This window comes from Echiichthys vipera, assembly GCF_963691815.1.
Source record: "Echiichthys vipera genome assembly, chromosome: 10".
In the NCBI taxonomy this organism is placed as follows: domain Eukaryota; kingdom Metazoa; phylum Chordata; class Actinopteri; order Perciformes; family Trachinidae; genus Echiichthys; species Echiichthys vipera.
In genome coordinates, this window is record NC_139835.1 from 8,253,792 (window position 1) to 8,542,149 (window position 288,358).

The 288,358-nt window shown below is 40.7% G+C and overlaps 1 protein-coding gene across 3 annotated transcripts; it reads right to left on the reverse strand.

The window, feature by feature from the left end:
• Window positions 1-25,418: 25,418 nt before the first annotated feature.
• Window positions 25,419-170,244, reverse strand: tmeff2a (transmembrane protein with EGF-like and two follistatin-like domains 2a). 3 transcript variants are annotated; one of them, XM_083921746.1, is made up of 10 exons: window positions 169,665-170,244; window positions 153,113-153,222; window positions 104,967-105,096; window positions 88,870-88,896; window positions 50,077-50,173; window positions 37,922-38,070; window positions 36,042-36,089; window positions 35,640-35,769; window positions 29,571-29,729; window positions 25,419-25,829 (listed from the first exon to the last, which is right to left on the reverse strand). In XM_083921746.1, exons 1-10 carry the CDS (start codon window positions 169,852-169,854, stop codon window positions 25,733-25,735), a joined length of 1,137 nt encoding a protein of 378 aa, XP_083777872.1. In that variant the 5' UTR covers window positions 169,855-170,244; the 3' UTR covers window positions 25,419-25,732. The 3 variants fall into 3 exon arrangements, with proteins under 3 accessions (XP_083777872.1, XP_083777874.1, XP_083777873.1); XM_083921748.1 differs by lacking the exon at window positions 36,042-36,089 and having other exon boundaries at window positions 35,640-35,766; XM_083921747.1 differs by lacking the exon at window positions 36,042-36,089.
• Window positions 170,245-288,358: the final 118,114 nt, after the last annotated feature.

Below are 288,358 nucleotides of genomic sequence, written 5' to 3' on the forward strand. Positions count from 1 at the left end.
GTGTGTGTGTGTGTGTGTGTGTGTGTGTGTGTGTGTGTGTGCCCTGTGAGCGCCCCTTTCCTCTCCCCTCTTGTTTTTGAGCTCTGTGTCATGGCATGGGGGCACACCGACATGGAAACATGGAAATCCCTGTTTCAACAATGAGCTCATCTGTGCCCTGGTCTTTGTCACCATCACTGTAAATAGTCCTTTCACAGTAACACAGCCACTCTTTCAATCTTACGTGCTTTAAAATCAAAATATGTGGCATGTGTCAGTGTGTTGCAATAAGAGTGGAGCCCAGAGCATGTGTGTTTATCTGTGTGACTCATTTCTTTGCAGAAAATTCACTGCATGCAAACTGTGACAAGAATCTATTTGATCACTATAGACTATGGAAAGCATTCAAGCCCACACCTGAGTTGTATTGGATTCTGCCTGATATGGTGAAGGTTTGGTCAGCCATCTCATCTAAGATCAATACGAAATATTTGCACCCTTATACTGAGATTAGGCTTTCTGCAACTGCACACAGAGGAAAGACACACCTCAGAACAGAATAGAAATATGTTGGCAGAGTCCACAGTTCTCCTCAGCTCCAAACCACGTTCACTTAAGCATCTATTTTCAGACTATGTTGTTAGTTCAGGGTTCACTGAAGTGACTTTAACCAGTTTTGTAATGATACATTGCTACTTTCTTAAAGGAGCAGTTGCACCTTGTGGGAAATACATGTTTTCTTACTGAGCGACAAATGAGATTGAAATTATTTTCATGTTTGCACCGTAAATATGAAGCTACTGCCTCAAGCTGATCATGTATTTTCGAACATATAACAAAATGCGCAGTAATTTGTGTATTTTCCACATATTAATATTATGTGTATTCCCATTATTAAAAGCAGGAGACTTAGTATAAGATGGCAAATCTCCGCTTAAGGAGGCAGGTTGGGTTTTGGTCCCAGGACACAAGACTTTCACCCGGATGAGCAGGGTTTGTTTTCCCATTGACGTTCATTCAAACCATGCACTTTTTTCTAATCCTAACCAAGTGGTTTTTATGCCTAACCTTAACTGGCACCTTGTCTAGGCTAAAACCGGTCACATAATGGTAGTTTTGGTGCCTAAACCTAATGGACACCAAAAACAACTGCCGCTGTCCACTTCCAGTCCGCCGTATCTTGCAGTCGGCTTCCGTTCACCATTTCATAAGTTATATTATATATTGGTAAGAACTTTTCATGCCATATTATACAAACCTGTTCATGAGAAGTCATTGACTGCCTGGACCAACCCATTCTCAATACGAACTCGTCACATACGGCTGCTTGGGCAAGACCCCTTGGTGTCACTTTTTAATGCACTGGGTAGCCCTTTAGTGTCAGTTCTGCACTTGCATTGCTGCCTCTAAGGAGGAAGTCAGACGACGTAGTATAAAGAGCAACTAAGTCCTCATAGAGGCAGGAAGTTTTAAACACAAACTTTTCCCACACTATTTGTGTCCCGTCTGAAAATCAACATAGATGTTCTTGGGTTAGGGTTAGTTATGTACATGACTTAAGTTATGTAACAAACCCAAACCACAATCTTTTCCTAAAGCTAACCAAGTAGTTTTGTGAGAATTTGCAATGCCAACTTTTCACGTTGAAAAATGATGCTAAAGGGGTACCCAGTATGTAAAAAAGGGACCCCAAGGGGCCCTTCGCAAGCAGCCGTATGTAAAGAATTGGGAGTGAGAATGTGTTGCCGAACACAAAGTATAGAAAAAGGGCTAAACAGCTAGCCAGACTGACTCCAAAAGTAAAATAGCTGCCTACCTTCAGACCAGATCTCTCACAGATATGAGAGTGGCATCAATCTTCTCTTTAATTTAGTAATTCATTATCAATGAGCAGGCATTTAGGGAGGTGTAGGAAACCTGACAGGCCGTGCAACAAGCGGGCACAATCCCACGCCCACACGTTGAATCTTGGTCAACTTCTTCCTACGCCACGAGAAGTGCAACCAATGGAGAGACTGATCCCTGCTGTTTGTGAGTTCCTTGAATTTGACTATAACGGTTATTAGGACATAAACACAGGGCTAAAGACTGGATTTATGAAGTAATGCTATGCTATGCTAGGCTATATAGTTAGGGCCATGCTAATTTAGCTTGTACTGGCCTCTCTATTCACATGAGAAATGCACTGAGAGCAAGCGGAGCCTACCGTCTGAAAATAACTTAACTCTTACAAGAAAGCAAATAAGCGTATTTTCAAAAAAACATTCCTTTTAATAGAAACTGGTTCCACAGGTTGCTGTTTTACTTTTACAGCTCAATCTACCAGCTATGTGTAGTCAGAGGTGCTATGACAGATTGTCCCATGTCTACATCCAAGACTAGCACCTTCTTCTTGGGGTTACTTGCTCGACAGGCTTCAAAGCTGTCAGAGTATAGTGGAAGTGCTAAACACTCACAGACAAATTTCCCCTTTCCTCCAACTCAAAACCCCAGTGTTCCTAACCCCCTATCTGACTCTGCTTCTCCTTGGAGGCACACACTTTTGTCAACATGAAAGTATGACCTTCCATTCCTAGCGCTTGAACTCTGACTTTTTTCCACTTTCACCCCTTGGATAGAACGGATAGAATGGACAAAACGGACGGAACGACGCTCCCATCCTGTCATTCTTCCAACTGTACCGTACTCCTTTCCATTGCTGTCCCTTCCTCTGCTTCCCCCTTTTCTCCATCAATCCCTTTCCCTTTTTCCTCATCTCTCATCTTCCGCTTTCCTGAATTCCTTCAGTGTTCCCGATGGTCTGGTATGTTTCACACGTTCCCAGTATTGTGTCAAAGAATTTAGTTTTTCCCTTGCCTATTTTACAACACTTACTATTAACTTAAAGGTCCATTTTGCTGTCAACCCTTATACAGTTATATACAATGCATGAAATTGGCACCCGCCCACACGCCAAATGTGGGTAACTTTTGTGATCGGTAAGTGAAACTGTCAATCTACCTGCTGCGTTGGCGTGTAGCCAATAAGACAACACAACACTGAGCAAGTGTTGAGTGTTGTTGACCACTCAGGTAGCCTGTTATTGCTAAGCAAGCCCCGCCGTCTTCTTTCAAAATAAAAAATGAGAAGAAGAAGAAGAAAAATAAAAAATGTGGCGGCATATATATAACAAAAAGAGGATGAGGAGGACGATTAAAAAAAAAGAAGACGTTTTGATCCAGGGTGGAAAGGGAAGGCAAGGTTCGCGACCGGCTTGTGTACAACGCTACAACAGAGTAGATGCATGTCGGGATCGCCGTATGTATGGCAAGTGGAGGAAGCAGTGTCTGCTCCTCCTCCTCTTTTGAGGACTCAGAGCCTCAGTCTGTGCTCTGTGCTCTGTGAAAGGGTTTTTCAATCAGTGTCTGACTTTTCAATCAGATTGGTTTCTGTTCATTATTATGATTGTTATTGTTGTTGTTAATTTGAATGTTATTCAGTCAAAATATTCGAAATAATGTCTAAATAAATGAGACACTGAGATGATTGTCTGTTTTCTATTTATGTTATTTTCTATTCTAAATGCTGACACACCAGCTCAGACACAGCTGGAAGTCATTATGTAGGTCAAGTCATTAATGAGATTAAGTTGGTTAATAACTCAACAGCACTTTAAAGTGTTTTCTGTACAAGTTCAAGAACCATAGTTATGCATTTTCTGAGTTATTCACCTTTATTTTAGGCACAAAACAAATTTGGCCAGTAAAATACTCCACCTGCCACAATGGCTGGTGGCCACAAAGGTTAACTTCAGGCTCTGGTTACGTATAATAGAATCCACTACAAAACAATGATGTCATGCACACAAGCTGTCAGAGAATGGGTTAATAAGAACTGGTGAATATAATTCATTGAGTGTGGTCTTTACCTACTCTGTAAAGTGTCCTGAGATAACTTTTGTTATGATTTGACACTATAAATAAAATTGAATTGAATTGAATTGAATTGAATGGACATGCATACAATCCAGACGGATGTATTTGCCCTCTGGAGGCCTAGAAATGCAAGTGCATGATCTAATTCTGTTAGCTTAGTGAGAGTTAGACCTTTGTCAAACAGTGTTACCACTTTTTCCAATAATATTTCATCCTTCATTTTCTCTTTATATTTTTTATATTCTTACAGCAACAACTTTGAGATTTTCTTATTTTGCCTTAAAACATTTCCATAATCAAATCTTCAACTGTAAAACATCTCCCAAAACGAGTCATGGGTGAAGCTACTGCAGCAGACACAGCAATCAGCACGTTCCATCATTTCAACAAACATGCCGCTGCAAGTCGCATGATCGAAGAAATGAACTTTGTATCCTGGGAAACCTTCCTGGAGTTGCTTTAGAACCTTCAGCAGGGGGTGTGGCACCGCTGTAACCGTTGGTTTTTGGCAAACTACCACAATGGTTGACTGGTCTCATTGAATATGAAAAGCAATCTCGTGCAGTGGAGGATTATTTGAAATTCCTTTTCACAAAAATAAGAAATGTATGTGTTTTTTTTTTTTTATTTCCTGAGGGTGATCTAGAAAGTTTTTTTTCCTAAAGCACCAACCCAAAACATATTTTAATATATGTTTGTACAAGAAGGAGAACAGTTTATTCTGGGTGGGAACAACTTCTCACACACTTAAAGGGATAGTTTGGATTTTTTGAAGTGGGGCTGTACAGGATGCTTATCTATAAGGAGGTAAAATGGTGAAAATAATGTGGTGGTTAAATACGTCTGGCTGCTGACTCTGTCTACAGCAGCACATTGCATAGCTTCTGTGTTGGTACTCCTGCCTGCTTCCCCAAACTGGGGGTGTGCCGACCAGCACTGTATGTAATACACTCAGTGCATTTACATTGCAGTTTAAAAACCCTTTATATTTAGATTAAGGAAATAGTTCGTTTTCTCAAACACTATGTAAACACCATAGCCTGGGTAAAATCGGAGTTCTCATATCCCAGTTAACAGACCTAGAGAACTCATTCAGTACCCCATTTTTTCGTGCATGTAAACAGCCTTCCTGGATTACTATCAGGTTTCTCGTCTGCTCATGCTCTGTGGGTTATAACCCCCCCCCCCCCCCATCCCACTCTGCGGCAGTAGCTTTTGACCCGGCAATAGAATAAACCAGGAAGCAACGACGCAGAAAGTGTTACCTTTAAACGGAGGGAGGACTTCGCCATGGCAAGTAACTCTGGAAACTCTGCCGTTTCCCCACGCTTCTGATTTTGTCAAAGGTGGACAGGAAAATAAAGCCGTATTCTGACCGGCTGTATGTTGGAAAAGCGCCACCTACTGTACCGGAGGTCGAGTTACTCCGTCATTTTCCCATTCAACCCCCTTTCATGTAAACAAGGGTAACTTCAATAATCTCATTATTCCCTTAACCAGGGAAAGACCATTTTCGAGTTACTGATATGCACGTAAACGCACTGACGGATATGGATAAGTACTTCATACAACCCCACCTCAAAAAGCTGACCCACCCCTTTGTACACAAATTCACCAACACTGAATCTTGCTTCCCTGTCTTTGTTTCACTCTTATGTCCGACAGTCCTTGTCCATCCGTTGACTTGAGGAGATGGTGACATGGTCCCTGGGTTGCTACAGGCCACATGTTTGTGCCTGCTCAATACAATACAATGTGACCAAAACACCTTGAGGCAAACTGTTCATGGGGACTGTAATGATGGTTTTTCAAACGGACAGGGACCTTATGCCATAATATCAAGGAGGAAGTGTCCTGGCTGCATGTTCACTTACGATTCGTTTGATACTGTATGTTTGTTTACAGGTTGTTAAAAGCACGGTATATGATCACAGTGTAGGTCCCGGGGTAAAATACAACACAAAAGAATGATACTAATAGGAAAAATAACAGACTTTATTAGTACTGAACCTTTCGACACAACTGTTACAAAGGGATTCCCAGTGAAGTAAAGAGAAGTGACAAACACAAGGTAAAATACACTTAGGTAAGGTAAAAGAGGGCTGGAGGATTCAATAAAAAAAAATACAGGTATATTTTTTTAGAAGTAGGGTCCCATTGACTTGAACCAGTAGAGTCGACCCTACTGGACATTAGAAAGAATGCAGCTTCAAGGCAGTTCTGCATTGGCTTCACTTTTCAGGCCCTGAGGTTTTCGCTTGGCCTAGTCCACACGGACGCAGGTATTGTGTGATAAAAAATATCTCCGTCCACATGAAACCGCAAAATCCATCTCCATCAGCTGGTCACGTCTAGAGTGCTCCAGACGTCTCCATTGATCCAACTTACTGTTTACCGTTGCACAGTGTGACGTGAAACAATGTCGACAAGAAATTGCGGTTTTCCTGTCCACACATGACTGCTGAAACCGGACTTTTCGAAAAAGTTCATCCTGGACTCAGGTTATAAAAAACTCCGGTTTCCGGAGCCCACAACTGTAGTTATGTGGGGATGAAAGGCCAAACCTTGCAGAATCCGAGACAGTTTCAAAAATACCTGCGTTCGTATGGACGGCCCCTAAGAGATATTCATTCTCAGTGAAGCCATGCCATGGTTAAATAAGAATTATTATTAATATAAGAAGGAACTTGAAGGGTGATACTGAGGGGAAGAAGTGAACGGGGCCATTTATTATTAAGTTATGAGAGCTAGGTTGTGTCCCCTGAGGTTCTGCTGGTAGGGCAAGTCATTTTGTACACAATGTGTGTGCCCACACGTACATTGTAGATTCTGCGGGTGTACAATCTGGGGGTGTGGAGAAAGAATGGAGCCTACCAGGCCTCTGTAGCCCCCTTCTCATCTCTGCTTGAAGCTAGAGCATGGGTGGATAAAGGGAACTTGATAAAGTGTTGGAGGCATTCTATGAAAGCTGCTCAGTGGAGCATGAAGCCAGAAAAGTTTGACCTCCGTGTATAAAATGACCCTGATCTTCTACATCTGTGGGGGCCCACTGGCGTTTTCTTCAACCACATCTTCCAGCCACCTGGTCTCACCGTGCATTCACACCGAAAGCGATGGAGGCAATGAAAGCATCAAGCTGCCATTCAAAATCAATGTTAATGACGCAATGTCGCTTCGGGCAAGGCGTTCCGAGTGATAAGAGCGATGCGATGAAGCGACCATCGCGTACAATCTGCTCATCGCATATGACGCATGAAGTTGAAAAATTTTAACTTTTCAAGCAACATTGCGTGGCGCAACAGCCAATCAGCGTTGAGATTGCGGTAAGCGTCATTGAAGTTCAAACATCCAGGGGCTCACCGGGCTCACTAAAGCTGCCATTGTTGCAGTCCTCAGGGGAAACCAGACTGTTCTTATGGATATAATATAATGGATATAACTATGAACTGTCGATGGCAGCGACCTGCCTTTAGGCATCTAGTCTGCCAGAAATCCAGAAGAAGAAGAAGAAGAAAGCCGTCAGTGCAGAGTGAAATCACTGACGGCCTGATCTCACTACAACACATCGTCTCTCTAAAGAGCCACACACTTCCTCTGAGAGCTCATTTCTGTTCTTTTAAAAGCATTCAGATCTCTGTTAGCACATTTAGTATTTAACAGCAGAGTAGGCTGAACCGTGGGTTAGCTTCAGTTAGCTAGCCGCCTCCGCTGCTACCTGCGATAGACGTGAATGAAGCGATGATCAAAAATGTAACAAATATGAGCAAGCGACGCGATACTCGTGTTCCCTGCGATTTAATCGCCTCCAACGCTTTTGGTGTGAATGCACAGTCAGGCTCATTCACATATACAGAGAAAGGAAAATAACTCTTCATCTGGCTGTTTTTGTGAATGTAGAATTTGTTGAAGCGGAAGCAGCCTGGTTTACCAATCACGTTTGAGCATGCTTTGGTTGCATGCAGTTAAACAGACTCTATGGAGAGCAAAAGAGGCAAGATCATTTGCTAAAAAAAAAATCTTGCAACCCATCCACTATTGTCTGACAAGGATTTAGCTTTTTGTTATTATTTATTATTCATTGTGGGTCAAGTGCTGTAAAGAAAGATTTTTAAACATTTTAAACAAGTGTTTATTTTTGTCACAATATAACTGAAGTTTTGTTATTACTCACCGTGTAAATAGAAGTTAAATAAAAAATGATTTAGCATACTTTCGCATTATTATCAATTTAACATAGACGACATAATTTAAGGATGTTGCAGATAAGCTCCAGGTTAAAACCATAGACTATAAAAAATATACGTAGCCTCTCTGCCGGGGCCCCTTGTCAAATTTTGACTCCTCCTCACTTCCTCTTAAACGTCCATCTGGGTGACTGTTACAGAATTAGCCACATTAGCTCAACCGCCCAGGAGCTAGGCTAACAGAACACATTACTAGATAAACAGGAGTGGGGGTCCCGTGTCTCTAGTGGAGACTACACTGGCTCGTCGAGTCGAGTGCAGGCATTCCCGTGTCTCTAGCGGAGATTACACCCGCTCCGGGAGTCAAGTGCAGGCAGCATTTATGATCTATGATTTAAACTGATGCTAATAGACAGAAAAACACAGACCCTCATGGACTGAATCCTCCCGGTGCGCCAGGTTAGCATCTAGTGTAGCTGTCATAGATAGCAGGCTGTCCTGCAAGTCATGGTGCAAGTGCAGCTATTTAATTAGCATAACAGAGCTAACGTTAACACTGTGTGTTCCTAAACCATCTGATTGTACAGTTGATGGAAGAGCAAACCATCTTGTCACTTATAGTAACACCACCACACAAATGACCACAGTCCAGATCGAGATGACGGAGTTAGCATGCTAATCCTGACAACTAGCCTCAGAGGAGAAGTGACAGCCAGGGGTGTTGTCATGGAGATATGAGTTAATCCTACAGACTAGAATGTTTTTTTGTAAACAAGTCCTCAATAGGTGTAATTATTCTGTGGAAACAGCCTGTTTAACATGGGGGTCATTGAGAAACTGCTCTATTGTGCAAACTACTCCTAGTGGACACTCAGAGAACTGCAGTTTTGGGCACTTCCTTATTGCATCAAACAGGAAGTCGCTGTGGTTGGGGCTTGGTTAAAACTAGGTGCGGTATATGAGAGGGGTCAGCCCCCCAGGAAGTAGAAGCTACAGTAGGGAGTGTTCTTTCTACAGGAGCTGGTGGTTTGTTGGAGGAACCATGTGACCAGGGGGTAGAGGATTCAACTTGTGAACGAATGAGGGCCTGTCTGGGAGTGATTGACATTCCAAAGCCTGAACCAGGGACTGCTTCAGCAACATTCTGAACTCAATGGACTTTATTACTGTATAAATTCTTTGAGCGGGTGGGGCTCTTTCTGCCTTGGTGGTTGCAGCAACAGCTTGGCTCAAAGCCAAGATGACTGCGATTTCTGACCGCAGAGTGACCCCTTGGCCAACCAGAAATAGTTAACAGTAAGAAGTAGTTTGGCTTTCATTGAGTAAGAACGAGGTCGCAGGTACAAGCGGCCGAAATGGGTTTTCTCAGGAGGGTGGCTGGAGTCTCCCTTAGAGAGAGGGTGAGAAGTTCAGCCATCCGTGAGGAACTCGGAGTAGAGCCGCTGCTCCTTTGCGTTGAAAGGAGCCAGTTGAAGTGGTTTCGGGCATCTAGTAAGGATGCCCCCTGGGCGCCTCCCTAGGGAGGTGTTCCAGGCACGTCCAGCTGGGAGGAGGCCTCGGGGAAGACCCAGGACTAGGTGGAGAGATTAGATCTCCACACTGGCCTGGGAACGCCTCGGGATCCCCCAGTTAGAGCTGGTTAATGTGGCCCGGGAAAGGGAAGTTTGGGGTCCCCTGCTAGAGCTGCTGCCCCCGCGACACGACCCCGGAAAAGCGGTTGAAGATGAGTGAGTGAGTGAGTGAGTGAGTGAGTAAGAACACAACATAACTCTAGCTCAAACAGCAATGACTGAAATTACAATAAAAGATAAAAGCATGGATAACTGTCTCTGGCTTTGCAGTGCCGAAAAAACCTACATTAAAAATGTCGTTACAATATTTCCTTGTGTTGCATAATGCAGAAAAACAGCATCCACCTCCTCCCCCATACTTCATAGTCAATTTTGTTTCGCTCTAGGTTTTGTGATATCTGCAAGAGCCACAACAAACAGGTTCCCTGATCAGTGTTTAAATGGGACCCCTGATGCTTGTGATGACCAACGACAGGCCCACACATGTTGTCATACCTATGATTATACAATGGATGCCCGGCAGTGTTTGCTTTGTATAACCAGCTCAGACTGGATGTCTTGTCGCACAGTCGGAAGGGGGGAGGCAGTGGTACCCTTCTGTCACTAAATCAAAGAACCCCACAGAGGGGAAAGTGGCATGCTGGGACCAAAACAGATGGCGATGGATCTTTAAATGACCCTTTTTCACAGACCAGCGTGTGTCTAACACACCCTCACTTAAAGGTGGCCCTGTACACTACTATAGGTGTGTGTGTGTGTGTGTGTGTGTGTGTGTGTGTGTGTGTGTGTGTGTGCGTGTGGTGTGTGATTTTCTGTGATGCTATCAATTCTGGAGCTAATGGACCAATTTTCTTTAACTTTACACACATAGAATGTGAGGAAGTGCTTTGTGTGTGTGTGTGTGTGTGTGTGTTTGTTTGTGTGAGTGTATATGTTTTCATGTGTCCAACACCATCAATTTTCCAACCAATGGGCCAATCCTTCCCTGCCAAAGGAGTTGAAGTGCAGCTTGTTGATTGTAAAATCAATGTGAAGCCTCTCCTGGCCTGATGGTTCCCAAAGTGTGGATTCCCAAAAGACAGCCACATGCCTCGCAGCAAAACAGTTTGATTTTGCTTTCATTTCCTTCATCACCGGTACTTCTCTCTCCACACTAACATTTTTTTCCCCAGATTAACCAAGAGGAGGACAGTTTTGATATTCAGCTATGAACATTATTTACTTGTCTTGGAGAAGAAGCCAGCACATTAAACATGCAGTCTAAGAATGGCTATGGAGCTGGTTGAGGAGTTATGCATTTCTAAGATAGGTGTCAAATTCCAAAACCGTGTGCCTGTCTTTTAGGCTCTGCAGGTGTTGGGTTGGGAATGTGCTCATTGGGAATTATTTCTGTCTACTGGTTATTGTGCGTTGAAAACAGAATGAGGGTTTGGATGTATTTGTCCTTTAAGGTCTTTGTCTACCACGAACAAACCCAAGGCCATCTGAGATTGATGGCATCAATGTATGACCACACTTTTACTCCTCTTTATTTCACTTGTGCATTCAACCGTGACACAGGGTAAACATTTACAACACGTACAATCCTGTGAAAGGCACCTCTGTTCTTACCTTTGGCAGTAAGTATGGGGTTGGTGGGACCCACAGGACCCAGGTCAGGTGCCAGGCGGAAGTGACAGAGGGGGCTACTTTTTTCATAGAATACAATACATTACCCATTCAATAGCCTCAGAAAGGCTAAATATTAATAACGTCTTCCTGTTGGCTCACAGACCTGGAGTCTGCAGTGGACTTGAGGCAGCAGAGCCACTGTAAAATGCCTGTGATAGGCTACTGCTGGCAGCAGTTTCATATGAAAGTTATTCTAAAAAGACTAACGTTACATTTAAAGTTGCATCCAAGATTGAACTCCAGTGACAAGCTGTTACTGGAGCAAACTTAATCAATCTGCACTTGGCAGGAATAAAACTGACAACACATGCTGCCTACATGCGACTGAAGCCTTTATTTCGGGAAACAAGGTTTCATCATTTTTGGCAGCTTTTGGCCCAGCTATGAAATTCCTTTTCTTAGCTATGTATGACTTTTAAAAAAATAAGTATTTACCTGTGTATTTCACATATTCTAACTATTGAGTATAAGTGTAATCCACTGTCCTGCTGTCCACTAATGACAACATTCACCACATTCCTCGACCTCAGATGAGAGCAGATACTTAGACTCTCCCAGAAATGTCCTTGCTACCCCTCCCTGGCCTGGGGCCCACTGGACTGGAGCCGAAACCAGCAGGAGAAGTCAGGAAACTGACAGGATTACACTGACTGGGTCTGCTGGTACTGTGCAGACACACACGTGTAAAAAGCAGGGTGCTCAGGGGTTGAACTATAGGGCACAAAGCCCAGAAAAACAAAACAAAAAACAAATCCATGCTCTGAAACTGCTAATTAATACTCAATAACTTCTGTTCTCGAACTTGTGATTAACGTTTCCAATTTTGGAAAGTTTTTTGTCTCATTTACCACCCAAATAAATACACTCCTTCGTTAAAATTATTGAGAGTAAAGGCCTTTGCACACCAATACACCGTATTTTTTGCAACACAGTTACTAATCATCAGAGTCCAATGCATTTTATTATGCTATTCATTCACTATTCAACATTTACAATTCAAGTAATAAAAGGAGTCTTCTAATAAAAGGAGTGTACCTATGTTCCCTGCTTTGTATGTGACCGGGGAACATCGGACCCTTTCCGGGGGTTCCATAAACGGGGCTTACGGGTGAATGACTTTAGCGAGAAGCTATCAATTAGCTAGCCCAGAGCACAGCCACTGTAGTAAATCCTTTGATCAATTTTTCTCGATTCTGAGCTGTTCTGCATTCACCTGTCTGTCTTTAACTTTGCACGTCTCTATGCTTTTCTGTGTTTATTGTAAAGTGCCGTACCCGCTTTTGAGCTGGGAGACGTAAATCTGCTTATCAGACGCCATTTTGGATGATGACATTTTGCACGTGCTGGTGAGTGGTCAATGGCTTTTGACAGATCACACCTGTTTCGAAAGCTTTAATGACAGACGCAAGTTTCTGATTTGTGGCGTCAGACAGAAAATATGGACTCGTTATATAAAAGACATATCACATCATCAGAAATGGGACACTTCCAAATTGCACAAAGCTGCTCCCCACATTTACATACAGATTTTAAATCCTGCCCCCTGGACACAAAAGGCTATCCTGTGCGTTAATCTACGCCAGAGTCCACAACCAGCTATCGCTTCTGAAGACTTAATATGAATGAATTGCCTGAGATTAGTTTCCATCTCAATTAAACCAAAAATGCTTCCTATCTCTGCGTGCAGGACCTGGTAACATAGGCCCAATAACCAGGTGTGTATTGGAGCAGCACCTGGAGGCTCAGAGCGCTCCGTTTCCGGCTGAGCCGGAGAGCACCGTAAAATATTCAAAAAGTTTAACACTGTCAGTGTCAGGATCCAGGTTCTGTCGGTCTCTTCTCTCTTCCTTTTGTGTGAGTTTGTCTCCCTCTGTCTGTTTTTCCCTGCATGTGTCTCCCCTGTGTGTTTTGTTGGTCCGGAGCTGGTAGGCGTGGTTCCACCCCAGCTGTATCCTGTTCTGCTGATCACCTCCCTTTGTATAAAAAGCCAGAGGTGACACACGGCCTGGACCGACTCATTTACGTGGTAACTTCTCGTCGATTCGTGTTGTACTTTCCCCCTGTAATTGCTTCCCTTTTGTTTTTGTTATCAAATATTTGTTTAGTACCGTACCCTGTGTCCTTGTCTGCATTTGGGTCCGGTTCCATTGTGACAGTCAGCAGCTAGTTAAAAACATAGCTGTAGGCTATATGGTATGCACTCTCACGCTGCACCACCTGTACGCTCTGGCTTTACACACGAGGGGATTTGGTGTTATGCGCTAAGTGATGCATTTAAACGGAGCTCTCAGTGTCGCAGCTCGGCTTACTGTGGGAGAGGAGGTGATCATAATGCTAATGTCTCAAACTCAAATAAAGCCACAGTCAACATGTTTAATTTTACTGATTAGTGGAACAAGTTAAGTGTGATACGCAGGGTTTGGACTTTTACCAACAGTGAAATAAAAATGTCACATTGTTGCGTTTGGCTGGTGATGTGACATTACTGCTGCTTTCCTACTTTGGAGATGCTCATGTTTTTCTTGCTGCTTTGGGATGGCTACATATAGGCGAGGGTTATTCACTGACGTGTAAACATAATAGGTAAGAATGATCGATCTAGCACATTACAGACATTGTGACATTGCCGAGCAAAGCGGTAGAGGTTTAACTCAACACACACAAGAGGTATTTTGTGATTTAGGAGATGTCTGTGTTTTTGCACCTCCTCAGCCACACAAATTGTGTCTTTTGTCTCAAAGAGAGAAAAAAAAAGCCTGAAGTTCAGACGTTGCCTTGTGTGCAACGGCAGACTACAGATACCGACAGTGTATTATCTGTTAAAGAGTGGTTCCGTGGCTTTGCAGTACATCATAGCTTGCTGCATATACAGTAGACACTTGTATTTTAGTGTAGTGTGAAAGCATCATTGATTTTTTTCCCCTCTGTGTTAAAGTTAGCAATTCAATTCAATTCAATTTTATTTATAATGCCAAATCATAACAAAAGTTCTCTTTCATAGCATTCGTTTCGTGTCTCACTATGGGAACGCCTCCTGCGTGACCTCATCAGAAGCACAATAACACTACGCCAGCCCCCTATTGGCTGGCATTGATGACGCCTATGTCAGGGGGAGCAGGGACCCTCCCCCTATATAATAGGCTGACATAGCGAGAGTCGTCATTCAAAAACCTCTTCTCGCTTCTCACAGAAGCCTGTAGACGACTGTATATTGGTTGCTAGGCTAAACTGTCCACAGACTAGAGTGCACAACTCAGGTCACGGGCGCCTCGTTGCCAGCTGTACGGTTATCTACTAACGTGAAAAATAGCAATATTTTTCTGACAAAAGGTAGCAATACCCCTTTTTCAAACAGGTAGCGATACCTTACTCAAACAGGTAGCAATACCTTCCCAACAGGTAGCAATACCCTTTCCAACAGGTAGCAATACCTCCAGAAGTAGAAATACTTTCTGCTCCTCCGCTAGCAGAGAAAAAGAAATAGCAATATTTTCCTCCCTCTCGCCTGGTGGCTGCATAAGCCGTTAGATAAACCGGCAAGCGGTAATAGCACGCTAGCTAGCCATGGCTACTGCTATCAGCCCCGGTGAAGCGGAGAAAAGCCTGAAACTATGCCCCTGCGGTAATAGAATTTCTGGCTGGGACACTCACCCTATGTGTGCGGCATGTCTGGGCTTACCCCACGCTCAGGCTGCCTTAAGCTCCAGCGATGAGTGTATCCACTGCGCTGCTTTCCCACGCAAACTGCTCCGCCGCCGACTAGCCCGCCTTGCTAATTTGTCGGGGGAAGACCCGGTAATGTGTGAAGCAGCTGTGCCGCATGTGGACGCGGACATGTCCGAGAGCTTGACCGCTACACCCGGTCCGAGCTGGGCAGACGCAGATCCCCAGCTGCTGGACACCATTTTCCCGACTCAGGAGATAGACGGGGGATGCGTGGGCTACGCTGCCGCTCGCACAATCCTTGGAGGAGATGCGGAGGATGACGGGGATGAGTCGGCCGACTCTGAGCTCCTGTTATCTGACGACGAAGAGGAGGAGGGATCCACCTTCCTTTCTAGCGACCGCGGAGCTGCAAAGCTCTCCGTCGCGGAGGCGGGCGCCCAGCCCTCGCAGTCGTCTCCCATTGACCTCGACATGCAGGACATGTGCAAGCGCGCCGCTAACCGGCTCAGCATCCCGTGGCCCGTCACTCAAGCGGAGGTTGTAAAATCTCGGTTTGACGGCAAGAAATTGCCTAAAGCTAAGAAGTCAGGGAAGCAAGTGTTGCCTATTTTCCCGGAGCTACTCGACGAGATAGCCGTGACCTGGAAAGAGAGGCCATACAGCGAGAGACACCCCATCGGGGGCAGCTCCCTGCTGGACTGTGAGGGGATGGAGACCCACGGTGTCCGCCAGATGCCACCCATAGAGCCGCTGGTAGCGACCCACCTCCACCCAAAAGCCTCCATGTCCTCCTCGGCTCCCTCTCTCCCCGCCAAGACGGACCGCTTCCAGTCTAGCCTCACTGACAAGTGCTACAAGGCTGCGGCTCTGTCAGCGAGAGCCCTTAATGCCTCTTCCATGCTAATGGCTTACCAGGCTGAGCTAGAAGAGGACATGACTGCCAAACCAGATACCTCCTTGTGGGAAGAAATCTGCGTTATAACGGACCACGCCTTGCGTCTCCATAAAGTGGCCATACAAGCTACGGGGAGAGCCATGGGCTTAATGGTCCTCCAGGAGAGGGCACGCTGGCTCGGGCTCACGAACCTGACGACCAAGGAGAAGGAGGAACTCCTCGACACTCCGATCGTCCCTCAAGGTCTCTTCGGTGCAGCCGTCACCTCCATGCAGAAGAGATGTGAGGACAAAAAGAGGGAGGATGAGGCGCTGAAGCTTTGCCTGCCAAGGAGGGCTCATCCCGCTGTCCCTCCGTCGCCGCGCCAGACGTACGCGCAGGCTGCCTCTCACCCGGCCCCCGCTTTCAGGATCCCCAAAGTACCTAAAGCGCCGGCAGCCTCCCAGGCCCCCAGAGGTCCCAAGAACCCGTGGTCCAGGAAGCAGTCTCCTCAGGCCAGACCTCACACGGCACCGCCACCTCCTCCAGCTACCGCGGCTGGCAGGAAGAAGAAGCGGCCGGCCTGATGGCCTCCCCTCCGGAGGAGAGCGAGCCCAGTTCCCCCCCTTCACGGGCCGCTCCACCTCCTCCCGGCCTCGTTCCAGGGCAAGTTCAACGGGATGTGTTCCAGACAGAGTGCCAAATCGGGCGGACTTTCATGCTCCGGTGCCCGCGCAAGTGACACGAAAACAGTGTTTTCAGCGTTGTCACATAAGCACTTTCATGCACTCTGTAATAAAAATGTCCCCACACGCGCATCCAGGCAGATTGCCGAGGGCGCTGTCAAATGTGAAAAAAATATATACAAAAAAGTATATTTTAACAAACAAGTCGAACTTGTCTGCCATAACACAGCTCGTGGGGCCCGACATCCCCACGGCCGTGACAACGCAGGCGGTCCATGCGCCTCCAAGCCACAGTTTGGAGGCGTCGGAGCGCATGGACGGTGTGTGGTGCGCACCGCAGCCGCACGAGGGCGCCAACACACCAGAGTGGCCGGTCAGCCCCCTCTCTTTACACAGGGAGAGCTGGGCTGCCTGCACTCAGTCGAGATGGGTGTTGAGAACGATAGAGAAGGGCTACAGGCTTCAGTTCAATATCGCTCCACCACAATTCAGGGAAATAAACTACTCTCACGCTCGAGGCGAGTCTGCCCAAATTCTCATGGAAGAAATTTCCAATCTGACAGAGAAAAAAGCTATCAGAGTGGTCCCCTCCAACGAAGCTCAAAGCGGTTTTTACTCAAGGTATTTCCTAGTCCCAAAGAAAAGGGGGAGGGGCATGAGAGCCATTCTGGACCTCCGTGCCCTAAACCGTTATCTAAGAAAATACAAATTCAGGATGTTGACACATGCTTCTCTGCTGCATTTCGTGCATGCAGGCGACTGGTTTACGTCAATCGACCTGAGGGATGCTTATTTCCACATTCCAATATATCCCCCACACAGGAAATATCTGCGTTTTGCTTTTCAGGGGATAGCCTACGAGTTTATGGTTCTGCCATTCGGTCTGTCACTGAGCCCAAGGGTGTTTGTAAAATGCACAGAGGCAGCAGTAGCCCCGCTCAGGGAGGGGGGCATCCGAGTGGCGACTTACATAGACGATTGGCTAGTGGCAGCTCCCTCCCGCTGGGAGGTGGCGTGCCATACAGAGGCTGTCATACGGCACCTGGTAGGCCTGGGTTTCCGGATAAATGCAGAAAAGAGCGTGATGACGCCCAGTCAACGCATCACCTTCATAGGGCTCAACCTGGACTCTGTCCTGGCCAAGGCGGTTATATCCCGGGAGAGAGTGGATATTATGCAGAGAACTCTGTCACTGTTTCGAAGGGGCAACATGGTTACCCTCAAACAATGCCAGAGGCTGCTGGGCATGATGGCCTCCTCTGTGGTGGCCATACCACTGGGGCGCCTATATATGAGGGGTCTTCAGCGCTGGGTAGCCTCTCTAGGTCTGGACCCACACCGCGATGGGCGTCGCCTGATAAGGGTTTCCCCAGACTGTTCACTAGCGCTGCGCCAGTGGAGGAGTCTGGGTTTTCTGACTCAGGGGGTCACTATAGGACCCATCCTAGCCAGAAAAGTGATCACCACCGATGCTTCTCTGACAGGCTGGGGTGCCACCCACGAGGGCAGAACAGTGAATGGGAGGTGGGAGCCTCACATGCGCTCCACCCACATAAACTGTCTGGAGCTGTTGGCCGTTCACCTGGCGCTAAGACACTTTCTCCCTCTGCTGAGTGGTCATCACGTTCTGGTGAGGACGGACAACACCACCGTAGTGGCTTATGTCAACAGACAGGGGGGGCTACGGTCCCCCCAGTTACACACGCTGGCACACAGACTGATGGTCTGGAGCAGTGTGCACCTGCTGTCACTCAGAGCGACTCATGTACCAGGCGTTCTGAATTGGGGGGCGGATCTGTTATCCAGGGGCGATCCACTTTATGCAGACTGGAGGCTTCACCCCGACGTGGTGAAGCAGATCTGGTCACAGTTTGGGCAGGCAACAGTGGACGTTTATGCGTCGGCAGAGAATGCGCAGTGCCCCCTGTTCTTCTCTCTACGCGATCAGGGGGCCCCCCTGGGGGTGGATGCACTGTCACAGGAGTGGCCGAGAACCCTCCTGTATGCTTTTCCCCCAGTGGCTCTCATTTCTCCCACTCTGGCCAGAGTGAGGGGGGGAGGTCTGTCCATGATCCTGGTAGCCCCACGTTGGCCAGGGAAGCACTGGCTGGCAGAAATCTTTCAGCTCCTGTCGGGTCCACCATGGCCGCTGCCACTTCGCAGGGACCTGTTATCTCAGGCACGGGGGGAGATATTCCATCCCCACCCAGAGCGGCTAGCTCTATGGGCCTGGCCCGTGAGTGGTTCAACCTGAATACAGCAGGGCTTCCTTCCAATGTTATTGACACTATTCAGTGTGCCAGAGCCTCATCAACTAGAACATTGTATGAGCACAAGTGGCGTATGTTTGAGAGCTGGTGTCTGAAATCCCAAACTATTCCTTTTCAGTGTCCTGTGGCAGTGATTCTGTCATTCTTACAGGACCTTATTGAGAAGGGTAAGGCTTTCTCTACTGTCAAGGTGTACCTGGCAGCCATTTCAGCCTGCCATATCGGTTTTGACAGAAAGACAGTGGGTCAACACCCTTTAGTGTGTCAATTCATGAAGGGAGCGCGCCGTAAACTGCCTACGTTTAGGCCACTGGCTCCATCGTGGGACCTTCCCACAGTGCTTGGCGCTCTCTCCTGCCCCCCTTTTGAACCTATGGAGCAGGTGGAATTGAAAATGTTGTCCCTGAAGACAGCATTATTGCTTACTTTGGCCTCGGCCAAGCGGATAGGCGAAATTCATGCCCTCTCTGTGCATGAGGCATGTATACATTTTTCACCTGGGAATACTGGGGTCAGCATGCAGCCTAACCCAGCCTTTATCCCAAAGGTCTTGGGCCCGTGCTCCCCAATAGAATTAGCTGCTTTCTATCCCCCGCCTTTCTCCTCTGAGGAGCATCGGCGTTTGCATAACCTGTGTCCGGTTCGTGCACTGCGAACCTACATTGACAGGACCCAGAGTTTTAGACAGGGCAACCAGTTGTTTGTGTCCTGGGCGAAACCACATGTTGGGAAGCCTGTATCCAAACAGCGTCTTTCTCACTGGATTGTAGGGGCTATTGCCCTTGCTTATACTAGTAAGGGTCTCCAGCCCCCCGCTGGCTTACGTGCACATTCCACCAGGGGTCTAGCGACCTCTTGGGCCCTTTTTAAGGGAGTTCCCATTCAAGAGGTGTGTGCGGCAGCGTGCTGGGCCTCGCCCCACACATTTGCAAGGTTCTATAAGTTGGATGTCACAGCACCAACTCTAGCGCATACGGTCCTGAGCGCAGGCTCTTCTTAGAGCATAGATCCTACCAAGTGAGGTCCCACTGGGGACAGTTGTCTTCTTTACAGGCATGTCTGGCAATTCGGGAGTCAGCATTTTTCCCATAGTGAGACACGAAACGAATGCTATGAAAGAGAACTTAAGGTTATGGATATAACCCCGGTTCTCTGATTAGCATGAGTGAGTGTCTCACCAGACCACCCTCCTTGCTAGAGAAGCGAGGAAGAGGTGAGCTTGTTTTGAATGACGACTCTCGCTATGTCAGCCTATTATATAGGGGGAGGGTCCCTGCTCCCCCTGACATAGGCGTCATCAATGCCAGCCAATAGGGGGCTGGCGTAGTGTTATTGTGCTTCTGATGAGGTCACGCAGGAGGCGTTCCCATAGTGAGACACTCACTCATGCTAATCAGAGAACCGGGGTTATATCCATAACCTTAAGTTATCTCAGGACACTTTACAGAGTAGATATAGACCACACTCTATGACTTATTTAAGATTTACATAGACCCAACAATTCCTCCATAGAGTACGGCGGCAACGAAAACCTTCCCTATAACAGGCAGAGTTGGGTTATTACGTATTTGAAGTTAATAACCGACAGGGAACTACCCTTCAGACAAATAAACATGTCTGTATGTGCTGCATGTATGCCCACAGGTCCATTACAAAAGCACTGGGAACATACTTAAGTCTGCCAGAATGACCCATGGGTGACCCTGAGCACAGTTCCACCTGACAAACCTCATATATGAACTATGATCCTTTCCCTTATTAGAATAGTTTTGGGGAGTTTCATGTGGCTTTTTGAGGCATTTGTGCTCTTTGTCCTTAAGGCTACAGATAATACATCAACTCCTTCAGTGAATCACTGGCTCTGAGGTGGCTTAATTAATGGTTAACCAACAGTTTTGCTAAAAATAAATAAATGCTAATAAAATATTTTAGCTTGTACTCCATAAGAATCGAGATATGTTGTTTCGAGCTGCCTATTTGACGGTCAGATATAATTGAAGGTGAACCTGTTTCAGAGATAATAATAAAATGGCTAATTTAGGATTGCAGAGTTTTAGTCAGAGCTTTTTAGTTTTAAATGGATCCATCTTTTTTTTTTCCTTTTGACCATTTGGCGCATTCATATTCACATTTTAAAAAGATCCAATCTTGTGTTTTGAGTTTTGGTGGTGCAGTTAACCTTTAATTTACATTTGTATTGCAGAATGTTTCTCATTTTTTTAACTGCAGTTCCTGAATAGAAGTAGAAAACATTCATAGTTTGTATATTTTGGAATGTTGGTAAATCGTTTTGTAACTTCTGTATGCATGCCTAACCATTAATGTCGTAATGTCGTTGAACTGCATAAAATGTTTGACAGTAAGTAATGAGACCATGCCTGATCTAAATTCCTCCTTGTGGAAACGGTCTCCTGATGACGGACAAACATGAGTGTAAGAGCTTTGTAATGTGCCTGCTGCAGGCCAAGCAGACGACCTGCATCTTGGCTGTGTAATAATGATGCCTGGTTATAAGGACACAATCTCTACAGTTAATAATGATAGAAACATTTAAAAGCAGATATAGGTAGTGATGATAATAATAGTAATATCTGTAAAAGAGTACAGAAGATAACTTAGATTCAGTTTTTAGTATAGTCTTTAATTTACTATAGTATTTAAAGGATGCAATTTTTTATTTTTCTATTTAGTTGTAGTATTTGCAAGTAGTCAACCTTATATATAAAAGACAGGTCATTCTGTGTGTGAAAAGCTGCTGGAGACTCAGCATCAGTGTTAACTTTAGATTAAGTTGGTCCAGAAAATGTGATAACTGAAAGAAGTAAGTAGAGTGATAAATGATTTCTCTGTCAGTCCGTGCTCACGCTCCTCCGGTTCGTTACAGCACATAAACGCAGTGAAGAGTTATATACTGTAATCCCCGGTGTGATGTTATCAGTCATATCTGGCATTACATTACGTTACTGGTAAGTATTAAAACTCCTGCCTGTGCAATTATTACCGATTCTATTTTATTTAATGCCTGATGCCACAACTAGAATGATGTGATGTGACAGATAGATTTTTTAGCATAGTTTATTGTTTACTGTATATATACTTTCTGTATCTATTTAGCTAAGAGTTTATTGGTTATCCTTTGCTGTATTTTTTTACACCTCCCTCGTGTCCCTCCAGCAAGCGGGTTCCCGTTTCGAATCCCGGCTGGGTGGAGTTTGCATGTTCTCCCTGTGTCTGCGTGGTATTTTTCCGGCTTCCTCCCACAGACCAAAGACGTGCACGTGTTAGGTTAATTGATGACTCTAAATGCCCGTAGGTGTGAATGTGAGTGTGAATGGTTGTCTGTCTTTGTTTGTCTCTATGTGCCCTACGATAACTGATGTCGAGGGTGTACCCTGCCTCACGCCCAATGTAGGCTGGGATCAGCTCCAGACATGACATGAGGACATTTCTGTTAGTTAAGTGCCGTACATCTCGGGAGATGTTACTTAAAGCTGGTGTTTATGCAGATAGTACTAAAAAATTGCAGGATAGTCGATCAATGAACTACAATGAAAAAAGAAAACGATCGTTGTCGGCAGGATTCGAACCTGCGCGGGGAGACCCCAATGGATTTCTAGTCCATCGCCTTAACCACTCGGCCACGACAACCTTATACACCATACCTATTACGGACTCAATAAGTACATATCAATTCTAATCATCAATGTCGTTGTACAGTTGTTGAAACTGGATACAATTAAGCAGAACCGTTCCGCTCACAGTCACCTCTGAAGCCGGGAGTAGAGAGGTTCTGTTCGGGTTGCGGTGAGCACAGCACCATCTAGTGGCGGTGGACACCTGTTGCTGATTGACGCTTCTCTCTCCGTGCACGTCCATCAAAGAATCATACAACAGCGAGAAATGAAAACAATAGGCTATGTCAAAAGATGGCGATAGTAAAACATGTATGTATGCTTAAATGGACAGGCTCCCTTTATTTTTCATGAATAGCTTTCCTTGTTCATGACCAGAGCGATGGAAACCGGGCTGAAAACATCGATGCAAAGTCACAGTGGTAGGAGGAAGTTAGTTTAATACCTTCAATAGCTCCGTGTCAAAGCCTCGACCCCCCAGTTTTGTTGGAGAGTAAATTTAGGCGGACGTTTCACAGTTTTCATCAACTCAAAAATCACCAAAAACGGCGAAAAAGTCGAGGGTGCAGTGAACTGAATGTCGGCTCATCGCAGGCGCAGTTAGGGACCGTCGTCAAAGTGCAATACGGCCCATTTCTATCTTCCGAATCCGAAATACTTTAATAATCCCAGGGGGAAATTATAACTCCAGATACAAACAACAAATATTATACAGACAACATTTATTAGAAAAACTAATAAATATAAGATTGTCATGTGTATGGTGCTGCTGAACAACCTGTTTCAGAAATTGGATTTTTGAGAAGCACAAACGCTCCCCATCATTATTGCAGCTACAGTATAATGCAGGTGTTTTGTTCCATCAGTTAAAGTGAAATTCAAGCGTAAAATCATCACTGGGTCTTTTTCGACAAATACAGTCATCAAATAAGCCAATGAGGCAATTTGTTTTTTGTGTATGAACTATTAACAGGGATATCCCGGAGAGTCACTAACAGTCGCTAACAGCAGGCCTTGGCTAACACTGATTAGCTCTCCTTTAATTAATTATTATTAATTATTGTTATTCATCTATTTATTAGTTTGATGTATTATCTATCTACTTAATGTACTCATCTAGCAATTGTACTTTCTTATTACACAGAAAATAATATTGTTATATATTTCTCAATACAATTCAGACATTCATTGTACTTTCCCATATTAACCTTAACCAGAGTGTTAAAATCATTATTTACCATATCTGCCTCTGGCGTTGCCTGGTGAACCATAAATAGGTCTGGGGTTCCCCTAGTTTTGGTGTCCCTTATGTTTCTTGTGTGCCCATTGCCCACAACTGAAAGTCTGTCCACCATGGGCTATGGGAGAAGTCACAGCGCAGTGCGCTTCATAGATGGTATTGTGCACATTTTCCACCCATGTTCCAACCATTCCTAATTTTGCATTCTTTTCTGTTTTTTTTTCCTCAGAGTAGTTGCATTGCTGCTAGAAGATGTGCCGCCCGAGAAAGTTCTGTCGGCATCACTTCCGTCCATGCTGCTTTGCTGTCTTCCGGTATCTTCTTCGCCAGCAGTACCTCGACCAAAGAGATGAGCAGGTTTCTGGGTCATCATACTTGTGTGTAAGTGTGCTGTCAATAAGAGGCTGAGAATAAGTTTACCGTACATTTTCTTATAAGGCGCCATTTATTCATTCATTCTCTTGACATTTTACATACTATTTTTCTCACGGTAATACAGGACAAAGTGCGTCCCTTTTCAGCTCAATACTGGACGCATACTTTTGTTTCTGAATACGGGACGATTCCGTTTTTCAAGGGACGGTTGGCAACCGTGCCCCAACCCCTCATGTGACATTTCGGTGCTGCAGGGAAATTCGCTGTCTGGGACTTTTCCAAACCTTTTATATCCATTATTAACTCATATTTCACCAAACTGCCACAAAGTTTGCATGTTTTGCTGGAATAAGTCATCAGTGGGCTTCTTCCTTTTGGATTGTATTTGGTAAATGACCTGAATGGACTTTACAATGAGAGGAGCTGGTACAGGGGCCAGGTAAGTCTTTAAAACACTCTTAATAGACTCTATGTTCTCTGACTACATTGTAGGTGATCTATTTTATGTTTATCATGCTACTGCAGAGGTTTGGTGTTATTTTTAGCAGTATTAGTGGTTAAAAAGACGTTTTAATGCGTTCACATTGCTGCCCCGAGCTAATCAGTTTTAGTCACGTCCGGCTGTTAGCGATTGTCCGAGATATCCCAGTTAAAAGTTTATACACGAAAAAACTGTCTCAATGGCTTATTTGATGAATGTATTTGCCAGAAAAAGGACCCTGGGATGATTTTACGCAGTGACATTTACTGTGTATGATTGACTTGACAAGAAAAAGAAAAAATTAATTGAAAGAAAATAGATACATCTAACATGTTAGCTAACAACATGACTGTGGCAGTAATGCATACTAACTAGCCTGCATGTTATTGTCATTGTAAAATAAGTTTACCACAACAACAAACAAAGAGCGACACAGCATGTTACATTTCGTGATATAAATTATTTATTTACATTTACAGAAAAATGAACCCATCAAGACAATGTAGTAATAACTATTGGAAATAGAACCCAAGATACAGAAGCTGACGTCATCGTCACAACCGAACAAAGAGCTCTAACATTGTGCCCTCTGTCAAAGGTTTCCTATAACACAAGGTGCAAGGCATCACGTGTAGCCCCGAACCCCCCCACCCCCCGCCCCCCTCCCACACCGACCGACACACACCTCATTTAAAGCCTGTTACCCTGCTTTGCACTACCCCGCTTTTCTTTGACCCCCCCATCTAGAAATGACAGACACCAGCTAGCCTGCCTCTACCAAAGCTCACACATCTAAGACACATTCACACACACTCACACACTCACCCCCCCCCCCCCCCCCCCCCTCATGGTTCAGTTTTTCAGAAAAACCCTGGGCGGCAGAAGTGACTAGGTGCAGGGAGACACATCTGCAACTGGGGGGGTTGGCAGCATTGGGGACTTAGGTCGACATTATCCCACGTGAGACTCATCACGGGCTGGTACATCGGCTCTGTCTTTATGCTTTACCACCATCCTCCCTGGGCATCCTTAAAGTTCATACTGGGAGAGAGGGCGAGGAGTGAGGGGAAGCAGATCCTAATTTTCATGGTTGGCCTACAAGGGGGCAGGGGGGGACAGGACAGGAGGGGACATCTAACGCCACAGCGTTCCGTAAAGTGGAGGGGGAATCTGTCCGATGTGTCTGGGCTCAGATAAGCCGAGTGGAGGCGCGCATGGTGTTCTCTGTACTGAAGTGGACATTGTTCTGCTTCTGCCGGTTGATCCTGTTGGTCCGTGGGCACTTCCTGTACAGGACAGAAGAAAGAAAGGGTACACGCAGGGGTTAGCTATGCCATTTTGCAACTGTGAAAGCTTTATAGACCTGTCCTGGTTGGAAATAGTCAATATATTTCTTCAAATACTAGGAAAAGACCAAAATCAACAACAAACTGATTCTACTGACAAGTCTCATCTGTGTTGCCAAAGCCTGATGTATCTTCTTCCTGTGCAATGAGCTCCATTGTTGCTCAAAAACACATCAGTGAGACACACCATTGCTCTGGGTGACATGTTGCACCAATACAAGGTGCACTTTGGAGAGCATAATATACCAGCTGCATCTCCTTCTGGTGTGAAAACAGCAATGCTTCAGAAAAGAAGGCCCCGCAGAAGGTGGTGAAGGCTGCCACAAGAATAACTGGTTCCCCTCTCCCATCCATTGAAAATATCGCCCTTAGCCGTCACCTGTACAAAGCTACCAGGATCCTACTGGACTCCACTCATCCCAACCACCCTCAGAAAGGAGGTGCAGGTCCACACACAGCAGAACATCAAGGTTCAGCAACAGCTTCTTCCCCGCTGCAATAAGTTTTTTAAACTAACAGTAACATTCCACCCCAAAAACGCAATGTCGTTCAAACTATGTACCTGTCTAATATGGTGTTGAAATGACAATAAAAAATCTTGAATCTTGAGTTAATACTAGTGCACTGACTTGTATCAACTGAACAGGCTGTTCTCATTACTGGTTTGTACGATGAAAATGAATGCAAAAACATAAGTGTGTATTCCAGGTATTAAAATGAGGTAACGTATAGGATTGTTGATCTTCGCGTAGGGAGGATGGTGGAGGTGGTGGACGGGTCCAAAAAGACATTTTCAGGGGACTGGTGTTCATGTCTCTGTATTACTAAGTCTAACCACAACCTTTTTTCTAATCCTAACCAAGTCGATTTGATGCCTAAACCTCACCGACACCTTTTGTTTCCACAACGTAACAAAACAGAACAAAAACTAACAAAATGTAACCGTTATCCACTTTGGGTCGCCATTTCCAACATTAAATAGATTGTCTCTTTTCTTCTTTTTTTTTAAGATTACTTTTAGGCAGTTTTCAAGCCTTTATTAAAAAAAGAGCAGACAGGAATGAGAGAGGGGGGGAGCAGCAAAGGGCCATAGGTTGGATTCGAACCAGCAGCCGCTGCCTCAAGGACCTTCATCCTCTTTATATGGGGAGACTGCTCTAACCGCTCAGCCACTGGCCACCCCAGATTGTCATATTTTGTACGAACTTTGGTGCATTACTTTTTGTACAATATCCTACGAACCTGTTGATGAGAATATGTTGAACTGAAAATAGTTCTCTAAACTGTTCAAAATGTACTCAAGTAATGGTTTAGGTTTGTTTAAGTGGGGTCAGATTTTCCTCAACACACACATAAAACCCCTGATCAAACTGGATAGTGTGCTTCCATAATACATGGTAAATGATAAATCTTTGTATTGCTAATGCACAAGTCCTTCTTAATGCCACATTTAGTTTCTTCAATAGTGACTTCATACTTTTGTTTGTCTCCATAATTCATAGGGAATTATAATGCATTGCAAACACACATAACTCTTTCTTACGCCCTATGTAAACAATCATAAGACATAGATATGTCTTCTATATTACTCATGATATAATAAAGTGTCCAATGGATGCTCTTGACTGGTTACAATCTAGAGGTTGATATCCACTTTAACCTATACACACCTCAACAAGGACTCATAGTATGCTGTAATATAAATAATAGTCCATGCATTATCACAAGTTATTATTGTATGTGTTAAGTACAGTGAAGTACATAGTGATGTATCTATAATAATCCATACTTCATCATAATGAGTCATTGCCGGTGGGAAATAAGGTGTAATGCATTTTAGGGATGGGACAATATACGATTTTAATGCAGATTGTGATAAAAAAAACAACAAACACAATAAGTTGATCGTGATAAATTTCCATGATCGTGATAATCGCGAATATCCTCGCTGCATTTTACTACAGTTTTTCCCCTAACCGTAACAATTATTTGGCTACATCCAGCCAAAGTCGAAATTGTGTAGAATTAATTTTATTTGACAGACAATCCATCTTCTCATTTGATGTAGCCGACTAAAAGAAGTGTTTGTTGCATGTACAATCAGCATCACTGTGCAGATTTGTATCAACCACCTTGACAAATGTGAGTTTGATGATTTAATAGGCTGTATGCATATACAGTAGAAATTACCATTTACAGCATATTCACTGGGCCTCTCTGAATTCCACTCTCTCTGTGATTGCTGAAAGTCCCTTCCACTGGGATTTCTTTTTATCACAAACTATGATGTTATGACATTTTAAAAAGGGGGACCTTCTTATTTATTTTTTACCTTATTAAATAATGAAGGTTTGGGTTTAGCTTAAAAAAGACGTGTGTCTTATCTGTGATGTAATGAACATATTTGTTTCTTAACAAACTGCAAGATATGGTAAAGTGATAAGGTGCCATTTGAAGAGTTTTAAGTGTATCTTGATGATTATCAGGATAACATCGTGAATCACAATTATTTGACCAGGATAATTAATGTGATAATTATGTAAGGTGCCAAAATGCAGAGAATCTCAAGTAAAATGTGGGTGCTTTTGGAAAGGTATAAAACCTACATCATATTCCAAGTAAGAAAAAGACTTAATGTAGTCACGAAGCGTTATAATTCACTACAAAGGCCAACATAATGCACTATAGATGTGGTCTTCATAGGAAATGTGACCAAACACTTGCTGCAACACTCACAAGAGACAAACTGATGCATGTTAGTTTTGTTCTGATTCTCGTGTCCACAGCAGGAAGGACGCAGATGTGTGTGGTAACAACATGATATCTTGCAGTGAATCCCTTTCGCGCAGACCTTTTCTAACATGTGACAGAGAGTTATAGAGATGACCTTTTCCACTCCCACCCGTTTGTCCTTTCAGTGAATGGCGAGTCAATAATAAGTGGGAATCACTAAAAAAGCAGCGACATTCATTTAAAACACATTGCTACAGGTCAGCCTGCCCAATGGAGATAGGATGACTGCATGTGTATATGGCTGTGCATGTTTGTTCATAGATACTTTTACAAGGATGAATTTTTTATTGCTTCAAATTGATATCACCGGGCAGCAGGAAACATTAAATATTCTGTGTTATAATTCTCTCTTTCCTTCTTTATCTTCTCCCCTTACCCTCTCGCCCTACCCCTTCACAACTGCTCCTCCTCCTCCCCTCCTTTGCTCAGAAGAGCACTTCTGTCTTGGCCAAAACTCTTTTAAAATCTTTTATTAAATGTCATAAATTGCTTAGGTCAGCCAGAGGCCGACAAGCCCCAGGCTATATGTGTGTGCGCCTGTGTGTGTGTCTTTACTTTGAATACATCACTTCAAACACAAGTGTGTGCTTGCCTGCGCAGATATCTCTGTATATCTGTGCTTGTACGTACACGCTGCATGTTTTTAGATGTGTGTGTGTGTGTGTGTGTGTGTGTGTGTGTGTGTGTACATGCATGTGTGTGTCCACAGGGAATAGTGCTTTCTCTCTGGTGGAAGCAAGGTGACCTTTGAGCTGTTTTTTCCAGGCTCAGGAGCTTCACAGCTCCCCTCGTGACTCCCAAATACAGACAACACGGAAAATACTGCTGCCAGGCTCATTAGTAAGCTGGGTTTGAATATGTGTGTGCGTCTGTGAGGGCATGACTCACCTGGTAATGCAGAGCACCACCACACAGATGATGACCACCTGGAGTGCTCCGATGATAGAGGCGATGAGGACGTAGTGCTTTTTGCCAGAGCCTGGCACCACATAGAGAACGTTGTACTCTTTGATGTCACACTGGGGGCCTCTGAAACCCGAGTGACAGCTGAGAGAACACACACATACACACACACACACACACACACACACACACACACACACACACACACAAAGGAGAGGAAAGAGAGTCATTTCTTTGCATTGAGAGGCAGGTTAATCATTTCTCCTCCTAATTGAGACGTCAGTACCTGTTAGGTAAGGACCCTGTGGTGGAACAATGCATTTGTGTGAGAGGGTAGCAACTGCGCTTTTTCTCTGCTGCGACCGTTTGGATGAACGAGACTGATAAGGCTTGCAGTGGGCAAAGGAAGGAGGGAGAGAGAGTGTGTGAGTATGTTCACGCTAGGCAGCTAAATTCATCATCATTTTCTCTTTGTTCTGGGCCCCTGTCCACACTCAAGATGGAATAATAGTGGTGCGTTAAGTGGCACAGCTATGGAACGGACACAAATGTAACAACAGGGCCACAGAAGCTACGGGGATACTATGTGGAAACTGCAAGAAGTGTTATAGGCCAGCTTGGGTTTTCTTCTCTACATTTCTGATGCCAGTGGATTATCGATCGTGAAGATAAACATTGGCTGCAGTAAAGCTAAGATGTCCCATTTTAGGTCCTATATTGTAAAAAGTTAGATTTTCATTTTTTATACAGTATATTCTATTCTATTCTATTTTTATATACATATTCAGAATATGTGTCTTTAAACGAGCCGTCAGGACTTCTGTATGATTGTGATGTCCCAACTATACAATCTGCAGGTAGACAGTGCTGCTACAGTGACGTTACAGTCATTGTCCCGGCTGCAACGACAGCGCAGAGATGCTGAGAACGCTTATGCAGAAGACCCGGAAACTCTGACCAATCAGAAGATACTGGGCAGGAGGGCGGTCTTAAAGAGACAGCCACTCAAACGGAGCATTTCACAGCTACATTCAGACATGAGAAAAAGAATGTGTTTTTGAGCAGTCAATCATGTAGACATGATCTACAGTAGTAGAAACCAAAATACAAGCATGAACCTGAACATGAGCAGAATATGGGACCTTTAAAATCCTCTCTCATTTTAAATATACAGTACAAACAATTGCACAATACAGTTGTTGTCTTGAAGCTGTATTTATCAGATGACTTTGCAATCATGAAATAGTGATCCGATAGACATCTAAGTACAGCATGAGGCACAGTTTACCTTCTTAAGTCACATTTGCAGTGGGCTTTGTTAACTGCATAACTAGAAACAGGAACCAGTTAAGAGTGGTTGAAATCATATGCCTTCTGAGCCTGTCATTTCCTTTTTAACCAATACTAGCATGTTTTTTTCTGACAGTTGTGCATTGCAAAACAATCACAACCCCCTGCATCCCAAACAAATCCCCATTTTTTCTCTTTGAAAACTTAGATGAGAAAGAAAGATTAGAAATGATTCTCTATTCCGTCTACCCTGTACACACTTTGTGCTCTTGGTTTAAAGATAAATCCTCAATAAATGGTAATTCAGTGTGCTTTCAACCTTTTGTTGAACGAGAGCTCCATTTAGTGGACTCGGAAAATAATGAAAATGCTTCATGAAGCTTCATTTGGACATCACTACTGAAAACCTGTGTAGGCCGACTTTTTTTTTCCACACGGGAAATTGATCAGGGATCAAAAAGGGAATCGATACCAGCGTCGGATCATTAAAATTGAATCAATTCCCATCCCTATGCACAAACAGATGTTGACTAATCAGTCAGCTAGTTGTTTGCTGAGCAAAAGAGTACACAGACATAGAGAAAATGTAGCTGTTTTCTAATTGCTCAGGTATTTCAGTATGGACGACGACCTTTACAAAACAACCTGAAACAGCCAGCGTGGACACATTGTTTTTCACATAACTAGTGTTTTCAGATGTAGCCAGCTTAGTGTGGACATCTGAGAGAGCCAGAGAGAGAGAGAGAGAGAGAGAGAGAGACTAATGGAGATGATCTTTGTCCTCAGAGAGGAGCTAAAATGGTGCCCTTTTTAATCTCTCATTCTCTCTTTCCATCTCCTCTTCTTTACCTGCTTTTCCTGTCCCTGGGGAGGTTGTTACTCACCAACACCTGCATATCCTCATTTGGTACGACACACACACACACACACACACACACACACACACACACACACACACACACACACACACACACACACACACACACACACACACACACACCACTCCTATAGAAAACACTAGGCCCTTCACATTAGGAAAGCAACCTTCAAATTCCTGCAACCAGTGGGGGTCAGCAGAGACCTTTCACACTCCCTCTCTGCTAAGCACTGTTCTGTATGCATGATGAATGTGTGGCTGGGTGAGCTGGGACAAGAGAGGTTAGAGAGAAAGGAGAGAGATAGAGGGAGCGAGAGATACCAAGACCCCCTGGCTGCCACACTATCAGGCTGTAAAAGACGACAGACCAGCGCAACACACATGTGCATGTATTGTGTGTGTGTGTGTGTGTGTGTGTGTGCGTGCTTGTGTGTGTGTGTGGTGGGTTCTAAATATCATTGTTCCTTTATGTAAATGCGTGTCTGTGCTGCCCATGTTCAAGTGTATTCGGTGTGCTTTTGTGGATACATGTGTGCACTGTATGTACACTTGTGGAAGTGTGATTGTGTAATGTGTGAGACCAAAATACGACTAAATCCTCCAAAATGAGGACATTTTTCTGCGCCATGCTACGTTGGGTATATCCACTTCATGGATCTGATTTTTGTTCAGCCATTGTTTGTATTGGTTTGGAATGCTAAAGGAGGAACCAGTGTTTCTCCTCCTTCTCTTCACGGTGAGCCTCAATCCCAGTTCACCAACTGATGTACACACTAAACTGTGTGAGGGACTTGTTTGTTTCGAACCTCTCACAATAATCAAGCTTCATACCCCATTGAACTACGTACAGATTCAGCTCAGTTTAGTGACAAGTTATCAGAACCAAAATGATGGCCAAGCCTACAACATTGCTATCCAAGTTGTAACAAAACTGTAGTCATCCTTTAAAGGTTCAGGATTTAGCTGCAGTGGTGAGGATACAGATTGCAACCAACTTAAACATCTCCCGTGTCCCAAGGGTGTAGGAAAACTATGGTGCATGACGCGCACCCGTGACATGCCCTCTCTGGAGTTTGTCCGTTCAAGGCCAATGCAAAAACATGGCGGAGCAATATGGCAGACTCTTTGGAAGTCCATAGATATATAGATACTGTATGGGCCGCTGCTTTTCATTGGTGCGATACATCAGCGTGGCCGCCATCTTGGCAAGTGGGAGCCTCGTCTCTTAATGAATGATTGTCGATCGAGGCAGGGGGTTAAAATAATAATTTTTCGTTGAGTTTCCAACCGAATTTGAAGCAGTTTGGTTTGTTACAGGATAGTTGGTTAAATTTAAAAAAGTAGGTTTTCAACCCAAAACACCTCATCTTGTGTAGATAGTTTTAATATAATTTAAACAGGTGAGTTACTTACAAATTCACCCGTATAAAGATGGAAAGCTACACTTTTTGTACCAGGCTGTAAATACGTTTGTTTAACACTGTGGTCTACGGGGATCGACCTGCTTGGAGAATGCCTCAAATGACCATTCAAAACAGGGGACCGCTGTTTGTGTCCTGTGTAATACCAAAAGTCAACATTCGCTTTTTAAATTTAAGTAGCCCACAAAACTACATTACGCAATGTTACGCACATAACTATATCACATCAAATATACTTATTTTTAACCCCGACCATGATCTTTATCTAAACTTACACAAGTAGTTTTGTTGCCTAAACATAACCAAACTGCTACTGTTTCACATCGTTAACCACATGTTTAAAACTGCCACTGTTACATTTAAGTATGAGGACGTGCTGATCTACTGCCACCAGTAGGGACGTATCAGCAAATGGGAACAAACAACCTACATGGTTTAATGGGTTGGAGGACTTGTTGACTTATTTCATCCACAACATCACCTTGAGGAGCTTTAAGGTTAGTGTTAGGCCCTCACATGGACGAGCAGTGAAAACCTTAGGCTACTCATACAAGGTTGTTAACATACCGACGTCAATTGCTTGCACTTGCATACGCTGGTTTTGCAGTTACTTTATTTGGTGCTCTAAACAATACTTCAAATATTTCTTAGCCTTTGGGAGTCATGTCGGTGGCAGCAGCACAGTGGTGGTGTGTTTACAGCCAAGGATTAACGTTGGCAGACAGAGGATGGTTTGGGATTATCACCAAATCAAAATCTTAATCATTATGTGAGGGAAAGAAAACAACAACATCCACTTAGCAGTGAGAAATCCAACATGGGATTCATTTGAAGCAGTGCAGCATATTTGACTGGTCAACAGCCAGATCTCAAACACGTACCCCGCTCAGCACGCTGGAATTCACAAACAGAACTGATTAAAAAAGATATGGACTCCAGCACTGAGTTCTCCTGCTTTATGTTGGATTTGTTAATAGCCATACTACATTCAGAGTTACAGTGGGAAAACACTGGAGCCAGTAATAGCTAAGATAAATGCAGTTTAATTTGATTGTTAAGGATCATTGCACTGTAGCCCATAATTAGCTACTACAAGTATAGCCTTATTGATTGCTGGCTATTAAAACGCCATTCGACTCATTATGAATTAATAATCAATAGTCCCAGCTCAACGCATTATGCTAAAATGACACCATATTTAGAAAATAGTGTTTGGTTACCTCACTTTTTAGTATGGATTTTCTAAACTTATCCTTAAATATTGTGGCATTAACTGTTAAATAGCATAAAAAATGGGTGGAGATGCAAACCCTATAGTATGATTGGGACACCCTGGTTTAACTGTTCCCCCTCTCTCACTCTCTCCTCAGATCTTCTCACTTGTCCCCCTTTAAAGAAAGTCTGAGATGTCCAAATACTTGGTAGTGATATCACCCACAGTATCAGTAACATTATCAGTATCATTTTCTGTTTGCCCTATCCCTACCCATCTCTTGTCCTCACAAATACAGTAAACACTGTATGTGGGTTTATGTAACAGGGTCATATGTACAGTTCCTTTATCTCTTGTTGTTATAATTACACAAAATCTATCTGGTTACAGTTTATTTTTGACTGGGTAGACCTTGCGGAAGTTCAGAGTCCCTCCTTCATTCCTTGTTCTGGTCCTGACCCCTGTAGCCCCTTCCCCTCTCCCCTTTTGTACAATTCCCGAGCGGTAGAGGTGAGTGTCATTTCTTTTGGGCCATTTATTATCCTAATCCATCCAATTACTACCAGCTGCGTGACAGCGATGCTGGTATTTTTTTCACCTTGTGAGTCTGTGTGTATGTGTCACAATGGAAAAATGTGTTCTTGGAGACACCTGCTGTAGCAGGAACTAACACAGAAGTGGTTGACAGGTGTGTGTCTATGTGTGTCTTGCTGTATCCCAAATCAAGCATTCCACCTACTCCTTCCTCAAACTGTCTTTTTTGAGGGTGGAAGTGCGTTGAAGCCGGAAGTCGCTAAAATGTAGTGTACTGCATTTATCCAGTCACGTCTGAGTGTGGCGATGAACACTCAACACCCTCAATCTCCGCCATCTTGTCTACGTAGCAGAAGAGTTAATTCAAACTGGAAAATGGCAGAACAACAGCGCAGCTAAAAGTTGAAACTATGCTAACTTCCAGTTTGTATTGTTTTTGTGTAGGTGCTGGAGCGGACAGTAGTGTTACCATGGAGGTTCTGTTTTCCTGTTTGTTTATCAGGTATGCCCTGCTGTATATTTGGTTTTATTCCATGATTAATATTTCACCACAGCCCAGTTTTACAATTCCTGTGTAGAAGAGGAGCTGGAGCGGGCAGTAATATAAACATGGAATTTCTGTTTCCCTATGTATGTATCACAATAAACAGAGGTCAACCAGAAAGAGATCCCAGTATCACAGCGTCTTTCCTAACAAACCTTACATGTTACATGTTTACCTGCAGGAGGGCTGGGCCACGATACTGGGGAACTGACACTCTCCGTGGACGCAGTAGTTTTTGTAGTGATCTGGACAGGGGATGTACAGGCCGCGGGCCAGCTCGTTCCTCGGATCCTCTTTTTCCTCTACTGCATAAACACAAACACACACATGGCCACGCACAGTCCGTAAATAATGAAAGCACATGTCCCTGCAGCTGCCTGTGAACATACATTACTGTACTGCACAAGAAAGACACAGAATTCAATAAAAGAGGAAGAGATTAATAATAATTAAAAGGTAAAGAGAATGGATGAAGAGAGAGAAAAGTCTGAGGGCGACAAATAAAAAAAGACTAATCTTCGTGCCTTGATCGGCAGCACGTTATTTGGCAATCCACCACCATTACGCTTGCACTCACCTGTGAGGTCGGTCCGAGCGAAGTGTCCGTCTCCGCCTTTGATGTCGCCTGGAAGGGCCAAAAACACATTCAAACTGATCTCAGGCCACTGCAATCCCTCCCATAGCTCCAACCCCTCCATTATGGGTTACACGGTCCAACTGATGCCAGTGCAGGTAGAGAGAGTCCAATATGAATTATCATCTCAACAAAGGGTTCATTTGGTGTGTGCACCTGTCTAGTTAATGCGTATTCATGTGAACTATTCTCTTCAAAAGTGAGAAGCCATCTCCCCTGAAGTATTATACTGAACAAAAGGGAGAACGGAGGAGAGCCAGTTGGAAAAGATCAGAGGGAATAATGCATTTTGTCTCACCTTATTGACACTGCATTGAATTCCTCTTTTCACAATGGCTAGACAAAAACTCCTTCCAATCACTATCATTTTATTGCAATTGATTTTTTCCAGTGGCCCGTGAATTTATTCCTTCAAACGGACTCTGTGAAAGTACTTCCCAGGTTCATGATGCAATTATTTCGTATTTTTATTTATTATTATTTTTTCTTATTTAGTGGCTCTTGGAACACCGGAGGAAGAATAAAAGTAAAGAAACGAAGCAGTGCAATCAGAACCCCATTAAAAGGCTAAACTAATTTTAAGATTGCTCAGAAGGGAGGGAGTACAAACTAAATTCTACAGCTGCAAAAACACGTCTTGCCTTTTATCGTCCTCTAATTTTTCCTCGCTCCACACATTGATGACAACTTGACATCTTAATGATACGACACTTATTTTATGAGGGTCCAGTGCCACAAGTGCAAGAATTAAAAATAATAAAAAATAAACCTTAACGTAAGGCATGTAAGTACTTTTTCTCATTCTAGAGTTCTATGAGATACAGAGGAAAGAAAGACTATTTCCACATGGAGAAATGCAAACTCTTTCCCAATAATATGGCACAAGAGGGAACAGTAAAAAACAGCAATCTAAATATCAAGTTGTCACTTTGAATCCTAGCTAACATGAGGTCTACTTTTCCACAGCTCCAAATCCCTCGTTTTCTTGACATTTGTTTCATCTCCACTTTCCCTGATTGAAACAGAATGCGCGGAGCCGTGATCAAATCGATCAGGGTGGTCCGGCCCAAAGGGTGTAACGTGGGGGAGTACAGATTTCTATTTGTGTTCTAGGGCTGGTTCGCCCTGATTGCTTTACTCCCCATTACCTCTCAAAAGCCTACATCTTGGTTCTCACAACTCAATCGATTGTCCTGTTGGTCCCTGGGTGGATGCAGAGCCAATCAGATGCTAACAACTGAGATTTGAACGCCTCCCAAGATTGTCTCTGCACCTCCCTTCACTTTCAGCCAGATATTGCAGCAAAATGAGTCAAGATCAAATTAAAACATATTCAAAAGAATGTGCCTTTGTCTTCCTCCCACGTGGATTAGTGATATGACTCGTTTTAGGGATTGAAGCACAGATATTAATAATATAACTTTATCCCTGGAACAAACAAATACTGCACCCATATAAAAAGATACTACACTAAAAAGAGAGGATTATTATTTTACCATGCTGTAAAACTATCAATATACATAGCAGAGAAGGCTATGTGGGATTTGGGGATTATCTTTGCACACTATTCCAAAATATGATTGAGTGAAAATATCTGTAATTCTGAAATGTGGTGGGAACTGCAGTTAGAAGGCAGATATAGAATCATGCTGTCTGCATTTAGCTCTGCAAGCTGCCTCATTTGCCTCCATTGCCTCACTCCAACCTGAAGAGAACACCTGCCCAGGCAGTCAGGTTGACGGCTTCTGCTGTGTGTGTGAAGGCGTCATTGTGTTTTTTATGGGGAATGTATGCACGCCTGTATGTGTGTTTGTGGGTCTGACCTTGGCAGTGGCCCAGGTACTTGACCTCGATGCGTTCCTGCTTCTGACAGGAGGCCTCCTTCACCTGGCAGGGGTTGTCATAGGAGCGACCGTCTGAGGCGCACACCGGGTTGAAGCTGATGTGGGAACAGTCGATGTTGCAAACACACCTGCGGGGGGAGAAATAACATCAGAGTCACAGGAGTCCTTGCCTTTTATTTAACATGTATGTCAAGATGTAAAATAAATTAGATCTGAAGTGTTAAGGTCACATATTGTGAAGTTTGAGATTTCCATGTATTTTCTTTTTAATATAAAGCAGGTCAAGGATCTGAAGAAATACTGTGAAAATATGAAAACATTCAATCCACAGGGAAATGCACACAGCCTGTATTCAGAAACTGTGTCTTTAAACAAGCCGTCAAGACTTCTGTACGGTTGTGATTTCATAACTATACTATTTAAAGGAAGAAAGTGCTGCTACAGTCATTTCCCGACTGCAATGATAGGGCAGAGACGAAGAGAGCTCAGATGTAGAAGACCTGGAAATCAGGGAGGGGTCTTAAAAAGACAGGTAACCAGACTCTACCAGATGGATTGATTCTCATTTGCTCAGCATATCCATCTGTGAACTCTCGTTTGGAGATCTTTTGGGAAGGGGCGAACTCCGCGTGAGCGAGCGGATGCTGGATAGCTGCGCTCATCTCATCAGTGGAAGCTGGCATGTTGTTTACACTGAACAGTTTATTCTTGTTGCGTCACATGAGATAAGGATGGTCTCACGAGGCTAGATTACAGGTTTATTCAGACAGACAGTTTGAGAAAAATAATGTGATTTTTGAACATTAAAGCATGAAATCATGTTCTAGTAGAAACCCAAACCACAAGTATGAACCTGAAAATGAGCATAATATGGGACCTTTGATTAAAATGAGAGCATCTTCATTGTGAGAGACTTGCTAGTGTTTGGCTGCAAGGGATACAGGCTGAAATTCGTTGGGGATTAAAATTGATGGAAAAAAACAGTACAGCTTGCACTCAGTCAGGACGTTGGACCATGCATAGTAATCCTGTTCAAACTGGGTTTTGGCACATTCAGTCCTACACAATAGAAAATGGATTTAACTTCGCAAAAAGAGAGACAGGCTGCACATAGGGCTTGATTGATTGAAATTATGTATCCTTACAATGGCAGGAAGCAATTAATAATGAAAGAATTGTAGATGACAAAGCTGCACATTTTTGTGTTGCAGAGGGAAATTGTGGCACCAAAAACAACCATCATTCCAAAGCATTTAGATATGAAATGTACTTTTGACAACATTGAAAAGGGAAATAATAACTTATTAACTAATACTATCATAGTACACACTGAACAGCTTGGTGAGAAAAAAGTCACATAAGATTGCAGAACACCCCGTTCCTGCTATTACTGCTATGTCTTGTCCTTCAACAAAACCCACTCGGCCAAGAAATTCTAAAGAAATAGTGGTCTCAATGAAGATTAGGAAGACTGCAGAACATTGGCTTTGAGGCCACAGGCATGTTTGGTGTATTACTGACACAGGCTAACTCTAAAGTGTGGCCTACATTACATTTTTAAAGGGAAATTCTTAATTATTTCTGCAAGCAAGTTATAATCACTGATAAAAAAAACATGCTGCTTATATTAAAGGTCCTACATCATGCTCATTTTCAGGTTCAAACTTGTATTTTGGGTCATGTTTACATGATTTAATGTTGAATTTTTTTTTTTTTCTTCACGCTCCATTTTAGTGCCTGTCTCTTTATGAACACCTTCCAAAAAAGCCCAGTTTGCTCTGATTGGTCAGTGCTTTCAGGTCTTCCACATCTGCACTCTTGGCGTCTCTGCACGGTCATTGCAGACGGGAAATAACTGTAATGGCACTGTAGCTGCAGTTTCTACCTATATATAGTATAGTTGTGACATCGCAACTGTACAGAAGTCCTAACGGCTCGTTTAAAGACACAGTTTCTGATTATGGGCTGTGTGCATTTATCTGAGGATTGAGAGTTTTGATACTTTCACAGATTCTATAAAGCATCTCCACCTTCTTTATAATAATAAAAAAGACATGAAATCATACTTTTTCAATACGGGAGCTTTAAGTGCTAGTGATTTGATTTAAAGTTTTGAAAAACTTTTCTATATAACTGACTCAAAGTCAGATAAAAAGTTAAAAAGATAGTTTATATGCTTGGAAAATGACACCCAGGTGCTTTTTCTTCTTTGTATATCGAATCAGTTATTTCCTTCTATGAAGCTGATATTTCTGGTGTGTTTTTGCGGCACACGGTAATGAATTCATTTCTCAGTGGCTCAGGCGCTTACACGATGCTTTTAGCTCTCGCAAATTAACCGGGCAATTTGCTGTCGCGCCACAATTCCCGATGAAATATAAGTGCAAGACATTCCGTGTTTGTCTCTGTGTGGGCTCCTCTGCACAAATTACAGAGAAAGAGAGTCAGCACATACACCTGCGTGCATGTTTATCTACGTGTGTGTGTGTGTGTGTGTGTGTGTGTGTGTGTGTGTGTGCATATTTTGGCAAAGGTGTGTGGCACACCTGATCAGCAGAAATTACACTCAGATTGCCTTCCCCAGACAATTGCTGCTGAGTAGCGCTGAACGCTAGATTCTGTAATTATAAATCTGTCATTATTCTCCCGGCCTTTTCATTTTCCCCTGGTGCCAGGCTCTCAGTAAAGCACAGGCATTCAGCTTATGTCTTCCAGCTGCATTTGCATACGCGTCCACGTGGGCGACCGCCAACGCATACCCGTGCGCACACACACAGACACACACACACACACACACACACACACAGACACACACACACACACACACACACACACACACACACACACGCACACACACACACCTTCTCAATCAGCCATGATGATTCGTAATGCTGACACTGATGTTGATTGAAACGCCGTGCAGCAAAGCGTGGCAGTGCTCAGCTACTGTTGTAATGATGGATCAGCAAAGGAAGAAACGATGTGCAGAAAGGCGTCTTAATGCATTACAGAAGACACGGTCGTATCCACACGCCCACATGACACTGAAGGTGAGCCGAAGCAGCTCTGAATGACCTGCCACTGCAGAGGGTTACACAATGAGGTGGTAGCACCGTGACTTAAAGGGTCAATTCAGCAACATTATAAACAACGTATACTCTGTTTCCAAGCATGCAGATAGTTGAGGTATTATTTGCCTCACAACCTTGCTGACAAAATAACTGTTGACTGCATGTTCTGTGTATCATCCTGACAAGTGACATTTTTTTCCCGCCACGAATACATTTCCAGTTGCTTCCCGACAGGGCTGCACCATTACTTGACTATTAACTGCGATCCCAATTTTGACTCAACATGATCACGTTTAATTTGCACACTCCACTCCGCTGCATATCAAATCAAGTGCTTCCTAAACTAACAGCCAGGGGGCGATAGAGATGTTTTGGCTCCACTTTTAAGGGGGCTGTCATGCCGCTGAGTGCAAACAATGCAGCAGCAGCAGCAGCCTTTTAACAGCTTCCAGAGTAGAAGAGTTATATACAAAAGAGAGCAGTTGGGCAAAACCAAAATCTCAGAGAAGAAGATGAAAAGCTAGTCCCTTTTGGGTACATTAATTCATATTTTGCTTCTAGGAGATAAAGGATAGCTGTAACTTATTTGATCATTTATATCTTAGGGTCGACTCACATCTACTATTTGTATCGTGTCCAAGCATGCATCACGGCTAAAGTCTAGTTCGTTTGAACAGTGTGAGTACAAGTGTGCCGTGTCTAGGCCTAGCCCACAGCCCAGTTGAGAGAGGTAGGCACACAAGCACGAGCATGAGCACGAGCATGAGCATGAGTACGAGCATGAGCACCTTCCTTTCGAGATGCAGCATGGATAAGGACTAGTCTTAATGATGGAAAATATTTGTACAATTGCAGGAATGTAGCACAAAGTCAACTGAAAGCAGTGCTCTATTTAATTGAATGTGAAAGTACAATAACAATAAAGAAACCCTACATTTTTTCCCTAAAACCAATGAATAAACGTGATAAATAATCATCATGATTATTATTTTGGCCATAAGTTTGCAGTAAAAATTACATCAATCAGAGATAAAGCTACACTGATACACAACCAAAACAAAAATTAATGAAACAAACAAACGATCTTTTCAACACTATCTTAATCTGTTCTCCTCTGCCTCTGATGTGTGTGTGAAAAGGCCACTTTCTTCAATTCTTCTCCATTGTTGGTGTATTTCTGTGGCAGAGTTAAAGCACCACATATAGGCCTGGCATGTGTAGTGCAGCGTTTTTTATCGGTTTCAATGGTTTCGTGTGGACACGCATTTCTTGAGACAAGGCCGTGTTGACGGAAAAATATATCGATCGTGTGGATGCACCCTAAAAGGAACAAACATTCCAGTGCATCACTCACTGTTTACTGTTGTTGGTATGACAGACAGTGGTGTAGTGGAGGCTAGTGATGTCTAAATGAAGCTTCATGAAGTATTAGTTGTATTTGTTGACCCCTCTAGATGGAGCTCTTGGTTTAAAGCAAGGGGCTCAATGAATGGTAATTCACTATTCTTTCAACCCTTTGTTGAACAGAGAGCTCCATCTAGTGGACTCAAATAAAGAAAATGCTTCATGAAGCTTCATTTGAACATCACTAGTGGAGGGTATATCCTCCCCTCACCTATCTATCAGCTAAAAAGCCATTGGAATATATAGGAGAGTGGTTACAGAAAGATAAAACAACATATGGTTTTTTATCAATCACGACTGAATTGTATTGTTATGACACAGTGACTTATATTATTTCAAACGTACCAACTTTTATCAAGACAAATATCAAAGCCAAAATGATCTGCAGAGCTAGCTACTACAAGAGGCAAGTCATTTTTATTTCTTTTTTATTTTGACTTATCCTTTACAGATTATAAAACAGACTTTAATTTGGCAATAGCTACCCACCAGGCAAGATTAGTCTGACAATTAAAGGGCTGCGTTATCATAAAAAGTATCTAAATGAGAAGAGTTTTAGCTTGAAAGGAGGCAGCGGGAAGAACTGTGAGGAGCTAAGAATCAAAGACAAAAATCTTAAGAGCTTCTGAGCCAAAAAGAAAATTGCACATGAGGGGGGTATAGGCTTAACACAGCACACATGTACTGTATATGAGTACATGCACATTAGCCCCCACAGCCTCCCACTGTAGATGAGCTTTCAGAGTTTCGGCTATCCCGAGAGGCCACTGTTGGTCGGTGGCCGATGTCTGGGCTTCATACATTTTTAATGAGACCTCTCACTTTCTCCACAATAGGCACTATACCACCAGACTGCAGTGCGTCAACACATCCTAATGCTACTCGCACACACAATCGAACACCTACAGACAGGCGCGCTTACTTACATGCACGAGACAGCAATCACTTTGTGATAAACCTTGTTTTCCCCACTTTTCTCTCTTGTATACCAAATCATTCCTTCACACAATCTGCTGAGAGGCACAATGAGGGCAGAGAAGTGTTAGTGGTGTGTGTGAATGTGTGTACTGTACATGTCACAGTGTGTGTGTGTGCACACGTGTGTATGAGAATACTTTCTTAGCAGGATGTGTCGTATTGATTAACTCCCTGCGATTATTTCCCCCCTTCTCCGCTCCCAGACCCCACGTCTGCTGGCTGCCAACTGAAAAGGCCACTTTACACACATGTAAACACTCACACAACACACACACACACATGCGCACACACGCACTCACGCACACACACACACACACACACACACGCACGCACACACACACACTCAGTAATGTACACAAATAGAACAACATATCCACTGAGTGCCTCATGCTGTGTACAAATCCTGAGCAGTAAACCTTATTCCAACTGAACATAGCATTGATTTTCATAATCCTTAGCCTCAAATTTCACTTTAATCCTTTGAAAAAATTCCTAAGAGAGGCAAACAGAGAGAGAGAGAGAGAGAGAGAGAGAGAGAGAGAGAGAGAGAGGACGAGGTAGTGATAGTGACAGAGAACAAATCAGCAATGTTTAAACAGAAATAGTGGGAGAAAAAGAGAAAAGGGATGTATATACGACATGTAAATTTACTATCTCATATGAGGCTGACAACACACACACACACACACACACACACACACACACACACACACACACACACACACACACACACACACACACACACACACACACACACACACACACACACACACACACACACACACGCCTCCTTGAGACCAGAGGTCAGAAGGCCAGAGCCTCTGTTTGAAATGACTGTTAACAGTTCTTGTCAGATAAGCAATCAAATGTCTATAGAGACACAAAAAAACGACAGACATCTCTGTGTAGACAGAAAATGTCTACACAGAGATCTAAAAAGAGATCTACAACGCGTGTGCAAAGAGTCAGAAAAAAACTATAGTCACAAACAACCACAAAGATGTAAAAGACTACAAAAACACAGAAAAATTAGTGCAGTCACACAACAACTGCAAAGAGCCACAAAATAACCACAAAATCCCCACAAAAAGATGCAAAACAACTGCAAAGAAACACAAAATTACCACAACGAGACACAAAACGATTGCAAAGAGTCACAAGACAACTACCAAGAGCCACACAATTACAACAACCTCCACAATCACGTGCAAAACAACTACAGAGTAACGCAAAATTGCCGCAAAGAGATGTGAATCGACCACAAACAAGCAAAACTACCACAAATAACTACAAAATGACTTCGAAGACAAGCAAAACTACCACGAAAGTTCATTGTGGGTGTCTTATTCAGGAGGGATGGAGTGGCTTGTACGTGTCTGTGCCCAGCGGTCTATTGTCTCATAATCTGTCCATGTCAGGGATGTGTGGAGGGCTCTCAGTGGATGTTGTGTGTATATGTGAGTGTGCGCATGCACCCGGCTCAAAGAAAATAAAGGCAGTGTCCCAACGTGCCTGTTGGCCTGTGACTTGTCAACTGTCTGGCTTTTGATTGAAATTCCTTTTTGCTCTCCATTGAATGGGTTTTTAAAAAGGACACAAGTGGCGGGCTTTGAAAAGCCCCTCGCTGCGTTCTCAGAAAGTCCAAACCCGGCGTTCACACAGCAAGCACCCCTCCAGCCCCTCTGTATGACTGGCTCACTATCTCCTCCTCTACCTTAATTCTATCAACACTAATGGGTGCTATTGATGGGTTTGAATGCATGGGTTTGTGCGGGTAATTACAGTTTTACACCACAAATGGATCTAAATGGGTTTTTGCGACACTCTATTGATCCTTGAGGGCTAAATTGGGTTGGTTTTTTTTGCCTGCCGCCTGCCTCCAGAATACTGAGAGCTACAGAGGGATGGTGTAAGGATGGTAAGGCTCTTTGCCACAGCGGGGTCAGGTGCTGTATGGTTTAGCCAGGGGTGTTGATTCAGTCACTGGGCTGAAATAGCAATTCCCTCCTTAGTGGGGAGTGAAAGCATTATTTCTGGGCACATTGCATAAACACAATCAGTATGAGAATAAAAATATGATTTTGCAGAGCACACTAACGGTTTAATAATCTACAGGCGCCGTGGAATGTTGATGTAGTTACAATCATCTCCACATTTGTTTACATCTTGGAAAGTGGCTTTAAAAGTCCTATGTCGAGTCTGCTTGAAGACCTCTGGATTGCTGCCCACATTTTTTTAGCAATTCAAGGAGGTTAATGTTGTGCTCAATCTGTCAGGACTCCGGTCTTCTCAGTCCTTTCCCTCTTCCATTTGTGTGAGTTGGTCTCCCTCTGTCAGTTTTTCCTGCTTGTGTCTTCCCCTGTGTGTTTGTCTGTTGGAGCTGGTCGGCGTGGTTCCGCCCAGCTGTGGCTCATCTCCTCGTCAACGCCTGGATAAAGAGCCTGTTGTGACCCACGTCCGGCACCAAACCGTTATTGCTATTTCGAGGTCCGTGTCTCTCGTTTGGTTGGCTACCTATTTGATGATCGTGTTACCTTTCCGTGTTGCTTTGTTTTGTGTTAATCGTTTCTTTGTTTCTTTCGGTATAGTTTCCCGAGTACCCGTTCTCCACCCTCTGTTCGTGTTTCGTCTCCTGATCCCCGTGTTTGGTTTTCCCCTCGTCTCCACCCGGACCCTGTTCCTGTTTTCCCGTTCCCTGGCTTTTGTTTGTTTCTGGTCTTCGTCGATTAAATATCTGTTTGAATCTTACTCGTTGTCCATGTCTGCATTTGGGTCCTGCTCCTCGGAGTTATTCCCTGAACCGTTCATGTAACCATCAGCCAATCAGAGCTTTTTAGATGCGATTAAGAATGTGGAAGTCACCTTTGTGTGACAAAGCAGAACATTTGTAATAAACATTGATGGTATCAATGGGGCAAAAGGAACAAAACGGAGCCCTGGGCATGACCATTGCTCGTTTGAGTCTGTGTGATTTCACGTCAGTTCTGCCTTTTCTCTACAGCATTGACGACTTCTTTGACGTCATTCATGATGGTGACTCATAGAAGCACAGAGCACTCTCAAACTAATAAGATGTTGTTGTTTTAAGTCAAAGAGCATTATAGACCAGGGGTGTCAAACTCATTTTATTTCATACAGCCCAATCTGATCTCAAGTGGGCCAGACCAGTAAAACCATTCGCAATAACTAGTGGTGGGACACGATTAAAAGAATGAATCTAATTAATTAGAGGCTTTGTAATTAATTAATCATGATTAATCGCATATCAATATTTGACAGAAGAAGCAACATTTTTCAATTTAAATGGATTTTGGTAAATGACTTCATTGATGAATACACACAAAAATAGTTTAAACAACAAAATGTGTTTATTTTCAGTGAGCACTAACTTTTTGTAAACTTTTACGTCTTAAACATATTTGTTTTGGTTTATAAAAACTAAAACCGTGCTTAGTAAGGTGTATTCAAGCAAAGTGTAAACCTACCATTGCACATATATTTAGAATAATATGCTTGGCATAAAATAAACAGTTTAACATAGAGCCTGTGAATGTTCTTATTTGTCCAGGTCATCATTATCCCCAAAGCAATTTCAGTCAAAAGCAACTGTTCGGATGCATAAATGAACTGATGAAGCCTCTTGGATCAGAGGTGAAACGTTTTCCTAGACAAATAACCAAGTCCAGTTGCTTTTGACTGAAATTGCTTTGGAGAGTTTAACATAGGGTGCTTTTTCTCCCATGTTTTCAAAAAGACAGACACAAAAATGATCCATCAACTAATGACAGTCCCTCCTAGGAGCGCTGTCTGTGCTAACGTTAGCTGCAGCATGTTCATTGTTGTCTGTGCTAACGTTAGCTGCAGCATGTTCAGCGTTGTCTGTGCTAACGTTAGCTGCAGCATGTTCATTGTTGTCTGTGCTAACGTTGGCTGCAGCATGTTCAGCGTTGTCTGTGCTAACGTTAGATGCACATGCTGTTCAGCATTGGGAGAGCAAGAGCTCCGGTGGGAGGTGAATTCTTTCTTGCACAATTTGCACACAGCCGTGCTCTTGTCCATGTTTCCACTTGGTCGTTTTACAGAACTCAAATGTTCGCCCACTGAACGCAGCTTCTCATCGGTTTCATTTCTCTCGTCTTGTGTCCTGTGCGTCAGCATTATAGGCCGTGCGGGAACTCGTGCAAAGAGCAAGGTTCCGCAATGTGCAAAAATAAATTGCGATTAATTGCATTATTTTTTTATCGTGTTTTTTTTTTATCCCGTTATTTTTTCTGTAATGAATTAATCGTAATTAACACGTTAAAGTCCCAGCCCTAGTAATAACCGATTAATAACAACACAACGCAACTTTTTCTTTAGTGTAAAGAAGTACAAGAATGTTCACGTTTCAAAAAGTAACATTCATGCTAGGGAGTGTTTATAAATCTAAAAAAAAAAATCTGTTTTTATATTTATAAAATAAATATTTTGTATTTGTTACTATTTTTTTTCTTATTTTATTGTTCACCTATTTTTATTATTTTTTATTTATTTAATTGCATTGGTATTATTATGATTTATTTCCTACTTTCTTCTAATTCATTGTTCTTTAGGTTGGATTTTACATGCTGGTATTGTTGTTATGTTGCTTTACGTGTGTGTATGTATCCCTTGACCTGTGTATAAAAAAGACTAAATCGTCAGACTGAAGAATGAAAAAGTGAAAACTAGTCTGATTCTCAAACTACCCACATGCCCTAAAACACTTCATACAGTGGCGTACAATTTAAGGAACAGCCTTAATTCATTACCACTTTGCATTGTTTGCATGATAATTATATATGTGCATTATAATAAACACATCGCTTTGCTGTCCCCTTGCTTTTAATCACAGTCACCTCTCTCCACTCATTGTTTGATTAATTGACGGTCTGTTTGATTAAAAGCAACTTCTGCATGATTGGAATCATTCTAATCAAAATGATCCGACGCCATGCCTGCGGTTGGCTGCTGTTTGATGAGAATTACTTGCTATTGGGATGTAATCATCTGTCTGATTATTCGCCAGAAACCTTCTTGTGAAAACAACTCGGGGCTTTTGAAAGATTGAAGAGTACTTGTAGTTTCCGTTTTACAGGAAGGAACGCTGAAATATTTATACGTCTGTTTGTGTCAACTGCTTTTTTAACAAGACGCAATAATGACTGCCCCTCTTGTCTTATCCATTGTGTTCTTATTGTGGGGGCATACGTTGCATGGTATGTTGTGTAATTGCTATTCCCCCCCCCAGTTATGCCGCACATGCTTGAGGCTCCATTTTCTTTTATGCTTTCAGTTTTCTGCGCACCATCATCAACAATACATTGTGCTGTTGTGACCTTATGAATTCTACCTTTGGGGATTAAGAAATTGCCAATAAATCCATTTCTCTGCGTTAGTAGAATATTAAGGTGCATTTGTGAAAGTGGGTGGCAACAGCAGGAGTGGACTCCAGCTGTTTGGTATTTGCAACAAGGTTCTGAATGCATCATGAAACCATTCGTTGGCATTACGGTTATTGCACACCAGGGTACATTATCTTTCCATTACATCAGGCAGTTTGATAGAGTCATACTCTCAGGGCACTTCTAATTTCTAGCGCTACGTCTGGGATTTCTCTAAGCACTGCCTTCCTTTTGCTGATACCAGCTGATCCTTGTTCAACACCAAATCGGTAATGTGGGTTCATTTAAGCTGTAGAAAGAAAATACATTGATGATACTGTGTGCTGCTGGAAACAGTTCACCAGTTGAGCCTTCATCTAATTGGACTCTGCACCCGCATGTTTATTATGTTCCCCCGAGGATGTTTCTTGTGCCGCTCCTTTGCTAATGTATGCCAATAACGCATTAGCAGCATCCATCTCATCTGCAATAAATGGTTAAATTCATGAGCAACGTTATTTCAACACTGAACTAGTTTTCCTTGTGTGAGTCAAAGTCATTTTTGGCCTGACATTGGCAAGTCCTGTAAAGATAGTAATTGGATTTCCAGAATAAGTGAAAATTTCCTTTCTCTCTGAGCCCTGCTCTAGTAATTGAGGTTAAATGAAATGGTCAACCATGCACTAAACCTCAGTGGGTGTTCAGTGGCTTATGTGTGCAGTATAAGGAGGGATTTAATATAAATTCTTAGATTAGTAGTCAAACTCACTAAACACACTGTTTCAAATAACAAATATAGTTTTTTTGGGGATAGAAATCATTAAAAGAGGTGATCCACCTTTGATCTAAAAAAATATATACATATATATATATATATATATACAAACTGAATTACCATTCATTTAACCTTTTTCTTTAAACTAAGAGCTCCATCTAGTGGGGTCGGCAAATCAAACTAATGCTTTATGAAGCTTCATTTGGACATCACTATCTCTGGGAGCAAACAGTTACAGAAGGTGGAGTTAGAGGCACAGGATCATCTCTCTCATTGTGATGTCTGGACATAGTGACAGTTTTTCAGAGCTAAACTATGTGGTTTTGGATCGGCCTACTTGCTGATTGCAAGCATTTTAGGCAATCTTCAAATACTGGTTTCAGTATCAGGAGAACTATAGTTAGAAGTTGTCAAGATGACTTGAGTCTAGCAGTGTATGGCAAAAGGTGTCTCATGGCTTGGACAAAAAGCATGTTGTGGGTGTCTTTGTGTGCGCAAACTCACCAAACATCCTCCGCGTCCACGTCGCATTCGGCCCCAAACTGGCAAATATCACAGGTGGACGTTTCCTTCTGCCCTGCCTCAGCTGAGCCCTCTCCTCCTAAAAGGGATAGAAAGAGAAGTCAGTTTCATCCAAGACAGATATGTAACAACGTGTCTGTGACTGTATATGTCCAACACCCAACTGGTTCATTCAGAGGGAGGAACAAAAGCCCGTAACAATGCACCTCTCACAGTGCAATGTGACCGTGAGAAATCAGCCTGAGACAACTCAAGTACATTTATATTCTGCCATATCCTGCCATAATCCCACCAAAGCCATCTCCTTCATCTTTTCACTTCTTCCCCTTTTCTCTCCCCTCCACCCTCTCCTGGCCTGACTCTCATCTATCACTCCCAATATCCCCACTGATCTTTTTGGAGTCCCTCTTTTATTTCATCGTGCTGATTTTTCTCGCACTGTTAGTGCGAAGACTCCTAGGCGGCAGGGTGGCTACTGGCGTCAGTCTTATTGCGGCTTAGGGACCCCGCCGGTGCATATCACGCCTCATAAGCGGCCGGGGGGGACAAGGGAGAGAAAAAAAAAAAGCAATCTGGCCAATCTCAAATTGCATTCTCCAACCACAGAGGACTCCTCCCGTCTTTGCACGCTTTCACTCTTCTTCTCTTTCCCCCTCGGCCCTCTTCTCCATTAGAAAAGCTCTATTTTTAAACTTACTAGGGCCCATGAGGACAACTTTGGAGAAGAAGACGAAGAGGTGGAACTTGGCATCATTTCCACATGTCACATCTTGCACAGACACCCGCACTGCAGCCACTGTGCATTGCTCCCTTGTGTCGCCACTTTCATTTCCCCTTCTGAAACTTTTGTTATTTCTTATGATCCCTGGCGACATGCTGGATGAATTAGAAAGAACTCTGATAGAGAGATTTAACCTGATTTTCCGCTGTCAAGCTTAAGTCGAGTTTGACTCTTTTTTTAAGATCAGAGTCAGTTAATGTTCCCTCTGTGTTCTTCACTGTTTAATGTAGTTGGCAGCTGACTTTCCTCGTCCATAACTCTCAGCCTGGGTTTTTGTGGCTGTTGGGTCAGATTATCCCAACAGCTTCATTTGCCTCTTTTGCCTCTTTCCCCGAACACACAATAGAGCCAACAAGACAGAAAAGTTCTTTTGCTGAGAACGTTTTTTCAAAGCTCCTGCCTTTCCTTTCAAATGTTTCCTTTGCCTTTTGAGGCTATGTCTGAAGCTGCAGGTGTTAGAAGACCGCCATAGCAGAGAGGCATCATGCTGAACATTTGCAGTCAGGTGGCAAGATGTACATTCTGTTTTCACAGCTTTGGTTCACTTTACCTTTAGGTCACAGGACTGGCGGGACTACAAGGTGTAAAGCTGCATTGGCACGTAGCCTACCAGTGGAGCTTGAACGCCATATCGTCTTAGTGTTCACTGCAAAGACCATTTCAGGAAATACTCATATATAATTCTAGAATCGATTCAAAGTTCCTCTGGCGCTTTACTTGTTTACAAAATATTCTTGAAATATCCCCCATTTAATGATGAGCATATATCATATATAGCATTATGTCTCAAAAATGGCCTTTTACGTGTGACAAAATCATTTTGGCTCATAGTTTCACAGCAGTATGGGGAAAGATGAAGACCAGCAGCGGTGCGTGCAAAACTGGCCACCTGTCCGCTACTGATATCATGAACCTCATCACAGTTTAAAGTAACCATAACATTTCAGTTTACCACTGAAATCCATCACCCTCCAGACAAAAACTGCTATAACTATTGGTCTACAGACAGAAATCTGAGGGAAAACACTCATCATCATAGGAAAGAAATTGTCCTCCACAATGTCTTTGTAGCTTTTCTCATTAGAGGGGCATTCCACCAATTTCACTCATGAAGTTCAGTTCAGAAGTTTTTTAATTTAAGTGTATATTTGTTTTATTTGAAAGGCTTGGTACATTTCTTAATATATATTTGAATTCATTAATAATAATAATAATAATAGTAATAATAATCGAAGAGTAAATCCAGAAAGATAAAATAAATAACAAAAACAACAACGAAAACATGTCACTCATATCTTGAGTCCCACCACATGATCACACAGTCACAGAGAAAACTGATATTCATTTAGACTCATCTTCCATTTTAATGTAGGTCCAAAAACGGTCCCAGACGCCTCTTCCTCTTGATCGCCTCTTATGCTACTAAGCATACTGTACGTACATTCATAAGATACTGTTTCCACCATCACGCTAACCCATTCCTTCAGTTCTAGAGATTTTTTTTCCCTACAGTATCTTAAAATAACTTACTGACTGTCACCATCAGTTTTTGTATTTTTATACATTACTTTTTACAAGTATTTCTCATGAAACCACTGAAAGTAAGTCTTTCACTCTAGATGTTATTATCACACTGTCTGTGTTATTATTCTGGGTCTCTGCAGTACAGAGTCTGCACAGATCTGACACCCGCCTGCCTGCTCTTATCCCCGCCTCTTGGGCAGCTAAAAAAAAAAAAAACGAATTCACAAATATGTAAAATATTACCACAGATATATCTGTTTTTACATTGATTTCAACGTCTGCTGTTGCTAATGGTCTGACACTGACCAGAAGCCAGCGAGCCTGGTCAAGTAGCCTTCTAGCTAGTAGCAGTGCTTCCAGGTTGGTTCACATATGTAATTATTAGCCAGAAAAGAATATGAATTTGAATAATTAAGATAAACGTTCACACTATGACAAAGGGCAACATTTTGTCCACTCACCCAGAATCATTTTTACTGCCTAACTGTGCAGAAAATTGTCCAATCTGGCAACATTTCTTGGCCATTTTCTGTCCCAGATCCAGTTATTTTCACCATGCAATGTCAACCAATCAGGGACCAGGAAAATACAAACATATTAAACATACCAAATCAAGAGGAGAAAAGTATGTCCTTCGGCACACAAAGGCACCTTTAAATAGTCATCGCACGTTTCTGTAATAATGTATGATTTATGTAACTGAAATGTATCAACTCAGACACACAACTGACAAATATGATTTCACATAAAATGATGTATTTGATCCTTAATGGACCCCTGCACTACTGAGTACCAGCCTGTGACAGTTGCATCTGAAAGGAGCTTTCCAAAGTTATTGAAACCCAGATGATGTGGTCTTGATTGACAAAACTGTGTTACAAACAAGAAAGAAGAGGGCTTTTCATTGACAGGATGGGTTTCATGAAAGACACTTTCAAGTTGCATTGTGGGAAATGTACAGTAGGATCCAGTTTGAAGCTTGACCAATGCTCCGGACAAATAGTCAGGATATTTGATGCAATAAAAAAGTTGGCAAATGCTGTTTAAAAAAGCATGGTTTGTAAGGCAGGCTTTCTGTTATACATTTGTTGTCTCCACCCCTTTGATTATTTCTTCCTCACCCACAGAAGACATTTATACAACTGACAGTACTACTCCAAACCTGAGTACTAATCTTCATGAACAGTAAACTGATTTTGATGTGTAAAATCAGTTAAGTTCCCCTTTTAAACACCCCTGTTGCGTAATTCACATCATTTCATGGCAAGTTGTCAGTGTTGTCCTCAAGTTTCCAACTGTGCATGATTCTGGGACTGCAGCTGATTGAATTAGCCAGTTGGGACTCCACCGACGTGACTGACTTCCCTTATTTCCACCCGTGTATGTTGTTGTGTGTGAAAATTTCACAGGGCTCTTGAGGGCACCAGAGCCAGTCTCTCTAGCTGCTCTGTACTCAAATGATCAGCCCCGCATAAAGGCTTGTGGGCAGGCAAGCATGTAAGCTCTCCGGCAGCCCTCCTCTCCTACAAGAGAGAGAGAGAGAAGGAGAGAGAGAGAGAGAGAGAGAGAGAGAGAAAGAGAGAGCGAGGGGGAGAGAGAGAGAGAGAGAGAGAGAGAGAGAGAGAGTACACGATTCTGTAATGTTAGGATTTCTTGCACTTGTGCATGTACGTGTACGACGCAAATGCCAACATTGTCTCCTTTGCCTCGTGTTTCTGCTCCCTAACGCTACAGCTAACACATCTTGTATGCACACTCTCACACACACTCTTCCCCAGATCCCCATACACGGTACTGCAGGCACAATTACCAGAGGCGACTGGGGACAGGCAGTGTTTTCCACTCCTCAAATCCCTGATAGAGTCTCCTGTAGCACTGACACAACTTCTCCCCCGTTTCTGCGTCTGCTAATCCCTGGAATCAGGAGACACAGCTGGGTAATGACTGAAATGATTAGCCCTTCTACTGCCCCCACAATCACCCCCCACCAGCTCCTACATCACCTCGTATCGATCCATGCTCGGGCCAGACCGGTCGACGAGCCTCCTCCACGACTCCCGTCCTAGCCTCACCTTCATCTCCACCAAATCCTCTCTTTGCTTTGTTCCTTTTTGTGTCGAGCAGTTCACTTTATTAATCACAATGCTTTCTCTGTGTAAGTGTAGCTTTTGTGTGAATTTAGCACAGGATAGGGAGAAAGGCTGAAGAGAGAGCAAAGAGAAGAAGGAAAAGAGGAAAAGATTAGAGTGAAATGATGAGTTCAAGGGGAGATAAGCAGGAAAAGAGATAAAAATGACAGAGGAGCAAAACATGGAGGATCATGCACAAAGGTGCTGTGGCGCTTCATCCGGGTTGAAAGAGCATCTTTAATCCCCTTACTGGTGTCTTGATCTTGGCCACACTGTATATTTATGCATCTATGCATACAAATTCACCTAAAAACAGAATTCAGCACTGTGACTTCTGAATTTAAATGTTTTTTGTGCCACCGTAAGTTGTAAAAAAGAAGCAGGGAGAGCCGATGAGAATGTCAGGCTAGAAAAAAAATTTGATGATCTATCAAATTATTTAAAAAAAATGCATTTATCAAAATGGAAGCAATGCATGTACTGTATATGCATTGTCGTTTGCACATTACTCTATTGGATAAAATCCATTGCAAATTAAACAAAGGCAAAAAGAACACTGCAGTTTAGCTAACTTGATAAAAAACTAAAGGATAAATAATTCCGAAAATAATTCATCGCATATTCCATTTAGTATAAATGTTAAGAATTATTAAATTTTCAAATCAATCAGTCAATTGAATTTTATTTGTATAGCCCTCTGCAATAGCCAACGGTACCCAAAGTGCTTTACATCAAAGCAATAAAATAATACATAACAACAATACATAAAAACTGCTTCTGCTTCTGCAGGGTGTTAAAGGCCCTCTAAAGTGCATAGCGTATAAAAACAGGCAAAAATAAGTATACAGAACTACCCTACCCTACATTGACTTACATGGCGAAAGAGATGCCTGTAATTCAGTGGATACAATGTTTATAGTATCAAAACCCTGGCAAAATGACTCAACTTTCATAATATGATCCATTTGGTCTGATAACATTCCAGCGGTAATAAATAATTGAATTCCAATTCAAGTAAATCTGTAGTGCACCTGCTCTATGGGCCCAACAGTGGGGAAGTATGGCGGAAGTACATCGCCGGTCAACTTTTATTTTCTTCATGCGCCACTGAGCATTTTTTTCACGGGTATGAACGTGGCTCCGCCTCCAATGCTGTATCCATATTTCTGTTTAAGCTACAGGGTTTCGTGACTAAGAAGCCATGGATATACTTAAAAGAAAGTCCCATGACATTTTGATTTGAGTTTTCCAGCAGTCGTATTGGAGACTCATTACAGATAGTCTCAACAGTTCAAATCTCAACAGTCCTCATGCAACCTGACAGAACTTATGTCCTTATGCAAAGAAGAATCGGGGACCAATCGCAGTATCCCATTCGTCCCCATCTGATCGACCTATTGACAAAGCCTCAAGGCTGTAACTGCTGCCAAAGGTGCCTCTATATATCAACATGAGGGGTGAATGCCTGTGTTTTGCTTTTCCATTCTTTCTTCTTTCTGGTCGCCTTATTTTCTTCCTCGCTTTATTCACCTGATATTCAAAGGGATATAACAGAATGTAAGTACTACAATACAACCTATTTTTCTCTACATGAACACATACAATACTGTATATACAAGGACACAGGCATCGAGTGGTGGTGCCTTTCTCCATGTAGAGGCAGCAATGAAACAAAAAGGGAGTTTAAGGGAAGAGGTATCATTCATTTGAGCGAGCATACGGCGAGAATGAGAGACAATCGAGTGAGTGAGTGAGCGAGCTCACACACACACACACACACACACACACACACACACACACACACACACACACACACACACACACACACACACACACACACACACACACACACACACACACACACACACACACACACACACACAGAAAAAATGACACACTCAAACACAGACAGGAGATTTAGGGCACTCTAGCATGCAGCTATCATACGGATGATGAATGAAGCCCACACACCCCTGGAAAACAGAGCAAGACCACTACGACCTTGGTTGCAAACACACTGGGGAGAGGAGGAGAGGAGAGGGCTGGGAGGGAGACACGGGCTGATACATCCTACATATGGCTGCTGTGTGTGGTCGCTCAAAGAGCGTAAACCTCCCATGGCTCACTATTGTTACTGCGCCGTCCTTCAAATGTTTGCACTGGGTTCAGGCTAACATTTTTTAACATTGATTCATTCAAACTCCCTGCTGAGTTTTATTTGTTTGGTTCATATGGGCAAACATAATGTCCGTGTGTTGTAATATCACAATATGGCATTCGAGAAACACCCTGTAGACAGTATTCTATGGCTACAGCCTCCAAAATGACCTCTAAAAAGAATCTACAATCTCTAAAACTGTTTCGGGAATAACTAAACCTTACAACCTTCATGAAGGTGCAGGGCTGTTGTATTGGACTGCATTTGTTTCAGCTATGTGTACCGAACAAAAGTCTCCTTATAGATATACCCAATTGCATTGAATGTCCCAAGAGAGTTGTCTACAGGCTACAAAATAATTGCCTCATGCCTGCGAAAAACAAAATGATGCCTATCAGCAGCTGTGATAAATCTTACCGAGGGCTGTTTTCTTCCCGTAAATGGACATGCTATCCATGAAAGGTGATACAGGAAGCAATAAACATGAGCCAAATTGCTGATAATGGCCCCGGGATGATGATACTGAATCTATGGTGCAGTCACATTGTATCTGTATCACACTGCCAGCGGTACACGCAGTTTGAACTCTCACTCATCGAAGATGTAGTCTTTCAGTTGTGTGGGGAGCTCCATTAAAGTAAGACTGCTGACAATTAAACTATGAAAGCCATCCATCAAAATGGCATTATCAACGGGCCACTGCCCCCAAGTGGCCGATCTGACAGGGCGAGCTGGGCCAGAGAACAGAAGACAGCCAAATAATCCATAAACATAATGGACATCAATATTGAAAAGATGACAGATGAGACTGCCGACAGAGGCCAGGATTCAATTTCTATTCTTTTCTTTTCTCCTGCAGGAGACCATATCGCTTTTCACAAAGTCATTTGTCAGCCATAAGGCCGATGAGAAGAAGCCGAGCTCCTCCAAAAAGTGAGCCAAGGGCGGTTGTTCCAGCGACGCAAATGACAAAATGAATCAGGCACGGGGCAATAAGACTGATATAAATACTGACACCATCACAATGCTTGGTGGGCATTGGCAGGGAAACACAAAACAGTCCATGCAGCACTCCTGCAACAAACACAAACCCCTCAAGCAATGTTTTAAAAGGCTGGAAATTAGTACACAAAGCACTTTTTAGTCAAATTCCACGGACAAAAAGGCACATTTTGACTGTTGCTGTTCGCTGCAAGCGTGGTCAGACCAAAGTTTGCTTTCCATTCATTTAAATGGGGGAGCAGGCAAGACCTACAATATTTACATTGGGTTTGGCATTGGTCCTGCTTTATTCACACACTAGGGCTGAATTATCTCAAAAACATATCTATTCATGATATTAGAAGTAGTGATCAGTTGTACATTGCTATCATTTTCATTGAAAAGCATTTAAATGATTGTGGTGTGATTGTTTTGTGAGGATCTGCACCAAACTAAAGGGTTTTTCACACAGGAACGCTGTAATGCCGTTTTTTTGTTCATTCATACAGACTAAGCAAAGGCAGTGTAAAACCGCCCCAGTTGTTACTTCACACAGTAAAAGAGGCGTTGGCGTGTGTGAGCAGATCTGCACTGTTCACCAACCACTCCAGGCCAACTCACAAACTGCCAACTTTATACATCACAGAAACACAACTGTCAGTCGAGAGAAGGAGACGGACTGCAGCTCCCCGGCACCCACGCATGTGTTTGAGAGAGGGAGAGCGAGAAAAGAGAGAGGATTTTTTTTGTAAGTTATTAATAACTTAGGTTTCTCCGAATGTGGCTTTGTCACTTTTTGACCTGCCTGTGGGTCGACTCATCACCACTACTGCGTGTCCTTCTGTCCTGCCGGCTTTCTCATTCACACAGGCATTGGCTCGGCTCTGTGACTGCCTCCGCACTGGCTCTGGCGCAACAGATCTGACCCCCCCAATCCATCTCTGTACCTTTCACACAGACAGCAGGGCGTGATGAAGGCTTGACAGCCTTGCAACGGACAGCCATTGTGAATATGGGTAGAGATGTCTTCTTAAGTCTGTAGAATGCCAGGACACTTCTGCAGCACCATATTTAATTTAAAATGGCATTTTGACATACATTTCATCTTTTAAAAATATTGTGCCTCTTGCAATTAACTGTTCAGCCCTAGTGCACAGTTCAATCTAGATGAAGTTTGACAAGTGAAATAGCAAGGCCTCCCAAAGTCCAGTCATTTCATGTGGGTGGGATTGACCTCTCATACAAAAAAGATTGATTGTAAATATCCTTGTTTAGTACTGCACAGCAAAACAATACAAGCAGCGGGAAAGGAGGGGTGCTGTTGAGCTGCAGACTTTTACGTTCAGACATTGGCAAAGTTTGGCCTCAACACCCCATAACTCCAATAAAGTGTGGATTTATTATTACATTTATTTATCACAGGCTTGCTCTCTTGTTTTATCCCAATCAGAAATGGGAACAGCAATCATTTGTGCCTGAGGTATACTGGTGCATGCTTTAGAGATGATTTACATGTAACCAAGCCCCTACGACATCGACTTCCTGGTTGATCCAATACGGAAGTGCCAAAAACTGCAGTTCTCCAGCGTCCAGTAGGTGTCGGTTTTTCACGATAGAGCAATTTTTCATTGACCCCCATGTTAAACAGGACATTTTAAAAACCTATTTAAGGCTTGTTTCAAAAAAACATTCTAGTCTGTATGTTTAGGTCATATCTCTACGACAACACTGAGGGGGTTAATTTTTTTGTAAGAGGCTATTTTTTATTTTTTCGGAGGTTAAAGTTTATGAATAATTAGGCGCACAGCCTCTGGAGTGACTGCTAGCCCCTAACCGTCACTTCTCCTCGGAGCTAGTTGTCAGGATTAGCATGCTAACTCTGTCATCTCGACCAGGACTGTGGTCATTTGTGTGGTGGTGTTACCATATGTGACAAGATGGTTTGCTCTTCCATCAACTGTACCAACAGATGGTTTAGGAGCACGCGTGTTAACGTTAGCTTTGTTATGCTAATTAAATATCCGCATTTGCACCATGATTTGCAGTACAGCCTGCTATCTATGACACATACACTAGATGCTAATCTGGAGCACCGGGAGGAGTCGGGCCATGAGGGTCTGTGTTTAACTATGAGCATGGTACCGTGTTGAATATCAGTTTAAATCATAGATCTTAAATGCTGGCTGCCTGTATTTTACTTCCGGAGCCGGTGTAATCTCAGCTAGAGACACGGGAATGCCTGCGCTCGACTCGCCGTGCCGGTGTCTAGTAACACGTTCTGTTAGCCTAGCTCCCGTGCTGTGGAGCTAATGTGAGCTAATGTGGCTAATTCTGTAAAAGTCACCTAGCCAGGCGTATCTGCCTCCCCCCAACGACACATCAATGCCCTTTTCTGGTAAGAGGAAATGAGGCGGAGTCACAGTCCGATAAAGATTGCGGCTCCCAGAGAGTTTGAGAGAACGGGCCCCGGGGGAGAGGCTACGTCCATTTTTCATACAATCTATGCATGCAACCCTGCAGCTTTAGTGTCTCAATATATTGTTGGCTCTCTTCTTCCTTCCTTTCACAGGTAGTTAGTAGTACAATGGCAGAGCCCCATCAAAGACACATTTCCACCACCTTACTACAATAAAGTCTTTCTGATTCAGATTCTTGTTTACTTACTTGACTACTGCCCTTGACCTGCTTTTTGTCAACAACTTGCCTTTCACAACTAACAGGCTCCATGGATCACATCCTTTACCAAACAGAAAGATTCTTACACTTTTTAAGCAAAGCAACTCTCTCATTTTTGAGGCAACATTTGATGTTCCCACTGAAGGCCACAACCCTAAAAACATTGTCAAATCAGTCAATACAGTTAACCATTAAATAGTCATAGGAGTTTTCACTGCTTACATCCACCTTGCAAGTAGCAAGTTGTGTCAGAAATCTCTACTCTACTTCTGATGTCACATGCCAAAACATTTCAGGAAATTACGTCCTGTCAACACGTTAGCTAGTTAGGTAGCAATCTGTCCCTAAACTTGACGTCTTGGAAATCATCAAGGTTTGTTGTTGTGGTTGTATCAGTTGTCACTCAAAAACTTTCTCATTCTCACAACTCTTTACTTTTTCGCAATATGTGACTGGGCTTCTGAAACAAACTCAGTGGGACCCTCACAGAAATCAATTCAGCAGAGGACATGCTAAAACGAATATGACTGGCTCAATACAGACTCTGACTTTGGACAGGTTTGGCCTTTTGAAAACATAGCCATTTGATGCTACTTTGAGCTCTTTTTATTTGTGCTTTAAAGGTCAGGTATTGTAAAATATATGATTTCGATGTCTCTTTGATTATAAAGCAGGCAAAGGTACTTTAGAAAGCATCCTGACTTACTGCATGTGTGTGTGGTTTGCCAGCTGCACAGTGGCTGACCGGAAAGCCCTCAAAAGGGTTGTTGGTTGTTCACTCCCCACCCTGGAAGAACTGTACAGCTCTCGCTGTCTTAGTAGGGCTAAAAACATTCTAAGGGATTCGTCCCACCCAGGCCACCAACACTTCGAGTTATTGCCCCTCGGGCAGACGTTTCAGGTCTCTGAATGCTCGGACTAACAGACTTAAGAACAGTTTTCATCCAAAAGCTATAACAGCACTTAACACCGCAAATACCTTTACTTATGATGGTACATGATGCTCAGGGTCTCTCTAATCTACTTTTTTTGTTTTGTCTCCTTAAGCTGCTAGGGTGTGTGTGTGTGTGTGTGTGTGCGTGTGGTGTTGGTGTGTAAGCTTGTTGTTTTAAATGTGTCTTTATCTAATGGGTCTAGCCTATTCTTTTTGATGTTTTTAATGTGAAATTATTTCTGCACTTTAAAGGATTGTACTGTAAATTTTGTTGTACTGGTACAATGACAATAAAGACAATTAAATTAATTTAAATTCAATTCAATTATATTCAATTTATAAATATTGTGAAAGTATCAAAACGCTCAATCCACAGAGAAATGCACACAGCCTGTATTCAGAAACGTTGTCTTTAGATCTTTAAACGAGCCATCAGGACTTTTGAACAGTTTTGATGTCACAACTAAACTATATATACACCTAGATATAATAGATATAAAGTGCTGCTACAGTCATTCCCGACTGCAATCGAGGTGCAGAGACACTAAGAGCGATGATGCGGAAGACCAGGAAATGATGACCAACCAGAGCAGACTGGGTTTTTTCAGGAGTGGGAGTCGGACAGAGGGGGAATAGAAGAAACAACGGTTTCCTCATTAGTTTTGAATGGACAACATCAGACAGTAATGTATACTTATATGCTATCGGGGGGGATGCAAATCAGGATACAGGGTTACCAGGGGAAGTTTAGCTGTGTCTATGACTGTTTTTCTCTTATCTTCCCTACACTGTGAACAAATCACAGCACCTAAGTGCAGCTGCAGCCAGGTACAACCACGATTCAGTGGTGATGATGCAGCTGTTACCAAACCCAAGACCAAGGTCTCCAACTGAGTCAGAGCTCTCACCAAATTAAAAGGAGGAATTATGTATTTCTTTTAATTGTCTACGTATTTTGTTGAGTTTTGGTTCCAATACCAAAATGATACTGTACATGACACAATGTTTTTTTTAAAACAAAACATTATATTCTCTTTAATAAATTAACTCAAACGTGTCACATGATCATTATTTAATGTAGTAAAAAACATTGCTTAAATACAGTGCAGTGTAAAACTAAGCTGAATTTTGTGCTGTGGCATATCACACTTGTGCCCAAATACAGTTGAAGCTCTTGTGGATAGAATGAATTCTGCTGTGAAATAATTAGTTAACATTGTTCTTTTTCACACCCGTGTGAGGGCAAGTTTAAATAGTAGTCCGCAGTGTCCCACGTCATCCATTCATACCATAAAAATTACAATTTATGAACTAAGTATTGGTCATGTGAAATTTGGAGTGGCACAGTACTGTGCAAAAACCATTTCACAGTGCACTGCTTTAACAAAAACAGGGTGTGGAATCAGCTTTTGTGCGATTTTTCCTCTGCATTTGCTTTGGTCCTTTTTTGAACAAACCCTTCCTGTGTTGTGTCCCAGACAAGAATAAGCTGAACAAGCCTAAAGCAAGTCACACTGAACTACAAATAATACAGGGAGAAAAGAGGAAACCCATCTATTTTAAGTCTGATTTTTATTAATGCATTATGACAAAGACACAGCCCTTGCCCACAGCAATCACTGTCTATTAAACTGAAAAAATTAATCAACCACACTGAATAATGCATGCCTTTGTTTCTGCTTAGTGTCAAATCTATTCATTCTACAGGAATGTAGAAGATCCACCGAGCATCAAAATGCAACAGATCACCATTATCTGGCCAATGTTTTTCTTTTTGTCCATCTCTCCTTCCTTCCATTACTCCATTATTTGTCCTCACACACAGCTCACAAGGATTTTGAATTTCCTATCCATATCTCACATCAGCATGCTCATTGGAAATTCAATTAAATTCCTCTCTCAGTCCGCACTACAGCTAGGCCTCTCTAACCTTGGCATATTTACTCTCCAAGCCGCAGCTCAGTCTGAAGAATATAGAGGAATGAGCAGGCAGGGAGCAACAAACCCTGTCTCTTTCTCTGTCTCTATTGTTATCCATTCACCCTTGTGGAAAATTGTGATTCACACGTGTTTGTCTCAAGTGGTCATCCGTCCCAGCTTGGTTGTATGGGCAACAAGTAGTACACCTTGACCAGTATAGAGCATTAGTGGATAGCTGAGCATGATAATGAGAAGTGGGGAAAACTGCTAGCTAGCAACATGTTGTATCTCAATCTGCTCACAAACCGAAATGTTGAAATGAAAGTTTAAACGTGGGTACACACCAAGAAGACTTCAAAGAACTAGCGGCGACAATGGCCAACTGCTGTGTCGACTCACGGCGCCTGTGTCTTGCCCAAAAAGTGGCACTTGAAAGCACCACAAAGACTACAGCAAACAGCCAGCTAGGACATATGTTCTGCTACTGTGTGACCATGGCTATAGTCTGTATTGAAAAGGAAAAAAGGAAACTAGAAGACTGACAGGATGGCTCAAGATGCTAGTTAGCCAGTTAGCAAATGAAGAACACAACCCGATGGTGAAAGAACTAACGGTATTCACTGGGGGAGAGGGTATTTGCATGCTAATAAATGATTTTATCTTCATTAAAATGGCAAAGACTCCTGTTACAGTAACAGTAGTGGATAATATCAATTCACATTAGAATATGAACACTATAGCCCTGCATCATGTTTCAGCTTTTCAAAAAGGCCAATAAGAGAAAGCTTTTATGTACAAACACACTGAGGAATAAAGGTCAAGTGCAGCACAAGCTAACCTTGAAACATTTTTAGTGGATGTAGAGTGGATGTAATTTCCTGGTGTCTTTTAACAGGAGGTTTGACACTTTTATCTGTCTATACTAGCATGAGAAAAAGTATGGGTACTTTTTGTAATTTCATCCAGGGGAAATGGATGGCCCCAGATCACATATTTGAAGATATTAAAACCTTAATGTACAGAAATTTATTCATTTACTAATTCAGAGGCATCTTTAATGTTAACCACTAACTTGAACATCTCATTATGCTACAATGCAGTTGTAATTTCAGTTATCAAATCAGTGAGTAAAGTGAAGAACTGGAGTGGTGTAGAGCTTACTATAAAAAATAACAGGCTCGGGCAGGCGGAAAAAAAAGTGACAAAGCAGCGTCCTGGGCTATTAATAACTTAGGTCTATAGAACATTGCAGGCAATAGTCCGCCTGCCATCTTGTCTTGTCTTCTCTCTGTCTCTCATACATATACACACACAACGTCTCTGTCCTCAGTCCTGATTGGCCTACTATAGTGCATAAAGTTCAAGGGTTTGGATGGTTTATTAATGCACCTTTTCGTGGGTTGGCTCCTTGAACCCTGACCCGTGCATCACTCCAATCCACTTCAATATTTAGGGGAACTTTTCATGTCAAAAGGTATTAACATTACAACCGTCCGCCACCTTTCACTGAAAGCAGCAGTTGAGTTGTCCGCACTCATATAATAGACACAGGTGCTATCCATGTGGCTGGTCATGATGATTATTTCGACATGTTGGCACTGCTGATTTATGGCTCAAAGTTAAACTGAAAGGAAACACCCAGCCCCAACTGGAACCTAAGATACTGTAAATCCATCCATATTCTGCTACTTACCAGGGTCCTAGCATTCAGCTGGCATTACACCAAACCACGATTCCTCTCCTTGCAGATGGTGAGCCCACATGGCAAACATAAAAGACAGCAGCTGACTAGTGACTGTAAGCGTACGTTGGACCAGCTACATGTCATGTAATGTGTCATTTGCTGTGGTTATTACTGCTAACAATGGCTAGCATGGCTGGCTCTCAGAGCAGTCAATGTTTAAAGTGCTTTTCAACTGCACCATGAAAAGCCACTATTAGGTTGTTAGGTCACTATTAGGTTGGGTTAGGTTGTTTTTTAAGAGCAATTTTTGTCCATGTTCTCAATAACTGCATCACTGTCAGCCAGTGGCTTTGAGCTGTATTATCTTGACGCAGAGATGACAGCTCTCAGATGTTCCTCTAGAGCTAAGTTTTATGTCAGCTTTTTTAGAATAAAAAGCAGCAAAATGGCTCTTGAAATCTATCCATCTGTGTATGTCCCTCAGGTAAGAAGAAGAGACTAATGAGAGAAGCGATTCAAGGCAAGATAAAGCATGTACGTGTGGTTTTATTTAAGTGTTTTTTTTTTTTTTTGCGAATCTCTTTAGCTATGAGGATCAAAATGTCCTAACAAGAAAAAAAATGAGGACATTTAGGAGTATTATTGTTGGGTTTTTGATATTGCTGGGGCTGCTTTACTGTTAAAGTTAGCATAGGGTTAGCATGAGTCTCAGGTTGATTGAAACATTTGTGAATGTGGTCAAGTGAAAAAACAATACAAATGTGTGTAGGTTTGTGTTCCTGCATGCATAGTCATGGAGACAAAGGCCCAAGGCATGTATTTTTGTAGTGTACACACACTGTGCACTAATGACCCATGATGTAAAGTCAAAACAGAAAAAGAAAGAAAAGCTGCTTAATTAATTATTCACTTTGAAAATCAAATGATATCATACAATTTTACCTCCTACACAAAAATATTTTGTATTTGATGCGATGCTTTAGGACATTTTGCTAGTGATAGGGGGTATTTCAAAGCCTTTACTAACCCTTGACTTTAAAAAATGAAACATTGACAACATCACTAACAAATTAAAACGGACTCTTCCACCCTTAAAAGGCCTGTATTCACTTGCTGGTATATAAATGCCATAAACAAAGGTTTGCTTTGACTTTGGCACTAGTCCTGTCTCAAATCTTATCTCAGGCGTTGACTTTAAGCAGACAGGGTGATCTGTTAAAATATTGCTTTATCCTGGAGCAGATATCAGAAATAACAAGCCTGAAAGGAAGCAGCTCTCCTGTCAGAAGCTACAATTAAGAAGATTTTATGCTCACATTTTAATTTTGCTACTTATTGCTCGGAGCCATTTAGGAGAACTTCAATTACAATATGCATTTTACCAGGACTTTCAGAGTGCATGGGAAGAAATTTGTGGTGTCATTTTAGTAGGTAGAGCTACAGAGTTTTACTTGAAAATGTGCTCAATTTGTAAAGTATTTGAAGATACTTTCATGGTATATATGGGTTACATGGGTTGATATGGTAATGACCGATAAGATGGCAAACATTATTTTACTCGTAATAGCTGATAGCTCCTGTAGAAGGTACAGTGCCCATATGATTTGATCAGTTGTGGAAGGAACCAAATAATTTACCAAAAATAATTGTAAACGTGCCTGAAAATCTATTCTGGCATCAACAATGTGAAAGGTGGTGTTTGTGGTGACGAACCTACAGAGAATTGTCGCTCATATCTGCAGCCCCCCTTTGCTTTATAGAGCTTTATAGTCAGTTTCAGCCAATCGGCAAACTGTGGCTGAAAAATAAAGCCAACATGGAAGTGCCAAAAACTGAAGTTCCCAGCTTTACAGCAGAATAAAACATGTTTACAACCTGGTACAAAAGCGTTTTTGGTCCATAGCTAGTTTCCCCATTCACTTCCCACTGTACGAGGAGTGAATCGTTTTATAACTCATCCTATATTATATTACACTATATTTGTACATTGCTATGTTATTTTAGAGCGACGGTCAGAGTCACGTCCACCAAGCTTTATTTGGCTCAGTGGACAGGACTTTTTGAGATGGCAGAAATGTATGCGCCTGCTTCTCTGAGCAGACAGTCCCCTGGCATCCCCACCTAGTGACACCTCTGTCCTTGGGCAAACACACACGTCAGTGGTCTTGGCACAGTATGGCCCCTTCTGTCCTCATCACCTGCTTGCTCTATTATGCATCGGTGACAGAAAATCTCAGGAAATGTCAGCCTGCAGCCTGCAGCTACTCTGTACCAAGTCCACCGGTGTCTGCTGGCAGCCCTCTGAGCCCCACCATGCCACATCTAATCCCGCCACCAGCCTGCAGGGCCAATCTCACACCACTGAGTGTTGGAGAGGAGCCTTGGACAGCCGGATGGCGGGTGAGTTTGGTCTCAAGGGGGGAAGAGGAAGAGAAAACTATGGGCTAATCCTGTGTGCACAAGACCACCAGAGAGGATTGGCCAGGGCTAAAGAGAGAGCGAAAGGGGATAGAGGAGGCGGAGGAGGAGGAGGAGGAGGAGGAGGAGGAGAAGGAGAGGCGAGAGGTGGTGGTTACTGGTCGAAATATCTGACAACACAGATATCTGCACTCTAACAAAATTATATAATAGGGGACATTTAATTTATCAGTGCAGCAGTTTGTGCATAACTATGACGTCCTGCCTGACATGCAGTACATTTTTACCATGAAAAGAAATGAGCCAGTAAAAAAAAAAGCATGACAGTTACCTAGCCTTAATTAACGCAGAGCTCCACTATTCTCAACAAAGTAGTCATTCTCACCCAAATCATGATATTTCCCTAAACTTAACCAAGATGTTTTCGTGCCTAAACTTATCCAAATTGTAACCATGTTTTTTCTACATGAATAAACAGAGTTATTTAACAGTCTATCTGGCTATGTGTCCTTCTGAGACGGTAACAAGCAATGCTTTTTGTTGTTTAATCTTATCTGTTGTTGGGTCTCCACCATGGATAAGTATTAGTATTATACCCGATGCCAATTCAATACTGCCATTGAATGAATGAACCATATACCTGTCCATGTGAGTGAAGGCTTCAGACTTGACATAAACATTTAGCCTTGTTAAAAAAAGGTCAGAAATTAACACAGATATAAATGTACTCAATATTATTTATTAACAAATAACAAAGTGTATTAAATAACACTTCCATCTAAAGTGCACTGCAAACAGATATTTTAAAATGTAATCTAAAACCCTAACCGCTGTTGTAAACATAGAATCGAAGTAATTAGATCTCTGTATTGCTGTGTATGATATTAATAAAGCGAGTGGACCGGAATGCTGGATCGGCCTCATTCATTTAATAACCGATCCAGGTATCGGATCGGGGCATCTCTAATAAATATCTGTCTTTGGCCGCAAAATGTTCCACTTTGTTCACCAGCTACTGCCTAACTTTATCTGTCTGTTGTTTGGTTGTGAGTAAAGTTACAGCGTCTTTACCAGAGCTGAAAACAGCTGCTGTGTCTGGAAGTGAGAGCATTGAGACTGGAGCAAAATAATAAAATTGCAGGCAGACAACCAACGCAATGACTGCAGAAATCTCTCTACAACTGAGAGGGACTGCCGAGGTGAGAATTTTCACAGCTGCAGAGTTGGGCTCAAGCTCAGATCCGGGCTGTCCCGATTATGAAATGCAAACATTCAAATATTTGTTGTGGGCCAGACTGTTTCCTCATTTAATCACCAGAAAAACAACTGTCTGCTAGCCTACTGTTAAATCATCCGCATAAGGTAACATTATTTTGCCCATCAGCGTGTCTTATCATTGATGAATTACACCTACAAATGCTCATTAACGAGGCGCAATCGGACAATCTGACACAGCACCGTAAAAGTGAAACTACGGTTCTAAATATAGCCTGGGCCTACCATCAGCTTCACAAAGAAAGATGCAAACAAAACAAAACAAAACAAAACACACTAATGTTATACCAGCAATACTTTAAATACAATGCCCGTATCAGAAATCACATAATTTACTTCCTACTTGATGCCGTGACCGAAGGCAGCACTGGACTCACGTGCAACCGCTGCTGTCTCCCGCCCAGGATCAGAGGGTTTATTATTTTCACATGTTAATAGTGCAATTAAAAAGAATAAATAGCAAAAAGAATGTACTGGCAAAACATATTTTGCAGTCTACCTTTACTAATAGCCTACATTAAGCACACACACACACACACACACACACACACACACACACACACACACACACACACACACACACACAAAATATCCAAATACCAAAAATGAAAATCGAATACCTACACAACGAATGAATATTTGAATATTCGGGCCCAGCCCGAGCTCAGATATGGTTTTAATCTGACATTACTTAACTATCAGGTCCTCTGTCACCTTGAAACTCCCACACACACATCTCACATATAGGTGAGATAATCAGAGTACAGCCCCATACACAACCCTTCATCCTTCTGTGGCAGCATTTTTAACACGCAGGGTAGGTTTACAAAAATATTCTGGTTTGGGTCAAAACAAGTATGTTGAGTAACTTATGTACGTTTCAAAAATAAGTCAATGATGGCATTTGGTTTTACACAGGACCCAAACAACTGCCTCCTGGCTGAAAGTCCTTTGTCTGTTTGACCCATCCATCAACCATGATCTCCCTACATGGACTTTGTTGCTCTTTTTACTACATTATCTCACTACGCCATGGTCGAATAGTTGAAAGCCTGGTTCGTCTCATACCGATGCTGAAGCGTGTCTTGTGTGGCCAAGCTGCCATATTTTACATGCTGAGAGTGAGAACAGGTTGCAGCAGCAGACTTAATAAACACTTTAAAGATATTTCTATTTTACGTTTACAGGTAGCCTCATTTAACGCAGACAGAAACAGTTCGATAAATATAAAGCCGTTAGTGCGGAATTCTTTCTTCTATTCAATATTTGCCTTCATTTGATATTTTAAATTCATGGGACTTGTTTAAAATATTGATTTAGAAACCAGTTGTATATAAAGTTCTTTGTTGATTTGCTTTAAAAAAGTGCTACATAAGTTTAGTCAATTATGACTGAACTTCATGGAAAAAACAGTTTTGACAAGGCTGAGCTTTCTATGGCAGTGAAAAGCATTGGAAGGAAAAATGTGGCAGGCCAATATTCCAACAGAGAAAAAAAGCAAATTGAAAGTGAAGTTTTTTTTCTGTTGTTAAGACTTTTATCTTCACACGAGCCATGCTGCTGTTTTTTGCTGCACATCATTCCCAGTTCAAAGGTTGATGGAAGCAGTTCTCCAAAAGATGAAAAATCTTTTGACGATCAAAATGTGTTAATCGTCTTTGTGGCCTTACTGTTCAATCAACACCTACGGTAGGAATGTCATCAACAGCTATTCAATTTGTCCTTGACGTTCCTTTACGAACATTTGTGAAACTCCATGGTACGTCCAAGGTGACGTTAACGTGACACCAATGCAATGTGTACTGTGAAGCTAGCACTGCAAGAAGGCTATCAGATAAAGCATGCACAGCACAAATGAAGATTAGACTGATTAGACTGTTAATATTTTCTACCGCCATTCAGTTCTGATAATAATGTTAGCTTTATATGTTGAGTTAAAGATGTAAAAAATAATGATTATGAGCAAATAAACTGAAACTAAATAAAGACTGATCAGTATACACTGAACCAAACTCCAAAATATACATTATATGTCACACTCTAGGTGTTATCCGTGGTTATCAGCCTCATAGATACAGGTTTGAAGGGGCCTGCCACACCTACTAGCATGTTCAGAAGGCTGTTATTTATGCACATGGTAACGGTTGCCTTTAGCTTGGTCAGGCGAGACTTTTTAGCGCTCTGTGAGTCCAGTTGTGAATTCAAATTAAAGGAACTTTACTTGGTTAGGTTTAGGGCAACAAAACTACGTGGTTAGAATGAGGACAAGATCGTGGTTTGGGTAAAAATACTAATGTTTGTTATTGTATGTTCAACAAAGGCTGAAAGCATATTGAATTTCCATTCATGGAGCCTTTTTCTTCAAGAGCTAAGAGCTTTATCTAGTGAGCCAAGAAATTTAAAAAAAATGCTTCACGAAGCTTCATGAAGCCTCATTTGCCCATCACTACATGCAGTGGAAAAATTGCTTTTAGTTAAAGCTGCAGTGACCAGTCTGGCAGATCAATTTCGTCAAATGTTTACAACTCTCACGCCCCTCCCCCACTACCACCGAGCTCCTCTGCTCTCTCTCGTGCACGTGTACCAGATTCCTGTGAACGCGCCCGTGTCTTCTCTCATTGATACACAGCAAGGAGGACATGCTACACAGAGGTAGACTCGCTAACTTACTCATAAATCGCAACTGCAAATGTCATTTAGCGCATGCCTAGCTTGAGGCGTGTGCCAGTGATATTGTAACATGCGTGGAGGGGGGGATCTATGGCGTGTGCACGAACTGTGCCTGAGATGCAGGTGCAATTTTTTTTTTCTTAAACCGGATGATTTATGTTTTTATATCAGAGCATAGTGTAGGCTTCAGTGAATATGATCAAACAAATGTTGATGACACATGTTTAAGAATGTTACGTATGAAAGTCAACTTGGGTAGTCTACATATGGCGACAAAAAGTCACTATTGACTTTCACTCTTACAGTACATGGGACATGAACACTGGCATCCTGTGTGAAAGTCGTTTGTTTGTTTCACCCATCAACCACCCAAACCCTTCTCCTTACACAGAGTTTCTTTAATACTGTCTTACCATTGTCGCCCCTGCTATAGTATCTTGCAGAGCTGCGGTCCAGGAGTCGATGCAGATGGGTGATCTATCTTATCAGGAGAGAATAACAGTCTACTGAGCCAACTAATAGGTGGAGAAGGGCCTTTCCGCCTTATATCTACGGTGGTGATAACAGCTAATAATGCCCATTGTATTGGCTGATAACATTCGTAGCAGATGTTCATACATAACAACTATTTATTCCACATATGGACTACAATCCTCTATACAGCAAATGTCAATCATAAAGTGTGTTTAACGAGTTTATTAATGATCTAGTTCCAAACTAGTCGTGATCACAATCCAATTCAAACTGAAATTTAAGGTCAGCACAGAGAAACTTGTCGAATGCTGCAATTACATCAGCACGCTCCTCAAACATCACAGTGCAAGAATAATAATATGCTTTCTATCTACATTTACAGTCATACAGGGAGAAATCCAGCAAAGAGGACACAGAGATTTTATTGAAGAGAAATATAAAGAGATGTCCTTTGAGGACAGGATGTGACTCAGAGGCTCCCTTTTCTTCATCATGGTAATTTAATACACACTCAAGAGTGTTAGTTGAAAAGTATTTTGGGAAATATATTTAAAAAAGAAAAAAAACAATGAAAGTTGGAGAGGAGGTAGATGCATGTGTGTATGTGCACTTTGTGGCCTCTGCTGGACAGATAAATCTTTTCTCCAGTAGTCTTCACTTCATCATGCAACACTTTCCTTTGGATCAACTCTAAAATGAGATGGTGTATCTCAAGGGTTTATCCGATTGAATAAACGTGTACAACTTTCACACTGCTTCCGTAGATGCCATTTCAGAGGAAAAATTAAGTCACTGACTGCTCCTTTAATGCCAATGCACCATCCCAACCCTCAATATGATCTGCTTCTACAATGTAAACAAACTGGGAATTCCCAAAGCTCACTCTATAAGTTCTGCTCTCAAAACACAAAGCCATTAGCACAAACACAGTACACCCCCCCCCCCCCCCCCCCCCGACTTTACTGCCACAAGGGATTTGCTCGCTCCTCCGGAGGGGGAGTGTGGAAGCCCAAAAATAAACAGCCTTCAGATGTTTACATATGGAGCACAACGCCGTCGGAGGCCCGCAGAGATTGAGTGGAAAACTCATTTGCACTGTTGATGAGAAGAATCAGAAATGTGGGAATTAATATTACAGGCACAGAGCAGAGGAAATTATTGTATATTGAGGCAAGACTCGAAGGCACATACTGCACTACTTGTTTTTACATGTACTTTAACAAAGCAAAACAGGCTGGTCAGCAGGTTTCAATAAAAAATAATGGCCTGATTTCCATGAACTATGGTGGATGGTGTAGCACCGGCCAAAGGAGAACCCATTCAAGTTTGGGGTAAAAACCAATTACAATTTTTCCCCGCTTTCATTATCAAGAGATCAAGGCCCTGGCTCAGGTCCGCATCTCCAATTGACCTTCTATTTTCTCATGTTAACTGTACAATGATTCATTCATGGAGCCCACACTTGAAACACTCAATGTAATCATCTGCTCCACTATCATGGCTTACTATATCAATAGCCTCTGTAAACACATAAGAAAACTAGAATTACCGCCTTCAGTTGTGTGCCTCTGCTGACCAGTTGCAGTTCACCCATGTCTGTCTATATTGGCATTACATACTGTATGTAGTGAAGACTCTGAAGGAATTTAATAAAAAGGTATTACGTGTATTTATTGGTGAAACATGGATGCTTCACACACATCTTCAACCTAGTAGCACAGACGACCTGTACAATCTGTACAGTTTGAAGGTTAGCGTCACCAGTTCAGTATCTGCATCTCTCTCCTTCTGTTCCTGAGTTATGGCATTAATGTTGGACAGAAATATTATGATCTTACAGTAAAGTTTACCTTTGACCTTTTGGATATAAAATATCATCACTCCACAATTGTATCCTATTAGACATTTGTGTAAAATTAATTACATTCTTGACTTAAGGCCAAAAATGCATTTTGTGAGGTCACAGTGACCTTGATGAGTTCATTATTTGGTCTAAGAGGACATTTGTGCCAAATTTGCAGACATTCCCTCAAAAATGGTATGGACAGATGGACAGATGGACGGACGTATGGTTGGACATATGAATGGACGGACAACCCAAAAACATAATGCTTCCGACCACGGCTGTCGCTGGCGCGGTGGCATAAACTACCAAACAACTACGTAAAAGGTGTCCAGCAGATATCACACCTTAGCTGTGTCCCATATAAAATTACCTGTTCTGAGTTACTGCTCAGCTGGGCATCAGCAGAATATATCTGCCGCAATTATCTTCAAGCAAATGAAAAAACTTTCTCCATGGTAGAATGACCCACAAGAGAAACATCTCTCTCTCTCTCTCTCTCTCTCTCTCTCTCTCTCTCTCTCTCTCTCTCTCTCTCTCTCTCTTCCTCCCTCTCTTTTCCTCCCTATTCTCTTTCCCCTTTTTCTTGTTTCTTCCTACCTGGAATTGAGGCCAACATCTCTGTAGGCTCGTAACTCAAATTGCCTTGCTAGCATCATCCAGCCACACAGCCTCTAATGAGCTGCGCTAGCTCGCTGGTGTCAAAGAAAATGACAGCTGGCATGATTACAGAAATCTGGGACTTGACCAAACTGGAACTTGTGGAAAATGATCTGATGAAAAAGAAACTCAAAAAAAGAAAAAGAAAAAAGGAACATCAATTAAGCTTGGAATCTAATATCTAGGCAGTAAAGGGGGGGGGGGGGGGGGGGGGGGGGTCTCATAACCATAATCACCATGGTGACTGAAAACCTATGATGTTATGAATAAATTGGCATGTTACAAATAGAGTGGTTATAATACTAGAGTTTTTAAATCCACTAATAGAGAAACTGGGCTGAGATAAGCATTAATGTTCCATGTGTTTTTTTTATCAGGCTTACATAAGAAGGCATGACCTGAAATCCCCAGGGAAGGGCCAAAAGGGCGAGTGATGTCTCCACTGCTGCTGTATCAAGGATTATTATTTATCTGGGACATCCTATCTGTTGCCTGAGTACAGTCTTTACAGCCATGACAGTTATACTGTAAGTCTGTGTGTACAGCAGATGGTTATGGCACAGTATAACTGAATATCACTGAGCTGATATATAGTATGCCAAGTTTCCCCGGAAGATGAAGATACAATCCGTCATTTGTTTTATTATCCACTGTATGTTTTGACATTACGAGGGACTGCTGCTATATCTGCACTTTTCCAATCTACTTTTCTCGTGTTAAATATGAAGGTTTACCACTGCTGACTGCCAGTTTGTACAGAAAACTGGAAAGGACGGTTCATAACAGCTTAAAATCCCCTGTAAAAGTTAGAATCGCCCTTTCCATTGGCTTCTTGGATTACTGCAGTTGCTTTGTTCAGCAAGATAGTGTTTACAAATGAACATCACTGTTATGATTTTCAAGCCTAAATGCCAATAGAGGTATAAAATTAAGATATAAATGAACTCCACCTGTCGGCCAGTATCTGAAGGGTCAGCGGTTCGATCTCTGCCCTACTTGTGTCATAGTCGTTGTGTCCTTGGGCTAGACACTTCACCCACCTTACCTCATGTTAATGTGTATGACTGTATGAATGAGGAGGTGGTCGGAGGGGGGGGGGGGGAGGGGGGCAGCTGTGACTACCACTACCGTACCGTGTGAATGTACAGGACTCTGTAAAGCGCCTTGAGTACTGAAAAAGGTGCTATATAAATCCAATCCTACAACATCACAACTACTAACTTTTCTTGTCAGAGGCACAAGCAGCAAAATCAAACCAACGCGGACGTGCCAAAAACTGCCTTTCTTGGAATAACCACAAGCAAGTCAGTCTCCATGTTAAAATGCCCAACTTTACAGCAGAAATAAACCTGTTTACAGCCTGATAGCTAATTTCATTTTTCATGAAAACTGTAAGAGAGGTGAATTTTTATATAACTCACCCTTTTAAATTATATTAAGGGTTAGAGATCTGCATAATGAAGGGCATGGTCACTTTGAGTGACAGGTGGATGTTGTCATAGGTGGCAATCTCCACCTATCCTTCAACTCTTTGCCCTTTTTTGGATTGGCCAAGAACTAGGCATTCAAGCAGTGCCAAGATGTTGATGGCCAGAGAAGCTTGTGCTACCAACAGACGTTATTTTAGGCCTCTTACCAAAAACTCTTAAAAAAAACACTGACTTTGAGATGAAGGAACGGGAAGTTCAAAAATGCTAACTCATATCCGGGCTTTAGGACTCAACCCTGCTGCACATATGCCCCCTAACACACACACACACACACACACACACACACACACACACACACACACACACACACACACACACACACACACACACACACACACACACACACACACTAACACACACACGCACACACAGCTCAACTTCTTTCCTAAAGTGCCCTCCTGATTCCCCTGTTCCCTCTCTTAATCCCAGTCAAATCCTGCCATTACAGAAAAAAAGTCCAATCCTTCTATCTCTCTATCCCAATATCTGTCCATCCCTCCTTTTCCGTGGCCCCCTATTTGGCGCAATCTCGCTCCTCTCCCTGGCCACTCTCTGTCTCAGCCCTGTTCTATTATTTTTAAGATGACAAAAAAAAATATGACAATAAAATCCCTGATGCCAGTGAAAGCGAGGGCTGGCCCAGAGGTGACCCTGGTATTCTCATCAGCCTCTGTCCCACTTTTCGCCCTCCTCCACTGATAGATCTTACCCATGGCGGCTGCCAATCGTCACTTACCTTCCCTTCTCACACCAGATATTGTCTGAATCTCTGCACCACAACCCAGCTCATCTCATTCAGTGCCCCTGCTGTGTGCACACACACACATAGAAGTTTTAATAATAATTTCAGAGTGGTATGATTGGATACGTTCCCATGGAGAGACGAAGGCAAAGCAAAAGCAGCAGAGGTGAGAGATGGAGAAAGGAGAGGGAGAGTGTGGATGTAGGGATCTAACGACTTTGCTTCAATCTCATTTGCAGATCCCATCCCTCTCCGTCTACATTACGACGTTATCCCCGTGCCGAAATAAAGGCTTATCAGCCAAGCCTCTCTCATGTGCGCTGCCTGATCGTATGCACTGTGAGACCGTGAGATGGGTGTGTGTGTGTGTGTGTTTAACGTAGGGACTATCTCGGTGTACATTACAATGAACCTCATATGCTCTTCCTTTTCATGTGCTGTAGTCTGAGAGGAATGGGGCTGTCCATGTATACAACATGTTTACGGGAGAAAGGTCCTAACCCTGTATCTTTATTTCACAATCATCAGCAAGTCTGAAAAACAACTGAGCATGTATTAATGCTGTTGGTCGATGTTTATCCACAGAGACTAATGGTAAATGGTAAATGGACTTGTACTTCTATAGCGCCTTTCTAGTCCTCTGACTACCACATCCGCGTTTGTTAGCTAGGTTTGTCCACAGCTAATTATTAATTATTATACTGCAGGTAGATCTGAAGCTTATTTTAGCCTATTTATAGATTATGCATTGCTGGTGTGACTGCAAAATGAAGAAAACACAGTCCTATAAAGTGTATTAGCATTTCCTGAAATATCTACTTAGACCACAAAGATATATCATTTATAAACCTGGGCCCATGATTTTATATGATTTTCTAATTTCAGTCTTGTGATGTGATTTACCTAATGTTTGAAGCTTTTCTCTGCTGAACTTTTGTAGTCATGGAAAACCTTTCTATATCTTACATTCACAATTTAGTCATTTTGTATGAATGATTAACGCACCATCACCGTTAAAAAAAAAAAAAAGACAATTTTTTTTTATCATATCCTGTAACTGAACAAAGAGCAAGACCATGCCCTTAAAAAAACCTTGGGACAGGAGCTTAAAGAGACAGGTGCTAAAACATTTCTAGCAGCACAAACAGAGCATTTCAGATAGAATACAGGTATATTTAGACAGACAGTGTAAGAAAACTGTGTAAAAGTTGATTTTTGAACACTAAGGCACGTAAACATGCTGTAGCAGAAACCCAACCTGAAAATGAGGGTGATCTGTCCCTTTGAAGGTGAACATGCTCCTCTGCATGCTGTGTGCATGTAGCTGGGGGATTTATAGTGTGTGGAACATGATCTTAACTGTTGCACCAGATATTTGACATTGCAGAAATTGTTGAAACAAGTCCAACTTCTACTAGACGTGCAATAAAAGCAGTGGAGCTTTCCTTTATTTTTGAGGCTATTGCTGCAGAATGTCAACTTCAGTAAGGCTCAGACTTTTCAGCAGGGCTGGAAGCCTATCTGCCCTTCGGCTTTCACCTGCCTATTAGGGTGGAACGTATTGGCTAGATAGTTTCTGGGTGTGTGTGTGTGTATGTGTGTGTGTGTGTGTGTGTGTGCCTGGGTGTCTGTGTGCGGGTGTGTAAGACAGGCAGCATAGAATGACCAAATAGGACACACACAAACGCACACGGGTGGGCTGGCGGTGGTGAGCCTTATCGCTATGCCACAAAGTGGGAAGATTAGATTACCCACTTCCCTAAACCTCTAACTTGGTTACCATAGCAATAGCAGTGTGACTGGGGCAGCAGCTGGTCATTGTGGAGGCGGCTGAAACAGGACGAACCGCAGGTCGGCAAGCTATTTCATTTCAGTATGTCGACATCCTGTTCCATTCGATTTGAATAAAAATACACTTTATTTACAATAAAGATATAAATTAGAGAACAAATCATTAATACTTGATTTATTCTGAAATGTTGTTGTTGTTTTTTTTTTTGAATTTTACAAAATAGCAGTTGTGGCTATACCACTGCTGCACTTGCATGTTTTTTTTATTTACCAAAGCACTTCAACAAAAACCTTTATTTTGTGAAAAAAACAAGCACATTTAGAGAACAGCAACCATTGTGAAGATTCACTGTTTTTTTCACAAAATAAAGGTTTTTGTTGAAGTGCCTTGGTTATTTAAAAAAAAAACATGCAAGTGCAGCAGTGGTATAGCCACAACTGCTATTTTATAGAATTCTAACCAATAAAAGATGACAGTATTTCAGAATAAATCAAGTATTAATAATTTGATCTCTAATTTTGATCTACAGTGTATATGACACCTTGACTTAAAAAGCAGTTACAAGTGCTTTCCAATTGTTTCAGCAGGAAAATGAGCTCATGTTATGGCTATGGGCTTTAACATCTATTCCCCATAAACCAACACTGACACAGCATCAGCAGAGCAGAGATTATTCTTGATGATAGCTAATATTAGGCCTAATACTGGGGTTGTTGACTGATTATTGTGCTACAGGATATTTGAAAAGCCAATGAAATAATAGTATAGAGTGCTAACTCATATAATAATTTTTGTGCATTTCTGCGTACCGACCAAAGGAGATCAATTGAAATTGAATTCACAATTGCACCATAGTGGAGCCTCGCCCTTAATTCAAATTAATGAAGTACTTGCAAATCCATAGTGTTGTGAGTTTGATCATTAGATTAATTACCCCAATCAGGACATTGTATTTCAATTAAGCCAAGTACAGTGTTTATCTTTTCATTAGTCAACACTCTGAAAAGTAAATGCAAAATAAAGAGTGGAGGCACGGTGTGTTGCATGAATACAAACACAAATCTAATATCGTTATCCATCTAGAGATAACGTTATGTCATTAACAATGATAGAACGGCAGAGTAGTGATTTTAATTCTCCTGATAGTACTGAAGGAACGGTGCTTAAAAAGTCTCAGGCTGAACAAAGCTCAGCCATCATTAGAGACACACAAAGGAAATCAGGTAGCTGAAAAGACTGAGACACTTTGAAGAATGCCCCGTAAATACTCGTATTAAGCCTGCAGACAGACTGATGCTCCCTCGCTGCTGCTAAGGACTTATAATGAAGTCGTTTTTTACCATTCAAACAGAAAATGGCTCTGATAAGTTACGGGACAGTGTTTTGACCTTGACAAAGCACTTCATTTAGATAAGAGTTACCCTTCGAAACTGCAGTGAAATTAGGTCACTTTAATGCCGGAAGCCCACGGACCATGACAGAGTTTAAATCTTTGACTTTGGGGCTCGAGGCAGGAGTGTCCTGCTGGCTCCTAACCAGTGTTCTGGTTGATTCTATTTGGGACTAATTTAGGTCTACTGGAGTATTTTTAAAAAAAGTACATATTTCAGTGAAAAAGCCACATAGAGTGGAAAAAAAAAAGACTGAATAATTCAAGTTCGTGGGTGGCAAACTTACATTTTAACAGGTTGGATTCTCTACAGAAAGATGTTCTAGAGATATTTAATGGTCAATTAACTATTTTTCAGCCATGTTAGCTGCATGTTTCTGGGCATGTCAATGTTGGTTGGTTAGTCCACCACTTTGGTCCAGACGGAAGTATCTCAATGAATGGTTTGGCATTACATTTTGACATTCATGGTTCCCAGAGGATGAATCTTAATGACTTTGATGATCCCCTGACTTCTCCTCTAACTCTACCATATGGTTGACATTTCTCTAATATTATCACAGATAACATCTGTGTGTGTGTTTTAATTTACAAAAACATGCGTCTCCCAACAAGTCCTCCGAGTCATCAGATGCACTGTTTCTATCCTCATACGACCTGTAGAGTTGTTAGTTTGTCCAAAATTAGCAGCCCTACCGGTGTCAGCAGATCAACACAACATAAACTTGACGGTCACAGTTTCAAACGTGGTAAATGTTGTGACATGGTCTTAGTTAGGTTTAGGAAAGATCATCGATTGGGTTCAAATAAGTACGTTTGTTATGTAACTTTAGTTACGTAAGTAAGTACGTGACGCAGTTACTTGACTTACAAGAACACTTACATAACTTTGACCAAGTCAATGTTGACTTTTGGTTTTACACGGGACACTAACAGCAGTCTCATGGGTGGAAGTAAAAAGTTTGTTTGACCCTGACCTCCTCTCTACATAGACTTTGGCACTCTTTATCCTCACAGACATTGTTGTTCTTTATACTACATCATCTCACAGCTCTGATAGCCAGTCCATCTCATACAGACACTAAAGGCCTTTAGGGTGGACTTAAGTAGTGACGGTTGAGAGGATAGCCAAGGTGTTCTGAAAACATTCCAACAGGTGGCCAAAAGGTGCGTTTCCATTAGGAAAAATGTGGCTTCTCAGATAGTTTCAGGGCACGCGCTTTCAAATGACCGTTCACTCGCGGTGTTTCCATTACAAAAAAAGACCCTAGAGGGATTTACGAGACTCTGGAGGTGACGGATCACTCTGATTGGGTTTCGATGGCCGGTGATCAGCTGATCAGTTCTTCGTCAAGAGAAATACAGAGTTTGATTTAAGGTGTCCCGTATGATTCACAACGTCAACTTATGCACAAGTAACATGAAAGAAAACCCTCCACCTTAAACATTTGAGCCCCTATAAACATATGTTGACAGACAGGCTGTCAGCCCACTTGTGTGTAAATAGGAAAGAGAGAGAGAGAGAGAGAGAGAGAGAGAGAGAGAGAGAGAGAGAGAGAGAGAGAGAGAGAGAGAGAGAGAGGGAGCATGCAGCAAAGGGCAGCAGGTCAGAATCCAACCCGGCTGCAAACTATTGCAAAGTTGCAGATGCACAGATAATTTTCTGCGCTGTGTTCTACTACACCACTGAATAAAAACGTCTACCCTAATTTACTGTGTTGTTGTGGCGTCATTACTACCACATGTCACATCCCACTGAGAGCTGCATCGAATCAGCAATTGTTAACTGATTTTAATGTCTGCCATTGTCATAAGCTGATAACAAGGATTGTGTTTAATATTTGCGCATGAGGTCCACCTCGCTCATATTTAATGTTAATAGATTCTTCTTCACTAGTATAGTAGGTTTCATGTGGGGAAGAGCCACAGCGCCCCCATGTAAATCTGTGGTCAGATATATAACTGCAGCTAGCTGTTAGACAGCCGTTGGGAGGAGAAATAAACCTACATGTCATGATAGGTCCAGGGAAAAACACCAGACCAAAGTCCTGCATTCAAAATGTTACTTTAGTAAAAGTACAAAAGTATTAGCATCAATATGAACTTCAAGTACAAAGAGTAAAAGAAGTCATTATGCAGTGTTTTCTCTTTCCGAATATTATATTTTTGGAATTTAACGGATTATTGTACATTAATATCAAACGTTGCAGCTGATGAAGTATATGTATAACAAGTATGTATAACAATATATCCTGTTTTATTTGTTGACAATATTGTGCGTGAATAATATGAATCCGTAAATCTGAAACTACTTTCCAAATAAATGTAGCGGAATAAAAGTAAAATATCTCCAGTGAAATGTAGTGGAGTAGAAGTATAAAGCAGCATAAAATGGAATTAGATATTTACTCAAGTAAAGTACAATTTGCCGTGCCATTTGTGGCATGCACCTGGTGTGTGGGGTAAATGTGCCGTTGAAACCCTACCGTCACCTTTTTTCACCTCTTGTGAGTTCACAGTTTGTGAGTAAGCCACAAAAGAGACATTCTCCACTAACAAAGTTTCCACGGAAAAAAATCTTAGTAAATGGTGAGTTATATTCTTTGTATTTTGTACAAGGCAGCAACAGCCTCTCTCTCTCCCCTGCTGAAGCTGCCAACGGTTCTGACACATTTTTAAAACTGCTCCCACCATTATGAAATACATTTCATGGCAATTCATCCAGTATCCAGGAGTTGCTGAGTGGTTCATTGTGGTCCAAAGTGTTGGACTGGTTGACATCAATGACGCCATGCTACTGGCATTTCTTAAATCTCTCCAGCTCATTTCTGACATGTGAAATCATGAAATCTCAGAATTTCTAGACCTCTCTTACCATTTTGTTCTCTTTAAAAGCAGCATTACAGCTCCAAGGAGCTGCCAACGTGTCCTTGTTTATAAATGTACTTGTACAGGACTTTGTTGAGGCCTAAAGAAACCTTTTAACTTTAAAGCTTTGGTTGTCCTTTGTCCCTCCATGATCATGTGAGGGTAATTCAATTTCTCCACTGTACAATTTGATTTGGACAAATGTCTGATTCTAACTAAAGGGGCCATGTGACCAGACTCATGTCCTAAGGGCATCTCCCTGCACAGTTGACTTGTGTTCGCATTTATTAGATAAAATAAACACAGAGAAGATACTCTAACAAGCATAAATGCACAAAATGCACCGCAGCTCGCCTCTAGCCTGCACACACATTCACACATGACCAGCCAAAGAAACTGGCAACTACACAGCTGCCCTGAGCTTTATGTGTGTAGATTTATCATTGGCCATTAAAATACGGTCAATTTTTACCGGGCTGGCTCTCCACTGCTGGTTTCCTCTATAGGAGTCCACCCCGCCTTTAACAACCACTTTCTTTAACCTTCTCCCCTGCTCATAAAACACCAGCAGCTCTCCTCTTCCTCCACCTATGCCAGCTCCCCTCCTCCTTCGCTTGCATGTCTTCTACTGTATCTCTCTCTCTATTTTGACCACTGCTATGATTCTCTTTATAGGGTGTGTTTGTGCTTCTCCTCCTCCTGTCCTTGCCCTCTTCTTTCGCCTCTCACTCCCTATACCCTCACTGCCCCCGAGCTATTTTTTTCTTAATTGTCTCTTTTCCTCCAGAATAATCATTACGTCAAATTTATCTGGCAGTTTGAGTATAAGGACAGATCTCCAGCTACTACTTTAAAAACCACCCAGGGGTCTCAAAGGCTGAGCATTAATAATGAGTTTCCAAGGGAAAGAAAGAGAAAAGCTCTCTCACTTGTTTTCAGAGGACGACGGTTTATTTTAATGTGGATAATGACATTAAGCTTTCCGTAGATGACGCCTCACTGTTGCTCTTGTATTTTTCAATGATGGTACAGTCTAGGGTTGTAATATATGATATAATTTGTACCCTTGACTAAATAAGGACATGTTCTGTGTTGTTCAAATCTACAAACAGTATGCATTGCACTTCTGCTAGCTTTAAATCCTCTTTTTGTTCTGGACTTTACACTGGGAAGCTTAGCATTTTCTGTGCACTGTTTATCCTGCAATAAATATTTTGCCATATATGTGACGTTAAGTCACTTTAAACAAATGTTCAGTAAATGTAATGATATTTTAAAAGCAAGAATTTGATTTACTTTTCTTCTCTGCTTAGAAGAAAGTCTGCTGAGGCATGATTGTGGCAGGCCTGACTTGTAACTAGCAGTGGCAGAGTGTACTTTTGAGACCTTGTTGAATAGCATGGAGCATTTTGTGGGTTTATTGCACAGAACACATTAATGCAACCCTCTATGGGCCCCTCCCTGCATCCGCGGCTGTTCATTTTAGTATCACATGAGGGCCCTGTACTCACTGTGCGCTTCATTTACCGCGGAAGTCTGGAGCTGGGATTGATGTCCCACCAGTTCCAGTACAACGAGTGGGAAAATGTTATTTCACAGTGGGTATGCTGTATTTAGTGCATACAAACTGAAAAGGAACATATCCACAGATAGAAGTTGAACAGTGCGACTGATTTAATGAGACACAAATAAGACAGAAGTGCTAAAACAGTTTATTCCTACACTACTGTTGGGGGGGCTGGAGCCGATCCCAGCTGACATGGGGCGTGAGGCGGGGTCCACCCTGGACAGAACGCCAGTCTATCACAGGGCACATAGAGACAAACAGAAACAGACAACCATTCACACTCACATTCACACCTACGGGCAATTTAGAGTCCACAATTAACGCCAAAATACTCCTGGGCCATGGAAGTACTATTCCGCCTTTACTGTAGCTATCAAGCTAGTTAGCAGGCATGCTAATATTGCAGTTTATGTTCGAGCAGACACACACCGTTTAATAATTCACTCCTATCACTTATGCAAATGGTCAAATGCAGGTATATCAAATGAAACACATTTTTATGCTGTGATATGTTCTAATACTTTTACGAAATCTTCTCATGTTTTAGTTGAGTTATTTGATTTCTGAAAATTTAATTAATCTTGTGTGTTTCGTTAGAATTTGGTTAGATATGCTCTCTTTACTCTTTTCGTTAGAGACGTTTCCCTTGGAAGGCATAGAGCATAGAGACCTTGTGAATACTTTGTTTCTCTACAATCACAGAGAAGTTATTATGATGCCTTGCCATAAAAATCAGAAAAACAATCCTGGGGAATGTTATCCTTTTCCGAAATATAAAACACAGCAGCACAGAGTTCGACTGAAATGCTTGCTTCGCATTGCTTTATGGAATAAAAAGAAAAGAGCCAAATGCCCATGTCGCTTTTTTACAACCCACATGTGAATACATGATGCAAATTTAGGTTATTCTGCATCAGTAGAGTCCTTGTCACATAATAAAAGTTTGATGCAAAGCTTCTGCACAGAGTGTTTAGGGGATGTATATGAAAATGTATCTTTCATTTTGTTTCTTGTCCCTCATGTTTCTTATCGCTGTCTTACCTCCTTCTGTCCCTCTCTCTCCATCTCCGCGTCACTCGCCTTCTGTTTCCTCAGTTCTGTTATCTATTTTGTGACTTTCCTCAGGCCATTTCTTTGTCCACCCCCTCTCCCCCCAGTGTCTCTCTCTCCCCCCAGTCTCTCTCTCTCTCTCTGGTTGACCTAGCACTAGTTTCATTTCCGCTCATTCATCTGTCTGTCCATCGTCTTTTTTTAGGACCTAATCTCTTTTCCAATCTCTCGCTCATATATGCTTGGTGAAGCCCCATGCATGAGAGTTAATGAAGGGACTGCATGGGTAAACACACAGGACGACAGATAGAGACAGAGCAGAGTAAATATACAAGCACTGACAGATGAGCTCAGCTACCGACTGTGTACTGTCTGCGCTGAAGCTACAGAGCTGAGTCTTGTTAGTCAATTAGGCAACAAATTAGAGTCTTAGCTGAATGACACATTATTAATCATCCGGAGGTTTTACATGATTAGTTACTCACACAAAAGTCAAATTAACAAAAAGTCACTTCCCGTCCAAAGCTCTTCTCCATCTTATCACTAGAAACTCACACACTTATCACTTTCATTTTTTTTGCAATGTTGTTCTCACACCATTGTGAGAAAGCATCAACTGTTATTCCTCCCGTCCATTATGCAGTACGAGCGAAAGATATGCTTCCTAAATAAAACAATCCAAAAGAGAACAAGATTCCCGTACCATGTGTAGTCTGCACTGTCTTTGTACGTCTTTTTTCTAGCTCTGAGTATTTTCAGTAGGATAATTATAGAGGCAGTGCTCATGTGCTGTATAAGTGGATTTGTATTTTGGGCCTCCCAGTTGTACAACAAAAACCTCAGTCAATGTAATCAGTTTGAGATTAGGAATCCCACAGGACGGTGCCAATAGTGTATTAGTGAACTATGTACACACACACACACACACACACACACACACATTGTGTAACATTTTACAAACCATACTTTGAGCTTTTCAAATGATTTCCTGCCTTCCAGGCTGTACACTTCAGGATGATGTGAAAATGATCTTGCTGAGACGTGACAATGGCTCGAGACAGAAAATCCATCACGAGCCTTTATTCTTATGCTCATAATTTCCTGTCACAGTAACATTATAATTCACTGCAGCAGTTGTGAGCAAAGCCCGTTTTCAAAAGAAATCTCATTTATGACAATCAAGGCCACCGTTGTGTTTGTTTTTTCTTTGTAAACACTCATGCTTCTTCCTGAATTACCCTGCAAAGTTAGAAATAAACAACATAATAAAGGGACAGAAATGTATAATGATATAGCACAACAATGAATGCTGGTAGACAGGATGCTCATTTTGTTGCTTGACAGTTGCCTAGTCTGGCATCAAATTATAAGATGAAAATAATATTCATAAAGACTGGTATAGTCTAGTTCTCATGGAGGTAACTGCTAATTTAAATTTATTTTCTGACCGATAGCGGCCAACTGTTAAGTGACTGAAGTTAGTCCCAGTTCCCCTCTTTGGGAGGATAAGCAGCCATGATGTTGCGTGCATTGTCGTGGACACATGCAGCCACTTTCCCAGTAATTTCACAAGTCTCCACCACATTAATTAATTTAGCTGCGAGGTTGTCGGCTGTGTGTCTAAAACGCAACTTGCTTGTGCTAGCTTCATTTTGCTGTCATGTAGTGATGTGCAGGTCAGAGTGTTTTAATACCCACACCCTCCCATCACGTTACGAGAGCCAATACACACTGCTCAAGATGCAAAAATATGTCTTAACCTAACACTAGGGTGACCAGACGTTCCAGGGTTCAGGGGACAGCCCTTGTTTTCAGTGACCTGTCCCTGGCTAATGTTCCCAGTTTTGTGTGACTGAAAAAAATGGCATATATACCATTAGTATAGTTCTGGCGAAAACAGGTCAACTTGAAAGCAGATGATGATGACCTTAAAACCTGATACCTGTTTATCACAGCTGATTTTATGGATGTTCTTGACCTCAGCTACTTTGATCAGAGGAAACAAACCCATTGTAAATCAATTCCTTTGCAATTTAGGAGCAATAGGGTGAAAGAAACTGCTTATGAATGGTAAGGGCAGTGTCTCAGTTTTAGTTTTTCAAAGACAAAAACACAACATGTTTTGGAGGTTTCTACACCTCTGAACAGAAAATGTCCCTGGATTTTGTCTCAGAAATCTGGTCACCTTACCTAACAGGCAAACTGCCAAAGGTATCTGCCATCAGAACATTTGGCAGACTAAGACAAGGACTGAGCACTAGGTGCTTGTCAATGTTTGTGTCTTTGAGTGAGAGTGACAGAGAAGGTGTACTATTGCTAACAAGTTTCTCTTGTATGTGATATGTGACCTAACATTGTGAGTTACGTAAACCAATATTGATTTAATCATATTTAGAAGTATAAATACATTCATGTGAAACATATTTGTTAGTTCGAGAATGTATTTGTGTTTTTTTTTGTTCAAAACCTTTATACACCACTTAAGTGCAATAATTTAACTATACTGCTCATTTCTGTCATAAACAGTCATACATATTTCATCTGATAGATTTTCTCTACAGTTACCTTCTCCGATTTCATTTTCCGTGAATTTGATTTGACCTGTATTCTTACATCTACTTCATATATGTTTAACTAAGAGTTAATTGTTTACTGTTTATTTTTTTTTATACTCTCTGTATTTATTTAGCTAAGAGTTTATAGGTTATCCTATACTGTATTTTTTTATACCTCCCTTGTGTTTTTGTAAGCAACTCTATTTCCTTGCGGGAGTCATCCCAAAGGGCTCAATAAAGAGAAGTCTAAGTCTTGTTTAGGGGATCTGCATTACCCATAGAAATTAATTTGGATAGAAATGACATTCCCATTCAAATCAATGTAGCTGAATGGTCTGTCCCATTTGTATGCGTACAAGCACTATGCATTTCCTTGTTGTTGAAAGGTGCTATTTACAAATAAACTTGCCTTGCCTTGCCAAGCAACGGACTAACTTGCATACTCCAACTTGCGTCAAGTCATGGAAGTGAAGTGTTGCAGTAACGGCCAAATGAGCAGTAATGTGACAAAGCACAGAGAGCCAGCCGCTAAATTAGTCATATTTAACAACTTCAACCACACCCTGCTGTCGGCGTGGAAGAAAGTCCATTACTATCGCTTGATGAGTGATAACTTTGTTCCACTTGTTTTCTTTGACTGGTGTGCGGGGGTATGGGGGAGTTCACTAGCTAGCTAGCTAGCCGGCTGTCTAGCTGTCTCAACGAAATAATGACAACCAGATAAAGTAATAACACAAATAACAAAAAACTTGCCAACATTTTATTCTGGCGATTGGGTTGATAAGTGATATCAATTGTTTAGGCAATGTTAGCTACCTACAGAGTTGTGAGGTAACAGATTGTATCTGGCTAATGTTGGCTAACATCAGCCCTCACATGCGCTGGGTAGCATCACATAGACACTTGTAATGTCAATATTGACAACATATAATATTTTAAATATTTAAACTGAATACATAAAGACAGACAATTCATTTGAGTCAACATGTCTCAAGTCAAGTCACAAGTCTTTTATTTTCTGTCAAGTCCTCAAAACAGTGACTTGAGTGGACTCAAGTCCAAGTCCCCCAACATCCAGTCCAGTCCACATCTCTGGAGAAAGTCCGTGAGCACAGAGAAACCCATTAAGAAGCACTGCATGTGGAGTTACATTACATTAGCAAGAACAGAGAAGCAGGAGATGAGAAATCTTACCATCGTCTCCTGATCCTGAGCCTGCATCTGCGGAGGAGAACAAACAGTTATTAACTAGAGGCTCACACCACCGCAGACATTAGCTGCCTAAGCGTGTGTCTGCATATGTAAGTGTGCGTCTCGACCAAGAATATCTGCTTGTGGGTGTATGTGTGCGAAGAGCGAGGCTCTCTGTGGGTGTTTGGAGTGAGACAAGATTTCTCTAAAGATGGTGCAGAAGGTGACAGTATAAAAGAAAAAAAGTGCAGAGTGCCCTGAAGCTTTGCAGCATCTCCATTCTACAGCGATGATAACGCCTCCAACTGTGGACCCCTTTCGTGGTAAGACTGTGGGAAGACACTCCAGTTGTCAATGTGCTTGTGTGTCAGCGACTTCTTCTCCATGGCTTTCACACTGGATCTGTTTAAAGCTCCCTCAAACACATTGAGCTTACTGAGCTGTTTAACAATATGGCTGTGGAAGGGATACTGATGAGCACTTTGAAGAACAGGCACCGTGTAACTTGAGCAGTATAAAGCCATGAGCTAAAATGCCCAGGGCCAGAGAGCAGACACAGGGCCTCAGAGGACAGAAGGGGGATAATAGCTCAGCTCCATATGAATACTCATGTGAGATGGGTTCATAAGACGAGGTGCACACACTAAAACACATGGAGTCTGAGCAGCAAGCTGTCCTGATACTTTAATGACAAGCTTTGGGTCGATAAAATACATTTCTGACAGGATGAAACCATGTCTCGGGATTCAGTGCAGCAGATGGTGAGCTGTGTCGAGGGAAAACAACTGAATACAACCAATGAGGTGGGACTTACTCCAAAATGGAAGTAGACATGAATTATTTTAAAATCATGAGTCATGAAATTATCATTATTCAACATTATTTTATTCTTCTGTTTAAGAGAACCCAGAACTCAGTTGGAAGTGTGGAAGTACAAATATCGGTATCATAAAATACACCACGGAAAACAGTAGTGCTGGCAAATATATTTAATATTTTGGATATTTTAGGTTTTTTTTGACCAACTTAGTCATTGAATCCACAATACTGATGATTATTTATCAAAAGCACAAATAGTCAACCCTGTACCATCATCGAAATCAAGGTGTTTGGACAAAAATATTGTGATATTAAGTTTTTTAACATATTGCCAAGCCCTAGCAGACAACAATGCCCGTCACAACTCCATCGATCCTTTATTCATGGAGGGACATTGATGTAACTGATGTTGAAAGCAATTTAGACTGCATCACTTTTCACCACGATTGTCAATTTTCTTTACATCAGGTCAATGCATAATGCTATAATCACATACAGATTACACACATAGCAGCTTTATAATAAACCCACTAAAACTATAAAAAGTACTTTTCCAAAGGCCAATGCTTGATTATGTGGATAAGTCAGCATTAAACCCCCTGCTTTAAGGGTGTGAATCTTTTGATTTATCAAGATTTGATTTCTTTTCAATACATAGGGGTGCTAATTTCAGGATCTTTTCCAGCCAGTGTAAATGAGTGAATGTGACAAGTAGTGTAAAAGCCTTGAGTGGTCAGAAGACTGGAAAGGCGCTATACAGGTACAGGTCCATTTATTATCTGTCCATTACCTTTGAGAGCCATGATTCTTACATGAATCGATTTTTTTCCAACACCCCTACTCTGACTACCAGCACTTTGCTTCACAACTGAGATTTTGTCAGTACTAGCATCAGGAGCTGGAAGGAGAGTATCACGCCGCAGCTAACTGGAGTAAAAAGGGGGATTGTGATTAGTGATCGGCTCCTATGTGGACAGATGAGACCCTTCTCATCTGGTGTGGGGTTACTTTATCGGATGTCAAGGGAGTAAAGAATTGCCCATAAAGATTACTGATGCACTAACTGAAACAAGAGGAGTGGCTCACTGTATAGAGAGTAAAAGCCATTGTCAGATCAGAACTGAGCAAAAAAGTTTTTGTGACAATAAGGGTTGCAAGCCCTAGATGCTGGAGCTAGCATGAGTAGCAGGATAAAGGTAGCACATCACTTACTTACAGCACTTACTATCATAACACTCTATTCCAGTCCTTGCAATCACTGCCAGATATGCAATAATATAGCTGCAAAATGGGAAGATGAGTATAAAACAATGCTGTCCGTGCTTTACTCCCAAGTTGCATCTTGCCGGCTATACAAGCAAAAACCACATCTGTATAGGAACCTCAATTCAAATACCAATGCTATGGAAATAAACACATGAATAGAGCCAATATGGAATAGAAATTTGAGAATCTATTGAAAGACATTTTAATAAACAACTAACATACAGAGGCAAAATAAGTCTTATATACGTTTCTTTGCAGGATGTATGCACAAATAAATTAAAATTACTATTTTGATGCTTTACTGCCTATTTTTTACTTGCTTGTGGGGATGGGACAAAAAAATTGATATGGCTATATATTATATTACTTCGTTTTATTTAGAATACTGTAAATTATACATATTATATGTAAGTAATTCTACATTGTAATGATGACACATGTGGACAAGTTGCAGTCAGTGTGTGTGTGTGTGTGTGTGTGTGTGTGTGTGTTAGGCACTAAGCTAAGACAATATGCACTTTGTACATCTTTTCATCTTGGTTGTCAAATTCTGTGAACTGCCACCACAATGCAGTGAATAAATACATAATTCCTGCTCTTTGCCTTTTTAAGGGGTATTTATTTTTCAGTTACACACAGGGATGTATGGAGTATCGCCGAATCATTGTATCATTATACCATCGTTATCGGGGGCAACATATCGTGTTAGTATCATATTGTTAGTTACTCTGTGATTCCCAGAAGTTGTCTGTCATACATTTGGTTTAGATGTTATTTTATTTATTAATTGTGTTATAGGCCCCAAGAAAAGTAGTTGTTGCCAAGGTAAGAAATAATCCAAAATCATTCAAATAAACAACAATAACCCTACTGAGATGTGTGTATTCCTTAGAGCTGTAATTAAGTAAGAATTGAGATACCTTGTTTCTAGCGGCCTCTTTACCTCTAAGATGTAATTGCAGACAAGCCTGCTCTTTTGGAGCCATCCATCTTGTCACGTTGATGGTCACTATGTGTGTTGATGATTTTTTTTTTTTTTTTTTGTAAACTTTATTGACACAAATTCACCTTTCTACTTCCTGTCCGCTCCCCGGTCTGACCCTTATATGTTACCCTCTTAAATCCATACACGCACGCACAAGCCTATTAAACTTCAGCCCTTACTACAAGCCTGTAGTAAGTTGGAAGTTCCTGATTTCCGATTGCAAGTGAACGCAACATAATCGTGACGCGGTCCACCAGCAGACCAACCGCTATCAGCAGCGTCACTAACATGGCGGCACATTTGCACTTAGAGAGGCAATGTCGGCACATACACACACAGATTGTAATACTCGGCAAACGACGTGCTTTCATTAGTGGGTCACATGAACAATCAGCATTGTTTTAACTCACTTTTTGATAGATAGGAACTTAACAGACAATTAACTAGATGAAAATCCTTAGTACATCTTTAAACATGCAGTCATGAAAATAATCATGTCACGGGTGTTTCAAGTTCAATCAGACGTAACTCTGCATGAGGTGAATGAGGCAAAATCAGTCTCAGAGAGGAAGCATATGCATCTCACCCCTTTGCATTTGCAAGGGTATATTGTATTTAAAGGTACACTGCAGACTTTTAGCGCTGGAGTAATGTGTTTATGGGTTGCTCCATGTTAAGGTTGGATTGTGTGTTCATTGAAGGATACATTGACAAACACATGCGGGCAGAACATACATATTACTGTCACAGATTTCACAATAGTTCACTGATCAACAATTGGTGACGGTAATGCACAAAAACACTTTGCAATGTGTAGTTTTCAAAATGACTCCTTTGGAAGAAATTAACAGTGTTTATGTGTTGATTCGTTGATTTTATTACCCCTTCGACCATAGCGAATCAGGGGAATCTACCTGTAGTGAAACAGACATACACACAGACGGACTGAGGGTCTTGATCCATCAATGTACTGTAAATACGGTTAATAAATTCAAATCAGTCTAATCTGCCAATTATTTTCTAGATAAATGGATGAATTTCTTGGTCTTTAAGATAGTGAATAATCCAAGGTAATGTCTTCAACTATCTTGTTGTGTTGTGTCCAAAAACAAAAATATATTCAGTTTAGTGTGATATAAAAGGAATTTTCCATATTTGAGAGGCTGCCATTTTTGCATGCAAATGACTTTTATGGTTAATCGATTATCAAAATAGCTGGCAGTTATTCTTTTGTTGATCGATGAATCGTTTTGTGAACTTATCGTTGCAGCTCTATCTAAAACACATATAAGTGGGATATTTGTGGGATTAAAACAGCTATCTAAGAAGATTATACTTCACTTAACGCGACAAAAATACTTGAATCATAAAAAAATGTGAGATTCAGTATGGATTAATAAAATTGAATCTGTGAGACGCGAGTGAGTCAAAAGCTCTTCTAAAAATGCTCTGTGTGGAGCACACCGACCAACCTCCTCTGTCTCCTTTTAAATCTGCACAATTTCACCGACCTTGGTACATGTGGGACACTAAATGTGCAGTGTTTCATGAAAAGGCTTAGCTTGAAGGATCAGGCTGAAGTCTGAAGGGGTTCATGGGAGATCAATAAAAACCTTTAGTATCTGTACAAGGGCAGAGTTTTCAGGAGAGAATGAATGGCATTAGAAAATAGAACAAAATGGCAAGGGAGATAGGCACAAGCGTACTTTTCTGCCCACCAGTCTGCCAAATGAAGGGTCACAAAGAGGAGATACCAGACAATTGTGTTTTGCAAGAGGTACTGAAGAGTAAGTAAGAGAGCAGAGGCTTGGCACTGAAAGCAAAAAAAAAAAAAGGTTACCTCCATTGACAGATGATTGAAGTGATTTTTTTTTTTAGTTTTGGAGCGATTGATTAGAAAAGGGGAAAAGCCGATTGAAGGAGAGAGGTACCTTTTAGGAACGGTTATTAACCTTACTGCTTACATCGGAGGCTTAACAGCATCACACGCGCACACACACACACGTAAACACACACACACACACACACACACACACACACATACATTGCTACCTGCTTGCTATAGAATACTTCCCACCTACTGTAAATAAATTAAACTAAACGTTAGGCTACAGTAGAAGATATGGCTGCAGACACTGTGCATAGTACGCAGCGTTATGGTTCTTTGTAAAAAATATGCTCAGGGTTGTCTTTATTGTGAACCATTGTAACTCATTATTCTGTCATTTTAATGGACATAGCATGTGACACAGGCCAGTAGCCTGGCAGTACCACTTTATCTCTTATTCTTTGTACTATAACTTCAAATCCATCCATGTGTACATGCACATATGTGGTCACGAAAACAACCCATGTGCAAATACTTCCAACAGCAACAACAGGCAGATTATTTCCTCATATTTTGGGTTGTTGAGCTGTGGCATGTACAAATCTAAATTGTTGTCAGTCTCTACAGCTTTAAAGGCTGGTGTAGCTGTCTGGGGAGAGGTAGAGCAAGATTTTGCACCTTTGAAATTATGTTTCATCAGAACAGAACTTGATAGGAACATTTTCGAGCTCAGTGGGAGACATGGGTTTTTAATCTACTGACCACAGCGGTTGTCAGAACCGTGGATTCTGCAATAATCTTATTATGTTACTGACCAAATAGCTTTCGAGATAGTACACGTATTCGAAATTAGAATCTTAGAAGTGGTGGACCATCCAAGCAACACTATATCACACTATAAATTGCCCGAATTGCTTACGTTTCCTCCCTGATTGCCATTTCAGAAAATACGTTGCAGGTTCAAAGCCCCAACCAGCCCAGTATCTCTAGGATTTATGTTCATATTGGATGATTCTGCATGTCACGATTTACATCCAATGCCAACATGTCATAGCAAGGCATAATGTATGGGTGTGGAGGTGGTGGGGGTGTATGGGCGTCACAGTCCTGCAATTAATGCCTACATTTTACCACAGTTGCAGACTTGCCATGCAATGATATTGCTGAAAGCGCAAATTTAAAACATGTTAGCATTTGCATATAAACTAGGACTTAGCAGAATCATGAAGACAGAGTTGTCCCAACCTAAAATGTCCTTTAAAAAGACCTTGGGGGGTTGCTCTATAGCTCATATTGACCTCTGACCTCCCTGGAGGAGAGCCAGGACAAAGAAAATCTCCCTACAGACATATTTGATTATCATTACGTAAAGTACATGGAATTTATAATTTGCAACTAATAGGTCTGGCTGATAATGATATTGATGATAATTACCATCTTTCAATGGAATTGTATCATGATGAAATCATATATTGAAATATCGAGATGGACAGTTACGTCATATATATTGATAATACTCAAAAACAAATAAAATTTCTCTGTTCTTAATAAAATTTGAAAATAAATCAGTATTTTTCTTTGTTACGTACTAACTTCACATAGGAGAATACAAAAATAGGCCTTACCATGTGGCTATTTCATATAGAATATTTATTTATTGAATTAATAGAGAAAATTATATATCATATAATACAGTATATTAGAGATATGAAATTCCATATATCAGGAAAGTGGATTTTGGCCACATCATCCAGACCTACTGACAAGACCTGGATTTATTGTACACACACAATTAGTGTTGTATTGATGACTTCTCCAGTACTGTATGTGTGATTAAGACACCATTACGCTGATTCTCTATTGCTCTACTTATAACCCTGCTTCTTAAATCATCATCAACATATGGCTCCTGTCATCCATTGGTGCTCAGGGACCACTGATGCGAAAATGGTCATTAAACATGTGCATGCCATCAGCATTCTACCAATGTGTTTATTAAACCTTCTCCCATGTCCCCCTTGAAGGTGCACTAACAGAAGGGGTGTATTATTTGATGTCTTGAGTTCAGATCCTAACAATCTTTCTCGAGAAAAGCAGACTTTACCTTTGATAACCTCCTGGAATTTATAGTGTTCCAACTGTGAACTGAGTTTGAAAGTGCTATGTTAGCACTTGCCTTAGCTAAACTCTCCTTTGGGGAAAATAAGACTGCTTGGTTTGTTTCACTTGGCTAAGCTAATGCTCCTCACTGTGCTGGGCTATCACTTGATGTGATGGGAAACTGGTACGGTCCTGTCGTAATCAGCTTTCACTGGCTTTGTACCGCTGAGAGCTCTTCCTGTTATCGCCCTCTAAATCAGAACTTCCTTATCAGTTGGTGACATGAAGGTTATAAAGACTGGAATGAACTGGAATAAAGGAAGTGTAAATTTGCTTCTTCATCGACAGATGTTGCAGTGAAAAAGTCAATAATGTGCTAAAATATACCACTTTGTAAGATGACAAGAACCTGTGATACAGTTTTGTGCATGATTTTCACCCTTTTCTATGGCAAGGCGCATTTTGTTGGGGGCCAAACACAGAAGGCTATGGTATCATGTTTGTCCATGCCTCAGTGTCTTCACGCATGAAAACTTGCACCTCAGCATGCCTCCTGTTTACTGTTTGGAATGACAGGATCAAACGTCTGGCCTCTTGGCCTCAGCAGCATCCAAGAGTGTTAATGAGAGTGCATGAAACTGTGCTGTCAGGTGGCTGTTTAGTTGGGTAAACATCAAGAGGATCCTGCAGGTCTGTTATGTACACTAAATGCAAGAAAAGACCTTGGCTGTGGCCTTTTCTGCAGAGGAAGGTTCCTCAGTGAGTGAAATGACCCTGAAGTATCTGAGTGGCAGCTTTGATAAGAGCTGGTTGAATTCTCTAAATTCTAAGGGAAAGGGCTCAAGGCTTCCTTTCTTATCTCCTTTAGCATGGGGTACATTGGACCGTCCTTTAAGTCAGTAAAGGAGATAATTGAGTCCTACAATTCCTTGTGGCAGAAACATTTACGATATGCCTATCTTGCATACATTTAAAAAATACTTTCATACAGTCATACCAATTGGGATTCATGTGGATAAAATATTAGTGGGCACAAGGGTGAGTCTGCAACTACTTAATGTGACAACCATTTCATTTCATTTCACTTTTGTCACTGGTAGCCTATATTCTTTTTTTTATTTCAGTTCCAAACTTGGTAATGTCAAATTTTTACCGTGTTTGCCATATTTATATAGTCCGCATGAAACAATAAAGTAGGACAGGGCAAGGTACCTAAGTTGTATTTTTAGCAGTCAGTCTTCAGAATATTGTGGTTTCACCACAGCAGACCCATGTCAATAACATCTGCCGTTGCATAATAATGGAGCCGAGTATAAGTGCAGTCAGATTCCCATAGTGCAGCAGTTGTCTTGTCCTAAGTCCTCATCAATTCTCCTTCACATCTTTCCTTGACCTCATGATGTTTTCCATTGGAGGTCAAGGAAAAGTGGTTACGAAAGAAATAGGACATCATTTTTTTCTTACTATTCAACCGCACTCCTGGTATTGTGATGAGATGAGTCTCAATGTAAAGCTTTAAAATCAAATAAACCCATTTTGATTCCAGGTCAGTACTCGGTGGCTGTCAATAGTGGCTGTAACATGGCTGTGTGGACACTGAAGCAGAACAATCTGTCCTAAACCACAGGAGACAATATGACAATTAGTCAATCAGCTGTTTTCAGCAAAAGTGCTCTAAAAATGTACACTACCTTCCCAGTTCCAAACGGCAGTAAGATGCAGTTAGCAACTGATGGCAAATATATTAAGCAATTAAAGAGACAGATATTTCCTTCAAGTGTTGGTGGAGACCAAAACAGAGCTAAAAGGAGAGTGAATATTGTACTTGTCCAATTCATCATCACTAGAAACATATGAAATGAATGCTACCTGCACAAGCTAATGTTGCTCTGTGTCTGCTATAGGTGGTAACAGGTAAGGCGTGTAAAGCATAACCAGATCATGAAGTAATGATTTAAGTCTTAGAAGTCAGACTTACATAATTTACCTTTAAGTGCTAGAAAAAAAAAAAGAAAATGTATACTTGTACATCTAAATCTCCATGACACCTATGTTAACTCGATGCGCTCATGAAGTGACTTTTGTGATCAAAATCTACAAATGAGGTAAGATTGTTTTCTCACGATTTATGACTCCATATTTTCTTTTTTTGACTGATCCACGAATATGATGATTGTTTCCCCCAGAGGTGTCTATTTTATGATGTTTCTCACCTGAGCAAATAAAACATGTATTGGCACTGGCACGCTGACATATATCCATCACACTGTGTACTGTCTGTGCTAATGGGATTCTGGGAGATGAAAATAAAAAGGAGGAAAGGGAGCGATAGAGGGAGAGAGAACAAGAGAGAGAAAGAACATTTTGTGCCAGCACATGTAAAGCTTGGGTTAAGTCATTTTGATGCTTGCATTTCTTATAGTTAGTTAGCAGAGTACCCATATTTAGTTGTAAACAACATACACATGTCCTTTACCAATACCAACATTTATCTTTTGTAATTTTGGATAAATGAGTTGGACACAATCAGACCAGAAAGTGACGCAGTGCATTTCTATCGACAATGTACTCTCTTGGGTCCTGAGCAATACGACTTAAATATGTGAAGCTGATTGGATGAAAGGTTCTTGAGATATGTGAAGGACAGGCATAAATGCTTAGGGATAAATTCCTTCCTTTACAGTTTGATGATCTTGAAACAGTGCCACCAAATTTGGTTGTAATAGCACAGAGCGTTCAGGAGAGATGACAATTGTTGTAATATAAGCCCTTCTAAAAGGGCCATGTATAGCAAAACTGCATGGAACATCAAAAATCTGAAAACATCGGCTTGTTCCAGAGATGTTCTACATCAAATTTGGTAATATCAATTTTTAGGAGTTGTGAAAAAAGCTGATTTTGACACAATTCAAAATGGCGGAAAACAAAACGAGATGCAAATGGACGTGGCTTTCACGGATAGAGTTGTCTGGACCCGCAGAATTTTGTTTCTGAGACTTAAGTTTCAAAGGTTACAGGCCAAACCGTGAAGTTCATCCTTATTTCCAAAAAATAGGTCAGTGTTGCACCCTTCCCACTGATACTTTCATCCTGGCCCTAGTACTTGTGATATCTTAACATTTTCCACTGCTGCACTCACTTTGAGTTAGCTTAGCTCAGAGTATCAACTATATTGCTAAGTGAAGAAGAGAGCAGAGAGAAAACACTTCAAAAGTAGCTGCCTGCCCTACTTTTCCACATGAAAGCTTTGTGTGTAACACTTGCTTATGTAAGAAAGCTCCCACACAGCAGTCTTGAGTGTTTAACTTTCAAATGAAAAGCAAGCATCGGTAATCTTCATGCTATCAAAGATATCATCTCTTTTAATCGACTGTAATTAGAATGGTTTTTTTTTAAGTGTCAATTTCCTCTTGACACACAAAATCTAAGATAAGCACTAATTTAACAAAAAATGGAGTAAATGCCATCCATTCATTATTGTATCTCTGTGGGGAATTTTAATTTTTTTTGATTTTCACTTTGTTATGCCATGATAGCTCGCTGGTATGACAAATAACTTTATTTTAATATGAAGTTTAAATGCATGCAAATTTTTTTACAATTCTTCAAATGTTTTTAACAACTGAAATAATAATTATTATTTACATTTTTGGTCTCATGGAAAGTGATGCATTTAAATTACATTTAACAATAATCAAAACTTTTTTCAATCTTCTATATGATCTCAAGGGTACATCTTATTCAGCGTGTCTGTTCCTCATCCAGATGAAACCGACCACACTTACCGTGAGCGAAGGAGGTTAAATTGTCCAGAATGCAAGTATCGCGTTGCCTGATCACATTTGTCACATTTTGGATCATTGCTTCATTCACGTCTATCGCAGGTAGCAGCTAAGGCGGCTAACTAACTGAAGCTAACCCCCGGCTCAGCCTACTCTGCTGTTGTGCTAAATGGAAGTTATGCTAGTGTTAACAGGGATCTGAATGCTTTTAAAAGAACATAGATGAGCTCTCAGAGGAAGTGTGTGCCTCTTTAAAGAGCTGTTGTGTTGTAGTGAGATCAGGCCGTCAGTGATTTAACCTCAAAGCCATGCACCCTGGTCATGGTAGATCAGATATGCGTCACTCTGCACTGACGGCTTCTTGATTTCTGGCAGACTAGATGCCTAAAGACAGGTCGCTGCCATCCACAGTTCATAATTATGTCCATTATATTATATCCATAGGAACAGTCGGCACAACGTCACACAATGTCGCTTGAAAAGTTCCAATTTCTTAACACACACGATGAGTCCTTGCTTATTTGCATCGCCCTTGTTGTCCGAATCGCTGGAAGCATCATCACGCTTCATCGCGTCATTTACATTAATTTTGAATGGAAACTTGTCGCTTTCATCTGCTCCATCGCATTTGGTGTGTTTCACATTTGGTACGATTGTTACATAGACCGTCCGGCCAGAAGCAGAGCTCTCCAACTCCTGTCGGAGCAGGTAGAAAGCAGTGGCAAAGCCAGATCTGGGTCTGTTCCTGGTGAAAAACTCCTTGTAGTCGCGTTAAAAAGCAGCCTACTGTCATGTTTTGGTACAGTTGGTTTTCACACATGACATGACTTTGGGTCAAATGTACGGGGATGCAGCCCTGGGTCCCCGGTGTTAAAGCCCTGTCAGACTCCACTTATATTAACAGAGAGAAGGGAGGACTGTATAGTTGTCTACTGTGGCCTTGTTCTGTATAAATGCTAGAATAAAGTGTACATCTGAACTCAGCTAGTGTCACAGTCTGTTTGTCTGCCCCCCCCCCCCCCACCAGACAAATCCTTGTTGAAACCCTGCATTAACTTCTCAAAAGCACTGGTTGTTGTATGAAATAAATGGGTCTCTATCCCTCTCTCTTTCAAAGGATACACAAATCCAAATCACTCACACTGGCTTACACTTATCACATGTCGTGAAAAAGGACCTCACGCGCAAACCACAAACAAGCAATTTACAGAAAGGCTGGAAATTTGTATGTGACTGTGCACAGTGCTGCCTACTGACAGAACACTGATACTTACTGCAGTAACATTTCCAACTTGCTCTCCACATGTTCCCTCTGCTGAGCTGTGCCCATTCAAGGTTCTTTTAATGGACTTCTGCCTGCAACTGAGGGTAACTGAGTCAGCTACTGCTCAACACGATGCCAGCACTACTATCATAATGTAAGCAGTGATTCACATATGCCTCAGAAACAGCCAACATCGCCTTGCCAGTGGATTATCTCACTGACAATTAAGCACATTATTCTAAACATGGCCCACTAATGGGTAGATTGAGAAAGAATTACATTGTGGGCGTGAGGGTATGCAGTTTGTGTAGTAAAAGCTCAGCCATTTGAATTTGTCATCATAGGATTAAACACATTACATAGGGCAAACATAATTACACATGTTCTAAATGAAATAAAAACTCAAATCACTGGGGCTGTCATCAACCAAAGGAAATCTTGGTCGACTGAAATTCTAGCTACTCTTCAACCAAGCGATTAGTCGGCGGGAAAAAAACAACAAACTTTATGCTCTCTCTAGATTAACTAATTTGTCCACAGTTTACTGAGAGCACTCTACCTGGTAGCGTTGTGTGTCCACCATGGCCTTATTAAAATAACACCAGTATCAACCAAACAATCAGAAGATGTCAACCCTAAAAATCACTGCCTGCATTTGTGTAAAAAAAATGTCATGCATTGCTTGTACAATGAAAAGTTACATTAATAGAAAAAGATGTATCATTAGAAAAGCCTACCCGTTTCAGTCACTGTTATCATTTCCTAAAAGCTACAATTCAAGGCAGTGTATACAAAAGAAACTGGGCATTTTAATCGAAACAGTCCCACCTTATGCTCACTAATGGATGAAAAGGAAGTCATTTTAATGAGGATCTTATTTCGACTTCTACCTATAGAGTGAGTTACCAAACCTTTTATGACCAAGAACCTTTAGCTTTATGGCACCGCATAGTCCGAGCAGCAATACTGGTCTCCATAACGTGGCTAATGAAGTGGTTGACCTTTTCCGACTGAAGACGCCCACTCAGCAGCTTAAACACCAAACTATATCAGCAAACAGTAATCCCAATTAGGTTAGATCATTACACAGAGTGCTCCTTCAATCCGGCCTAAGGAAATGAAATGAAATAAGTTGTGAAATGGGTATTCCCTACATATTAGGGATAATCAACAACAAGCTATGCACTTGTTGAAGAATATAAAAAATATTTTTTTAAAAAGGCAGAGCCTAATTACTCATTGGTGTGAAGCAGAGGGGGGTTTGCCTCTGTAGAGTATGCTTTTCTATTACACCAAAGTATTATCCTGCTTGTACCATGGCCACTCGCCAGCATTTAAAAACAGTTTTAAACTCTATTTACACAGGACAATTAGTACCCAGGGGACTCTGGTAATCTGTATAAATTGTGGAGGATGATTTGATCTAAATGCCGTGCAAATCTGTCAAGTAAAATTTCCCCCGCAAATGACCTACCATATTCCTCCAAAGACAGAGGACATGTGATTAGTCCAGCTCATTGACATCTCTGCGATTTAGAGTTGTATTTTTATAAATGAAAGTTTTGACAGCATTTTGGGTGCACATTCAGTAGGCTCATCTCTACACAGGATGGAGACCCATTTAAAGTGAGAATCTCTTTGGGCATCCAGTGCCTGTCTTTCTTCTTAGCAGCTATTGCTTTTAACTTTCAGGGAGCATATGTTACACAGAGTCTTGACATCGTATCTGGAGAATAATATCAGTAAATTTGAGAAAAATACAGACTTTGCTTATCCCGTACGAAAGCACCCCACAAGCCAGGCTTTGACGGTAATCACTAAATCAGATGAGGTCCCCTGGTAATACTAGTCCCATGCAAAGTGTTTTTTTCCCCAGATTATGTTTGTTTTTTTGACGAGAACATTTCTAATCAAAGTCAAGAAAAATTTTTGTTTAGGTTGAGACACAAGATCAAGAGCTTCTCTGTGGTATTCTATTTGTCATACAGTGAGTATCTATTCAAAAAATATCTTCCCTGAATCCCTTACAAGATCAATTCAAGTACTCTTTGAAGAAGATAAAAGAAAATGAAATGTCTACACATTCCAGAAAAGAATAAAGTGGCCATCAAGATAATGTGTGATTCAGCCGTTCAATTTTCTGCTTTGTTGAACATGCCTCACGGCAACAGTGTTACAATAACTACCTATGACAATTTGACAAGTATTTACATTTTATGCCTTTTGACATTTTAAAATTATGTAACAAAAGGTCATTCTTCTATTTTCTGTTTAACACACCAAATTGAAATTAACTGTGTAATTAACTTGTTTAACACTCAGCACTTGGTCTGTTGAGCAATGCAGTGTTCAATTCCGTGCGAAGACATTATGTGGCTATGATGGAATCTTCATCTGTTCAATGACAATACTTGTCCCTGTCAATGTAGTTGTACTTGTTACATTTAAGTGGGAGGAAATACATCACTCTGTCATATCTAGCAATTTTTTCATTATACGTTTTTTTCATAATTCCTTTGAAGAAATGCATGATGGTGTAATTGCTAAGCCCCATCCACTGGAAGCATTTACATATATTGATGATTATAATATTTAAGCATGAAATTTGAACTAGTGTATAAACAATGTTCAAATTGGATATGGTTTACATTTTTAGCATCCAAACTTTACATAATGTATATGCTTACAGTTGCTTAATATCACACACACGAGTGTCAACATTACACTCTGTTTCCATCTTCAGTCTGACATTGCCTCGACTAACTCATTTGGGGGAATTAGATTTTCCCTGAACAATAAGTAGAGAACGACATATCTGCCTGGATAAAACGTCATTTAGATTCTACCCTGATATGGAGCCATGCCAACATATTGGTTTTGGTGTCGTTTCAAAGGGAAACTTTGCCAACATGCCATCGATTCATGTGATCACAGCTTGACAACAGCATTAGCCCCGCCCCTGGCACTGATTGGCTAATCGATAGTCCCCTGGCGGCGCTCACAAGGTCAATTACTTTTTCAGTTGAGAAATCAGTTTAGAGTGTTACCTTCGTACTTGAAGATTAATTCATTCATCTTCAACCGCTTGTCCCTGTCGGGGTCGCGGAGGGCTGGAGCCGATCCCAGCTGACATCGGGCGTGAGGCGGGGTACACCCCGGATATGTATAATCTTTATTAAAAGCTATATTTTTAATAATTCACCCACGGGGTGTTTTAGGGGTACAGAATAAAAGTATTGCTTTTCCATAAAAAATATATTTAGTCTGAATTAATATATATTTTTGACAGGTTTGACAATGACTTTCTGTCACATTCTGTTTACATTGTACCAGCCAATAGCAGCCGGCATTGCAGGTTGCCAGGGTTGTAGGCTGGCACTGGGTGAAGCAAAGGGGGCGTTATTTGTCCCAGCAGCTGAGTGACCAGAGACGGGCAAAAGCGAGAGTCAAAATAGGCCAAGCATTCACTCCATGGACTGAGAGAAAGGAGTTCAAATGCATTAAAACACACGCCCAAATGGCTACGTTTCTCCTTGATTGGTGAGCTAACTTTCATGTTTACTTAGCTGTAACGGCTAACGCTAACTGTCAGTCAAGCTCCTCTGCAACACTTGTATTTGCCGGAGGGAATGTGTTCAAACAGGCTCAAACAGACTCCGGTCTCCTGTAAGCTACTGGGCCGGGTCTGATGAACCTGGCAACCACGACTGATGGAATTATTTTTTGTTGTTGCGACTATGATCTTGAGAAACTAGATGGCGGTGTTCTGCTCATTCTCCATATTCAACCTTTAAGCATTTCCTGTGAGTGTTAATGTTGTGTGTACTGTAAGGGTGTGTTCAGTGCTCTTCAGTGTGTGTGTGTGTGTGTGTGTGTGTGTGTGTGCGTGTGTGTGTGTGTGTGTGTGTGTGTCTGTGTGTGTGTGTGTGTGTGTGTGTGTGTGTGTGTGTGTGTGTGTGTGTGTGTGTGTGTGTGTGTGTGTGTGTGTGTGTGTGTGTGTGTGTGCAAGCTTTTTTTTATAAATCCGTGAAGTCCCCATAATGTAAATGTACATACCAGCAGGGCAGGCGCCTTCTGACACAATAAGTACTTCAGACTGCTGCTTGCAGGCATCCCTGCGCAAGAAACACTCGTTCTGGTAGTTCTGATTGTTGGTGCCGCACACTGGGGCATAGTCATTGTTGCACTGCAGAAAGGAGAGGAAAAAACAGGTAAGGACATGAGCAAAAGCTGAGGAGCTCATTTTAAGGTCATCTTGAAAAATAAACGTTGAGAGCTCATCTTAAAATAAAGCTGATGTTCATTCAATATTCAGATTGACAATATTATTCAGGATTGTCTTGACAGGGTAAGAGGTTACACAGCTAAGAGCTTAATCAACGCTGTGTGCAAGGGTCAACTCCATTTCATTAATTCCACTTTAGAAAACAAATGTGAAGGACTGTATTATTTGCATTTTGCAAGTCAGGGTCTCTATCCATCCTAGAGTAACCTTTTCAAATGGAAAAAGAGAGATTCTCAACAACACATACAGTATAATTCCAGGTTTCAACAGTAAACAGCTGCCAGGTTGCCATTGGCAACCATTTCAAGAAATCTTCAACCAATTCTTGGCCTTTGGTTGCCATCAGTGGCAAACACTTTATAGAGAAAGCGAAACATGCACCAAAAATGAATATTTAAAAAAAATGTTTTTGATGCATTAATGATTGAAATATTACTGTTACAATCAGAACCAGAACCAGACAAATGCAGATGATATTGTGTGTTGTCTCGCGTGTGGAAGGCATCTGTTTTTATAGACGATGGGGAAGCAAATTGAATTAAACTTTAACTTAACTAACTTAACTGTGGGGTGAAAAGTTCTTAATAACCCATCAACACCACAAATGAATGTGCAATGTATTCAACTCACATAAAACAAACAAACAGATTAACCTGAATGCAAAATAAAAACAAACTAAAAGGAAGTCTGCACATTTTTGGGTCACATTTTTATTATTCGCCTGACCTTTAACTGCATAGTATCTTAAATTCTGAAATTATAGGGTGACTAAAAATGGCAACCACATTTTCAGTTTCGGCAACTTCTCTAAAATAATTAGTGTCGAGGCCCGAATTCACAAAATATGAATGAATAAATACATAGTGTATATTTTAGAAGTAAAATTAAGATGAAAATGAAACAACTTGCAACATACACCGCTTCAACCTTTTAAAAAGACCCCCTTTAGGGATGGCCATAACTAGTCGATTTCAATTGACAAATAATTTTTATAATCGTTCAACGCATTGAGTACTCTCTTTTACTATGATGTGCTACTAAGACAAGTGGCTAAGGCCAGCCACCAAGCTAATGTGGTAACAGCCACCAAGCTAATGTGGTAATGTGGTAAAGCCACCAAGCTAACGTGGTAACGAAAACAGTGCTAGGCTGCCCCAAGATCAATTTTCCACATAACATTAGACTGACTCATCTTATGGTAAGTTAGCAAAATAATATTGTGTTCGCAAAAGTCAAGATGAAAATGCAACGACTTGAAACATACACCACTTGTTTTGACCTTTTAAAATAAACTACTTAAATATGAAATTAACTTTAAGTGCTCATCATTAGAGAAATTCTACCAATTAAATTTGTCAAATGTTAGGGTATGAATGTCTGTTTGCACAAAGACATAAAGTATCTTTACGACAGACACCAGCAGAGGTCCTTTTAGTGCAAATCCAGTGGTTTAAAATAATTTACGGTTCAACCTTGGAATGAGAAGACCTCAATTGTCTGATGAAAGCTTTTTTGGCAGTATGAAATTCATTATGTATATTTTCAGCCAACCTTGGTGAAAGAGATGCAAAATGTTTTGATTAAACTTGTGCAGTGTACCTAATGGGTTAGATTATGACTTGATAATAATGGTAAAATATGTTGTAAAATAAAATGAGAATGACCAATCCCCAAGAGAAGCACTAATACATACAACAATTAAATCATTCAGAAAAAAACAGGATACAGTATACTTTTTATTGAACCAGCCTGCAGTTGGCAGTTTGACATATTTCTAAATTAGTTTGGAGATTTACAGGGTGTACATTTAGTGACTATCTACATTCAGTTATAAAGAACAGTTGGGTGAATGCCATATAAGCTTTGCATTCAATTATGGAGCTGACAATAACATCACCATTTTTAAGACCTTGAAAACATATTTTCTCAATCAGCAACTTTTTGAGTCTTAAATTCTTTATGAATCTTACATAAAGATGTTTAGCTCATTGAATCATACTTTTCCTTTCTACAAAGACTTGCTGCTATTGAAATCGAATGAGAGTAGAACAGATATTGAACTGTCGTCTATTGTCATTTGACTTATTCGAGAGAAAATGACGATTGCTGTTATACGTGTATCATACTCACCGGTTCTTAATAAATTACCAATGGAAAATGTAGCAATTAAATCCAGCAATAATCACTTCCTCTGTAGCAGCAAAGCAATGGAAAAAGTGCACAAAAGATGCCTCCCATGCTTCATACTACTCCACTGCCCCTTTGACGCAAAAGCAACTGGACTTAGTTGTTGACTTGGAAGACGTTTCAACTCTCCTCCAAGAGGATTCATCAGTTCATGTACGCATCTGACCAGGCTGGGACTGGTCCAGCTATCTGGTGTGGAGATCCAGGTACAAGGCCGATGATGTCAATGGAACTGTTTTTGCCAACAACAACTTTTGCATGGATAGGTTCATTTACTCCTCTTTCAAACCATCAGTTCTCTCTGTCCAGGATGTGGGCATTGTTGCCCTCAAAGGAGTGGGCTTTCTCCTTGAGCTGAAGTGGACAGCAGAGTCCAGGCCTGAGGATTTAGCTCTCCTGTGTTGGGCCATGTGAATATGCAGTGGTTGTTTTGTTTCTCCAATGTAGAGATCTTTGCATTCCTTGTTGCATTGGACAGCATAAACCAGATTGCTTTCGATGTGTGGTGTTCTGTCCTTGGGATGTACTAGTCTCTGTCTGAGTGTGTTACTGGGTTAAAAATACACAGGGATGCAGTGTTTGTTGAAAATCCTCCTGAGTTTCTCTGATACCCCAGCCAAATACAGGATGACTATGTTGTTTCTTAACCACTTTGGTTTTCTTTCTGGAAGCAGCTGCCGTTTTCACAAAGGTTCAGCTGGGGTAACCACAAGTTGTGAGGGCGCCTCTTAGGTGCTTGCGTTCTTCCCCTTGGGCCTGTGAGCTGGTGGGTACGTTATCAGCTCTGTGTTGCAGGGTTCTGATAACTCAAAGCTTGTGTTTCAGAGGGTGGTGGGAGTCAAACAGTAGGTATTGATCTGTGTGAGTGGGTTTTCTGTATACCCCAATGTGGAGGCTCCTGTCATTCTCCATATGGACGTCACAGTCTAAGAAAGGCAAACTATTGTCCTTGACTTCTTCTCTGGTGAACTTGATGTTTCTGTCCACTGAGTTTATATGTTCGGTAAAAGTTTAAACCTCTTTGGATTTGATTTTAACCCATGTGTCGTCCACATAACTGTCACCAACGACTGTCACTCCAGTGGCTGTCGTTGGCGCTTGGAGCAAAAAGGGTTCCAGTGACATCATCTGCCTTGTACCTGGATCTCCACACCAGAGAGTTGGACCAGTCCCAGCCTGGTCAGATGCGTAAATGAACTGATGAAGCCTCTTGGATAAGAGATGAAACGTCTTCCTAGACAAACAACCAAGTCCAGTTGCTTTTGACTGAAATTTATTTTGGAATAACGATGACCTGGACAAATGAGAGCATTCACAACACTTTTGTGTCCCAACCAATCCTGGCATCGGATCTGCACCCCTGCAGGTTGGTTAATGTGGAAGTTAGCCCAATACAGTGACACCACTACAATACAGCAACAGTATACATAAAGATGGCTATCCCTCTGATCGTTTGTGTCTAGATGATAAACCTAGATTGCCATAAACCTTAACCTTACCCATTCAAGGTCAATGCCCAACCTCAACCATCTAACCTTAACTATTCGAGGTCAATGCCTAACCTTAGCAATCTTGTGAAACTTTCGTAAATCTTGGGTTGCCATCTAAACCCCTCTGACCTCGGATCCTACTACGATGATAAAAAAGGAAATACCAACTCTAATCTCAGTTTGCTACACATTCTGCATTTATCTTCTTCAAAAATGGCAGCATCCACTGTTGCTCACCTCAAGTGTGAGCAGGAGCAGGTTAAGGGACTTGCTCAAGGGCACTGCGCAAAATAGCTGCTAAAGTACAGGAGAACATTACTCATTCATTTCCCCACATGGTTGTTTGCTTTCGAGCAACTCTAGATTTTTAAGATGACTGATGGCACAAGAGCACCGAGTCTTAGTTTTCATTTTTTGGCTGAAGAAGAGAGATATTAATTTGAGTTGATATCGATTCCCCTGTGCTACACTGCAGGAATAACAAATGTGATCATTCAATTGAGAAATATTCCCTTCTATTCCCTGGGAAGAAGGAATCGCTATCAGAGGGTACAGAGAAATTCTTGCTCCGAAGTCAGAGCCCATAACCTGATTAAATTTAGATGTGCTGAAAAATGGGCAATGTGTGAAAATGTTTTCCTATTGGGTGTGACATCACAAGGACAAGGGGCTTGTTTGAGAGTCCCCACAGGAGCGAGGCTATGGAGCTCATGACGTCTTTGTCTCGATTGGACTGACCTGGAGTCTGTTCTCCCTGGGCCAAATCATTTGACTGAGACCTCGCAGAATATTATATGGCTCTCTGTGTATTTCCATTTTGGCCCTCGACTCACACACCTGAAATCCCGACTGTTTGAAAACATTCGCCTTAGGGAATACATTCAAAAATGCCTGCCTCCAATTTTAGTGTGGACAGGGCAAAAAGGCAGCTTTGTTAAAAAGATGGCGTGATACAGTCAGGTGTTATGAAGCAGTAAAGAGGCGAACTTTGCCACCACTTTTGTTATATGTAGAACAAAGAAACGATGGATACAGCAGTCGGCCAGCAATTCCCATGTTCTGTGAGGTAAAATTGAAACTGTTTTTGGCTAAAGAGCCTGGTAGCTTTGAACAGAGCATAGATAATGGTTTCAGTTCCTCATAAGAAAGGGTTGTCTTCAGGCAAGGTAATGTAGAGAAAATATTCTAAATATAGCGTACACTTAAAGTGAAATTCCAGTGTAAAATCATCCCAGACTCTTTTTAGGCGAATACACTAATCAAATAAGCCATCAAGACATTTTTTTTCGTGCACAAACAACTAACGGAGAAATCTGAGACAGTCGCTAACAGTCGCTTACAGCCAAATGCGGCTAACATTGATTAGTTTGGGGCGGTGAGTTGAACGCATTTAAACAGCTTTTTTAACCACTAACACTGCTCCAAATTACATCAAACCTCTGCAGTAGCATAAGAGTCCCTACATATTAAACGAAACAAAGACAACGTAGTTAGTGACATCAGAGTTTATTAAAAGAGGGTTTTGAAAGACTTACCAACTCGACCGGTAGCAGCTTGTCTCGTAGTAATGTCAATTCAAGGATATTACAAATTCATTTCAAAGGGAAGGAGCCCATTGATGATTTATTCCAGCTTAACAAGTAAACTTTGGGGTTTGATAGTTTGGTGAAATATAAGTTAATAATAGATGGTAAAAGGTTTGGAAACGTCCAACAGCATCTTTCCTGCAGCGCTGAAACGTCACGCCAGAGGTCAGGGATCAGGGGGCGTGTTGCCGGAAGACGCACAGGGAAAGACGACTAGCCTGCAACTTGAAATGAAGAGAGACAGAATGGTTCGTGTTTGTATCTTTCCCGAAACAAAAATGAAAGCTTACAATCCAGAGAGTTTTCATAGGCTGCCATTGCGGTACGATGACCGTGCTCTGATAAACCAGTGGCTTATTGTTTTAAATCTAGACATTGAGATGCGGATCGTGACGGTTAAGCAGAGGGATTACTGTGTATGCAGCAAACATTTGGAAAAAGACGACTTCATAATTCCTAGGAGAGCTTCTGACCCAAAGAACCCAAAGAGTGCATGCTTGAAGAAGAATGCCATACCACGAGTGCAGCAACTGGCTACGGATGTTTACATGCGTTCAACTCGCCGCCCCAAGCTAATCAGTGTTAGCCACATTTGGCTGTAAGCGACTGTCCCAGATTTCTCCATTAGTTGTTTGTGCACAAAAAAATGTCATGATGGCTTTGTTGATGAGTCTATTTGCCTAAAAAGAGCCTGGGATGGTTTAACACTGGAATTTCAATTTAAACTAATAATATACTTTTTAGGTGGCTAAAATACATTTAGCTACTGCCCCCTCCACAACATCACATTGCTTAACTCCTGTGTCAGTACTCCTGTCTGGGCACGTACCAACTGCCACACAAAAAAAAAGTAACAAGACTGATTTTAACCAACAAAAGATGAAAAACACTTGGTTAGGATTTGAAAAAAAGCTGATAGTCCACCACGGAAAATCGCCAACCCAGATGTGCATCAACGCACAAAATAAAAAACGATTTTTGCCAACAAGAGGTGACAGTCAGGGCTAGGCATGAAACCACTTGGTTGGGATCAGGAAAGAGGTCGTGGATTGGTTGACTACGAACCTGCGCACCTGGCTTTAAGTCTTGTTTTGTACGTGCCATCCATCCATCCCGACATCCCTACATATGTGACAGATCGCTGTCTTATACTACGTCAAAGTGCGTTCACCGTGGGATATACACACTATAAATACGTGGACTACACATGAATATCTGTGCATTACTTTTCGTACACCCGGAGATAATACACTGACTAAAGATAAATACCTCATACAACTTCGCTTCAAAATATCGGAACTATTAATTTCAGGGAAAAATAAGTGGCCATTTAGTGGGCCTCATTTATCAATCTTGTGTGAAAACGGGCGCAGATCTGAGCGCAGAATTGGTCGTAGGACAGGACCCAGGTGTGATTTATGAAACATTCGTATCTGACCAATCTCAGCGTACGAATGAGCGTGCCTTGATAAATGCGGCGGCTGAATTCGATCGTCATTAACATGTTACACCCTTAAATATTCCTGGTTCGGAGGCCTCGCCCACTGAGGTCAAACATGGAGAGAAGAAACACTGGTAAGAAAAGAAACTTTTCCGACACACAGATCGGCATTCTGACATCCGAGATGGAGCAAAATAAAGATGTGCTTTTTGTCAGTCTTAAGAGTGGAATAAAAAGGACCCATAAAAACACTGTATGGAAAAGAATAACGGCGGCAGTCAACCCGAAGCAGCGCTCCACTGTGACCTGTGTGCGTGTGTGCGCACTGCTGAACCTGTGCTCCTGCTCTGTAGCGGGGTTTGCCAGCGGGGTTATTAGGTATTCCGTTAGAGGATAACCTTTGTCACCTAGAAGAACCATACAAAGATGTTAATCATCTGATACCTTGTTTGATTTAATGCAATTTATCGAGGGTAGCCACTAACCGAGGAGATGACTTTGGCTCTGCAGCACGCTTTCCTTTTCATTCATTCATCTTCAACCGCTTGTCCCTGTCAGGGTCGCGGGGGGGCCGGAGCCGAGCTGTTTTTAAATATAAAAGAATCGTGTGTGTCCCCCTGGCCACCATGTTTAAAAGCGATTGCTTGGCATCACAAATCACCTGCACATTTATCAAGTGGTAGTTTTGGTGATTGATGAATGCGTAATCATCCATGGATGGTGCCTTCAGACGGACATGAGTACAATCAATTGCTCCAACCACAATTTTTTTATTGGTTTTAAGAATCCGTTTTGATCTGTTCTTAATATGTGACTGCTTATGCTTAATGACAGCTGAGGTTTGTTCATTATTTTCAGCCAGATTTTGCTGTGCTGCACCGCAAATCCACAGGCTACACGATCTCAGACCTGACGTGATATTTGATCGTAGCTCCCGCTCACGTCCAAATTGATAAATGCCTAAGTTTGCCTGGAAATGGTCGTACGAACGTTTTTCTGCCGTACGTTCGTTTGATAAATGAGGGCCAGTGTGTTTGCATGCTTACGAGAAGAAAACATGAAAGATAAAACTTGACTTATTGTTTTCAGGATCAACTCAACAAACGGCAAATAATTCACCTCTTTGTTGATGCTTCAAACCAGTCCATTTATTTATACCTCTACCCAGACCCAATGCACTCAGGTGAAGACTGTCGAATATAAAAGCAAAATCCCTTAAATTGGTCATAATAAAGCCTCAGTTAATTGAACAAGACTCTAGCATTATAACATTCAAAGCTAATTAAATATTCTACCATTCTTCTGTATTGAATCTTAATTTTCCCACCTACTCATATTTCAGATAAAAAGGTTTTTGTTGGTGGTCTACACAAACTCTCAAACAACTGGTTATGTCATTGACAACCATGTGTCATTTATTTCACATCTTTTTAACAAATTAACTCAAATTTAATGACAACTTTAAACATTTGTCTCTAGCAATCCAGAGCTTGCATGTAATCTAAAAACTGTGAGAATGCTCCAATTCCTTTCTAAACCAAAAATGGACAATATATGGTTTGTGAGAAAGTGGGTGCTTATCTTGCTTGTTCAGGTCTGACAACAGAAACATATGTTAACAACTAAAACTGAGAGTACGATTACATGACAACACGGCATAGAGCAGGTGATCACATAGAGTAGGAGGGGACTGGACGCTTTGGTAAACCAGCTGAGACTCAGCACAGTATACCGACAGGCTTTCAAACCTGTCCTCACTCTCAGCTCCTTAAATATGACAGCTCGGTCAGTAGCCCTCAGCGTCTGTTATTGAGGCACAAGGCACAAGGCACCCTTTAGCATCCATATGAGATGCACCAGGCTTTCATCTGCTCAACCTCGGGCCAGTTAGATAACATAGCATAAAGAGCATTGATGCTGCTATTTCATTTGGTTGTCCAATCTAGCAAATATTTTTCTTTCAAAGTCTGCGAAGGGAGGAGGTTGGGGTGGATGGATGGGTCAGATTCACAACTTTCACCAAGGAGACCACTGTGTGTGTACTGTGTTAAACCAAAAGTTAACACAGACTTATTTAACTTTCACTACATATGTAATATACGTAAGCCAAGTTATGTAAGTAACATACTTTGTCATGTACATAAGTTCCATGACATACCTATTTTAACCTGACCTAACTCTCGCCAGATGAATTTTGTTTCCGCCTAGCAGAGGGATTTCAGGACCACTGAAAAATGGTTTAGCCAATTAGGACTGTCGGGCGGAATTTTTATAGATGTTATGTAGTGGAGAAGCAACTGTTTTGATTCAGACAACAGTTGCGGCTCACATCGAGGAAGCAGGCATCAACATTGATGCTGCTATTTCATTTGGTTGTCCAATCTAGCAAATATTTTTCTTTAAAGAACATCAGAAATCAGCTCTAAAGGCTTTTGTCAGTGGAAATTATGTTTTCTCTCTTCTGCCGACCGGTTTTTGCAGAAGCTTGATCTGCCAAATGGCTCACATAGAAACAAACCTGTGACGCTACCACTACCAGCGTCATGGGTTTGTTTCTATGTGAGTGGTTGAAGTAGCACGTCAATAAAGAGGACGGACAATCGTATGCAAGGATTTTTGATAAGGCCCAGCCTTCTTAAACACCTCTGCTATGGAGCGATCCCAGATGGATAAGTGGAGCTAGGCAGAAGTAAAGCGCAACAAAATTCATCTGGCGAGAGTCAGGTTAATTTTAACCCAAACCACAACCTTTTCTTAAGCTTTACCATTCCCTTAATGTTGAAAAAAAGGACCCACAAAAATGTGACGCTAAGGCTTGTCAGTAGTCCAATGTCCAAATGAAGCTTTAGTTGTATTTGCTGACCCCACTAGATGGAGCTCTTGGTTTAAAGAAAAAGGTTCAATTAATGGTAATTCAGTGTGCTTTCAACCCTTTGTTGAACAGAAAGCTCCATCTAGTGAATAATGAAAATGCCTCATGAAGCTTCATTTGGACATAACTACATGACAGCTTCCTGAAAGGGAAATCAAAACATCTTGATCTCCCACTGGTGGCTGGCTGCAGTATCAGAAAAAAATGAACACTTGATAAGAACCACCTAAAATGTCCAAAACCAACTTGTGTGTTGCGTATGGTTGGAACTTCAATAGCACACAATCACTACTGGGCGGACTATCCGGGATATTTTGGCTTCACTTTTGTACAGGGGGAGGAAGTGACGGCATGTCTTCCATCTTTATATACAGTCTGCGGCCTGACCAATCAGCTGTAAACGAGGAATTGGGAGTGAGAATGTGTTGGTCTCTCCCGCTGTTGTTGGATCTCAAAGTAAAGGACCTGAAAACAGCAGTGTGAATGAACATCATTTTCACACATAAACTGCTTTTTCAAATGTAGCTGGTTTGGGGAGAATGTCATCTGAGACACATAGACACACACAAGGTCTGATGGCCACAGGGAGAAGCGTAAAAATAACCACGCCATCGATTCAGGAGCCCAGGAGCACCAGAACGATCAAGTGTGAACACTGTTTCAACCAGCTGTGGGGGGAAAGATGGCAGAATACACACAAAGAGAGGAAAAGGAGGAGATGGAGTATATAGAAAGGAAAGAGAAACTGCACACTGGCTCTTTATCAAAGGGAGTGAGATGCAGGAAGGAAAGAGGCCGTAGAGAAGACGAGAGGCAAACATGGTGAGTAAAATTGGGCTTAGTGGGGGAGAAGAAGTCAGTGGAAATGGATGAGAGCGAGACAGAGGGAGACTGAGGGGTAATGAAAGTAAAGAAAAACACAGACGTGAGATGCAGACGGCTAGAGAGAGAGAGAGAGATAGAAAGAGATGGAACCCTGGCTCAACAAACTTGGCACGATAAAAAAGAACCACAGTGCCTGAAGGAACCAATGCACAAAAAAGAGCGAGAACATCATAAAATGAAATAAAAAAAGAACGAGAAGAAGAAATGAGGACACAGACAGAGAGAGGGAGAGGAACAGAAAATCCCCTCAAAGGAGAGCAGCAGAGAATGAAAAAATGGCAACCCCACAAAGGCGCTTGGAATAGCTTACTGCAGGGCCAGCGCGTTTTCTTTTTTACCATCCTCTATCCTTCCCCTACGTCCTCAGTCCCCCCCTTCCCTTCACTCTCTCCCATCTGGCTCAGGCTGTTCTTAACCTGGGGACTCACACTTTATGCCAGACATGATGCAACAGAAGGGAAAGCTGCCCGGAAGAACCCTGTGGGTGTCTTTTAAGAGTGCCTTCTTTTGTGTGAAAACTCCCCCAGCCCATCTCTTGATCTTTCCCAGTATTTGTCTCCCACCCCTGCGGAAAGGAGAGGGGTGATGAGAGGCTGAGTGATTTAAAACCTCTGTCTCCCTAAGAGGGAGCGGCTGCAGCTGTGTACAAATACTCATACGGGTGTATAAAGGAGGATCTAGTGTCCTATGGGCAGCTTAAAACATGTTGGGTGTATCCCTGATATATTTTAGATGAGGCCAACCAGGAGTGAGTGACTGAGACAGGTATGGAGGTGGAAATAGATTGCCAAACATAAAATAAGACAAGTCATAAAACATTGCACTCACACATCTTCATCTTGATGGAATCTTTCAAGTGATTTTCAACCAATCCTGTTGAAAAAACCTTTGCGCTTATCCGTCAAGTTCTTATTTATTCATCTGGGACTTCTCTTGACGTGACGTGAGGAAGAGAGAGAGCTGAGGTTAGAGATTTCAAACTTTCAAACCGATTCGTGTTTTTTCACGCAGCACATGACCATATTAGAGACAAAGATGTTTTTGTTATAGCCTTTGTCGGGGCGCTGCAGCTTTGATGCTTGGATTTCTTGATAAATAGCAGCGTGTGATGTTGGAGGTCTGATTATAGAAGCTTCGCTGCCTATTGAACTCGGCCCGATGACTGTAAACTGAATGCAAATGAAAAAAAGACATAGTGGGCTAAAACAGAATCTGAGATGTGTGTTTGCAAGAAGTAAGAAGTATGTTAATGAGAGGGGGTGAATGAGACAGGAGGTGAGAGAATTTGATCATCCACAATTCTCTGCAGACAGGCTAGCAGGGGCCATTGGCTGGGCCATATGGCATGGCCTTATGTGCCCGCTGGCTCGGGCTTTACAAAAGTCGCAGACACTGCCCCACACCTCCGCTGTGACAAAACCTGGACAGTCATGGCATCTGAACCAAGAACACAGCGACAGCAGAGGTGTCGATGATCTTGTGTGTGTGTGTGTGTGCGTGTGCGTGTGCTTGTGTTCTTCTGTGTGACTGGAGCGGCTTACTGAATCTGTGTGTATTTCCTCAGTTCATTTGACCATACATTTTGTTCTGCAGTCACATTTGCAGCATCTTGTGTGCATTTAGATTCGTTTCACATCCCTCCCCACCCATTCACAGAGTTTTTTTGGAACTACAAATGTAGTTTCCACAAACCTCCTGCAGGGGATGCTGTGGTTCTGCCTACCCTCAACGCTCCTGATTTAAGTTCCAAACGCTAAGCTTTGGGACTGCAGCCAGGACCTGTTGTCTCTTTACCTGTCTGGGATTGGTGCATCACAAACATGCAACCCCCCCCCCCCCCCCCTACACACACACACACACAGACACAATGCAACCGACGCATTCCACCATCTGAGCACTTTGTACGAAAAAAGGCACCCGCGCTTTACCAGGTCACAACACACAACCTTGCAAAACAAGCAGAACCATCATCATTCATCCTGTGCCTCTCTCGCAGCTCCCAACGCTTACTTCACAGAGCATCTGACATGGCTGACAGGGGTGGAACAAAGACAGGTGGTGGGAGGAGGAGGGGAAATGCAGAGTGAAAAGCAAGTCTGAAGAGGAGGATGTGAGAAAAAGGAGAGAGAGGTGTAAGGGATTGAGGAAAGGAGAGGAAAGAGTAGAGGAGGAAGGAAGGATTAAAAGTGAGAAAGTATAAGTGATGGAGGCGGAAGGGTGACGGGAAGATAGCCATGACAGGAACAACGTGGGGGGAGTGGCGAGGGACATGAACAAGAGAAACCGCACGAGAGGAAACCATACGAGTGGGAGACAAAGGAGAGGAGAGATGCAAAGTGAAGGCGAGTGCACGCATCAGTGCGTGACTATGTAGCTGAGGGAAGTAGCATGCCAATTTGAGGGGTAGAGCTCTGCGAAATGCAGCTAGAGCAAACATGACAGGACATCAGCATCAATAAGCGAGAAAACAAATGACTCATCCAGCTATCCAATGGAGCTCCAATCCACCCAAACCCTGCAAGCTTCACATATGCAAAAATATTCAGCATTACAAGCAATCTTAACTATATATACTCTATTTGCAAATCCTGCAGATAGAAGTTAGACTGAGGTACGTGTGGACTGCAGCACAGCAGGGCTGTTGTTCTGAAGTGACATATCTACCGTACAACATTGACATATTGGATTGGAGGCTGAACACAGAATGGAATCCTACAGGTTTATAAACTTGCTCATAAAACAGATTTTGAATGACGCATTTTATTTAAAAATTAAAAAAACATTTAAAAATTCCCTTTAAATTATTAATTTACATTAGATGTTTAGATCTAAGTCAAGACAGTAACAAGCAAAGCTTGATATGTTGAAAAGCACAGATATCACAGCTATGCTGATGACACCCAACGTACTCTCTCTTTTCCTCAGTCCAGCAGAACAGAACAGACAGATCTCTGCCTGTCTGACTGATTTTTCTCAATGGATGTCCGCACACAACCTGAAACTCCACCTAGACAAGACATAATTACTTTTCCTTCCTGGAAAAGGCTCTCCCACTCAAGACCTTACAATCACCCTTGACAATTCTGTGATAGCCCCCACCCAGACTGCAAGGAACCTAGGTGTGACACTTGATGACCAACTCTCCCTTACTGCCAACATTGCTGCAACAACCTCCCTAAGTTTTCTCACACTACACCTCTCTTCCGCTCCCTTCACTGACTTCCTGTAGCTGTTCGCATCCACTTCAAGACACTAGAACTTGTGTATCATGCTACTAATGTTTTAGGCCCAGCTTACATCCAGGACATGATTAAAACTTACACCCCAGCCCGCCCTCTCCGCTCTGCATCTGCAAATCGGCTTGGCGCTCCCTTACTGAGAGGAACACTAAATCACTCGACTAAGTCACGACTGTTTGCTGTCCTGGCTCCCAAATGGTGGAACGAGCTCCCCATTGACATTTGGAAGGCAGAAAATCTACACATCTTCCGCCACTGGCTAAAAACACATCCCTTTTGACTGCACCTTGGCTAAGAAGATCAGAAGATAGGAAAAAAAAAAAAGCACTTACATGTAGCCCTCTATAGATCGGCTTATTTGAAGCTACCGCACTTACTTTATAACTTGCTCTTCTGGTTTGTACCCTAATTATTGAATGCACCCTTTGGAAGTCGCTTTTGACAAAAGCGTCAGCTAAATGAAATGTATTATAATGTAAATGTAATGTAAAAGCAATTATTAAAGAAAAAAGTTTGGTGTGAACTTGGACAGCTGATAAACATGCATCTCCCTGACTGCAGCATTTTAAGATGGTAAAATTGGACTTGTACTTTTATAGCGTCTTTCTAGTCTTCTGACTACTCAAGGCGCTTTCACACTACTTGTCACATTCACCCATTCACACAGACATTCACACTGATGGCAGTGGACATCTACATACCATCTAATCTAATCTAATCATTCACACCACATTTACACACCCATGCGCAGAACTTTGCTGAAATTAACAAAAAATATCACAGTCGTCACTGGAAGGGGGGTCACAATTTCAGTTCTAAATCGAAAAAAATAAATAAATGGAAATTAAATCTTCAAATTCAATCAAAAATCAAATAAATCACTTAACCCCATGTAGTCTCTTTTTAAAGAATTTCAAAATGTAAATGACAGTTGTAAACGTCAGTGCTGAAAAAAACAAAAATGATCAGGGTCCCACCCATACACACCCCTGATGTGATCAAGAGTCAATCACAACTGTCAATCATAACGTACACCCCTCTTTATATCATCAAATAACTAATTAAAACTTAAAGTTGTACTCCAAAAAATATAAGACACAAATGTTCCTATTAGGTGCATTTCCACTTCGGTCGAATACCCCTGCAAACAATTTTACCCCATTTGGCCCTGTGAGAGAGCAGGTCCAAAAAAACGGCCACTTAAACCCTTGAGAGAAGCCCGGTTGCTGATTGGATGTAGCTCTCAGGAGGATGCGACGTGTGGTAGTACAGACCTCCAGGCGCCACAACAACACGGAGACGTAGAGTAGACACTTTTATCCAGTGGTGTAGTAGAACACAGCACAGAAAATGATCTGTGCAACTGCATATTTGCATGAGCTTGCGGCTGGGTCGGATTCTGACCTGTGGTCCTTTGCTGCATGCTCCCTCTCACTCTCTCATTTACACACAAACACATACACATCATACTGTAAGCGGGGTGACAGCCTGTCTGTCAACAAACACTTGTACAGCGCCTCGAATATTTAAGGTGGGGTGTTTTTTTTCTTCATGTTACTTGTGCATAAGTTGACATTGTAAATCATTACACATTAAATCAAACTACAACTATTCTGTATTTGAGGAAAAGCAGCGGGCCGCTGTATCACCGATCCGCTATATTACCGTTCCGCTGATCACCGGCGATCTTAACCCATTCAGAGTGTTATGTCACCTCCGGAGTCTTGTAAATCACTCTTGGGCCTTATTTTTGTAATGAAAACACGGCAGGTGAACGGCCATTCGAGAGGGTGTGCCCTGAAACTTTCCGAGCTGCCACATTTTACCCTAATGGAAACACGCCTATTATACTTCTGTACTTGCTACAAGCCTGACTCAGAAGTTTGAATTTCCGATTTTTACTACAAGTGAACGCAGCATAACCGCTTTTGATGATCTCAGCCAACAGTCCAACAGCTGTCATCAGCATCACTAACATGGCGGCTTATTCATATCTCACCCGGGAATGTCGCCACAGACACGGATATTGGAATACTCAGCAAAAAAGGCAAGTAGAAGTGCTTTCATTAGAGGTTCATATGATCAATCACCATTGTTTGCACCCACTATTTAATAGATAGCAACTTAAAAGGCATTAAATATATCTTACGGAGTATATAGTAGGACACTTTGAAATCCATCTGACTGGATGAAGATGGCAACAAAGTAGGTATTTGCAGCTGCCTTTCATGGCTCCTCATGAGTGATTCAAAAACACTTCTCCCCAAGCTGGGAGTCCCTGCAGGCTCATGGTCCCTGCAGCATGGCCTTGGTCTGTCCCATGGGTCTGATGCCAGGTTACCAGTACTTTAAATACCTTTAAAAGGAATGTACCCAGAGGAACATCTGTAGCACATGTCTAAAGTGCCTGAAGCAGTGTTTATCAATGTAGAGGAGCAGATTCCAAAGTCATCTCAAGATCCCTGGGCTCCTTATGGTCAATGAAACCATATTTCCGGTGAGATGTCAAGAACTTTGGGTGTCAAGTGTTTGTTTAAGCACTCTTTATCCTGTATGATGCACACGCCACTGTAGAAATTGGATCGAGCTGTCATTTAATCCCACAATCAATTTTACCCTCACTTGTGAGTACAACCACAATATACCAGACAACCAATACACACGCCACAACACTGGCAGAAATCTGCCATTCTGCCTTGGCTTGATCAGTTGACCCTTAATGCATTGTGGACTACATTAAAATGAGTAAAGATCAGGGTAGCAATGCTACTTTTACTTTCTTTTTCTATAGGCAGAGGATAAAAAGTCATATAATGACCAAACAGCTGCCCCATATAGAGAATCTGCATTGACAAGGTATTCCACCAAGACAGTCGGTCCTGTACTTGTCCTCTTTCTGGACTCGATGTAAATTGCAGAGAAAGTCAGCAGCAACACACTCAGGCAGAAGACGAACACTATTCATGGCTAATTTTCAGTGCACAGATGCATAAAGATGAGTGGCTTAGCCTCTGGAGCCCTGTTAGAGGTGTCAGTGATCATTACATAATGTGTTACAATACATAAAGATTTTGGAAAAGCATTGTTGGAATTTGAAAGCGCAGCTTGGGTATAAAGAGTGTTCAGTTTAGTAACACTCCTTTACACGCACTCCACACACAGACACACACACACACACACACAGACACACACACACACACAGAAAACAAAAAAGGCTACAGTTGTGTTTGTGTGCAGTGATGGGAGTACCAGCCATGTTTTACTTACGCTCCTGTACTTTGGCACTTTGCCATGGAAGTTGGCATATGATTAGGGCTTCAGCTTTCTAATCTTTTTGTAATTGAGTATTTTACCGAATATTCCATTGAATAATTGGATTAAAAAATATATATAATTCTGTGTAAAAATGTATTATAATTTTCCTTATTTTTCCCAAAAATATATTACGTCTCTGGGTTAGGCCTATTTGGTGGTGGTGGGGGTGAGGGGTAGAGATGTGTGTTTGTTGAAGGCAATACACTCACAATTTACCATAAATATGTCCTGTTTACTGTAACAACAAGCAACGTACAAAACGCCACTGACACGTTTACTCAAACAAAACTCTAAAGACTGATCAGGGAGGTCACGTTATGTTTAAAATTCATGAAAAACTAAACATAGAGGCATTCACAAGGACAGCTAACGTTACCCATTCTCTTCCTGTTTGTCGGAAACAGCTTGGTGAAGTGGCGTTAACAACGGCTGCTTTGGGCTCTGACGCTGAATTATCGCTGCCGTGCTGTTGAGGTAGAACAGTTCTAGTTTGCAGTTGAAACATTGCACGTTTTTGGTGTGTATAATCCTAAATTTATTCTCTGCCTTTTCCAGTTCGTTTTGAACAATAATCCCTGCGCTGAACAGGCCGCATAACGCGCGGGATAGGTATTAAACGAACTGATCATCGAGGCAAAGATTTTGCAATCGAGAGTTACTCAATTAATTTTTTCAGCCCAAATTATGATGTTCCATCGGGAATTTCTTTAAAATTGTTAACTTTCCATGGGAATTAACTGGAAATTATGGAACAGGAATAAACCTGGTATTTTTCCAAAAATTGAAGGTTGGCCTTTAACAGGGATTTTAAATATTGTTGGTGAAAATATATTTGAGCATAATCTTGACTAAAATAACCATATTTCATGCAAGTACACTTGGGAATATCTATGCTATTCCTCAATCACATGCACATAGCACACTGCTTACTGCAGGGGTATTGAAGCCACACCCCTACTTGCACTGTGCATTTCTCCATCACATGCACAGATGATTTCTAGAACCCTGAACTATTGAGGCCACAGTTTTTAGCACAGAGCACAAGACTATTGAAGCCAAACATTGAGCCTTTGGACTACATAAAGTGAAGTAAGTTTTGATTATATTATTGGGTAAATATATTTGATGTATGGTATTAATAGTCAACTTACAAATACCACACGATAGAAGTCTGCCTATGAAAAAACAAAATGTCTATATTTATGTTTGGATATGACAGTTTAAATTATCCCCAATTTCCAATTTTGAATATTGCAAAAAAAATCCCATTAACTTTCCATGGAATGCCATTGAAACCAACAGTAGCAGTAAAATCAGCAGTCATCATTGATATAGTCATAAGATTCTGTTTGACCCATTCTTTCTACATTGATGGCTAATTATAAAATCACTGCAGGTGCTAAACACTAAATACATAAATTATAAAGTTGCTAAGCAGTAAAAGAGAGCTCTGAAAATATCTCTCTGTTTTTTATATTTCTAATAACAAGGGGTTGGTAAATCTTGGAGTGGAAAGAGAAATGTGTGCACACTGCATACATAATGTGTATATACCGTATATACATTTACAATGGATACAATTATATAGTGCTTGAATACTGTATACGACCATGAATAAATGAATGAAGAGTTACAATACCTATATTAATTATACACATCTTAGAATACATTAAATTTGTGCCTTGATTTTTTTAAGACTATGAATTGTAAGATAAATGTTAATATTAAAGATGCTCTGAGATTACATTAGAATACAATGATGACATTTCAATGTTTATTTTTATAGCACTTCTGCCATTCTGCTGAAACTTCTCTTCTCTATATAGAGGCTCTTGACTGAGTGTGGTATTATGCCACTGCACAGATGGTCCAGTTATGACAAAATGTTGCAAGTTGTAAATAATTTGATAACTGTCATCAACATGAGAACACAGCCAATTCCCTTTCTTGAAAAATAACCGCTAATGTTGTCCTCAAACACAGGGTCTACAGTTTCCCCTGTCACTTTGCATTTAGACAGCAGCTGCACAAGTATCAACAGAAACTATATTACAAGCTCATGATATGACTAGTTCAGTTGGGCAAATTTAGAGTACTGCCATGCTAGCACAGCAAGGGACTGTTGCACATGCAGGCAATGTGGCACATGCTATTCCCCGAGAAGGCCTTTACTGAAACGGACTTAGAGTGTGGCAGCCTTTCTGTCAGTGACTCTTCCTCCCGGGACAGCCTACTGGTATGGACTTGCATCTAGGCTAAATGCCTCCACTCCTCATCTATCTAAATGACAGGCCTGCAACTTAAAACCTGAACTAAGTCCTTGCTGATGAATCCCCATCCCAAGCACTCTCCGTCAACCTCAACCTTAAATTGTATATAGTGTTCAAGTTTTATAAGCTGATAAAAATATATTTGAGCATTTTCTTTTTCATACAGGCAATTTGGCAGTTAAAGTTGTTGGTACAAATTTAAATTTCTAGTGAGGTTTGCTAAATAAAACATACTGTTTGATTTACATATTTCGTACTATCCTCAAAGCAATTTCAGTCAAAAACAACTGGACTGGTTGTTTGTCTCGGAAGACGTTTCACCTCTCATCCAAGAGGCTTCATCAGTTCATGTACGCATCTGACCAGGCTGGGACTGGTCCAACTAACTGGTGTGGAGATCCAGGTATTTAACCTCTCACAAGGCCGATGATGTCACTGAAACCCTTTGTGCTCCAAAAGCCCACGCCCGTCGTTAGAGTGACAGTCGTTGGTGGGCAGTTGGTTTCGACTTTGTTAGTGCTCTATTGAGTCTGAACGACAGTCGTTGGGGTCACACGGGGCCATGTGTGAACAGTTGTCCTTTGAGGTTAGATTGTTGAAGCTCCTGTGAAGGGATGAAAGGGCAGCATTGTAAATTGGAGATAAGTGGTGTCTCAGGCCTCCTCCTCTGTTTAGCGATGGTTTTTCCACTTTTACATAGATGGCTTCTTTTACTCCTCTTTCAAACCATCTGTCCTCTCTGTCCAAGATTTGGACATTGCTGTCATCAAAGGAGTGGGCTTTCTGCTTGAGGTGTAAGTGGACAGCGGAGTCCAGGCCTGAGGAGTTAGCTCTCCTGTGTTGGGCCATGCGTTTATGCAGTGGTTGTTTTGTTTCTCCAATGTAAAGATCTTTGCATTCCTCGTTGCATTCCTCGTTGCATTGGACAGTATTGTGTTGACAAAATTAAAGGGATCCTAAAAGGTCCCATATGGTAAAAAGTGATTATAAAGCAGGCCGAGGTGATATATACATACTGTGAAAGTATTAAAAGACTAAATCCACAGAGAAATGCACACAGCCAATATTCAGAAACTGTGTCTTTAAACGAGCCGTCAGGACTTCTGTACAGTTGTGATGGGTGTTTTCAGGAGGGGGTCTCAAAGAGACAGGCACTAAACGTTTCAGACAGAGGGTAGAAGTTTATCAAAAATGAATGATAATGAATTGTCGTCACACTTTTTTGTTTTAAAAAAAATCCAGTTTTGGTCAGGTTCTAGTTTTCTGGTCACGTCTACCAAAATGAATGATAATGAATTGTCGTCACACTTTTTTGTTTTAAAAAAAATCCAGTTTTGGTCAGGTTCTAGTTTTCTGGTCACGTCTACTCCCTCGTAACTTGCTTCAGACGGCCCTTCAGATGACAAAACAATTTTAACATGGGCGGGCAACGAAAGATGCATATGACAACAAAATAAAGAAAACAACAGTCTACATGATACTATTGTAAGTTGTACAACAACTTTTACTGGAAGCCTTTCTCCAGAGAATGTGCATGTGGGCCTGCTGAGTACCCTCCTAAATACAGAGTCAGTGGCTCAGAACTGCTGAAAAGGGATTTCATTCACTTGAAGGACACTCTTGGGAACCTTTCTGTGCAAGCCTCTCAGGCACTACCCCAACATAAAACAGGGGTATGAAATGCTTCACTACACTGCTATCCCTTCATCAGCATGTGTGGCATATAGAATGAATTTCAATGACAACTTTGACATTTTCTGGGGGCGCAGCAAACTGTTTCAAGAGGATGGAATCTACTGATCCCAGCTGAGAGTTAAGGTGCTATGCAAGAATTTATTACATGGCCTTCGAATTCTCCCTTTGAAACGTCTGAGTGTTTCCAAAGCCATATGAGGAGAGACACTGAGACATATGGAGCAAATATGACAAAAAAGTACATAAAGAACCGACGCACGCCTCCTCCCCTGTTGCAAACTCCTCCTGGGTTTATCAGAGATTATGAAGGAGATTAACAGTGCTCTTAGATTTTCAACTCCACACACTCACACTTTTCCAAATATGAAATGCGAGTTTCATTCAAAGATCTAGATCTGGGTTTGCCTGACAAATCTTTCTTCCTGGAGCCCCCATCTTCCCTGTCAAAAAGTGCTATAGAACCGTCAATGCTACATAATGAGAAAGCCGTTTCTCACCATGTTATTGAAGGACTGCTCAGACTATAATAGTGACTGCCCCACACAAGAAAAGCATCTGTTCTATCGGTGCCTTGAAGTGTAATTCCGGCGCAAAATCATCCCATGGTCTTTTTCGGCACTAACATACATTAAATAAGCCATCGAGACAGGTTTTTTTTGTGTATGAAATATCAACGAAGAAATCTGGTAGAGTCGCTAACAGCCGGACGTGGCTAACACTTAGCTCAGTGAGCTCGATTAGTTCGGGGCATTACAGTGATGGCATTAAACCGGCCTTTTTAACCATTTATATTACTCAAAATAACACCAAATCTCTGCAGTAGCATGAGAAGAGTCCTTACACATAAAGCAAAGCACCAATGGGCTCCTTCCTTTTGGATTGCATTTGGTAATCGACTTTACTTTCAAAATACTTTTTTAATAAACTCCAGGTTTGCTAACTACGTTGTTGGTGCTTTGTTTTCCTACTTTCCCACCGTCTATACCATTTATACCGTACACCCCTAGGACACCGGATATGAAACTATACTCTAACTATAAGCTGCACATTTGTGAGGGCACCATTAATGCTGAACCTTGTATAGGTATTGAAGCGATATATGCTGTCAAGTAGATGACATCTTTTTCAGGGAAGACCTTGCTTATACCAGCAAGATAATGCCAAACCACATTCTGCACCTATTACAACAGCATGGCTCTGTAGTAAAAGAGTTTAGGTGTTCAAATGGCCTGCCTACAGTCCTGACTGTCACCCATTGGAAATGTTTGGTGCATCATGAAATGTAAAATATGACAAAGGAGAGCCCGAACTGCAGCTGAAATCCTACATCAAGCAGGCTTGGGAATATACAAATTTCAAAATTACAGCAATTGGTCTCCTCAGTTTCCAAATGAGAGGTAAACATGACCCTGTCCCAACTTTATTGAATTTAATGTCACGGACGATGACGGGGAAAACACGGAGGATTGGACCCAAATGCAGACACAAACTCCGGAGTTAGTTTTAACAGATTTAATGAAACTTCTATAACACAATGAGCACAGGAGGGAGGTATGCTGGGAGACAGGCTGGCAGGTAGGCAAGCAGGCTGGCAGGCAGGTCGACAGGGAGATGGGCAACAGGGGCACAAGGAACAGTCACAAATAGGTCCACGGAGGAGTGAGAGGAGAAAGATCGACACAAGGGTGAAGCCAGCCCTGCTACACGCTACCGCTACCGCTGCTGCCGCTGCTGCTGCTGCTGCCGCTGCTGCTGCTGCTGAGACATCTGGAGTATGTGGAATAATGATACGGCCCTGAATGAGACTCAGGACCGGCTTAATAAACAGGGAGGCAGGTGTTTAGTGTTAACAAGAAACACCTGTATCAGCCTCCCCGGAAAACCAGCTCACAACAGGGAAACACAAAGGGGAGCACATACAGGAGAACTCAGACAGAGAGAGACAAAACACAGAGACTAAGGGCGCGCTCACACTATCCTCCCGGACCGAGATCCGGACTTTAGGGTACTTGTCCCCCCTCCCTCTCCCCCCCGCGCCCCAGCCCCGTTTGTACTCACACTACCAGGGCCTCGGCCAATGCTTCTTGCTGTCCATACGCCTTCAAGCCGTAACACGTCACACGCATTGATCGTGTGTGTGTGGCTTTGTTTACAAATCTTTCCATAGACCTCGGAGTTTTTGTGCGTCTTGTCGACTGTTTTTGAATATTTTCATCCGACCAAATCTGCAGTAAACACAACGTGAACCTTTCACCACCATTGTTGTTGTTGTTAAATGTCCGCGCATGGTCCGTCCTTCTATTTACATGTCCGAACAGGCGGACATAACGCTACTGCCGTAGGCCTCGTGCTCGTGCTCGTACACGTGCGCACGCTCGTGCTCGTACATGTGCAAACGGCTCCGCTAAAGCCCACCTCTTTCAAGCGGGCCGCGGCCAAAAGGATAGTGTGATCACACTCTTACAGCGTGCTCACACTATCCTTTTGGCCACGGCCAAAACCGGTTTTTCAGCTAAAGTCTAGTACCTTTAAGTAGTGTCAGCGCACCCACTCCGCGCTCAACTGGGGCCAGCTGGGCCGCCACGGCCCGCTTGAAAGAGGTGGGCTTTAGCGGAGCCGTTTGCACATGTACGAGCACGAGCATGCGCACGTGTACGAGCACGAGCACGAGCCCTACGGCAGTAGCGTTATGTCCGCCTGTTCGGACATGTAAATAGAAGGACGGACCATGCGCGGATATTTAACATCAACAATGGTGGTGAAAGGTTCACGTTGTGTTTACTGCAGATTTGGTCGGATGAAAATATTCAAAAACAGTCGACAAGACGCACAAAAACTCTGAGGTCTATGGAAAGATTTGTAAACAAAGCCACACACACGCGATCAATGCGTGTGACGTGTTACGGCGTGATGACATATGGACAGCAAGAAGCATTGGCCGAGGCCCAGGTAGTGTGAGTACAAACGGGGCTGGGGCGCGGGGGGGAGAGGGAGGGGGGACAAGTACCCTAAAGTCCGGGTCTCGGTCCGGGAGGACAGTGAGTCCGACCGAGACCCGGACTTTAGGGCGGACTCACACTGTCCTCCCGGACCGAGACCCGGACTTTAGGGTACTTGTCCCCCCTCCCTCTCCCCCCGCGCCCCAGCCCCGTTTGTACTCACACTACCAGGGCCTCGGCCAATACTTCTTGCTGTCCATACGCCTTCAAGCCGTAACACGTCACACGCATTGATCGCGTGTGTGTGGCTTTGTTTACAAATCTTTCCATAGACCTCGGAGTTTTTGTACGTCTTGTCGACTGTTTTTGAATATTTTCATCCGACCAAATCTGCAGTAAACACTCCACCTCCGCACCACACCAACATGAACCTTTCACCACCATTGTTGTTGTTGTTAAATATCCGCGCATGGTCTGTCCGAACAGGCGGACATAACGCTACTGCCGTAGGGCTCGTGCGCGTGCGCGTGCACGTGCGCACGCTCGTGCTCGTACATGTGCAAACGGCTCCGCTAAAGCCCACCTATTTCAAGCGGGCCGTGGAGGGCCAGCTGGCCCCAGTTGAGCGCGGAGTGGGTGCACTCACACTACTTAAAGGTACTAGACTTTAGCTGAAAAACCGGTTTTGGCCGCGGCCAAAAGGACAGTGTGATCACGCCCTTAGGGTACTTGTCCCCCCTCCCTCTCCCCCCCGCGCCCCAGCCCTGTTTGTACTCACACTGCCAGGGCCGGCCAATGCTTCTTGCTGTCCATACGCCTTCAAGCCGTAACACGTCACACGCATTGATGCGTGTGTGGCTTTGTTTACAAATCTTTCCACAGACCTCTGAGTTTTTGTGCGTCTTGTCGACTGTTTTTGAATCTTTTCATCCGACCAAATCTGCAGTAAACACTCCACCTCCGCACCACACCAACGTGAACCTTTACCGCCATTGTTGTTGTTGTTAAATGTCCGCGCATGGTCCGTCCTTCTATTTACATGTCAGAACAGGCGGACATAACGCTACTGCCGTAGGGCTCGTGCGCGTGCGCGTGCACGTGCGCACGCTCGTGCTCGTACATGTGCAAACGGCTCCGCTAAAGCCCACCTCTTTCAAACGGGCCGTGGCGGCCCAGCTGGCCCCAGTTGAGCGCGGAGCGGGTGCGCTCACACTACTTAAAGGTACTAGGCTTTAGCTGAAAAACCGGTTTTGGCCGCGGCCAAAAGGACAGTGTGAGCACGCTGTAAAAAGGAGAGAAGGGCTGCCCTGATGTAATCATGACACTTAATTTAAAATTACATATGGAGTTTCAATTATTTGCAAACCACTGCATTCTGTTTCTATTTCTTTTACAATGTCCCAGCTTTTTTTGAAAATGGGGATGTAAGATATTAGAATGAAATTTGCAGTTTTGTAATAAAATAATAAAGATGTATATATTGCACAAATTACTTTTATCATGTGAGGCAATATATCCTGCAACGTGTGATATAAAGGCCAACGGGATAGTGGAGCAATTGCCATCGCAGTCAAGCGAGGATGATGCATTAGAATACAATGTGTGAATATTAATGTGAAATTGTTTTACAGCATTTAACATATATATTATTTTAATAATTTTGAATGTCATTTCAGGTTTTTGTCAATTCTGTCGTTAGTGTGTTTTCTTTTAGAAAAAAAAGTATCTAATTCAAATAAAAGTGCATGGTGTGACACACACTGGTTTAAGAATAATGAGGCCAGAAAAACTCAGACGTAAAGAAAATTGTCAATTAGTAATAAATTAATGTAGAAATGGTGCAATATAACAAATCGTAAAAAGCAATAGACTTACAAGGATTCACTGTATAAACTGTATCTGATTGTCATTTTAGACGCATCAATCATTACTGAAGAGCCACATAAACAAATAGATATTTGGCCTACAATTTGTTAAATTAGAGGGAGCAATTGCAAAGTATTAAGTGGTTAGCCTAACACTTGCTTATGGTGGACTGAAATGATTAAACTTCTAAAGTTCAGCTTTCAACTCATGAAACTACATTTGAAGAAGAGAACTTCATGTGTTCATCTTGTTAATTACTATGAGGAATACCTGATCGCTACAACCACTACCGGTGTTTGATTTGACTATTTATTATTTAAGGAGCTCAAAAGCTCATTTGGTGAGGGACTATTGATGCCTCAGTGCTCTACTGAACGACTCAGACGCTCCTTCGTTCACATTTTTTAACAAAGATCGCTAACTAACAGTTGCTTGTTTGTGTGTGTATTTATCTATTTATGTTTTTTTTATCAATTTCGTTGCTGCTATTCACTTGTGTTGAGTACTCTGTTGTATATTATGTCTGAATTATCTAATCATGCTGTGCAATGGAACTCTATGTATTGTATGTCAAATGGCTGTATGTGATTTATCTGGTGACAAAGCAGTTTCCCCTTGGATTAATAAAGTTTTGTAATCCAATCTGTTTCCTCCCATTACTCTGTATTTTTTGTTTTCCTTCAACCCAAATGCACACACACAGGCATCTGCAGTTGAAAAACATTATTCTAGAAGAAGTTCTCTGCTCATCCTAGCTGCTTATTGTACTTCCTTGGGAAAGTCTGTACACCAAAGAATCAATACTTTCGACAGTACCATTACAAACACACCTGACAATATTGCCTCTCTTTTGACAAAAACACATCATGTGGTGAGTCATCACCGATCACATGGATTTATGAAAAAAAGTTTTTATTTTAAATGAAAGAAAAGAAAATGGAAACATTATGGCATCCATAAAGAATCAACACTTATATTGATTACAACAATGTTTTTTCCCTCAGCAAGTGGAACTAATGTCCGCAGGTTTGTTGCACAGGCTGGAGTTCATTATTCTTCATTATTTTACCCGACCACTTTGTTCAACTAAACCCACTCTTATGTCCATTGACTATTCTCTGGCCTCTTTTTTAAGAAGAGAGCAAGGTCTGCCACGCCCCTTTCCATGTGGCTGGATCATCCACACCCAAGTGTGGATTACACACCTGAACCTTACGCAGCTCCACTGACGATCACATATCTCCCAGAAACTTTGGGCCTCATTCACCAATATCTTAAATAAGTTATTCCTTAAGTTTGTTCTTAAGAAAACTCATGACCTGTTCTTAAACCACAGAATTGCCGTCATAATTTAAGTTTGTCAGTCAAACACCCTGCAAATCCACACCATGTGACTGCAGGGCCTTATAGGCACAGCTAAAAAACAGTTGACCGAATTAAGTCTATAATGCCCAAACAAAAGTGTAAAGAGCGTGGAGCACCAGAGTCCAAACGAAAAAAAAAAACAAGAAACGTAAACAGTTCTGAGTTCTGAAGGTAGTAGCATCGGTAGTAGATATAAAATAACACACAATCCTACTCACCTGGTGCACCCCCACTGTGGGTAAAGTTGGACTGGTGTTGCTGTTTGTACCTGGTGAAACTCTACCGTATGTAGGTTAGATATCTTGATACAGCTCTAGTTACCCAGCTTTTGTCTTTTGTCTTGCCTGTAGCAGTGTATGTGAATGACATCTGCTGACAGGAAAGACCCAGGCTGTTCTTGATGTTTTGGTCCTTTTTTTCAAAGGTTTGGCTAAATGTTCTTTGTCTTTCTCTATGATTCCCAAGACATTATGTGCAACACTTTAGAGCAGGGGCCTTCAATCCTGCTCCTGGAGAGCTACTGCCCTGCATGTTTTAGGCTACTCCCTACTCCAAACCACCTGATTGTAATAATCTGCTCATTAACCAGCCCTTGACGAGCTTTACCTGCATGATAATGAGCAAATTGTTAATTTCTTAATTCATGGTGAATTAGCTGTTTAACTCCTAACATATATGTATATATTCAGTATTCCATTTAAAGGTAATTGGGGGTTTGTGATCAAATCAAGAACTTCATAGTTGAAAATAATATCCATCAGAATATTGTAAGCTTGTCATTTCAGAGGTAATTATAGCACATACTGCTCTGACCTAAATAATTAGTGGTCTGACATTTAACACAGAAAAGGTCTGTTGAGTCTTTTAGATCTCAGTAAAACCTTCAGTATGAATGTTTGATGGGCATTTCACACACATATTACTAAAGTATTTTTGGCCATGAGGGAAATACTAATGAAACAGTTTGTCTCAGTTAACTCTTCCCTGTAATGCTTCTACGAGGTTTTTTCATCAGAACACTTGATGTTCAATGATTAACAATTGAGATAGTCGGAGTGTTTGCTTTGTTTAGCTAAATGTTCCTCAATGAGTGGGTTATAGTAGCTTTATCTTGTCCAAAGGCCAACAAAAGTGTTTTCACTCATCATGTCTGATTAGACCCCTTGTGAGGAATGCATGGGTGTATGATTGACATCTCTCTGACACTCCCACTAGTTTTGTTTGACCTTTTTCCATTCTTCAAGTTCATGTAGTGTGGTGACCCCTTGTAAATTTGTTGTTGTATCAAATAAATGTCTTGCAGCACGTTGCTGCATTAAAAATGTGATTCATGATAATTTTTTATTAGTAGTATTATCAGTGAGTACCAGTCAGATAGCATTAGAAGATCATGAGTGACCACTGTGCTTTGAGGCTCTAGCTACAAACATGAACTAGCCCAAGTTAGTAGAAGGCTTAACTATAAGCAACATTTTTCCATGTCTAAAACACTTTGCAGATAATAACATTTTGTTCAGTGTGTTTGTCAGACTCTGTTATAGACTCTTACTATAAATATGTCTATATGAGATGGAGAGAAAATGTTTCCGTAGGCTCATGAAGCTGTGCACATGGATTAAAGCGGTGCTAAATGTTGATTTTTATGTCAATATATATATATATATATATATATATATATAATATATTGATATATATATATATATATAATATATATATATATATATACTACGGCCGCCAGACATTGCTAGGAGCCAGCTTCCACACAATCTTAAAGCCGCTCTCACTGAGAAGCTGCACTGCTTGGGTCCTTAGCCTTCCATCTATTCAAGAATACAGGCTTGTCTGCCACATTTCTGTTTCCTTTCACACCTCTTCTCATGCGGATGGCATCAGTAGGCTTCGGCCTCTGGTCCTTGTAGCAGAAATGCTACCATCTGAACAGAGACACCGGAGGCGTTGTGAGAGGAAAAATAAGCACGACAGGAGTGCCAGTATTCATGCTAGGTTAAAGGCTAACCAGCAGCAGACCAGCTGCCCCAACTGTTTTCACAGCAAATGTCCGCTTCCTGGACAATAAATTTGGCAATATGTGCTATACCGTACTGTAGATTGATGACAATAAAGTCATTAGTCTTTAATGAGCTGCAGCCGTGAGTCTTTGGCTGCAGTTAACAGGGCTCATACTGAAGGAACGTGCATGTGCATCTGCATAACGACCAAGTGGAATGCTTTCTGATATTACTTCGACTGGCCAAAGTCTCTGGTCATGGTGCATGGTTTTCTAAAGCCTAAAAGCAGAGCCAAGAGGAGGCGCAGAAGTCTAGTTTTTTTCATACTTGAATTGCAACATCATTCATAATTATTACCGTGTTACGGATTATTTGCCCAACAACACCAAAAATAAACTTCCTACCCCAGGTTAAATTGATCTTTTGTACTTTAAACTGGCATCTGTGGTGCAGATTCAAATATGGAAGGAAAAGTAGGAACAATGATTGTGTTCAAGCTGATTCAAATTGAGCTTGGCTCATAAAGAAGCGTCAACACACCTGACAAAGACTGCTGGTCTTCTGTGTGTGTGTGTGTGTGTGTGTGTGTGTGTGTGTGTGTGTGTGTGTGTGTGTGTGTGTGTGTGTGTGTGTGTGTGTGTGTGTGTGTGTGTGTGTGTGTTTGCTAGACTCAAAACTGAAAAGTACCACGACCTCCTAACTTTTACTAGGACTGGGACCAATTATATAAGAATTGCTCAATTGTGAATTTAAAAGATGCATTTGGGTTTAAGTAATCACTTCCACACAATATATATTTCCAGGGCTTTGCTAGAGCCTATGCACTGATGGTTATTTGACAGGACTATAGTATTGCCCAGCCTTAGTGCAAACACACACACATACACGCATGTATGCACAAAGAGAGACACATACAAACAAAGACACATCCTTCATCCACAGAGACCTGACTGATAGCCTGATCCATTTCCTGCATCCATTAGAGGCGGCTCTAGATTATGCAATTCATCCCAAGGCTATCATCCACCTCTATCAATAATAAACATCTCTACGAAACTAGGGCTAGCCTCAGAGGATGGAGACGGCACCGCCCAGCATATTCTACTTCTGATGTAACCCTCTCTCTTTGCTCAACCAGCACTGAGCACCGTATTTGCTTCCACATGACTTGTCTTCAGTTGCCAAGACCCCCAGGCACAATCTTTACTTACGCCTTCCCGCATGTAAAGCTGCAGCTTTGACAACTCTGACAGAGATGTCTCAGTGCTTATGGTGGTGGCAGAGGGCACCTGTGGCTCATGACAAGAGGCAGACACTCTCATCCAAGATTCCTCTGCGTCTCTGGTGTGCCCTCCTTCCATCAGCTATCCCTGTTGTCATGTGATTGACGTCTGGTGCAGCATTTGTGACATGACCTGGCGATGGGGTAAGAGAGCTTGCAAAGGGGGGAGAGTGTGCTTTTTTTCACAAACATTGTGTTTGATGTTATTGGACGCTCAGTGCAATGCATTCTGTTTGAGCAATTCATATGAGGATACAGCCAAAGGTTAACTCTGGTGTGAGTTTCTGAGGCCAGGGCCCGTATTCACAAAACATCTTAAAGCTAAAAGTAGCTCCAAATTTGCTGATTTAGAACTTTTAGGACATTTTTGGTCTAATAGTATTTCACAAAGCTCCTAAATCTGTGAAACTTTAGTATTCAGAAGGGCTCCTAAGTCAGAGCAAAGCAAAGGTTTTTAAAAGGTGTTGCTTCTTTTTGGGGGGGTTTGTAGTTATAGTGACTATTTCCTTTAATCATGTCCTTTTGTTCATGCACAAGTTAGGCAAGATGTAAAAACAGTTCTTGTTTCCACCTCTCACTATCACCATGGTTACTGTAGTCTGATAATTACAAGGCTGCTTTAAGTTTAAAAAACAAAGTGCCAGTACTCCCCTTATTCACCTCTTGGCATGTGTATCGGACGTCAAATCATTGGCATGTGTATCGGACGTCGAATCATTAAGTCCTACATTCTGAATTTCTACAGTGAATAGAAAGATACTGACACATAATGCTGATTTTCACAACATAATTTTATTCAAATATCCACAGTGGTGGAAGAAGTACTCAGAGCTTTTACTTTAAGGTTGAATATGGAGAATGAGCCGAACAATGCCATCTAGTGTCTTAAGATCTAGTTGCAACAACAAAAAATTATTCCAGCAGTCAGGTTGCCAGGTTCGGTGTGTCAAGCGATCAGCCTGCTCCAAGTGATGAATCATACAGGGTAACGACTAATTTGTCGTGACGACTAATTTTGTCTTCAACTGGAAGTCTTTCTTTAAGTGGAATTTAATCGATCTCCACTCAAAATGATTCCTTGTTTCTGTAGCAACAACAGACAAACCTGGCAACCCGCAATGCCTAAGGTACGATGTAAACAGAACGTGACAGAAAGTCACTGTCAAACCCGTCAAAAAAAATGTAAATATTAATTCAAACTAAATATATTTTTTTATGGAAAAGCAATACTTTCATTCTGTACCCCTCAAAATGCCCCGTGGGTGTATTCTTTTTTTAAAGAAATTTAGCTTTTAATATAGATTTGACATATTCAACCTTTAAAGCTGCAGTCGGCAAGTCCGGCAGATCAATTGACCCAGTCAAATTTTGAATGTTTATAGCTCTCACACCCCTCTCCCACTACCACCAAGCTCCTCAAAGCCGCTCTGCTCTCTCCAATCAAGTGCTCGTCAGTGCGTGTGCACCAGATTCCTGTGAACACGCCTATGTCTTCTCTCATCAATAAACAGCATGGAGTACACACTACATGGAGGTAGGCTGGCTAATAGCTCATAGATAGCAACTTCTACAGTACAGTACTTGAGTAAATTTACTTAGTTACTTTCCACCACTGAATATTCATATACTTGCAGAAATGGCAACAGTATATTCTGGATTTTAACTGAACTGTCTTGATCCTTTGACCAACAGGCTGGCCATTCATCTTGAACAAGGTTATTGATAAGTCGGTAGCATTACCAATAGGCCTTGCTATAGAAGGCTGTTTGCTAACGTAACCTTGTTGCTGCTGACCTGCATATTCTGGCTCATTAGTATTTGACTGTTTAAGAGTTCTGTCATCATTCGACTGTTCCGGTTCATATTCTCTTTGTGCCTTTTAGGAGCCAGATAACTTTACTGTCGTGTTTTTAATCTTCTGATTTTGCCTGTCTATTCAACATTGTTGTGGCTCATGAGTTAGTGTTAATCTGACATTCCTCTTTTGTGACAACAGACTGGTGGGTGTCAGGTAATAGCCTACCAGCGAGAGCGTAATGTTGTGCTCCCTGGGTAATGTAGTTTAACTGCCACGAATCGCAGAGAGACACATTTGTAGAGAAAAGGAAAGGGTTCTTGGAGCTTGTGAGAAGTACCAGTATGGCATTGAGATGTCTCAGTACGCCAGGGGGTAAAATCTAGAAGTGGGGGTGCTGCATACTGATGCATGATCCACTTAAAGCACTGCTTCTTACAAATTGTCAACAAGCTGCCATGTAAGAAGACAATTAGCTGCACATTTTTAACTTTATGGTAAAATGCCTTCCACAGTATTTCTATCAAGGATTTACTGACAGAGACCCAGCACAGCCTTAAACCCAAAACAGCCAATCGAAGTCTGATGAAATATGACATCATCCACATCAATGGGGTCAACCACACCCTTTCCCTTGGCTAGAGACTGATTCCAATTCCGTTAAAGTTGGCCTCAGCAGCTTTTTGAAGAGGTTTGAAGATGACACGCTTAGTTGTTTTGTGAATATGATTTAGATCGAGTAGCTTAACTTTCCTTTTTTAATTACAGAAAATCAGCAGAAGAAAATGTGAATACATACATACTGTTATGTGCATATTAGGAGTTGGGCGCATCATGACAAAAAGTTGGTAGCATTACCATTGCAGAAGAAGAGGGTGTAACCGTCATTAAAAGAGCACCAGTCAAACCTCAACAGCGGAAGACTGTGGAAATGAGTTGATGTGATGGAAATAAATTCATATATGCTACTTAAAACTTTCAAGTTGTACAGAAATGCTTTCCCCAGCATTTGTTGATCTTTGTTGATTTTGGAAGACAGCATCATTATTTTTTCAATTTATGGTTCTAAAATTGAAGTAGTTCTTTAAACTGTAAAAACAAAGCTGCACAAATGCTTCCAATTAAAAAACATAGACACTAAACGTATTATTGTGATAATGTGCCCGTGTTGATAGAAAAGTGTTTAAAAAATCAAAATTAATTAGTTTTGTTGCTACAGTATGTCCAATGCTTAAATACAGTTTTGGTCAAGGAAAAAACTGCATGTTGAATTGTTTAAACCTAAATGATTAATCCATTATGTCTGCAGATTGATCAAATAATTGTAATTGTTAACAATGTGCTTCCCTAAACCATAAAATTCCACTCAGCCTTCAAGAAATGCTGTGGTTTATAAGTTTACTCTTGATTCCGGAATGATCTAAAGACTGTATCTTGTAACAGGACTGTGTCAAGGGGCTGGTAAAAATCCTTTAACAAATTATCTTCACTGATAAAAACTTTGATCACTCATCAAATAAAACATGGCACCTGTGTTGGTTGGTTGGGAGACGGGTCACAAAGCCAGAATTGGTTAACACATGTGACGCCCATTTAGGTCAGCCTGGTATATTCTGTGTCAATGTGTTGAAACAGGTATGTGTCAGATTAATAGCCTCATGCTGGGGGACTAACCTTTCATGTGTGTTCACTGGAACAACCTGCACGCTAATGATGTCTCATGGAAGAAAATGAGCGGTGTGGTCAGAGTCAGAGTTGGGTCAATTATATGAGTCAATTTGATCAAAGTTAGTTTCCCTGAGAGATTGGTCTCACTGGAGTTAGTGCCAACTGAAAAAAGAGTTGCAGACAAGTGCTGTGTTCCACAGACCCGCAAAGTTGTATTTTGCTTTAGAAATAGCAAAACCACACCACCATACACCAGACGCTTAGAAGCAGTCGATGTCAGAGAAGGTGAACGGGAAAGGAAACAACAATAGATCCCAGAGGAGTGCCTTCAGAGTGACAAATCTGTTCTGTGCCTGACACTGTTGTACGCCACAGACCTCCTGGACGGAGGGTTTGTCAAACATTGTCTGGGTAAGTGACAAACTCTTCTCCCATGATTCCTTGCCCTGTTTACAAACACTGGTCAAGTCCTTACAGTGGAAGGGAAGACAAAGAGAGAGTCGCAGACGACAGAAACAAGGGAGGGTGAGCTATTTGGACAAGCGAGGGAGAGAAAGAGACAGAGTAATAGAAGAGACTGGAGTTACTGTGACAACTGGAAGATGGAGAGAGATAGAGGGAGACTGGGAGGTGGCTGGCTTGTGCTTCTGCTCTTTAAGCGCTTGGCAGTCTTCTCTTGATTAGGGCCTAGCCCGCCTGTCCCTGCGGAGACACCGCAGCTGAGTCTCAGGAGACGGACTCCTCTGTAATAGTGTCTGACAGGCCAGCCAGAGCCAGAGGAGCTGACACAGATGCTCTGTTTTTCAGGAGGGACGCCCAACACAATCCCAAGTCCTATGTCCGTTTTGACCAGATCTCTGTGCAACAGGCAACTCCACGTCCCAAATATGGTAAATGGGTGTGGACGGAGATGAGGTGGATCAGCTTTCCTTCATCACATTCAACCACATCTTTGTGTTTCAGTCTAATTCTAATTAGGAAAAAAAGTGTTTAAAATGCATATTATTAGAATCACCTATTCAAAACTTAAGGTGATAATGTACAGTGCAATAATACGGAAGCAAAAAAAATCTCAAAACAGATGAGAAAATACAGTATGGGAATTTTCAGTGCAAACCAGATGGTTCTACAAGAACAATGCATTGTTTAAAATGTTCTTTATACAATTTTTATGAATTATTTTTAAGCTAATATGGTAAACATCTTACATGTAAGGATATTGTGCTTTTCATTTTTATATCATTGTATGCTGAACACTAAATATTTACTTTTTGACTATTAGTCAGAGAAAAACACAGCATTTAAAGATCTCACCTTTTACTGCTGAGGACGTTTTTTAAAGTTTCTGCCATTTCATAAGTAAAATAATACTTAAATTGATTAATTAATGGCCTACAAATAATAAATATATTTACACATATACTTTGGAATTTCTTCAATACCATGTGTTAAAAATTATTACTATATTCACATTCAATAGTATTGAAAGTACGAAAGCAAAAAGAAAAAGAAAAGTCAGATCCACAATCAGATTTTCAACCCAAGAATGCACAGATGACAGAGAAAAAAATTGTGTGTTGGTAGGTGTTCAGTGATTTTTTCTGTGATTACTGGGGGCAGAGAAGTAATCTTATTATGTGTGCCTAGGACCTTTTTAGCAGCACATTGCTGTACAAGAAGTGAAGAAATTCAGTTCAATGTCAGTGTCCCGCAGAGGCCACAGAATCCTAAAGCTTAAACACATCCCTACAGATTATACATGCTGTTTCCTAGATAAATAAAGAAACAATGTATCCCTGTCAGCTGGGAACTTCCTTTGCCTCTGCTATTGCTGATCTACCAGCTGATCCACTTCCTGAATGCATGGTTGCTGTTTAAATGCACATGCTTTTCCAGTGCTGTTAAACTGAAAATCATTTCAACCAGCTTTGTGTCACTGCAGCATGTGCAGTACATGCGGAAGAAGGCCACCGGATCCCCACATTATTTGCACCATGACATTTCAGAAGAATAATCCGGAACAAAAATAGCATGATTGCAATGTTGAATGTGTTAAACTAAAGCATGCATCTGCTATTGTTATGGTTGTCTCAAACACAGCTTAACCATGTCAGTATGCTACACAACTAATGTGGACTGCTACAGATGAACTCTTAATATCCAGGAATTGACATTGGCCTTTGATAGAAACCACCACTGTAACAATCTAGCCACAATTAAAAACAGTGACCCTATTCAACCTAGTCTTGTTGTGATTTGGATGAACTGAATATTTAAAACATAAACTCTCCTACAAGCACAAATAAACCCGCAATAGGACCACATACAAGGGAGAAGTGAGAGGAAATTGAGATGAGAAGATGAAATAAATGGAGAAAGTGTTGTCATGGTGCCAAAATTTGACTTGAAACATAAGAAGAAGAAGGCAAAAACCTAGGAAAAGAATAACAATTATAGATGACAAAACAACATGGAACTCAAAATTCTTTGTTTTTAATGAAAAAACAGAACAAAAACATTCTCATAGGAAATGCAGGGTTGAACTAATTGGAGTAAAGAGGATTAGGCTTTGCAAAATACTGATGAAACAATCCGCTGCTTATAAAAGATGACTACATTAATTTGCCTAGCTGGAAAAATGGAACATTAAAATGACTTTATCCACCGGCCAACACCATTAACAATTGAACAACAGTCAGGTACAGTTTGTTCCAGTTTGAAAGTATGAAGCAGTGTGACAAAACCCCTCAGTTCCGAGGGATGACATGCATCAAAAGTTTTAAGCTGCATGCATGTGAAAAGCTTATTTATGAAATAAAATATAGGAATAGGAATATGTGTGTATAAATCTACAAACGTGTCTCAAGCCAGCAAGCACTTTATAAGACTTGTTTTATTTTTAGCAGCACCGAAAGCTCCAGCTAAGGTCAGGTAACAGTAAAGGGACGATATTGCTAATAATACCGTTTGTATTTCAACAAAATAGCGTACGGTTTACTGTTAACTTCACTGTCACTTTATTTCAATGTGTACCTTTTTGTACATTTGTACATTTTTTACATAATTCATTGATTTTATAGCATTGTTACAGAGGTTACAGTCTTAATCTCTTTGTTTTGGTAGAATAGCATACACGTATCTTTATTTATTAATGAAGAGAGAGGGGGGCACCCTAACCCTACAAAAGGGGGCCCTCCAGAAAAGGGTTGGGAATCACTGCCTTAATGAAAAGTGTGATGATATTAAAATTGTTGACTATAGTTAATTACCTGTTTAATTTCACCATCGCTATGGGGTTTGAACAGGATACACTTTTCATGTTACTCCCTGTGTTCCACTTGGCACCGAGTGAATGTCGAAGTTTCAAAGTTTCCTTTGCTCTTGTATGGGTGGCATGTGTTCCATGTATATTGATGTGAAGAAACAGCAAAAAGCAAACAGCAAAGTTCATGGACTGTTGTGCTCTTTTTGGTTCTCGGAACTTGCATAAGTGCTGGCTCACAACCTGATCAACAGGGTTTCAAATGTTCACCCTCAGTCTTTAGCTGTGACTTCAAAATAATGTGAAAGGCTATCTTCAGCAATTTCATTACTACCCACTATCAGTTGCTGTAACTGATTTTTCACAGCGTGAAAACAAAGGTGCATTCAGTTTCATGAAAAGTCTGATAAGCAACCCTGAGATGAGGTTGGAGTTTTACGTTCCGTCACAGAAGAATGCCTATCATCATCTTTGTCCAGGTCCCTGCTGTTACAGCTTTCAAGTGTAGCCATTTATATTGGCCGGCATGAGGAAATAAATTCACCATTACTCAAAATCTCAGTCCCAGTCGGTTCACATGGCCCTGGATGAAAGGATAGTAAATTAATGCAAATATATGGAATGGGGTCTGCATCATAAGTTGGTGTCAGTACTACCTGGGCCCGTGCGAATGTGTGTTTATCTATGTAATCATAGGTATTGCATTATATATAATATAAGCCTATTTCTGTGTGAAAGGACAGTTAGAGAAAGGAGGCTGGAGGGAGTGGGAAGGTCAGTCATGTTCCTGCACTACTAGCATTTGTGGCCTGAGTAGTGGTGCACGGTAAACCGATACTAGAAAGGTACCGTGGTACCTAGCCGTTAGAAACAATACTATTTGACATTTTATTAGTATCGGTATTGTATGAACTTTGTGACAGCGGGACGGCGTGTCTGTGTGCAGCTCCTCTCTGCTTCATCACTGCCTGCAGCCAAAGTGGGCGTGGTTTCATAGTGGCATGTCCCTCACAGAGCGGGACAGACATGGCTGAAAGTGCCGACCATCCTTGGCTTGTTGACGCATGGAGCGAAAACGTAGCGGACAGTAAGGGCAGGCCCACAAACGCCACAAAGCGCTTCTGTAAACAATGCTTTAAATCGATTCAGACCATGGGAGCCAAAAATGACCAACTTGGAGAAACATCCAGCTGACAGACATGAGGACTTGTTCAAAGATTTCAGAGAGCTGCAGGCTAGAGACAACATAAATATCCCCCGGATGTAACGTGAAGTCAAGCGAGTGTTTATTTGGTGACAAGTCAAGGGGTAAAGCTAACTGTGTAACTGTTCATACTGGAGAAATTAACTCTACCATAACATGCACTGGTGTTCACAAGTATGATCAACAACACCGGTTATAAATGATCTATTTTAAGTCAATCAGTACTGGTAATATAATCATAGCATGTACATTTTTGTCAATGATTTATAATAGATATTGTACTTGTATTATTAGAGAATGGTATGATAAGAGCACAGACCACCAGGTCTGAGTCATTTGTGTTGTACTTTACAACATTTTAAGTAGCTATAAAGCCCAGCAGCTTTTACAAAAATATATTTGCATTTTGACTTTCTGAGTTTAAGTGTTTTAATTAACACAAAGAAAGAAATAACTGTAAGTTCCATGTTCTTTCATCTAATATTTTATTTCATTACTTTGAGGATGTTTAAGTTTTCCGCTGTGGTATCGTTTCAGTATCGGTATCGAGATATTTTATGCAGGTATCGTACCAAAGTCATAATTTTGGTATTGTGACAACACTAGGCCTGAGTGTTTTGGAAAGGTTTGCGCTGAAGCATTTTCACAGGTCTTTGTGTAGTGCAATATGAAGGACGTGCTGCCCTTCTACACCCTCAAATCAACATCATATGAACTCACATTAGCACTTATCCCTCTTTGAAGTGCTACAAGCTTCGGCAGTCCAGTCATCACGACCCAAACATTAGACAGCTTCCGGCAGTGAAAGGCGGGAGAGCAATCTGAGGTCGGGCATTCCAGTGAATAGTATCCACATCAAAAAACCAGCAGGGAGCATATTGAAGAGCAAATGTGCTGCCAACATTATCCTAAGTTCTTTTATATAAAGTCAATAATGATGCTATGCTTACTGAATCTACATTATGATGTTGAATGCATGTTGGGAGGAGGATACTGTCTTCATGTAGAGGAATGACCATAAGCCACTAACGCAATGTAATGTAAATTATATTTTCCCTCATTTGGCAACATCCATGAGGTTCTGGTGTGGACTCCATGCACCAAATGAACACAGACTATAAACAGATCGATGCTGGATTTCAAGGCAGACACTGATATTGATATTTGGGAGTTAGAAAAGTGTAAAACATTTTTTCAGCATATAAACATCACATGAATACAATTTTCATACAGCTCTTCAAGACATTTTACAGCTGAAATATCAACTTGACAAAGTTCTTTGGTGGACAAACTTTGTAATACAGTAGTGACACTGTTTCTAAATGACTTCAACACCTAATTTGGCATTGCTGTACTGGAGTTTCTGGTTATGGGCTGATACATCTGTTTGATCTGCTAAATCAACTTTCACTTTGGATAAAATAACAATATGTTTGTTTTTTATCTTCAGAAAATGAAATAATTAAAAGTGAACCCCAGATTTAACTGTTTACCCTTTAACGTTCAGATGGCATTGTGCCTACTTTTTGTTTTTCAGACGATGTTGTGAGCTCAGTTTTGAAGCTAAAATGCATATCTGAAAATAGACAATCTAATGAACCAGCTGGTACCAACCATGTCATTTCAGCAGGGGATGAAATTATAAGGGTAAATATTGGCTGTGGCAGGTAAAAACTTCTGGTCATCAGTTACCATGGCAGATCATTTTTCCTTATATATCAAATACACAGATACAATCCCAAAGGGACATACAATCCCAAAGTTAAAAATGCAGAGATTACGGTTATATGACAGATTACATATTTCTAATGCCTGCTACCACTGATTCAGTGTTTATAAAAGCGTTCTACAAAAGTTCCAGAAGCGGCAGACAAATAAAATTCAGTTGACTGGTAGGAATTATCAATGGCCTATCATAGTGGCAGGCTGGCTCTCGTGGAATCCTTGAGCCCAATTGTAATCAAGAGTGATGATTTTAGTCGCCTTAGTAACCATTTCATTGTCGTGAGACCATTTAGTGAAACTTGACCACACTGTATAAAATTTGCTTTACAACCACAAACTATAGTGTATTCAGGGGATGAATGGCACCCCTAGGTATATTAACAAAAAAGGGGCTTCTGAGCAGTTTACACATCCAATCGCATAAGAATGAAAATAAAAATGTCAAATAACAGCATGGATTTTTCTATTCTAAGGTCTGGGTGTCTTAGGGGCCAGCCATACGAACGCGGGTATTTTGGAAACCTTGTGTTCTCTGCACGGTTTGGCCTTTTATCCACACATAACCGCAGTTGTGGGCTCCTGGTACTGGAGTTTTTTGTAACCAGAGTCCAGGGTGAACTTTTTCAAGTCCAGTTTCAGCAGTCATGTGTGGACAGGAAAACTGAGGAAACCCGCAAATTCTGTCGACATTGTTTGACGTCACACTGTGCGACGGTAAACGGTAAGTTGTATCCATGGAGACATGTGGGCACTCTCGACTTGACGAGCTGACAGAGTTGCTATTATGGAAGACCAAGCCAAAATACTGGTGCTATTTAGCAATTTATTAGTGAGAAGTATCTCAACTTCGCTGTCAGTCCATACGCAGGAATCTGCCCGACCTCGGTTCACCAATGTTGTTTTTCCCGGTATGAATTTTTCCAGCCTTGTGATTGGTTAAGATGGCCTTCCTGTTAGGACTGCTATCACCACCTACTGCTTTGGCATGTGCATGACATTGTTTGAGGCAGATTTTATGGTTTCATGTGTAAGAAGATATTTTTTATCACACCGGTGGTGTTGACAAGATTTCTTTTTTTTAACCGGTGGCCATAAAAGTTTGGTTTCAATACCCCTGTTCGTCTGGACTAGGCCTTAATGTGGTATTTTGGATGGATTTTTGAGCATTCTCATCCAACCTCAAGTAGGATAGGTAAAAAAAATAATAGGATTATACGTAGCACCAAATCTGTGGAACAAATCAACCCAAAATTGCTGCTTAACAACTTATGAGACGTACAAGAGCATGATAATGGGCATCATATACTTCTATCATAATGTTCTAAACCCATATAAACCTTCAATATTTAAATAGGTGCCCAAAACATAATTTTTATTCAGATGAATGACTAGAAGAACTCTACACAGTGTGGTTCCCAGCTGTTCACCTGCTATCTCCCCGTAAACAAACCCCTGTCCCCACTCTCGCCCATGTAAAACAAAAACCAGTGAGATTAGTTCTATCAGACTCTCAAATAAAAATGGGAATGTACTACAAGTCTTCCAAAATAAATGACAACATAGGACACAGGAGGTATGTGTGGGGAACTACAAGTACTTGATTAAAGTTATAGAGATCATGGTCATGGTTTAAAGAAAGCAGCATTGTTAGTCTGTTGACAGAATGTGAACAGCCAACTCAAACCTCCGCCCTGATATTTGGAAGCAGAAAAACATTCTTCAGTCTTTGCTAAAAAAAAGTCTATGTTTGAATAAAAAATAATGCTGTTTTTCCTAATGAAGTTAGTCTCAGATGTAGTAATTATGATTTGAGCACAGCTAAATTCTGTTTTCAGCATTTGTGGCAATAAAGACTGCCCCTGTTGTATTTACGTTGAGTTCCAGGTGAGTTAAACGTACAATAAATTTTGTAATTTGTTAATGCAATACCAAAGATGTCAGTGATGTTTAAAGAGATTACTTAAAGCGATGTTAAATGAAATCTTAAGAGCTATTTTGTTTTTAAAATAGCCTGAAGTTAAAGACATAAATTCTCTGAGTTATATTGATTTTATTCCCTGTTCATTTACATTTAACTGCTATTTAAACACTTTCTTGCACCCTCACATTGATATTTTGTTTCATGAATCTGAATGTGGGTGAAACCTCATTCTTGAAGCCTTGAGCCAGAACAATCACTGCTTTTGGTTATTTTAGTAGTGCAGTGATGGAATTTATTGGAAGGAATTTTTATTTGGAATGGTTATTTGACATATTACACAAATACAGTAATTTGTGTCTATCTTTTAAAAAATTACAATTGTTATTAAAATAAAAAAATACCGCCATCATTCAATATTAGGGGTGTAAGAAAATATCAATACATCAGTATCTTGATATTACATTTTGTGATAATGTATCGATTCTCAAAAAACACTGTTGTAATGTAATAGTTTACATGTAAAGATTTTTTGCAAATAGTGGTTAATTTTTTGTTGTCATTTGACTCTTCCGCTCCAATGTAACAAGAAATGCATGTGGTTTGTTCTTCCTTAGATATAAACAATTGCAATACATTGCCTTGCTTACAGTCAGAGCCAGACCGATATATCAGTTGGCTGATATTATCAGCCGATATGGGTCTATCTCAGACATATATCAGTCTCAGTGTATGGTTTCAGTCATGCCCAAACATGAAAACCTTTTTTGCGGAACATATAATGCAGAAAACAATGCTTTGGGTAATTTAGAAATGGTGTCATATAGCTATTTAGTGTATATATATATATATATATATATATATATATATTTTTTTTTTTTATTTTATTTTTTTTTAATTTCCATTACTATTGGTCAACAATTGACTGATACCGAACAAATACTGTAAGCTATTTATTTCTAGAATTGGTTGTCAAAGTGATGTAATAATAATAATAATAATGTTAAATATTTTAAATAAAGTTATTAGCTTAGTAAAGCAACCTTCTGAGTATTTTGGTATCGTCATAGCGGGGTCATTTCCATGTTCCCCGGGTCCTATGTTCCCCGGGTTGCATAAGCTTATGTCTTTGCTGATTTAATTCAGCATTTTCTTAGGGTTAGAGGTTACGGTTAGGATTAGGGTCAGGGTAAGGGTCTACATAGGCCTATTTGCCGTGGAATTCTGCACTATTTGTGGAAAAAAGACTGGGGAACATAGGACCCTTTCTGTGATAAGCGGGGAACATATGTACACTCACGTCATATTGATGCACAATCCACAAAGAAAAGGTCCATTTTCATTCAAGTTAATGAAAAGTTTACTATATCAGTAATTTTTCCCCCCTCAGAATCGGTATCAGTCTCAAGAATCCCATACCAGTTAGGGCTACTTGCGGTATTGCCATATATTGAATCGTAACATAATACATATTGTATTGCCAGATTCTTGCTTAACACAAGCCCTATTCAGTATGGTTTATTATGAGCTTGACTGTCCCAGGTAAATAACCCTAACAAACAAGTCGTATGTCCTCTACTACACCGCAGGAGCATGCCTGTAGCCAAGAACAGGGATGGATAATCAAGCAACACCACCATGGGCCAGTGAATCACTACTTACAACTGGGCGTTTGTCTTGTTTATAAGGCAAAAATATTCAAAACAAGACAGCACTGTTCCGGGGTCAAACCCAAAGATATCCTAGCAGGCTGCAGGCTGGTACCACTTCTGTCCTGACTGAGAATCAAATTTCCTGCAGACATTTTTCAGACATCCTATATCAGGACAACTGAGGTGGTATGAGGTAACTGGTGACTGGCTAAACTTTCTTGTACTTATTTTATTGACACACGTTCTAAATCCATCCTATCTGGAAGACTGGAGGTACTTATTTGCCCGCAGTAAGCAGCATTGAGCTGTGTGTAATCCTGACATAAATGACCCATGACATTACTTACATCTGCTGTGTTCACATCTGTCTCCCATTCATCGGCAAAATCTTCTGCAGGAGTCTCCCTAAAGCTGGGACACTTTAACAACTATTCCTCTCACATCCTGCTGCAAAGTAACATCTCCTTTGTAAACAAAGCTGCTGCTTCTATCCCAGTACTACACAGAGCTGTCCAACTCCCTCGCCTTTATAACTTGAATGTCTTTCCAAAAAATGATCTACATCAAGACTCTGCTCTGCCAATTGAACTTTCAAAAGATGTGCTGGCACAAGTTTTATTGGAAGCTTTGGTGGTGTCTTTTGCCAATAATCTTTCCTCCAAACTCATGCCAAGCATTTTAATTTTTTTTTCTGACTGTTGGCTGTCATATTAATTCACTTACATGTATAAACAAAGGTGTATTAAACCATAATTGATCACTTATGACAGATGTTTTGAAACAGTATTTTAGTATTATGATTTAAAAGTTAAATTATACTTGGTTTAGAAATGATAAAGTCAAAGATAGATGATGGACAAATGAATCATATACTGTTGTAATGCAAAACCTATTCCTATTATGCTCCTGATAGGAAAAGGGTACATTCCACCACCCTCCTCTCCATGGATTGAATGAGCTTGCACTTATAAGCAACATTCACATTTCATTTATTCTTGGATAATTATTAATTATTGGAAGATAAAAAAAATTAATTCATAACTGAATTATGGACTAAATGCTTCCACAGTCCTAAAGGAAATCAAACATGAAGCCACAAGAAAACTACCAAGACCAACCACAAAAAACATGCAGGCATGTGATTGAATATGTGATTGCATTCATCTAGTACTCTGCCAACTGTACAAAACACAGCAGAAAGTCACGGTTGGTGTATAATGAGTAAGGCTGACACTTATATACCGTAATTTCCGGACTATAAGCCGCTACTTTTTTCCCTCGTTCTGGTCCCTGAGGCTTATACAACGGTGCAGCTTTTCTACGGCTTACGGTAACCAGGGGCGCGCACTACCGAGGATGCGCGAGACCGAGGCAGACATCTGGCGCCAGGTAACGAGAGCAAAACAAAGAGTAGGAGAGCGTCAGCGACAGTTTGCGCGAAGGAAGTGTTCATGCAAACACCCTCAACATGGAAAACAAACGGAGAAGTGCATATGATGCTGCTTTTAAGCTAAAGGCAATCGATCTGGCTGTCAAAGAAGGAAATAGAGCTGCTGCACGTACCCTTGACATCAATGAATGGCTGGTTATTTTGATAACGTAAACGGCCGCGGGACTGCACTTTTACTGCCGTGTTACAGGCGAGCACTTTGTATTACTTTGCACCGTTGTATAATTTGTACTCTGCACGAATGCTGTTCGCCATGTCAAAGATGTGAAAGTTTGATTGAATGATTGAAAGATTTATTGTTAATAAATGGGACGCTTTGCGTTCCCAAACAGTCATCTCTGTCCCGACAATCCCCTCCGTGGTAGCAGGAACCCCCTATATACTACGGTAATTACACATCAAAACGCCTGCGGTTTATAGTCGGGTGCGGCTTTTATATGGAGCAATCTGTATTTTCCCCTAAATTTAGCTGGTGAGGCTTATAGTCAGGTGCGCTTTATAGTCCGGAAATTACGGTACATATTACAAAGCACCATTTTTTTGGAATCGGCTCTGTGACCTGACATTAACAAAATCTAACTGGCAACAATAGCTTTACCCACCAGCTATTGTGAAATGAATTACAAAGAAAATCTATGTGATTATTCAGGGTATGGTGTCAGTCGATTAAAAAGAACAACAAGTCAGTTTCAGGTACAAGGGAGTACGTTGCTTTGTAGCCGTTTGACTCTGGTTAGTGAGTGAAAGTCTTGGCTCTTTCAAGAGCCAGTGTGAGACGAATCTAATGCATCTTGGCAATGAATAGTGTCCATTGATTCCACCACATCAAACTCACTTCCTCTTCACAGAGCCGCTTGCATGTCTTTTCCTTGGGTTTTTTTTGTGTGTGAGAGAGAGAGCAAGCATGCATCTATAGATTCTGATAGAACAATGAAAATCTGTCTAAGATGAGAATTTATACAACTTTCATGTTTCCTCTGACAGTCCTGAATGAACTGCCTACAGGAAAAAAAATCTTGGATCTATTTATTTGAAGCTGATAGAGAGTGACTGATTATTTCAGGACAGAGCAACAGTTGTTAGGCTAGGAAGGTCATGTTTACATTGACTGATGAAACAGAAACTGGCATCAGGAAACCTCTATAGAAACAAACAGAAGATGCAGAGATGAGCGGACCTCAGACCCATAGTATTAAGCAAGAAATTGTGGTATGACCTGCTCTTTTCTGAGAGCATAGAGAGCGCCTCGGTGCACAGCGACAGCAGTATCAGTGTGAGATCTCGTGAAGAGGAATGGAGCTGTAATGTCATTTATCTACAGTCCTCTGTTAACGTTTGCTCCCAGGGAAGTACGAAATTGAGATAAAAGCTGGTGACCAATCGAGTGTCAGCGTGCCTAGTGCCTGGCTACGCTGATGACGTGCCGATAAAAGCGACGGATGAGAACACATGGTACGTCTTCAGATCTCAGTGGCTTCATTTATCTGAGGCTCTGCATAGCATATGAGCCGTCAAAGCTCGCAAACGTTATATCAAAATCAATATTGGGCTGACTGGTTTGGTCCTTTTTTATTACAGGTCTGGCTGTAAAGTTAAGTATGAGCCATTATCAAGAAGAGCATAATTTCCCAGATTTATGCCATTAACGAGAGCTTTCAGTCTTCGGTCTCATCAGTGGCAGTCTTGTTTATGAATGCGGAGGACGTACAGAGGTCCAGGATAGTGACTTTGGTTTTCACAAGGAGCCATAAACCAACTCCTCTGGGGGCTATTGTCCAATCAAGACAATGGACTTCGATCCAATGTAATTTTTTAAAACTCTTTAAATATGGTTTAGCTTTTACAATATTACCTTTCAACTCAACATATGCCACGCCAGGCGTAGTTTCTCAAGAACTACAGCCAAGAGCAAGAGCACTTCTAACTTCTGTGAATCACACTTTGAGCAGTTGATATCTGAATCATTTATAGTTGACACAGCAACATATGTTCTTGATGTCTAGGACTTGCTTATCTAGGCTTCCCATCTTTCATGCCTCTCCTCTTTTGCTGATGTACTATGCAACCATAGGCTTATTCCAACTGGGCTAAACTTTTTTTTAGACTACAAAAAATAATTTCTTGACAAAATCTTGTGAAATACTGCAGCAACTCACAACACTTTTAAGCTCGCCCTGGATTGACTGAGCATTGACTAAGCCTTTTTTTGCCAGCAGTTACAATTTTGGAAACAGAAAAGCAGGCTTATGCATTTTAAGCATAGGCTGTATAAAATATAAACGTAGTCTCTGTGACACTACCCAAAAGGTTTTATTTTCAATTTCACCAAAGGGAGGGAGACCATAACTGTTTTTGTACCAGGCTGTAAACATGTTTATTTTTGCTGTACAGTTGGCCAGCCTTAACCCTCAAGTGGCCATTCAAGGAACTGCTGTTTTTGGCAATTTGCATCGGCTTCATTTTTCAGCCCCGGAGCTTGCTACTTGCCACTTTCAGGTCAGCAGCTATCAATTTTGTTGACTGAAATTCAAATAAAAAATGCTAGTCATGAACAGGGCCTTCTTTTGCTTTATCCTATAACCCCACAAATTAATATGGCGATTAATGAAATGGCCTTGGATATAAGACTTGGCTTAGTCATGCTAACAATTGATTCTTATATAACAGCAGATCCAACACTTTTAATTAAGCTAAGACTGGGCAATCTTTGTTCAGAAAAGGGTTTAATAAACAGTCAATTAACACCAAATAAACCTCAAAAGAAAAGAAAAACTATAAAACAATAACAGAAACGGGTCTTACCTTGAAGTCACAAATGCATGTCACCATGTTCCCAATTCTTAGACACTCCCCATCAAACTTGCATGTGTTGGTGTCGCACAAGAACAGGTCTGTGTCCCGGTCATCAAAACCTGGAGGACCAAAGCCAACAAGAGACATCAGTGACTAAGTGTTTCTCTGTTCAGCCCTAAATCAAACTCTAACCCGGGCCCCATCCAGGGTCGTCCATAATGAGTGTCTACCATTAGTCATGGCTCCCAAAGCACAATACACTCTTTGAACACATACTGTGCACTTTAAAAAGACAATGTCAGAACACGCTTGTCCTTAGCTGCCAAAATGATGAAATACATTTTTTTTTTTTAAACACAAGTCTCTGGGCTCTACTGGAGGGATGAACAAAAGACATTTCTTCATTTTCATTCATCATGTTTTGATTATGGTGGTGGACAGCACTGTTTAATACATCGGTCCACAAACCCCCAAAGGTGTTCAATAGCGGTGACATCTGGTGACTGTAGAGGCCATGGCATGTGATTCAGCCCTGTGAAGCATCTGCATTTGTCATGTTTCTTTACTCATTTACACAGGTTTTTATTTTTTTTACTGTTATATTTGTTTGTTTACGACGAGGATGACTCTGGGGCGTTGTCCAGGAGAGGCAAACCTGGAATATGATCCGATTCAGGCTGCGTTAGGGATCTCAAATGACTCCAACAAACCATCCTGAATCAAATCAAAGAGTCACGTGGGCATGAGACAAGACCGGGCTCAGGGCTATTAGTCTACCTGAACTGATTGTTGACAAAAAACAACCCCATGTACATGCAGGCTTTTGCCTTTTAAAAGTACATAGGTCTAAATTTAAATTCTAGCTGAAAGAGCTGGAAATGTTATTGATAATGCGTTATGATTCTTCCTTTGGGGTCTGATTACTCTTCTGTATAAATTTCAAGGTAAAAGAAGCAAAGGCTATTCCAAGTTTGCCGTAGGTGTAAATTCAAATGGGGGCAAACCATTTCTAATAGCATTATTTTCATATCAAACCATACGACTTCAGATGTTAATTGGGAAATTTGATGAGAAAAAAATCTGCTTCCGTTGATAATAAATTACTAATTGTCTGATGATAACAGAGAGATTTGATTACACCCCCTTATGGGATGTTGTGTATAAAACCACTTTTTCTGATTCCCAGTTTGCTTACTGCTCCTGTATTTGGAAGGCTTGGTGTAAAAGTCATTATTATGCATCCATAAAAATCTGCTACATCAGCTCCAAGAGACACTAGAGCCTGACTGATATACCAGCTATATAAGCTTATCACAAATATGCAAAACAAAATTACAGTACAAGAACGATAGGCTGCTTTACTGTTTGTAGTTAACCCTTATTGTTGTATGTTTTTGTGAAGCATTTCTAATATTTGATTTCCAGTAAGTTTTATCTTTTATAATACTATAACTGTCACATTTTCCGGATCCTTTCCAAAACTCTTCTTTGAATGAGTGGATGACAGAGAATATAAGATGCGTAGTCATCAGACCTTTAGACTGAAATGTGAGTATTGTTGGTCTTGAAGGTCACACTCTAGTCCTGACCTTTGACCCAAGTGCACATGCAGGGTAAAGAAACAGACTAACTGTAGTGTTGTGTCATATACGACACAATTTAACTTTCATTATGGATGCACATGTTTCTTCCAAAGCATAACATTGCAACACAAATGAGCAAATATTGTCTTCCAACTATGCTCAATAAAGCACAACAGGGTCACTTCAGCAAAAGAACACACAACTGAGGGTACTGATACCATCAGTGGATATACATGCAACTTTTAAGTTGTTGTGTCTGCTGGCTAAGGTAATTTAGTAAAATCAGTGGTGGACCCTCAAGGCCAGCAAGGCCTTCTCTGCTGGCCTAAACATAATCAGGAATATATTTTTTTGATATATATATTCTTTCCACAAATATGTATTAAATTGTTCCCCATAGTCTATAAACTTAATTTCATAGCTTTCCTAAGTTGGTTGCTGTGCTTCCAGCCCCAGGTCGAGGTCTGGGGGGGCTGGCGTTTGTGTTAGAGTTTTTATCCAATCATTATTCAGCTATCATGTGTTGCCAGGGTCCCAAATCTGCCCTTACGCCTGCAGAAGCAAGAGTGCAGGCGCATGGTAGCTTAAAGTCAATGATAACGGACCTGTGGCATTAACCAATCAGCGTCAAGTTGGGTTCACTGGCGCCTGCTAGCAGGCCTACAGCGTCCTCGCGTGCACGTCTTTTGATTGGATACGCGCTAGGGAGAGGCAGAGCTATGCAGAGCTATGCAAAGCAGACCTGAGCACGAATGTCACTGTTATAAACGGGAAATAATGACATTTCTAATTTGTGTAGCGCGACAAGTTGTTATACTTTATTTAACCCACAATGGCTGAAGGAGGCGAAGATAACGATTTGATCGCAGATTTAATTACAACGCCATTCTCTGGAAAAACTTTTCAAGATAAGCTAGACACTGTAAAGAGAGGCCGTCCGACCCCGACGCTAGCAAGCCTGACTCAGCATTATTCAAACACACTTGGTCTGAGTGAGTACAAAGCATTTTATGTTTTATTAGATTTGTATGCTTTTTACCCATTTTATTTAGTAATGTTAAATATGTATGAACAACCTCAATTGGCAAATATTCTGTAAATTGTTTATTTTTCAGTGAACTGTGTCTGTGTGTGCGTCAAACATGTTTCTATGAAACTGCTGGTTTGTGTGTGATGATGCGCTGTTTGGTGAACAAACTTGTTAAAGCTCATACTGTTGGTGGAGTGAATAAAACTCAGTAGAGTAATATAACTCTGTTGTACTTGACTATATGTTAAGGTGATGCAACGCCCAGTTGTACTGCGTTTTGGTCTAAATGCATAATGTGTAGAGCTATGGCATCATAATTATGGTTTTAAGAGGTGGATTAAGTCTGGTAGGGCATCGCTGCAGGCGCAGGTCTGAAATGCACGGCCCGCCACTGAGTAAAATATAAGATCAAATTTTACTTGAATTCTGGCTTTGCAGCAGTGTTTGGTCTTAGTAGTTTTAAAAATGTATATAATGATTAATTAAGCACTGAATATGACAAATATTGTAATTCAAGAAGAGCCTGAAGTCCAGATTGCATGGTATGAATGGAATTTGAAGCAGAGGATGAACAAAGATACTTATCTTTGATGTTCAGGGATGAACAATTGTGTAGTTTGTGCCTTAATTTGTCTCAGTTCATGCTTTGCAGTCTCATGGAAAAATGTTTAAAGCTAGGCATGCTAAGAATGTTTACTATATGACTCAGATCAAGTGAAAATGAAGTGAACATGTTGAGAAATGGATATCTCTTAAGTAAAATAATTACATTTCGGGTCATTTTAATTAACAATTTAACCAGACAATCCCAAAATATCCAAACAGATGCAGATATTTTCTTTTGGCACACATGTCAAGTTCAGCTCACGAACAGCTCTTCTGGAACAGGTACCATGTCACAGCAGGCTCAAGGACACTTTCAAATAAAAGCCAGACTATCCAATCTATGTACATCACCAAATGTTTTAAAAAAACATCTAAAAAGATATTTAGTTTTAAAGTATCAGTAAAACTCACTTCCACTTCTTCACAAAAGTGTACTTTGATAGTTTAAATCTCCAGGAGTGTTCCAGGTGCGATTGACAGAAAACCTGTGCTGTCCTCAAATAAAAACTTTAATGAAACTCAAAATGAACCCCATTGCCCTGGAAAATGGGCAGATTTCATCACAAAAAAATTAATAAAAAAAAAAAAAAAAATCTATCAATGTCCTCAGCTTTAGACTCTTTACCACTGACATTATGAGCGAGAAATTTTACAATACTATTTTCTATTCATAGGCAGTCTTATTATAATGGACACTTAGACTTAACACCTGAGTGTAATAACTGAAGCCCCTATCCACTTCTAAAAGCTCTCTTGGCATGGAACAACTTATCTGGAAATAATACCTCATGGACAAGAGGTCTAATGTTAAAACCAACCTGCTATTTGCCAGGGTCCTGAATGATCATAAAGTGCAAGCTCTCTGTGCAAATATACAGTCATCGAGCCAAGAACAGTGACAGGAGAGGTCTAGACGCCTGGAGTGCATGGATGGAAGTAAAGCCCTTAGCCCGAAGAGGGCCATACGAGGCAAGCTGGAAAGCCACTAATAAATTGGCACCCAGACACCTGGCATGGTGATACCCAGAGGAGAGAGGTATTGTTATGATGGTAATCATACTACTGGCTAGGGATATAGATTTTTTGGGAAAATATTAGATCTTTTTTACACCAGATGGTAGACTCTTTGTGAGATTGTTTTTAATGTGAAATCACTCCAAGCTACTAATTTGAGAGTTTGATATTTTAGACTTGTTTTTTCAAGGTTGCCTGGGCAGCAGGCTGTGGAAAACCAAAATAAAAAACATTTAAATGAAAGGAAAAAGAAAGAACATAGCTTCTCCCAATGCCATTTAATTGTCTACTTTTTCTCTACTTAGAATCAGCTTGGCCATCTTCAGGAGCCAGTAAGCAAGACGATCACTTAAGAGCTAAGAGGGATCCATGACTGATGGAGTCATCCTTATGAAAAACAGCGCAATCAAGAAAAAAGACACTTTGTCTACACTAGAATATTCAAAAAAAGACTGTTTCTGTGAACTGTTTACAAGGACACAAATGCCGTATCAGCTATTGTTATGGATGTCAAGCATCTGAATGAAACAAGTATAAAACAAAAAAGGATAAGTCTCCCAGATGATCTTCTCTCAGAAATATCAGGGTCAACAAAGTTTCAGCTTCAAAGAAAGTTCAGCACAGATCTAAATTGGTTATGGCAATGAAAGTGAGTACAAATATAGATTCACAGTGTTGGCACAACCTGAGAGGCATTTCTCACACTAGTCAGTGAAGGGCTTAGGGGATGCAATATTTGTAAGAATTGTCTTACTGTCACAGTAATAAATGACACACAATTACACAGGCATGCAAGTTAGTTTGCCTTTTATCCCTAACACTAATTTGGTTACAACAGTTTTCAGATTTTCTAAAGTTTTGAATTCTGCAATCTGAGGGCATACATTTGTAAAACATCAACATCACAACCTAACACAATTTGTTGTAGAAAAAAAGGAAATTCTTTATGCCATTAAATTTCAAAGTCATAATGGCTGTCAGGGAGATTGTTCTGGAGAGTGAAACATATTGTGCTCAAAGCATATGTTTATATCTTAACATAGGTGAATTTTGTGTCTCCTTGTCAGGACCACATTTACTTCTTAAGCTTTTTAGTTTGTCCAAACAAAAAACATTTTGTGAGCAGGTAAAGCTACGAACCCTGACAGCTTTGCACATTGCACCATTTAACAAAGTGAAGCATTTACTGTAATTGTTCTGTGTCCAACACATGGCATCCATTTCTGAGATGAAACTCAGTTCTGACACCTAAAGATTGCCTGTAAAAAAAAATTAAAAAAACTGAAAAAAGGAGTGTAGTAAAAAAGAAAATGAGAAATTATAAAAGTGACACTAACATTGCAGCACTCTAGCTTAGATCTCAAAACTTTAAATCATGACTTAATAACATCCTGCTTCATAAGAATTATGACTTCCAGTATCTGGGAGCTAAGAATTCTTGATGGAAAAACGTTTTAGAAGTAACGAATATCAAAGACACCTTGATATGACAATGAATCGATCATTAAATACTGCAGCACTGTCATGGGCTAACTGTTATACTAAACCATGATTTAAAATCCCAGCTCATGTGTGAGAAAATAATGTAGGGACTGGATTTTTGAAAAAATTGATTTCGGTACGTACACTTCAGTGACATTTTGTGAGTTTCATTTCTACCTCCAAATCAAATAAAATGGACGACACGTTACATAAAAGAAAGACGCAACGTTCAACAATAAGAAATCTGAATCCTGATCCTAGTTTTCACACTGATGAGGTTGAAAATATGTATCTATACGCATATGACAGACAACAGTCTTGTAAGCCATCTAGGCATCCAAGGGTTGAGCTGTAATGTAAGAAGAACCAGTGGAGAAGTGGGCAGGTGTCCTGGTGAGTGACCATCTTTAGCCAACAGTATCTAACACATTGGCCAAGGATATCTTACACTCTAGCTAAGGATATATAACACGTTAGCTAAGGATTTCATACAAGTTCGCTAAGGATACCTAACATGATGGCTAAAGATACTGAACACCTTAGCTAAAGATATCTAACACGTTGTCTAAAGATACCTAATACTTAAGATAAAGATAACCAACACGTTGACTAAAGATACCTCACATCAGCTAAAGATACCTGTGTTAGCTATTGATACCTAATGCTGTGACATTTTATTTCACAATGTTGTAAAGTTTGCTACCACACATCAGGTAGTACCAAAACTAATAGTGAAACCAGTACTACTACTAAAGCTAGTACCAATAGCTGTGACTTTAAACAAAATTAGGCCTAATGTGTTAGAATCAGCGAGCTAGGTAATGCTAGCCATGATGAATGAACCAGATGAATGAAATTCCACATTCCTTTTATGTTGTGTTACGCAAGGGATGGAAAGATAGATAAAAGTATGAGAAAGAGACCGAGAAAGAAATTAGTAAACAGTGCACTGTGGAGAAACGGACTGAATTTCTGCTGTAACAGTGTGTACAAAATATTATATTTATATATATTTATATATGAGAATAATTTCCATGAAACCTAAAGTAAAAATTGGGTAATCAGCAATGAATAAATACATCTGAAATAACCTAGAAGTAGGAGCAAATATTTCTCTGACAGCGATCACATATGATGAATAATTCTGTCTTATTAATAATATTTAATGTGATATTCATGATGATATGAGCTGTCATTGTTTACATGCAAATCTTCTTGTATGAGGTGTTACTTGCTGTTTTGTCGTCTTTATCTGTACTTTTTCACACTGTATGTTTCCCGTTAATGTACTAGAAAGAAACCCCTGTCATATACCATCTTACACAAAATGTCAATGGGTGTCGGTTGATACAGGTTCTGTGCACAGCCCAAGTTGCACTGTCAGAAGCCTGGAACTTACACTTCCTGCTCCTGCCCTAACGTTCCAGGAGGAGATTACAGTGAGCTGAATAATTAACGAAAACAAGCTGGCAAACATCAAATATTGAAAAGGTAATGTTTATATGCTAACGATTAAGATGGCAAGCGAAGCACTTACTTGTCTAAAAGAGAGAGCTTGTCAGCCAAATGCATCTCCTCCTACCTACCTGGAATATCACAACACCAAGAAGAACCAGGAGTCCTCCCCCCTGTTTTAAGCATTGTTCGGATCAATAATTAAGTGGACTAAATTAATAATGAAGGCTGAACAACCACAGTGGTGAGACATCCTTTCTTGACCTTTCTTATTCCAGAGGCTATTTTATCTATAACTTTGCAACAGGTTTTCAAATGTTTTTCATGGAATTATAATTCAGCTCTCATTATGTTATTGAAAGGCACAATAACTCCAAGCACTTAACACACTCAAATCGTAATCAGAACTACTTTAATCGTAGGAAGTCTTAAAATAAAGAATTTTCCTTTTAAACGACTCCCTCAACGTTGCCAATTAGTAACTTTTAAACCTGTTTTGATTAGACCTCCCTCCCAGTGGCATGTTATTCACAGTTTTTTATCAACTTCTTCCTCTCACAGTTATGGGCCTGTATGCAAGAGAAGAACGTTTGACCTCTGTGTTGACCGATCTTGGAAGCAGATAGCTGATTCTCTCCAGACTACTGGTAATTCACTCCACCTGATGGGATTTACAGGGGGCTTTGCATATTCTGCACTCATCCCCGGCTGTCACTTATCAAAGCATTACATGTACATGGCCTTTCAAAGTGAACAATAGCAGGGGGGTTCAGTAAAGCAAGGACTGTGGCCTCTAGACAGACATTTTCTCACGGGAGATGTAAGGTATATCCTGGGGTAAAAAAACAATCATACATAAGTACCATTACAGTGATGCAATCTGCTAAAAAATGTTTCTAATTGGGATAAAAAAGAAACAGAATTTCACTGAAACTGGTACTAAGGGAGGTATCAGTCAAGAGATAGAAATTAACATTAAAACAGGGTTTACCATGCCTCTTCCAGCAGCCTGCAGCTGAATGAGCTGCCTGTCAGCTCAAGGATAGAGAACCCCCAAGGAAAAAGAGAGGATTGGATCACACTGACCGTTTCGACACTACTGTGTCTTTACCAGAGTCAAACAGAACAAACATATATACTGAACCTACAATAGTTGAGCAGTCATCATTGGAAAAATTGGTCGAACAAGAGTTCAAATCTATTGGATGGTGGATCCACAAGTTGGGGCCAGTGTCCAAATGCCACACCCATTGCACCACAATCACATCAGGAACAAAAGAATACTGATATGGTATTGGAATAATGTCGTATTGAATGTTGGTGCAATGGGTGTGGCATTTGGACACTGACAATGGCAACTCCCTCTTGTGGATTAATCATCCAATAGACGTGAAATCCAGTTGTAATACCAATTGTACAATTGTTGCGTATGGCCATGAAAGATCTCCTCCATGTGCCTAAACCCGTTTTCCCTTTTCTCAGCAGGCTGGCAATCAGGCTGACACACCTGCAGCCGATCAACTCTCTGATTGCCAACCTGCTATATAAAGCCAGCAAAGACCATTCCCTCGAGAGACAGAGACCCACCAGCACCTTTGGTCCCACATTATGATTTGTTAAAATCTTTGATTTAGTAGTTGTTTTATTTTTGGCCTTCTTTCTTTGTTTGGTTTTTAGTTTATAATTTGGTTTTGTTAGGTAGGGAGGGGGGCCAGCTCCGACGTCCCTATAAGGGGTGGTCTGGTCCCCCCTCCATTTTTTGCTGAGTTTGGCCGGCATCTCCAGATCCCTTTTTGGGTAAGATCCTCATTTGTATTTTGCTAGTTTTCCTCAGGAATGTTTGTTTCCTGTTGGGATTGGGAAGTTGTTTAATAAAAAACGTTAAAAGTTCTATCTTCTTTGGTGTCCTTCTTTTATGTTTCGGTCTGCAGTTTGAGCCACTAGTCAATTTATTCAATTGTTTGGAGGCCGTAACAACAATACAATACATCATTTATTAGGTGGGAAAAGCTATCAAAACCAGCTTGGCCCTATGTGAAAAAGTAATTGCCCCCTTGTTAAATCATGAATTAACTGTGATGAACAAATCCATTGACTGGAAAAGGGTTACAAAGCCATTTCTAAGGCTTTGTGACTCCAGTGAACCACAGTGAGAGCCAATATCCACAAATGGAGAAAACATGGAACATCTTCCCAGGAGTGGCCGGCCTACCCAAATAACTCCAAAAGGCACATCGACGACTCATCCAGGAGGTCACAAAAGAACCCAGAACAACATCTAAAGCACTGCAGGCCTCACTTGCCTCAGTTAAGGGCAGTTTTCAGGATTCAACAATAAGAAAGAGGCGGGGGCGAAAATGGGAGAGTTCCAAGGATAAAGTCCACTTGCCAAAAAACATCTTGATCAACTTTTTGGAAGATGTGAGTCTCATTACATCTGGTGTAACTACCACAGCATTTGAGAAAAAGAAAATCATACCAGCAGTCAAACATGCTGGTGGTAGTGTGATGTTCTGAGACCGTTTTGCTGCTTCAGGACCAGGGGCCTCATTTATAAAACTGTACGTAGAATCCTTCCAAAAACATTACGTTCGCACAAAACCATGAATAGAAAAAAGAGATTTATATAACAGTGTGGCGCACATTTGCAAAATGACAGAAGAAAGCAGAAAAAGCAAGGTTCTGTGAGAGGGAAATACAGGTGCTTTACAGAGGGCACCGCAAAAAGGTGTTCTTTGGAAGCCTCAATAGAGACACTTAAAAAAAAAATAAACATAAACAGAGTGGCAACATGTCGACGCAGCTGTGAATCAAGTTAGCTTGACTGTAATTATTTGTAAGGAAGTTTAGCATATTCATATATAAAATATTGTGAGCATTTTAAACAATGGGATGATATTCCAGAGCATTATTTGCGACATGTGAGTTCCGCACATCAACTACTTTCTATCTCATTAGGGTCAGATTTTAATGAAAAAAGATGAATGTAATCATTTCCTTAAAAAATGATTTTATAAAATTAAATATACCTTTTCAATTCCTTATTGTAGGCCATAACTATGCACAAAACTTTTTCACAACTTTGGCCATACGGACACAGCTGCCATATGCAGTTCTAAAATTCAATTAAACATGTAGACTTGATAATTAAGTCAAACTGCATCTTAACTTCTGACTACCGTGTTTTCCAGACTATAAGTCACACTTTTTTCGTTTGGCTGGTCCTGCGACTTATACTCAGGTGCGGCTTATATATTAAAATACCTGAAATACCACTGAAGACGAAAACTGTAATCAAGCAGTACAAAGAAAGTTTGGATTGAGCGAGAAACTTGTGAGGGACTTGAGGAAAGCGGAGGATACTCTAACTGCATTGAAGAAAACAAAAAAGATAATGGCGGGCTAAAAGCTAGATGGCCACAGCTAGAGGAAAGTTCACAAATGGGTGCTTGACAACGTGCTGCAGCGAGAGGCTTGTCACCGGTGCAGTTACGCCTCCCCGCCCAGGTAGTTGCCAAGGCGATTTATATAAATTACTTTCTCCTTTGATGAAATGTCGGTTCTTGGTCTCTGATTTTATAAAATAAATTTCCCACCCAAAATGCGACTTATATATGTTTTTTTCTGCTTCATTGTGCATTTTTTTAGCTAGTGCGACCTATAGACCTATATCAGTATAGCCTTTCCACAACTACAACTAGGCTTTATACAGTGTAAAATATATTTGCTACCAGTTATTTTAGTTAATGCATGTGTTTTTTTCTGTTGACTGAGCTATATTTCATGTTGTTTACATCAAGTGTCGCTAATTCCTGAGTCGGAAAAACTTTGCAGGAGCTCTACTCACGGGTGATAGTTGGCGTAGGAATACGCGGGCTTTTCTGCTATTTTTCGTAAATACCAACATTTGCCACCGCACATTTTACTGCACATTTCTGCCTGTCTATGCAAGGTTTTTGTGCGCAGCAAGCTTTATAAATGAGGCCGCTGGTCTAGCCATAATTGATGAAACCATAAATTCTGCTCTCTACCAGAAAATCCTGAAGGAGAATGTCCAGCCCTCAGTTTGTAACCTTAAAAATGCCCCATTATGCTAGTTTTCAAGATCATATTTGTATTTTTCGAGTGCAATAGATTTATAGATTGTATTTCTCATATTGTCCATTGCTGCAGCACGTTGGTAATGTTTAACATGACTTTAAAACATTATAACAACATTTATGGGTCAAAAAAGACAGAAAAGCATAAAAGTTCCTCTTTAAGCTCGAGCGCACTTGGGTTAGGCAGCAGGAAAATGATCCGAAGCACACCAAGCCCACCTCTGAATGGTTAAAAAAATAAACAACTGAAGTGGCTTGGTCAAAGTCTGGACTTAAATCTGATTGAGATGATGTGACATGACATTAAACAGGACGTTCATGCATGAAAACCCTCCAATATAGCTGAAATAAAACAATTATTTAAAAACTGCATTTTGTATCTACTCAGGTTATCTTTGTCTGATATTACAATTTGATTGATGATCTGACATGTAAGTGTGACAAAATAGCAAGAACAGAAGGAAATCTGAAAATGAATCAGTGTTCCAGTCCTCTGTTTTTCCTTGGGGGAATATGAACATACTTAGCTCCAACTTGTTCTTGATATGGAAAAAAAAAGGCAAAATAACAGGAGCTGCAGAAGCTCTACAAGTACACCTATTGAAGATAACACAGACGTCACTCATTTGTTTAACTAAAGCGAAACAAACCAAAACATTACAGGCAAAGTGCTGATGCCAAAGGTTTAACTGGCAATTGCACAAAACGTTGAATACATAATCAATTGTGCTGGCTGGATATACAATCCTGTCTAATTAGTTTAAAAATAGTTGGCTCTCCATGGTCATTACAAAGAAATGTAATTAAGGAAGAAGCAGCTTTTGCATGTACCATCATAACAAGACCTCAACCACCAGTTTGCTTATTTACAAAGATTATGCTAGTTGGCTTTAAAGAAAAAGCCTTAAAGCTGTACTAATCAGAAGTATATACAATACAAATCCATTTGATAGAAAAAATACTCCAAATGACCATGAGCAGAGAGAACTAGAAGTGCACTTGGGGAGGGAACATTTTCATGTTTCCCAACACTATAATAGAATATTATTGACAATGGAGCAGCTCAACACTTTACACTTGATGACATCACAAGTTTGAGACACTCATTTCTTTGGTTTCTGGCTTTGAGAGAGATTAGCTCATGTAGACCAATATTGATTGAAACTTCCTAGACCATGGAAATAACAGATTGGAATTCTATATTCACAGGGTTTCCCCATTTAAAGCGGTGTTGATTGTCCCAGTCAGACCCTGTTTTTTCCTATTATGACACCACATGAATGCAGCAAAAATGCCCTATCTCACAATGTTAACAAAAGTTGAAAATGACTAGTGTATCTGCCCTGTGAGTGTGATCCACTCTAAAATGTGCTACATGCTACATCCTTCCACCAAATTTCAGGAAAATCAAGCTAGTGGTTTTTCTGTATCCTGCGGACATGCAGAAAAGCAACAAACCAAGCAGAAAACCTAACCTCCTGGTCACAACACTCCTCTGTCTGTACAGTATTTTAGCATCTTTCTGCACATTATTTTGGTTTTACAGGCCACAACTGTTTTCAGCAATAAAGCTCTGATAAACTGAATGACACATTTGTTGACCAGCTGGTGGACCTAGTGAAGCATTTAACAGCTTAAAAGATATATGGTTCCCTCTTGGTCGAAACCAAACCAGGGCAAAAAGGTTTTGTTTTTTAAAACCCCCATAATGATTATTAAGCAGGTTGAGTTGCTATATCAAAACTGTGAAAGTATCAAAACACTGAGGTTAAGTCAACAGAGAAGAAGAGAGAGGTGTTGTGTATAATCATACAAACATCATACAAACATTGGAGAGTTTCTCGACAAATCTAGAGACTTCCCAAATCCTCATCCACCATAGAGAGAGATCTGTCGACTGTTTCTGGTGTTATTGGAGACTTTTGTGGTGTTTTGGACTCTGATGCACAAATCACTCTGTAGTTAGTGTCCTTAACGAGCAGCGGGTGCTGCTGTGAGCCCCTTCCCTGTACCGAAGCACTCACAGGAGGGCACTGTCTGGCTACTTTTTGCGACCTTTTCTGCATCTTTATTTATAAAAAGTGACTAGCGACCAATTTAGTTTCATTGCCATTGTAAGTTTCTGCAAACCACAGATACGCTAAATCTCAGCGTTTCTTAACCGCTGCAACGTGTTCTCACTCCCTACTGTTCATATTCTCATGTCTTCAACACATGATTGACGTTGTGCATTCAAACAAAAACCATGAACATTACTTTGGTTTAGGCATCAAGACTATATGGGTAGGTTTAGGGAAGGATCGTGGTCAAGGGTTAAGATATGTATGTTTGCTATGCATTTAGGTTTCTCTTTGACATGAATGGGACGCGAACCACAGTCTCTGCAGTGACAGTCCGGTGTGTGTTTGGTCCAACCATCCACCCGACCCTCCTTACTAAGCAGAGTTGAAGCACTTGCTCTGAACGTGTATTATTAATGTTGATAATTTTACACTTGAGTCAGTTAAAGCCTGGTATGCCACATACACTAATGGTTGCCAAAAACGTTTCATAAAAACGTTTCTGTGGTTTGCAGAAATGTACAATGCCAACACTTTTTCAAGGCAACCAGGCTGGTTTTCACAAATGCAGCTTTGAAAATTCATATGCAACCCAGTGACGCACTGGGTTCACCACAAGTCCCTCACAATGGAACAAAGATTAATCTAGTGTCAAGATCATTTTGGGATCCTCTGTTCGGCCTCAGAGAAGCCTTCAATGGCAGTTGTTTACGGTCACCCACAGATGAAAAACTGCCCCTCTGAATTAGTCCATGGAACAGATTCTCACATTCAGTGCTGCTCAAAACTGGTGGTTACCATTGACATGACACTACAGCCCATAATTATGTATTTTAACACTAAGGTGACACTGAACACATCACCAATCAGTTTTCCAGCCTGCCTTACTCTCCCAGGGCTGAAAACCGTCACACATTAGTGTTGTTGTTAAAATGCATGATATGCAGGCAGGAGTGGATAATTAAGCCCTGTGCAATTACTGTCTGTTTTTTTTTTTATTATTATTGAAAGGGGTTTATCTTTTTTACAGTGGACCACGTGCCACTTGTTCTGTCCAATTAATGCTAATTGATGCTGGGTGCATGTGTGTATGCTTTGTTCTCAGTATATGCACTTAAGCCTCCTCAAGGCTCGTTGGATAAAAGCCTCAAAACGCATATGAGTGTGTCAGGAAGTAGGGAGGTAGGCAAGTGTGTATTTGGACAGGATGTGTGCCATTATTGCTCATTATGAAATCATCACCATGCACCATCAACAGCAGCAGCACAAAATGACCCTCCAATATAATACAATACATACGGTATGGAGATGGTTTATTTGATGGATTATCTGAATATACATATGCTCTAATACCATGTTGAATCGCTGCATAGTGACATATTAAAACGGATGAGCTAATGCATCACCACTACTGGCATTTATGGGTTCTTGGAAGAAAACTCCTGTGCCTTTTTAAACTGATAAACCACCTAGCCTACACCGAGAGACTCAAAACTGTTTCTAGCACCAGGCTATCAGCCTTCTTTACTCATGACAAATATCTGCTGTCTGCATTATTTGCTGTTTACATTAAACGGCACAATTCCATATCCCTACATCTGTGCAATACTGTCAAAAACTGTCACTTCACCCACTTTTACACTAAACCCTAATTTCCATATGTTTATAGTAATACATTTTAGTTGTGTGCATCCTATCTTACATTTCTGCTGTTTATATATATTTTTTTATATTTTTAATGCATTCACCTTGGTATTGTCATCTTAGCTTATTTATTATGAGCTTTTTACCTAATCATTGTCATTTTATCATATTTTTTTTATACTTAATGCTGAGGTGATCCAAACACATTCCATTGTACCGTTGACCCTGTGTTAACTTACATGACCGATGCAACTGAAACTTGAACTATAAGAACTGGACTTAAGAGCTTAATTTTTAAATAATTTATAAAGCCTACAAAATATGCTTAAAATTATGACAACAATCTTCCCAATGTCACAATTTTGCGATCATCCAAAACAGAAATACAATTTGGTCTTGTTTGTGTTTTCATTTATCTTAAATAGCTTGTTTCAGTAATCCAATTAATTAAAAAGGACCTCCCTGTCTGTCAGGGAATTGTGTTTGTCTGTATATAAATATATCATCTTCTTTTTTTTAATCTCCTGCTAGCTACCTGCTGATGTTTGTTATATAGCCCAGAAAAGTGTCCCCTCTCATATATTAACATCCTACTGGTATTCAGGCTGCAAACGGCAGTCATGACTCCGTATTGATGTGTGGCTGTTATAAGCTATAATATCAATAGCCTACTGCTGCTGCCCATGAGTGTGTGGAATCGGCTTGGAGCTATTTTAAGGGTTCAGACTTGGACAGGCGACAGGGGAAATATATGGCGGCACAGTCGGCTGATTTACAAAGGCAGGCGAGGCGCTGCTCTGCAGCCCGGTCCGCTCCTCTTTTATCGCTTTGGGCACCGAGAACAGAAAACAAGTTTACAGCTCGGTAGCCTATAAAAGAAATATTCAAATTAACACTTTATTGCACAGTCAACCAATAAGCCAATTAAACTGGATTTTTAATTTATCGCTGCGATCAATTCCAGTAGTCGGTTAATTAAATGAGCTGAAGCTGTGATGAGTAGGACATATACATGGGTTTACTAGAATGATTTGCTCAAGTTACACAGAAAGTAGCCTATTTTGAATTTATGCCTGTACCCTAAAACCAACAGTAGCCTAAAATGACTGTGGCGCACAACGCGTTATTGTGGCGACAACCTTCCTTATCTTCTCCGCTACACTTTCCGTTAAAATAATCCTCACTGCTGCTGTTTTCACTTTGTCTCGGAATTAAAAGCATTGATTATTCGGACATGATGTGCGGCGATTGCCTTGCGCTCACGCTCCTAGACAAACTCAACGCAGCTAAATGCACATTTACCAACCCCAAAACTCTGCATCCTTTCATCACAGAGCTTTGCAGTGTTCAATATCTGCAGCTGAAATGCTCCACAGCACCAAAACCAACCTCGGGCTGCTGGGAACAGACAATTACCAAAACGGCTCGCCTGTTTTAAGAGCTCCTTTAAACTTTGATTCCGTCCTCTAATGCTGTTTTAGTCCCGCTGGTTTTATACGCTTCACTTGGACAATGGGTGCACATCTATAACGCACAAACAGAGCCTGGAGGCAGACTGCAACTCTGCCTTCATGCCGTGACTCTCACCGGAGCAGTTCCAGCCGGTCGGCGTCTGACAGTCGCTGAGGGATGAAGGGAAGGCGCGCAGTTGCTCCACAGGTAAAGTGGCGAGAAAAGAGACGAGGGTGATCCTGAGCCAGCTTCCCGCCGTCCCGCTCCACTGGCGCAGCCGTCGGGGCTCCTCGAGCGGTGCCTTCGCCGCCACGGAGAGACCCATATCTCACTGGCCCCGACCGCACAGGCGGGGTGGGAAAAAGACGCAGACTCGCACCGACAACTCCAATCCCGGCAGGTTCAGCGGGGCGCCTAGAGACCGACAGCAGACCATTTTCCGAGCGAGACCGTGCGCCCCATGTAGCAGTGCCCCCGTGTAGACTGACCAAGTGGGTTCCGCCCGATCCAGGCGAGGCTGCTGCAATAAAGGGGAGGACTGGGGGGGTAGTGGGGGGGGACGACTGCCGCGGCTTGGTGAGCGATGGAGGAGGTTGTGTGGGATGGAGTCGGGTGGAAAAGTTAGCCAGGCAGGCAAGACTGCGAGGAGGGGAGGATGCTCTAGGATGAGGAGAGGGGAGGAAAGATGAGAAAGAAAGAAAAGGTGGGATGATAGGCTACGAAAGGAGGTAATAAAACTGTGGAACTCAGAGGATGAAGTCGGAGTATCCCACGGACTGACAGGGTTTGGAGACGACGGCAGTTGTGTGATAGTATCCACGGGTGAAAAGAGCGCAGCTCTCCTGCACAAGCGGAGCGGTCCTCCCGTTTACTTTAGTATGTGCGGTGTGTTCAAAGTCACAATGAGTTGGTCTCTCTCACTCTCTCTCTCTCTCTCTCTCTCTCTCTCTCTCTCTCTCTCTCTCTCTCAGCTGGTTTCTACCGTGGTTATGATCACGTGGAGTATGATGCAAAGAGGGAGGAGTGCCCCTCCATAATAATTGGAATATCTTAGCCTACTGGTGGAGTAGCAAAGGAGGGGAAGACGGAATAAGAGAGACTGGGGGTGTAGGGGGAGAGAGAAGGAAAGCAGAGAGAGCCAGTGTTCTCCAGACCTAGTCCTATCTGTTGGTGGTGCCTACACCACATATAGGCAGTAAGGGAGGATGCCCTGCCTTAATAATTGGCCGGAGCATTTAAAAAGTCTGCAGGAATCGATTCGTCCAGCCTGGCCTTGGATAATTACTATGCTTTGAAACGACACTGACGCTATTCCTGGGTCTCTGCCTCCAGGCTATCCAAAGAGACCTCAATATTATTCATACAGTTTTGGGCATAACCCACTGCTATCACGCGGGGCAGGATGCGGCTAGTAATTGACTTGCTTTCGGCCATGAAAGCCCTAGAAAGAATGCAGCATCTGCGCAAGTTAAAGAGGCCCAATCTAACATCAGGTTGAGAACACATACCCTCTTTGAACCAGAGAAATTAGAAGCCATGCGCATGGAAAAACCCGTAGGAAACAAAGGGGATGCTGTTAAGGCCTGTCACAACTATAAAGACACTTGACCTCATGATGTGAAGGGAGCACAGCTGCAGCTGCCAGTAAACAAAACACCTTTTTACAACTTTTCACTAGTTAAAAAATCATTACAGGGGAATATCCAGTGTTTTTCTCTGCTAATGGAGTTCATGACAGGCGTTTCATCTGCTGCAGATACAGCAACTAGTCTCATATGGGGACACACACACACATACACACACACACACACACACACAGTCTTCTGTGTCATCACAATAAAGGAAAAAAATGGATTTCTTTTCTTTTTCACACTCACGCTCACTCACTCACTCACTCTCACACTCACTCATGTTGGTGATAATGACTGAATTTAAACATGGCTGTCACAGAATGTCCCCCATCAACACTCACGTATACAGCCATCCTCACAGCAGTACAAACCACTGCAGGAATAACGTCCTGCATTTCCACATTAGGATGTTAATGAATTGAGTGTAAACATAAGCAAAAAATAAATAAATTGACTGAGAATCTCATCTCTCTCTCTCTCTCTCTCTCTCTCTCGCTCTCGCTCTCGCTCTCGCTCTCTCTCTCTCGCTCTCTCTGAAATGACCTGTGATCAACCAAAGTCTCTCTGGCCAGATTTTCTAAGGCCTGAAAACAACCCAGGAACCCCAGTCGTTTCACTCTCTCCACTCAGCAGCCAGGAAACATCTGTAGGTCTTGAGGAGCTGCAGCATTTATTCCTGCACAAACTGTTAACTCTACTGTAGCCTACATTCACTGCTAATTGATTATTCACAGTTAAAACTCTACTCCGCTCGCTAAATGATCTGCTTTCACTCCATTCACAACACTCTCCCTATGCACGTAGACACTGGCTATGCATTGCTATTCCCTTAAAGTGTAATCCCTTAATGTTTACATAAACATTCTAGTTTATTTCCTGTTGCAGTGTATGTGAATGACATCAACTGACAGGAACTTAAAGTGAAATTCCGGTGTAAAATCATCCCAGGGTCCTTTTAGGCAAATTAGGTAATCAAATAAGCCATCGAGTCGCTAACAGCATGTCGCGGCTAACCCGGATACCCTTGGGGCGGCGAGTTGGACGCATTAAAACGTATTTTTTAACCTCTAATACTACTCCAAATAACACCAAACCTCTGTACCGCAGTGTTGAGAGGAACTGCAGTTGTGAGATAATTGTCGTCATTTCACTTCATCATTTGAGACATTTTCAAAACATGTCTTTACAGTATGTGTCAGTATGGTTGTGCATCTGGCATCTGTTTTGATATATTCCTGCCACACACTGGTCAAACATTGATTAATGTAGCTTTATGTTTTGGGACATTTGTATCATATGTGCATCTTACATTCTCTGATGTTTGTCTGTGCATTCCAACATTTAATTGTACATTAATTTATATGGTTGAGTTTGAAAGTTCCTCATGACTTTGGAAATGGGAGTCCAAGCACAAGGCCAATTAATTAAAAAATTGTACAGAGATTCCAGCACCTCTCACGGCCTCCATCAGCAGAAGTTTGATTAGTCGACATGGTTCAGTCATTATGTGAAATGAGTATGGAATATGGTCATGTGATGAAAGGTGGACATATATGGAGATATATTTTGCCTGATATCAGACAGAATTGTCAACTAGTTGCATCTAGTCTGACATTGCCTGCACCAGAACCAATTTCCATGGGGGAGGGGACTTTCTGACCGGGCTAACTTCCGGTGTAACCCTATGGTAAGGTGAACAGGAATGAAATAGCTTTGTATTGCCAGACCATACTCTTGCTAATCACTATGGGGGGGGGTAGTTCTATTTCTAGTTCTAGACTTTTTAAAAATGTTATTGGACCGAATTGATTACATTCTGATAATGAAAATGCCTCGTTTTGCAGATGTTGTGATACTGAAAACTGTTTATCCACCATTTTACAGCCTCAACACTAGCGACGGGGTAGGCTTAGGTGGAGCCTATGATGTGATTGGTCAGTGAGTGCTGTCTGTAAACACACAGCTTGACAACGACATTAGTCCGGTTGCCTATGGCACTGATTGGTTTATCGTCATTCTACCCGCAGCGTTCATTGGCCCAAACTTATTTCCAGCCACAAAATGGCTGTTTCATGTTAGGATGCCAGACGAATCAGTGGAGTGGGCAGATTCAAAGTTCTGGACCCTTCCAAGGGTATATCATATCTGCATAAGCTGATAAACGCCACAAGTTGCAGCTAAACATTCAGGACAACATCCGGTGTTGTAATTGGACCTTGTGCTAAGACTTTTTATTTCTCAAGTTAGAAAGGTAAATGTAGTAGGTACAGATAGTTGTAGCCAAGATGTTTTCCAGACTGGAATCAAAGCACTGGTACTTTAATCTCCTGATTATCCTGTCCACTTAGTGAAATGTCCTTGAGCAAGACACTAAACCCAAATTTCTCACAAATTGCATGTATGTAGCGGGTGGATGTAATTGGCAAAGTGTATAAAATGATGACACACTAAAGATATGTAGTTTTTGTCCGTCAATTTGTCAGGCCCAATCAGAGCGAAGACAGCAGCGCAACTTGGCTGAAAATGTAAAGCCTGAAACTATGACAAGAAAGAGAAAACCAGAAAGCTAACTAGCAGAATAGTGGGAAGACAGCCTTTGTACTGGTACTTATTTGGAATTCAAAGCAAGGCTTCTCTCTTTTTGCTTCCAGCAGTCTTCATTTGTCCACTGAAGCATTTGGGCATACGCACTGTTGCAGCTTTCCAGGCAACCTTGTGTATAATCTGATGTGTGAAATAGGAGTACAATAGGAGAAAGTTTTAGTGTCAAGGCATTTGAGAAGTTGGTTAAACCATTTCTCTGTTGCATTTAAAGTGTTTTTTTCAGTAGCACACCTGTGGAGTGGAGGTTTTAGTGCTCGCTTACATCAGTGACACCTGTAATACAGTTGCTAAGCTTACTTCTACTGTGAGTCTTTCACATTCTTGACAGAAGGAGAAAAAGCAATCACCAACAGGACCAAACTGGCCTTTTTGGACCAGTTTCTCTGGTGGGCAGCTTCAACCATTTTGGCGAATGAAAAGGATGAAAGAAAGGATGAATCCAAAGTCACTGAAGACTAGCTCAGGTGAGTTGCCAGACTGGTTGTGGGAAGGAAAGCTATAACATGGCCATAGGTCATGATCAGACCCTTTAGCATATGGTCATAACTCAGCTCCGTTCAATACAGTTTATTTAGCACAAGGCCACGTCAGTGAACATTGGCCAGTCTGGCCTAGGAGTATTTTTCATTCCCTGTCTATCCTGTTTTGCTTGCGTATGCGCAGAGGCCAGATGACACCACAACGTGATTTATAACAGGAAAGGCTGACTTTGGAATAGAGTGAGTTCACTTTTTAGGGGTTTATCTTACTGGCAGGGGATGTAAACAAAGCAGCAGTTTAGTGCTTAGATACAAAGCTCTACGGATGAGTCAAAAATCCAAAAGGAAGAATTGCATTCACATGTTACACAAAAATCCATCTTTTGCATTTATTTTTTGGCTTATTTGAAGTCCGGCAGTCAATCAGAATCCTGTGAGGAGCTACTGACAGTTGAAGGGGGAGGAAGGAGTGGGGAGCAGGGGGTGACGACAACACGAGAGGCGACCGCGGTTGCTTTTACCAGAACTGGAGAATTTTTCTTTGTTGAGAGTAAATCACCTGCACTTTCCCAGTTTCCTATGAGGTATTCCCAGATTGTTTTGTTTAACAAACCATCTGACGAGTCAAGTCACTGCCCTTGGAATACTAAAATTAACTGAGAGGTTCTAGACTAAAACACATTGGGCAATTGGTGATGCCAGACTAACTTGCACTGCCAGTCATCCTCAAGTACAACATAAGGAAAAGAAAAGTGGATGGATTCACTAATGCGCAATATAAGCAGTGAATTACATACAGGTCAAACTACAGAAGCGATCTGAACGCGGGAGGCGCATTTCTCGCTTTACATGCGACACGACAGACCAGAAAATAGATCAATATTCATGTTCTAGCCTCCAACGTGCAAGTTGAAAACATAGAACTTTTCAGCTGAATCACGTGATGCTGTGGTGCGTCAGCCAATCAGTGTTGGGATTACGGTAAGCGTCATTACATCAGGGATCGGGATCACCGGGGTATCACCACAGCCCTCATTGTTGCAGTTCTTTACTACATCAAGGAAACCGGACTCTTCTTGGATATATATATATATATATATATATATATATATATATATATACATATGCGCGCGATGCTCCAAATGTGATGCAAATATGATCAAACGGCGTGTTTCTCGCGTCTCTTGTGATTTCATCGTGTCTATCGCGTGCGGTGTGATCGCAGCATAAAGGTTCATCTCAGTTTGGTTCTGTTTAACAAACCGAGTGTCTAGTTCCTGCTGCTTTATAGCACAGAGAGATTATGTCACACAAAAAGCACACATTTCTAGGCTTAGAGAAAGCTTTACAATTACAATTATAATACTTAACAAAAACAAAATCACAATACTCTGAATAATAGCTGATATACAGTGTGTCCTGTCATTAGTTTTAAAGATATATCTCTCATAATGAGGAAACACTTACTGGGCCACAAGGGGGCCAAATATTTTTGTGGCAGTAATGTGTCTGGCCACTGGTACAAGGGCACAGAATGGCTGAATTTGCCATATTTTAGTTCTGGGCATGAATTAAACTCTTATTTAAACATCTAAAAGCATCAGAACTATATGAGAAAGCTGAGAGAGTAAGAAAAAATTGGAATGAATCAAATAACATGAGGGAAGGAATTCTATATTTGTCGCCGACAAACAGTTGCTGGCCAAAAAAAGCATTAATTAATTAATTAATAGGCAACACACATCATCAGCATAAGATGCACGTCAAAACACCCACTCCCACTGTTTATCATGTAAGCCTACTCACTGGTGGTGCCTTGAAGTGTATCATTGTGGGTTAATACGCATCATCTCCTCAGTCAAACAAGCAGTTTTGCACAAGTATGGCCCCTGGAGTGTAACAGTGGGTGTAACATGCTGCTGACCTAAGCCAGTTCCATGTTCACTTTCTTAGAAGAGCAATGTTAATTCAAAACAGACATGAACCAGGCTAGCTAAAGCAATGATAAATCGGTTAGTAATGACATTGGTGGCAGCAATGGTGTTAGCCTCTGGCTAAGGTAGTAGCAGGTAGCATTGCATTGTGTCTTGAGTAGCTGTGAAAGTGCTTTTTTTGCTGGACGGACACTCACAAACACACACACACAAACACACACACACACACACACACACACACACACACACACACACACACACACACACACACACACACACACACACACACACACACACACACACACACACACACACACACACACACACACACACACACACACACACACACACACACACACACACACACACACACACACACTATCATCCTGGCCCAAGGTTAGTGGTGCCCTACTTGCTAGAAGCTAAACCATCCATCTTCCTTAGGTTACCTTTGTAGACAGTTGTCTCTCTTTTTCAGCAAACCACACATTGAGTGGCGAATACCTTTGTTGCAAGCAAGCTTGTACTAAAAACTGTTCCGACACCCTTCTTTTCCTTCCTGATACAGATTCAGATCAGCCAAAACAGAGGGCAGATTCAATACCGGTGTGTAAAAGAAAATGAGTTTTTCTCATTTCACCTTTTCTACTTTAGTAGATACAGTTACCTGTATATAAAATGCCTGGCAATGGTGACAAAACTATTTTTATTATATTCATTTTACACAACTGCTTGCTATTGGGAGCTTATATACGGTATGAGATTTTGTGTATACCTATCCAAAATAACTTGGAACAAACTCAGGCACGAGAATGTAGCCCTTGACAATTGCAATTTTGAACATGTGGTTGAAGTAAATTCAAACAAAACTGTTTGTTGGCTTTAGGAAACAAAACTACTTTTAGGAAAAGATTGTGGTCTGGTCTAAAATATGTGTTTGTTAGGTAAGTTATGTTTCACTTTCACGCAGGACAATAATCAGGGCTCTTGGGTGAAAGCATGACCCTTCCATCCACCCAGACCTCTTTTTCAGTGCCCGTTGTACTGCATCATCTGACCTCTGGAGCACTTGCTTTGAGTGTCTCATACAGATGTGAAAATGTGCTTAAAGTTTCTGTGGTTTGCAGAAACGTATAATGCCAACATTTTTTTCTGCTGATTTGAAATTTATTTAAGATGCTGGCAGAGAAAAATTATCCTCACTCTAACATTCCTGAAGCAATCAAGAGAAGTCGGTCTGGTCTGTGTAGGTGGACCCTTACACAGCCAGCCATGTTTGAGTCGATCTTTGCTCAAAACTTTACCCACATAGATTTGCAGGGTATAAACTGAACATCCTTCTTTGTTTGAGATAAGCTTCACCTCAAGGCCAGACAATTTTGTCTGCTATCCCACACAACTCCAGTAACAAAAGTAGATAAAGGTCAACTCAGAACCGATCAGTATAGTTGAGTCTCCTTTTGATTCTTCCTAAAGAAGGACTGTTGAGTGCTGACTGCAGAATTTACTTGTAGCTCAAGCAGAATACACTTTGCTATAGTCTGACTGAATACCTAGTCCAGTATCAGTGTTGCCCATTGAGGCATGTGAGGGGGTCGGCCTAAACACAGCCTAGCCCCAGGCTAAAGGCTAATTGCATTTCTATCTTGCTGAAATGTACACTGCTCCTGAGAGAGCATTCTGGAATCACACTCAAGCCTGTATCAGATATCTGATGATTGATTTTTACCTCATAATTACTATAATGTATTAATAAATCATCCATTTATTTAGTAAATCTAGGAGATGACTATGGCATGGGAAACATTTGCTGGTGTGTATTACCCATGCCTAAAGTTGAAAGGTTAGAGTGCTTATTGAGGAGTATGGTATAGAAGCATGTTATGGTGATTACTAAAAAACACTATTACAGCGTGATACTAAGCCCCTTGAAGCCTTGGTAATTTCTTGTGTTTGTGCGTGTGTGTGTTTAACTGGTTAAGTTAAACTTTTGTCTCAGCGCACACTGATTAGAGTCATGACTCCGATGTGCTCAGTGCAGTGCAAAGCTGCAGTGCTTTGATTAAGTGCAAGTTCTTGAGAGGAGAGTGGGCTTCCATGTGCAGACCTGCTGTTCCAGAAAATTGCCATCATCATCATCATCATCATCATCATCATCACTTCAAGCATCATTATTCATCATAATGATCACGGTTATTGTAATTTGCTTTCTACCTTCTCAATCATTGTTCTTCTTCAGGCCCTCACTGGCCACAATATTTGCATCGTTGATTTATTCATTCATTCAAAATGCTTTTTGCTCTTGACAAAAATGAAAATGTACAATTGTTCATGGTAATTGTACACCAAGAACATCACTGACATGTTATTATTATTTGTATTGGCATTGACATGGATGATTCCGTACATTTTGTAAGTATACAATAGATGAGTGTATCTCCATCTGTGTGTGTGTGTGTGTGTGTGTCTTTCGAGGGCTCCAGTGCAAAACTGGCTACCTTATGCTGGTGCTATCAGCATAATAGAAACTTATGATTACGGCAACACTGTCTCCTAGAAATTCTGTGTATACTACTGATTTGTTTTCCTCATTTTGTTTTTTAAGGGAATATAATAGTGGCCTGGATCATGTTCCGTGGCAACAGTTTTTTCTAGGTTAGGAGCCACTTTTGTGAGTTGCAAGTAGGAAGGGTGTCTGGGTGGATGGTGGATGTTGGGTCTCAGATACCCGACAATGGGGATCTTTCAGGTTTTGGAAAGCTTTTGGTTTCAATTGAATGTTAATAAATTAACCGTAAAAAAAACAATCATTTAGTTGCTTTGTGTGGATATTTTAAGAAAACTAATTACATTTGGTGTCAAGGAAGATTTTGCTAATACTTTAACATTTTGACAGATTCCTGTGAATTACACCATTAACAAATTAAAAACTGCATTATGTTTCTTTCAAGACACCTTTGCTGTTGCAAACAAGTGTACATTTTAGCAGACAGGCTCATGCTCACACTAACAGTATAGAAAGTGTCATGAGGGGTTTTCATCCTTGAATTAGAACCTGTGCATTTGAATTTATAACTTTTTCCTCCAACTTTCATTACTTACAGGACTGTCGAGATTTAATAAACTAGGGTTAACGTGGCTAAGAGTCAACATTTTTATGAAAATATATCAAATGACATTGTGAAAGTGGTCTTGGGTACAGAGAATCATCATCTTAATGTGCACCTCTGCTCGGCTTTATGAAGCTTTATGGTGAGTTTCAGCTCATTGTTTAACTGTTTGGCCTGCAACATTCCTGTTTTATTTAACTCTCACCGCTCTCACAAGAGGTTTCCACTCACCTGTTTTTATGTGAATTGCATAAACAGCCTTCCAGAGGATCAGAAAGGAATTGAATATTGCTATTTTTTAAACTTAAACTACAAACCCATCTATTTAGGCAGTACAATAACGAATACATTTTTAATTACACTGGGCATTCACATACCATGTAAACATGTTAAAGGGCTGATGATGGGGGAATAGTTGCAAATCACTAGCTTGCCTCCTGCGCATTTGGGCAGTTGTAGTTTCTTAAAATGCAGAATTTAACTGCACAACAGCTGCTAGCCTAGACAGCAAGGTCAGAGACACCTTTAATGTGTTTACCATTGGTTGTCAAGGCTCATGTTTGTTTTCTCTTGGAAATGGGTCATGTGAAAGGGGCGTGATGTATCAGGGAAGGACACGTGGTGACTATAGACTGTATAAAAAATGGACGTAGTGTCTCCGTCGAGGTACGTTCTCCCAGCTTGATCCAATCGTACTCACCTATAGGAGCCGCCATCTTGACAGACTTTAACTCTGCCTCACTTCCTCTTACCAAAAAGGGCACGTACCTGACGTTGGGGGGAGGGAAATACGTCCATCTGGCTGACATATACCTTTGAGGAGAAGTGAGGGCCAGTGGCTAGCTGTCACTCAAGAGGCCGGGCCCCTAATTAATCATAAACTTTATTCATTCATTCATTCATCTTCAACCGCTTATCCCGGGGTCGGGGTCGCGGGGGTGCTGGAGCCGATCCCAGCTGACATCAGGCGTGAGGCGGGGTACACCCTGGACAGGACGCCAGTCTATCACAGGGCACATAGAGACGTACAGAGACAGACAACCATTCACACCTACGGGCAATTTTAGACTCATCAATTAACCTAACACATGCATGTCTTTGGACTGTGGGAGGAAAACGGAGTACCCGGAGAAAACCCACGCAGACACGGGGAGAACATGCAAACTCCGCAAAGAAAGGCCGAGGTCGGCATGCGAACCTTCTTGCTGTGAAGCGACAGTGCTAACCACTACACCACCGTGCAGCCCCTCATAAACTTAACCGCCAATAAAATAAAAACTAGTCTGGTACAAAAAAGTTCACCCCCCTCAGTGTTGTCATGGAGATATGACCTAACCATACAGACTAGAATGGCTTTTTGTACCAGGCCTTCAATGGGTTTAATTATGCTGTGAAAACTGCCTGTTTAACATTTGCTCTATTATGAAACCTGCCCCTAGTGGAAACTGGACGAACTGACATGTTTGGCATATCCTTATTGGATCAACCAGGAAGTCGCTGTGTTGGGGGCTTGGTGGTGACTGTTATGAGGGAACGTGGGTGTCTGCTTCATTGTTTCCAAAAGGTCTCTCTTTCTGCCCGTCCAGACTAAAATCAGCATTAAAACGTCTCCATTTTAGGGGTTTGAAGACATGGTTATGCCAGATATGAAAACGTGGCAAAGAATTTTAGAAAAAATAAAAAATATTAACGTGAATGTAACCTTAGTCTATTCATTGTTTTGTTTGTAGTTTTTAATTGTACTTATTCTATTGGCATTATTATTTATTTTACTCTTCTGTTTCTATCAACATTTTACTGTTGAAGATTGTGATTTTTTTAAATTATATGATTGGCCTTTTTAATAAAATATGTGTACCTTCAAGCAGAAAAGAAGCAAAGCAAAGATACTTTTTTTTTTTTTTTTTACAAGAGATTATGCTTTATTTATTGAAAACAGGAGAGGGCATCCATTCCTTTAAACAAAGCCTTTCAGTCCATAAAATATCCATCATAAATATCCCAGTGCTTTCAGATGTATGTTTAAAGGAATGAATGAGGAAATAACATTTTCCTCTTTCCCACTCATGGGAACTAATAGAGTTAGCCAGAGGGTAATAGCCTGCGGTAGAGGAGAAGACAGCTGCAGCACAGTAGTTTCAGTCAAACTATACCACTTGCTGAATTCTTAGACCTAAAGCATCACAACGAAAGATGATCCCTTCCATTTTTAGTATGGGTGGCACCAGTGGGAGTAAAGCCACAATTCCTGGCAGTATTAATACTTACTATAGTGCTACACAGGCCCACACAGTTAAGGTTTTTTTTTTTTTTCTTCATCTGAGAAATAAATCTGCCACTTCCCTGTGGGCAGTTGACATGTGATGTGCCTCTTCGTTTTTTTTTTACTGCACCCAAAACTTTCCTTTAGTGAATCCACCCACTCCTTTTCCTTATGTTGTACTTGAAAAATTAGTGTGAGTTAGCCTGGCATTACCAGACTAATTTGCAAATGCCTTTTAGTCTTTACATCACAGCAACGAAATGAAGTAGCTCTGAGTATGAAACATGCAAGTTGAGGCAGTGCTTCGTAGGTTTGGAGGCAGCAAAATATTGGTGGCCGGGTCACAAACCTTACAGTTACAGCTAAACAGTACACTTGTAAACGTGTAAAATGTGTTTCTGAAACTATTTTAGGTAAGAAATACGCAACACAGTAATAGGATACACATTCATATTTGATCAGAGCTGCCTAGATTGCCAGTTTGATTTGAGTTGGTAAGTTGTGCTGGACACAGTGTGACAGTTATGTTCAGTAACTACATTCAAGCATGGTGCTTTTCTGTCAGTCGTAGTCTAGAGAGAAAAGGTTGTGATTGGTTCGCCCAGGATCTTTTAGGCTGGAAATGTGTCTGCATGGGACAGAGGCCAGATTTATGTATGTGCCAGAGCAAATGGGCTCTGCAGATTCGTCAGGCTTCCCAGGCTAAGTGTGAGTGGGAAGGATAGGCCAGTATGCAGGCATGGATTTTTTTTCAGAAAAAAGAAGTTTTCAAATTGGCCACAAAAAAGGAAGCAAAAACTATTTCATGAGGCTCATCCGGTTCCTCTGCAGACAATTAGTGGGGACCTTCACACACAAAACATTGGCCCTCATCCATTATCCTGGTGAGAGTAAGAAAAACAGACCAATCTGTTTGCTGTTTTCCAAAACCTTTCATACCCTGTCATCTGCTGTCTGTGGCCAATCAGGGAAGATCTCTAGAATTACTGCCACTTTGACCCAGGTGGCATCAATGTCCCCTAATTTGGAGCCAAATTGTATTGAATGGTACTCTGGGTGCTTTCACTCCTCATAGTCTGTTTTTAGTCCACTTCCCTGGTGTGGACCAAATGTGAAAATTATTATATATTTTTTTCCTATTCATCTGATCTGGTCCAAATCAGTTGATGACGTGCTGAAGTGAACCAAAATGTAGTTGAACTTCAACTTAATAAAGGTTTGTTATCTGTGACTCATGCTGGCGTATTGTAGTTGTTGTGGTGACAGGGGAAGAACTTAATCATTACTTAAATCACGTAGCTGCCTACAGGAGCTGGGTTGGTCCAAAAATGTGCAATGCTTTCTGCAGTTACTGCGAGTCGCTGCGTTCCCACCTTCACAAACGAATGATAGAAAATGAGGAAGCGCGCTCAACTTCAATTCAACCGGACTTAATACGACTGGTGTGAAACAGCTTGAAGTCGAACCTAGGCTGCTACAGTGAGGACTTTTAGCCTTTGTTTGTGGGGGCGCCCCAATATTAACCAGTTTAAAAGGAAAGTATAAAACCTGCGTGCGCAAAAAGCACCAAAATACCAATTAAATAGTGCAGTGTACATGGCTCAAATGTTTATCAGATAAGTAAGAGGAATGTGCCTCTTCCTCTCAGCAGATATCATGCCAACATTGACACAATTTAATAACACTTCAGGAGTGGAGAAAATAGACGCCATAACACCTTAACCGACTACTTTTGCTAACTATCTGTTAGAAACAGTTTTTATTTTGGTGGACAACTTTGTTTAACTTATTCATACGGACTAGGCCTAAGTTGATGAATTGATTTTTCCTGTGAACTGTACAGAGAGCCTAGACATACTTGGTAAAATCTAATTTGCACTTGAAATTTGGTACTGTAATGGTCTGATTTTTGCACTATATTTATAATATTTAATTCACTGTTTGTATTAATGCTTTGAATAAACAACATGAATATGCAGATAGCAGAACTATAATCATGCTATACTCTAGTAGGACTCCTATGCATTGCATCTACACAACACCCAGGGTATACCTTTCTTGGTATGTGTATTTATGTGCATATAGAATAATTACACAGTAGATGTGGCCACGTGCCTGTCTGTGACTCATCAGTGATTTGCATACAGTGTGTGTGCCACCCATACCTGCAAACCAGCCACCTTGCTCTTTGATTTTAATGAGCAGGTGTTGAGCAGAGGGACAAAAGGCATTAAGCAGCTCGTCTCCCCTGATTGCAGGCAGCCGTGCTCTGAAATGGATGCTGAGAGAGGGATAAACTTATAGTATACCCTGTCCTCGCATTGACTTCCCCTCTCCATTTGCCCCTCGGGAACCCTCCGCCACCATCATAAGTGTTGTTCCATTTGTCTTAAAAAAAAAAAAAAAAGCAAACTTGGTGGAATCGACCCGAAGAGGGCTAAGGGAGCGAGTCAACAATAAAGTTTGGAAGTAGCAATGAGAAGCACAATGCTTCCAAACTGGGGTGGGAGTGAGTTTTAATCTACTGTATATCACTGTATTGCATCTTTTGAATAGGTTTCAAGATTATTCTAAAGATACATCTCAATTGTTATGTTGATCATTTTATCTGTAACACAATGTTTTTAATGTACACTTGGCAGGCATACAATGGCTTGAATTCTCTTACTGTGCAAACAGAAACATTGCACAGATGATGGGACTGCAGGGGAGGCAGGCAGGGGCACGGGCAGCCAAGAAACGGGAGAATCTTAAAACGAAATCCGAGGTCATTGGCATGGATTGGTCCTTTTGTTTGGGTAACAACAATCTACACTATTTACAGAAAAAACGATCTCATATTTTTAAAATAAAATTTGAATTTTGTTTGTTAGTGCCCTGTTTACCCCCCCCCCCCCCCCCCCCCACACACACACACACACACACACACACACACACACACACACACACACACACACACACATGACCTGCAAACTCCTCCTACAGAAGCAGGGACTGATTGGGGAAAGACAACAGCAAACAGCTGGAAGTGGTTTTCCCTGATGAGGCAGTTGGGTCATGGCCATCGATAACTCCTCCAGTCCTGATTGCCTCATGCACAGGGGAATATCAGCCATCATCCACCACAGCCACATGTATGCCAAGACCCCCTGAAATCCCTTGGAGGAATGCCACCTCCTCCACCACAAGACACTTCTTCCCTGCAGCCTCAACCGTTAAGTGACCAGCAAAAAAGATGCCTAGTCCACCAACAAAGTTAGGTCAGAGAGATCCTTTGGTGGAGGCAGTATTAGAGAGGAGAAAGAGATGAGGCACAAACTGATAACACTGCGTGAACTTTGCAAGAAAAAGGATGACAAGATGTAAACATTAAATGTATATCATTCATTCATTTAATTTTATTTCTGTCATACCAAAACCTTTGATCCATCCCACATGGAATTACAAGACACCATCCTCCTATGAATAACTAAAAACAGAATACTAAATGAGTCATCCACAAAAAATAATATATACTCATTATCTCAGTAGAGGGCTTTTTTCTCTTCCAGGCTTTCTCAGGATAACTGGCTAATTTATCGGTTTCACATGAGAACAGCCATCTCAATCTTTGTGCATCAACCATACTTACAAAATCAATATCTGTTTTTATCTTTTTAAACAAGGCATTGTGCTGATCACAAAAAAAGGACAGTGGAAGACAAAATTAAAATTCATTTTCTATATAACACACGGGAAAGACCTGTCTTCTTCTACATTAACATACTGTCCAGTTTCAACAAAGGAAAAATACCAGGGCACACGCCCCTTTCTAAGCAAACTTTGGGATTATAAAAAAGCAAGCTTGACGGGAGAATGCAGTCCTTCATGGTCACTCTGACACAGGCATACACAAACAAATGGGAGAAATCATAAACGGCAACACCAACACCAGAAGGATAAAATTAATAATGCCCAAACTGTGCCCTCCAAACAACATTTATTTTTCCTTTTTTTCCGCCTCTTCAACAAGTGCGTCGACTTTACATTGATTGTTATGTCTTTTTTGCTTTCCTCTGTGCGTTTGTCATGATGTCAGTATGAATGAATATTAATTTTGGCTGTTTCATTGACTATTTATAGGCGTATGTGTGTGACATGAAGCCGACAAAGCTGCATAACATTTAGATTTGATTGTGATTTATAAAGGGAAACTGGAGTAGGACGTGAGTGCGCACTGTTTTATAAATCCCAATATTTTGATGCGCACACACGTCCTGTGTTTCATCTGTAGGCCACCTTGAATGTGAATCCTACACACAGCGTATAAGAGATCTTAGATATAAATATTTTTGTTGTAGCTACTGTTTTTCTTTTTTTAAAATAACGATTGTATCTGGCAGAATGTAGTTTTGTGACCTATAACCTAAAGTATTTATCATACTTCTACCTGGTGAGATTCAGTCATTCTAAATAGAATCACAAAGACTGTATTCTCTTTTTTTTCTCTCTTTAATTTTTAACTTTTCAACCTCTTTAAAAACAACACCTTTTTATTTTTTTGGTGAAAGAAACAAATCTCTGATTAACATTTTTGTGGTATCTATGTTTCTGTGCGCTACTATGTCTTTATTGTAACTTATACTTGTGGTCCAGCAGCTAATGGATAGGTGCAGAGATGCTGCCTGCCAGCCTATTTCTCATTGCTGCACCGCTGACCTCAAAAGCAAGAGAGACTTTCTTGGCAGTGTCCCTCTATGCCTCATGCACCGGCTCCTCAATGTCTCCCATTCCCAAACAGATGCTTTGGAGTTCAGCACAGCAGGTTATAATGGCAGCGACAAATGTTGGGTTGACCTCAAGGGCCTTGAAGAAGATACTGAGCCACCTTTTTTTCATCATTCCAAAGTCTGATGGAGCAGGCACCGTAGTGGCTCCCTGTAGGGTTTTAAGCTGGGGATAGTTTGCTCAATGCAGGGATACCCACCATGTTATAATGAAGTAACTTGAGGAGGGTACAGGGGATTTACGAATAGAGGACAGTTTTGAGCACTCTGATGTCATGCACTGATCCTAGGTCCAGTAAAGGTGTCCAAAAACTTTCCTACATTGTCTCAAACAGCCTGGAGCTAGGTGGAATTAATGGCATACTTTTTTTTTTAACTGTAAATGGAGGCCTTGGAAAACGGGGGTGTCATGGATACATGACAAGATGGCGGTGCGACCACACCACGTTGCCCTATGTTGTGATTATTGTCTCAACTCTGGTCACTCAGTAAAGTCTTGCATACATATCGTACAGCCAACAGTTCCTGCAATGCTGACAACTTTTTCGGCAAACTTCGTCTCGCTCCTGAACTAGCTAGAAAAGGGGAACGTGCCAAACAGCAGCCTACACCCACAGACGACGCTGCAAACGTAAATACCACTGCAGATGTTGAGATGGCTTAAGGACTACACTAAAGCTAAATCCACAAAGATCATCAATGCCTAGCCTTTTCCTAGCCAACGTACAATCATTGGCGAACAAAATGGACAAACTGCCTGTAGATCACCACCCACAATTGGATTAAGGGGTGTAACATCATGGTTTTCATGGAAACATGGCTCAACAACGATGTTCCCAGTAGCAACATCAAACTTACGGGGTGTCATATATTCCAAGCAGACAGAACAATAGACCAGAGGTGGGGGTCTGTGCATTTATGTGCACAAGGCTTGGTGCACAGACATTACCATCATTGACAGTCACTACTCTGCTAACCTAGAGCTTCTCATGGTTAAATGAAGACAGTTCTTTCTGCCCAGAGAGTTTACATCTACTGTTGTGACTGTAGCCTATATTCCTTAGGATGTTAAGCTTGCAATTAAAGACCTGAATACTGCCATAAGCAAACAACAGGCTCTTAACCCAGAGGCAGCCTTCATTGTTGTGGGGGACTTCAACCACTCCAGCTTAAAGACTGTGTTCCCACCAACGTGTCTCCTGTGCTACTAGAGAAGGTATGACACACTATGTCTCATTGGCTTCAAATCCCGACTGGGGTCGCTCAGGAGCACTAAACCTGTTTCCAAGCCTCTAAACTTGAGTTGACAGATGAGTATCAAGCCATCCAGTCACTCACTGGGACCAACCAACAAGTTCCACCCATTCCCAGTCCCCACTGATTCACAGAATTAGACCAACAGTTCTCAAAGGCAAATGTTTATTTTTAAATCTCTCGCTCTCTCTCACGCACACACACAAACAGATGGATTCAGACCTTCAGGCAGGTCCTGGGCTGGGAGAGCGAGTGCTAAGTTGAAAGGAGTGGCAAAGTTGTTTTTCTCATAGGACTCGGTTAGTACAGTAACTAACTTGATACATTTCCACAAATACAATTAATATAAGAGTTGCACAGTAGTACGAGTGACATGTGGTCTTGCCTTGTCTAAGCAGTTTGCACTAGCTAGTAGCAGACCAGAGGGGCAAATCAGGAAAGAAAGAGTTAGTGTGATGAGGACATACCTCCTCCTAAGTCGGTAAAAAGAGTTGTTAGTCCTGAGCGATTCACCTATGACTCTCACATCAGTAGTAGCTATAAGCAATCTGAAGAGTTTGATTTTAATGCATCCGCACCGGTGACAGTTGTGTTTGCTATTGTGTTTTCAGGTTGTCCGTCTGACGTCCGTCCCCTAGTCCTTCTGTCCGTCCATCAGCTAGTCCATCTGTCCCTCTTTCATTTCTTGTTAGCACAATATCTCAGGAGCTCCTGAAAGTGTGTTCTTGAAATGTGGCACACATATCCACTTCCTATGCTCATTATGACAGCATTTCACACAAATATTTAATAGAATAAAATGATTAAGTGATGTATTCTACATCCAAAAGGTCAGCTTCACTGTGACATCATAATGCTTTTGGCCATCATTCATTATTCATTTTGTTGGAAACTGAATTTCTGACCCTTGTTTTGAAACTGTGGTGATGTATAGATCTCATGTGATGCCAAGTTGAAGATGTGTGTGAAGCATCACCAAAAAATTACACATTTCTAGTGATTTCTAAATGAAGCTCTATGAACCATGAGTTGTATCTCAGATGGTGCTCTTGGTTTTAAGAAAAAGCCTCATCCATCCATCTTCAACTGCTTGTCCCTATCGGGGTCACTGGAGCTGATCCAAGCTGACATGGGGGTACACCCTGGACACCTACGGGCAATTTAGAGTCATCAATTAACCTAACACCTGCATGTCTTTGGAATGTGGGAGGAAGTTTTCTCTGGAGAACCCAGAGAAAACCCACGCAGACGCAGGGAGAACATGCAAACTCCACACAGAATGGCCCCAGCCAGGATTCGAAACAGGAACCCTCTTGCTAACCACCACACCACCGCATCGCCCTGGTTTACACATTATTGTCAAAATATAGTCACTTCTGGCTACAAAATACCAAGATGGCGACAGCCAAATGATGCCAAACTCAAGGCTTCAATACGGTAGTCCACATACCATTAGGTGAAGTCTACATCCACTTCTTCTAGACCTATGGGTGTAATCAATATGTTGTCAGACCAATTATGAACTGGAATTGTCTGCTGTGTGTTCAGAGCGAAAACCAAAAGTGCATATTTGGCAGTATTTCGGATTTAAACCCAATACTAATAGGAAACCTAATAACGTTAATGATGTAATCTGTAAATTTTGAAGGTGGCAGCTTTGTCCAGAGTGGCCGCGATCAGCTCCGGCAGCGGCATCACAGCTGGAACGCTCAGCTGGAACGCTCAAAGTAGGCGCTCTACAGATATTGAGCGTCATTGACTGGAATCTACTCAAATCTATTACACTATCCATTGCTGCTCCGACTTTGAAGCATAATTAATGTGCAACAATAAAGCTAAGGATAATTAATTTTTCTTTCCATTTTCATATTGCAGTGTCATCCAGCGTGCCACTTGATGAAAGGGGAGCTCCTGCTGACTGCATATGCTGAGAGATGTGTTTCAGAGGAATAATCAAGATATAGGATGGAGTGACGTTTTAAGATGTTAAGCAGTTTGTCCAAAAAGTATGCTAAAAATACAGAAATACAGTTGTACTACAAATCAAGCTTTATATAGCTTTCTTTTGCATCAACACATTTGTTGTTTTTTCTTTAATATACTGGTGAGGATGCTTACTTTTAACCCTAAGATAGCACCATGCAGTACTGTACTGTACTGTATGTAGCCAACAAACACTTCACAGCAAGAGGGTTTTGGGTAACCTAGCTTCCTCCTACAATCCAACGACCTTCAGGTTCGGATTATCTGACTCTAAATTGCAGGTAGGCAGTAATATGACAGCCAAAATACATGGGGCACAGACACATCATGTCACATAAGGCGGGGTGCAGCTGAGTTTTTTTTACCTTCGACACAGAGTCCGCATTTGTACCATGTAGCTGTTGTTGCCTTACCCCATAACTGATAATGAGAGTTTTGTTTTTTTTCATTCAACCTTTATTTATACAGGTGATCTAACTGAGAGTCATGATCTCATTCTCAAGAGAGACTTGGTCATATTGAAACAGTTTGTTATTGTTTCTATGTAGTTTTTACCTGTTGGAGGGCTGTATAGTCGCAGGTGTGGTATAATATAAATTGGATATAATGGACGTGCTCTGCTACAGGCCACGGCAGCTTAATAATTAAATGTGGGTTCATACCAATCCCACGTGTCCACATTTTCATTAGCACCCCAATGTTTTTAACTGAAAAAATACATCCTCCTTAGTAGAATTCAATTTAAATGAAGTTCCTACTGCATTTTAACTGCAGGGAAAAGAAACTGTACATGCACTTTGTTAATGAATCTTACTATTACAAATACAACATTTCAAGTAGCATAACACATCATGTCTTTTCAGTCCGTCTCTGAAGACAGGTGTAGTCTCTCTCTTTCTTTCTCTCTCTCTCTCTCTCACTTACACTTCAGTATATCATTTGTTTATCATTGTCTGCATCAGGGCATTTTGTATTTTATTAATTTAACCATATGCTTCTTCTTATAGCATTTGAGTCCTTTTGACATGTTTCCGTTGTGATACCCTCTGAATTTATTTTCTCTGACAGCTTGCATTCATTTGCTTCACTCCTTCCAGTGGTTTTATTATTTCTGTGAATGAATACAAATATAAAAGTTCAGGTAAACAACTAAAGGAACAGATCATGAACTCTATCAGTTACATTTTCTGCTTCTTGGTTCTGATGCTGCCGATGCACTTACAGACATGACCAGTGATATTTCATTATCACATGAAACCGTTCATAGTCATTATGCATGACATTTTCTTTGTCACTCTTTGTTGTGGCTTTAAATGGATTCAACCTATAGCAGGTCATGAATGCTTTAACATTTACACATATAAGCATTAGATACATTAAAGAAAAAATTAGGATAGTTGTGGGTTTCCTATTTCTAGCTTATTTGAAATAGTGGTAACTAAGCAATCTTGGAACCCATCGCTGTCAATATATGATGGGGATTTAGCCACTGGTTCGGTCAACCGCCAATATTTTGGGCTTTCCGGTGTTGCCAACGGCTATCTGGGTCAAGACAGTAGTTGTTTATGGTCCGGTTGGCAACTTGAGACACGAGAATGAAGTTGAAGTTGAGAGACGGCATCTCCAGAAAAATAAATCCTTAAAGGGTAACTTTGACTGTTTTGATTTAGAATAAGCATTAGGTGTTGGGTAGGCTGTATTGATGTGCATCATTATTCCTGCAGGAAGATTTGTTGCGTTCAACTTGTACCCAGCCCTTAAAGGACACAAGATGGCTTTAAAACAGTTAAAAAAAACTGGATAATCTGAATGATTCCATTCGGTGAAAGAAGGAGGATTTTTACAAGCTTTGACTGAACAGTCAGGATTGTCAAGGATCCACGTGAAGTCAGAAAGTTTGTCGAGAGAAAACTTGGAGTGATACAGTTGAGCGTACCTATGTTCCAAGGGTCCTGGCTGGGAAAAAAGGGTCTAATGTTCCCTGCTTTTCACAGAAAGGGTCCTATGTTGTCTGTTATATTTTCCACAATCAGTGCCAAATGCCATTGCAAGTAGGCCTACGTTGACCCTAACCCTACTCCCTAACTACTAACTCCCTTGTCATCCTTTAACCCTAACCGGTTTTCTCGCGATAACAACAACAAATAAATAACAAATCCTACATCGTAGAGACTTGAAACTGGACTTAGTCTGCCATAATTCGACCACGCCCGACACGTAGACGCCCACCATGTGTCTCTATGACCGAAAGGGGATGAAACTTGACGAAGCACACGAAAATAAAGCCTATGCCCAACTTACTATTCAAAAGTTTTGGTTTCAAGTCTCTATCACCTTGCTATCAAAAGTTATTCACTTAGGTGGCTTATGCCACTGGGGAGCATAGGGCACAGGGAACATAGGGATGATCCCCAGTGTGCAAGGATAACAAGAAGTAAGATGGCAGTGACTGAGTTTTATCAGCGGCAGGGGGATAGTCCCTGAAGATTATAACATTTGGTGATTTCAGTTGTATGGACTGCTTCAGTCTTGGGACAGAAACAAAGAAAAGGGGAGTAGTAAGTGACGTGTCATTGTCATGTAAATTGAGTAATTTCAGGAGATTACAGGTGTGTGTAGAGCAAGAAGACTGACAAGATTGGGGAGAAGATGAACAGTAATTCAGTGTGTTCGATGTTTGAAGGCAAAATGAGGGAAAGAGTATTTTTTAAACATTTATGTTACATGGTGAGGCCATATGAGAGGATGTTTCTGTTGTCAGGATTATGGACATGTAGCTGCACTGTGTAGAGGAGTCAGAAGCTGTGGGGAGGACAATTGCTGTGTGGAGGAGTGTAATTATAATGAAGTGAAGTAAAGTGAGTAACAATACATCCTGGTAAAATACACACACACACACACACACACACACACATCATTTTACTTTGGGGTGAATGGTTCCTTAATAAGTATTAACACTGGCTTATACTTCAACAGTTTTACGACAAGATGTGGATTTCTTGACTTGCAAAATATTTTTTTAAATTGACAAACATCATATGTGTAATTGATAGCACAATTAAAACAGGATCAAACAATAAATTGTCTCTCCCTGTTAACTACCATTCATATTTTTTTTAATTAATATCCTATGGTGGTCCAGGCTCACCTCTCTATAATGGCATCTATGATGGTTCTGTGTAAATAACCATCTGGCGAGTCAGGTTATAAATTACGGCTTTCTTGCTATTTCATGATGGTGAGCTATTAGGGCTTTCATAAGGAACAAGAACTCAGTGGCCTTACCTTGTCAAAAGGTTGGCTGATGACTTTCTTTGACATTTCCGGAGGCTTTTCGAACCTCATTATTAAGTTTTCTTTTTTACTATCCTCAGTTGTTGATGCTATGTCATTATTATAATAGCCTTTATGCAGGGAGCTGGGATCATTAAGACTTTTGTGTCATTGTTCTCAAGTTAAATTTCAACTTGAAATTTATGCTCCAAACGCACGACCTGTACATGAAAATAATAATAAATCCCCACCAGAAAATTATTTCATTGGTATGTAGAAAGTAACTTTTTCCCGTCAGAGTGAAGTGACACCAAAATGATTTGTGCCGACAGTACATCATGTGTGCTTCCCATATAAGCGCTGACAAGATAAGTCATTCAAATTGGGGATGGGTTGACCAATTATTTTTTCTTGTTTTTATTTCATTAAGAATGGAAAAAGGTTCTCCCCGTTGTTACTTTTTGAAAAACGCTTGAACTGCAGTCGCCTGCATGCTTGCACACATCATAGCATCACGAGCGAGCAACAGGCAAAGTAGTGACACTGAACAGAATTGAATGGCATCACGTTGGCTTAATGCTGTAAAATTAATTACAATCATATTTACAATAACATTAGCTTGCTGTTGCAAATCATGTCAGCCAGCACCACAACGCAACCAATGGCAAAACCACAGACAGATTAGGTTTTGGTTAGCATGAAAGCTAATGTTAGCTAGCTATCTAGCTGTAATTTAGCTATGCTGCATGGATTTGGTGTTGCTTGCTTTGTAACATTAGTTTATAAAGTAATTTGTAAGTGCCAAGCCAACCAGACCAGCCCCGGCAATTTGAATGAATTTGCTGATGTTATCTACTCAAGTATTTTTGCTACGTCACCTAGCTAGCAATTTATCTGCATTAGCAAGCAAGCTAAAATTAGCAGCTAAAACCACAATATATTTAACACGTCAGTGTTTCCTCTAGGATTTTTGTCAGCACCAGGGGAAAAGGGGTTTTGTTGTACATTACTGTACTAAGTGCAGGTACAAGTATGTTGGCTTAAGCTGTCGTTTTTGCCCAAATGATGACTCAACCACTCCTAGTCACTGTTACTTTTAACTTTTTAAACTTTTAATTAACTTATCTGCCAAGATAAACTTGCCAGTGCCCAACACAGCCATGAAACCAAATCTTGAAAGGTCAGTGAGGACTGGAGTGAACAAAATTCAATAGTGGTAGGTAGTGATCACAGAGGACATTTCTAGTTAGTATGGTTTTGTGGTACATGATAGATGTCAGCCCTATGGGGATACACTATATTAATGAGGGAATATATTTTTGCAGTATCACTTTCACTGCAGCATATTCTCTAATAAGGTTTGTAGGGCACTCAAGATTTGAGTGACAGCAGGCAGTTATGAGAAATTAGTGCAATAGCCAATGGCAAAGGAAAGAACTATATTGAGACTGTGTTATCTAGGCTTCATTGCAGAGAGAGAAAGAAGGAATCTGTCGTCAAGCTTGTATCTTCATTTTCTTGGTTGACCTGGTTGATTGGTTTTTAGCAGTGCTGTCTAAGTGAAGCTTCATGAAGCATTAGTTGTATTTGTGGAGCCCACTAGATGGAGCTCTTGGTTTAAAGAAAAAGGCTCAATGAATGGTTATTTAGTGTGTTTTCAACCTTTGTTGAACAGAGAGCTCCATCTAGTAGACTTAGAAATTAAAGACATCAATTCAATTCATTTCAATTTTATTTATAGTGCCAAATCATAACAAAAGTTATCTCAGGACACTTTACAGAGTAGGTAAAGACCACACTCTATGACTTCTTTATGATTTACATAGACCCAACAATTCCCCCGTAGAGTACGGTGGCAACGAAAACCTTCCCTATAACAGGCAGGAAAGTCGGACAGACCCAGCTCTGTGGAGGACGGACATCTGTCTGCACTGGTTTGGGAGGAAGAAAAGGAGAGAGAAAGATAGAAAGACAAAGACAGACAAAAGACAGAGAGACTGACACACTTCCAGAGATGCAAGCAGCCAACGAGTAACAGTAACTATAACAATATCGACATCAATAGTTTTCAGCACAACTGAGACTAACGATTTTTTAAGGGCACACTCACTTGGCTCAGATGATCTGTGCCCTGCTTTTGTGTGATTGTCCTCCCTTCCTCTTCCCCCATGGCCCGTGATCTGAGCCACGGCTCGATTGCTTTTTGCTTATAGGCGTCATCACCCCTCTGAGTTTTCTGTTGCTTTTGAATATTGTCATCTGACCAAATCTGCACTAAACACTCTACCTCTGCATCAAACCACCGCAAAGCCTTCGAAGGCATCTTTTTAAATGTCCATCGCGGGGAACAATCATATATAAATAGACATCAGGACCGCCGTCAATGCTCCTCCTTTTTTTTTTCCATGTTCATGAACGTACAGGTGCATGCTTTACAATAGCCCATCTCTCCAAACCGGGCCGCAGCCGTCAAGGGAGCCATGCCTGGGCGTGGAACTGTTGTACTCACACTGGTCAAACGAACTAGACTTTAACCGTGAAGCGTGCTAGGGCACATTACCAATGGACAGTTTGAGTGCGCCCTAACACTGGACATGGAAAGTGTGACAGACACCTGTCTCCTCAGGAAATGCAGCTTAGGTGTGATTTGCATGACCTTATTGAACAACACTTGTGTACAGCATGATCATGATAGGTCACTGTCATTTAGTAAGTAGAAGATGAGAACTGTCTTTTACCTGGTGTCCTGTTGCTCTGTTTTGTAGGCACCAGAGGACATTGTTTTGTCAGTAAAAAGTTAGGTTAAAGTCACACTGTATACCTTGCCCTTTGGGTCTGCAAAAAGTCATTGTGAGATTTCTAAAATGTACACATTCGTGACAGTAGTATATTAAACTTTACACATTGCAACAAGATTAAGGTAATACACAGAAAGCCCTGACAGTCACTTCAAAACAAAACAAGTGCCTCTGAAACTAATAAAACAAGTTGAGACATGTGTACTGTATTTGATTTTTTTCAAGTCCAATCTTTCCAACTAGAAGAAGAAGAAGAAACACACACATAGTTGAGCAGTTAAGGGCTCCTGGGCCTGAAGCAAATTATTAAGTGACAACACATTCAATGTTTGGAGGTTTGCACAAGTGTCAGGGACATACTGAGCATAATTCTTTTAACAGCATTGAGGTCCCCCTGAGGCGGTCTGTCTAGTCTTGCAGCAGTCCAAGCTGAAGTCAGAGTAGAGGGTAGACCCACACCACTCAGCGTCCAGGCTTCAAATGAATCCAGCATGCGCATAGCCACCACTAATCCCACCCTGGTTTACAGAGCATGATGTACATAACATGACAGTATTGATTAATTTGATATTTAAACATTTAACAATACAGGAAAAAATATATATATATTTATGTAATCTGGGTCTAGACAAAGCATTAGTCATGAGGTTATTTTGAGAAGTGATGTCCTATTTTAATGGCAAAATAAAGAACAAAAACAAGAATCAACAGAAGAAAGTTCAGCTGTAAACAAATTTAGACTGTTTAGGCTCCTTTTTTACTTTCTACAGCGTCCATTACAATTGCATGCAATCGGACAATTAATGCAAAATAGGTGATGACTTAATTTAGTGACTTTTAGGACAGCCAATAGTTAATTTCCTTATTGAGGAGGTGTCAACACTGTACGTGCATTGGCAAAGAAAGAAACTTCTAAGCTGGAGGTGGATGTATCAGAGCAATGTTGAAATTAATATTTTTTGTTTAATGTTTTAGAATGATGTTTATGATGGTCAGTGACATGTATTTGGAATGTGAACGTTATAAGCATGTATTTGGAAAGTTACAGATATTCATGTCCAGAAATGGTGATTTCTATTTATAAGTTTTATGTTGAGCTAATGCTAGCTAGCCACATAGCTTACCCACTAGCTGGCTTCCGCTCCGGTTAAGCTAATGCTACTTTACTGCCGACTCACTAACTGGCTTTCTGTCTGCAGTAATCCTTATAGTTAGTATTTTAGTTAGTTGCTGCTTTTTATACCAGGTGGGCTTTATTAATTGTGTGGTTTTTGTTGCATGGAAACCTCTGAAGCCTAGCTGTCAGACCTGGGCAGGAATGAGGACTCAGATGCGGAGGTTCGCGGATCAAAACTGAATTTATTTTCTTGACAAGAACGTGGCACAGAGGAAAAAAGGCCACAAACAAAAAAAAATCCCTCCGCACAGGAGGAACAAACACATAGATGGTTATAGAACAATGTACAAAATAAAGTTGCTCCTTCCAGGAGGAATAACAGAAAACAAAGAAATTAAACAAGGTCAGAATCATCAGAATCAGAATCAGAATACTTTATTGATCCCCGGGGGGAAATTCTTTCCAATGCTCCGTGCACAGTAGAAACAAGCCATAAAGATGAATAAAGTAGAAATAAAATAAAGTAAAGATTCAAATAAAATACAATTAAAATAAATCTAAAGTAGCTAATAAATAGCCAGTAAAATACAGTACAAATAAATAATAAACAATCAAGTAAACAATCTGAAGTGAGTGTGAAAATACAATCTGAGATATATACACTGTACAATTAGGTTGTTATGGCAAATGAAATGAAATGAGAACAGATATTTATATTTTTGTTTTGTTTTGTTTTTAAGTAGTCAAGAGTCCGATAATTAAAGAGATGAGTTGTACAGTTTAATGGCCACAGGTAAGAATGACCTCCTGTGGCGCTCAGTGGTGCATTTAGGAGCAATCAGTCTCTGGCTGAAGGTGCTCCTCTGTTCAGCCAGAGTGTTGTGGAGAGGGTGAGAGCCATGCTGCAGTATCGCCCGCACCTTCGACAGCATCCTCCTGTCTGACACTGCAGCCAAGGTGTCCAGCTCCACCCCCACAATGTCACTGGCCTTTCTGATCAGTTTATTGAGTCTGTTGGCATCTGCAACCTTCAGTCTGCTGCCCCAGCACACTACAGCAAACATAAAAGCACTAGCCACCACAGACTCATAAAACATCCTCAGCATGGTCCGACAGATGTCGAAGGAGCGGAGCCTCCTCAGAAAATAGAGGCGGCTCTGTCCCTTCTTGTAAAGGACTTCAGTGTTCTTAGTCCAGTCCAGTTTATTGTCAATGAACACCCCCAGATATTTGTAGTGTTCTACAATGTCCACGTTATGCCCCCGGATGGAAACTGGGGTCACTGGTGTCTTTGTCCTCCTCAGATCCACCACCAGCTCTTTGGTTTTTGCTGTGTTGAGCTGCAGGTGGTTCAGCTCACACCATGTGACAAAGTTGTCAACCACAGCCCTGTATTCAGCCTCCTCACCCTTACTGATACATCCCACTACAGCAGAGTCATCAGAAAACTTCTGAAGATGGCAAGACTCTGTCTGGTAGCTGAAGTCCGTGGTGTAAAGGGTGAAGAGGAAAGGAGAGAGAACAGTCCCTTGTGGTGCGCCAGTGCTGCTAACCACTGTATCTGACACACAGTGACGCAGGCGCACGTACTGTGGTCGACCAGTGAGGTAGTCCACAATCCAGGAAACAAGGGGGGGATCCACCAGCATCGCCGTCATCTTGTCACCCAGTAGAGCAGGCCTGATGGTTTTGAATGCGCTGGAGAAGTCAAAGAAAGTGACCCTCACAGTGCTCCTCGGCTTGTCCAGGTGGGTGTAGGCACGGTTTAGCAGGTAGATGATGGCATCCTCAACTCCAATCCGGGGCTGATAGGCGAACTGCAGGGGGTCCAGGTGTGGCCTGACCATAGGCCTGAGCTGCTCCAGGACGAGTCTCTCCAGGGTCTTCATGATATGAGACGTCAGTGCCACCGGTCGGTAGTCTGAGAGACCGCTGGGCTGCGGCGTCTTTGGCACTGGAACGAGGCAGGACGTCTTCCATATCACAGGGACCCTCTGGAGGCTCAGGCTCATCTCGAAGACGCGGTGTAGAACTCCACATAGCTGTTCGGCGCAGGCTCTGAGAACCCGTGGACTGACACCATCAGGGCCTGCAGCCTTACCAGCGTGGAGTTTGCTCAGTTGTCTCCGTACCTGAAGCGGTGTAAACTGTGCAGGTTGAGCAGGGGGAGGTTCGAAGTCCAGAGTGAGAGGAGGGCAGGTAGCAGGGGAGCCAGGAGAGGTGTGAAGAGAGGGGGATGGGTGTGAGGGTCTCATGGCGTTGAATGAGGTGCTATCAGGAGGAGGAGGGGGGGTCAGAAGCAGTGATGGCTGGAGACAGTCAGCAGGAGAGACAGCAGGGGCCTGGGCTGCAGTGTCAAACCTGTTGAAGAACAGATTCAACTCATTAGCCCCAGCCACACTGCCATCAGATCCACCGCTAGCTGGTCTGAAGCCTGTGATGGTCTTCATGCCACTCCAGACCTCCCTCATGTTGTTTTGCTGGAGTTTCATCTCCAGCTTTCTCCTGTAGCTGTCCTTAGCCTCTCTGATCTTGTTGTTAAGCTCCCTCTGAACGTCCCGAAGCTCCTCCCTGTTGCCACCTCTGAAGGCCCTCTTCTTCTCGGTCGCTCCAACCAGGAGGAAAAAACAATGGAGACAAGAGAAATCAAAAAGGTTAAACTTACTATGATCAAACAGGGAATACAAACACCTGAACGTGGATACAATGAACTCAATGGCATGACCAAGACTGTGGAAAACCGCTGGATACATTCGACACAAGGTACGACATAATCTGGCAACCAGACAGGGGAAAAGACACAGACTTTATACACATGAAGGAAGGGGAAGCACAGGTGGAAACAATCAGGGATCAGGAAATGCCGTCAGACCGGTGACACAAGAGGAAGGGCAAGTGATCTGGAACGAGAGGAGAGTTATCATTCAAAATAAAACAGGAAATTCACAAGACAAAAACCCAAAGACAGGACAGACCTCACCGCCGCGTGACACTAGCTTTTTACCTTGTTTTATGTTACCTTTCATGGACTAATAGCATTTCATATATAATTCATAATCCTGTGTGGGGTTTAAATAACATGGGATAGAACATAATTTTGTCTTGCGAGGTGACCAACCACTGGTCAGTCTCCATAATCAAAGCATTGGCAGCACACTAAACAAACTAATACAATGTGAGTGATTCTTACGAAAACGGTTTAAAACAACTCTCTGTAAAATGTTTGCATATTTTTAGTTAAATATTTGTAGCCAGCAGCAGCAGGAATATGTATTGCACAGTCAGTTTTTTCATTCCCAGTGCCTCATTTCAGGCATGGCTTACACAGTGGGCACAGTGTTCAGACACGACAGCATCCAAAGGTAATGACCCGCAGTGTCTTTGAATGAGTTGTTCCACACATATTCTCAGTTTAAACAGAGACCATTCATACAGCAGCCAACTTTTTTACTATGAGTATCTTCAAACCCCACAGATGTAGACAGCAGCTGTGGTTGGTAATAATGGATCCCTCTGTCCATCCAGTTTCTCAATTAAAACTTCTTTCAAAACATCCACTTCTCAAGCTCAAACTTTGGAAGCATCGTCCACTTCTTTGCTGTCCATCTGTATACTTTGTATGTTCCAGTCACTTATTATTCTGCCAAAATATGGCTTAAAGGGAACATGTTATGAACAGCACACTTCAGTGCTCATGCATATTCATTTGGGTTTCTGGCATACCTACTAACCCAAACTGTCAATTAAGACAACTCAGTCAGTTTTTTGTGGGCTGCCTTGATCAGAAAACATTAGGGTCCCCCATTCTTTTGTCACATGCATTTGAATTTACCTCCACCTCATTTGAGTTTCTCCAGCCACGGTATGATTAGTACCTTTGCAAAGGTGTGCCATAAAAAACTGGCTTTTTTTCAGGAGTTGGGCTTAAAGGGACAGGCACTATACCGGGGCATTTTGGACAGAAGTATGAAAGAAAAATGTCTTTTGAACATTAAAGCATGTTAACATGTTCTAGTAGAAACCCGAAATACTGCTGTGAACCTTAAAATTAGTATGAAAATTAAATATGGGACCTTTTGTCATGATTCACATCATGGCAGCCCTCCCTTCTCCTCTTATTTGTTTTTTGTCATTCCCTGTCTGTCTCGTCATCATGTTTATCTCTCCTGTCTATGTTCTGTGTGTGAGTGTGGTGGGTGTGGCTTTCCCCCTGCGGGCCGTAGCAGGTGAGCTACATCAGTAATCTGGTTTTCCCTCTGATCTACGCCAGATTGTTTCGTCAGCTTGAGTGATAATTTGTGTTCTATCCTGGCTCTTCTGTTGTCTATGTTATCTGCTTTCTTAGCTTGTGTAGCTAACCATTTCCTATGTATATCTCAGATCACCATGCTTGCATTGTGCTTCCATGCTTGCTTCCCTGCCTGCCTGTCTTCCTGCCTCTCTCCCGTACGCTCCTTTGTGAACCCTTGCCTTGTGAGTCGTTACCACATGGTGGACGGCACAAGGATTTCCAGTGGACTCCCTGCACACTTGACACTGTACCTCCCCCGCACCAACCCTCCCCCTTGCACATTTATCCACCGTGTTCATTAAACTCACTTTTACGCTGTTTTCCTCGTGTTCTTTTGGGTCCAGTTCTTGTACAAACCGTAACACCTTTAATACTTTAGTTTGGCAATATCTTCTTTCTTGGTCACACAAACATGCCACCTTTTAAACATTCTTACGTCATTCCTGCCTTTCTCTTGTCTGTACTACAATTAAGTTAGTTTCCTGAACCTTGCCAGCATATTGTACAAATCCCATTGTCAGCCTTAGCCATGTTTCACCCCTCAATTGAAACAGACTCTGTCCTCCCAAGCCAAGGCCCCTGAATTTAATTTAAAAATAACAATTACAACCACATTACTAAAATCTGTGTTTACGTCTTGACTTTATAGTAGCCTACTCCGTCTCTGTAAAACAGTGGCTACAATATTTTGAGGATCACAACTTCCATGAAATGCCTCCTTTCACTATCAGAATTGGATCCACAATAGCTCTTGAAACAGGCCCGCAGATGCTTCGAAGCCACCACTTTTTGTAGCGCACCTTGGAAACCTTTCTGTACAAAAATAATTTGATATATAAATTCATAAAAACTGATGGTGTATTTATTGGTTTAGAAAAGAGAAAGAGACTTAACTTTTCAACTTGGTTAGATTTAAATTTTTTGTACAATAATGTGGGCAAGGAATTTCTAATTATTTAATTTATGCTGTCAGTACCCGGGCACTGATGCCGGCCCATTTTCACTTAAACTATTGAGAGAATCTAAAGCTGTGCTTACATTTCAGTATGATAACAATACACATTTTCACACATTTTCACACCAATATGTGGAGCCTTCTAAAGATCACTTGTCCCCTGCACTCTAGCCAATGCAAGAACACAGCAAGAGGAAAAATTGCATAGTAAAAAAGAAATAACCCAATCTACTTGGAAGAGGTCTGAATTGCAGTTATTATAGGTCTGAATTGCATCATTATATAGTAATAAGTAAAATCTTCACAATCCTTCTCCAACCCTCCTGGCGATTTAAAACTCTTCAGGTAGTGCTCTTGTTAGTGCTCTGTTAAAGTCAGCTGTTCTAGCACAGGTCAATAGAAGAAATTCAATTGTGGCCCCAGAGGGCAGAGGGGCTACATCATACTTGCAGGCCCCTTAAAGTAATTAATGTTGCAGTTGGCTCAGAAACTGAAATCCTTCTTAAATCTTCTCATCTGCGAGGGAGGGATCCTGCAGACCTTAGGGCCTCCTGCAGCAATGAAGCAGCCACAGACTGTTGTTCATGTCATTAACTTGAGCAGCCCACTCGGCTAATTGGTAAGGCAGAGTTCATTTAGCTTCCTTGCCGATTTGGCTAGCCACTGGGGATAGGAAGAGTGAGTAATTAAAAACCTGAATTAAATGTAGTTTTCACAAATGGCTTGGAGGAGACCAATGGGACACAAGTGATTGTAGGTTTTAGGTTGGCTTAATATATGTTGAAGCTGTCCCAAAACCAAATGTTCATGAGTTACAAAACACGTCATTGATGGGGAATAATAAATTACTGGTGCGAAAGTAGGAAAAGTATGTACATTTTTTTTTTCCTACAGCAATTAGCCTGTCATATTAATTAGCATCTTTTTATTACCTCCATTGAGTGTACCTATATTTTGCTTACATCGAGTGACAAAGTGGCAGCATAGAGCTTTTCTCTAATGTTCTTTAACCTATAGGAATAGTCTGATATTTTGAGAAATACAATCACTATCTTAAAGCGAGTGAGATGAGATGGAAATCTGTACGCTAATTATGAAGCTAGAGCCAGAAGGCTTTAACCATAAAGATTGGAAGCAGGTAGCCTGGCTCTGTCCAAAGTAAAAAAAAAATTAAAAAAAATGTAACTTCTCCTACCAGCACCTCTAAAGCCCAGATGAGTTGAAACTTGCAACTATTTGTACTGTGAGGGTCTGCAACATTCTGAAACGTGCCAGTTTACACACATGCGACGAGGCTGTGTATCATCTCCATAGCAATGTCTAACTTCTGACTTTTCAGGCTTTTTTCTTTTTTTTTTTAGCTGGATATAATTTAAAGAATTATAAAATATAAATAACGACAGAGTTAGTGAGATACTTGCTACAGCTGAATTTCTAGTATTAAACAAAAGGCAAAAACTATGTTTTATATTTCTGATTCAATACTTGTTCTCGATTACGGCACTCCCTTGCCTTATTTATTTTATAGCAATATATTTGTTCTATAGTGTCTCTCTCCCTCTCTCTCTCTCTCTCTCTCTCTCTCTCTCTCTCTCTCTTTCGGTCTTGTTGCGCCACCGTCTAAAATGATAATCTTTGGTCTTAACTGGGCTTAAGGCCTTGTCCACACATACATAGGCATTTTTGAAAACAGGGGTTCCTCCTTCATTCTCAATAAAAGTCTTGTTCACACAAGCACTGTTTAAAAAAAAAAAAAAAAACCTTTCCAAATGAAAATACAAAGACACATTGAAATGCTGTCGAGAACATGCCAAACCAACCGGCGGTGATAAAACCCTAATGTCATATTGGCCAATCATGCAAGGAAGAAGATGCCAAACAGAAGCCTAAAAAAGCTATTACTGGAAAGGCACCTTGCTGCAATGGCGCATCAATTGGTCCATATTCTGATGCCTCTCTTCCTGAATATAGTGAAAGAGTATCTGTACATTCATGTGTAAACATGTAAAAAGGCCTGTTTGCGGTTAGAACAGCACTATTTTGACCACATCCACCATTGTATATGTCGTCTCATTTTGGCGCCTCACAAAGAAGACCACAGATTGCAGCTAAACCTCAGTTTTCCCTGCCTACACGTCATCACTTTAAGAAACGTCATCACTTTAAGAAAGAAAGCTCTTCACCCTGGCAGAATCCCTTTTCAGTGACGGACAGAGCCAGGCTAGCCACTAAGCTAACAACTCCAGGCTGCAGCTTCATTAGCATATATACATATTAGTAGTGTTGATTCTCTTATCTGCCTCTTGGCAATGAAAGTAATTTGGTGTATTTCGCAAAAATGTTGAGCTATTCCTTTTACCAAATGTAGATCTTCCTCTGTGACAGAGAAGTACAGGAAGTATTTGTGGGAAGTTAAGTATCTTACCTCCTAGGAGATGATTAAATGTGTTCGGGAATACCGCTTTTCTTTTCTTTTTTTTTTAATTTCTTTTTTTTACCATATTTCTGTAAAAGTCATGATGTTTCATAATGTATTTATGAGTGGTGACGCACAGCCACAGTTCATACATTTTGTCAGAGACTGTACATTAGCGAGGAAAAAGGGGTGCGAAGAAGATAGACTGTTAGACAATATACTGCATGCACTATGTTTTCAAAGAAATGGGTTTTCAATTTAAGTAAATTTATTTCTATAGTCTTTTCATTTATGTCACAGAAAAAAGGTTAAAGGTTAAATGTTAAATTGCCTTTTCTGTAGTTTTACATGAATTCACATTTGGACAACCAAAATACGACTTTGGCCACGAAATGTAGGGGCTTCGTAGCCCATGGAGCTAGTGCTTAAAAATATTACCATCTATCCCTGTTGGAGAGGTGAGGCACTAAGTGTGAATGTATCCTAGGCTTCAACCCAGTGTGGCTTTTATTTGTCTTCACAAGTGCCATGCAAAATATTAGTGCTGATGTAATAGGTGCATAAAAGATCAGCTGAATGTCATTCCAACTCACTAAGCTTTCTTTCAATAAAGAGATAAAGGTACAAAGCAATTGTCCGGTCCCTGAAATGGAGCTCACCCTTCTCATATGACTCAATCAACAGCCTCATCAGTAAAATATTTACAACACTGTGGAGGAAGATTTCCATTTTGTATTTTCATCATCAGACAACCTACCAGGGCCAGTAAACGTCATTCTGTGTTGAATGGGTATCTGAAGAGGCTCTGAATTCCCTGCTCACCATACAGACTATACACTTTAGAGGCAGGTGCTCTTAATAATCTATTTGCACGTTTAGGATCCATGCCACTGCATGCATGTCTTTTAAACAAATTGCATACTGTCAGTTGCTTCTAAAAATAAAGATGCTAATCAGTGGACAGAAATTTGACACTAGGTGATCTCTCAGAGGAAGCTGAACACTTTGAGGCTGGCTCTGTGGGAGAGTTGAGCTGGTTATGCCCCTGCAGCCCTTCCACAGTAATCTGACATATGCAGTGCTTTGCACTATTACAAGCTTTGAGGCACTGATCAAAGGAATAAGCTCTAACAGGGCCAGGAAACAACAACAGTAACAAATGAACAAATGATTTTGTTCCAACCCCAGCTTGATGTTTACCTCTTGCTCATCGCGGCCTCTCCGCCTCCTGACTTCACACAGTCAATCCCCTTATCTAATTTTCTTCACAACGTTGTCCCCCGCCCTCTATCACCCTTTTCCTTGTGTGTTCGACCAAACAAATGATTTTCTTTAAAGGAATGCCATCGAAAGCTGCTGGACCGGTACAATGGCATGTCCAACATTATTGACCTGATTTGGCTTCAGCACATATACTGAATTGGGCTTTAATTATCAAATATAAGAAATCTGTATACAAATATTTGCTGATATTGTGAATAAATGTAAAAATGTTTTTGCTGACGTATAGTTGATAATGATGGAGAAGCTATCAAATATTGATTATTTTAGCAGTAAAATGTGGCATTTCTAATCAAGCAGAGATGGTATTTTACCAATGTGAAAGTACTGTCCATAATAAAAAGTAAATATTATACTTGCTTTACACTGACCACAATCACTAAGATAAGACCTTTGTGCATTCTCAGTCAGTAGGCACTATTCACAGGATATACTGTATATCCACTTAAGTAAGAGTATAATATTGCAATATATACATACCTAACAGACAAAGTAACTAGTAACTACTAATTCCACCACTGGCATTTGTAAAAAATTAACAACAAACTGCCATGGATGTCAGAGATATTTTGAGAGATACCATTTTTACTTCAGTATTTAATTTTTCATATTTCTGCTCTAAAAGTATCGCCTTAAGCTTCTCTGCCAGATTTATTTTTTTGTGCACTGCTCATACAAGTGGGCAAGTTTGCAGAACAGGACATTTTATTTCCCACTCAGGACTGATGTAATGGGCTGTCACTGTAAAGTAGCTCTCTGTACCTTTGGAGGTTCATCCATTGGAGGAACAGGGACACAGTGGATCATTCCTAAACAGCTTGTTCTCTCATTACAAGACAGGTGCCATGGACTGACTGAAGTGCACACTTAAGGAATATGCCGTTCACACTCAAGGACTTTGAACATATTAAACATTGTGTTTTCTATAGCTGAGTACAGCTGCACATCTTAAGTGATATTTCTGTGCCATTCATTGTTGCTTTGGATCAATCTGGATATGAGTGCTGGGGTATTTGTGTTTTTCATAAAGTACTGTAAAGAGAAAGACTAATGGCCAATATGTCCTTACTATCAGGCTTGGGCTGATGGTGGAGAAGTAACATGTTTGATGAGTGTGCATAGACTTAAGCTCAAATTGCACTTTCACTGTCTGACATGCAGTCCATCAGGGCCTTAGGACAGGTCTAGGTGAGAGCTGTTGCCCAAGGAGGTAACACAGAGCTGGGGTGTAATGACCATGGTACAGAGGTGTTAGCAGATATAACTTTTTAAGGCAACCCAGATACAGTACTAGAGAGACAAGTGAGACCACTAAAGGGAACAACCTGAGCACTCAAGAAACATGCAGGATTGATCAGGACAAAAGCTTGAGGCAGACAGAGAGAACCATCAAAGGGCAAAAAAAGCCAACACAGCCTCATTATGACCAGGCCATCAATGAATTGCAGGGAAGTAGAATTAAACAGAGAAAATAAAAAAACAATAATGTCTAGAACTGAATGAAAAATACTATTGTATGAAGGTATAATACAAACCCATGTTGTAATGAAAACTGTGCAAAAATAAATAAATAAATAATGAAAAAAAATACATACATATATATATTTTCCCACCAAAACTACTAATTGATTTGAGTATGTAGCATGAATCAGTGCCACAAAACCTGCTAAAGATAGGTGATAGACTCCTTTCCCATTGGTAGTAGAAGAGTACGTATTTCTGTTTAGTTTCTTTTTTTACATAGGAAAACAGGGTTAGTAAACACTAGAAAGCAGAATGGAGGCCAGTGATGCTTGGATGGTTATTTATTATTTTTTTTATGTTACTTATTCAGTCTCTCTTTCAAACTCGGTAACGACTAATTTGAAAGGATGTCCAAACACTTCTGGGTTAGAGATAGAATTTGTTCACATTTTTCTAATCTCAGCCACAAATTCCATCTGTTTCTAACAAAAGCCAGATGTTAGTGGGTGTTAGTTGGTTTGTTGTAAAGGGGCTATAATGACCACCTAGTAACAATCCTCCTGTAATATTACAGTACAAAATGCCACTTTGTGTGTCAATTCTCTATTCATCACATTAACAGTCCAGTCTGGTTAGTCAGTTATTTCTTCAGGAGCACTTTATGAACACCAGAGAAAATACTATTTTTTTCCCCCTACGTTGGTCCATGTAGCACTGACTAATAATGACTAACACATGATGATAGTTACCAAAACTGTCCAGTCAACGAGTCCTTGCGACTTAAAGATTCCTTATGTTGGTTGATATGTTAAAAGTCAGTGTGAACACAAAGTGTACACATATAAGCCAGTAGGACTTCTCTAGGACTTCTTCTCATGCAGAAATAATGTAATCTAGCTCATGCCATGGCCACTTGTCAACATACTGACATTCTGTGTGCCATGAAATCACTTCAGTGCTGCAGCGTTGAATAAGGAGGCTGGCTTGCAACTTCTATCTATTTATACAGGAAAACCCGGCTTAACTCCAGTCACTGTTGGACGTGACCACGCCGTACATTCGGCCGCACAACAATCGAGGCGTGCCCCCGCTCTTCCTCAACATCAACATCAACATCAACCTTGGGTTGCTGGTCACTGTCTTTGGAGAAGTAATGGGCAGGGGTAATGGGGCTTTGATAGGGCTTGTGTGTGTGTGTGTCTGTGTGTAATGGTTGTACCATCCCCCCTCCACACAGTTGTTTGGGAAGAGTCCACCCAGTGATAGTGCAACCACCCAGTGACAGTCCAACTTCCCAAACATCCCTTCTTCCTACATGGGCTGTACACCCAAACCAGATCTCTGGCTTGGAAGTGTCTCTCTTTTGACCTTATGTTGTAGTTCCTTTTTAGTCTCGGGCAAAGATGTGGGCGGACTTAATCCGATCCCTGAGTCTTCTGACGTACTCTCTTCCTGGAGGAACAGCAGGGGTGTCGGGGGGTTTGCCAAAGGCCACCTCAACTGGCATCCTTAGCTCCCTCCCCAACATGAGGAGGGCAGGCGTGCATGAGATTGACTCCTAAACCGCAGACCTGTTGGCTATGAGGGAGTGAGGCAGGTATGTGTCCCAGAATGTACTGGTTGCCTGTATTCATGCAGGGAAATGTGCTCATGATATCCACAGCTACTCTTTCCATGGGAGCCCCCACTGCCTGTTGCTGTAGTTGTGCGCAGGACTGGTCGGGGGCCCTTGCTCACGGCACAGAGGTCACGGTCCAGCAGGCAGCGCACAGGCCTCAAAAATTCCAGTCCCGGTATACAGGGTTCCTGCATCAAATTGGGCATGAAATGCGTGCCAGGCTGCCTTAACAGAGTACTTTGGTGTCTTACATGGGGCCCGGTAAGCATGGGCACATTTTTGCCATACAGGCTGTGCGTTCTCTCTGCTGTAATGCTGTGGCTTCAAGTGGACTTGGGTTTCTGCAGTGTGCTCCAACACCGTAGGAAAAAACGGAGGAAAAACTTTACTATACGTCTGACACCAGTGTAACGCTCACCCCAGTGCTGCAGCGTTGATTAAGGAGGCGATGACTTGCTTGCAACTTCTATGTATGTATATAGGAAATCACACCGTACATTACAACTGAAGCATGCCCCGCTCTTCCTCAACATCAACATCAACCTTGAATTGCCCTCTCGTTTTCTCTCCTCTCTCTCCCTCTGTCATTAATTTTCTATCTCAAAGTCAAGTTTTCATATAAGCTTTGTTATGTTAGATGAGTTTTACTGCCATGAAGGTGTATGATACATTATTGTCAAAGCTGAATTACATACTGTAAACATCTTCAAGAAAAGTAGAACAAAATGCCAGCCATCTTAAAACCATCACTTAGACCTTACCTAGTTTACATGTCTCAGGCATATAGATGCATGCTACTAGCACAGATGGACATAGTGTAGACATACAATTATATGACCCAAAAAACAAACACACACATTCAGAATTTTGTCCTTTTTTCCTACATCACCCTAACACACACACCATCAAACTCCTGTCCATTTCTCTGACCGCCAAATCCAGAAGTGTAACGTATCTGCAATGCACAGACCTGCTTGTAATTAAACACCTCAATGAGCAGATTACGAGTTTCCCCATTTGGAAATTTCATTACCATTTCCATAATTGGATTCAAAATTTAATTAGTGCTCCTGGGCTAAACAGCATGTGATCCAACGGTGAATGCAGATGCTGTCAGAGGTCTTGAACACCAGTTTAACCCTGCTTGCTCTTCTGACACCTTGGCAAGAAATAAACTGAGCAGTATAGAACATTTTACTTGTATTTCTCCGCCAAGCACCAATTTAAAGTCAACAACTGTAGGGACATGTGTTCTAAAAAATTAAACATAATTAAACATGTATCAAAAAATGTGTTGCTGCCATGATACTATATATTATTCTCTAATCATGAACGTAATTGTAACTTCAATGCTCATTCTAATTAACACCATTGAACTCAGCTGTGTTTATAATGTGTTTAAGTGAATGTTACTCAACAGGACTAGTTGGAAATATATGGCAGTACCGTATATGGTCAACAGGCTGAATTGTGGCCAAACTGGTCCATAGATAGTCAAAAGTGATGTCTATAATGTGAATTTCTGGATAGTAATTGTTCATCTGCAATTTACTGTATTTGGTTCCAGTAATATTTGTTCTTAGAGTGTACTAACCTAAGATATCACATGACATGGTTAAGCTATGATTGAGTAAAATAATTGGGAACTGCTTTAATTTAAGAAAATCAATCTCCACTGTACATTTGCTACTAACTTAACTGCTAATTTCTTTTCTGCTCTGATCTACAACACCTGTTTGCTCTAAGTTACACTGTGCCAATTTTTTGGTGACACAAAATACTTACAAAATAAAATAAATGGGCCTTAATATGGCACTAGATGAAAAGTCAGTGGATAACCAATGTGACTATAATACCTCCTGTAAACTTTCTGGAAGCTCGAATGTCCAAAGGAAGCTTCATTAATCGTTTTCTTTATTTTCTTAGTCCACTAGATGAAGCTCTCTGTGCAACAAAGGGTTGAAAACACACTGAATTACCATTCATTGAGCCTTTTTGTTTAAACCAAAAGCTTCATCTACTGGTGTTCAACAAATACAACTAATGGTTCATGAAGCTTCTTTGGACATCACTACTCAAACCCACAAAAGTCAACCTTGTGGTGGCACTAGAGGAAAAATAAGATGATCACCAAGGTCAGTAGGTTTTATTTTCTGGAAACCAAGTATAATGTTACCAAATATTATGGCAATCCATCTAAAACGCATCGAGATATTTTAGCCTAAATAATTTGCTTTGTTAGACAAAAACCCAAGAATGTGCTTTCTTGCAAGGTTCTTTGTAAAGTAATTTTGAGCATCTGAGAAGGATATTTAATTAGTTAAGTGGACGTCCAGTTTAAATATGATTATCTAAAAATGGCCTTTGTAGCTTTGTGTACCATATTTTATTTGAAGAAATCTCTCATCTCATCTCATCTTCATCCGCTTATCCGGGGTCGGGTCGCGGGGGCAGCAGCTTTTCCCGGGCCACATTAACCAGCTCTAACTGGGGGATCCCGAGGCGTTCCCAGGCCAGTGTGGAGATATAATCTCTCCACCTAGTCCTGGGTCTTCCCCGAGGCCTCCTCCCAGCTGGACGTGCCTGGAACACCTCCCTAGGGAGGCGCCCAGGGGGCATCCTTACTAGATGCCTGAACCACCTCAACTGGCTCCTTTCAACGCTAAGGAGCAGCGGCTCTACTCCGAGTTCCTCACGGATGGCTGAACTTCTCACCCTATCTCTAAGGGAGACTCCAGCCACCCTCCTGAGAAAACCCATTTCGGCCGCTTGTACCCAACCTCGTTCTTTCGGTCATGACCCAGCTTTCCTGACCATAGGTGAGGGTAGGAACGAAGATTGACCGGTAGATCAAAAGCTTTGCCTTCCAGCTCAGCTCTCTTTTCGTCACAACGGTGCGGTAGAGCGACTGCAGCACCGCCCCCGCTGGTCCGATTCTCCGGCCAAACTCACGCTCGATCGTCCCCTCACTTGTGAACATGATCCCGAGGTACTTGAACTCCTTCACTTGGGGTAAGGACTCATTCCCTACCTGGAGTAAGCAATACCACCGGTATTTGAAGAAATAGATATGCTATTTCGCTTTTGTGCTAAGATTTAACACTTGCTTGGTGATCAAATCAAAATTGGATGAACCAAATTTAAATTCCTTAAATAGGTGAAATAAAATGTATAATAAGAGTAAATTAAACAGTAAATAGGTAACTAGCTAGCTTGGCTCTGTCCATAGGTTTTAATAAAAATACTTCACCTCTAAAGTTCACTAATGAGCATGGTATAGCTTGTTGGTTTAATCTGCACAAAAGCAGAAGTGTTAAGACAAGTTCAGGTTATACTTGGGGTTATGTGTGGGACTATTTCTTGGCCAAGTGCTGTGAGGCAAGGGAAGTCACTGCTTCAAACACATCTGCTTAAAAGCAGTAACATTTACAAATTTTCTCAATTGCTTTGTTTATTAAAAACACTTCTCAGTACTGAAGACGCATTTCCCAAAACTGTTAACCAGCATCAAGCTGTAATTCACCCAAGATCTTTAAATCATGTATCAAATTGAAGTTATGTCAATGAATAAATCATTGCCAACAAAATGACACGTTCCTTTGACATTGTGAAAAACCAATGGGGTCAAAATGTTTAGATGTTTTGTCAGAATGGAAGTGGACTCTGAAATTGCATTCCTCATCTTCTAATTTCCAAACAGTCCTGTCCTACATGTTTTCACAGACACTGAGTGCCTGGAGTAGCAATCTGTTATTTTTCTGAAGCTAACTAGCTGCTATTGTGTATCAAAGTCAATAATCTTTACATGGTTTCAAGTGACACTTTGTAAAGCAAAGGAACACTTAGATCTCCAGGTAATGTAAGGGAAAGACTAAGCACAGTTGGCTACGGTTTGAACAATGATTGGTTGTCTTTGATCAAAACAGTTTATCAGTTCTTCTCAGTTGAATAGTTTTACTCTCCATGTGTTCGAATTATTTCATTGTGTAAGTCTTTACAAAACAAATTTGTTACATTTGTAACATAATAGCAGAAGTGTGCGGAGGATGGCTGTTACACACAGAAATTCTTCACCTGTTGCATCTTAAGGGAGAGCATTGTGTGAGGTCGATGAGAATCTGTGGCAAAACAGACTGGAGCGATACAACACTGTCATTTTTTTTGTTACTGTGCTGTGTGTTTTGTTATCACAGTATGGCTAGGCTTCGTCCTTTTTTCCTCTTCTGTAGTGTAGTCCAGTGTAGTTCTAGTGTAGTATGAGCATTCCCGGAAAAATAATGTGGCTTCCCCTCACAGTGCTAACATAAAGCCTGAGAAGTGCTCTTTCTCTTGTGCACTAGTACAATATGTGGTGATAGAGTTAAATTAATGTTTTGATGATTTCAACTTTTATTTAAGAATTCAGACAAAGCAACAGAGAACTTTAAACAGCATTTGTGATTTAAGTATGAGGATCTTTCAATAGACAGAGAAATACAGATCTATCAGTTAACATGACAGCAGAAAGTAATTTAGGTAGTAAATGGATAATCAATATTAAATAGCATATGTGATTTGTTAACAACATTATTTAGTAAAGATTAATGGATGCATCATGTACATTCGCTACTTTTGGTGCAACAGTTACTCATGCACAATTTGAGGTGATTCTTCCATTATTTTAAATCTTATCCATTGGATTTTCTCTCTTTTATACACAAGCAGAGCTCCATAATTATCAGCTTTTCAGAAAGAAACCATTCAGTTAGAAACTTCTGGGACATGCATTTTCCACAGACCTAAGGTTTCATTTGCAGTCAAACGCACTTTCCTGGGGGAAAAATGCATTATGTAAGCATTCTTTTAATTCTCATAGGGGCCTACAGTAGTGATATAGCCTCCTCCCTTTGAAAAGTGGGCATCACAGTTGATGCCTCGGAATGATTATGATCATAAATTAAGTAAAAGGGCCTTGAAGACAAGAAATCAACTCTCCGACATAATAATCCGAGAACTCAGCAGTATGCATCTTTAAATGTAACCACAGTGTGTGTGTGTGTGTGTGTGTGTGTGTGTGTGTGTGTGTGTGTGTGTGGGTGTGTGTGTGTGCGTGTGTGTGTGTGTGTGCGTCTCAAGTGATCAGAGAGTCTCCGCAATCACCTGCATAACAGTACCACCCATGACATCTGCTTGAGGAATGAGCGGAAGAAAACAAATTAAGTAAAATCATTTTCAGTTCTTGGCATATGTCTGAGATTTTAAGAGGCTTTGGAGCCTAAGAGCTGCAGGCCCCGACCTGACCTCCACTGGAACCAATGCCTAAGGCAACACGACTGCAAGGATGTTTATCTGAAACATTTAACAGTTTGGGTTACACATCAGAAGCACATTCCAGCATGTAAACGTAACCTGTTCACCAAACAGCCCATATGTCAGGTGGGAAGACATCTTGAGTATGGTGAAGTGATGACATGAGCTTTCACTGCTGTTTTGAAAGAGGCCTCACAGTAAATAAGATGTTGGTTAGAACTCAGGGAATGTGAATACATAACTGGGGGAAATTAATGCAGAAATCAATATGGACATATGTCAATATGGACGGATGGATAGATAGATAGATTGAGACCAAGTACTACTTGTTTTCTTTTCTATTAGGTATCTCATTGTCATTGGCATCAGTCTGGCCTTGTTAGGATTGCTATAATTAAAACTTCCAAGCCTAAAGTTCCATGAGACCAGCAATAACAACTTCCCTGCAGTGCCCTAATGCTAGACACACATTCAACAGTGCATGGTAGTGATCTCATAATGCATAATAAGTGCTGATAAAATGTTCAGAATTAGTCACAGATCTATGCACACTCCGCTTTCTAACTCAAACACTGCTAAACTGACAAAGGTTTGGATATAGTGATTTTTCTTTACTCGGGAGAGAAACTTTATATCTTTTTTCCTTCGCAGCACGTCTCTTTAACAGAGCAGAGCTGTCAGGCAGTTCAGTTGCCTAGGGCGAAGTTTGAATTACTTCCAAGTGACTTTGTTCCATCCCCGATATCACCTTAGCCTAAACTTGTCTTGAAATCTACACAGAGAGTTTAGGAGTATATATTGATTAGTGTGCTTCTCATGAAAGGCTCCGAGGTGAACAGTAAATACTTGTGGAAAGAGGCAATAGAACATCATTGTAAGGTGATGAAAAGTCTTGACATAGACCTTTTCTATTATATCTAATGAATAAAACAACACTGTAGATAATAAAAAGGGAATCACTTAAGGCTTTTTGGTATTTTTTCAATTGTTTTTTTTCTCTAGCTATCTAGCGAATTTGTCTTTGGCTTCTTCCAAGTACAACAAAGTAACCCTAATACTACACTGTTTAAAAAAAGCATGTATAATTTACAGTACAATAAACAATAGCACAAATAGGTAGGTAGTACCAAAGAGATTATTTAAATTAATAAATAATAGAGTACATCATATAAAATAAGTGTTCCCTGATGCAGTCATTCTGTGTTAAGTGCCTGTATGGCATAAGATTAAGATAGCTACTTCTTATGTTCCAGCTAGTCCTTGGGACCCTCCATCATCATGTATTGGATGTGAGGTACCTACAAATATATGTATGGCCAGTGTTTTGTGCACTGTCAAAGATATTGCAACATTGTTTCTGTGACTTACTTGCCAATCACTAGTTATGAGCACATGAGGCTGCATGGAGCTTCATGAACCATTTTCTTTATTGTCTGAGCCCACTAGATGGTGCTCAGAAGACTAAATTAATGGTAATGCAGTGTGTTTTCAACCCTTTGTTGAACAGAGCGCCACCTAGTGGGCTCAGAAAATAAAGAAAATGTTTCATAAAGCTTAATTTTCCCATCACTACCAATCCTCTTCCCTGCAATGTTAACCATCAAGAGCAGATGGTTGGTTTGTTGGTCATGTGGCTGGAGAGACAACAAGATTTAAGAAATTCAGTTGTTGGGGGCCAACATTAAAATCATCAGATAATTCCAAAACACACATTACCTGAAAAATAAAAATAAAAATAGAGCTGATTAAGTCCAGCGAGGTTGTAATGTCATTTTTTCAGCAAAAAGAGAGCGTTTTGGACATTCTATTTTCAAAGTTTATTCCCAGGGTGTATGAATGAGGGCTTCTCAATTAGAGTTTTTATAGTGGTTCTTATATTGATATTACCATAAAATATGGTTTTGTAATGGCTCTCTTTGAACATTTTTACTTACTTTTTATCATTTTTATGTTGTACAGTATCTATCTTGATGTTTCTAATATGCATTTTGCTTTATTATCTTTTCTCAATAACTTACACATAGCGCTTTATTAAACATTTTTCAGGTATTGTTAGGATGTGTGTTTTGAACCCACCTTTGGGGGTGTTTGGGGCTATTGGCTGATATGTATTTGGAGCGACATGATTTTTTTTTTCTTCATGATGACCCTGATGGTCACAAGCCAAAACGTGTTGTTTAAAGTTGTTTTATATACTACAAGTGTTGCTGGAGAATTAACCTTTTCAGACTTCATTCCCTTCTCCATTCAACTTATAAAATGTGTAACGTTTACAGCCACTAACTTCTCAATAATAAAGAAAATGTGGTTTAACTGATGTTCAAGGGGACTTCAACTACACTCAGACCTTTGATGAACTCCAAGCTATCTGTGAAGTCTAGATATGGGTAGAGCTAGTCTTTCGGTTCTTCATTTCTGGTAGGCATTAGCCCCCTAGATAACCTCTGACCTCAGGCTGCTATATCAACCAGATACCCTTTGGTTGGTTATGTCAAAGGTTCCTGTTGCCGATATATGTTCATAAAATCAAGATGCATGTCAGTATTACCAGCATGTCACTGCTTCCAGGCAAATGGATGAATCCTTGGAATTCCAGGAAGGCCAAAGCATTAGCATAAGGCTTGTTGAATATGTTGTTTTCACTTACAAGTTTTTGCAGGTAACCAATATCCAAATGCAAACTCAGTAAACATGTATAAAAACTTATTAAAAGAGAAACTGTGATCTGATTGGCCAGGATCAGAATTTCTTTGCCAGACAACCATGTTTTTTTCACGATGGACAGTAAAAAAAAAGGTATAAAAGTTGACACAGCAGAACCAGAAATATTGTCATTCTTACTCAACACATTCTTCTTCCTTATTAAAACTTGTTGCGCCCAGTAGCTCACCTGATAGAGCGAGTGCTCCAAATACAGAGCTGAAAGTCTTTCGCTGCAGCAACCCAGGTTTGACTCTGACATGTGGTCCTTGCAGCATGATGCCCCCTCTCTTTCACCCCAATTTCCTCCAGCTGTACCATCAAATGTTGAATTGAAGCATCAACAATAGGGCTTTATAAATTAATAACATGAGATGACTATTTCTACTTAACTGTAAGGAGATACATACATAGAACAGTGATGAGTATGACAGTGTGAAGATCTTCCAAGTTTAACAGTTGAAGTGTTTATGGGGCAGCATGACAGTACAGAATATTACCATAAGTAAGGACAGACATGACAGTTGACTGCATGATAATTTCATATGAAGTCAAAATTTAATACTTTACTTGCACATTCATATATACTGTAATAAGCACGTGTACATACATACATTCTTTACTTGCACATACATATAAACTTCACTTGCACATACATGATGAATACTGTCATGCATGTGCAAGTCTGTCGCCTCACAGCAAGAGGGTTTCTGGTCCGAATCCCGGCTGGTGCCCTCCTGTGTGGAGTTTGTATGTTCTCCCCGTGTCTGCGTGGGTTCTCTCCGGGTTCTCCGGCTTCCTCCCACAGTCCAAAGACATGCATGTGTTAGGTTAATTGATGACTCTAAATTGCCCGCAGGTGTGAATAGTTGTCTGTCTCTGTTTGTCTCTATGTGCCCTGATAGAGGGGCGTCCTGTCCAGGGTGTATCCCGCCTCACGCCTGTTGTCAGCTGAAATCGGCTCCAGAGAAGTGGGTTCTGGTGAGCTAATTTTTTTCTCACTCCCAGAAATGTGGACTTGAGACTTTGACCCAATGACTTGAGTCCCACGCTGCGAACTCCATACCCAAAAACTTTGTATTTTATTTTCAAACTTGTAGTCTTCAGACCAAACTGACCCTGACTCAAGTGACATCACGATGCAGTTTAGCACATTTCACACAGCTCCATCTGTAGCCACAAAAGGCTTTATACAACTTTTTCCACATATGCAGTAGTACTACTGAACACCCGTAAACACACTTTAATGTGTAAAATTGATTTATAAGTTTAGGCAACTGTAACTATTCAGTTAGGGAAAGTTCCCCTTCCTAATTAGAAAAAGAAAAAAGGTGAGTGTTAGTATGAGATTCAGGCTGTATTCCCTAGTGATACATGTTATATGCTCTTGGTTTTGTGGCGACATATTTAATGTTACTTTCACCTTTGCTACTGAGAAGGGACAGCCGTTACATACATAGCCACAAGCGGTCTCTTGTCGGGAAAATCTGAACGGGTTGTTTTTGAACAAGGTGTGTTGTTTTTCTTTGCTGTCTGTGGACAGTCTCTCTCTCTCTCTCTCTCTCTCTCTCTCTCTCTCTCTCTCTCTCTCTCTCTCTCTCTCTCTCTCTCTCTCTCTCTCTCTCTCTCTCTCTCTCTCTCTCTCTCTCTCTCTCTCTCTCTCTCTCTCTCTCTCTCTCTCTCTCTCTCTCTCTATTTCTCTCTTGTGCTATCTTATTAATAAATAATGCTAAACACGGGGGGGTAAACATAGCCTGGTCTGTCCTTTCTTCCAACTTTCCTCCAATAAAGTTTGCGAAATTGCCACAAACCAACAGCCAGAACAAAAGTGCTGAACAATTCAGTTTGTAAGGGATGGGGAAACGTTCTGAGGAATAGAGCTCGCTTTACACTGCAGCTGTTAGGGGTTGAACTTATAGGCTATGTTGAAACTTATCTATTAGCTTACTAGCTCACTTGAAAATTTGAGAAATATTTGATATTTTTGGAGACAGGTTAATAAACCACGAGACAAGAGACAAATATTGATTCAATAAAAGCCAGATAAAAGAGGGTTATACTGGTTATCACTAGGTCATAACATGACATTTTCTGAGTCAAAACAAAAGCTGTGCTGAGCTTTCTACACAATGTCTTGCAATTCTTCCCAAATGTCAATTTAGAGTCTATTACTGTGATAGCTTTCCCCACAGTCAAAAGCCTGGTCCTTTATGATCAAAGCATCATAGATTGAAGACTGATTTCTGAAATCTATGATCATAGCCTTTGTCTTGGATCTGTTTTTCTCCAAAAAAAAGGGCCATTGCTGGACTCATTGTTGTGAAGCAGACTTACATTGAATGAGTCATCTGCAAATTTCCACATGGTCCTGTTCTCATGCTCGCTTTGGCACATGCTTGTGTATAGAATATAAAGAAAAGGTGAGAGAACACAGGCCTGGAGTGAGCCAGTCAAAGAAGAGAATGAATTGGATAGAAAATGCAGTTTACGTTCCCCCTTTTGTCTTCTGTTTGTCAAAAAATCCATTATCCCATTATCCAAATTCGTATGGTAGCACACAATCACACCTAAAACCTACCCGGCATCACACTCTTCTACTGACCACTACCTAAGTGGAAAAACATTAATTGCTTTGGGCCAAATGCACCTCATCAACAGATGTCGAAACAATAGTGCTCTTCCTTTTTCTTTCAAATATCCAACTCCATCTTTAAATCAGGTATTCAGTATCACACATACAGCCATTAAAACACAATTTTTTTGCTGGCAGCAGTATGGAATTGTCAACAGTATGATTCCCATCCTAATGGTCAAGCTGTCATTATCCCTGGGTTTCAAAGAGAAAGCTGTCAGTCACATGCAGCCTCTCTGACCTCTGGAGTAATTGTGCCCATTAGGCTGCAATAGTCCATTCATAGATTTGTTCAACAAATGCATGTTATACCACCACTTTTAACAAGCGACCCTCACTCAACACTCTCATATAACCACCCAGGAGCCCCAGAATGCATTTAAGTCCATTACACTATCCATTGCTGCTCCGACTTTGAAGCATGACTAATATGTTACTATTACTAATATGTTGCTCCTGCTGTCTGTGTATGCTGACAGATGTGTTTCAGAGGAATATTCAGTATATATATTGGGGTAGGATGGAGTGAATTTTAAGCTATGTTAAGTACAGTTTGTCTTCTGTGAGGAAAAAATAAGGCTAAAAATACAGAAATATTATAAATCAAGCTTTATAGAGCATGAATAAATAATGCAATGTATTACATATCAAGTGGAAGGCTGGGAAAAGCTGATAGTTTAAGAAATGAAAACACCTGCGTTACATTATATATGTGCAAAATAAATTATATTGAATAAAATATCAAAATCGTCTGCAAGGATAAAGATGTGTGAGATGTTTAAAAAGTTTTGGATTAGTTGTCAATCAAAACATATGATTAAAATTGGGCTCTCCTGTTGATTATATATGTATTAGGGGTGACCCCGAATAGTCGACTATTCGACGATTCGCTCTGAGGAGCCTGATTTGAATACCAATCTCATAGTTGAATCGTCGCAAAATGTGGTTATGAAACAATGGATTATTCCATTCTGGCTCTGGGGGTGCTGATTGTCTAATTTTGATGCTTGGTTTTTCCCAATAAACCATGATAAATAGCCTATTTGGGTATAAATATAATCATTGTATAAATACTGTTGCTAAAAATGTGAAAATAACTCATGTGCTTTTAATCTATTCTAGTGTGCGGGATTAACCCCCTCCCCCTCTTGGACTAAGCTGTACTATCCAGGATCCGGCACCGTCAGAGCACATCTTGGCTGGGCTTTAAATCTATCTGGGCGTCAGAAATACAAGTCTGCTACTGTTTAATCATCAGCATCATTTCATTTGAATATTTGCCCATTTGTTGATTTCATTATAGACGTTCAATCAGACACAGTCTGACACAGCACCGTGAAAGTGAAAGTGAAACTACAGTCCTAAATATACCGTCTGCTATTGTCAAAGAAAAATACAAACAAAACACATTTGTGTTCTAACAACAAATACTTTTAATAAGATGCTCTATCAGAAATCTCACATTTATAACTCTATTGTGGTTTACATAAAAATGTAGGCTATGAATCAGAAGGGATTTAGGATTTGCCAATGTCCAGCAGGTCACCGTAAAATGGACTAGAATGCAGGAAATTGCATCTAAAAACTAAAAAAAAATTCTGGGGGAAGACCCCCAGACCACCCTCAGGGCTAAGCCCCAGATGTTCACAATGTCTGGCTCTGCCCCTGCATTGAACAGCAAAAACCTGGTCTCATGTCATGGCACAGAATTCATTGCTATTTACATGGCACAAATTTTCAGATGGTTAGAAAGGTATTGGCTGGACTGCAAACATATCTGTGGCCCTATGGTAATTTATAGTGGTCGGGTTGCAACCAACTGCAGCTAGCTGTGCTTGCCCCCCAGCAGCTGAAAACACCATCTATATCGAAGCTAGCCACATTAGCTGAGCAACATGTTAACGTTAGCTCCAGGTTATCCTCCAAAATAAACACCTAAACTTTGAGCCTGTGTGTAGCAGACTAACCAGCAGGGAAGTCCGGCATCTTCTCTGTAGACAAATACCGGAAATTCAAAGAATTCCCTGACAGAGACCGACACCATAGCGTTTAGAGCTGAGCACAGCCAACCCAGAAGGTCAGCAGGGCTCACGTCTAAATGCAAGTACTTCTTTATTTGACAAATTGGTATTGTTTAACATGACTATAAAACATTATAACAAAATGTATAGGTCAGAAAAGACAGAAAAGCATAACAGGTCCTCTTTAAACATAAACATATACAGCAGTACTCTTCCTCCTCCTCAGGTAAATAGGTTATCAGTGTATTTGTTCATTTGCAGTCAAATGGAGTTGTTGATCGCTTCACAAGCAGATTTGTTTCGTCAGCAGAAAACTGCTTGCATCTCTGGTTTGTGGCACACCTGGCTTATAAAGGGAATGAGAGATTGCGCTCTGATAGGTTTATTTCATGTTTGCCCCCAAAATACACCCATGATTAATGAAGACACTATAAAAAAAACCTGTGTAAAAACCATTGGAAATCATTATAACCAACATTTATTCAATATGACCACAGCAATAATTCTCTGAGATACTTCTTTTAACAGCTATGTTTAAGCCAGGAAACCTTGGATATTTTTTGATAGCATTGAAAAGGAAAGACTTTGGCTGGAATGTAATAATCGCCACCAAGACACAGAATAAAACATCAAACATTTAAATGAATCACAAAGCTATAAGTAAATTAATTATATGGTGACCTCTTGATTGGTGCGAGCATGAATAAATGACAGAAATTTTATATTTTTGTGTAATATGAATAAGTGCTGAAAAAGAGAACAGACACGGCTAAATGATGGACTACAGACAGTAAAAATCACAATGCAGTCCAATTCCTGTTAGCTCAGTTGCATACCACTCACAGTCTTTTATTGTTGAAGAAGTACTATGTAGGAGAAAGCCCTCAATCCTTATACATCGAGAAGAAACATAATACAATAACTAATCATAACACACTAGTTATTGTAGCTCCACAATGCAGTGACATTCACAGATTGTACAGAATGTACAGTATGAAATTAATTTCTAGATAATAAATCACTCTTTTAGTTCTTGGAAACACACACAGAAGACACAGAAGAACTCACTTTATTTGGAGAGTAAAAAGATTTATAGGTAATATAGTACCAATGGAAAAGTGACAGATGCTACTAAGAGTTGAGAATATTATTTATGATAAGATGACCTTGGGCCTACCAAAAACTAATACAAGCTATTACACCAATCCTGCAATAAATTCTACCTTCTGCCACAATTACCATAAAGCTGGATCAACACCTCTCTAAAACAACAAAAAATGCACATCAAAACCTTCATGAAGGGAGGACTGTTCTAGTATACCGGGATAGTTTAAGTTAGACATATTCAATATACTGAACACTGAATGTACTTGGGAGAGAGTGGGTTTTTAAAAAATGCATTGTTAAATTGTAGTCATCAATTACATAACAAGTATAAATGTATATATATTACAGCGTACATTATATTTGAAATGGTTTACATTTGTCTAAACCAGAGGTTTTCAAAGTGTAAGGCAGTTACGGTTTGAGGGGAGGTTCAGTGAATGGAAGTAAATACATTTCACATTAGCTGCAACATTAGTTTTTAAAAGAAGATCAAATGGAATAGTCTATGTGTGATATAGTTGAAGAGAGAGATACCCATTTTGGGATATTTTACATCATTTCCCACTTTCCTAGAGCTAGAAACAAATAATGGCTTTACAGTATTTGGTGTAGTCTGAAGTTTTCAAACAGCAACATGAAGCCGTCTTTGCTCAAATGTTGAGTGTCTATGGGACAGGTAGTCTCATACTTTAAAAACAAGTTCTAAATAGAGACAAAATATTTAGCTCCATCATTACCATAATGATGAATGCTTTTGGATGACACTAAATAAGGTTCAACAGAAGTTCACTGACAGTAGGGAATTACCACTGCTGTAGTCACAATGTTTGTTCAAACATAACAAGGACATATAATATACTGTAGCTGTGTTCCCATTCACCTATTTGTATATGCATTTTAAAGTATCGAAAAAAAATTGAGAAAACTTCCTCAATCAGGAAAAACCTTTTTTAAGCTTTTGCTGAGTAAGTTCTGATGCATGAACATTTGTTCCTGCTCTTGACATCTTCCGGTATATTCCCACAACGTGTCTTCATCACTTCAGGACAGCATGAAACATGGCCAATCCCTGCTGACATGAAAGAACCATTAAAACTTCTCGTTTTTCTCTAGATGGTTAGATGGCCAAGGCTTGTTTTGTTTCGGGTTAGCAGCAGCTACTTCTTCTTCTCTGTTACTGGTGGATTACAGCCATGTGTAGCCAGCTAACCTACATTCACTCCAAACCTGTTAAATTCAAAAAAATAAACAAAAAAACAAGTTTGCTTAAGATACACTTGACAATTGAATGGAAAAATGGCTACAGTGCACTGTCTGTACGCTCAAACAAAACCTTTGGCTGCAGGGAATCTTGATTTTTTTTCAGACTTTAATAGCCTTTTGAGATCACAAGAAGATGCAATTAACAGGTTTATTGAAGCAGTGACATGTAATTCAAAAGGCAATCAACAGTGACGTTCACGGGGTCCCTGCGATTGATTCTTGTTCATCTGCATGTATATAGTGCTGCCGGCCCAGGGTGTTGTCCTGCAAGAGCTCTGCTCAGTGTCATCTACTGTGTTTACTCAATGCAAGAACAACATAATCACTGATGTAAGCCAGCTAATATCTAAACAATGTTTCACATAAAACTTGATGAAAACTAACAAGTGTGTGGAAAGGTGCTGTAATTCCTTTTGCATTAGTTTGAATTATTGAACTATATTATATTATTATCAGTATTTATGGTGAGCAGGAGGGCCATAAGATGAGCTAAAGACCTCTCCTCCCCTGGTGATGCATGCTGGTGCCCTGCTAATGGTGACTAATTTGCTAGTAAGGCATAATTGGGTTCCGGAAGCATGAACTCAACGGGAATTGTGAACACCAGCATAGATAGTAGCACAGAGAGAGATTTTCTGTGTGTGTGTGTGTCTGTGGTGGGGGGATATTAGACAAGATATTACATATAGCAGACCATTATTGTATTTAACTGTGCATTTCTTCAGTGTGTGTTCAAACTGAATATGTCTCTTGAAGGGCTTCACCATTACCATTAATGATATTGTAACGTGGTGTTTGCGCGTACAGTCTTTGAGAGGGTTTTTTAATGCAAATTAAACACTGTGGGAGACACATTCAGGCTTCAAAGAACGCTGCTGCTAGAACAGTTCTTTGCTGCCTAAACACTAGGGTGCATGCAACTCCTATTGAAGTATATGAAGGATGGACACCAAGTAAGCTGGTAAGTGATGAAAAAGCGTATTAATCAATAAATCCAATGCAAGCACATGAAAGTGTTATGGAAGATGGCCATCTTTGCTTATCCCCGGTGCTGCAATGTGCAGCTGCAGAATGCTTAATTGCCTCTAGGAAATGACACATCCCCAGGCAGGTTTACGTTTCCAACATGAAATATTGTCCTATTCTGTGTCCCATGAGGATGCATTGTGCAGTTATCCATCACTGCATTGTTTATTCATCTTTGTGGATTGTTCTTTGCAACAACAAAGTGACCGTTATTGATAACTTCCCACAGAGTTTTTTGTTTCTGATATTGGCATATCCAACTGGCAGCTCATTTTGAGTGGAGCTGTGTGTGAGCAAGCTAGTGATACGCACTTGCATCTTCAAGTTATCTATCATGCTTATTGATTTAAAAAAGTATTTTTCTCTTTCATTTATCCCATAACAATATCCCACTTTATTCCTCCAAACAGTTAAGCAGATTGAAAGTGGATTGTGTGCTGCCTGATGTCCCCTAAGTTTCAAATCTCAGTCATAGTAACCTTTCCACCCTTTTTACTACATCCTGACTCAAAATAGAAAACTTGTCGCCAGCTGTATTGACACAGAGGGGTGTGCATTTCATTGTCTCATTTTTTAGTTGGAGAGATACTTGATGTCTGCCATATTAAGTAACTCTTTTCCTGCTCAATTACACACACACACAGAGAGGCTTGAGGCACCTTGCTCCACTGAAACCTCAATTTGTGAAAACTGAACTGTGTTTTAAGTATTGATGTCATTCGCTGCTGTTTGACTGACATCTAGCAGAAATTTCAGAAAGTTTGTTTCTTCAAATCAGTTAATCAAGGGACATTTAATCCTTGAAAATGATCAATGATCATGTTGAAGTTTGCTGTCTAGATGTTCAAATTGAAGAATATTTCTCCTCATTATTCTCACACATTGCTGCTCTTACAGAAAGGTAGTAATGATACAGTTGCCAATTATCAAGAGATTGCTGGAATTGCCAGAGGGTTTTTTATGAAATATAAAAGTTAAAGCGGTAAAATCCGTTTGATTTTTTTATTTCATTTAAAGCTTTAGCATTTCGAACTTGAATAGGTGGTCTCAAATGCAAGTCATATGTACTCTGGTACGGTTTGCATCAGGTGTAAAAGCTTAGTGTAATAAAACATGAATGTGGAGTGCTACTTTTTCAATTTTGAGCTCTGTGTCAAGGCAGTGTGGGCAGTGTCTGTTGATGAAAGCTGTTGGCTGCTGTGTGTCGCTAACCTGACTCTTCAAATGGTTTGTTACACAGGACCATCTGAGAAGGCCTCATTAGAAACTGATTGTGAAAGGGCAGGCACTTTAAAAATATACCTGGTAGGTGATTGGATGAACCATCCATCAACTCTCGCCAAAGTTCACCGAGAAGAGAGATATTATATTTTCCATTGAAAAATTCCAGTGTTCTTCTTTCAATGGAGAAAGGTTACGTTAGACAATAAAAAGATGGTTTTGCATTGCTGGTTCTGTGTTATGGCTTTACGGTAGACATGTCTAAAAGAAGCTTCATGAAGCATTAGTTGTATTTGTTGACCCCAGTAGATGGCACTCTTGGTTTAAAGAAAAAGGCTCAATAAACAGTAATTCAGTGTATTCAGCCCTTTGTTGAGTAGGGAATCAGAAAATAATGAAAATGCTTCATGAAGCTTCATTTGGGCATCACTACTTTATGGTGCTAAACAAAGACTTAATTAAGTAAACTTCACAAGAATCATATAATTTGCTGAAACACTGTGTTATTACTACCATTATTGTTATAGATAGATACATATGTTAATATCTGAAATGTGCTCAAAAAAAGAGCTACATTTGTCTAACCTTTTTTAGCTCCCTGAGGCTGTAACTCTCCATTCTAGTTGATCTTTGTGTTTGTCAAATGACCCTACTTTGATAAGGCTGCGTATTGTAAGCCCCAAAGCACCAAACCCCCGAATCCCCTGGACTGCTGTCATCAAGTAGGCAACCCAAGAGGTTAAAGCAGGTAAATGGAACTGCAACCTAGGAACCAGCAATGGCCGATGCGCTTGGGAAAACAACCTTATTTTCTCGAGATGTCTGAAATTGGGTATGGGTAAATCTGCTGTGCCAACAACAACCTGGTATAGGAACAAGCTATTTTCTGTATAGGTCTTGACAAGTAAATGGAGTTACTGCTGCCTGTGTTGGATACACAATAAAAACTTTTCAGATATTATCTTCGTCATCTGGAAAAACTCCCATGGCATTGCTGCACTGTGTGCAAGCAAGCATGGAGGATCTTAATGTATCTTTTCAAGAAGGCCATGGGAAAACAGTGGATGTCTCTCTGTGTGTGTTGGTGATGTACAGAAATCTTATTTTTAAAAATTTAAGCTTAAGTATTATCATGGGTGTATGTGCCTAGACTTGTGAAAGTAAGCTCAAATGTATGGCAAGATCATACCTAATATGTTCATGCACACTGCACATATACCTGTTTGTGCGTGACTGTGGGCATGTGTGCATCTATTACACAGTGTGTATGGGGCTAAGAGAGGCTCAGGTGTGGATACGCAGTTGTAATCAGGCCTCCTTTCCCTCAGCTGACAGCTCTTTTACTCTCTCACGTCTGGAGTCAGCTTCTTCACAAGCAGACAATTTATTACTGTTGCCTGGCCACAGGGTTGTGTTTGAAGAGTTTCAGGCTCTTTCTGAAATGACCACTAAAACTCTGTCCCTGCAAACACACCTGACACATCGTGCTCGTTTTCCTCTACGGTTGAGGAAGCTTACTTTTCAGGCCTGAATTGCTTTTGTAATTTTCTTGTCTATGTCTCTGTGCTATAGCAACCTACAATTCCTAATATTAAGATGAATCATGTATCTGGTTATTGCACAATTTAATCATTTCAGCATTCCATTTTTTATTTTTTTTTTGGAATGGAACATTTGGTGTCACGTGTCAATGCACCGGGGAGCCACTCCACTAACTTGCTGTTTTAAACACCAGGAACATGTGGTAGTGTGGGGAAGTGAAAAAAACTACATGGGCAGGTTTAGGCAACAATACTACTTGGTTAGAGCTAGCAAAAGAGGGTGTGTGGGATTCAAATAAATTTGTCTGGAACGTAACTAAAGCGACTAAAAGGACATAAACAGCAGTCTCCTGGGTGAAAGTTATGTCTTTGTTTGACACATCCACCACCTCAACCTTCTCTTTACACAGACTCTGTCACTACTTCTGGAGCAAGTGCTCTGAACTTGGAATATTGCCACAAATAGGCTTACCATTGAAAGGCCGGTGTGTTCGCACAGCATCGGTATTTGCCTCCCTGGGAATGAGAACTGGCTGGAAAATACGCTATCTTCTGGGTGTTATTCAGCCATATTCTTTTGCACTTTTTGTATTGTTTTAGATATTTGCCTTGTGCCTGCTGTATCAACCCTAGCCAGTGGATAGCATCAGGAGATCTTAGTCCAACATTGATCAGATGCAACAACACTAATCTAGTTAATCACAGAGGAGGGAAATTCATTTTCTAAAGTGTTGTCTTGTGTGAATATAAAAAGCAGCTCTTCACACGGCAGGCTGTTCTCATTCACTGTTTGTACTTATAATTATAAAAAGTAGCACACCTGCTAGAGACTAAATTCTCACCGCTGCGGCCCCCTTCTCACTCTCTCTTCTTCATCCCATCACCTATTATCTGCTAAGTTTGTGCCAGGCAGACACATGGCTCAAACTCAAATTGCTAGTGTTTAAGCTCTCCTCTAAGTTACTTTAATAAAAGGGACATGTGGTTGCATGTGTTGCCCCCAAGAGTTTTATTTACTTTTTAAAAATATTTTTTAAAATGTTTGTCTGATAGTATTAATTGGTCAAAGTTCTTATTGTCGATTTGCAGGTAATGGTTAATTATTAACATCGCTAATGTAAAAAAATAGAAAACTATTCAAAAGACTACTTTAGAGACACACTATAAAAGCCTAAAAGATGCTTAAACAGCATTAATGAATCATAACACCTCTGAGAATATCACTGAGTCAGCAGCCTGTTGAGCTTATGACTGTGCATCCTGCCAAATAAATACATAAATAACAAATATCAGAATAAAGCAGAGTGGCATTTTTTAACACCCCATGAGCCCTCAGATCATCTTCAAAGCCCATCCAGGTGTTACAGAGGGTGACGGAGCTTTCCTTTATGGGTCCCTACTGTATTGGCTGAGGATATCAGACACAGCTTATTCACTCCAGAAAGTTAAAGGCAAAGGTAACTCAATTGTCTACAACATTGGTTACTGCTCTCAAAATACTCAATCAATTCAAGCATTTTCATTTTTATCTTTTCTTCTTTGATCTCTTTAAAATCTCCTTCTATAATTGTATTTGTTTGAAGAATGGAGGACTTTCAGGCTTCCATCCTCTCCTGCACTTATTTATGCAATTTATCTCCAAAGTTGAGAAAAGCTTCTCAAAAATGCATAACATTACACTTAAACTGAAACCGTCTTTTAGGCTAAATATGTTTTATTGCTGCCTGGTTCTCTGAACTGGGGGTGTGCCGGCAGCCATCTGTAGTCTGTAGCAACGGAGTCAATAAAGTAGCTAAATATGCTTGTGTGTGTTAGGCCACTTATTTAGGTTGTCCTCCATCCCTCAGTAGTAGAAGGCAGAGGGATGATAACATTATCCTTTGAGGTGTAACAGCTGGTGTATACACATATTTAATTTACCAATTGAAGGTTATCGTACCATGGAAAATGCCAGTTCTGGTTCACGCCGGAAGCCGCGCCCATAATACACGCATGGTTTGGGGACTAGGTTATGAGGTGGATATGACCTACATAAGCAAACAAGACCATCAGCAAGAAGACTGGCTCTTCCAGCAATACAGGTTTGTATAATATGTCTATGTATATGAAATACATTACGAGACGTGGTTTACTTGCCAGACGACATATGTATTTACTGTTGGTGGCTAAAACAGTTTCACTGCCTCATATTGTGGTTTAATCTTACATAGCCACAAAAAGATACATTACCTCATCACTATGCATCCACTCCTCCCTGATATGATTAGAATAAATGTGGTCTAAAATTGTAAGTGGTGTAGCAGAGAATGTTAAAGAAGTTTGGAAAGTTTCTAAAAACAAGGGGAAAGCAAGAAATAATAAAGCAAAAGCAGGCAGAAGATCAGTGTAGGGAAGAGGAAGTGTGGTCTTCTATCTGGGACAGCAGACAAAAGGAAGCATGGTGGATGATGATCACGGTCAAAGACCAGCAGAGAATGATGGATGGGAGCTGTGGCAGGACTCTGCGGTGAGAGTCACGCTCTCCGATAGAGCATGGAAAAAGCAAAGGCAGAAAATAGGAAAAGTGTAGTTGTCTGGTCTTATGTAACCCTGCATCACTGGCTAGAACATCTCCTTGTGGACACTGGAAGGACAAAAGCTGTTTGACGTTATCTATGGCCTGTGGACAGAGCTTCATGGTTTATTTGATTTGAAAAGTGAAAAATAATGACAGACTGCCTTCTCGCCTAATATTTCATTTTAAGTACATGTATAACATTATAGGGACAAGATGTATGATTAACTGGTGAATTTGCAGAATCCACTTAAGTAATTGGATAACTAGACTGAATAGAGGCATGAAACACTAAACCGCAGCTGTGATAGCTGCAGGGCCATGATTTTCAAGAACAAAGAACAATCGTGAGTCAAACACAAGGGCATTTGTTTTGAAGAATTATGTCAAGAAAATTATAAAGTTGGATTTAGAGATGCAGAGCATACCTTTCCTTTTACTCTGCCTTTTATCTGCTATTCCCTGCTCTCCATACCTGAAAAAAGAACAATCTAGATTGTGAGAAAACATTAAAGATTCAACCCTCAGGACAAACCCCTGCTGGGTACACCTGTCAATCAAAACTCTCCCAGCGCAACTTACTGAAGATGACATCAGTGATAGAACCATCACCCATTTATCTCGAGGCTGTGCTAAAAATTACCAACAAGACATTTGTCGGTGTATTTGGGATATGGTTGCATGAATCCTTGTTAAGATGAGACAGTGAGAAAGGCAAGGATTAGTTCTTTAAAATGTGATTTTAAACAAAACCCTCTCAGAGATTGTCTTGAAGCAGAGAAAGGTGACCATTACAAACTGTCCTCTGTAAGATTGTCAGAGTGGAAAACTTAATATGAAATTCAGTATTTCAATGTAAATTGTGTTAATTAAAACATCTCTATGTTTCAAATAAGATAGATAGATAGATAGATAGATAGATAGATAGATAGATAGATAGATAGATAGATAGATAGATAGATAGATAGATAGATAGATAGATAGATAGATAGATAGATAGATAGATAGATAGATAGATAGATAGATAGATAGATAGATAGATAGATAGATAGATAGATAGATAGATAGATAGATAGATAGATAGATAGATAGATAGATAGATAGATAGATAGATAGATAGATAGATAGATAGATAGATAGATAGATAGATAGATAGATAGATAGATAGATAGATAGATAGATAGATAGATAGATAGATAGATAGATAGATAGATAGATAGATAGATAGATAGATAGATAGATAGATAGATAGATAGATAGATAGATAGATAGATAGATAGATAGATAGATAGATAGATAGATAGATAGATAGATAGATAATTTTCATTGTATAGTGCAATACAATAAAACTGTTTGGCGGTTTCACTCCACTCCAAAGCAGTAATAAAAGATTTTGTTAAAATACATACATATACCAATATACATAATATATCAGCCCGGTATCATGTAAAAGTGTGAATTCTAATCCTAACCAAGTTTTTCATGCCTAACCCTAACAGTCATTATGTTTTGGCAAAAGTTGCTGTTTTCTACCATTGTTTTTTGTGCATTGTTGCACTAATGGGTTTGGTGATTTTGACTTCTGGTCCGTTTTAAAAGTGTTAAAGCGTGTACTCTTCATGCTTTAGTTAGGAATAATGTGACAATCACATGCTTTGCGAGGTGGACCAACATATCGATTTCACGCTTTAGCGTGATACCGGGTTGAATATACAGTACATATGGAAAATGGGTCAGCATATTTTAGCTGATTGGACTGAATTGCTTTGCATTTACCAAAAGTGTAAATAAGCAAATGTCGGCTAACAAGTTCAACATAAACTTAAAAGATATGTTAGTGTTGTGTTCACAGCCTGTTTTTGCTTTGCCCACGTAGCCCAAGAAAAATGTCACGGTATCTGAGTTTGTGGTTAGACATATTCACTAAAATAAAACTATTTTCCCTATAGAGCCATTCTTGTTTGGCCCTAAATACCGATGCCATGACCGCTCTCCCAGATACTGGTGCATTCTTAATAGATTCCATCTTTATAAGCCAATTTGGATCCACTTCTGCTCGCCATTTCCCTTGGTGATGTGAAAGCTTACAGCCTTGGCAGCTAGGTATATACATTTGTACTAAATCAGTCAATTAGGTCAGGTCCTCCTCTTATGGCAGACATGCAGCTCCTCACCTACAAGGCCTTACATGGCTGTGATCCAGTCAGTCCCATCTGTCTAAGCTCCTTAGCTCATACTGCCTGCCTCGCCGTTTGCCTTCACTCTGCCTCTTATTGCTTCAGATTTTGCACACTGGGTCATGTGGACTTCTTTAGTGTTGTCCTTTACTGACAAATGCTCAGATATAATATGCACTCAGAGATCAGATAATGGAAATGTTTTGTAGCAAGTGGTGCAAATAATTACATCGCAGAGGGAGTGATATGTAAACTATTTATCTTATTTGAAATGAGTAAAGAGTGTTAAATAAATTCTTTCCTTTTTTTCCAGATATCTTTGAAAAGCAGACCACAGAATCACTCGGTGGGGCTAGATTATGAGGTGTGTCGGTGTTACATGTAGTAGAAGAAAAGGACCAAGGTGGCCTTGATCCCCACACTGCTGTAGAAAACAGCTGGGTGTTAATTGAAGGGAAACCCTCAGAGGTACTGGACCCGGCTGCTGCTGGGGTGCTACAGGGTTCAGCTCCTCTGCAAAATCCCAGGGTCCCAAGCCTGCTGTTCTCTTATGTTAGCTGTAGCATAGAAGTAGGGTCAAGAGTTCCCTAAGCAGTAAAAACCTTCCCCTTAAGCATCCAGAGGACTGGTAAACCGGGGTTGTATTACACTGAATAAAAAAAAAATACATGAAAGCAAAATGAGTTAAAAAGGATGACCTTTATGAATTTTGGGTTGCTCCGGTCTTTAACGTGGTCATAGCTGTGCAGTGGATGCAACCTTTTATAACTAAATCCACCGCAGCTACCTGAAGGGCGTAATCTGTCTTCCCTCTCTGTCTCCATCCATACACTGTCACTCTCCCTCTGTGTATGTGCCGTCCTTATCCTCCATTTCATCCCTGGCATCATCCACCTGAATATTACTATCTGACCTGTTGAAGGTTACTTTACTTTAAATTCAGTATCTCTTTGTCGCAAGGTGCTTTGTGCTGGGAGATTAAGTCAATCAGTTTATCAGACAGTTTGGATGATGACATTTGCATATCCCATGGATCTGAGTGGTCAAACGACTTTTGAGGGATCTGAAACTGCAGAAAATCCAACCTTTTACGGAATCTTTAATAACATAAAAGTTTTGGAGTCTGTGTGTGAATGTGATTGACACAACATGAGGTCGTATTTTAATTTTTAAATGTGCAATGACTTTACTTGAAAAATACAGACATGGTGTGCAAAGGCCTTCAGGCTGAATAATGAATTACTTTTACATCAAAATTGCAATTATAATCAGTCCAAATTCAGAGAGTCCGAGTTCAAATGGTAAAAGCTTTAGTCATTCATAGGGACTATGTGAATGTGCTGTATGCTAATGGGATAATTTTATGTTTTCCCGGGGCAGGCTATTACACATAATACAGTACAACACAATATCACACTATACAATACACAAATACATTACAAAAGTATATGATATATTTGATAGGTTTGAATAAGACAACTAAACCCAATGTGGAGACATTTTCAGCTGTTGACCTCTAGCTACTGTTATTGTTCTGTTTTGTTACTACTGTAAATTGCCAGCATCTACTATTAATGCTCAGCAATTTTTTGTTGAAAAGAAACAGTGGAAGTGTTTCTCTAGAACATTCTAGCTGATTCAGCGTATTGTCAGACAGGTAGCCAGCAGCCAGCTTGTTAGTCTTGTGTTAATGACTGACAGCTGGTGATCAAAGTCAGAATCAAATCGCTGCCTATACTTATTAACTACAGTGCACTGCATTTACTGCCTGTCATTTATTTCGGTGTCTGAATTTCAAGTCCTAATGTATGCTCTACTTAGTGCCTTCAAAAGGATGCGTAGCATTAACAATTTGCACATTATATGTAATTGCAGATGGAATGTGAAAATTCCGGGTGTGTGACTCTTCTTTCAGCAATGACACAAACTTGATGATTCATAAGTGAGCAATTTTGCCTTTTACTGCTTACTAAAGAGTAAAGTAGTTTGTGTATTATAAAGGTGGTAGTGTGTGAGTAAATGAGGGAGTGATTTCAGTGACAGCTCCAGTCAAGCTGTCAAAGTAATGAGTTTGTAATAGACCAAGCCTATTCAATTGGTGGCCCTGGGCCATATCCGGCCCAGGAGCTGCCTCTGATTGGCCCAGCACACATTAATCTGATATGTGACAAAAAATAAGTAAACCATATAGTCACAGGGTACAGAAGTAATGAATGATTGAGCCATCTTACTTCCCATCTCTGTTGAGGGCTGGACATGCACAGTAGTGGTTCATGAAGGCTGAATCCTCAGAAGACTGTGTAGGCCAGGGGTGTCAAATGCTACGTTCACACTGCAGGTCTTAATGCACAATTCCAATGTATTGCTCAAATCAGATTTTTGTTTGGCTGTTCACATTACGTCTTTAAATGTAAAGACGTGTGAACAGCTCACGCTCCTGAAGTGACCCGGATGCGTAGTTGATCGTTGATGACATTACGCCACAACAGTGTTTACGGAATCGAACATGGCAATGGCAACCTGTATTGCAGGACTTTATGGCGTAATGCTAATAACAGTGTGTTTTTAGGGACTCTTCCCCTCCTCAGACAATCACTGTGGACATAAGGTAGGCCATGATGTCATCCATAGCAACAAGGTCAACCCCGCCCTCTAGTCTTATCTTAGGAGTCTCTCTCTCTCCTTAGTAAAAGTTGGTCTCAGAGGCTTTGGGAATAGGTTTGAAGAAATTATTATTAATTAATTATTATTATTATTATTATAATTAGTGCTCCATAGGAGAACTCTTAGCGCCAAGTTAAAATGTTTTGTGAATACGGCAGCAGTTTGACACCCCTAACTGGGCGTTCTTCGAAATGAGATGGTTTGGTCCACGGAGGACCTCTTGTTTGTGTCAACATGTGTTTCCACCTCCAACGTTAGCATCTTGTTTGCTCTGTCATTAAGTGCAATAAAACCTTTGCGAGTTAAGCCAACAGCCTTCTTTAACAACACACCTGTTCAACACAATATTTCTATCTGCTATGTCTGCAGACTCAGCAACTGATGCTGTGTTTTACTCAAGCTCAGTGCACTACTCTGCAAATTGCACAAGCTGATCTGTAGTTTCTCTACATATTCTAAAATGTGCCCAATTCTTGCAAACTCAGCTGGCTGAGACAAACCAGCCCTCCATATCTCAGCGGATTCACATCACAGGGAAGACAAAGGAGTGATACTGACTAATGTCTGTGTTCTTCATTCTTTCTAAACTTTACTCACTATGATAGATGTTAGGAGTATGATTTATTTTACTGATATTTGAGATGCGTTTCCAGTGAGATATTGAGTTTATACAGCACTATATAAATGCAATAATATCTCACTTGACTTTGCTTTTGGAAACTTTACTGTTGTTGCTCTACAAACAATATTCAGTTCTTTAAAATATGAAATCCTTTCTTTAAATTATTATTTTTAAAAAGAAATTTAGTTATGAAAATTAACTGATACGAGTATCAATATGGATTAAGCAGTTATGGATAGAGCAGTAGCCTACTGATAAGCGTATACTAGCCAATCAAATAAGTATTTTTTAATGTATAAATATGCATACTCCCTGTTGTACTTAATGAAACGCAGTCATCAATGATTAATATAAACATCACTATTTTCCAACAGGCAACATTTATTGGCAATGTTTTTCCAGACCAGGAAATTAGTCAGAATTAACATATCGAGACATAACCTGGCGGGGTTGAGTGCAGCCCATTCTCATTCCCAGTGTGTCAAATACTGCCATTTTTGTCACTGTAACAAACACAGGTAAGACCCAATGATGCTGGTACAAATCAGGAAAACCAGTATTTAATCAGGCATAGGTCAGTACACAGTAAAGTAGTCCACTCTGGCAAAAGTACAAACATGTGATGGGCAAAGACAAGGTCAAAACACAAAAACAACTGAATACTCACAACAGAAAACCATAAGGGATTGCTGGGATGCTGACACAAGGGACAAGAGGAATTGGCAAAGGAAGGAAGAGAACACACTAAATACTCTAGGGAAGTGGAGACAACGAGACACAGGTGCAGCACATTAGGGCGGGGAAGGTAATCACACAGGTGAAGAGCCGAGGAGGGCAGGAAGTAAAGAGACCTGGAATGAGACAACATGTGAGTTACAAAATAAAAAGACTTGAAACACTAGGGTACATAGATAAAACTTAACTATCAGGACAGGGCGTGACACAATGTTTTGCACTAACTCACAATGGTGCATTCTGCACCAGGCTTTCATATGTAAACCTGTCCATGGTGATATTTGCTCTGAGCAAGTGCTCCAGGATAAGACTTTATAAGTAGGGTGGTGGATGGGACAAACCAAAACTGTCCTGTGGCACTGTAATTGTGTTACAAACATACATATTTTAACCCTATCCTCAATATTTTTCTCATCTTAAACCCCATGTCTAAAACGGCAACCGCTGTCATGTGTTTGTTGTGTGGGGCTACCCAGTGCATTGACAAGTGATGCCAAAGAATCCTCACAAAATGGCAGTATGTACTGTAACAAGTTGGAAGGATGACATTTTGGTATGTGAGTACCAAATCAGGTTGACTGGACATCAAACAAACCCTTGAAATTTTACCTCATCAGGACTTTTTTTGTTGTTTTATTTAACCATGACCAGTGTTTCCCCAACCTTAGCCAGTGCATGTTTTGCAGATTATGCCAGTTCCAAAAATGACCTTTATTAAGTTGTTTTGTGTTTTAATGAATTTCGATAAATAAAGTTGTTTCCCCACATGAAACAATACACATCAAAAGGTCAACTTTGAATATGTGGTTCTCTGAAATGTATAGGGACTGATACATGGAAAAACAATGTAGGTAGTATAAATGGGTATTGTAAATGACTGTAATACTAATATGTCAGTGATACAGCTGTGAATAGTTCAATATTTTCTAACTCACCATCACAGCTGCTCTCCTCCTGGCACAGGATTTCTCAGTGTGTTTTTAGAACAGGTTTATAAATGGAGAGGCCTCATACAGTTCACTGGTTTTAATACACATAGAGGCATCACTCCTCATCATTTCTTCATCTGTCACATTCATGGATTTCTGTCTGGGCTAAATTACTCTCTGGAGCCGCTGGAATAAAAAATCAAGCCTCAAGGTTTATTTACAAATACACCCATTAGACATTTCTCATATACATTCCTCCTGTCTTGTTTGAAGTCTGTGCCCTCTGCCCATCAGCTCTCGGTGTGGTTTTAACTCTTCTCAATTGGAAATGGCTTTATATGAGAGCTACAGTCCCACACTTATAAATATTTATTTTTCATGTTTAGACACACATACTAAAATGAATATACTGTCAAATTCAGTGTGCCAAGAGCATAACTTGTTTAACTTACTTAACTTAATTTAATCACATAGCTTCAAAGCATCTGCATTAATTCATTACATTCATGCACAGAGTGGTGACAAGTCAACATTAAGTGGCCACAGCAAGGCAGAACCACAACAGCTTCAATGCTTCTTGGCATAGATTCTTCAAATTAGGCCTAGTCCAGACGAACACAGGTATTTTTGAAACCAAACTTTTATGGCCCCCGGTTAAAAAAAAAAAATCCTGTCCACACAAACAATGTGATAAAAAATATCTCCATCCACAGGAAACCGCAAAATCCGCCTCAAACTGTGTCATGCACATTCCAAAGCAGTAGGTGGTGATAGCACTCCTAACAGGAAGGCCATTTTAGCCAATCAAAAGGCTTGAAAAATTCATACTGGAACTACAACGACGAAACCAAGGCTGGGCAGAGTTACTTTTCACTGTCACTCATGAATTTAAAATCAGCAAAATTCAGGAAAATGTGGTAATTATTGTATGAGACACACACAAAGTGCTGATAAGTTGGCACCAGTATTTTGGCTCTGTTTTCCATAACAGCACACTCCATCAGCTGGTCACGTCTAGAGTGCTCCAGACGTCTCCATAGATACAACTTACTATTTACCGTCACACAGTGTGCCATCGAACAGTGTTGACAAGAAATCGCAGTTTTCCTGTCCATACATGCTGAAACCGGACTTTTCGAAAAAGTTCACCCTGGACTCAGGTTACAAAGAACTCTGGTTTCAGGAGCTCAAAACTGCGGTTATGTGTGGATGAAAGGCCAAAAAATACCAGTGTTCATGTGGGCGACCCCTTTAACTCTGGAGGGATGAACAGTGGGGCTGGATGATATCACTCAGGTGGAATTAATATCATGATTTACCTCGGGCACAATTAGAAGTTCTCCTCCAGATATATTTCAAATATTCTGCAATGATCAGTATTTTGTTTAACATTTTTTTCCCACATCATCCCACAGGGGCTGGAAGCTCATCTTTCTCCCTGATTGAAAAAAAAAAATCTGCCTAATGAAAAATTAGTGCACAACAAGATAATGTTCAGGCAGGAGGCAGGGGGGCTGTGAAGATGCCCTGAAGCTACCCGCTCCTTTCAGCGCCCATGCTGTTTAGACGGGACTTTCCTCAGCTGGGGAGATCCCTGGGCTGGCATACGATAGTTCCGGCATCCTCTTCCCAGATAGGGGTCTGTTGTGCACCGCAATCAGTGACTAACGGATGTTTTAGAATGCTAAGTGTAGTTAGATGTTTGTTGGCTGACACATATGCAATGCCATTGTGTTCCCTCTCTGTATTGATAGTCTCTTTTTAGCTTTTGCACATTGGCGCTGAGCGGCTTTCAAATCTGTAACACACCAACTAAAATTTGCCAGGGGTATGTTATATATATTATATTTAATGTTTAATAACATAATAAAACTAATTTGAATGGTTTCAAAGGGGATCATTAATAGACAATATCTTATTAAACATACTACACACTGTTTCTTCTCTCATTTAAGAATGTTCCTTTTTGTCTCTGTATTAAGGATTTGAAACATTGAGGTCTGACTGTAGAAATCCATACTCCCAAGGATGAAAATTGCTTACAGGCCTGATTAATGTTTAAAGACAATGCAAAATTAATAAGGCTCAGTACAAACCACCACTTAAGGACCTCTTTGTTATTTGGGTTTACAAGGTATGAATCAAGGGTTCTTACACAAAGGAATGTACACATAGGCTGGCAGAAGAAAAATCCACTCTAATTCCCACAACATTACATTCCCGAACGTAACACTATTCAATAACTGTTCAATTTCATCTGATGTTGGCCCACATCCAAGAGGAGACTTTGCCAAATTGCTCAGCTAAGTTCATGATTTACATAGCTGCAAGCTCATGAAAAAAATCTCGTATTAAGAAAGAGATGAATGATTGATAATTACTGTATGGGTCTAGTTACACGGACCTGAGGGTGAATACCACAGGTGTGACAAGGTGCATATATCAATAAGCAGTCTCACCAGTCTACCATGGCAGGTTAGAAAAGTTGAAATGCCTTCAGCTATTTATTGCAACTCCAGGATTTTTGGGCTGTCAGGACAACTTGGACAAGGTGGATAATAATTATTTATGTCAGTGCAATCTCCATTTTTATGCAATTGAAAGGGAAATGCTGAAAAAAAATCAATTCCACTGGCCCTCAGCGTTTCCCTGCATGATCTTCCACTTAATTGGCTCTTGCAACGGGAATTCGAATGAGTCAGTGTGAGGTTTGTGAGAGGCTTTTGTGATGCAAATTCACATTGCAACCACAGTTAAGACCAAAGAAAAATCTGCAATACCTGACATCAGATTTTAAAGTCTTGATGATTTGTTTATCAAATAATCCCACCACACTTGCCCACTTCAAACATTCTAATGATATGAAAACATGGGAAGCTTTGATATGCAAATGTTGCATAAGGGGATATAAAACATTCTGTTTCCCTTCCGTTCACCACATCAGGCTGCGACAAAGATGCTGCTTAGTCTCATTTCTAACAAAAAATGCTCCATTAAATTCTATTTAAAGATGGCTCTGGTGAACCCTTTTGACAGCACCTCCTACACTAGAACACACAAAAGCTTTTAAATATCTTTCTGCAATGTGACTTTTTTGGTTGGTATTCTTGTGCATGTGTCTTTGTTTTGTCTCTTGTTCTGTCACCAGTTGCACACATCTTTTGGTCTGTACACTCTTTCAAATCCAACCAATGACTCTTTTTATCCTACAGACCTTTTTAAAACACAAGTTGGAGTGTCTTTAGTTTCTGTACTGTGACGTTTTGCCCATTAAAACAGAATATTTGGTTGGTTTACAGTTACAAGAGGGATTTAAATAAAATCCTTCACATCTGCAGCCTTTAACTAAGTTTAACACCCCCCCCCCCCCCCCCCCCATTTTATTGGATTATTTTTTGTAAACGCCCATGAGTTCAGTAAGAGTCACCAAACATTTGAAATTGTTTTACAGAAAGAGAAGAGACTGGGATTTAAATGCAAAAGCATTTGATTGTCATCCCCTGTATACTGCAATAATACTGTATCTGTACTACCTGTCAGAACACCGTTATTTTTTACAAAGTCAGAGATTGAACATGAGCAAAGGTTAAGGATGACACAGATATACCCCTTGGTCTTGAAAATAATAATAATCACTTGAACACTAATTACACAAGGTTTTTTTTCCAATTGCTTTTACAACTTGCAGTACAGTCATCCCTGCTTTCTTCCACACATTCACACAGACCTAACAATGCTGTTAATGGCCCACTAGGCTAACCTAGCATGTTCTAGGCTTCTATGAGATCAGTTCATCAGCAACAAGCATAAACATGAGCAGGATGAAGGGAGAAGCGGTGGCCAGGCAATAAATGAACAGTCAAGGAATTGGAATGGCAGCTTTCCAAAGAACAGTTGTCTGAGGGGTAACTGGAAGAGCACAGCACGGATGTAAACACACGTATGCCTCTCTCAACAGAGAGTAATAGCACAGCATGCCACTTTCATTTTCATGATGGCTTTGTCTCTTTCATTTCAATTTTATTTTTTCAAAAGGCACATAATCTCTGAGCTCATGTGTCTTGAAAAGGGATGGCAGCGGTGGAGCATAAGACATTAGTCTTGGAAGTAGTGTGTGTGTGTGTGTGTGTGTGTGTGTGTGTGTGTGTGTGTGTGTTTGCACTTGAACACGGCATATGTAAGTGTGGTTTTTGTGAAGCTATGTTTTGCATAATTCGTGCCAAGCTGCGTGTATGTGCAGTCATGTGCATCTGGTGGGTAAGCAGAATAAAGAACTTGCTGGGGTTTGGTGGGACAGGGGTGTTGGGGGGTAAATGATGTGTTTGGGAAAAAAGTAATGTTGGGTTCTGTGGAGGGTTTGAACTGTAAAGTGCTGGCAGAGTACCACAACTGGCACAGCAAGAAAAGGAGTCATTCCCCGGAAGCTGTGAGATCCACACAGCCGGGAAGACTATTATCTGGATGGGGATGGGACTTGTTTACTGCTGGCTATCACTCACACTGCTAGAGGGCAACATCTCAGAATAGAGAGTCTGATGTAGCCTTAGAAAAGCAGTTTAGCATACTATAAGCAAGGAACTATGTGTGAATATAATATTTTCCCATATCATGTTTAATTGTAGCATTTAAACATCCACAAATCACTACCATTGTGTTGTTTTTGGTGCATCTATCATGAGCAAATAATATCATGGGGATTGGCAACCTTAATATGCTATGCTACAAAACCTTGAACATTATGTGTTGTCAGGCAGGATTTCACAAGAATGCTGCTAGGTTGATCTCGGCTTCTGTTCTTCACAGTAAATAAAACAGAATATTTAATTATTTCTTTGGAAAGGGCAATTTATGAAATGAGTTTTGTAAAAAAAAAAAAACTGCTTGGGAACATTCTAGGCACATGTTAAAGTATTTAAAAGCTACTCTGCTATGATTAATATTTTGTTTTCACAGGTGCAACATTTGGAGCCCCATAGGTGGATGAATGGACACGGAGCCCGAGATGCCTGCCAATGGAGCTAATGTTAGCGATCCGCAACTAAGTTACAGTTTGTGTCAGGATGACAGTTCGGGTGTCCTGAACCCGGCATCAGTTAGACCCGGACTCAGATGAGGAATCTGTCGTGCACTAAAATCGTCAGTTAGCATCTTTTATTCATTTCTGTTGTGTTTTAGCTTGTTAGCTTGTAACTGTCAGTGGCTCACAGTTTGATGGCAGTGTGTTTTCTATCTGTACTGACAGTCCGCCATGCAGTGGAGGTTTCTGGTTTCTTTGCTGGTGTTGTGTCGAAGATTTCCCCCATAGTGTTTCACATATCAGACATCAATTTTTTTATGTACTAGTGACGTTCCAAGAAAATCAGTGTAGTAGTGCCAAGTATGAAAAAAAATAAATCTATGAGAAAATCTTGCAGATTTACAAGATTAAAAAGTAGCAAATGTACGAGAATAAAGTCGCAGATTTATGAGATTCAAAGTTGAAAAAATTGAAAAGTGTTTTTTTTTCGCACCTCCAGTGTTTTGTTTTACACTCCCTGGTGAACTACGACAACCAAGTTCAGTTGTTTTTAACTTAAATTTCTTTGGGGATAACGATGACCTGGACAAATGAGAAAATTCACAGGCTTACTGTGTTGTGAAGTTTAGAAAGAATCAAGGACACTACAAGGTCCGATAATATCATGTATAATAAAACACCTTGGTTTGGCAACACTTAGAATCGATACAGACATCTTTCATCTTAACTTGTTACAATATTTTGCTATTTGCCGAGTAGCATACTGTGTGTGTAAAACAGCGGCAGTGGATGAGAGACTGCATTGTGGCGCTTTTAACGTTGTAAGTATTATATAGGACAGACAGGAAAGACCGAAGACCGAAAGAACGAGGTCGTGGGTACAAGCGGCTGAAAAGGGTTTTCTCGGGAGGGTGGCTGGAGTCTCCCTTAGAGATAGGGTGAGAAGTTCAGCCATCCGTGAGGAACTCGGAGTAGAGCCGCTGCTCCTTTGCGTTGAAAGGAGCCAGTTGAGGTGGTTTGGGCATCTGGTAAATGGTATATGGACTTGTACTTATATAGAGCCTTTCTAGTCTTCTGACTACTCAAGGCGCTTTCACAGTACTTGTCACATTCACCCATTCACACTGATGGCAGTGGACATCTACATACCGTCTAATTTGATCTGACCATTCACACCTCATTTACACACCTATGCGCAGGGGAGCAATTTGGGGTTCAGTGTCTTGCCCAAGGACACTTCAACAAGGGGGAGCTGGGGATCAAACCGCCGATCTATCGAATGGAGGACGACCCACTCTTTCACTGAGCCACAGCCGCCCCATCTAGTAAGGATGCCCCCTGGGCGCTTCCCTAGCGAGGTGTTCCAGGCACGTCCAGCCGGGAGGAGACCTTGGGGAAGACCCAGGACCAGGTGGAGAGATTATATCTCCACACTGGCCTGGGAACGCCTCGGGATCCCCCAGTAAGAGCTGGTTAATGTGGCCCGGGAAAGGGAAGTTTGGGGTCCCCTGCTAGAGCTGCTGTCCCCGCGACCCAACCCCCAATGAGCGGTTGAAGGTGAGTGAGTCGGTGTGACTTCAAAACAGAAATTTTTCCGAGTTTGCTGCAGACATAATAGTTTTCATGGCATGCAGCAGCATCTGTGTTGATCCTGAAGCAAAGTAGTTCAATAGGGAGTGCAAAACAAAACACTGAACGTGTAAAACAAAAGACTATTTTTTTTTACTTTGAATCTCATAAATCTGACTTTTTTCTCGTAGATTTTCTCCTTTTTAATCTTGTAAATCTGCAACTTTTTTCTTGTAGATTTACTGCTTTGAATCTCATAAATCTGTGACTTTATTTTCTCGTAGAATTGCCGCTTTAATCTCAAATCTGCAACTTTTTTCTCAAAACATTACCCCCCTCCCCCAGGTCCATTTTTTTTTTTTTTCATACTCGACCCTAATAGGCTGTCGTACATCTCTTCCTTCAGAATGTAAAAACACCCTTCTAGTGACAAAAATGCTCAAATACAAGTCACTATAGTCAGTGTCTGACATTTTAGAGGACAGAAACAGAAAAAAAACAATTTTGAGTGGAGGGGTAGTTGTTCATCTTTTTTAATAGCACACTTTTTTATCTACCTTTTCACCAGTGAGAGGTGAATATAGCTTGAACTATAGGCGAGATTATCAGCAGCATCATCTAAATGAAGGCCCCATAGGAAAGTGAGATTTCACAAAAATGTTTTTTTTTCCACTGGGAACTTCCTATTTCCCATGGCAAAATAGATGTCTGTAAATCCATTTTTTCGAGCCAGCCCCCGCAAAATGACAAATTTGATTGATTTGGTCCAATAAAATGAATGAAAGTCATTTAATCCCCATTCAAGGGGTAGGATGGGCAAAAGTCTCTGGTGTGCATGCTCTATAGGCCACATAATGCGGAAGCAGTGCTTATCATCCAGGTATTTTAAGACTCGATAGTTGAACTTTTTTGTCCTCATGCGTCACTGAGCAGATTTCATAGGGATGAACAAACTGATCAATTGCAACATGCACACTCTTCTCTCTCCAATCCTGTCTCCTAGAAAATAAATTAGGGGGAATTGTGTTGATTGGGTGAGATTAGGTTTAGGCAATAAAAGCAATTTAGTTAAGATAAGTGAAAGGTTGTGATTTTCTTTTAATCTCAATAAATTAACATGTTGGATTGTTGTGCTTCAAGTCAGTTTTGACTATTTCTGACAATAGCAAAGATCATCATCTTTTCCCAGCCTAAATCGAATGCTGTGAGTACTGTGACACCCTCCAGCTTGGTTTCCTCAGCTGTTTTTTACCTTTTCTCTAGGGCTGCAGACCTGAGTAGTAACCAGCAGCATGGGACCTGGGCCTGGTATGCTTTATGGCACATAAGATGAGCAGCAGCAGCAGCCAGTTCGTGTGAGCAGACCTTTTATCACCACATTTTTTGTGGTCTTTGCGTACCCTTCTTTTATTTTCACAGAACAACAGTTAGAAAAGAGTATACATAGACAGGACAAGACACAGTATTAACAGTGTTTCCTGCATCACATTTGTTGTTGGAAATTAGAAGTGAATAAATAAATAAGAAGCGAGGAGCACTTTATCCCAGTGCTTCAAAATGTGGGTTTTACTACTATTTTTTCCAATTACAATTTTTTAAATTGAATTATGCAGACAAGTACACAAGAAAAAGTACAATATTTGTACAGAGTGTCTGCTTAAGGTAAAAAAAACCCAGACAAGAACAGAAAGACCACGTCAGACACGGTCACAATAACCAACCAAGTAACCGCATAACATTTAACATAAGTAGATGAGTAGATAGGTAAAGTAAAACAATACCAACCTAAAACTAATAGCAAAGATAAATCAGATAATTCAAGAAGGAGAAAAACAACAAAAATAAATGAGTAACTAAAATGAAAAAAGAAGGGGGGGGGGGGTGTCTCTCTTCTTCCAGTACAAGGAAGTGTCCTCAGCATTAGGAGTAACAGCAAGACTTTTATTAATAAGAGCCAGCAGTGGGTCCCAGGTTTTTTGGAATGCTGTCAAAGATCTCCTCTGTGAAAACCTTCACTTCTCTAAACTTAGACAGTGTATAATTTCACGGATCCAACTATTATGAGTCGGTGGAGAAACATGTTTCCATTTAAGGAGAATGTTACGTCTGGCAAGCAGGGCGGTAAAGGTCAGGGTTTGCTACTATGACAATTACATTGATGCATAGGGTTGGCTACACAGCAACAAGCTCGTACAGTGCAAACAAAAGCACAACACTCACCAGCAACATTCAGTGTCTGGCCAATCTGCTCCCACAAATGGGCTTTTTCGTCCTGATTCTGATAGTTTCAGGAAAAACAGTAACACAATCTGTGATTTTCTGAAAAGATCAGATATATTCAACATGAAGCCCCTCAGAGTGGGTGCACAAAATAGGCGGACCACTGTGAAAAAAGATCTCAACAACAAAAGTAATCTGGGACAAAAAATATTTCCCTCAAAATGTATTTGAGAGTGCAGTTTAGTTGTACAGACAAGTCATTTTTTGGAAGACAGGGCAGCAGATATATAGTACTACAGTAGTAATAGCAATGATACCAGTTGTAATGGTTGCCAAATGACAGGGTGAACGGTTTTCTATTACCTTGTATCCTCAGGCTTCTAAGTACATGAAGCAGATCTTGAGCTGATTGCAAAACTAAGGCAAACCTAACGGAGAGGATTTGCACAAAACATTTCGACATGACTCATAGAAACGTGAGTGAGATCATTAGAAAGAGATCAGTAGGGAGAGCGAGAGAATGTGGAGGATGCTGTTCCTGCAAGCTTCCCACAGCCACGACAGTGACAGCTCAAGCTTCACTTCGCACTTACTCCACGGGTTACTTATGTATTACTTTCTTTTGAGTCATATACTCAAAAACCGTGGTATGTAGGAGTGAGATGCATCTGTTGTTAATGAGAAAACATCTACGCCTCAGCCAAAACCTGGTGTGAAGAAAAATCTCTTGAATGTCAAAAAAGTTAACGAGACAGGTGTAGTTATTTATTAATCAACAGGTAATCCATATAATCTTCATTTATGACAACAGTCTATTTCACACATGCAATGCAAACCTAAAATATTCTTGATATAACCTGGTGGAGTTGTTTGCGAGAAAGCAAATATATGAATCAGTCTAATGGGACATCAAACAGTCTCTACCCTGCCAGCTCCCTAGTCCAAAGACCGGAGTATTCATGGCTGAAACAAACAATCTCCTGTGTAAAAGGGCAACTGGGCAATGTCTGCACCTGATTCTCTTGAAATTGTCTGGAGTTCATTTGTGAAAACAGCCAAAAAGTATTATTAGTTTTTCAAAAGGTCTGACTTTCAAGGATGTATAAGAATTTCTTGTTAGCTAATAATATACTGATTATACTTTATTTATATATATAGAAGAAACAATGCAGGTATAAATATTTTTTTGTAGACGGCGAAATATGTCAACATTAAAATCTGTATTCCACAACTAATGAAAAAAAAAAAGATGTATAGCTCCATTTGTTCCTTGGCTTCCCTTTGAGATTTTCAGGCGGGTTATCCAAAAAGCTCACAAGAACAGACCCTTCCCTACCACCCTAATAGCTGCAGAATTGCAAAAAAAATCAGCTAGAGTAATCCCCTGTGAAAAAAAACACTAATCTGCTCCCCAAAACCTGCTAATTGTCCATTTGGTTACAGATCCGAGTAAACACAAAAGAGCAGCACTTTCTCACTGAACACAGTTTACACCCACCCAGAGATGTCTTGAAAGATATCAATGCAAAAAAAGTCTGCAACAGTTAAACACTCATTATTTCTGAAAATGCATTCTAAATGACACAGAAACAGCACCCGGTTGGAATAAGTTGAAATGCTCAAAGTTTGATATGTACAAAGCCTTAAAGCAACTCCCACATCAGTATGTTGTATAAAGGAAAATATTTGAAGGATTGCTCTAAAGAGTCTCTGAACAACAAGCTTTGAGGTGTGAGTTCCAATTAGGCTGTCAGAGAGGCAAAGAGCAGCTGGTATAGTAATGTTCTAGATGTTTGAGTCGCTAATTGTTGTAGCAAAGTGCTGTAAATGAAAAATGAGAAGGAACTGTGTACTATTCTTTTATTAATTAACTTGAGATCTAGTTTGCAAGCTGGTTTAATGGCCACCATTTCTACGGAGTAAGAAACATATTTAGAGCTTTTTGTGCCATTTTGACATTGTGAGATACACAGCTTAGCTCGCTGCTCAGCAAGTAAAGAGACTTGTTGGAGGTGCCGGAGCTGAAATGATAAGTAAAGCATCTGCACAATCCTCTGTGTACCTTCATTTATTGAGACAAACATTTGGTCTTCCTTAAGCATGAATGCCTATTAAAGGGAAATTCTGGCATAAAATCATCCCAGGGTCTTTTATTGGCAAATACACCCATCAAATAAGCCATTGAGACCTTTTTTTTTGTAACAACTATTAACGGAGAAATCCCGGACAGTCCCCAACAGTCGCTAACAGCTGAATGTAGCTACATTGATTAGCTCAAGGCGGCACGGTGAATGCATTAAAATGGCTTTTTAACCACTAATACTGCTCAACACTAAACCTCTGCAGTAGCATGATAGGTAGTCCTTACACATAAAACGAAGCACCAACAACCCAGAGTTTATTAAAAATAGTGTTTTGGAAGACTTAGCTACTGGACCTGATAGCAGATCCTCTCATAGTAAAGTCCATTCAGGTCAATTACCAAATGCAATCCGAAAAGAAGGAGGATATATACAGTGTACAGTATATATATATATAATATATAATATATTATTATTGTTATTATTATTATTGTAGCTGTTAGACTACAGATGCATTGCCACATTGTTTTTAATGTTATTAATTTGTCTGTCGTATGTGCAGCTAATAAAAAACAGATACACTTCATTTTTAAATAATACCTGTCTACATGGCTTATGTGTCACTTGAACTTTACATGTGTAACTGTGACTATGCAGTTGATAAAGAAAAAAGGAGAATCGTTACCCAACCCGACCCCAACAGGACCTGGGTTCGGACCACAGATTGTTTTCTGTTCCCACCTGGCACTTCCCAACATGCAGTCTAAGTGCATGTTGAGTGGTCTGATCATAAGTGGACAGCTTTATGCACAGGTGAAAACACTGTCAGAACGAGGACGCATTGACAATGTATGTCATACGCCTGAGCCTGTAGATCTCTGTATTATCGCTCTTTTTGTATTTTAAACATTATTATTTTGAACGTATTTCTTAAGACAGAAACCACTGAGAGTGAGTCGTATGTTCTGGATGTTATTATCAGACCGTTGGCGATGTGTCCATCTCTTCCTTATACAGCTGCACTTATACAGCTCTCTGGAGTTTTTTCGCCTTTAAAAGGCAGCCCCATGGCCCTTCGGTGGATAATAGCCTTATTTTAAAGTTAAGAAAATGTACCAAAATTCATGAGTATGTGGATATATTGCTATAGATAGTCTGGTTCTTTTGTTGTAACATCAGCCGTTGATATTGATTATAATTTGGAGTGGCTGTAAAATGAATGAACACATTTATTTCCTCTAAATTCTTTACAATAAAAGACAGCAGTTGTTTTGTTATTCAAATGCTTTTAAGTGAAATCAGGAAATGGGGCTTCATCTGTGGTAACTTAACATGGCGGTAAACTAAGACAGTGAGCTGAACACAGAAACTTTTAAGTGTATTTCTTTCTGCTCTCCAGCACATATCATGGCAGGTTAACGTCGTTAACAGTTTGTGAGAGGGAAAAGTCAGAAGTAGGAAATCCCTTTTTCATGAGTCATCTCACATTTCTGTAATAATGATTTATGTTAGATAACAGTAACAACTGAAATTCAAACACAACATTAACAGCAACAGTGTTTCATTCAAATATGTAGGTTTACTATATCCTAAACAGAAAAGATTTACGTGTTGATTTACATACAAAGTAGGGAAGTGGAATCAGATCACAAGTGGTCACTGAAGACGCATACTGCTGCCAAGTTTGAACAGACGGACTAAGAGCTGTCCACTTGGGATCAGATCACTCAGATCGGATATTTTTACCAGGTGGGAACCAGTGGCGGTCTTTCAAGGAGGGGAAGCTCATTTTTCCGGCCTACATCATTAATGTGCTTGTTTCTTTATATGTAAATTCTACCCTTTGTTCCTTTTCAAGAAATTGATCCGTGACCTTGTTGTACCAACTAGGCCTTTCTTCCAGGGACTTGATCAGTGTCCTCTCAATGGCCAGCAGAGCTACTAGGCTGCTTAAATGGCCTTGACCAAGCTGGAGCTGCTGCACCAGGCTACTGTGAAGTGTGACCGCCTGTGAGTGTGAGTGATCGTGACGGGGGGAGAAGCTCTGCAGCTTCTGCTGGTCGTTGGGGAAAGAAACCGCAGAGTGACAGAACAGAGTCGCCAAACACAACACTAGTCGTTTTTAACAAAGACAAAGTCTTTGGGGATCGGTAAGTCTCCAGACAAGTTCAGAACATTGGAATGAAAAACTTGGAAAATGCTCCGCCGGATGGTTATTCTTCAAGATCCCTGATTCACTCATTTAGCTGTCAATCAAGAAAGGATTCCGCCTCAGACAGCTCATCCAATCATCATGCAGAAGCTGAGCGTCCGGGCCAGCCCACTGCCCCAAAGACCCCCAGAGATGCTGAGCATCTAGTTGAGCGTCTAGTTTCGCTGCAGTGGAACAACCCGCTCTACGCTTCACCATTGAAGTCAGTAGAAGCTAAGCGTCCGATTCTGTAAAGTGCTGTGGCTACAGTGGTTACCTGTGATAAGTCGCTGACTCTGAACAAACGATGAAGGATTTCTAGCGCGTATTTAGTCAATGAAATGTACACACAGCGGTACATATTTCACCACTTTCTTTTTTTTTGTGACATTTTAGAGGAACCTGAGCTTTCCTTGCAGTCTTAGAGCAATAGCCACTGGTGGGAACAGCCCCTATAAAGATGTACAGCTTCCACCTCCTCCCACTGTACAAACGTATCAGACAAACGATCCTCAGGTTCAGCCTACTAGACACAGCACTTCAAGCTGGTTGAACAAACTGATCCAGAGGGCCGGTGATGTCGAGGGCGACCGTGGCAGAGAGGAGGATGCTGTCCAGGCTCCGGTCTATCCTGGACAATGTCTCCCACCCTCTCTAAGACACACTGGCCCAGCAGAGGAGCACCTTCAGCAGAAGACTCCTCGCACCCAGATGCACCTCAGAGAGCCACAGGAAATCTTTCCTGCCTGTGGTCGTTAAATAATACAATAAATCCCTAGGAGAATATGTCACTCCCTCTCTGTGATTTAGACTCAACTACAGACAATCTGTTCTTTTGCACAGTATTCTGTTATTTTTGATCGTGTATATATTCACTACTGTCAATATTAATTTCTGTAAATTTAAATTTGATATTCCATATATATATATATATATATATATATATATATATATATATATATATATATATATATATATATACTGTATATGTTTTTCTAATATATGTTGGATGTATAATATACTTTATGTTTCTTTTTATAGCTGGAGTTTGTGATAAAAAATGATTTCCCCCTGGGATTATTAAAGTATTTCTGATTCTGATTCTGAAGTTCTATTGAGTGAAATATAGTGTGAAATTAGAGACCATCTAGCGATTGGATAACATCAGTCGCAATGCCAAATCAGGTCAAATCAAAAATGCAACGGTTAAAATAGCTTGATAAAAGAGTAAGGTGTAATAAATAAGATTAAAAGACACAAATGTAAATTGTCAAATATTTCATTTTATTTTGAAGAAACTCATGAGGAGAGAGGAAGTATTGATTGAGAAGAAGTGTGATCCTGGCATTTTGTTGGTTAAGGTGTGATTGACAGGTGTAGACAGGAAGTGTGAGAGGGTGTGCTTTGGGGAGAGCTTGACAGAGAGAACAGCGACGTGACTAAGCGCAACGGAGACGCATGTCCGCGAGTATGATATTCTACAAAGAAAATAGTTAAGTGTGTAGTTTTCAATGTTTAAGAGACTGTCTGCTCGACACTCGGAACCTGAATATTGGAGCTACTGCTGTTCGGTGTACAGTTTGAGAAGTTTCAACTCGGAACTCCTGTCGAAGCTGCACTGTTTTAGCTTAGCCCAGCTACTGAGCTAACTTTGAGCGTGTTGTTAGCATTCGTTAGCTAAGCGAATGAACTTAGCCGTGAGGAGCTAAAACAGCTTCTGATAGGCTGTGCCTTGTGGTCTCAACGCGGGAGCAAGAGGATTCGGCTCGGCCGCTGCTAGAGTGTGTGACTCGTCGTCGTTGGATATCGTCCCGAGCTGCTAGGCTCCATCGCCTATTCGTCTGTCTTCATCTACCTGCATTGTCACTTTCCGGACTTTGGACGCTGGATTTCATCGCACTCAAAAGTCACCATATCAGGCCTGCAACGGGGTTATTTTATTTTGCCGTGTGTGCGCGTGTGAGTGTGGGCCCACTGAGTGTGTTTGAGTTTATTACTGAAAGTAACTAAAATCTGAATATTGAAATTAGTTGGAGTAAATTGAATGGTATTTTGAGTCTTGAAGAGTAATTTTGAAACTTAAAGGATTAGGATAGACATATATTTTGGGGAACTGAAAGGTGTTGTATTTAATTGAAAAGGTACTATTTGGTGATTTGCTAAATTTGATTTATTTTATAACTTGCGGTAAACAAATAATTTACTTTAAAAATATTTCAGTTAAAGTGTATTTGTGTTTTGTTTGAATACATTTAAAACCTGAAGTAAATCATTGATTTTTATTTTTTTTTAAAGAAGAGTCTTGTGATATTTCCTTTGCCAAAGTTGAAAGGGTGAATTCATCTAGGTGTATCAGTTGAGGTCGTATTAAACGAAATCCAAATTACTTTCAGAAAATTTCTTAAGAAAACAGGGTTAACATACAGTAAATTAACCCAGAAGCCTCCCCTTAGTAAAAGGTCTATTGAGGGGAGTGCTACAGTAGAAACCTTACAAAATCAAAACAATGTTTTTATAAGTTAAGAAGAAAGAACAGCACATTTACATGAGAACAGTTTTGAACAAATGTTATTTCTCTTTTATTTCAGTGGGTTTCAGGACCAAAATGTCATGTATGATAAATAAGTGTTAGATATGTGACAGATATGTGTGGGATCAAGGTAATTAGCTTATTTAACGTGCTGATTTTGAAGAGACACCTTCGGGATGACTTGATAGTTCCCCTTGACCTTTTTCTGTTCCAGCAGAGGAAGGTATGTGGTTTAAACTGCAGTGCTTAGAATCTGATAGGGATAAATTACATTACGTAAATGATGTACTTAGTGGGGTGGCCTTGTCTAGGTGACTTCTCATTTTACGCAGTGCTTATGCTAAAGAAAACTGTGGTTTAGGAGACGAGGGGACTTTCTAAACCACTGAGAGATTGCAGACATCCAACCTGGGACTTGATCAGCCTTCTCTTTCACTTTATTGACGGATGTCAATAGAGAGACAGGTCACATGCAGCCAAGGAAAAATGAAGAAAACAAACCTTAAAGCCTTTGCATTACAGCATGCAAAAAGGTTTTTTCGGGGGGTACTGTTGCCTGTATTCCCTAAAGAAATTTAATATTGAAATAACACAGAGCCATTGGTTCAGATATGTGGAAGACACATGGGTTAAAATCAAATCCAAAGAGGTGCAAACCTTTACCGAACATGCCTGTGAATGCTCTCATTTGTCCAGGTCATCGTTATCCCCGAATCAATTTCAGTCAAAAGCAACTGGACTTGGTTTTTGTCCCGGAAGACGTTTCACCTCTCATCCAAGAGGCTTCATCAGTTCCTGTACGCATCTGACCAGGCTGGGACATATAAACTCACTGGACATCAAGTTCACCAGGGAAGAAGTCGCAGAAAACGGTTTGCCTTTCTTAGACTGTGACTTCCATATGGAGATTGACAGGAGCTTCCACATTGGGGTATACAGAAAACCCACTCACACAGATCAATACCTACTGTTTGACTCCCACCACCCCCTGGAACACAAGCTTGGAGTTATCAGAACCCTGCAACACAGAGCTGATAACGTACCCTCCAGCTCACGGCCCAAGGGGAAGAACGCAAGCACCTGAGAGGCACCCTCCCAACTTGTGGTTACCCCAGCTGGACCTTTGTGAAAACGGCAGCTGCTTTCAGAAAGACAACCAAAGTGGTTAAAAAAGAAAAAGAATATAAGGGCGCACTCGCACTGTCTGCCCGTACCGTGCCCCGTGCTTTAAGGTACTTGTCCCCCCTTCTCTCTCCCCTCGCGGCCAAGGCCCGTTTGTACTCACACAGCCTGGGCATCGCGCAAATGCTTCTTGCCTGCATACGTCATCACGCCGTAACACGTCACACGCATTGATTGACATCATCGCGATGTGTCGCTTTGTTTACAAATATTTCCATAGAGTTCTGAGTTTTTGTGCGTCTTGTCCGGATGTTTTGGAATATTTTCATCCAACCAAATCTGCAGTAAACACTCCACCTCCGCATCACACCAACGTGAACCTTTCGGCGCCATTGTTTTAAATGCATGGTCCGTCTTTTTTTTTTTTTTCTATGTCCGAACAGGCGCACATAAAATGACGTCAGAGCCGCCGTAGGCCTCGAGCTCGTACACGTGCGCACGCTCATGCTCGTACATGTGTAAACACGCTTACAAAAGCCCACCTCTCCCAAACGGTCCGCTAGCCGCGGTGCGGTTGCACTCACACTGGTCAAATGAACTAGGCTTTACCTGTGGAACCTGTTTGGGCACGGTACGGATGGACAGTGTGAGTGCGCCCTAAGAGAAACAACATAGTCATCCCGTATGTGGCTGGGGTATCAGAGAAACTCAGGAGGATTTTCAACACACACTGCATCCCTGTGTATTTTAAACCCAGTAACACACTCAGACAGAGACTAGTACATCCCAAGGACAGAACACCACACACCCACAAAAGCAATCCGGTTTATGCTGTCCAATGCAACGAGGAATGCAAAGATCTCTACATTGGAGAAACAAAACAACCACTGCATAAACGCATGTCCCAACACAGGAGAGCTAACTCCTCAGGCCTGGACTCTGCTGTCCACTTACATCTCAAGGAGAAAGCCCACTCCTTTGATGACAACAATGTCCACATCCTGGACAGAGAGAACTGATGGTTTGAAAGAGGAGTAAAAGACGCCATCTATGTAAAAGTAGACAAACCATCGCTAAACAGAGGAGGAGGTCTGAGACACCACTTATCTCCAATTTACAATGCTGTCCTTTCATCCCTTCCTAGGAGATTCAACAATCTAACCTCAAAGAACAACTGTTCACAAATGGCCTCCTGTGACTCCAACGGCTGTTGTTAAGACCCAATAGAGCACTAACAAAGTCGAAACCAACTTCCCACCAACGTCTGTCACTCCTACAACTGTCGTTGGCATTTGGAGCACAAAGGGTTCCAGTGACATCATCAGCCCTGTGAAAGGTTAAATACCTGGATCTCCACACTAGATAGTTGGACCAGTGCCAGCCTGGTCAGATGCGTACATGAACTGATGAAGCCTCTTGGATGAGAGATGAAACGTCTTCCGAGACAAGCAACCAAGTCCAGTTGTTTTTGACTTAAATTTATTTGGGGATAATGATGACCTGGATAAATGAGAATATTCACAGGCTTGTTGCCTGTATTGTGTGTTTTGGTCCACACATCACAAAGGATCTCTAACTTACTGTTTAAAGCAGCAATAATCCGTATACACCTATATTTTATCCAAACCAATCGTTTAAATTACTTTACGTGATGTGAAGGGATTTGGAATGATTAACCCACAGATAAGACAATTTCAGCTCCCTGCAGCAAATTCTTTTAGCATCTTTTAGCTCATGGTTTTACTTTTGCTTGAGTATCCCAGCTCTTATCAACCCTGTTTTTTCTGTCAGCAGCATTCACCTCTTTTTTAGCATACAAATTCTACTGCTTAATATGCAAATAAGCAACTGTTTACTACAACAACTTCATAATGTGATATGTAAATGACCAATCGTGTGTCAGTCTTTCACAGATGTGGAACATGATGTTTCACCCCATTTTCTTAACATTAAATAATTTAAACCAAACGTTTTAGAAAAATGAACACTGGATTTATGATTTATACTGTAACTAGCCACCAAGGGCTGATTTAGATGCTTGGGATTACTTCTTAATATCAGATGGTTATTTCTAAATGTATGATCATACAGGTTAGATAGCTAAAATTACTTTATTTGGTCAAAATTCTATGCCATACAGAAGCCCTGAAAAGCAAGGTGAATTTTTATTCCGGCATTGTTGGCCAAAATCTCAGTTTAGAGATAATTAGAGATAGTTTCTCCTATGGAAGAGATAAACCTTTAAGCTTAGTTAGGCTGTTATGAGCGAGAGAAAGTCCTGCATGATACAAGGGGAAGTGAAAGTTCAGCCAAATTCAGCATAATCAAACGGTTTTACCTTCTTAGTTAACTATAAATGTCTGGAAAACATAATTGGACTGCGCAGTGATAGGCTATGTAGATATAAGGTCTGATGAAATCATATTGTGAGGAGACTTCATGTTCCAACCTCTTTGGGCTGTCTACCAGCGGCCCACATGGCTAATTAATACTCATGTGTAGTACGGTTTAGCCAACATGAATATGGAATAGCCATGTGGACACAGCTGAGTTTACAAGGAATCAGTTACTTAGATAAACAGTTACTAAATGTAGCTTCATGAAGCATTAGTTGTATTTGTTAAGCCCACTAGATGGCGCTCTTGGTTTAAAAAAAAAAAACGGCTCAATGGATGGTAATTCAGTCTGTTTTCGACCCTTTGTTGAATAGAGAGCTCCATCGAGTGGACTTAGAAAAACAAGAAAATGCTTCATGAAGCTTCATTTGGACACCACTACATACAATGCCAGAGAAAAAGAATATATTGAAATATCGTTGTTCTATGTATTTAACTCTGTATTTAACTGTGTTGATAAAGTATTGGCGTGTTACTCACGAAGGTTACCCCCTCAAAACAGCCTAATTAAGCCTAAATGTTTAAGAGATAAACTTGGGTTTTGGCCAACAAATTCCTCCCAAAAGTTATTTTTTTCCGCCTTGCCTTTCAGGACTTCTGTAATTTTATGTTAAATATGGGAATTTATTTATTTAACTCCTGTTCTTACACTTACACACTCAAAATTAAACTCAAAAAGTTATAAAGTCCTAGGAAAAATAAAATAAAACTGACACAAATAAGCTATGGAGGATGGTTGAAAAGAGAAAAATGTAGATGTCCTACAATTAAAGCCTGCTCTTTTCTGGGTTTCAACAAATCATTTGTGATAATAGCCCCACCACTAGGTAAGTAACTTAACAGATGTCTTCTAAATGGGAAAGTGAAAATACATTCAGCGATTAATGACTTCATTAGCCTGCTGCTGTTCTAATTATTGCATCAATAGTGCTCATTAAATGATCTTGACCTCCAGATTTTCTGTCTTTCCCTGTCACTTTTTTCCCCCTCCGTCTCCCTCAGCCTCTGTCTTTGTCCACCCACCACGACTCCAGCTGCATGCCAAAGTTAAAACTCACTCACACAGCTGGATGGAAAATTGACAGCTCATTATGACTTTCAAAATTGAGTTCAGTTCTGCGTGATCTATTAATCTATTCTGTGCTTCTGCACGTCCACAGTCATTTCTCTTTTCATTAAGCAGAACAATAGCCCTGATGCCACAAAATTCATTACATGCAAAGAAAAGCAGATCCTTAAGGCCCATTTAATTCACTTTGATTATTAACATTACCGCTGTTATTAATATGCTTATGTAGAAGGCTGTTACTACATTGTGTGCCATTGAACTAAAAAAGATAACCCACCCTTTGGGCATGTGCTATTTTCACTGGAGGCAATGGCCAGCTCTCAGAACTGAATGAAACTCTGAATATGTCAGACAGTTGACAAAAAAGCTGACATTTTTGGTTTGTATAAAAAAACCTTAAAAGATGGGGGAAATTTCCTGCCATAGTATAACCAAATCATTTGGACATATACAAATCAAGCAAAATGTATATTTGTGACTAATCTCCAAATCAATCAGCTATCTGTCTGATGGCAGATAAGCCTATGGGGGCAACAGCTAATATTTCGGGCTTTGTGGTGTAGCCAGCGAATATTGGACTTGAGCAGTGAGAATGGAGTTGGGAGATTGGCATCTCTATGACCAGATATCTGTATAGGACTGCAGAAATAATGACAAATGCTAACGGAAAGCTAAATCTTGATTATACTATAGCAGATGGTTACCTTGATGACAGCCAATGCTTTATGCCTTGTGTGCTCTTCACACAGACTATCTAGATGCATGTAACCAACGCCCATTCAGTCGTAATTGGTGAATACTACACGGAATACAATGAGAAACCAGAGTGTACCCATTTCCCAAAACTTGTCCCATTGCTTACAGTTTTCTACATTCATATGTAGAATGAATTGAAACCAAACTTCTTGAGACACTTGAACAAACATCAGCGTGACCTACCCAAAAAGACAGAAACAATATTTGGGGAAAATTCCATATATTCATATTCTATAACAGATTCTATTTCAATTTTCAATTTTAATTTTATTTATAGTGCCAAATCATAACAATAGTTATCTCAGAACACTTTACAGAGTGGGTAAAGACCACACTCTATGACTTATTTAAGATTAACATAGACCCAACAATTCCCCCGTAGAGTGCAGTGGCAACGAAAACCTTCCCTATAACAGACAGGAACGTCGGACAGACCCAGCTCTATAGAGTACGGCTATCTGTCTTGACCGGTCGGGGAGGAAGAAAAGGAGAGAGAAAGATAGAAAGACAAAGACAGACAAAAGACAGAGAGACAGACACACTTCCAGAGATGCAAGCAACCAAAGAGTAGCAGTAACTATAATAATATCTATAGTAATGTGAATATGACTCATATGTTATGGCAGTTAATACAGCAGACTAGTAGGAACAAGCACATCTAAAGAGAATATGAAAATGATAATAATTATGACAAACATGATCAATGATGAGTAGCGGCAATATGGTGGTTTTATGGCTACAAATTTTATAATTTATAAGACTAGTGAAAGTATATGTGACTAATAGTTATAGAAGTAGCAGGAAGCGTTATGCAGGACCATGGCAGCAGGCACCACCACGATCAGCAGAGACCTGCGAGACGACAAAGCACAAACAACTCCGGGGAAGAAGTTGAATTAGTAACATGCATTGATGAGACATGAATTACATAGACAGAGAGGAGAGAAGGTCAGAGTATCAGGAAAAGTATTATCCCCCGGCAGACTAGGCTTATAGCAGCATCATTAAGCAGAACAAAATCAGCTTTAAAAATAGCAACATAGCTGAGGGCTCGCAAGCCCTAGCTGTAAGCTTTATCAAAAAGAAAAGTTTTAGGTTTACTCTTAAATATGGGGACAGTATCTGCCTCCCGAATAACACTTGGAAGTTGGTTCCACAAGAGAGGAGCTTGGTAGCTGAAGGCTCTTCTTCCCATTCTATTTTTGGAGACTCTAGGAACGACAGGTAGTCTTGCATTCTTAGAGCGCAGCGATCTAGTCGGGTAATACGGTACTATGAGCTCTTTAAGATACGACGGAGCCTGACCTTTGTATAAGAGCTTTGTAGGTAAGGAGAAGGATTTAAGTTCTCTTCTGGATTTTACGGGTAGCCAGTGCAAAGAGGCTAATACAGGAGAAATATGTTCTCTTCCATTTGTTTTAGTTAGTACACGAGCTGCAGCATTTTGGACCAACTGGAGACTCTTAACAGACTTATTGGAGCAGCCTGATAACAAGGAGTTGCAGTAGTCCAGCCTAGAAGTAACAAATGCATGGACTAGTTTTTCTGCATCTGTCTGTTCCTAATTTTTGCAATATTATTTCTACATTACTATGTGGAATCTGTTATGACACAATTCAGAAGCTTACACAAGCTTAAGAGATTTTCCTTTTTTGTTCTACAACATAAAATACATGAATGCATTTTAAAGCTTGTATGTGTCTTAGAAAAGGTGGTTGTTCATAACTATCTAAATGAGACTTTGGAGGTCGTCAGGGACATTAAACGTCACCACGCCGAACATGCCAAATCAATTGGAAGCTAATGGTGGTGACATAAACATGCACCTCGTCATGCGCTTAGTTTATAAGTAAGCTTTTACTTTTTGTGATTACATTTACACTTCAAAAATCATAAAAGTGGTGTTCATATGTAAAGATTATTTTGCTGAACAAGTGTGTATCATAAAACATTTGTTTGCCACCTAGCTTGTTTGCTGTCATAATCCAACACCCTCTTAACACTATGACTACCGCCGTCCTTACTTGGGGTTACTTTATGTTCTAGCACAGCACATATGGAGTTTAATTACAGTTCTTTCAGTACAATATCTGCTTGAAGCATCTAAAACATTATTACAGTTTTTTCTCACTTGATTAAAGGAGCTGTACTCAAAATACTGGGAGGGGGGGGACTTGTCAAATACCAAAGATTTGTCACAGCCTTTGACGTCTGATACCAACATGATGCATGCATCAATACAAATAACAGAGCAACTCACCAATACTGGCATAAAATGTCCTATGACTATAATAATAGTCATAGAACATTTAATCAGAAAATCTTAAAACCCAAGTCCTCTCGGTTACTTCATTTTCAAAGAATTCAGCCAAATATTCAATGAGTCCTTTGAAATGTTGGCTGTTATCCATCATGCTTTTATCCAAAGGTCTTTATCCATCACTCACTTTATCCAAAAGTACTTTCTAACCTGACTATTGTAGGATCTGGTTGGTAGCTCTCTAAAAAGCTAAAAACAACACAAAACTGTTTTTTCACCACAAATATAAGATAAATACTTTTGTTCATCAAGGTTTTTCTCCCTTTGTACAACATGAAATAAAAGCTCTCCCAGTTGTGGAGCAGGAAAAAAAGTCTCAATTAGACTTGATAATTAGTAGTTTAATAAAGTCATGTTGAAAGGATTGCTCCCGCGAGGACATATGTCATCTAAGTATCTTAAGAGCTGTACCGCATGGGGCTAAAAACTACATTTATTAATTATGCCATGTGAACTCTTTGTGCAAAATTAACGAGAAAAGTTGCTCAGACAGGCGGTTAGTCAGTACACCTCAAGGCTGAAACTTTTTTGAAGGGTCACATCATTGTAGTTAATCATTGTTTTTTTTAAGAGAACAATATAATATATTTCTCACATTTTTACACCTTAGACTGTTAACATACTTCTCTGAAAAATACTCCTAAGAAATCTAGTCGTCATGTGAATATGCTGTTTCACATGCATGGCAATGAATACGCTCAGAGATGTGAGTCACGGTCTGTCAGGCAAAATGGATGGTCAAGTAAACATACACAGACAGGCCATTAAAGCCACAGATAGATGGATAGATGACTTGATAAAAAGGCAAACAAGATAAACAAAATAAATCCTTCATTGTGTACATGTGAATGAGGCTTTCCGCTGATCTCCCTTAAGTACTAGGAATATACAGGCAGGTTAAATAGAGCTTTTTCCTGCATTTTTTAACTGCAGGGCAGACACAGTCCATTATTCAAAATGGTGCACTGATGCAATTGATATTGCTATTTCTTAATAAAGCTGCGGAAGCTGTGAAGTGATGGAAACAAATGGACAGGGCTGTCATGGTTGACCAACTCACGAACCTTGTGCTGAGTTATAACACTGGAGCTAAACGGAGCTGTGTGCTCCAGAGAATCACAAAAAGCCAGACTCAGCTCATTCAACTGCAACTCTTTCATTTAATTTTTTCTGGTTTACTGAAAGAGCCAGAAACATGAGGTTGTGTGGGAACGTACCTCTGGATATAACATTCTTATTGTTAACACAGTGGCAAAAATGAATTAAGTGAAAACACATCACAACATAGGCATGTCTTTAGAGTTAAGCTTCTCTTCACCTGATGATTGTGAACTCAATATTTAATTGCTTCTCAGATTCTCGAGAGAAAACATACCCAGGTCTCTTGTTTGCTAGATGTTTAAATCTCATTCACGTTGGCTCTCTGTTATTTCACATGGGGCAGGTAGGTTATAAGCAGCTCGTCTGAGGCTGCGTGCTGGAAACAGCTTCTGTAGTTTATCATGATGGGAAGCTGTTGGGACTGAACCATCAAACCAAGACAATGAGATGAAAGTTTCTATCTTCAGATTTGGTTGTTGATTCTCAGTGGAATCAGTTGTGCCAGCAAATGTTTCACATTATTCCAGGCAAACAATGAAGAAAATAAGCCAGGTTTTAACCCAGAATCAGTCGCCCTGACTGTTAGAATTACGCTTAATTTTTTGCTAGATTGTTTCAATTTGATGATTACCATGCTCGATCAATTGCTAAGAGACTGAGTTTGTTGAATTGGACGATTCACAAGTCAAGTTGTTTTACAGTAGATAACTGCTTGCTTGGACTCTTATATCTTCTTTATATTATACAAATAGCAGATACAGTATGAGCTGTAATATTCAACCCGTTCTCATTCCCACATAGTCAGATATTGATGCTTTGTCATGGCCCTCGGTGTCCACACAAGGCAGCCTTTGAGACGCGACAAGCTTTAAACTAACTCCAATGTCTACCTCTCAATGTTAGATACTCAGAGCAAATGTTCCAGAAGTTAGGTGACATCAAGTACATGTAGGGAGGAGGTTGAGGTGGATGGATGGGTCAAACAAACACAGGAATTTCATCCAGGAGACCACTGATCAATTTTGACTTTTTTACGTTGACTTGACTACTTGACTTATGTATGTCACGTTGTGCCTCTAAATGTCTGTTTTGCACTTTGAGGTATTCTGAAAAATATTTGCCCACAAGGCTGTTGTTTAATATTATTTAAATCGTTTTTACATTTTGTGATAAAGTATTGTTGTCTAAACTTCACTTTAAAAGAGACAAACCATATTGTTCACATCTTCCCAGCCATCTCTCTGTCCATGTTACATAGAGGCCAATTAATGCAGGTTGAGTACATCAACCCACCATACAATATTTAGAAAAACTTACTGATTCACAGATGTATAAAGAGAACTGAAGTGTTTATGGTGGAGCCATATAGTTTCAATTAAAGTTGCTCAGTGGAGGATGAAGCCAAAAAAGTTATGTGGTTTTCAAAAACATAACTTTTTTGACTTCATCCGAACTACTTCCGCACTGTTTGCCCCATGGTACAGGCGCACCAGAGACTATTATCAGCAAAGGCGGCTGCTTTCAGTTAAGTGCTCAATCTTTCAAAATGTTATTGGATCCCATTTTGCAGGGGTTTGACGCTCGGAAAAAAATGTATCCACTGCTTTATGGATTTTTTTTGGGCCAAATGGCATCACGTGATAGCACTAAATTTGTTATTCTACCACTTGGCCACTATGTCAAATTGGCTTCCAAACCAGCCACACATCCGGGAGGCATGGTCTGATCAGCTTCATAGGGAGTAATTTATAGTTATTGGAGCTGTAAGATTTTGAACAATGCGCATGGCGCTTTACAGTCTGATGTGTCTGTTTTTTTAATTGATGCTGTGATATAATTTTTTTTCTAATGGCAACATTTCTCTTTATGTTTAAAATTTAAAAAGTAAACATGTTTAATCATCATAGTTTTTTTTTTAACCACTGACATTTTAACACTTAGGTACTCTGTTACCTTCTAATATTTATGTAAGACGGTAATTTATGGCTGCAGGTGAAAAGAAACAAGAACAGTTTACTGTAGCTATAGAGAATGCACAGGGTAGGGATTGGGTGAGACAAATGAGAGGGATTAATTAGGCTCACTGATTGATGATTCAAACCAAAGTTCAGTTGGCTAATTGAATAATAAAGCAGGAGAATGAATAATGAACTATAGGTCTTTAGCTTAGCATAAGAAAGAGTGGTGAATGAGATGTAAAACAATGTCGTGGAGTGGTAGTAGTAGTTCTCTGTATTGGACTTCTGAAAGCATGTATTTGTTATAGTTGTTTTTTTTACTGTATATTATGTGCCACTAAATGTTACTCACCTTCACGTAAGAAAAATAAGACTACAAGATGTCCCAAAGCAATTTCAGTCAAAAGCAACTGGACTTGGTTATTTTTCTAAGAAGACGTTACACCTCTCATCCAAGAGGCTTCACCAGTTCATGTATGCATCTGACCAGGCTGGGACTGACAGACAAATAACCAAGTCCAGTTGCTTTTGACTGAAATTGCTTTGGAGATAACGATGACCTGGACAAATGAGAACATTCACAGGCTTTCTACAAGATGCCTTTTTACATTTCTGCGGAGTCTCACTGGCAGTACACCTTTCTAAAGTATTTACAGTATGCATCATCGGACTGACTGAAATATTTATGCCTCAGTCTATCTTCAAAGCAGTAGGAACTAACTTAGATTCACCACGGAGGGTACAGCAGTGTATAAGGCTCCAGGCAAGCCACAGGTTTCTTGACAGTTATGAGCCTCAAATAGCCCTTGTGCAACAATGGAAGACGTTGACAGTCCAACAGGAGGAGAGCGAGTGGAAGGAGAAGGGAGTGAGTGTGAAGACGGGGAGACAGGGGCAGTATAATGAGAGGAGAGACAGAAGGAGTAGTCAAGTCTCCACACCGTTGTTGGTATGAACTCCCTTCGTTATATCCTTCTTCTCTGTATCTTTCTTTTGAAATCATGATCATAATTTTACAAGAAATTACATATAATGCCTGACTCCACCTAACTCCTGGCTAATGCAAAAATTGGCCAATTTTAACATGGTGGTTTATAGTGATTGGTAGTGATGTCTAAATGAAGCTTCATGAAGCATTAGTTGTATTTGTTGACCCCACTAGATGTAGCCCTTGCTTTAAAGAAAGCAACTCAATCAATAGTAATTCAGTGTGCTGTCAACCCTTTGTTGAACAGGGACCTCCATCTAGTGGAAGCTTAATGAAGACATTGCTTCATTAAGCTTCATTTGGACATCGGTAGTGATTGGCTCTCTTTTGGAGCCAGCCTCAAGTGGCGAGGAACTGCTTTAAACTATTTCACTAGTTTGAGGACCAACTCTTTGAAGGAATAATTTATGGGAAACACACTTTTTCTTCACATTTTTCAAGAGTTACGTTAGAAGATTGACATTTTTGCCCTTCTGAAGCAACTGCCAGTTAGCTTAGCACAAAGACTCTTGTCAAACGTAATGAAATACACTGAACAGCATGGTTAAACCTCAGCACAGATTAACACATTGTATTTTGTTTATTTAATCTGTACAAAACCTGAACTGTACAAACAACAATTTTTGATTGTAAGGAGGATTATGTGCTGGACAATGTATTGGCCGAGAGCAGTGACTTCTTGGAGTTTTGTCACCACACTGATGTTACCAGGAAACCATCGGAAACAACATATTCATTTTATAGATCAGTCTTTTTGCAGAACTAACTCCAGAGTGTTTTTCAGGAGGATTTTGTTACCTTTGGTAAGAGCCAGACTAGCTTTCCACCTGTTTCTGGTCTTAATGCTTTGCTTTGGCAAGCTAAGATAAGCTAACCATATTCTGGCTGTAGCTTCATATTTTAAACATAGACTTGAGATGTGGTATTGATCTTTTCAACTAACTCAACTGAAAAAAATGAATATGAATAGTTTCCCAAAAAATATTTTTTTAATGTTTTCTTTTGAGCTGAAATTAAATTGAAACTGTCATGTGAGCTGACATACCCCCACAGAGCCATACTTCTTATAGATCTGGATTGCCTAGTAGTTGTGAAATATTTCAAACCTTTGGCACAGGGATCAGAGGCCCCATGCTGTCCTCAGGTGAAAAACATTCTTTATATATCTTCCTGGCTGTGTCCTAGTAACTGTGATATTATTTTGGGAAAAAATGTGAAGTGGATTAATTGTTTGAAATATTTAGCTATTCTCGACAAATAGGAATACAAAACTAACATAGTAATTTAATTAACTTTACTGTTTAATTTTCATGCAAGTCAGTACTCTGGGACACCTACTGCTTGACATGATTGATATGGAGGGTGTTAATGGAAGTCATCCAGCTCTAAGGCATGCTATAATATCGTTCTAATATTGAGTCATAATGGGCACAAACATGAAGGAGGAAGGTGTCACCCAGACCTAGCATGTTACCTTTTGGAACAATATGTGAAAAAAGTGAATCATCTTAGAGTTGTGTAACTCCATTTTATATCCATTAACAGAGTCCTTCCATAGCCAGAGACCATATCAATTTATTGGATTGTTTAATGTAATCATGTATAATGCAGAAGGATTAATTGAAAATGGCTGCTCCAAGAAGGGACCAATCCATTAGGGAGGCACTTAGAATCAAAAGAGGATTCGTTAAATGGTCCTTCAGTCTTGAGACACAGGCAAATTAATTCAGTGGTAGACGAGAGAGACACTTTTTTGAGAGTGCATTATCTTATTTGAAGACGCCTCTGCTCCGCTCCATTTTATTTAGATTTTTTTTGCTCACAAATGAATGGATGTGAAGTTGTTAAAGGTGTTTGGGAAAGCACAACTGCTAAATGCATCCTGGGCTCAGGTGGTGTTAAAATCAGTGGTTGGGCCGAGAGCACTGGAGTTCAGGGAATTCACCAAAAAAAAAAAAAATCTAATCAAAGTCTCAATAGAAGTGACATTCATTGTGAAATTTTATTTTCTAATCATGAAACTGAAAAGAAAACTCTTAGAAAAGCATTTCTTTTTTTTTGGCAGACGGCACACATAGGAGCAAATTTCACTCAGAAAAATGTATTTAGTGGTCAAAATGTGATCTGTGACACCTGCAGCATGTAATTTAATTCATTTCTAACTTCAATAATAGGTTTATAAAAGTGATTAACTGAAATTGCATTTTATACTGACATCACACGGCATATGGCTCAGTAAAGCACAATCTATCATCTCCCAAGGCACACTGCTTTTTTATGTCCACATTATTACAAATGCCTCTTTAGATGGGAACATCAGCTGGCTATGCTTTTTTTGAAATACATTATATTTTTGACCTCTGTGTCCGGCACGTTCAGTTGTCTTATTTTTACTCAGGGTGGATTCCATTATCATAACATATCCAACAGACTGACAGACAGGACATGTCCTGCCCTGGGGTGATTTACTAATCTCAGAATAACAAAAGCTGTCCAGGGAAAGCCACATAAAGATTTTTCTGGTGGTTAAATGCTGAAGCACATTGCCTTTCCCGACATCTGCCTCTCTCTTTTTCATCCTGCCTTTACTTTTTGCTGCATCTGGCCTTCATTGCTCATCTAATAGCATTCCTCAAAACTCTCATTAACATTATTCTGGCAGCAGCTAAGGTAATGACTTGGCCTCTCATTAGTTTGAGTCCATTTGCCAACTGAACAACTCAGGCCTGAAACAGGTTGGGGCATTGTTAATACTTCAGCTGGGCATACTAGATTTTAGTTTGGTGCATACTAAGTTTATAAGGTCTATCCAACGTCAAAATAAAGTGGAGCTCTTAGTTATATACACACAAAGAGAGGTAGCATTTAAGAAAGGGCAGCATTTTCTCTGTTGAAAACCACAAACAGAGTGTGACACCCAGACAATTATTTGCTAGTGAAATAGGGCATGTCGAAGGGAATTTCACAAAGACAGATTATGGCAAAATTAATCACATAGGTTAAGGGCACAAAGACTAAAACAAAAGCCTGCATCACATTAGAAGAGAATCTGATTACTATGATTAATTTGGGAGATTCAGGGATGCTTATGAATGATAATTTGGGGTTAATTACAGGGGTATTCAGGGTATTCATCACAGAAAAATAGCAAACTGTAACTACAGTAACCAGCACAACAAAGTGACCAATGTGCTATTTCATGAGTTGAGTTTTGGATGAACTTGAGTATATGGTACCCAGTGTTCCGATACCCACACTACCATACTATGCCAGAAAAAGATTTTGTTTGTCCGAATACATATGTCAACAACAAAATAACAGGATGTCCTTCTACATACGGTTTGATTTTGCAGTATGCAAGTCAGCATGCTTTTCTGGCTGTATTGACCCACAATCCTTTAAGTAGCAAATATGACCAAGAGGATCAAAGTTTAAGTGGCAATGATAAGAAGAAGTAGTATGTTACAACTGTATGCATACTGCAGGCAACAGTCTGTACTATAAAAAAAAAAAGGGCAGCTGCAGTACTAAAAGTAAAAAGCCTACAGCCAAGCCAACAGCTCTATGAGGCTACAGTTAGGCAGAGGGTTTCTAAGAGTGCTAACACTTTAACAACAAGACACAATAGCCATGTTTCCATTCACTTATTTTCTGCATATTGTTAAGTGCCGGATTAGAAAAGCTCTATCGAAAACGGTATCATTTCATAAAAATTCCACAATAGCGCAAAAACAAAAAATCTTTTTCACATGCTTGAGGTGGTTTTTGCCTTTGTTAAAAAAAGAGTCAATATGATAAATAGTATATGGAAACACCTTTGCTGAATAAGTTCTGATGCAGTGTACATGAAATCGACTGGACTGATCAGCTATTTTCACTTGTGTCTTCCTTGTGTCTGCAGCCAGCATGAAACATGGCCAAGACTAGCTGACATGAAAGAACAATTAAAACATGTCCAGTAAAACCAAATTACTGAAGACCTCCATCCATTTTACTCTCATAGATGGATTGGGTTGCCAAAGTACTTATTCTTATGTTAGACAATTCAATGTAAACAATTGGCTACTGATAATGCTAACATGCTGGCCTTTAGCAGGTATAATGATTAACATGTTCCGCAGCTTTCTCTAGTACACTAAAATTAGCTAATTAGCAGCACAAACAGGTACAGCTGAGGCTGATTGGCATGTCATTTGTTGTGTGGGTATGTGATGAAAACATTATTGTGCTTGCTAAATAACTAATTCCTACAGCCACGCTGCTATGGCCAGACTTTTAAGAGAAAACGGAGCTGATTAATGCACCTTTGCTGACCTGCTCAGAGGATACATCAAACACACAAATTAAAATTGAAAAAATTAAAATCATACATGTGGAAACCAATCAAAGCCCTGAACCCTTTGATATAGTTACATTTGGGGTTGAACATGACAACAACATTTAGTATTTGTATCTGACATTTTCAATGACCAAGATGGGCTACAAGGGAAACTAAAAAAAAAATGTATTGTATACTCCAATATGGCATTCCCAAATACGTGACATGGATAAGTATGTCTAACCATAACATTATGAAATATCATTACAGTATGTTGACTTCTTGAGTCTTGACAGTATATCACTGATGATTAATAGAAATGTAGTGATGACCAAACTAACATTAAATATGAGGAGGAATCTGATTCTGATGGAAAATACACACTTGATTTAGTCATTACTGAGAGAAGTAGAAGATGGTTTAGGCGTCTCACTCCCAATAAGAGGTGGTAATAAGAGATCCTTGTGGCATTGATTTTCAGAGTAGTTTCCCCAAACCACCATGACTTATATTATTGACTTGAAACATACCATGACCCTCAAAATAATCAGGTTGGTGGTCATGTTTTTTTAGCCTGCTTGCTTATCGTGATTGCAAATAGAAATAAAGTGTTGTTTTTTTAAGTATTTCTCATGTCACAGAAATTAATAATTCCATAATATAAACCCAAATTAATTTATGCACTCAATGAGCTATTTTCTTTGAATTCTTCGTAATAAAAGTTCCAGCCATGTGCCAGATGCCAGGCTTTATCCCAACACTGTAAATCAGCCTAAAATCGCCTTAACCTCCTCTTTTTATTCATAACAAGACTTAACAATGGATCACCCAGGGCAAGTGGTTAGTGCTTTTCTCAACACCTCTGACTTTTCTTAACAGTTTTGGTATCTCTGTGGGCCTGCGGTTTGTCAACAAGAGAGCTTGGACATCCTGCCATAACATACTATTTACAAGTACCAAGCAAACTAATTAATTAATCAGTTATTAATTAAGAACTGACTATTTTTAAAAAAAAACATGACATAGAGGAGTTTGCCTTTTCCAGGAAGAAACAAAGACAGAAAAGATACCTTTAATAATCCATCGAGGGGAAGTTCAATTTTTTCAGTCTCTTATATTTTATACATTACACACACACATACACACAAATGCATGCACACAGGATATACATGCATTACATGGAGGTATGTTAGAGTAAAGGGGGCTTCCCATGAACAGATGCACCAAGCAGTTGGGGGCCAATCGGAGGCAATAATAGATATTAGTACAATCATGCTGCATGTTGATTGGCTCACTGACGCTGATGAAATTTAGTTTGGTATTGAAATTGGGTATTGAATGACATTGGCATTTTTACATACTAATATGGAGGAAATTAGGTTGGTGCCTAAAAGTATCAAAAATTCGGTAACCAGTCCGACCTACGTATTCACCTGTGCTGAAGCTGGTGTCCATCCCATTGACGATCAGGTGCTTACTTTCCTAAGCTCAAAAAGCAAAACTCATGTGAGACAAAAGCATTTGGATTGAATATAATGTGAGTATGTAACTCTTGAGTGGGAGAGGTGCAAGAGAGGATATTTAAATTACCTCTCACTTACTCATACAGTTAGCAGATGTATGACATTGCAATTAAAATAGAATGCAAGTCAGTGTTCATTGGTGGGAGGTCAGTGAGGGACTCATTTTGCGACTCGGTTGACTGCAATGCCTGTGCAGAGGGTTGTGGAATCTGAGGAACATGAACCTCTGCATATGTTTTACATTTATGGTGAAGGTCCTTGCTAGCAGGTCAAAAGAAGCAGCTGGTGACTCCATGTGTATCACAGGAGACATGTGGCTGTTTGCATTCTCGCCAGGCTAACAGCAACTTAGCAGTTCAAGAATTCACCACTCCAAATTGTGAGCAAAAGGGTAAAAATGGCACATACTTGCATGCCATTGCTACAATAGAAGCTGTGATTGTGAAATATGTTTAAAATTAAATACTTGATGGTAAGACATCATCTCTGAGGGAATAGAGAGGGATACATTTTGTGGCAGACTGAAAATAGCTGAAAATATAGTCTGATAGAATATCCTCCTTTAACTTTTGCTAGAAAAGAAGAAATGTCTCCATATTTACCAACCTTACCAGTTATGATACATTGGAGAGGGACTCATCCGCCCAGTATTCAAAAATGCTCTAAGTGGGGTGGCCGTTGGCTGAGTGGTTAGAGCAGTTGTCCCATGTGAAGAGGCTGAAGGTCCTTGAAGCAGCATTCGCGGGTTCAACTCTGACCTGCGGCCCTTTGCTGCATGTCTCCCCCTCTCTCTCACCCCATTTCATATCTGTCCTCTGTGATAAAAAGGCTTCAGAAACTGCCAAAAAAATATATTTTTAAGAAAAATGCTCTAAGTGCCCTCCCCCCGAATGTGATGAAAAATTAGAAATAAATAAATACATACAAAAAAATTGTCTACGACAGGCAACCACTAACAACCGTCAGAAAGATCATCAGCAGATATAAACATAACAAATTGCCATTCTTGCCGTTGCTTGCCTGTTGGTCTATACAATCAATATCAAACACTGTACTGTCTCTCTCTTCATCAATGACAGGTCCAGGCACAGGTTAGGTGAGATTGCCTTTTATTGCAACTGTATTATAATGAAGTATTTTTTAAAGTTTAGTGGCTCAACAGTGCCCTCTATGTAGGTTTTTGTTCAGGTTCACCTCCTATGAAATAAACACTATGGAATTAGAGGATGACGATAAAACTGAAAAACTTCTGACAGGCATCGCATCAAAAATTGGGCTCTCCATAGGTAAATGCATAGCCTCCTGTATTGAATCATACTTAAGCTTTGGGATGGGGCCTAGTGGAAGTAGGGTAGCGAGTGCTGCAGTGTCAGATCCTTCTCTGATGAATGTTGTGATCAGGTCTGAAATCAAGTGAGTGCTGAGTGTCCCAGGACCGTGACCACCAAAAACAGGGGCGCTAGAACTGCAGCACAGCAAGAGGAAAACTACTTGGCTGGTGCAAGTGTTAGTTCCTTAGGCTGATCCCCTAGAGACTAATGATGATGTAATAATGATTTGGAGTCTATCTGTGAGGAGAGAGAACACCTGACGCCGACCCGTCCTGCAAAACTTTCAAAGACTGAAACAACATGATGAACTGTTCTATCAGAATGTCATCTTGGGTGTCAATCAAAGCCAAGCTTTACAGTGGGTAATGATGGCTTGCACTCTGAGCTCCACAGTGATTTCCAGCTATTAGAGCAAGCAGTGTTAAAGACCCCCGCCCTAGAGCCCACTGATGTTGTCTTAACAGGATGTGGTGGCTCAACAACTGTTCCATTACACATGTGTCTCCTAGAAGTGGAGGCTTATGGATGTAAAGTGGTTGTACCAACACTGGTGGTTAAGTGTCAAAGTGATAACCATATCATCAGGTACCTTGTCCATCGCCTGAAGCTGGGGAGAGGTCTTCTTGGCTGTGGCTCCACTATGCCTGGAAGTGACTGTGACCCCCAGAAAGAGCTGTTGAGTCTGGTGGCTGAGGAGCGTGTTGATGATGTCCCTGAGAAGGCTGGTTTCGTCAAAATAAAGAGAGCTTTTACTCTGGAGCCTATGACAAAACACTTGATCTGGGGCTAGCTGAAGCAAGTGAGTGGTATGTTGGCTGGCATCTACCTTTGCAAGATCAAGACCAAGATAAGTCATAGTCAGGAGGACTGTGGCTTTTCTGGGAGACAATGGCTGGCTGCCTTTAAAAGTGATATTTCCGTCTAATAAGCCTGTTACTCCAAGAAGAAATTCTAAACTGGCTGATGTCCAGGCGCGTCATTAGCAAAGAGCAATCTGAGTTTCCTCTTTTGCCTAAGAGCAACCACTAAGACAAGAACCTTTCTGCAACCAGCTTCCTTTCTTCAACCAGCCACTGGCATCAAGCAACGCAAAACATCTCCCATCTCAGGGACTGGTAACTAATCACCAACTGGGCGTTACTACATGTTATAGGACTTTATGAACGGCTAGATAGGATTGTCACTTTGTAACTATTGATCCAATTAAACCTAAAGTATCTACACCAGGATGTTTTCACAAGCTAGTGACGCGCCTGCTGATGTCCATATGTGTGTTGCAATAGAACATTTCAACAGTCCAGAGGTTTCCAGTGTCCCTCAGTCCAGTGTGCAGCAAAATATGCACCTGTCTGGAGCCATGACTTGCACAGTCTGACCATGGAGCTCTCCAGACTGCCTGACCGTCCCTGCCAAATGCGACCAAGTCAGACCGCTACACCTTATTCTTTATTGTATGATATTGGATTGTCTGACATCAACACTCATTTCATCTGCTTGTGAAGAGACTTGTCAATCTCATAACTGAGTATCAGTCCATCTTTTACCGAGACAAGATGGATTGCGGCAAGGCTACAGGCTTTCTCGATTGGATAAGAAGTTGATGAGACTCCCTTTGTGCTGCCGTGCCAACGCATACAGCATATCACTCAGTATGAAAAAGTGAGACACGTTTTGGATGACATGGAGCGGTAAATAATCAGGAAGTCCAGCAGCGAGTCTTTGCATCACCTTTGGTGTTAGCTTGGAAGAAGTCAGATGATGTGAGAATCCGCAATGATTTTTGCTGGCTCAATGCTCAGAGGGTCAAAGAAGTTCACCCCCTCCCTCATCCAGCTGACCCACTGGCGGCTCTAGACGGCAACGCCTACTTCACCATATTGGGCCTCACTTCTGGTGTGTATAATGTGGAGGTTCACCAGGAAGACAGGAAGTACATAGCATCCACATCGCCATCCACGTTGTACGAGTACAACCAAATGCCTGGGCAATGTAATAGCCCAACGACATTCAAGAGGCTGATGATAGGCATTTTTGGATACCAAAACTTCGTCAGTCTGCTGTGCTATTTAGATTATGTATTAGACTCTGTTTATGTGTAAATATATTGTCTACATCTACATGTAAAAGAGCAAACAGTTTGGGTATTTGTTCAGGTCTCAATGTTCTGATCTGACGGTGGACCAGGTTCAGAGCCTTGTCAGATGTAACCAGAGGTAATGGTGTGATTGTCATGAAGGGTGATGGGGAAAACACAGAGGATTGGACCCAAATGCAGACATGAACTCAGGAGTCAGTTTTAACAGATTTAATGAGCTACTTCACACAAAGGGTGCACAGAGAACCAGGGGAAAACACGGAGAGGACTAGGAAAAACTGGTCATGGGGAATGAGCACAGGAAGGTGGTAAGCTGGGAGACAGGCTTGCAGATAAGCAAGCAGGCTGGCAGGCAGGTCGACAGGGAAGCGGGAAACAGGAGCAAAAAAACACAAGGAAAAGTCACAAATAGGTCCACGGAGGAGTGAGAGGGGAAACATTGACAAAAGGATGAAGCCAGCCCTGCTATGCCCTACCGCTCCTGCGGCTGAGATATCTGGAGTATCTGGAATAGAATCCGGCCCCGAATGAGACTCGGGTCCGGCTTAATAAACAGGAAGGCAGGTGATTAGTGCCAACAAGAAACACCTGGATCAGCCTGCCCAAAAAACCAGCTCACAAGGAAAACACAGAGAAGGGAGCACATACAGAAAACCCAGACAGAGGGAGACAAAACACAGAGACTAAAAAGGAGAGAAGGGCTGCCCTGATGTAATCATGACAGTGATCATCACATGCTATTTAATCATGTTAAATACAAGTTCCAAGTATTCTTTTGAACACATGAAGTATGAATTGTGGAATGCTTTTTTATAAAGGAACATGTTTTTCGAGTAGTACTAGGATATGAGACTCATTAGAGTCTATGTGATATCTATGAGTTAAGGTTAAAGTTAAAGTCAGCCTATTCCCCTGTCTCCCATTAAATCATCTAGGATTTTGTTTTGAAATCCTTCAAAATGTGTTAAGCTGTTATGGTTCTAAAATGTCTCCCCCACTCCCCATTTAGGGTTGGATCAAGCCCTCCCAATGTTAAATAAGTGATTACGGCCTTTAGTTTAGTTTAGTTTATTAGGATCCCCAATAGCCGCAGCAAATGCGGCCACTATTCTTCCTGGGGTCCGACACATCCATGCACTTATGCAATACATAATAATGCATCATTATACCAAAAATGTAATTAAAATTATATTCAAAAACAAAAACACAAAAGCAAACAAACAAAAAAAACCCATTGTAAACCAAAACACACTGCACAATACAGTTATTCTCGTAATGTTAATTACATAAATGGCCCTGCAGTCACCATTTTACTTAATGATCCAAAACACATTTCAAAAATATATATTTGTCAGTCTCACATCTGAATTTAAATATTCTAAATTATGTTATACAGTATATTATACTATAAACCATGTCAGTATTTACATAACATATTGTGTTAAAATCATACCATATCAATACTTACGTCAATATGATATATTCATACTACATACCATATAAATATTAATATAATCACTATCTAATCATACCAAATACCATATCAAAATTACTGCCACTATGACAAATTCATACATTCACTATACTGATGTGTGACGAATTAGGATAGTTTCTAAAAGAAGTCACTATTCCTTAATAGTGATATGCACAATATTTTAAATAACTTCAACTGAGGTGTTTTTGATAAGAATTGGATAGATAAAATCTCATTCTAGAGGATACTGTGTTTCTGTTTTTGCTCCCTGATCCTAATAGCCCCTCCATCGTATGGTTGTTGTCTCAGCTTAAAGCCCTAAGGCCAGAGTTTCCATGTAATTACCAGCACATGGTCACCCAGGAGGCCCAGAATCAGTCTGCCACTCTTTGATCATAACTGATATTGAATGGCATTTACCCCCTGGACAGAGAGAAACCTGTTTCTTTGGCTCTGTGAACAGATGGCCACAGGATGGTGGAGGGTGTTGCTATTATTCAAAATACCTCACAGAGAATGTTGAATGCCAGAAGCCTTTTTACCCAGCAGGAGAGCTTGGAGAGAGATTACAAATATTTTGGTGAGGATATGGGTGTTTGGGCTTCATATAACACTAACCTCCTGTAAAACATTGAGGAAGATGCTGTCAACCTTCAACATTTGCTGAATGAAAGTTATTTTTCAGCAAGAGGCCTGTCAGTCTGAAAACTAAATGTTCTATTCGTTACTTGAGATTCTGCTCACACCTCGTTAAATACTCCCCAGATGTCTGCAAATGAAAGTGATATTAATGTCAAAGCTCAGCTAATTCATTCCTGTCCACTTGTCTTTGACTTCTACCTATCTGAGTTTCGTCTCATCCTCTTCCATAAGTAGTGTTTACCTAAAGCAGTGTGCATTATGCTTAAGGAGAAATAGACATGTTAAACGCTCCACAGGCAAAATTGAGCAGAGGAGGTTATCTACAGATATACCTGTGTCCCTTTGAAAGTAGATATTACTCAATTTGTATTTCATCTGCCGTGGAAGAAACTGGATACGAGATTAAGAACTACAAGAAATGATTTCCGTATGTGCGAAGAACAAAAAGCAGTTAACGTCACAGCAGTTAACTTAAGAGAGAGGGAGACGGTGGAATAAACAGAGAATGCTAACAGCGCCAATGACTACAGTACAGTGCAAACTGTGCATTAATTAGCACCTTGGTTACCTCACACTCACAGGGCGTACTGGCTGGGCTCACCAGTTGTAATGTTAACCGACCGACTGATAGCAGCTGGTAACCTCTGTATTAGCACCATTCTCTCGCAGAAGTCTTTCCCAGGCAGTGTGAAGTGCAGATAGGTGACGACCCATTCTCATTTCCATTTAATTTTCCCATTTCCCATTTCATTCATTTGTCATCAAATTCCAATGTCAATGGGAGAGACTCACATGCACTAACATGTATGTGCGGCCTGACCGGCTACCAAAACTAAGAATAAAGAAGCTCAGATTACGACATACACGGAGGGAGAGTCGCCATTACTCCACTACATTGATACATACTGCTATGTTACTTTTCTGGGTGTTAAGTACAGCCCCTGCCTTTCACAGCCTAAGGTAGTTTATGTTGCTACAACATATTTTCGATGATGACACCGGTTTAAAAAAAGACAAACCATGTGAACAGATCATTTCCGTTCCAAATACAACATTTAACTTACACAAGTAAAATAAATAATGGTTAAACAAACCTGGATTTCAGTGGATGTCCATTATATCTGCAGTTTTTCACTCAGTTGTGTTTTACTTTCTGTAGTCCATTTTCTCCCTAGAAAAACCTGAATGAATTTGCCAAAGTAAATAAGCCAACATTGGCCTTCATTTCATTGATAAACTAATTTTCTCTTCACACTTAAATTACTTTTTCTATCGTCATCAGAGCACACAAAGATAAACCAGCAGCTGACCCTGGACCTGCCAGTTGTAGGTGTTTTGTTTTGTTCTACTTGACCCCCAACAAACTCAATGTGTGACATCTCTCCTATGTCCTTCACAGCAAGGTACTTGACCTCAACTAGGCCTTAGGGTGGGTCCTCATTTAGGTCCACCACTGTGTTGTCTGGACTGGTTCCAAGGTGTAAAGCATTGGGGAGAACCGTTAACATCCAAGTTTGCCGCTTGGCAGTTTTCTGGGAACCTAAAAGGCAGGTTTAGTGTGGACGAAGGGCTACTTTTATAAAAAAAAAAAAATTAATTAAAAATTAAAACACACATTCACACTGATGGCACAGCCTTTGGGAACACTTCAGTGTCTTGCTCGAGGACACTTTGAAATGTGGACCAGAGGAGCCAGGGATCAAACTGATCTTCTGATTAGTGGACTACCTCTAAGCCACAGCTGCCCCATAACATGCGTTCTGTAACTACATTTAAGCATGACTCAGTCATCATCTTAAACCTGCCCTACATGAGATAAAGGGTCGTGATTGGTCAGTCAGATGTCAAGTTGCTGGAAATGTGTCTGAATGGGAGGGGGGCCTAGACCTGTCTGCCAGATCAGATGAAACATGAGCTCTGCAGATTTGTCTGGTTCCCAGGCTAGGTTCACAGTCCAAGAGCAACAAATGACCACTTTTAAAATGTGCGTCATCACATAATCAACACACTGTCAAAGAGTTACAGATGATAATACAGCTGATAATGTGAGGTGTCATATGGTATAATTGTTTTGTATCTACACCACATATCTACCATTTACAATTCTGAGACTTTTTTAGATTTAGCAGAGTAAAAAAAAAACATAAAGCTTGGGAGTAAACTTTTTGTTTCCTGATTGGAAGTATTGTTGTGTGACTTCAAGCAGTCAAGAAATATGTACATTTCTATGAACAACAACTCCCAAATCAGCACAATCTATCAGCTTGGATGCAGTTTATTACCATATTATGGTCTACAATTATTTTCAGTTTCTCATGCTGAATTGGGTAATAAAACTGACAGAAATGTACAATGCATTCCCCACACAGTAATAAGAACAGGAGGATACAGATTTAAACGTCAGTAGCACAAACACTGGAGTGCTCAGCAGAAATGCTGCAAAAACCAATAATGATAGTGTGATTAGGCTGGCGGATGCAAGGCTTTAAGCACTTTAATTAGACTGATGGCTGCCCTCATGCTATCCTCTGCTGCCAATGATACAGTCTTAATTAACCTATTTAAAAGCAGTGGTGTGTATTTATGTCCACAATGAGCCTTTCCGGTGTCAAAGGAAAACACATCATTGGCATAATGCTATCCCCAGCAGCTTACTCGGATGGTTATCACACTTCTGTTTATGTCTGTAAATTTTCACAGGAACAAAGTCAAACATGATAGGTTGTTCTCATTTATCAGAGTTATTGTAGAAACCTGACAACTTGAATAGCAAGTGAAGGTTCATTTCATTCATTCAGGTAGTACAAAACAAAACAAATTAAATCATCTTATGATGTTTTATGAAAGAGTATCCAAAAGGCCTTTTCTCCGCTGCACTGGGGACAGCCATGGCCAGAGGCAGTCTGTTTTCGGGTAGTCAGTCTGTCCATTAGTCAGTCCCATTCTTGTGACTTTGTGGCACAAATGTCCACTGGGAGTCATGGATGAAGTGATTAGATTTTGGAGGTCAAAGGTCAAGGTTACTGTAAATTCACAAAACGCATTTTTGGCCATAACTAAAGAATTCCAATGCTTTTTATGATAAAATTTCAGACAAATGTCAAAAAGGACAACAATCATGAAATGATGACATTTTATATCCCAAAGGTCAACTTCACTGTGACATCATAATGTTTCTGTCCATTAGTCAATAAACTAGTGACAACAATCTTGGAACTGTGCTGAATGTATAGATGTGTGTGGTGAATCAATATACACTGGAGATCAAAATTTAAGAACAAATTATTATTCCTTGATTTATTCTGAAATACTGTCATTTTGTATTGTTAAGAATTTGATAGAATATCTGTTGTGGCTATACCACCGCTGTCCTAGCATGTTTTTTTAAATAACAAGGGCACTTGAACAAAAACATTTATTTTGTGAAAAAAACAGTGAGCAAAATTAGAGAACAGTAACCATTGTGTCAGAAGTGAACATTTAAACAATGTTTTCTTAGGGCTATGGGATTAAAAAATGAACAGGGAGAGGCCAAAGCTCTGAATGACTTCAGCACATCTGCGCCCACAGGACATCACTAGTTTCTCACACTGTCTGGTTTGATCTTGGTCCATTCTTTATTAGTTCAAAGATATTACCTGATTGGGGTTGGGTGTTCAGTCTGGCATATTGAGTTTCCACACAAAAACATTCCATTAACATTAAGGCTTTAAGATGGAAATATATACAAACATAAAATCAGAGGCTAATACTAAAAGTACCACTTCTACAACTGTTATGCTCTTGCTTTATTTGCATATATATATATTTATATACTGTGTATATATATATATATATATATATATATATATATATATATATATATGCCGTATGTCTGTGTGTGTATGTGTGTGTGTGTGTTCCCATGTTTTTCTACCACATACACTATTTTGTCTGTAAGCAGATGTGCCTAAATGACAGTAGATCTTAAAACATCCCGAAGAAAATGAAAACTGCTACCAACCCCCAAAAGATCCCTTTGATTTATGAGTCAGAACTGAGGGCTTAGACTGATCAGATTTACGTCATAAAATATTGTTTTAAAATTGTTCCAAGAAAATCACCTCTGCACCTTTGTAACCACCCAAGTTTTATCAAAGGACCCTGAGAGATACCCAAATAGTTTCTGAGAGAATAAAAACAGTGGCAGCTTCCTCACTAAAAGTTTTTTTTGTTCTCTCTTAGAAGATCTACTGTTTCTCTCTTTCTTAACTTAGAAACTGACAAACAGAAACTCTTTAATTACAAAAACATTTGTGTTGGCATCTGTCAAGTTGAATTTGTTAGTTTAGGTTTAAGGGCTCAGTCTAACAACATATAAAAGTGTACTGGGTGATAGTGTAAGGGACTGAATAATACACAGAAAATACCTTTATGGTTTGACAAAACAAGAAAACAGGGAAGTATAAATAAAATAAAAGTTTGTTTAACTGCACTTATGCATGTAAAATCCTAACGTAATGAGACAGGTTCCAGGATTGATTGAGATGTTTACAGAAACTGCCTGTGAAGTCACTGCAGAGTGAAGCAATGGTTTAGAGCAGATGTGCAGCAGTGGATAGGTCACTCAAAGGGCTGAATTGCTGGACTGATTTTCCTATTGAACTCTATGAAAGAATTAGTCAGGAGAAGAAACCTGTAAAGTGACACATCTACCTCTTCTGCACATCTGGCAGCAGAGTGATGGTTTGAGGTTCACTTGATCCATCAGACCCTTGATGACTTACTGCTCTGTATCCAACCATCTGCTCCAGATTGTACCACTGTCATTAAAGAGGACCTAGTATGTGTTTTTCCACCTTTTCTGACCTATAAATGTAGTTATAATGTTTTATAGTCATGTTTAATAATACTAAAGTGTCAAATAATGAAGTACTTGCATTTAGACGTGCGCCCTGCTGACAGTCAGGGTTGGCTGTGTTCAGCTCTGAATACTAGGGTGATGGCCGCTATAAGAGATTTCTCTGAATTTCCGGGATTTGTCTATGTAGAAGAATCCTGACTTCTTTATTGGTCTTGCACACAGGCTCAAACTGTAAGTTGCGAGTTCGGCCACTTTTATGCTGTTTTGGTTTTTGTTTTGGAGGTTAACCTGTTAAAGCTAACGTTAGCATGTTGTGCAGCTAGCGTGGCTAGCTTCCATATAGACAGTGTTTTCAGCTGCTGAGGTAACTGCTACGTAAGGGACCTAACATTTCCCGGTATGCAGCATAAAAGATTAACCAATCACAGCAGAGCAGACCGGCTGACCAATTAGAGCACACCGGGCTTTTCAGGAGGGGTGGCAGAAGCTCAGAAAGGGCCTGCCACACAGAGGTGCTGCATGGGTGCCGCAGCAATAGACAATATGAGAAATATAATGTGTTTTTTAAAGTTTGAAGCGTGTAAACCTATTGTAATTGACCCAAAAAATACAAATATGACACTGAAAAGTAGCATAATAGGGCCTCTTTAATATCTGAATCTGGTCCCACCCTCAATTCTCGGAGAGATCCATTCAAGTGCAGAAAGGTTTTAGTATCTATTGTAAGGGTTCCTGAAAATCAGATATAAAAACTGTGGGGATGTTGATGGGTGTTCAAAGCCTGTAGCTTGATGAATCCAGGCTGGAATTACTTCCAAAGGTGCCTCAACAGTGTACTAACTAAATGTTGCACAAACTTTTGCACGTGTGATATTTCAATTTTTTTTTTTTTTTATAAATTTACTAAGATTTCAAAAAAATCTGATTTTGCTTTGCCATTATGATGTATTGCTTGTAGATTGATGAGGAATAAGATGGATTTTATCTATTTTAAGTTGAGTCTATAATGCAACAAAGGTTGGAAAAAGTGCTGGGGTGCACATACTTTTTCACAGCACTGTAGGTTATACTGTAAAGGGGAATTCAGATAAGATTATGTAGCCTACCAAACTTTTAAGCTTTTAGATTAGTTAGATACAATTGTGTACATTTTTACGATGGATCAGATGCCTGTGTCGTGCTAATAAACCCACACAGAATTCCCCTGAGCTGTACAGAGAGTTCAGATTTTTCAGCTCTTGTTTTGATTTCCTACAACTCCACTCTCATCAAAAGAGCTGCAACAGTCAGCTTTTTTTTATAGGTGGGGAAAATCTGTATATGGTGGGTATTAACCTGCTAGCTTAGTCTTTTGTCAACATTTCGCCCCTCTTTAATTTGTAAAGTTTTTTGTAATTACATATGTAGTAGTATACTGAATATTTAGCGAAGATAGGTAAACTGTAGCGTGCCTTTGTGTGGTACCAAGCCAAACCAATGAAGTTTCCAGCTCTTGCAATGTGCTAGCCCAAATCCCACATGAAAATGGAGGTGCACTGAGCAGTATTGTGTTGAATACAGGGGTGAAAGTAGGCCTGTACGGTCCGGTACGTACTCTGTACTACTAAAAGATTCAGTGTCTGTCTGCCAAAACCCACACACTAGTCACGATCACATTTTCAAAAAAGAAAACACTTGCTAAAGTTAAGCACCATAAAAAGTGAATCTTTTTTTTATGAATTGCTTTCAAGTTGTTCCAAAGTCAGTAAATGAGACAGGTACCAGTTTATGTGCAGTAGAACCTGTGGGTCCTAATCTATGCTGTGCCAGAGCACATTGGCATTACGTATGACCTCTCACCATCATTAAATAGGCTAAAAATGACACAAGGCCGCTACAGAATAATCATACAGACCTCTACACACATCAGACTGCTCGGTTATGAGTGGAAATTCTGCTTTTGTGTGAAAGACCTGTTCGGTTATTAGTGCTCATCAGAGCCTCTTTTCCAACTTTCTATTCAGCAAAAGTAGTGTCTCATCTCATTTTATCCTTCAAGCACACTGCAGTGCAAACGCTGGTGTAACATTAATTACTAAACTATGGGACCATGTACGATATGAGATATAATAGTTACATTATAATTATGGCTACAATAGTGGATATATGGATAAATGTAGTTTTTTATCTAGATCTATCTATCTATCTATCTATCTATCTATCTATCTATCTATCTATCTATCTATCTATCTATCTATCTATCTATCTATCTATCTATCTATCTATCTATCTATCTATCTATCTATCTATCTATCTATCTATCTATCTATCTATCTATCTATCTATCTATCTATCGTTATTATAGTAACTACCTGATGGTAATCATTATCACGTTTAACTGTCATTGGCACAGCTGTTTCATATGAGACAAGGGATGGGATAGTTTTGAGTTATCACCACACCCGCAGATCTATAATGACCTTCACCTGCACGCTGCACTTCTGCACATACAGCCAAAATATAAAGTGAGCATGGAGACGCCAACAGTCCATGTGCCAAGCATCTTGTGCTAAGCATTTTTTATTGCAATTCCAACTGAGGAAGAGCTTTGATTTTTTTATTCCCACACTTTATTGGGACAAATGCTAAATGATTCCACAAATATACTATCATTTAATATTTTGTTTACATGATGTCAAGTGTTTCTAATTTCTTCAGGAATGGAAAAAAAATAGAATGAATATGTTCAGAGATGAATAAAGGTTGGGTGGGATGAGAACAATATAAAGGTCAGGGTAGTAGTGCCATGTGAATATACTTTCATCCCTGAATAACTTCTCAGTTTGTAATTAAGCTAATAAATGATCATTTTGGCAGGGTTTGTCTGCTATTAGTCGCCTATCACTGAGTATGGATATGGCAAATTATTCAGTGCACTTTGAAATGATAATAATTCAAAAGAAGAATTATTTTCCCCACGCAATCATCATTATATGAAACGAAAAGAAGAATATGGTCTGTTTTTGAGATAATTCATTAATGTTAAAAGCATGATGGGATATTACTGTTGTATTATCAAATCCTAATATAGACAGAGTACTGCATACACGCCTACATAGTGTTAAAATTTTCACACCCTTTTTCAAAACATTGGAACAGATTTAATAGAAAGACACAAACTGTATTAACGAAAGAATAGACATTTCTACCCATACATTTTCTGTGGTTTCTCATATGTTTATTTTTATTTACAGTATTAAACATTTCTGAGTTTGAAAAGAATGGAAACAAGACTTGAGGTAAAAAACCTAAAAGTCCAGCCTAAAAAATTATGCAGTACTACAAAAATAGTTTCTGAGTAGCCTCTTTAAAATATAGGTGAAATTCTTTATTGGTTCTTGGTATAGAAATGATGAGGAGTACAAAAGCTGTACCACAATGAATAAATGTATCTAGTCAGGTACTTACTGTAGGTCTTACATGTCAACAGCAGTTCGTGAACCGAGAGAACTTGCTTAGAAAATGTCTTCTTTACAGAATTTCAACAAGGCATTATAAATAGTGCATTCAGTTTTTTTCTATCTCTAGTACAATCAGCAAGAATACTGTCATACTGTGATATGCCGGCTTGCCTATTTTGGCACTAAAGTATCAACAAACATAGTAGTAGGCATAGTGCTCAAGCTAAGCCTGATAGCTGTATTTTTTTTATTTTCTTGTCCAATGTGTAACGATTAAATGAAAAAATTGAAAAACACTCACTTATCACTCATCTTCAACCGCTTGTCACCCAGCTGGACGTGCCTGGAACACCTCCCTTGGCAGGCGCCCAGGGGGCATTCAGATATTGAATCACCTCAACTGGCTCCTTTTTTAAGTAAAGGAGCAGCGGCTCTACTACCGAGTTCCTCATGGGTGGCTGAACTTCTCAACCTATCTCTATGGGAGAGCCCAGCCACCAGCTCTGTTTTCATTACAACGGTGTGGTAAAGCGAATGCAAAACCGTCCCCGCAGCTCCGATTCTCCGGCCAATCTCACGCTCCATTGTCCCCTTACCAGCAAACGAGATCCAGAGGTACATGAACTCACTTGGGGTAAGGACTCATTCCCTACCAGCACCACAAGAATACATAACATGTCCTGTTTGTTCTTAATACAAGGTATAAATGCAGACCAATGATAATACTGTATGTGCTAAAATAGGGTATAGATTATCTTAGCCTAGTGCCTGTTGTCTCTAGTGAAACTAAGAGTCAAATGATGCCATGTGAAATTTCTTAAAAAAATACGATTCAAGATGTTTTCGGGCATTTCTTGCACATAATGCTCTTTCTGGTATCACACACCGAAGTTTCAACATCTGAAAAATACAAGAGCTGATCTTGTTTCATACATAACCAAACCCTCATCTGAATCCTTTTCATCATCAAGTCTACCTTATCCCCATTGACACCCCTCCGCCCACTCTGCACTTTATTTTACATATTCCTTGAGCTCTATCCCCTACCATTGTGCTGATTTCTTCACCTTCTTCCATCAAGTCCAATTCCCTCCTCCTCTGCTTCAAGCACCCACTTTTCTCTCTTTAAGATTTTCCACACCCATGTCAGTCTTTGTAGTCTTGCTCAACTGGAACACAGGAGGCGTGTGATATATGTGTGAGGGGAACACTGTGACAGAGGAGAACAAGAGGCCATTCCAGCGATCTATATTTCCGCTTCCCAGAGGAGCAGGTGGGAGGGAGCCCAGCACAGCAGGATGGCCTTTTCTCTGTCCCTTTGAAACCATGGTTTGCGTGCATTCAAGATAAAATCAATTTATCAGTATGTATGTCATTGCATGCGTGTGCACGCCTGTGTGTGGGATCGTGGACCATATGTTCGTGTTTAACTCCCTCCACATCTGCGCTGGCAACAATAGCAGCTCACTTCACTGGAAAACCACAGTCTGTCAGGGCTCATCAGACACGTCCTAAATTTAAATGATGTGGGCGCCTCAGACCCTAGCCTTGTTTCATTGCTTTATGATGGAACCCAGTCACATTTGACCTGCACAATCAACTCCATTTTCTGCTCAGGAAAAATGCACGGATCCACTGACCATATCCATGAGGTCTAACCAAATTGTGTTCCCTTGGGTGACGTTAACTTGGATGAGGTCATATTTAGTGGCTTTCGGCTTGATTAAATGTGAGAACGTAGTTATCATAAATTTGATGTCCTTTCATTGTCTCCTGTTCATGTCAGGCTAATTCAAACCAGTTGTACGAAGAAAGAGGAATCCACACGTGAAGGAATGTATTCATTTATGTCCATAAGCATTTCAACATTCCCACAATTCTGGCTTATATCAAATAGTTGTCAAGTTTCTCTGCCAATTTTATGCTTGTTTAAACCAGATTTCCATAAAATCATCAAAATAAGTTGCCAATTAATGTGTTTCCATCACATTCTGTTGTGTGATTATTTGGAGTTGGGCACATTGAGATAATACTCCTGTAAGTGCCATTATACAGTTGCAGAAGAAGAGGGACAAGCAAAATGAAGTTATTAAAAGAGCATCAATCAAATTAAAAATGATGATGTAAATATGACATTAATTTTTATTTATTTATTTAAGGTAGGTTACAGCCACCTTATTGACATTTTCAACCTCTTTAGTGGAAGAAGCTTTACTTATTTACTTACTTACTGCCTTATATGCCGGCTGTCATGTAGGGCAGCAACAAAGGATCTCCACTCCTGTCTGTTCTGGGCCAGAGTCTTTGTGGAACCTCAGGTATGATGCAGGGTCTTCAGTTCTCCCTCCACAGTCCTCCGCCAGGTGTTCTTGGGTCGGCCTCTTTTGCGCTTGCCTTCTGGTGTCCAGTGAAGAGCAGTTTGGGTGATGTTGTCCTGCTCTCTACGGATTACATGCCCAATCCACTTCCACCGCCTTCTCATAAGGATGTCTGCCATGTTGTCTTGTTTGCAGATACCAAGAAGGTGTTGATTAGAGATGGTATTGGGCCAGAGTATCTGCTATATTTTCCGTAGGCTTTTGGTGTGAAAGGTTGACAGTCATCCACAAACCCTCAGCACCATATAGCAGGGTGGACAGGACACAGCTCTGGTACAGTCACAGCTTGGTGTTTTTGCTGCACTGGGCAGACTTCCAGACATTGTTAAGTCTATGTAGGGTGTTTCTGGCCTTGTTGAGTCGGCTTGTGATTTCACTTTCTGCGCCGCCATCATGGCTAACTACACTACCTAGGTAGGTGAAAAGATTGGTTGTGGGTAGGCAAGGCAAGGCAGCTTTATTTGTATAGCAATTTTCATACACAAGGCAGACTCAAAGTGCTTCACAGCACAACATGTCATGAATTAAAATGCATTACAGAAAGACAAAGAGAATAAAAACATGGTCTTTGTTAGAACTCTAGCCGCAGCGTTCTGAACAAGCTGTAGCTGTCTGACAGTTTTTTTGGGAAGACCTGCAAGGAGACTATTACAGTAGTCTAGCCTACTGGTAATGAAGGCATGGACAAGTTTTTCTAAGTCTTGAGCTGACATGAGCCCTCTAAGTCTTGTTACATTTTTAAGGTGATAGTAGGCCGATTTTGTTACTGATTGATGTGACTGTCGAAATGTAAATCAGAATCCATAATAACCCCAAGATTTCTGGCTTTATTTGAGGTTTTCAGGGACAGTGATTGAAGGTGTTGGATGACTTTAAACCTTTCTTTCTTAGCACCAAAAACAATTATCTCAGTTTTATCCTCATTTAGTTGAAGGAAATTTTGGCACATCCAGTGTTTGCCTTGCTCAATGCACTGGCACAGTAGATCTAAGGGGCGGTAGTCATTTGGTGATAGCACTACATAGATTTGGGTGTCATCGGCATAGCAATGGTGGTCAATGTTATTATTTTGCATGATTTGTCCTAGTAGGAGCATATAGATGTTAAATAAAGTCGGCCCCAAGATTGAACCTTGGGGGACTCCACACATTACGTTGGTTTGTTCTGATACAAAGTCGCCAGTTTAAGACTGTGCCTGAGAGCCCCACCCAGTTTTCCAACCTGTCCAAAAGTATTGAGTGATCGACAGTGTCAAATGCAGCACTGAGGTCCAATAGCATTAATACTGAAGTTTTGCCAGAGTCTGTGTTAAGACGGATGTCATTTATAACTTTAATAAGGGCCATCTCAGTGCTATGAAAAGGTTGAAATCCTGACTGGAGGTTGTTGTGGCAGCCAGTAGAAGCCAAGAAGTTATTTAGTTGTTAGAGTACAACTTTCTCAATTATTTATCTTATGAATGGTAGATTTGAAATTGGTCTGTAGTTGTTGATAATAGAGGCATCTAGGCTCCGCCTTTTTAGAAGAGGTTTAATGACTGCAGTTTGGAAGGCCTTTGGGAAATTGCCCGATTGAATAGAGTTATTAACTATTTGCAAAACGTCTGTTGATAGGCAGTCAAAAACATTCTTAAAGAAGTTGGTAGGTAAAGCATCAAGACAGCAGGTGGTTGGCTTTAGATCGGTCACTGTTTCCACTAGAGTTTTAGAGTCTATGGCATTAAAGCTTGCCATCATTGCTGTGTTATTT

Bases quoted from the DNA above. Each gene is read 5' to 3' on its own strand.
- tmeff2a (XM_083921746.1), bottom strand. From the start codon at position 169,854: ATGGGTCTCTCCGTGGCGGCGAAGGCACCGCTCGAGGAGCCCCGACGG. The intron at 50,174-88,869 runs GTAAGATTTCTC...TATCCCTTTTAG, and splicing joins CTCAGGATCAGGAGACGATG to GAGGAGAGGGCTCAGCTGAG. The intron at 29,730-35,639 runs GTAAACATGTAA...GTGTTCTCTCAG, and splicing joins GTGGCCCAGCCCTCCTGCAG to CTGTCACTCGGGTTTCAGAG.